The following is a 273,425-nucleotide window of genomic DNA, read 5'->3' on the forward strand; positions in this document are numbered from 1 at the left end:
GGAGAGAGAATCGCCATCAGCATTGGCCCAAGGCAAATTCCTGTGTGCTGGAGGTCAGACATAAGTCCATCCTCCGACCTTTTTAATCAGTTCTGACATCAGCCATCCCTCCCACGACACTCTCTACTTCTCTGCTGGGTTCGATAATCCATTGTAATGGCCACACACAACTCACAGTTATGGGGTTTATTAGGGAAGTACAGGTTCCAGTTAAGGATCAGGAACAACCCAGGATATAGTTCTTCAATCAGGACAGCCTCTTTTCAGCCGTGCTAGCAGGCAGGCTCCTCTCTGGCCCTAGGCCCCTTGGCCTGGCCTCTGCCCTGCCTGGACAAGTGTTACAAAGCTCTTCAGCTCTGCCAGTAAGTGCCTAGGGGCACCGCGCTCTACCAGTAAGTGCCTAGGGGCACCGCGCTCTACCAGTAAGTGCCTAGGGGCACCGCGCTCTACCAGTAAGTGCCTAGGGGCACCGCGCTCTACCAGTAAGTGCCTAGGGGCACCGCGCTCTACCAGTAAGTGCCTAGGGGCACCGCGCTCTACCAGCAAGCCTCCTGCCCGAAGGTGCTCAGCTTTCTCACCTCCCCGTTGTAATCGGCTTACACTATGGGCCCAGAAGCCCACTGCACTTTCCTGCACCAGTCCCCTGGTTCTGCTGCTGTATCTCTACCACTGGTTTTTGCCTTATTGTGCTGTCTCCAACGTTGCGGCTCTCTCTCTCTCTCTGTCTCCTGGGTCTAGGAGGGTCTCAGCACAGGGGCTCCAGGTCCAAAGGACATGCTGTACTCCCATCTCTACCTCTGGGCGGTAGTAAGGTCCCCTCTCTGCTCTGGAATTGGCTCCCTTTAAGAATAGCAGGATGATAAAACTGGCCAATCTCCATACTGGGGTTCCATACACCTTATTTGCATGGTCCCACCCCCACAGGGGTTCCATGCACTTTATTTGCATTCTTAGCAGGCTGTCCAATCCCCTTGGTGGGCCACAAACACCTTATTTGCATAGTCCCTCCCAATCATTCTGTGGGAGTCATAAGACCATGCATGGCTAGGAGGGCTATATGAAGTAATTCACTGAACCACAGTACAGACTTTTTTTTTTAATTGAAATTTTTAATTGAGTTTTGAGAGTTCTTTACATGTTCTGGATACAAGTCCCCTGTTAGACAGGTGGTTTCTAAATATCTTCTCCTAGTTAGTAGCTTGTCTTTTCATTCTCTTAACAGTGTCTTTCTCAGAACACTAGTCCAATTTTGAAGAAACCAATTTATCAACTTTTTTCTTTTATGGATCATGCTTTTGGTGTCATATATAAGAAGTATATGCCTAACCCAGAGTCACTAAGATTTCTATGTTTTCACCAAGAAGTTTTGTACTTTTAGGATTTACATTTAGGTCTTTGATCCATTTTGAGTTAATTTTTTTATACAATGTATCTTAGCTATCTGGTACTGCTATAACAAGTGGATAGCTTTAACTAACAGAAATTTATTTTCTCATAGTCTAGGAGGCAAGAAATCCAAATTTCAGAGTGCCAGCTCCAGGAGAAGGCTTTCTCTTTCTTAGTTCTGGGAGAAGATCCTTGTCATCAATCTTCTCTTGGTTTAGGAGCTTCTCAGCTCAGGGACTTTGGGTCAAAAGGACATGCTCCACTCCTGGCACTTCTTTCTTGGTGGTATGAGGTCCCTATCTCTCTGCTAGTTTCTCTTTCCTTTTATCTCTTGTAAAATAAAAGGTAATGCAGGCCACACCTCGGGGAAACTCCCCTTACATCATATCAGGGCTGTGACCTGAGTAGGAGTATTACATCTTACCCTAATCATCTTTAACATAACCTAATCTTGCCTCCTTAACCACAGGCAGAGATTAGGATTTACAACACCCAGGAAAATAACATCAGACCACAAAATGGAGGACAACCTCACAATACTGGGAATCATGGCCTAGCCAAATTTACACATAATTTTTGGAGGATATAATTCAATCCATGACATAATACAAAGTATGGATTCAAATTAAATTTTTTCTGCATATGAGCATCCAATTATTCTAGCACCATATGTTGAAAAGTCTATTCTTTCTTCACTGAATTGCCTTTGTACCATTGTTGAAAATCACTTGATATATGTGTGGGTCCAGTCTGTTCCATTGATCTATTGATCTAATTATCTTGACATCAGTGCCATGATATCTTGATTACTGTAGCTCTATAATAAGTCTTGAAGTCAGTTAGTGTGAGTCCAGCTTTGTTCTTCAAAGTTGTCTTGGCTATTCTAGGCTCTTTGCATTTCCACAGGAATTTTAGAATCAGTTTTTCAATCTCTACAAAAAAAAAAATTTTGATTGGGATTGCACTGAGTCTATAGATCAACTTGGGGGGAATTGATATCTTAACAATTTTGAGTGGTCTGACTATGAACATGTTACATCTCTATATTTAGTTCTTTATCTCAGCAAAGTTTTGCAGTTTTAAGCATACAGATCTTGTGCATCTTTTGTTAGATTTATCCCTAAGTATTTAATATTTTTTGATGCCATTACAAATGGTACTTTCAAAAATTTCAGGTTCTGATTCTTCATTGCTAGTAGATAGCAATACAATTGGTGTTTATATATTGATCTTGTATCCTGTAACCTTGTTAAACTCACTTATTAGTTCTAGAGGCTTTTTTTGGTAGATTCCATAGAATTTTCTACATAGATGATCATGTCATTTGCAAATAAAGACCATTTTATGTCTTTCTTTCCAGTCTGCTTTATTGCTAGAACTTCCAGATCAATGTTGAAGAGAAGTGGAGAGAGTGAATATCATTGCATAGTTCTTGATTTTAGGGGAAGTCACTAGTCTTTCATAACTAAGTATGATGTTAGCTGTCATTTTTTTGCAGATGTTCTTTATCAGGTTGAAGAGATGTCTTTTATTCTTAGATTGCTGAGTTTTTTTTTTTTAAATCAGAAATGGATATTGGATTTGTCAAAATACATTGTCAAATGATTTTTTTTTCTGAATCTATTGAGATAATTATATGGTTTTTCTGTCTGTGAACATGGCAATCACATTCATTGATTTTCACATGTTAAAACAACTTTGCATTCCTGAGATAAACCCAACTATTCATGATGTTCCCCACGTGTCTGTCAGTTTGTCGTACTGTAGGGGCTTGGGTGTTGCTGTGATGCTGGAAGCTATGCCACCGGCATTCAGATACCAGCAAGGTCACCCACGGAGGACAGGTTTCAGCTGAACTTCCAGACTAAGACAAACTAGGAAGAAGGACCCGGCAGTCTACTTCTGAAAAGCATTAGCCAGTGAAAACCTTATGAATAGCAGCGGAACACTGTCTGATATAGTGCTGGAAGATGAGCCCCCAGGTTGGAAGGCACTCAAAAGACGACTGGGGAAGAGCTGCCTCCTCAAAGTAGAGTCGACCTTAATGACGTGGATGGAATAAAGCTTTCGGGACCTTCATTTCCTGATGTGGCACAACTGAAAAAAAGAAACTGCTGCAAACATCCATTAATAATCGGAACCTGGAATGTACGAAGTATGAATCTACGAAAATTGGAAATTGTCAAAAATGAAATGGAACACATAAATATTGATATCCTAGGCATTAGTGAGCTGAAATGGACTGGTATTGGCTATTTTGAATCAGACAATCATATAGTCCACTATGCTGGGAATGACAACTTGAAGAGGAATGGTGTTGCATTCATCGTCAAAAAGAACATCGCAAGATCTATCCTGAAGTACAACTCTGTCAGTGATAGGATAATATCCACACGCCTACAGGGAATACAAGTTAATACGACTATTACTCAAATTTATGCACCAACCACTAAGGCCAAAGATGAAGAAACAGAAGATTTTTATCAGCTGCTGCAGTCTGAAATTGATCGAACATGCAATCAGGATGCATTGATAATTACTAGTGATGGAAACAAAGAAGAAGGATCGGTAGTTGGAAAATATGGCCTTGGTGATAGAAACAATGCCAGAGATCGAATGATAGAATTTTGCAAGACCAACGACTTCTTCATTGCAAATACCTTCTTTCACCAACATAAGCGGCGACTATACACGTAGACCTCGCCAGATGGAACACACAGGAATCAAATTGACTACATCTTTGGAAAGAGACAATGGAAAAGCTCAATATCATCAGTGAGAACAAGGCCGGGGTCGACTGTGGAGCAGACCATCAATTGCTCATATGCAAGGTAAAGCTGAAACTGAAGAGAATTTGAACAACTTCCCAAGAGTCAAAATATGACCTTGAGTATATCCCACATGAATTTGGAGACCATCTGAAGAATAGATTTTACACACTGAACACTAGTGACCGAAGACCAGACGAGTTGTGGAATAAAATGAAGGACATCATACATGAAGAAAGCAAGAGGTCATTTAAAAGACGGGAAAGAAAAAGACCAAGATAGATGTCAGAGGAGACTCTGAAACTTGCTTACGAATGTCAAGCAGCTAAAACAAGAGGAAGAAATGATGAAGTAAAAGCACTGAACAGAAGATTTCAAAGGGCGGCTCGAGAAGACAAAGTATTATAATGACATGTGCAAAGAGCTGGAGATAGAAAACCAAAAGGGAAGAACACGCTCGGCATTTCTCAAGCTGAAAGAACTGAAGAGAAAATTCAAGCCTCGAGTTGCAATCGTGAAGGATTCTATGGGGGAAAATATTAAATGACGCAGGAAGCATCAAAAGAAGACAGAAGGAATACACAGTCATTATACCAAAAAGAATTAGTCTATGTTCAACCATTTCAAGAGGCAGCACATGATCAGGAACCGACGGTAGTGAAGGAAGAAGTCCAAGCTGCTCTGAAGGCATTGGTGAAAAACAAGGCTCCAGGAATTGATGGAATATCAATTGAGATGTTTCAACAAACAGGTGCAGCACCGGAGGTGCTCACTCATCTATGCCAAGAAATATGAAAGACAGCTTCCTGGCCAACTGACTGGAAGAGATCCATATTTATGCCTATTCCCAAGAAAGGTGGTCCAGCCAAATGTGGAAATTATAGAACAATATCATTAATATCACACGCAAGCAATATTTTGCTGAAGATCATTCAAAAATGGCTGCAGCAGCGTATCAACAGGGAACTGCCAGAAATTCAGGTCAGTTTCAGAAGAGGACGTGGAACCAGGGGTATCGCTGCTGATGTCAGATGGATTCTGGCTGAAAGCGGAGAATACCAGAAGGATGTTTACCTGTGTTTTATTGGCTATGCAAAGGCATTTGACTGTGTGGATCATAACAAATTATAGATAACACTAGGAAGAATGGGAATTCCAGAACAGTTAATTGTGCTCATGAGGAACCTTTACATAGATCAAGAGGCAGTTGTTCGGACAGAACAAGGGGATACTGATTGGTTTAAAGTCAGGAAAGGTGTGTGTCAGGGTTGTGTCCTTTCACTGTACCTATTCAATCTGTATGCTGAGCAAATAATTCGAGAAGCTGGACTATATGAAGAAGAACGAGACATCAGGATTGGAGGAAGACTCATTAACAACATGCGTTATGCAGATGACACAACCTTGCTTGCTGAAAGTGAAGAGGACTTGAAGCACTTACTGGTGAAGATCAAAGACCACAGCCTTCAGTAGGGTTACACCTCAACATAAAGAAAACAAAAATCCTCACAACTGGACCAATAAGCAACACCCTGATAAATGGAGGAAAGATTGAAGTTGTCAAGGATTTCATTTTACTTGGATCCACAATCAATACCCATGGAAGCAGCAGTCAAGAAATCAAGACACATTACATTGGGCAAATCTGCTGCCAAAGACCTCTTCAAAGTGTTGAAAAGCAAAGATGTCACCTTGAAGACTAAGGTGTGCCTGACCCGATGAGCCATGGTGTTTTCAATGGCCTGATATGCATATAAAAGCTGGACTATGAATAAGGAAGACCGAAGAATAGACACCTTTGAATTGTGGTGTTGGCAAAGAATATTAAATATACAATGGACTGCCAAAAGAACGAACAAGTCTGTCTTGGAAGAAGTACAACCAGAATGTTCCTTAGAAAGAAGGATGGGGAGACTATGTCTCACATACTTTGGACATGTTATCAGGAGGGATCAGTCCCTGGGGAAGGACATCATGCTTGATAAAGCAGACGGTCATCGAAGAAGACCTGGATTGACACAATGGCTGCAACAGTGGGTTCAAGCATAACAGAGATTGTGAGGATGACACAAGACCGGCAGCATTTAGTTCTGTTGTATATGGGGTTGTTATGAGTTGGAACTGACTTGATGGCATGTAACAACAACATGGCTATTCAGGTTATGTTATCTATTTCTTCCTGAGTGGTAGTTGTTGTTTGTCAATAAATTCGTCCATTTCACCTAAGTTATCACATTTATCAGAATAAAACTATCCATAATATGTTTTGTTCTTATTTTAATGTCTAACATCTGTAGTAATGTCATCTCACATTCTTAATATTGGTAATTTGTGTCTTCTTTTTCTCCTATATCCATCTATATCCACAGACTGCCAAAAGGATGAACAAATCTGTCTTAGAAGTACAACCAGAATGCTCCTTAGAAGCAAGGATGGCGAGACTGTGTCTTCCAGACTTTGGACATGTTGTCAGGAGGGATCAGTCCCTGGAGAAAGACATCATGCTTGGTAAAGTAGAGGGTCAGTGGAAAAGTGGAAAACCCTCAACGAGATGGATTGACACGCTGGCTGCAACAACACGCTCAAGCATAACAACGACTGTAAGGATGGCACAGGACTGGGCAGTGTTTCATTCTGTGGTGCACAGGATTGCTGAGTCATACTGACTCGATGGCGCCTAAGAACAACAACAACATATCCATCTGCAAGAGGTTAATTTTATTGATCTTCCCAAAGAACAAGCTTTTTGTTTCATTTTCTCTGTTGTTTATATTTCATTGATTCACATCATGATCTTTATTATTTCTGTCCTTCTGCTACTTTGGGTTGCATTTGCTTTTATTTTCCTAGATGAAAGCTGAAGTGATTCATTTGAGAGTGTTCTTATTTTCTAATGTAGGCATTTAGTGCTATAAATTTCTAAGTACCCCTTTAACTGCATCCCACAGTTTTTCATTTTCATTCACTTCAAAATGGTTTTAAAACTTCCTGTTGGTGTCTTCTTCAACAAATGAGAAATTGAGATGTGGGTGAAGCGTTCTTTAAGTATCAATTAGATCATGCTGTTTGACAGCATTGTTCAAGAATTCTCTATTCCTACTGATTTTCTGTCCACTTTATTAAGAGAAAGGTGTTGAAATCTGAGCATAATTGTGGATTTCAGCTCTATCAGGTTTTGCTTCATGGATTTTTAAAATCTGTTGTTCAGTGCATGCACATTTAAAGTTATTATGCCCTCTTGATGATTTTACCACTTTGTCATTTGAAATGATCCTATTTATCTTTGGTATTATTCTTTGCTCTAAAATCTACTTTGTCTGATATTAATATAGCCACTCCAGCTTTCTTTTGATTAATGTTAGCATGGTAAATATCTTTTTCCATCATCTGACTTATAACCTATTTGTGTCTTTATATTTCAGGGTGTATCTTTTAGGCAACATATAGTTGGGTGTTGCAGTTTTTTTTTTTAATTATCCAATCTGACACTCTCTGCCTTTTAAGTGGGATGTTTAGACCGTTTACATTTAATGGGATTATTGATATGGTTGGATGTAAATCTGTCATCTTGCTATTTGTCTTCTGTTTGTCCCATCTGCTCTTCCCCTCCCACCCCCTGCTTTTTCTGCCTTCTTTTGGGTTATTCTTAATAACATTTTTGCCTTCTTTGTTGCCTTATTAGTGGCAATTCTTTGATACATTATTTTAGTGGTTGCTTTAGGAATTACACAATAGATTTTTAACTTGTCACTGTCCACTTTCAAGTGATATTATACCCTTCACATGTAGTAAAATAACCTTACAACACTATACTTCCGTTTCCTCCTTTGTGCTATTGTCATACATTTTGCTTTTACATAAGTTATAAACCTCACAATACACTGTCATTTTTGCTTTAAACAGTTGATTACATTTTAAAGACATTTAAATAATAAGAAAAATATTTTTGTATTCCATATAAAAACATTCTCTATAGGTACCCATGTAGTTAGCATTTCTGGTGCTCTTCCTTTGTATAGGTCCAGCTTTCCATCTGGTATCACCTTCCTTCTGTTTGAAGGGTGCCTGTTAACATTTCTTTTGGTGCAGATCTGCTGGTGATTAATTTATTCAGTTTTTTATATCTGAAAAAGTATTTCACCTTCCTTTTGGAAAGATATTTTTTGAGTAAAGAATCCTGGGATGACAAGTTTTCTTTCTTCAGTATGTTAAAGATGTTTCTCTGCTTCTCACTTGCATCATTTTCAGCATCGTTATCTTTGTTCCCCTGTACAAAATACATCTGTTTTTCTCAGACTGCTTTTAAGCTATTCTCTTTATAACTGGTCTTCAGCACTTTAATAATGATGTGCCTTGGTGTAGTTTTCTTCATGTTTCTTATGCTTGAGGTTCGTTTGAGCTTTTGGGAAGTGCAGGTTTATATTTTGCATCAAATTTGGAAAAATGTTGGTCATTTTTCTTTTCCCATCCTATTGCCTCTCCTTGTGGAAATTGTCCTTATATTTCACCACTTGAAGTTGTCCCATAGTTCACTGATTGTCCCCCCCCCCCCCCAGTATTTCTCATGTTTTATTTGGTCAGTTTCTGTTATTGTCTTCAAGTTCACCAACCTTTTCTTTTGCGGTGACTTATTGTCCATTAATCCCATCCAATGTATTCTTTATCTCAGACATTGTAATTTTCACCTGTAGACATTCAATTTAAGATCTTTTTTGTATCTTCTATGTCTCTAGTCTTCCAAATTTCTTGTCATAGATGAGTGAGCACCTCCAGCACTGCATCTGTTTGTTGAAACATCTCAACTGATATTCCGTCAATTCCCAGAGCCTTGTTTTTCACCAATGCCTTCAGAGCAGCTTGGACTTCTTCCTTGAGCACCACTGGTTCTTGATCATACCCTACCTTCTGCAATGGCTGAACGTCCACCAGTTCTTTTTGGTAGTGACTCTGTGTATTCCTTCCATCTTCTTTTGATGGTTCCTGTGTTGTTTAATATTTTCCCCATAGAATTGTTCTGTACTGCAACTCAAGGCTTGAAGTTTTTCTTCAGTTCTTTTAGCTTGAGAAATGCTGAGCGTGTTCTTCCCTTTTGGTTTTCTAACTCCAGGTCTTTGCACATTTCATTATAATACTTTGCTCCAGGAATTGACGGAATACCAGTTGACATGTTTCAACAAACATTTCAGTGCTAAGAAATTTGGAAGATGGCTACCTGGCCAACTGATTGGAAGAGATCCATATTTGAGTCCATTCCAAAGAAAGGTGATCTAACAGAATGAGAAAATTATCAAACAATATCATTAATGACACACAAGTAAAATTTTGCTGAAGATCATTCAAAAGTGGTCGCAGCAGTATATTGACAGGGTACTGCCAGGTTTAAGCTGGATTTAGAAGACGACATGGAACGAGGGATATCATTGCTAATGTCAGATGGATCCTGGCTGAAAGCAGAGAACACCAAAAAGATGTTACCTTTGTTTTATTGACTATGCAAAAGCATTCAGCTGTGTGGATCATAACAAATTATGGATAACACTACAAAAAATGGGAATTCCAGAACACTTAATTGTGTGCTCATGAGGAACCTGTACATAGACCAATAGGCAGTCATTCAAACAGAACAAGGGGATACTGTGTGGTTTAAAGTCAGGAAAGGTGTGCATCAGGGTTGTATCCTTTTACCACACTTATTCAATCTGTATGCGGAGCAAATAATCTGAGAAGCTGGACTATATGAAGAAGAATGGGGCATCAGGATTGAAAGAAGACTTATTAACAACCTGTGAAATGCAGATGACACAACCTTGCTTGCCGAAAGTGAAGAGGGCTTGAAGCACTTACTGATGGAGATCAAAGACTACAGACTTCAGTATGGATTCACCTCAAAAAAAAAAAAAAAAAAAAAAAGAAAGAAAAGAAAAAATTCTCACAACTGGACCAATAAATAACATCAGGATAAACAGAAGAGTAAAGTTGTCAAGGATTTCATTTTACTTGGATCCATAATCAATGCCCACGGAAGCAGCAATCAAGAAAGTGAACAACACATTGCACGGGGCAAATCTGCTACCAAAGATCTCTTTAAACTGTTAAAAAGCAAAGATGTCACTTTAAGGACTAAGGTGCTCCTGACCGAAGCCGTGGTGTTTTCAATCACCTCGTATGCATGTGCAAGCTGGACAATGAATATGGAAGATTGAAGGAGAACTGATGCCCTTAAATTACGGTGTGGTCAAAGAATATTGAATATACGATGGACTGCCAGAAGAAGGAACAAATCTGTCTCGGAAGAAGTACAGGCATTATGCTCCCTAGAAGCAAGGATGGCGAGACTTTGTCTCACATACTTTGGACATTTTATTAGGAGGTACAAGCCCCTGGAGAAGGACATCATGCTTGGTAAAGTAAACAGTCAGTGAAAAAGAGGAAGAGCCTCAACAAGATGGATTGACACAGTAGCTGCAACAATGGGCTCAAGCATAACAATGATTGTGAGGATGGCACAGGACCAGGCAGTGTTCCGTTCTGTTGTACACGGTCACTATGAGTTGGAACCGACTCAATGGCACCTAACAACAAGTGTGTGTAGGGAGCCCTGTTGGCGTGATGGTTAAGAGCTCGGCTGCTAACCAAAAGGTCAGCAGTTCAAATCCACCAGCCACTACTTGGAAACTCTATAGGACAGTTCTATTCTGTCCTAGAGGATCACTATGAGTCGGAATCAACTTGATGTCCACAGGTAAGTGTGTGCAGAGCCCCGGTGGTGCAGCGGTCAAGCAACAGGTCAGCAGTTCAAATCATTAGCTGCTCTGCAGGGAAAAGATGTGGCAATTTGCTTCTGTAAGGATTTACAGCCTTGAAAACCCTATGGGGAAGTTCAACTCTGTCCTGTAGGGTCACTAGTAGTTGGAGTTGCCTTAATGGCAAAAGCATTTTTTTTTTTTAAGTATGTGTAATGTCCTTGCCAATAAGCAACATCATGATAAATGGAGAAAAGATTGAAGTTGTCAAGGATTTCATTTTACTTGGATCCACAGGCAACACCCTATGGATGCAGCAGTCAAGAAATCCAAAGACGCATTGCATTGGGCAAATCTGCTGCAAAAGACCCGTTTAATGTGTTGAATATATGCCTTGATGGCGACAATTTCCTTGCCTATTAATTCTATCATCTTTGTTATTTCTGGATCAGTTTTGACTGCTTTTTTCTCCTCAGTATGTCTCACATACTTCGGACATGTTATCAGGAGGGACCAATCCCCGGAGAAGGACATCATGCTTGGTGAAGCAGAATGTCAATGAAAAAGGGGAAGACCCTCAACGAAATGGATAGGACACAGTGGCTCCAACAATGGGCTCAAGCATAACAATGACTGTGAGGATGGCGCAGGACTGGGCTGTTGTACGTAAGGTCACTATGAGTTGGAACTGAGTTGATGGCACCTAACAACAACAACAACATGGTCTATAATTTCTTGCTTCTTCTATAATTAATATAATTTTTGATTGGATGCCAGACATTGTGTATTTTGCCAGGTTGGGTGCTAGATACTTTCGTATTCCTATATATACTCTTGCACTTGTTTCTGGGTTGTGGTAAGTTACTTGGAAACTATGTGACCCTTTCAGGTGTTTTTAACTCTGGTAGGCAGGACTAGACCTACATTTTGTCTAGTGTTGATTTCCCCCCACTACAGAAACAAGATGCTTCTTTCTACTTGAACCAGTGCCCCTTGAATTATGAGGCTTTCCCCTCTGGCAGTGGGACACAGGCACCATTCCCAACCCCGTGTGAGCTCTAATCCTTTCCATTGGTTCCTTCCCCAGCTTTGTGTAGTTTCTTCACACTCTTGAACCAATCTGTACTCAGCTGAAGCCTCAAAAAGACCTTCTGCAGATCTCTGGGGCTCCCTCTCTGTGCAGCTGTCCTCCCTGGTACCCTGTCCTGCGAACTCCAGCTGCCTCGTCCTCCCTGGAACCCCACCTCTGTCTCTTCAACTCGGGGAGACTATCCAGCTCCACCTGGGTTCCTTCTCCCTGCACTGTGGCCTGGAAACCCTCTCCAGGCAGTGAGCTGGGGCAGTTGTAGGGTTTGCCTCACTGGTTTCTTATCTCCCAGGGATCACTGCCCTTTGTTGGCTGAGGTCTAGGGTCTCCAGTGCTGTTCTTTGTTCTCTGCTTTTTGTTGTTGTTTCAGGTGAGTGTGTGTAAATCTGGTCCCTATGACTTGAGTTTGATCTTGAGCGGAAGTCTGTACCTCAGTCTGCTTCAATCCTCTGCCGAGCACTTTCCACCGCCTGACAGTTTTCTTGTCAGTCCCTACACCTGTTACCAAGAAGCCATCACTCCGAGGGTGGGGCCGTGTCTACCTCTCTGGTCCACACATCTCCAGCCTCAGGGACAGAGCCCGACTCTGAGGCTTGCCTGAAACCGTTGAATGACGACTATACGAAGGGCAAATTAATATATATTGGTGCTTACCTGTGCCAGGCAGGTGGGAGGCAAAAATTCATTCATGTAATCCCTGTGATAGTCCTATAGGGTAGGATTGCAGGTGGGGGTGGGGGTGGGGGGGAGTCGAAGGCCAGAGAGGTTGGCTAACTTGCTCTAAATTTCAGTTTAGAAGGGGCAGGGTTGGAATCCAGACATTCTGGTTCCGTGCTCTGAGCCAATTGCCATGAAGGGGCAGTGGGAGCCCGAGAGGGGGCACCCGTGCCTGGTTCCAGGGGTGGGCGAGGGGCTGGTAGGGACAGCTTCCCGGAGGAAGCGGTCCCAGCTCAATGCTCTGGACGGCTTGGCGCAGCGTGGGAAGCGCTGTGTCCTGCGAGGTTGGACGTGGCGGGGCGTGGCCAGGGGCGTGGCCAGGGGCGGACAGGGCCCCGGCGCCCTAGGGAGCCGCTGAGCCCCGCGCGGCCGCCAGGCGGCAGGGCGTCTCAGCGCAGGGCGGCCGGGGGCGGGGCGGGGCGGGGCGGGGCGGGCGGACCCCGGCGACGCCCCCGCCCCCGGTTCTTCCGCCTCCACTGCTAAATCCCGGGGGCCCGCCGGAGTCTACGGTTCTAGCAGCCGGAGGCTCTCGGCGCCCACAGGAGACTGCTCTGGGGCCCTTGGGACCCAGGATGCGCCTGCGGGAGAGGGTGGCGGCGGGGCGGGACGCGCTGTCGCCCGCCCACTTCCTCACGCACCTACCTGACAGCCTGACACACCTGGGAGGACCGCACCCACCCGCCCACTTCCCCCTCACCCACCCGCCATTTCGGCCACACCCCCTCACCCACCTGGGACCGCCTCACCTGCCCGTGACCCTTTCCTCACTGCCCACCTTGTACCTCCCTCCACACCCCGTCCTTGACTGCCTCACAGTCGGCCCACTTCCTGTTCCTGACCTCCCCTTACAGAGCTACTTTTTCAAACACCTGCCCTTGACAGGCGCACACACCTGTTAGCCCTCTTCACGCTTGAGCGGTGTCTCCTCACAAACCTGTCTGTGAAGGCTGGGGCTGCCTTCGCACTAGCGCGTGACCTCGTCACCCACCTGCCCACTTTGTGCTGGAGCACCTGTCTGTGACCGCCAGCGCCACAGCTGCTCTCTGCCAGCCCAGGCTGTCCTCGGGTGGGCTCTGAGACTGACTCTCCTTAGGTGATTCCAAGATAGAGTCTCCACCTTGACCGGCTTCCTTCCTGCCTGCTGGGCCTGGCCCTGTGTGCTGCTGACTAGCCTACATGTGCTGGGGAGGACTACTGAGGTCTCTGGCCTCTGAGTCAGGGCACAGACCCGGCACACTGGGCCAGCAGGGGCCAGACTGACAGGGACTGGGTTCCCCTCCACCATCCACTGGCCCAGAGGCAGGATTTGGGGTTGAAGTAGCTGGGCTGGGACCCTGCCTTCAAACTGCCCCTGCCAGCTTGAGGGGGCACCTTGGACCTTGATGGACCCCTGCCCCTGAGAGCTGGCATCCTCTGGCCCAGCTCTTCTCTGCCATAAGGGCGTTGTCTCCCAAGGTCTCTCTAATTTCAGTCATCCCAGGAAGTCTTCCTGGAAGAGGCAGTTTATGAGCAGATGCCTGATGAGAGATTGTTCCAGGCAGGGTTCCTGGGAACAGCATGCACTAAGAAAGGCCCAGATGGGATGGAGGGCATGTTGTATGGGAGTGGGAGGCTGGTAATTTGGGAGATGGGCAGACCCAGGGTATCTAAGGCCTCAAAAGTGTCTCAGAGAAAGGGAACTTTCAATGTGGTCAGTGAGACGGAGGCACAGTATGCTGACCAGGCTATCCAATTTTAATCTGGATTTCTAGACTAACCAAACCACCAAAACCAAACCTAGTACCGTCGAGTCGATTCCAACTCATGGCGACCCTATAGGACAGAGGAGAACTGCCCCATAGAGTTTCCAAGGAGCGCCTGGTGGATTCGAACTGCTGACCCTTTAGTTAGCAGCCACAGCACTTAACCGCTATGCCACCAGGGTTTCCTCTAGACTAACAGCTATGTTTAAACCATACGCCCTGAGGGGTCTTGACTAAGTGACCATCTGCACCCCTCAAAACATGCACTCAGGAAGAGCGCTGTCTGGGTGCTGTTGCCAACAAGGTATTTTTGCAAGATAGACAAAGAAAATACATGTAGGCATCTGGTGATCACTGAGCATCCTGTGAGACTATCTGTAATCACTAAGTACAGTTGGTAACAATCAGTAACCAATCAGAGTGGGAATATTACAATATTCGCTGACTGTCCTGTAATTGCCCTTCCTACGGTTTGGTTCTTCTTTTTACCCCATAAGTTGTTGTTGTTAGGGGCTGTCGAGTCAATTCCGACTCACAGCGACCCTATGCACCACAGAAGGAAACACTGCCTGGTCCTTCACAATGCTCACAATCATTGTTATGCTTGAGCTCATTGTTGCAGCCACTGTGTCAATCCACCTCGCTGAGGGTCTTTTTCCGCTGACCCTGTACTCTGCCAAGCATGATGTCCTTCTCCAGGGACTGATCGCTCCTGACAACATGTCCAAAGTATGTAAGACACAGTCTCGCCATCCTTGCCGCTAAGGAGCGTTCTGGTTGTACTTCTTCTAAGACAGATTTGTTTGTTCTTTTGGCAGTCTGTGCTATATTTAAGATTCTTCGCCAGCACCACCATTCAAAGATGTCAGTTCTTTGGTCTTCCTGATTCATTGTCCAACTTTCGCATGCATAAGATGGGATTGAAAATACCATGGCTTGGGTCAGGTGCACCTTAGTTTTCAAGGTGACATCTTTGCTTTTTTAAAGAGGTCTTTAAAGCAGATTTGCCCGGTGGAATGCATCTTTTGATTTCTTGACTGCTGCTTCCATGGGTGTTGATTGTGGATCCAAGTAAAATGAAATCCTTGACAACTTCAATCTTTTCTCTATTTATCAAGGTGTTGCTTATTGGTCCAGTTGTGAGGATTTTTTGTTTTCTTTATGTTGAGGTAGAAACCATACTGAAGGCTGTGGTCTTTGATCTTCATCAGTAAGTGCTTCTAGTCCTTTTCAATTTCTCCTTTCAGCAAGCAAGGTTGCGTCATCTGCATAACGCAGGTTGTTAATGAGTCTTCCTCCAATCTCCAGGAGAAAACTTGCATAATGAAACTGCCGGACACTATCTGGTTCCATTTTCAATGGGCTATGTAGTTTCTCAATTGCAATTGTTTTAAACCCTTAATAAACCTGTCTGTTTTAACTTGAAACAGCCTTCGAGCATGTCTCTACAACAAAGGTCATGTGTTTTGTGTTGAGGGCACTGGGGAGTCACAGCAAGATCAGGGTTGTGTTTCGAAATGACCTCACTTCTAGTGAAGGGCCAGTGGGAGGCTGGCCTAGGCGCTCAGAGAGAGAGGATGGTGGGTGGGGATGAGGCCATGAGACCTTGATCAATGGAGGTGGGGGAGGCATGGGAGCCAGTGAGCGCAGGTTGCTGCGCAAGGGAGGAGCAGGCAGTGAGCAACTGGATTCTGCAGCTACATGAGACCTGGATCGCTCCAGGTGCTGGCTGGGAAAAGAAGTCTTGGGTAAATTTCGTGCTTTCTCTGTGCCTCCATTTCTTCCTCTGTTCCACGGGGACAGAGATAATACCTGCCTGGTGGTGAGGATTAAAGGAGGTGCCATACCTGTTGGTTTCTATTATCATTATTAATGTCGTTATTATTGTTGATGGCACTGCGTTCTGGGTAGCAGTGCCATATAAGGCCGGGGAAGCCTCCCGGTGTGTGTGTGGGGGGTGGGGGGCGGTCACATATGTAGGCGAAGCCTCTTTGTACCCCTGTCACCTGAGACCCGTCCTCCTTCTCCCACCAGTCCCCGGTCCCCCGTCCCGGAGCCGCTTGGGGCTAGGGCGGGATCCTGAATCTCCCCTGTGCTCTCAACAGCTCTGCGGGGACGGACCTCTTGGCGGGGAAGCCCCCAGCCGTCCAGTGCGCCCCCTCCTGGGCGACCCGGGAGATGGCCCAGACTGGGGGCGGGGGCTGGCCAGGGGTCATGCGGCTGTGGGCCTGATCAGAGCAGGCTCTAGGAGCCTGCGGGAGGGTGGCCCGAGGCTTGGACCTGAGCCTGGGCGCCGCACCCGCTCATTCCGGGCCCGGGGCGCGATGGGCACAGGTGTGGGGTGGGCGCCGCGGCACCTGACGGGGCTCGGAGCCCTACGCGAGAATACCTGGGTGTCCAGCCCGGCCAGGGTCGGGGGCCGAGATCCCGAGGTCCGCCTGGTTAGATGGGGAGGGCCTGGGCTCGGGGGCGCGCCCGGGGAAGCCGTCCGGCTCGCCGCCCGCCGCGGGTGCCGCCCCGCGCCGCGAGGGTTAAGGCTCCCGAGCCCGGCGGGGCGGGGGCGGGGAGCGCTTGCGGATTGGCCGAAAGTTTTGTAGCGGGGCGGGGCGAAGGGCGGGCCGGGCAGCGTGGATTGGCCGAAAGTTGTCCGGGGCGGGGCGGCGGCAGCTCGGCGCTCGCTCCGGGAGAGTTGACAAAGCCCCGCAGGGAAGGACGCCTCGCGGCGCGGCCCCGGGCTCCCTCCGAGCGTCGCCGCCCCCGGCCCGGACCCCGGCCCGGCCCGCCTGGCCCCGACCCCCGCCCAGCCCCGGCCCCAGCCGCCCGCGCCCAGGTAGCGCCCCCCGCCGCCCGAGCTCGGGCCCGCGGGCGCGGGGCGGCGGGATGCGGCGCCCGGGGCGGCGCTGAGCGCGGGGGTGATGACGGCGGAGCGCGCCCCGCGGGCCCGGCCCTGAGCCCCGCCGCCCGCCGAGCGCCGCCGAGGTGAGCCCGCCGCGCGATCGCGACCTCCCGGCCGCCGGGCGCTGGGGGCACCCTGGGGCGGGCCGGGGTCCGGGGTCCGGGCTGCGGCTGGAGGGCTCCAGCCCCCGGTGCCCGGCGCGGGGTCGCCGGGCGGGGGACGCGCGCTGCCGCCCCTGCCCGTCCCCGCCGGCGGGTCCTGCCCGTGCCCCGCCCCCGCCCCGCACCCCACGTGGGCCACCTCTCCCCCCAGCGCAAATTTGTCCGCTAATGGCGCAGGCGATTATCTGCGGGGCCGCTCGGTGTTGTGTGGCCCGCGGGCAGGGCCCGGGTTACAAGCGCCAGGAATCCAGACGGTGTTTGGAGAGGGGGGCGGGGGAGGCCAGTAATTAGTGTAAACCCTTTGTCTGCCTTTGATACCCGCAGCTTCGCCCCGCCGCGGCTTCCTTCGCCCGGAGCGCGGGCGGGGAGGGGGCGTGGGGGGCGGTCCCGGGCCCCGCAGCCCAGGACGGGGGAGGGCCGACCCTGGAGCCACAGGCCGGGAGGGGGGTGTTTCCTCCGCCCTGGCGCCCAGTGACCCCCCCTCCCGGGTCCCCCCCAGGTCGGGAGAGGCCGAGATGACGCCGAGCCCCGCGTTGCTGCTGCTGCTGCCGCCGCTGCTGCTGGGGGCCCTCCCGTTGGCCGCAGCCGCCCGAGGTGAGTCCTGGCGCCGCGCCCAGTCGCCCGGCCTCCGCCAGCGCCGCCCCTTCCCGCCCGGCCCTGAACCCTACCACAGTGCCCGCCTGGCAGCGCGTGCCCGCGCCCCGCCCTGGCCTGCGACGAGCCCCGTGCTCACCCGCGTGATACCGCCAGTTCACCCATGGGGGCCCCATACTGCTCAGCCAGGTGTCTCTAGCTCACCTGTGGGCCCCCACACTCACCCCGGGGGTACCTCGGCTCACCCTTGGGGTACCCCTATGCACACCCTTGGGCTACGCCCCCCCATGCACACCCCAGGAATACTCCCACTCAATGATGGGTTATCCCCAGCTCTCCTGAAGGGCCCCCCAGCTCACATAGGCTCCCCACCCTTGCCCTGGGCACTGATGGCCTTGCTTCTGGTCACTCTGTCCCAGTCGCACTTCTGGTCTTGTTTCACACAGAAACCAGGACGTGGTGCAGTGAAGGTAGCTGGTCACTCTGTGGATTTCCTGAACAGTGGGCTGCTTATGGCCACTAGCCCCAAGGAGGTCCCTGGGAACCTTCAGAGACCCCTCGGTGACCAGAGTGGAGGGCGGGAGGCATTGGGGACACCCCTGGTGGCCAGGACTCTTCCTGACCCACACACCCTTCCACCCTCCCAGCATGTCCCTGTGCTCTGGGCCTGCCTTCCAGCCCATCCCCAAGCAGGCAGGTAGGGGCTGGGGTCACATGAGTCCCCAGTGCATCTGGGTCATTGCCAGGGCAGGCCTGGTGGTGGAGGGAGCAAGGAGTTGTCTTGAACCAGATCCCTGTGGACCACGGACTTCCGTGCCACACACTGAGTGTGCCCTTGTGGCACAGGTCACGCCATGGTCTGTGCGTGCCTTTACACAGCTGATGTCCAGGTGGGCAGCCCTGAGATGCCTCTGGACGGAACCCTGCTCCCTGGACCCAGGCTTTAAGGGGCATCCCCCGTTGAGGGGCATCCCCCGGTACAATGGTGATGCAAGGCCAGGACGCCCTGCCCGCCATGTTTGCAGAGCAGGAGGGCACGGGGCTGGCTCCCCAGTGGCTAGGCGGGACCTGCGGCCAGGCCAGCCCTTTGGGCGTGCTGTCCACCAGTCCGCTGAGCTTTCGCACCCCCTCCCCCTGCCCGGCGGGCACACTTAGCTGACCAGGCCTTATAAGGCCACGTTCGGGTGTTGGGTGGCGGGCGGCAGCCCAGGTGGGCCTTATGCCATGGTACCCCCTCCCCCCGCCCTCTGGGGACTGGCTGGCTGGCTCAAGGGTGGGGGCTGCCCAGGCACAGCCAGTCCCGGCGGCTGTTCTGAAGTCCGGTCAGCGTCCTGGCCACGGCGGGCACTCAGGCCTTGCTGGGCGAGGCCCTGGCGGCAATCAGCCCCAGCCTTTGATTCCTCTTTTATCTGCTTTGATTCCCCCATCCCTGCACCTGCCTGTCCTCTGGTCACTCGGCTGGGAGGCTCTGGAGGCCGCTGTCCTGCTCTGGCCATTGGCTCGAGCTCCAGTCAGTGGGGGCTGTGGGTGGCAGATGGCGGTGGGTGGGTGGGTGGGCAGGGTCTTCATCGGGTGCTGAGGAGCCTCAGACAGGCCACCCCCTCTGCCCTTGTCTTCCCCTGGGCCGCGGCCTTGGGGCTGTGCTCTGGATCCTGCCTCAGGCTCTGCATGGTGAAGGCCCTGGCAGCCCTGGGGAGCTAAGCGAACTGCCTTCCAAGGACCTCTGTGGTTTGGGGGTGGAGGTGGGGAGGCGGAAAGAACGTCTTTCCTGAGTCGTGCTGACTTTCTCCCCTCCAGGCCCAGCCTAGACTTGGGCACAGCCAATCCAAGCGCGTTCCTCCCTCATGGGTGAGTGGACCGAGTTTGGACCGTCCTTGGGGCTGACGACCAGCGGGTAGAAGGTTCTGGTTGTTTTTTGTGAGAGCCGTTTTTTCCTGGTGTCCAGCTTCTGGAAACAGCACATCTCTAAACTCGGATCCCATTAAAAAAAAAAGTTCCCCTTTCCCCAAAGTTACACAATCTTGGTGGATTCGTTTGAAACTTTTTTTTTTTCAAATTTGAGAAAAGATAAAATTTGACTTTCTTCATTCTGTTGTCCCTCTCAGCAGTAGGAGCTTGAGAGATTCGGAATGAAATATCTTTCAAAAATAATTTCGAAAAGGTTGTTTCAGGGGTTTTCTAAGTAGGGCCACGTTTGAGTTTTTCCCGGGATGGCCTACTGGCTCTGTCTCTGAGCACCCAGCCCAGGAGGTCACGGCCCTGTCCATGGCGCTGGCTGGTGTACTCCGGGGGCCGAGCCCTGAGCCCAGTGGGCTGGGTGTGCTGGCTGGTGCCCCTCCCCGCTGGCCTGACATCAGAGGGCTCTGGGTAACCTGTAGCGATGGCATTGCCTCCGGCCCACTGGGACCCACTGGGGCTGGCTACTATTGCGTCACTGTGTTGGGAAGACTCTGAGGCTGTGTGCGACCCAGCGGGAGGGCCTTGGTGGCCTCCGGTGGCAGGGGTCCTCCCCCCTCCTTTCCCCAGACCCCTGTGGGCAGTGTCTGGTGAGTGCGGCTGTGTGCAGCCCGGCTACGGTGGATGTGGCAGGAGCCAGTCCTAGCTATGTGCCTGGGGGTGGGGGGGGCCAGGAGGTGGGGATGTGGGCCAGCCGCCCCATTTACGCTTCGGGGGCCCTACTCCTGGAAGGGAAAATAAATCACTGTCCCTTGAGGGGGAGGAGGGAGCCACGAACAAAGTCGCCTTTGGCTGGGTCTGGAAATGCCGCCGACCGCAGTGCTCCTTTATCCATTGTGCGGCCGGAATCAATGGGGGCTCCGGCAGCCGCTCTCAAAGTCCCCTTTCAGCATCGTTGCTCTGATCAGGGGAAATGTTGGTTTTTCCCCAGCCCGGCCTCCAGCCTCGGCCTTGCCCAGGCCCTGGCTCAGGTGCTGGGTTGGTGCTGGAAAGGAGATGGCTGTGCCCTGCAGGCAGAAGCTCACACCAGCCTTGGTTTCTCCATTCTGTGCTTCATCCAGTGAGGCCGGTCCTGGTGTTATCCAGGTGACAGCGCCATGGGCAGGGTCAGCCCACAGAGGGTCAGGTGTGCCCAGGCTACAGTCCCCAGGCCCCCAGGGTGTCCTTCCAGTACTGTCCCCCCGCTCTGCCCACCACCCCCTGCTGTCTGTAGGCGTGGTCACCACTTAGTCCTGGGCAAGTCTTGGTGCCCAGGGTGGGACGTAATTGCCCTCGGGACCATCCTGAGCTGCTCCAAGTTGGGGCTTCAAGGTCCAGGGAGGTTGGGGGGGATGGAGTAGGGGCCTGGAGAGAGGCAGGGGCTCGTGGGGGCAGGCCTGGAAGGAGGAGAGGGCAGGCATCCAGGTGATGGGACTGGTACAGGCAGGCTGGGCTGCTCCCCTCAGCAGGGGTGGACATTGGGGGCCACAGATGCCTTGGTGTGGCTGTAATGGGCCATACGGCGGGACGTACTGGGCTGGCTGAGAGGCGTGGATGGGGTGGTGGGGTTCAGCGGGGATGGACTAGACAGGGCAGTCCTACCCCACCCCAGGGGAGAGTCCTGCCCCCTACTGAGGAGTCCCAGGGATGGGCTCCCTCATACCCTGTGCCTTAGCTGAATGGCTGGGGACTAGGGCCCAGAGGCTGGCAGGCTAGCGAGACCCTCACAGGCTCTCACTGCACATACAAACCGGCCCCCCTTGAGGGGGTTCCAGCCAACCCCGTTCCTGAGCATCGGAGGCAGCTGTGGGAGGGAGGGTGCCCGCCGGCCTCGGGGTTGTTGAAATCAGAGGGCTTCCCATCTTGGCAGGAAACACAATCGCTTTCCTCCTGCCTGGCCAGTCTATTTCGTGAAAGATTTACACAAGCTGTGTGTCCTGTCAAGTGGCTGAGGAGTGAATAATGGGGCTGCTGCAGCGGCTGCAGGGAGGAGGGTGGGAGAAGGGCTGGCCGTCCTGGCCTTGGGGCGCGGCCCAGGCTTGCTGGGGCCCCATGACCCCTCAAGACTCCTGAGCCCCTAAGCCCCAGGACAGCGGGTGGCCCCGCAAAGAGTTCCGGTGACTTGTGAGGGCTACACCACTTCAGGGCTGTGTTCCCTACAGCCCACCTGCCCGGGCTCCGGGGGTGACTGTGTGGCGCCACGTCTGAGCCCATCAAGGGCACGCTGCTGCAGGCACCACTGTGTTCCTGTGGGCTGGGTGGCCGCCCCCGGGCCTCCTGGGGGCCTGGGGCCCTGGGGCCCTAGCCTTCAGAAGTCTCTGCCCAGCTGCTTGCAAGGGCAGGAGTGTGGACGGTGGGCACCTGTAAAGGGCCATGGGAAGCCTGGGGGCTTTGGGCAGCAATAGAGGGAGAGGCCTTGAAGGCCAAGGCAAAGGATTGGGCCCAGATTCCATCCTGAGCACAGTGGGACCAGAGATGGGTTATGTGAGGTGTATGGAGTAGGGGGTCCCGCATGGAGTACAGTGGACCTGGTGAGATCTGGACAGGGCAGAGAGCAGGCGGGGGGGTGGCTGTTCAGTGTCCAGCAGGCTCTCTGGTGCCTGGACACTGCACTGTAACCTCTGAGGAAAGGCCCCTGTTGGTGGTTTGTGTGTGGTCCCCCTGGCAGTGGCTGCCCAGCCCTCCCACCACCCGCCTTGTTTCTCTCTGTGCCCCTGTGTGTGCCCTGAGGGAGGGTGAGGAGGAGGAGCCCTCAGGAGCAGAGTCTGCAGAAGATGCTACCCGGGGCCTCCAGAGGAGGGTAAAGACCTGGAGGGATCAGGCAGGTGTCCCCAGGGGCACCCCATCAGCGTGCGGCCGGCTTGCTGGTGCCTGCTGCCAGGCGGTGGGGTGGACAGGACACTGCAGCCAGCTTCCTGTGGTGTGGCCTCCATTTGCAGCAGCCAGAAAGGCTTGGTTTCTGGGGCAACCACCTGTCTTTAGGGTCCTATCAGTTCCCCTGCTGATCCTGTGGGTCCAGGCCTGGGGGCCGCTGGGCGGGCAGGCAGCTGGGCTGGTGGCTGGTGACCTGGATCCTGTGTGTATGTGTGTGTGTGCGCACGCGCTTGTGTGTGTGTCCCTGCCTGAGGGTCTCGGGGCCAGGCAGGGCCTAGTCCTGACACCTGATGGACAGCTGGGACCTGGGGGGCCCCTTCTCCTGGGGGAGGCCTGTGCTCTCACTTCCCAGGCCTCGATTTCTTCTTGGGGGTCCCGGGTCCTGGGGCCACTGCCTGGACAGAGGGTCTTTGTGGGGAGGGAGATTACCTGGCATTTTCCACCTTGCCCCCAATGGGTGCCCAGTTGTGGGCCTGGCCACACACTTAGCATGTGGGCCTGTGCCTGGGTGCAGTGTCTTCCTCTGCATATGGGGTTCAGGGGCAGTGCCATAGAGAGTAGGGTACTGCCACAGGGAGACTCCAGCACCTGGCAGGCTGGTCATCTTTGAGGCAAATACCTGGGCCACCCTGTCCACTTTGGTGTCTGGCTTTTAGGCTTTGTTCTCCTGCTTACTTCGAGAAAGCACCCCACCTGCCTGCTTGGTGTTGGGTGCCCTGGAAGGCCTAGCCCACCTTCTTCTCTTCCTCCTGCTCTTCAGCCAAGGCCTGCTACACTGTCCTTTCAAGCCCTCATTCCCAGGCCCTTTAACTCTCCGGGAAGAGGTGGGGCCCAGCAAGTTTGGGGGCCTCCTGGCCTGCTTCCCCCCACCTTCCCAGCCCTGTGGCCAGGTCCAAGGTTGTTAGCCTGCCGCCTGTCCGCCACCCGGCCAGAGAAGCCCTTCCAGGCCGGAAATTCCTCGGGCTGTGCAGGGCTCGCCGGGGATGGACTGGCTCTGATGAGCTGACCAGGTGGCCTCCTCGCACACCTACGGCGGTGGTCAACCCTGGAACCCAGCTAGGCCAAGGCTGCTTCCTGGGCACCCCTTCCTGGCAGTGGCTGCAGTATTCCTTGCTGGCTGGGGTGTCCTGATGGTACGTGTGTGGTGGGCCTGGAAGAGGAGTCAGAGGTCAGGACCAGGTGTGGGCTGCTGTGGAGCAGTGTCTGACTTCACTGCGCCCACGTTCAGCATTCTTGGTGGCTCCAAGGGGCACAGACTGGCACTGGGGGCTAGCCCCTCAGCCTTGTTGTCAGCCAGGGCCCTTGACCCTGGCTCTGCAGCCGACTAGTCCACATGGGGGGCCTCTCATCAAGACCCAAAACCTTCCCTGACGTCCACCCCCCCGGGTCAGGAGCTCTGTCAGAGTCCTGGGCAGGGGCCGGCGCATGGTGGTGCTGGGAGGAGGGGGGAAGGGGGCTGGTCTGGGTTTGTCACCTGAGCAGGTAGGGCTGTGCTGGGGAAGTGCTTTAGGCCTTTCTGACCCCTGTCCTGGGACCTGGGCTTTGTCCCTGCACACTGGTGCACTGTGTGTGTGTGTGCAAACTTGCCCATGTGCGTGTGCATGTATGCGTGCCCTGGCCTCGGGGTTGCCGTGTAGCCTGACGAGAGAACCATGTTCTGGGGCAACTCTTGTCCTGCCTGGCTCAGCCACCGCCAGCCTTCCATGCCACCCCCCAAGACCCCTCCACTGCCAGTAGGCCCTCGAGGGTGTGACAGTGGCTAGGTAACACAGGGCCACTGCCTTCCCTATGCCTGGTGGCTGGCCCACCACTCCTGCCTTTCATTCAGGAAACGCTTATGGAGTACATGCTGTATGCTCGGCAGTGTTCTAGGACCTAGACCTGCCTGCCAGGGAGGGGGCTGCAGGTGGCACAGAAGGGCAGGTGGAGGGGGCCGCCTGGGGCACAGATTCGGGCAGCGGCTGGGGCATGCCTCGTCCACATCATTGGCGCCCCCCTGAGAGAGATGGGGAAGGAGCACAGCCAGTCCAAAGGCCCAGCGGCAGACTGTGAGGGCAGCGTGTCCACATCACGCAGCTGTGCCCTGGGAAGGGCTGGTGTGCTGGGGGTGCTGAGCTTTGGGCAGTGCCTGGAGGCCTGTGAAAACTTCGGGGTGGGGCGTTGGGAGGGCTGCAACTGGGGAGCTGGAGCTGAGAGGGCGTCCTGGGGGAGGTCTGTCCCCAGACCCCCCAGCTGCTTGTTTGTCACCCCCCATCCTAGGTCCCCTGCCCCACTGCTCCTTCCCTGGGCAGGAGGGCCACCTGCTTGTACTATAAGCTTTGTCTTGTTTTGCAAAACCAGCCCCTGAGAACACAGTGCTTTGGGCTGACGGGTGTCAGGGCAAGAGGGTGGGGCGTGAGGGTGTTAGTGAGTTTTGTGTGGCCCCGTGTGTGCCCAGAGGTGGGTTGTGTGCCAGCTAGGGGCAGGGTGTATGTGCGCATGTGTGTGTCTAAGTTGGTGTGGCAGCATCTTTGTGTGGATGCTAGCGGGGGTGGGGAGGGGACCAGCTGGAGCCTGAGCTCGTCCAGAAGGCACAGGGCAGTAGTGGCCCTCCGTGGCCCTCTAGGCTGCTGAGGCCCACTCTGGCGCCCTCACTGCTCCGAGTAGTCCCCCTCCCTGTACCCCTATTCCTGGTTGTGTTTTTACAGCTGGGCCAGTGAGGCGGGGGGGAGGGGAGGGGGCCTGCATCCTCCCTGCCTGCCAGCTTGAGGCTCTGCGATGGCCCCCAGTTGTCCTCCCCACCACCTGTCAGAGGAGTTAGACCTGACTCAGCCTCTGTTTCCCCCTGTGTGGCCATCTGTGTCCTGCCTGGGTGGTAGACTTGAGTGTGTGCAGGGTCAGGGGCTTCCTGGAGGAGGGGTTGAAGAGGCAGAGCTCTGGTGGAGGGATCCTAGAAACACTATCATCCAACCCTGCAGAACCCTCCCCCAGAGCTGTCCCCCCATTGGACTCTTCCCCCAGGCTGGAGTGGGGGACCTGCTCTTCCCTCCCCTGCTGCAGGCACCTGAGGCCTCAGCTCTTGCCTCAGTTTCTCTGCTGGCTCAGTGGGTTGGCAGCCCCTTCCAGGTGGAACAATGGGGGCTTCTGTTCCCTGGCTAAATATAGAGCTGTGGCGGCCGAAGTGGCGGCCAAAATTCCCGGGAAGTCTGGGGGGTGGCTGGGCCTCCCGCTGGGTGGGGCTGGCCTGGGAGCCCAGGGGTCCTGGCCTGGTGGTGGCGTCCAGTGGAGTCGACCAGCCCCAGGGCTGCAACCAGGGCCCAGGTGGGGGCAGGGCCAGCTGTGGGGGAGGGCTGTTTGCTTTAGGATAAGGCTGGCTCCAGCCAGGGCCTCTGGCTGCTGCCACTGGCCTGTCCTCCGGCACTGTGTGGCCCTGGGGGCTTAGTTTCCGGCAGTGTCTGGTGGTCACTTGGCTTTGTCTCTCTTCTCGGTGACCTGGCTGGTGTCCCCACCTCTTTATCTGTTCCTGGTCTCCTGCTGGGTTCTGTCTCCTTATAGATGCCTGCCCGTACCTCCTCATGCCCCTTTGGCTGTGACCCCCTCCCTTGGCAGTCAGGCTGCTTGGTTGGGGGTGTTGGACCAGCACCGCCCTGCCCTGCCCTGCCCTGCCCTGCCCTGCCCTGCCCTGCCCTTGAGGAGCCCTCAGCAAGCCTTGGAAGAGGGAAATGCTGCCCCTAGGGCTGGGCACTGGCCTCTCCCCAGTGCTTTCTGTGCAGGTGTGTGTGTGGATGCGACTGGGCCAGGTGTCCCCCCAGGAGGCCCATGGCCCTGGGCAGCATGTAGGGAGCCAGAGGGGCCGGGTCTCCACTCCCTGTCCTGGCCCTGGGGCGGCGCCTTCAGTGATTCCTCTTTGTCCTAAAGCCAGGAGGCCCGGCCCCGAGGACAGTCTCCGTGAATGGTGGAATTTCAGGCAGTGACAGGTGGTGGACTGGGTTTGCCTGGGAATGGGGCCCGGCCCTGGGAGGGCTGGGGAGGGGGTGTCCCGCGAGGCCCCTGGGCGCCGGGGGGCCCGTGCAAATCCATGGTTGCACTGCGAGCTGGGTGGGTGCAGGGTCTGTCCTCTACCCCCAGCCCCCACTCCCACCCCCATGCAGACAGACCGCCCGGGTCTGTCCCTGGAGGAGACCCTTCCCTCACCTCTGCTCCTCCACCCCCTCCCAGGGCCCCTTCATCTGGGACAGTTGGGGAGGCTGCTGGGGACCTTGGCGGGTGGGGGACAGAAGCAGCCTCACCGCGTGGCCCCAGCTGGGATTGTCTGCGAGCCACGTGGGTGGGTGGGGGGACCCAATTGGAGGCAGAGATGTGGGTGCAGAGAAGAGGGGTCCCCAGAAGACTGCAGGGAGTGGGCTTTGTGTCAGCAGGTATGTGGTGAGAGCCCTGATCCTGCTCTTCCCATGGTTTCTGGTCATTGAGGGTCTTTCCATCCAGGAGACCCTGTGTCTTCCAGCCCCCACCCCATTCCCAACAGGGCTGGCCTGACACCTGCTGGAATCACAACCCAGAGACTCAGAGACTCAGGACCTCACTTGGGAGCCCCAGAGAAGCCCCCGAACCTGGTGCTTCATCTCCCCCACTTCCCCATCCAAGTGGGGGCTGGTCCTTCACTGTCCCCCCAGACAAAGGCGAGGTGGGGAGCCTGGGAGGGGGTTTCCAGGGATTTAGCGCTCTGGGAGGTACCTTCTCCCTTGGCCACACATCCGCAATCACAGAGATAACGAACGAAAAAGCTGCTACTTCAGGTTCTGCAGAAATCCGCAGAAGCACCGTGGCCGACGGCTGCCAAGGCTGGGTAATGTAACCAGCTGGTAATTGCATGTTGAAGAAATACCAGCTGGTTATTAAAAACACATGCTGTGCCGTCAGGCCCTGTCGCGATGGCATCTCAGCCTGCCCACTGTTGCCTGGCACCTCCACACACTTCCCCCCACCCTCTGGGAGTCCCCAGGAGCCAGGTCCACCCAAGCCCCCAGGAGGGGCGTCTGGGGCTGCCTGAGGCTAGCTCCCCGCAGGGGGAGTTGTTGACCAGGTGGAAACAGCGTCCCTTTGTGGTGATCCTGGGGGTGGAGAGGTCGGGGGGGGGGCGCTTCCACAGCAGATGGGGAGGCTCCCCAAACCCAGGGACCACAGCAGGGGCTGGGGGCCAGGAAATGGGCCAAGTTCAGCACCCCCCACGCCCTCCTCCGTTCTGACAGCTGCGGACAATCCAGCTGGACCTCGCTGGTTCTGTGTTCTGACCTGTCTCCCCTCCTGGAGCTGGCTAGGTGGGAGTGGGCTCCTTTCTGCTGGGGAGGGCCGCTGTGGCCTCAGCCCCAGGCCAGGACCCAGGCTGTGGGGTGCTGGGGCAGGTGGGCAGCCTCTCCAGGCCGCGACATGGACCTCCTCACCGCCACCCCTTTTCCCTGAGGGTCCTCAGCCCCTACTGTCCTTATGGCCGCCCCTTTTCCCTGGGGGCCCTGCAGCCCCCAGGTGCCATTGATCCTCTGACCTCAGGGTATGTTGCTCCTTAGGAAATTGCCCCGTTTTTTTTCATATGTGGTCATAAAGGGTGTGTTAAGTCAAGGGTGTGTTACGACCCCTTGGGGACCATGCTCTTATCTTCCTTCTCAAAAGAGCTTGCCTCCAGGTTTGTGGGGCTGCCCGAGGACGTGGGAATTCGTTAGTGAAGTAAATAATCCCTTGTCCGGAAGGACTGCCTGTGCTGGACTGGAGCCTGGCGTACAGTGGGTGCTCCACAAATGTGGGACCTCGTGCATATTGGGTGCTCTGTGAATGTGGGGCCTGGCAGGCAGTGGGTGCTTGGGTGGAGCCTGGCACACGGTGCTTGGTGAACGTGGGACCTGGTGCACAGTGGGTGTTCGGCAAACATGGGACCTGGTGCACGGCGGGTGCTCGGTGAACGTGGGGTCTGGGGTGCAGTGGGTGCTCAACGAACATGGGGCTGGCATCCAGTGTGCACTCTGAGCGTAGGACCTGGTGCATAGTGGGTGCTCTGTGAACGTGGGGTCTGGGTACAGTGGGTGCTCTGTGAACATGGGCTTGGGGTGCAGTGTGCACTCTGAGCATAGAACCTGGTGCATAGTGGTGCTTTGTGAACGAGGGGTCTGGGTACAGTGGGTGCTCTGTGAACATGGGCCTGGGGTGCAGTGGACACATGGGTGGAGCCTGGTGCACAGTGGGCACTCGATGAACGTGGGCTTGGCACGCAGTGGGCACTCAGTGAACATCAACCTTGCTCACAGTGGGCGCTCAGCGAATGTGGGACCTGGTGCACAGTGGGTGCTTGATGAATGGGGTGCTGCGAAGTCGGTGCTCAGCAAACGTGGGGTCTGGCATGAGCAGGTGCTTGGGGCGCACAGTGGGTGCTTGGTGAATGTGAGCCCGATGTGTAGTGGGTGCTCAGTAAATGTGGCTGCTGCCTGGCACGAAGTGGGTACTCAGCAAACATAGGGTCAGCGCCTGGTGTGGGGGTGAACGTCAGCCACTGCGGTCTGGGAAGAGAGCTCTGCCTTGATCCTCTGCTGCGTATACAGGTTCTGGGTGGAAACCCAGAGTCCTGGACTGGAGACCAGGCAAGGATAGTCACTGTTTCTGGGGCTCCCACTGCCTGCCGTGAGTGGTGGGTCCACTGACACCTCATGTCCACTGTCTGACCCTCTCCTGGAAGGAGTGGAACCGTGTCCCTCCCCTGCTTGTCCTTGACTGAGCTCTCTGCCTCCTGCTCCACAGGTCCCCCAAGGATGGCGGACAAGGTGGTGTCGAGGCAGGTGGCCCGGCTGGGCCGCACGGTTCGGCTGCAGTGCCCTGTGGAGGGAGACCCGCCGCCACTGACCATGTGGACCAAGGACGGCCGCACCATCCACAGTGGCTGGAGCCGCTTCCGTGTCCTGCCCCAGGGGCTGAAGGTGAAGGAGGTAGAGCGAGAGGACGCGGGAACATATGTGTGCAAAGCCACCAACGGCTTCGGCAGCCTCAGTGTCAACTACACACTCATTGTCATGGGTCAGTGTGGCCACCTGGCTGGCTTGGGGCCCTTGGCCGGATCAGAGGTTGTGGGTGGTGCTGGAGCTGAAGGGGGATGATGTTGTGGGTAGGTGGGCATGGTGTCAGTGGCCTGGGGGCTGGCGCTTTGGGCATCAGCTGCACCTGGGCATCAGGACTTCAGGATTCTCTTACCTGGAACAGGGCGGGCCTCGGCCACACCCTGAGTCAACATGCTCTTCCGCCGAGCTGGCAGACCTTCCTGTGTCACCCCCACCCCACCCCACCCTGCCTCACCTGCTCAGCCTAAGCTCAGCCCATCAGGGACCAGGACAAGAACTACCCCCATCACCCTCCCCTGACCCCTCCCGCTCCTCAGGCTCCAGCCTTGGGGGCCCTTTCCTCCTGGAGCACCACCTCCCTCAAAGGAGCCTGCTGACCCCGGGGTCCGGAGCCGGCCTGGGGGCAACAGGAGTAGGTAAGGGGAGGTGCCAGGATGGTGGTCCTGTTGAGAGCCAGCCAGGCAGGCGGGGCCAGGCAGGCGGCTTTGGCACGGTGCGCCTCGGGCGGCATTTGGGACTTTGAGGCTCAGGTTTCGGAGTTCAGAGGGGCCGCCGGGCAGCCAATGGCCTTTCTGTTCTCCTCTGCCCCCTGAGCCTGGGCGCTGTACTGGACAGGTGTCGCCAGAGACACGCCTGTCCTGCATTGCCACCAGGCCTTGGTGCCCCACCCTCCCCCAGGCAGGCTGCTGTGTGTGGGTCTCCCAGGGAAGGCCCTCCTCGAGCCACGCAGAGGTGGCCACGCTGGGCCCATTTTACAGAGCCCTGCCGGGCCCCACCCTAATGCCCCTAGAGCCACGGGTGGGGACCTGAGACAGCCTGGACTTGGACCCGGTTTCTCAGCACACCGTCCCCCCGCTCAGCACCGCCTGTGGCGGGCCTCTGCAGGCCTTTTCTGGGTTGTGGAATGGGAAGACCGTGGCCGAGGGGCCGCCCTCCACGGGCGTTTCAAAGGGGAAGATGACCGGGCGGCATTCGAACCATGTTAATTCACCACAGCCTCGGGCCCTTGATGTGGGCTAGGGTTACTGCAGCTGCCAGCTGGGCCCGGCCCCCTCCTGTCCCAGGCCCTGCAGACCCCCCGGAGCCAGGGTAGGAGGGGTGGGCCTACCCTCTGTCCCTCCCGGAGCCTGTTGGGATCACCTGCACCCGGGCAGAGGGCTGGACGGGCGGCTCTTCCCCAGCTGTCTCTGGGATTCTGAGATGTGGGCGTGCCCTCATGGCCTTCCGCTGGGCTTCTAGGGCTTCCCCAGCTGGGAATGAGCCTGGGGTGGGGTGGGGCCTGGGTCTGCGAGGGGCTCCTAGGCCTCAGCTCTGCCACTTGCGGGGCTCCCACTCATACGCCTTTCCTGGCGGGTCTTCTCTCTGCAGATGACAGCAGCACAGGACAGGAGGGCCCAGTACCCGATGGCTCTGCTGGGGGCCAGGAGGACCCAGCCAGCAAGCAGTGGGGTGAGCATCACCGTCCACGCTCAGGACCAGGGGGAGGTGACTGCTGGCGTGATGCTGAGGCTTCTCTCCTCTGATCTCAATCCCTGACCCCCTGCAGCACGGCCCCGCTTCACTCAGCCCTCCAAGATGCGGCGCAGGGTGATTGCACGGCCTGTGGGGAGCTCCGTGCGGCTCAAGTGCGTGGCCAGCGGGCACCCGAGGCCAGATATTACATGGATGAAGGATGACCAGGCCTTGACACGCGCAGAGGCTGGCGAGAGCAAGAAGAAGAAGTGGACGCTGAGCCTCAAGAACCTGCGGCCGGAGGACAGCGGCAAGTACACGTGCCGCGTGTCGAACCGGGCAGGTGCCATCAATGCCACCTACAAGGTGGACGTGATCCGTGAGTGCCATTAGTTGTTGGGTGGGTACCACCAATGCCACCTATAAGGTGGACGTGATCCGTGAGTGCCATGGATGGGTGGGTAGGCATCACCAACACCACCTGTAAGGTGAACATGATGTGTGAATTCTGTGGGCAGGTACCACCAATGCCACCTATAAGGTGGATGTGATCCATGAGTACTGTGGGCGGGCAGGCGGGCAGGTGCTACCAATGCCAACTACAGGGTGGACGTGATCCGTGAGGGTCACGGGCAGGTGCCACCAACGCCAGTCCTGTGGGTGGATGGGGTCTGGGGAGGGGCTTCCACATGCTACTGCCCCTTCACAGAGCGGACGCGCTCCAAGCCCGTGCTCACTGGCACGCACCCTGTGAACACAACGGTGGACTTTGGCGGCACAACCTCCTTCCAGTGCAAGGTCCGCAGCGATGTGAAGCCGGTGATCCAGTGGCTGAAGCGAGTGGAGTACGGCTCCGAGGGCCGCTACAACTCCACTATCGATGTGGGTGGCCAGAAATTCGTGGTGCTGCCCACGGGTGAGGTGTGGTCGAGGCCCGACGGCTCCTACCTCAACAAGCTGCTCATTGCCCGCGCCCGCCAGGACGACGCCGGCATGTACATCTGCCTGGGTGCCAACACCATGGGCTATAGCTTCCGCAGCGCATTCCTCACCGTGCTGCCAGGTGGGCCCTCCTGTCGCACGTGGGTGGGGGCTGCACCCTCCCGGGGCCACATGTGAGGAGATCCTTCCTGCCTGGGTGGCACGAAACCCCAGGGGCCCTTCCACACAGACCGCGCTGTGGGCTGGACCCCTGTGGGTAGACACCCTTGGCCCTCATGTGACATGTCCCCCCCACCCTTTCCTCTGTCTCCTTCAGACCCAAAGCCACCGGGGCCGCCCGTGGCACCCTCGTCCTCGACCACTAGCCTGCCATGGCCCGTGGTCATCGGCATCCCAGCTGGTGCTGTCTTCATCCTGGGCACCGTGCTCCTGTGGCTCTGCCAAACCAAGAAGAAGCCATGTACACCAGCTCCCGCCCCTCCTGTCCCCGTGCATCGCCTGCCCGGGACAGCCCGCGACCGTGGAGGGGACAAGGACCTGCCTGTGGCCGCAGCCCTGTGTGAAGATCATGGGCCCCCTGTAGCTCCCCAGCACCTGCTGGGCCCCGGCTCGGCTGCCGGCCCCAAGCTCTACCCCAAACTTTACACGGACGTGCACACGCACACGCATACGCACTCGCACTCACACATGGAGGGCAAGGTCCACCAGCATCAGCACATCCATTACCAGTGCTAGGCTTGGCCGGCGGCAGGTGCCATGGGGTTCCAGCCCCACCCAGCCCTCTGCATGGCATGGGGTGGGCACATGGGGGCCAGGGGCAGACAGATGGACACATGTGGAGGGCCAAAGACACAGCGAGATGGACCCACAGGCAAGGAGACGTGGCAGCACCCTGAGGCACCCTACATGAGGTGTGTGCACACCTGACCGCAGGTTAGGAGCCACATACTTGGACCCACGCATGTGCGCGCGGGCGCACACACACACACACACACACACACACACACACACACACACACAGAGTGTCTTCATGGAAGGCTAGGTTTTGACTTTGCAGTGCGGATGCAGTGATGGGCTACTTGATGAAGGAATCTCCCTACCCCTGGTCCCCAGGAGGCCATGGTCACCCCCCAGCCTGGCAGGAGATCTGAGAAGCACCCTGGCTTTGCAAACCAAAAACCCTCCCAGCCCCTGCCCTGAGGCCGGTGGGCCTGCTTACCTGCCCAACCTCAGCAGGTGGCTGGCTCTCTTTGCCACCATGTGTCATGGGTGTCTGGGAGTCCAGCAGGACCCCGGGCTGGGGGAGCCGGTTGTAATAGCTCCAGGCCCTGCCCTTGAGAGCCTGGAGCCCAGGCTGGGCGTGACTCCCCCCTGCCCCCGCCGGCCTCCCACTGCCAGAGAGAAGGAGCCCGTTTGATATTTATATTTAAAAAATGAAGATAATAATATTAATAATAATAAAAAGAGGGACTGCCGTAGGGATGGTGGGCGGCACGGACCTGGGTCCCAAGAGCCTGGCCCTGCGGCTTAGTGTCTGCACCCCTTCGGGGCCAGACGCCCACCATCTCATTGCCCAGGGCGAACCCAAACCTCTGTAATTTTATCTAGAGTTTAAGCTGAAGTCATGTATATTTAATTTATTTTGTTAAACAAGAAAGAGTGCATCCTTTTCCTCGAAGCTGGTGTTTCTGCCCAGGATGCGTCAGGGCCTGCATGTGCGTGTACCCGCATGCACCTGTATACACGTGTGTGCCCACGTTCGATGTACATGTGTCTGTGCCGCCTACGTGTACATGTGTGCGTGCATCCAGGCTGGTGTACATGGGCCTGCCTCTGTGACGCATGTATGTATGTGTGCACATGTGTGCCTATGTATCAGAACCAGGATTGAGAGGAGGTCCCTTGCTGGGCCCAAGGGACTAAGACCTGGGGGTCCCCAAGGCTGGTCTTCAAGACCTCCAAACAAGGAGGGCTCAGGGTTTTGGAGCTACAGCCTGAGGGGTTGGATGTGGGGGTCCTGCTCTGCTCCCATGAATGCACCTCCCTGGCCAGGCCCCGTCGTCCATACCTGCCCTGCAAGTGCCCCCTCCCCCCCATACCTGGTGCAGCCCTGTGGCCCTCCGCGTAGGTGCTGTGTTTCCTCAGTTCTGGCCTCCAGCTCCTCCTTGGGGCCCCTGTGGGACTCTGGCCTCCTCTGGCTCAGTGCCCCGGCACCACCCCCTGTGCCCCTTGTCCCATGGTGGGGCCATCTGCAGGTGTCAGACCTGCAAGAGGGGCGGGCACCCATGTGGGAAGCTTGCCTCTGGTGCGTCAGCAGTGTTGCAAAGGGAGGGAAGTGCAGAGGTCCTTGGCCAGGCCTGGGGTTGCCTATGGATGGGTGGGCCTCTGAGACATCCATCAAGGCCCTGGGAGACTGGATGGGGCCAGCTGCCATGATGGGGGGAGGAGCAGGGGCTCCGTCCTCACCAGTCCCTGCTCCATCCTCCAGGCACCATCCAAGTGAGCGTGTTGTCCTCCCATTGACCCCCATGACTGGTTCAATGAGGATCCATCCTACAGAGGGGGAAACTGAGGCTCAGACTCCATACTTCCCCATATGGTGGGGGGCCACCTGCCTACCACCCTGGGGTCATGGGATCCCAAGACTACAATTCTGGGAACTGCTTAAGAAAAAGCACCTGGATGACTTTGGGTGGGTTTTTGCAGCACCTGAGCTGGGAGCCACTGTGGCACCAGCACCTCAGGTTCTGGCTGGTGGGCTGCAGCCTCCCTTGAGTCCAGGCCCCTGCCTGGGGCCAGCGGAGGTTTTAAGAGGCTTTGAAAGTGAGGAGCCCTGGTGGCGCAGTGGTTAAGCGCTCGGCTGCTAACTGAAAAGTCAGCTTTTTGAACCCACCAGCCACTCCACAGGAGAAAGATGTGGCAGTCTACTTCCATAAAGTTTACAGCCTTGGAAACCCATGGGTTCTGCTCTGGCTTATAGGGTTGCCATGAGTCGGAATGAACTTCACAGCAACGGGTTTGGCTTGGTTTTTTGGCCTGAAAGTGAAGTTGCCTGCCTGGCTCCTGTGGTGACCAGTGGCCTTTTCAGAAGGAGTGCTGTTGTTAGGGTGACCTGCTTGGGTCTCTTCTAACCAAGCTCAGCAGGCGGGGATACCACCCTTCTCCCAGCACTGGGGTCCTCCTCTTTGGCCCCCTCCAGACTGGGGTTCCCCTGAGGGCAGGCCCGGGTCCCCTTCCCCTTCTTTAATCCCCCAGAACTGGGCCCCCAGTCCCTTCCTCCCCCCTCCACTGGGGCCCCCACCCAGCTCAGGACAGGGTCGTCATGCCCCTAGATGTCCCCTGTTGGAGGTGCTCAGCCCTGGGAGCCCGGGCTGGGGTGGTGGCTCTCTGGGGGCCTGGCTGCCTCCTCCCACCTGCAGGGGCCTGGGGGTGGGGCAGGGGCTGGCCTGGGAGAGCCACAATGAGGTGGCCCTGACTCATGGGCAGTGACTGCACTTCAGGGCAGGGCCAGTGGCCCCCGAGTGACAGGGGCTGTTAAGGCTCCTGCCCGGGGTCGTCTATGGATGGGTGGGCCTGTGAGACATCAAGGCCCTGGGAGACTGGAGGGGGCCAGCTGCCGTGATCAGGGGGGAGGAGCAGGGGCTCCAAGTACCCCACAGCTGGTGACAGAACAGATGTTGCCCAGATAGGACTGGCGGCTGCAGAACCGATGCCCAGAAGAGTTTCAGTCTGGGGTGGGGGAAGGGTGGTGGTGGGGAGACCACAGGTGGTAAAAAGATCATGGACAGTGGAGAGACCACAGGCTGCTGGGAGACCTCGCGTGGCAGGATGACACCAGGCTGCAGGGAGACCCCAGGCTGTGGGGAAACCACAGATGGGAAGACCTTGGGTGCCAGGGAGACCACAGGTGGTAGGGAGGGTGTGGTGAGGGGATCTCGGGGTAGGGAGACAAGACGACACATGATAGGCAGACTTCAGGCGGCAAGGAGACCACAGGTGCTGGGGAGACCAGAGGCTGTGGGGAGACCTCAGGTGGCAAGGAGACCTCAAGTGGCGGGGACACTACAGATGGTGAGGAGACCTCAGTTCACAGGGAGACCACAGATGGCAGATAGGCCACAGTGGAGGGGAGAACACAGGTTGGGTAGAGACCAGAGACAGTGGGAAGACCTCGGGCAGCGAGGAGATCATGGGCAATGGGGAGACTGAAGGCGTGTTGCCAGCCCCTTCATGCCAGCACTCTGAAGCCAGGTTGTCTCTGCAGCAGAGGGGTCTGGGGGGTTAACGACTGGCTGGTCCACGATGGGCCCTCTCCTGCCCACCGACCCACCCCTCTGTGAGAGGTCAGACATACCACCTTCTCTAGAACCTCCTTTGCTTGGGCCCCAGGGTCCACTGGGCCAGGCTGGGGAGGGAGGTGGGTGGTGGGCTGGGGCAGAGCAGGCTCCCTCCTGGGCAGGCTGGGCTGGCAGAGCTGGGGCCTCAGGCGCTGGGTTCTTACTCAGTCCAGATGATTTCCTGGGCTCCCCACTGCCCTGAGGGCCCTTTCAGGGGTCCTGAGGAGAGAAGGGTGGGTGATGAGTCCCACTTGGCCAGTGTCCCCAGTCTGGCACATTCAGGCTTCTGGTCACTCTGCAGACACGTTAGGGTGACCACTCTGTGCTGGGCCTCAGATTGTGCAGAGGGGCCCTGAGAGGACAAGACAGACACAGTCCCACCCTTACAGAGCTCCCCGGCTACCTCCAAAGTCCAAGCCTTGCAGGGTCCCTCACCCCCACCTTTAACCACTGCACCCAGAGTCTCTCAGCCGAAAACCCCCTTCCACCCACCTCTTCACCCTCCTGCTCTAGGCGTCACTGCCCACCCCCAAGCCTACTCCCAGGGGCCTTCTCAGGGGGTGCCTAGGTATGGGGTTGGCTCCTCCCTGTGGCCTCCAGACCCTTCTCCTTATTGCCCCTGCCCCCTGAGTTCCCAGCTGTGAGCCCCACAATCTGTCTCTACCCCTACCCTTATTGCTGTCATCCCCCTCTCTATCCCTGGACTACATCCAGCCTGACCCCTGCCATGGCGATTTCAGTGTCCCTGTGGGCACCCCCAGCACCTCGGCCTCCTGGCCCTCCTTGGCCATGACTGCTGTCCTCCCCCTGACTGCTCAGCCTCCGTGATTGAGAGTGTCTGCCCCCCACCCCCGCACATCTCCATGTCCATGTCCACGTCCATGTGCATCCCACGTTTCTGGGTCTAAGATGAGACCTTGCTTCCTGCCTCCACCCCTACCCCCATCCCCCACATGTAGAGGGACACATCTGAGGGGACATAGCGGGGGGGTGGGGACATGAGAAGGGCAAGTCCTCAAAGTGGAGGGAAGAGAAGACTTGAGGGAGGAGGGTGAGGCTGAGGACTTGAGGAGTATCTCAGGGGCTCCTGGAGGTGGGGGTAGGAGGAGGCAGAGAGCTGGTTTCTGAGGCATGGGGAGTGCACTGTCGGGGGTGGAGAAGCACAGCTCTGTAGATATGGCTGGAGACAGCTGGGAGAGTTTCTGAGGATGGGGCACCCTCACACCCCAGCCCTCGATGGCAGAGTCTCTGTGCAGCCAGGCCTCGTATGGTGCATAGTCGGCCTTGAAGAGATGTTTGTTGACCGACTAACTGACTGTCCAATGATGGAAGCTGGAAGGGAGGGGCCGGGAGAGAGAACTGAGAGGGGGAAGATGGGTCCTGGACTGGCGGGGGACTGCGGCGGGGCGGCTTGTGGGATGTGCAAGGGACTTCTCTGGGTGGAAGGGGGAGGTACTCAGAAGGGGGAGGTACTCACCTGCCCATTCACACACCTCTACATCTGACCCCTGAGCACCTGTCACTGCCCAGGCACCCACCATGCCCCATGCAGCCCCCCACGGGTTCTTGCCCAGGCCGTTTCACCTCAGAGGGTCCCAGCATCCTGGAGGAGATAGAAATGTCAGCACCAGGTAGATGAAACACATGGGGGCAGATGGTGGGGGTGGGCAGGGAGGCTCCTGGAGGATGGGAGGGACGTGGGGCCTGCCCCTCCATGGTCACCCCCATGTGAAACAAGGCCAGGCCCCAGAGTGCCCTTGACTGTAGATGGGACAGTGAGGGGACAGCCACCAACACGCCAGGACCGGGGACAGAAACAAATGCCTGCACCCCAGCTGTGTGCTAGGTCCTCTGTGGTGTTGGGGTGGGCCTGGGCCCTGCCCTAGGGGTCCCAGTCTGGGGGCACAGGGGAGCCAGCTGTGTCCTCGGGTGACCCTAGGAGGGCCGGGGCTTCTGCCTGTGGATGAGGGGCGGAGGCTCCCGGGTGGGGCCTGGGGGGGGGGTGGGGCCGGTGCACAGCAAGGCTGCAAGGGAGCCTCCCTCTGCTACACTCTCTCTGATCTGTGTCCCAGCCCGCGATAAGCTGGTTCCGTGAAGCTCGGAGAACTTGAAAGGGTGGCCCAGGATCTGACACCCTCGGGTGTGACCGCCCCCCCCCCGATCCCCCGGCTTCAAAGGGGCATCTGAGGAGCTGCCCGCAGCTGTCCCGGATGGGGGGCCTGATGCCCAGGGTGGGGCGGTGGCAGCGTGCGGCAGAGAGATAGGGCGAGGGGACATGGGACTCCCCACCTCTCCCCAGGCATTCAGGTCAGCAGCGGCTTGGCAGGAGATCATAGTCTTTGTCCCAGGGCCCAGGAGGGGGATGGGTGCAAGGCCCGGGGACCTGGGAATGGAATGCAGAAGGTGGGACACAAGGCAGGGACACAGGCCAGAGGACACAGGGGACATGGGATGTGGGCATAGGATGGGGACACAGGACACAGAACAAGGGCCATTGGAATGAAGACAGGGCACAGGGGACAAGGGTACAGATGGGGGCTCAGAACGAAGGACACAGGATGGGGACATGGGAATGGGGAAATGACACAGGACACACCACGCAGCAAAGACACTTGGACATGGGGTAATGGAAAAGGCCATCCCAGGTGCCAGGCAGGGTCCCATCCAGCTGAGCCACCCTGGCTGGCTGGGGTGGGGACTGGGGATGGGGAGCTAAAATGGCGCACCTCCGGTGACCTTGTCTGAGGTCTGGCTGCACAGCCTGGGGCCAGGCGCGGCGCAGGTGACCGTGCAGTGGACAGTCAGGGCCACCGTAGGGACAAGCCTGTGCGGCGCTGGCTTCTAGGGAAGCAGCCCCCACCCTGTGTCCGGCACCAGCATCCAGCTTGAGAACCTTCCAGGCGTCCCAGGAGCCAAGGGTGGCTCTCTCAGCCCTGTCATGTCTATCAGACAGGGGGGGCCTGGTGTGGCAGGAGGGGCCGAGTTGGCCATGGGGCGGGGCTGCGGGCGGGACCTGGCAGTGCTTGGTGCCCCGCGCTGACCTCACCTCGTGACTAGCCACACGGTGCCCAGGCCTGGCCAGTCTCAGGGCCCTCATGGGCAGAGGCAGGACCTGGGACAGGAGTGGGCTTGGGTGGGGCGGAGCGAGTGGGATGAGGTGAAGCTGGGTGAGGGGCTGTGTCTGGGGGCTCCCCACTTGGGATCTATACCCTCTGGTGACTCAGGGCCCTGGGGTGGTGGGTTTATTTTTAGGGCTTCAAGAGGCTGGCTCTGAGAAGAGAAACATTTGTTTGAGGGATGTTGCTGCCGCCCAAGGCCAGGGCTTGAAGGGTGGCGAACCGAGGGTCACCGCTTGTCATCTGCCTGCAGGCAGAGCTGGCCGGCTCCCTCCATGTCTCTCAGGCCCCTAGATCACCCTGAAGTGGAGCTGGACAGAGCAGCAGGCAGGCAGGACTCTGGGGAAGATCCCCCAACGCTGAGCTCTGAGGATGGCCCAGCCCTAGGCCCAAGGCAGGGGGTCCCCAAGGCCCCTTGAAGAAGACCTCTCCAGGTTTGGGGGAGCAGCAGGGAGCCCAGCGGCTGCTGAACTGGATCCAAGAACTGGGCCTACCCAGCCATGCCACTGCCCACTCCCCGGCCCTGCCAAATCCCTGTCTCACCCAGCTCAAACTGTGGTCCCCAGGGGGAAATTGCGCAGACATGGGTGCCCTTCTCAACCCACCTGGGTGTCCTTGTCCAGCCCCTGAGACCAGCTCCACACCACCCCAGATCCCCATGGCCGGGGTGCCTGCCAGATGTGGAGGGGCTGGCACAGATGTAGCCTCTTCAGTCCCTGGGCCCTGCACGCGCCGGTGTCTCACCCCTCTGCCCCCAGGAGCGGCTCCACAGCCCTGGTTTCCTAGCCACAGGGCTGACCCGAGTTTCAGCTCCGTCCACTGAACAGTGACCTCCTGGTCCTGCCCACTGAAGCCCCGTGGGTGGTCCATGTTCTTTCCCTTAATTCAGCCCCACCCAGGCCCTCTCCCCAGCAGACCCTTCCTTCCCTGGCCCTTGCTCCCCTCCTGCCCCCCGCCCCACTCTTATCCAGCCTCTAGCCCTCATGCCCACCTGTTCCGTGGCCCCCACTCCCTGGAGGTAAGGTGACCCTGGGATACTCCTGCCACCCCCTGGACGTACTGTCTGGTCCCCCAGCTTCTCATCTGCCCCCAGCAGCACAGAAGGATTTGGAATGGCCCCTAGTACCCACTGCCTTTGCTTTGGCCGTCTCCCCCCACCCCGAGTCCTCACTCCTCAGCTTGAGGCAGGCTGGCCAGCACCCCCCACCCAGCTCTCCCAAGCTGCCCCATTGCCGCCCTGACCCCTGGACTACCTCTGCCTCCCCCAACCTGGGCCAGGCACACTGACGTGATCGGGGTGTGCTGGCTGCATGGTCCTGGAGAAGGGAGAGGAGGTGGGAGCCACAGGGCAGGGTGGGCATCTGTGGGGAGCCCAGCCTGAATCTGAGGCTCATGGCTGTGGGATGGGGTTTTGCTCATTCCCATGCAAAGTGGCCAGGTGGACCATGGCCAGGTCATTCCCTGGGGGCTGGATCCCAGGGGGCCTGGCAGGAGACAGCATTTCTCCAGAGGGTGGCCCTACCCTGTGGGTAGCATAGTGGGGCACGGTGGGCGTAAGGGGTGCAGTGGGGTGCAGTGGAGTACAGTGGGGGCATGGTGGGGTGCAGTGGGGCACAGTGGGGGAATGGTGGGGTGCAGTGAGGTGGGGGGGTGCAGTGGGGCATGGTGGGGTATGGGGTGCAGTGGGGCATGGTGGGGTGTGGGGTATAGTGGGGTGCAGTGGGGCATGGTGGGGTGTGGGGGTGCAGTGGGGTGCAGTGGGGCATGGTGGGGTACAGTGGGATGTGGGGGTGCAGTGGAGCAGGGAGGCTTCTGCTTCTCCTGGTGGAAGCCATGACCATGTTTGAATGCCCCCAGGCCTAACTTCCTCTCTGTGGGGTGGGCATTGTGGCCACTTGAGGTACAAGGGTTGGTGAGTGTAAATAGTCTCTGGCCAACGGGGAGAAGGACTGGCTCGTTTTATTGTCTTTTACACCAGTTAACAGGATGCCAAGCATATGGTTTGTGCTTGATCATTAAACTAAAGGTTGGCAGTCCAAACCCACTAGCAGTACCATGGAAGAAAGGCCTGCTGGTCTGCTTCTGTAAAGATTATAGTCGAGAAAGCCCTATGGAGCAGTTCTACTCTGCAATGCGTGGGATCAACATGAGTCAGAATTGGCAGTAGGTCTTTTTGTTTGGTTCTAACAGGACTTCAAACGGTCATTCCCCATGTGGAAGGTCCAGTCCCCGCCTGCTGTCCAGGGCAGCAGCAGTGACTCTTCACCTTCCACAGCAGGTCCACAGGGCCCAGGGACCCTCCGCCACCACCGAGAACATGACAGAGAGTGTAGGGCTGCCGGGACTCCAGCTGCCCAGGAACTCCCCGGTCAGGGGGATGCTCTGCAGGAGCTGGCGTGGGTCCCCACATCTGGGGACACACAAACACTTGAGGCTTTCCAGGGGAGCACCCCCTGCTGAGACCAGCCACAGCATGGACAGGCAGAGCAGCTGCAGTGATCCGTTCCCACTGGTCTCCTGGGTCAGCTGTCCTGGTGTCACAGACCCCCACCCATAACAGAGTTTGCCCAGAGGGCCTGGGCACCATGTGCCTCTACTGGGCACATGGGCTGATCCCAGCCGCTGTGGCCACTGCCTGCCCTGGTCAGCTGCCTGTGGCCCTGACGTGGCCGAGCTGAGGTGTGTGGGTGTTGCTGGTGCAGGGCTGGACTGGCTGGGGTGTGGGGTGTTCTCCACGTGTGGCCACGGTGTGGCCCAGGGCCTGGCTCCCACCTGGGTATGGATGAACTTCCTCATCCCCTCCCCTGCCCAGAGCACTTCGCACAACCCAGGGAATGGGGAGGGGGGCTTGAGGGGAGCTTGTCCAGCACAAATTCAGTACCATCCCAGGAGAGGGAGAGGCGCTGGGGCCAGAATTCCTTCCTCGGCCCCTCTGTGTACATACGTCTGGTCTAGGAGAACCCAGGCTTCCCTCTCAGGGTCTGAGTTTGTTCCTTCTGGGGGTCCTGACTCAGGAGTTTTCTTGGGGTATGACAAGCCATTGTGTTTGGGTCAGGCCCAGTGGTGGTCAATGTGGCCTGAGGTTTCTTGGGGCTGTGGCCCCACAGGGAACCAGCCCCCACGAAGGGGTCATTCGCCGAGAACGCACAGATCCTCACTCCTGACGGCGCTTTCCAGTCCCAGGACCCGGCCTTTGCCCGAAGTTTCCTGGAACTTGGGGTGCTGGAGGGGCACAATAGACGTGGACCCACCCCCAACAGAGGCTGCAGTTGATCCAGGTTCACCCCATCCCACTCACTTTCAGGGCTGGGTGGAGGCTGAGCTCACGAAGCACAGATCTGAGGGACGACCCTTCCAGCCGCCTCCATGCCCAACGAGTGCCCAGTACAGGGCAGGCGTGCAATGTTGCCTGCAAAAGCCAGCTGGGAACCTAGTCCCTGCGGTTTGCTGTGCCCTGGGGGACCCGGCGTATGTTCATTAGAGCTGCGCCAGGGCCAGTCAGCGTCCTAAAAATGGAACATGGCCCTGTGTGGGAGTAGTGGGAGACCCAAAGGGAGGGGACCTCTAGGGCCCCATCGGGCAATATGTCCACTCTGACCCCACAGCTATGAGCTGGTGGAGCTGAGATTTGGGTCTAAGCAGCTCCAAGGCCTCTCCAGCAGTCATACACCCACCAAACCATCCCCCAGGGAGGCCTGCGCCAGGTATGACCGATGGGCTGAGGGTGCAGGCGCTGGAGGCACAGGAGGGCCAGGTAAGAGCTGCGGGATTGGTGGAGGAGGGGGCTGAGGCTCCCACGCCCTCAGGCAGCTGCAAACCTCCACCCCCTACTCCCCGGGACAGCCGCCAGGCGTCTGGCCATGTGCCGGCAGGTGGTGACAGCTGCAAACAGCTGGCCGGAGGGGCGGGCACTGGGCTTATCCCAGGCACAGGGTCTGGCTGGGTCCCGAAAGGAACAGGGTCCATAATGGCTAGCCACAGCCCCCACGGCTCCCCCTTGGCACTGAAGGGGGTGTTCTGGGTGAATGTCCAGGAGGCTGAGCACCCAACAGGGCACCCTGCTGTCCTGTCCTGGGTCACCTTCAGAGAGAGAACAACCTGGAAACCTTGGGGATTGTGGGAGGCATCCCTGCCAGTCCCCCGCAGGGGGCTCCGGGAGTTTCGTCTGCTTCTGGGGGGCCCCCTGTTGCCTGGGGGCTCCGGGGGGAGGGCTGAGAAGCGGAGGAGGGACACCTGGGTCCTCCTCCTTGAGCAGGTCTCTGTGGACCTGCAGCAGCAGGAGCATTCACCCCTGATGGGGAGCAGGGCCAGGTGGGTGGTGGGGAGACCTAGGGAGAGGGGCGAACAGATGCTGGTCTCTCCAGGCTCAGGCTGAGGAGCGTGGGCACTGTGGGTTCCCTGTCGGCTCTTATCACCCACCTTGACCTTTCTAGAAAGCAGTCCTGGCATTTTCCCCCTGTTGCTCAGATGGGGCTGGTTGGGGTGGGGGGGCGCGCTGGCTGGCCTGTTGGACCAATGTCCTCTCTTCCCTCCAATTCCTCTTGCTCCTCCCCGACCCCCTGCCCCTGACCCCACTTGGTCTCAACAGCCATTTCTGGAAGTCCGCAGCCCAGGGGAGCCCCCGAGCCACCACTCCTCAGCCCAGAACACTCCACCAGCCCCGTCCTGAGGACACGGTGAGAGGTGGGCTTGCATCCCCAATAACACAGGCTGCCTGGCTTGAGCCAAGACACAGGGAGTGAGGGACAGACAGGAGCTGAGTAGAGAGTCAGCATGGCAGGGCAGAACCCTGCTGCCTGCCCTGCCCACTTTGGCCGGGCTTCTCTGTGAGATGGCCGCCACTGCTGACCACCACAAGGACTTAAAGCCACATCCCACCCAGCATCTGGTGTGTCGTGAGGCAGCCAGCTCTGATGGCCAGTGGTCACCTGACCTGGCCTATGCCAGCCTCAGCTCTGACCTCTGATGTGTGGGATCTTTTTCCTGGGGGGTCTTGGGAGTTGCCACCCTCACCCCTTCTGAAGCGCGCAGGGAATGAGGACCCTGTCTAGTGTTCTCTTCGAGGCCTTGTGAATGCCCTGGGCTGGGCCTCCTGGGTGACAGAGTCTTCCCTAGCGCCCTGGGCAGCCTGCACTATCCACGGCGTGTGCAAGCTGACACTTCTGGGGCCAGACACTTATCCAGCCACTCTGACCAGAGTTCCCCTCATCTGATGTGCCCAGCTCAGGGGCTGCTTAGAGCTGCCAGTGACCAGATGGACAGGAGGCAAACCTGGTCCTTGCCCCAGAGAGGCCTTTCTCCTGGGGCCCAGGAGGGGCTGTGGAGGGTAGCCCAGGACCTCAGCCTTGGTCCAGGCCTGGAGAAGGCCGGGCCAGGGGAGGCACGACTCCACAGAGGCAAATTCTTTCCCTGTTCACAGCTTTTTCCTCTAGTTTTTTTCCACTTTCTTCCAAAAGCCATTCTCTGCCTTCCTGGAGCCCCTCCAAGACAATCTCATTGGCCACTCAGTGTGCACAAAGCCCCTTTGACGGTGGCGTCGGGCAGCCACTGGGCAGGCGGGGGTTAAACCAACAGCAGCAATGGCCCCCTGGGGGGGGGGCATGGGGGAGATGGGTAGGGCTGCTGCTGGCCCAGGGGATCCCGTAGGTGAGGCCTCTGGGTGACTTCTGCAGGCACTGGTGAGAGGGGACCCAATTGGCCCCCGGGGAGGGGTTGTCGGGGGGGAGGGGAGGGGCTGCCCCTGTACTCCCAGGTTGTGCTAGGACTCTCCTGCCCCCCTGGCTGTGAAGACGTGCCCACCCCTGCCTGGCCCTGACTTCTAGCTGCTGCGTGCCCAGAGCCTGCTTCTGCACAGGCCTTGCTGGTGATGCCTGCTGGGGTCGGTGCTACCGGGGCAGGAGCTGGGCAGTGACAGGTAGGTGGCTCACAGTGAACTTGGCCCCAGCATCGGAAGGAAAAACAAACATGAACAAAACTGCATGTGTGTGTGAGCGTGTGTTCAGTGTGTGTGCCAGGGGTATGTGTGTGTGAGTTCATGTTTACTGTGTGTACCAGGTATATGCACACACATGCGTATGTGAATGTGTATTCAGTGTGTGTGTGCTGGGTGTGTGTGTGAGTCCATGTTCACTGTGCACACCAGGTGTGTGCACACCCGTGTACTGTGAGTGTGTGTGTGAGTACACGTTCACTGTGTGTACCAAGTGTGTATACCAGGTGCTTGCACCAGGTGTGTGCACACATGTGGTGTGAGCATGTGTTCAGTGTGTGTATGCGCCAGGGGTGTGTGTGAGAGTACATGTTCACTGTGTGTACCAAGTGTGTGTACCAGGTGTGTGCACCAGGTGTGTGCACATGTGTGGTGTGAGCATGTGTTCAGTGTGTGTATGTACTAGGGGTGTGTGTGAGTATGTTCACTGTGTGTACCAGGTGTGTGCACACACATATGGTGTGTGTGTGAGTACATGTTCACTGTGTGCACCAAGTGTGTGCACACGTGTGGAGTGAACATGTGTTCAGTATGTGTACCAGGTGTGTATGTGTGTGAATGCATGTTTGGTGTATGTAGCAGGTGTGCACGTGTGTGTAAGTGCACATTTGCTGTGTGTACCAAGTGTGCATGTGTGTGTGTTTTTGTGAGTGTACATTCAACACGTAACAGGTGTGTGCACACGTGTGGTGTATGTGTGTTCAGTGTGTGTGCCAGGTGTGTGTGTGAGTGCACGTTCCTTGTGTGTGCGAGGTGTATGCCTGTGTGTGGTGTGTGCATGTTCAGTATGTATGCCAGGTGTGTAAGTGCACATTCCCTGTGTGTGCTGTGTGTGCATGTGTGTGATGGCAGTGTGTGGGTGACACATGTGACACCTGTGTTGCACAGCCAGCTGTGCCATGGGCGCCCACAGGAGCTGGAACAGAGACCTGCAAGTGCTCTCCAGAGAGGCCGGGTTGAGGCTCTGGGTTCAGAGGGCCTTTTCCTCTGGTCACCTCTGTGTTGTTGTTGCCCCTAGGGCCACTGTGAAGGCAGCTGTCAAAAGGGCCAGTGTGGGGTCTGGGTTTGAGGCCCGGAAGTGTCACCCTCACTCTGAATGGCCCCACTGGCCCTGGGGTGCTTTGGTGGGGGCTTGCTGCTGCCTCGTGATCTAAAGGCTTGATGTGCTGACCCTGTCCTTGGAGATGTGTCTTGAAGATGGGTGTCCAGTTAGCAGGCAGGGACTGGACCTCCTTCCGGGGTGTGTCTGCAGCCACAGGGCCCTAGGCCTGCCTGGGAAATGGGTGTTTACTTCCCTGTCTGCCATCTGTCCCCTCACCAGAAGTCCCCAAGCCATGGTGCCAACACCTGTACACAGTGGTGCTCATTATGTGCTTGGTCAGAGAAGGGCTGTTGACCATGGAATGTCAGGGGCCAGGCGGGGCCAGACAGTGATGCGGAGTTCTGGCTGCTCTGCCTCCTACCTGCCCTCTTAGAAACTGGAGACGCCTGGCCACCTTCAGCCCCCTAGGCTCCTCCAAAAGCCCACAGTGAACCATGGGTCACCCCCAGAATGCCCAGGATGGGGGCAGGGGCATGCAGGGAGGTCTGGTATTGGACGGACAGTAGGGGGCTGTCCTGGTCCTGTGGCGGGGGGGCATTGGTGTTAGTCACAGGATGCAGATGCCCAGGCCGAGGTGGGTGGGGGCCTGGCTGGATGGCCTTTGAGCTGCTGGGCTGGTAACAGGAAGTGGCTGCACATGGCTGGGCATGCACAGCCGGGCAGGCACAGCAGAGACGTTCCCTGAACAACTACCCCTGGAGGTCCGGAGTCGGGCCAGCACATCCTGGGACAGGCAGCGGGCCTCTGGTCTTCTCAGCTGGGAGGAACTTTGTTTGGCTAGCTAGAAGTGCCAGCGCTGTTGCCCAGTGGCCGAGGCAGAGGTAGCAGCCGGCCTGAGAGTCTGAAGCTGGTCCCGGCCAGTGAGCCCCCAGAGCGAGGCACAATCCACCCTTTGTTCCCACAGCAGCTCCAAGCACAGGCCAAGAGGAAATGAAGGGAGCGCCGGCTGCAGTCCGTGCCCGCCAAGTGCCAGGGCCCAGAGGCTGCCAGGGCACAGCCCACAGAGAGCTGGCGGGACCACCCCAGGGAGGGCCAGGGGCCTCACTCTGCCATTGGGCATCCACGGGGGGAGGGGCACCACGTCCCAGGGCAGAAACTCTTGGGCTGCAGCATCCAGGTGTCCCAAGGCTCTCGAATCCAGAGGGGCAGGACTGTGGCCTGGAGTGGGACCTGACTGCCTCTGACGCCTCCCGGCCCCTCAGTGGCAGAGTCACAGAACCCACGTTGGGGGAGCAGTAAGGGCAGGGAAGCCCCCGGGGCTCCAGCCCTTACTAGCTGAGCAACCTCAAGTGGGGGTCCCAACTGCGGGGGCCTGGAAGCTTCTGTCCATCCTTGCCTCCTCTACGCCTGCCACCCACCCTCAGGCTTCAGGATGCTCTGTGGTCTGCTTCATCTGTCTGCGGAGGGCTGTCCAACAACCTGCTCCCAACCTGAGGATGGTCCTTCCTGCTCGTGGTCTCCCACCCCAGCACCCTGTCTTCTTTCTCTCCCATCCTTGCCCCATGACAGATGGTGCCTGAGGCAGATGGTAGGAGGAGGACATCACCCTACCGCCTAGCCCAGTGGTGGAGGAGGCCTGGTTGGCTCAGCCGTCGGGCTCCTTTGGAGGCCACAAGAGGGGCAGATGCTGACAGGCACAGGCAGGTGCCCCAGATGAGACCAAAGTGTCTGCCATCCACCTCAGAGGCAGCCAGGGCTGTCCCCATGGGTGTCCCCTTGCACAGGTGGTCACCAGTGACAGGTCTCCCAGCAGTCCTCAGCCCTCACCCACGGAGGGGACCCCAGGCTCGAAGAGCCCTGAGAACAGCTTGCAGGGACCCCGTTCCCATTGTCTTGTCACATTTAGTCCAGGAGTAGTCGCGTGTGTGTGCACGTGCATGTGTATGTGCATGTATGCATCTGTGCAAGCATGTGCACGTGTGTGCATGCCTATACGTGCCTTATGTGTGTGCCTGTGTGTAGGCATGTGTACGTGTGTGTGGGTGCCTGCGTACATGCCTGTGTGTGCCTGTGTGTAGGCATGTGTATGTGTGTGTGGGTGCCTGTGTGTGTGCCTGTGTGTAGGCATGTGTACGTGTGTGTGGGTGCCTGCGTACATGCCTGTGTGTGCCTATGTGTGTGCCTGTGTGTAGGCATGTATACATGTGTGTGGGTGCTGTGTGCATGCCTATACGTGCCTTATGTGTGTGCCTGTGTGTAGGCATGTGTACGTGTGTGTGGGTGCCTGCATACATGCCTGTGTGTGCCTATGTGCATGCATGTATGCATGTGTCCATGTGTGTGGACACCTGTGTATGTGCCTGTATGTGTGTACAAGTGTGTGGACACCTGTGTACATGTCTGTATGTGTGTGCATCTCTGCATGCATGTGTACAAGTGTGTGGACGCTTGCGTACATGTCCATATGTGTGTGCATGGTTGTGTAGCCTGAATGTAAATGTGTGTATGTGGGGTGACAGCTCTCTACCTCTCCTCCCTCACACCTTCCTTCATACCAGGCTCCCACTGAGGATTCTTAGAGGGGCTTGGGGCACACATGGTGGGAGGTGCTGGGTCCAGAGCCCCGTGAGGCCCCCCAGAGGGCCTGGTTCAGAGCCCAAGACTTGCCCCCTCCGGACTCAAGCCCCAGGTCCGCAGCCCATGGCCTCCTCTGCCCACTGGTGCCCTGCGCCCAGGTGGGGGGCTCAGTAAGTTCGTGCGAGAGCTGGCCACCATGCCGCTATCTGCATCTCAGGATGCGTTTCAGCCTCACCTGTTCAGAGGCAGAAAGGTGATCCCTGACGCCCCTTTTGTCTGCCGGGGCTGCGATCCTTATCTCCACCTAGAGCTCGGTTCCTTCCCAGGATGACTCCACAGAGCTGGGACCTGGCTTTGATTGTGGCAGTAAGAGATTGCCAGCCAAGGCCAGACTACGGCTGGGCCTCAAGCCTGGGAACCTGAGACCTTGCTTCTGCAAGCCCCACCCCGCCACCAGGCACAGCCTGGGTTTCAGGCCATCAGCAGGACCCCTGAGGGCAAACCCCACAGGGGCAAACCCCACGGGGGCTGCAGCGTTGCCCTCAGGAGCTCAGTCTGGGTGATAGACCCTCTGGGCAGCCTGGGGCCCCAGTCCTCCAGGAAACAGAAAGGCCTTGGCCTGGGAGCTGAGGGGCAGGGGGAGGGTGACAGGGCCAGCAGCAAGGACAGAGCTGGGGGTTTGTCACCATAACACCCACATGGGCCAGAATCCACTCCCTGGCCGTTGAGGGTCCAACGTCTTGGAGATGCTACACCTGAGTCCACTCCCATGAGCCTCAGCCTCGGCCCCCGTGGGATGGGACCTGGGGGCAGCGGGCCCCATGAACCAGAGAGAGTGTCCACCAGGCAAGGAGGAGGAACTCCAGGATCCAGATACCCGAGCAAGGGGAGGGGAGGGAGGGGTCTACCTAGACTGACATGAGCCCCCCAGGCACGTGTGTACGCATGTGTGTGCGTGTGATGATGGTGCTGACTGTTACTCAGCAGGGCTGCACAGACCCACACAAACAGCCCTGAGGCTCCGGGCCACCCGTGCACCCATGGCTACTGCAGCAGTGTTCGCAATATCCAAAAGGTGGAAACTACCGAAACGTCCATCAGCCAATGAATGGATCAACAAAATGCGCCGTATGCAGAGACTGGAATATTACTGAGAGAGAACGAGAAGTGAAGGCCTGGTGCACTCCACAAACCTGGATGAACCTTGAAAACACTGCAAAGTAGGTCAGTCACAAAAGGACAAATTCTGTATGATTTCACTTATAGGAAATAAGGAACCCCTGGTGGGTAGTGGTTAAGAGCTATGGCTGCTAACCAAAAGGTCAGCAGTTCAAATCCACCAGGCTTTCCTTGGAAATCCTGTGGGGCAGTTCTACTCTGTCCCATAGGGTCGTTATGAGTCGGAATTGACTCAACAGCTACAAGTTTGTTTCTTCTTAAATAGGAGATAAATAATAGAAATCAAAGATTATTAGTGGTGACTGAGGAGGGAGTTGGGGAAAAGGGACTTTTAGTGTAGGGGGCATTGAGTTCACGTGAATGGTGGTGGAATGTTTTGGAAAAGGATGGTGGGAATGGCGGCAAGACGTGAAGTACATAATCAGTGTCACTGGATTGTGGGTGTGGAAGCTGTTGCTCTGCTGAATGTCTGGGTGTGTATATTTTCGCCACAATAAAGAAAACCCTCTCTGGGCTGTGACGCTGGCCACCGCCGAGGAAGCCCAGCCCCGGGATGCAGACTTATATGGCAAGGGGGGCCCTCCTGTGGTAAATCACACTCCGCTGTTCCCCCAGGCCCAAGAAGGAGGTCCATCCCAGAGAGTTCCCTGGTGTCCTGCCCCTGTCCAGGCTCCCTCAACTGACAGTTTGAGCTGGCCTCCCCCCAGTCACAGAGGTCCCAGGTGCACCTGCCACCCCAACTCACAGCCCAGGCCTCAGACCTCAGCCAACACCTGGATGGTCTCTTGGCCCACCCCGGCCTCCTCTGGCCCCTGAGGATGCTCCCAGACATCACCCAGCTTGCAGGTGTGTGGGGTCGCACAGCACTGAGGACTGAGGTACACCAGGATGTGGCCACCAGGGCCCTGTCATGGCCCTAGCTCACCTGCACAGCCTCTCAGGGGCCCAGGCCTGGGTCTTCAAATGGTGAGCTGGAGCTGTGGGCTGCTGAGCCCCTAAGGCAGAGGGACATCCTGTGAGTCCCACTCCACCCAGACAAGACCCCCAGGCTGCCCTCTGCCCCAGAGTCTGGGGGCTCTAACAGGGCAGCTGCCATAGCCCTTCAGAGCAGGCCACAGGAGCTGGGACCCGGGCTGCTCCCAGCCACCCCTATTGGAAGTGTGGTCCTCCTGGGCTGGGGCAGGGGCAGCCCGTACATAAAAAGCTGGGGTGCAGCAGTCTCAGGATAAAGGAATGCCTCCCCCTTTTAGAGGAGCCACAGCAGAAGGCACCAGGAAGCTGGCCAAGCAACCTGGGCTGGTCCTACAACCTGTCCACCAAAACTGGGATTTATGAAGAGGATGGGGCTGAGAGAGCCTCCCGTCTCCATGCCCCAGTGAGGCAGGGATATGTGGCTGACCTTTCCTCTGGAATGGGCCTTGCAGGGCAATACAACATTCATGCTAGAGAATCAAAAATATTCCTGATCGGTGCCAAAGTGGACAGGACAGCAGGTTTGTGACAAGGCTTGGTGGGCGCCGCCCTTGGCCCCAGCCTGGGGAAGGGTCTTGACTGTACCCGCTCCAAGTCTAATGCTCTGTGCTGGCACCACTCTGAGCCATGATCTGCAGTCACATGTTTGGGCTGAGTTGCCTAAGTTTCCCCTTATGAAAGGGGCCATGAGGAGCTGTCTCGGTCTCATCAGGGGCCAGTTTGAGATTGGAGGTTTCCAACGCACTCATAATTGGAGCATTGGAGAGGCACTGTTTTTGTTGTTAGGTGCCATTGAGTCGGTTCCAACTTGTAGCAACCCTGTGTACGACAGAAAGAAAGACTGACCGGTCCTGCGCCATCCTCACAATCATTGCTAATGTTCGAGCCCGTTGTTGCAACCACTGTGTCAATCCATCTCATTGAGGGTCTTCCTCTTTTTCACTGACCCTTTATTTATGAAGCATGATGTCCTTCTCCAGGGACTGGTCCCTCCTGATAACATGTCCAAAGTATGTGAGATGAAGTCTTGCCATCTACACTTCCAAGGACCATTCTGGCTGCGCTCCTTTCAAGACAGGCTTGTTTGTTCTTCGGGGAGTCCATGGTATACTCAATATTCTTCACCAACACCATAATTCTAATGCATCCATTCTTTTTCAGTCTTCCTTATTCATTGTCCTGCTTTCACATGCATATGAGGTGATTGAAAAGACCATGGCTTGGGTCAGGCACACCTTAATCCTCAAAGTGACATCTTTGCTATTTAACACTTTAAAAACCTGAAACTAGTTGCCGTCGAGTCAATTCCAACTCATAGCAACCCTAAAGAACAGGGTAGAACTGCCTCATATGGTTTCCAAGGAGCCCCTGGTGGATTTGAACTGCCAACTTTTGGTTAGTTAGCAGCCATAAAAGAGGTCTTTTGCAGCAGATTTGTCCAATGCAATGTGCCATTTGATTTCCTGACTGCTGCTTTCATGGGCGTGGATAGTGGATCCAAGTAAAATGAAATCCTTGACAACTTCAATCTTTTCTCCGTTTATCATGATGTTGCTCATTGGTCCATTTGTGAGGATTTTTGTTTTCTTTCTGTTGAGGTGTAATCCATACTGAAGGCTGTGGTCTTCTATCTTCATCAGTAAGTGCTCCAAGTCCTCTTCGCTTTCAGCAAGTGAGGTTCTGTCATCCGCATATCGCAGGTTGTTAATGAGTTTTCCTCCAATTCTGATGCTGTCTTCTTCTTCATATAATCCAGTTTCTGGAATTATTTGCTCAGCATACAGATTGAATAAGTACAGTGAAAGGATACAATCCTGACACACTCCTTTCCTGATTTTAAACCATGCAGTATCCCCTTGTTCTGTCCGAACAACTGCCTCTTGGTCTATGTACAGGTTCTACATGAGCACAAGTAAGGGTTCTGGAATTTCCATTCTTAGCAGTGTTATCCATAGTTTGTTATGGTCCACTCAGTCAAATGCTTTTGCGTAGTCAATAAAACACAGGTAAACATCTTTCTGGTATTGTCTGCTTTCAGCCAAGATCCATCTGACATCAGCAATGATATCCCTCTTTTCACGTCCTCTTCTGAATCTGGCTTGAATTTCTGGCAGTTCTCTATCGATGTACTGCTGTAACCTTCTTTGAATTATTTTTAGCATAATTTTACTTGCTTGTGATATTAACAATATTGTTGAATAATTTCTGCAGTCCATTGGACCACCTTTCTTTGGAATGGCACATACATGGATCTCTTCTAGTCAGTTGACCAGGTCGCTGTGTTCCAAATCTTTTTGGCGTAGACGAGTGAGCACCTTCAGTGTTGATCCATTTGTTGACATCTCAGTTGATATTCCGTCAATTCCTGCAGCCTTGTTTTTTGTCGGTGCCTTCAGTGCAGTTTGGACTTCTTCCTTCAGTACCGTTAGCTCTTGATCATATGCTACCTCCTGAAATGGTTGAATGCCGACCAATTCTTTCCTGTACAGTGTCTCTGTGTATTCCTTCCATCTTCTTTTGATGCTTCTTGTGTCGTTCAATTTTTTGCCCACAGAATCCTTCAACATTACAACTTGAGGCTTGAATTTTTTCTTCAGTTCTTTCAGCTTGAGAAATGCCAAGTATGTTCTTCCCTTTTGGTTTTCTGACTCCAGGTCTTTGCACATTTCATTATAATACTTTACTTTCTCTTCTTGATCCGCCCTTTGAAATCTTCTCTGTTCAGCTCTTTTGCTTCTTCATTTCTTCCATGTGGTTTTAGCTACTCTACTTTCAAGAGCAAGTTGCAGAGTTTCTTTTGACATCCACTTCAGTCTTTTTTTTTTTTTTCCTGTCTTTTTAATGACTTTCTGCTTTCTTCATGTATGATGTAGTGCTGGCAGCCACTAGCCATCCCCAAATCTGTGAAGATCTCTCCATGACCCTGGGCCCCCTAAGCTCAGTGGGGAGATGCTGGGTCTGGCAGTGTGGGTGCTCGGCACCAACTTGGTGGCAGGCATGCGAGGGGTTGAGAGGGTTGCCTTGAGCCTGACCTGTGCCAAGCACTGAGCAGCTTCCTTCCCCAGAGCCCACTTCCGAGGCAGCCCCCTCCCATACCTCCACTGAAAGGTGCTTCAACACGCCCCCCACCCCTCACCTGGGGGCTGGCGTGAGGCCTGTCCAAGCTGTAGCTAGTGGCCTATCCCTGGTTCTTGAGAGGCAGTGGGGGTGGCAGGGCTGGGAAAGGCACCACGGGAGGTTTGATGGGTGGGACCCACCTCTGCCCCCTGGCCTTCTCCAGCACCAGGGACCCAGGGAGTCCATAGACTCAATTTTTCCAGTGGCCAGAGAGCACAGCTCAAGTAGGCCAAGCCCTTGGTGGAGTCTTGGTTTACTAATGTGGATTTATATTAGAATATAGGATGCTGGGGCTGGGCAGGGCTTAGGGGCTCACTGTAGGGGCAGGTGAGAACAGACATGTGCTTTCTGCATTAGGGTGCTGGGAACTGCTGGTGGCTGAAGAGAAGGGGGACAGCAGGGCTGGAGACCTCACCTCTTCCTTTTGGGATCCAAGTTCCTACCGTGAGTCCTGGCTCAGGGAAGGGAAGCGTCCCGTATGGGCTCAAGAAGGCATTGTGAGGTCTGGAAGGAGGGTCGCCTCAGGCGGGGTGAGAGCTTGGGCAGACAGACTCCACCCGGGGCACCGCGTTCAGGGAACCTTCCCTGAGGTTCTACGAAGTGCCGGCAGCTGAGGCTTCAAAGGGTCATCGCTTCTTCCGTTCACTGCACAAACATTTTCAAAGCCCCGTTGGGTGCTCTGCCTTCCGGAAGCTCCCGGAACATCTGGGGAGAGAGCTGCAAAGTCAATTTGGGATTGTTGTCTTCATCTTTTGTTGCTTAAGCCGAGCAAGCAGGGTGGGGACAGCGGCTCTTGAAAGGAGGACAAGTACTTGCAGGTGAGCCTGGCCCGGTGAGCGCAGAGCCTCAGGAGTACATTGAGGCAGGAGACCACAGCAGCTGGAGCCGGCACTCGGGGCGTGAGGAAAACAACGTGCCCATGTCAAATCGCTTGGCGTTACAAGGTCCGGGGTGGGGGTTTCCACGTGTAAACTCAGCTGCTACTGGCTGAGGTCGGCTTAAAAGCTCTGGGCCAGTGTCAAGGCCTCTGTGTGCCCTTGGAGGAGAAGGCATCTGCCCAGGGCGCTGGGCTCCCCGAGCATAGTGGTTGGTCAGCAGGGACATCTGGAGCCCCAGGATGGTGTGACAACTCCCCCAGCCCAGCCTGCCTCAAGGCTCCTGTAGGGAGACGCTCCTGGCCGTTTGAAGCCAAATTGCCCACAGTCAGGCCTCTTCTGTCCCAGGCGGGTCAGCTGGGGCAGAGAGACCAGCCCAGTCCAGGCGCCCCGCAGCAGCCCCTCCTTTGAGCCTAAGAACTCAGGGCTCTGAGCCAGATTGTTCAAGTCTGCACCAGGGCCGTGACTCCTCAGCAAGGTCTGCAGCGCCTCCTGTCCACCACTGTGCCCCAAACCTGTCTGGGCAGCTGCCCCACGGCCTCACCCTCAACATGCTTGTTCACCCAGGCCTGCCCGCTGACCGCAGCTGGTCTGTTCCCAGGGCTCAGAGCTTCATGCCTTAGTGGTGGGACTCCAGGAGTCAGGGCAGGAGGGAGGGCAAGTGTCGTGCCATGAGCCAGGCTGTGGAGTCACCTTAGACTTGTGACTCGGGCGGCAGGAGGTGCCTGGTGTGGTCCCTGAGGCGCGACCCAAGCGAGGGCGTCTGGCAGGACAGCCAAACACGGCCTCATGGGCGGAGGGCGGTGGGGGCGAGTTTCCGTGAGAGGGGGAAAGTTTCTGGGCTCAGGTTACAGTTTCCACTGGAAAAACAGCCCCGTTTCTAACGTTGGCTCAGAGTTTCTCGAAAATTGCAAATATATCCAGTTTCTTCAACGAGTGCTCACCAGGCAAACGTGGTCGTTTCTGCCGGCCCTGTAAGAGTGGGCGACCGTCCCAGCTGGAATAACAGGCTCAGGCTGGGAGGAGGCCGGCTGGAGTGCCAGGCCAGCAAACCCTGCCCTGGCCTAGGCTGGCCAGGGGGCTGTGGGGGCCAACATCACAGGGCTGTCACGGCTGGGTGCACCTCCCTGGGCCTGGCCAAGAGCCCTGGGGCCTTATGCGCTCACCTGGTTTAGGCCCCATGCCCCGGCACCTACATGGGCACTTGGGGCCAGATATAAGGCAATGGGGAAACTGAGGCCACCTGGTGCTAGAGCCAGAAGGAGCTGTCACTGAGAGTCCTCCATCTTGCGTGGCCATCTACACATCCTATGGCAGCCAGGATGTGGAGGCAGCACTTCCCAGCTCCCTGGAGTTTCAGATAGGGCGGTGATGGGCTGGCTCCCCAGTGCCAAAGTTCAGGCTATTCTAAGTCATTTGCACGTGTCGTGTCGATGGCACAGTCATCCCACAGCCCCAGGAAGGCCCCGGCTGGGATGAGGAAGCCAAGGCTGAGTCCTCACTGGCAGGATGTTCTTGTTGTTAGTTGTCGTTGGCTCACAGCGACTTCAGGTACAGCAGAACGAACTGCTGCCGGTCCTGCGCCATCTTCACCATCCTTGGTCTGCTGGAGTCCATTGTTGCAGCTGCTGTGTATTTTGAGCGCCCTCCAACCTAGGGGGCCCATCTTCTAGCACTATATTGGACAATATTCTGTTGTGATCCATAAGGTTTCCACTGACTGATTTTCAGAAGTATATCACCAGGCACTTCTTTCCAGTCTGTCTTAGTGAGGAAGCGCCACTGAACCCTGCCCACCATGGGTGACCCTGTGGGTAGACAGCTGCCTAGAGGGGCAGGGGTCAGGTGGCAAGGAGAACTGACCATTGGAACAGTCTGTGCAAGCTTGAGATTCAGAACAAAGTCCCAGCCCCAGAGGCAAAAGGCTCTCACACGCTTCACCCGGGGACAGCTATTCCGGAAGAAGGAACGTAAAGACTGATGGGAAGTGTCTTAGTCCCCTAGTGCTGCTTTAACAGAAATACCACAAGCAGATGGCTTTAACACAGAGCAATTTATTCACTCACAGTCAAGTAGGCTAGAAGTTCAAATTCAGGGTGTCAGCTCCGCGGGAAGGTTTTCTCTCTCTGTTGGCTCTGGAGGAAGGTCCTTGTGCTCAATCTTCCCCTGGACTAGGAGCTTCTCTGCACAGGAAGCTCGAGTCCAAAGGACACGCTCTGCTCCTGGTGTTGCTTTCCTGGTGATGTGAGGTCCCCACATCTCTCTGCTCGCTTATCTCTATTGTATCTCAAAAGAGATTGGTTTAAGACACAGTCTAATCTTTTGGATCAAGTCCTGCCTCACTAACATAATTGCCATTAACCCCATCTCATTAACATCATAGAGATGGGGTTTACAACACACAGGAAAATCATATCAGGTAACAAAATGGTGGACACTCACACAATACTGGGAATCATGGCCCAGCCAAATTGATACATGTATTTTTGGGGGACAAAATTCAATCCATGACATTACAAGGAACTGGAAAATAGGCCACAGGGAGAAACAAAGTGACGTGGCCTCTGCCTCAAACCATGGTTGTTGTTGCTATCCGCTGTCAAGCTGACTCCCACTCTTGGTGACCTTACGTACAACAGAACGAAGCTTTGCTTGATCCTGCATCATCCTCACTATTGCCAGAATTTTCGAGTCCATCTTTGCAACTATTGTGCCAATCCATCTCACCAAGGGTCTCCCATGCCCTCATTGGCCTTCCACTTCACCAAACATGATCAGAAACCATGTCAAACTCATAAAATAGGCACTATCGGGGAAGAAAAAAACTCTCAGTGTGTGTGGGCCGGCACAGGGGTCCCTACCGTGACAGAGGAAGGTGGGATCAAGAATCTTGAAATATTGGGATGCAAACCTCAAGTTCTTCTAAAAAGACCAGACCTACCAGTCTGACTGAGACTAGGACTCCAGAGGTCATAGACCCCAGACCTTCTGTTAGCCCAAGGCTGGAACCATTCCCAAAGCCAGCTATTCAGACAGGGGTTGGACTGGACTATAAGATAGAAAATGATACTGGTGAGGAGTGAGCTTCTTGGCTCAAGTGGACACATGAGACTATGTGGGCAGCTCCTGTCTGGAGGGGAGGTGAGAAGGCAGAGGGGGACAGGAGCTGGCTGAATGGACTCGGAAATACAGGGTGGAGAAAAGGAGCACACTGTTTCATTAGGGTGAGGGCAGCTAGGAGTATATAGCAAGGTGTATATAAATTTTTGTATGAGAGGCTGACGTGATTTGCAAGCTTTCACTCAAAGCACAATAAAAATTAAAAAAAAGAATCTTGAAATAGAGCCCATTTTCGAAATTGGCCCTGAAGAAAAGTCAAGATACTTGAATAAAGACTTGGGTATAGAACTTCAGTTGTGGAGTTCTGCAGGGCCTGTAACATCTTAGTTATCTAGTGCTGTTGTAACAGAAATACCACAAATGGGTGACTAACAAACAGAAATTTGTTTTCTCACAGCCTAAAATCAGAGTGTAAAAGTCCAAAATCAGGGCACCAGCTCTAAAGGAAGGCTCAGCTCCTCTAGAGTTCTCAGAACTTGGATGTCTCCATGTAGCAACTGCCTTCCCCCATTTGTGCTTGCTCACTTCTATGCCTAATCTGCTCCTTTTAGATCTCAAAAGTTGTTAGGTGGCCTCATTAACATAAAAAAGAAAGGCCCATTCCCAAATGAGATTACATTCACAGGTGTAAAAAAAACAAACCAAACCCATTGCCTTCCAGTTGATTCTGACTCACAGTGACCCCATAGTTTCCAAGGAGCACCTGGTAGATTTGAACTGCTGATCCCTTGGTTAGCAGCTGTAGCACTTAACCTCTACTTCACCAGGGTTTCCATCCACAGTTATAGGGGTTAGAATTCCAACACATATTTTGGGGGACACAGCTCAATCCATAGCACATAGCAAAGACATATCATTACTTTGTTTAACCCAAATTCCTCCGGCATGTTGTTGGTCATGAACCGCTTTGTGCCATGTGAGGGACATCCCTTTTCTAAGAAGCCCACTGTGGAAACTACAGCCTGTGGTAAAGTAGAAGAGCTGGTGGCCCAAAGGCCAAATGAGGTCCAAAGAGGCGTTTTGTTTGGCCTGCACAGCTTTGGCCTATATGGCTTTTTAAAAAACTGAATTAGCTGCCAACATTTAAAAACAAACAATTTCAGATAAAAATACAATTTCTCACTTCTCAAATAAAATGAGCCCAACACAAAAGGACAAATATAGTATGATCTCACATATATGAACTATGTAGACTAAGCAAATTCATAGAGACAGAGTAGAGGGGTGGTTACTGGGGTTGGAGGGAGGGAGTGGGGCCTTATTTCCTAATGGGCACCGAGTTTCTGTTTGGGATGGTGAAAATGTTCTGGCAATAGTGGGGATGGTTACACAACATTGTGAGTGCACTTAAGGCCACTGAATAGTGCACTGAAAAATGATTAAAATGTCAAATTTTATATTATACATATCTTACCACACACACACACAATTTAAAAAAAAATCACAACGTCTAACATCTGGTAAAAAATTGCCAGGTATGTGAAGAGAAAAGAAAATATAACCTATAATGAGGAAGAAAATCAACCAACAGAAACAGGCCCAGAAATGACACAGATTATAGAATTAATAGACAAGGACCTGAAAACAGTTATTATAATTATCCTCCCACCTGAACAACTTCAAGGAAAAAAATAGTTCTAGCTTCTCTTGAAGTATTAAACCCAGCTTTCATACCTTTTTTTCTTTTTTTCATACCCATGTGGCACCGTCAGATTGGGCTGAGGAGTGGCCTGCCGTTTGCCACGGTCCCTACCACTCCCTGTTGTCTGAGGCCAGTTGTGAGCTGCCCTGTATTATCACCTTGGGCCCCTCCTTCAAATGGTGGGCTTTGTAGCCAGACCACTTGTTGCCCGATGGCAGCTCTGTCCATGCTGGTTTGTTTGTCTGTCCGTCCTTCACCTGCCTCTGGGTCTTGGAGAGAAATAGTGAGGTTCCCCACTTAAAGAGCTTCCCCTCTGCCAGGCACATAGTAAGCGCTTGATCAAGGGCTCCAGGCATTTGTGTGTTTGGTCCCCAGCCAATGGGATCTAGGATGGTCTTTCTAGCCTCTTCTCTCCCGGCCAAAGTCCTCCTTCCCTACTTGCTACTGGAGTGCAGTGAATGCCCTCCCCCATGGCACCTGGAGTCCTCCTGCCTTCCCTTTGCTCAGCATCTCCTCCTCTTGGACATCTGCCCCTCTGTATTTGCCTGTCCTCTCCTTTGTGCCTCCTGGAGTGATCTCCCTTGTCCAGGTACTGCAGTAGTGTATGTAGATTGGGGTGTGTGTGCATGACAGTGTGAGCGTGCATGCACATGTGCATGTATGTGTGCATGGCTGTGTGTGTACACGAGTATGTACACATATGTGAGTGTGTACACATGTGAATGTGTACATGTGACTTGTGCACGTGCAAATGTGTGTACCCATGCATGCAGCATGCATATACACATGAGTGTGTGCCTGCATCAGTGTGTGCGTGTTCCTCACTTCCCCAAGGGGTCAGGACAAGGCCCAGGCACCTCTGCACCCCTCACACAACAGGGAGACCAGGTCTCAGGGAGGATGCTTGTGGGGTGTCCTGGAATTCCCTCGGTCTGCAGGGCCCTAGGACAGGTGGGCTGTGCTGGGCGCTGGGGGACAAGTCCTTGCTGGCCCCGTGTCCCTGGCGTGGTGGCCAGCCAGAGGGGGCAGAAGCATGATGCATGACTTCCTGCTTGGCTGAGAGGCAGAGTCTGCAGGGAGGGTTCTGTGCAGTCCTCAGCTCTGGCCACAGGAGCGAGAAGGCCATAGTGGGCCTGAGGTCTGGCGGGTTTGCCTCCAGGCATTGCGTGTGCAGGGCATGGGGAGGGTGCCGAGACATGCCACCACACCAGGCGCCTGCTCTGGCCGGGCGAGGGCCGTGCGCCCACCCCATCAGCCGGCCTGTTTTCTTTGGAAGGGAGAGAACATTCTTTGAGCAGGACGGCTGACACACCAAATGACAAAAGTGCCCACGGGGTAAACTGGAGGCCCCCAGCCCCTGACGCACCAGCCTTCCAAGTTTCACGGAAGGCTCTTACTGATGCCAAAAACATCTGGAAACAGTTCCACGGATCGGATCCGAGAACTTCGCACTGGGAAGTTCTGGCAGCCCCTGTGTGGAGCACGAAGGCGGCTGCTGGGGTGATTTGGGTGGACAGCCAAAGGCGCTTAGGCTTCTGGGTTTTGTGAGCAACCATGCAAGACGTGACCCGTGTGCCTTGGCCACACTCAGAAGCGACGGCCACACCTCCTGGAGCTGGTGATACCTACGCCCCTGCTCCCTGCCTGCGCCCCAGCTCACACAGGTCCTAAGTGTGAGCAGAATGGCCCCACAGCTCTGGGGTTCTGTGCAGATGGGAACCCTGGCGACTCAGGTTAGAAGAGTCCAGCTCTTGGTGGAAGCTTTCCTGGCACAGATGCTTAGGATGGTTCTAGAAGGCCAGACCCTGGCCCATTTCACAGATGGGGAGGCTGAGTCTTCGCCCTCCACTCCCCCAAGGGGCAGAGTTAAATTTTCTTCTTTTTCAAGCTGCATGCCCATCCGCCAGTCTGGGCGGAAAACCGGCTGGCAGTGGCCGTAGAGTCAGTTCCGGCTCTTGGTCATCCCACGTGTGTCAGAGTAGAAGTGTGCTCCATAGTGTTTTCAGTGGCTACTTTTTCTTCTAAAGTACATCACTGAGGTGCCTCTGGGTGGATTTGAACCACCAACTTTTCGGTTAATGGCTAAGTGCTACCCAGGGTTCCTTTTGAGGCAAAAGACACTACTTGTAATGTCTTCTGGGTGGAGGTGGTGATTTGGTGGAAAATTCTAGAAGTCATGATGAATCTGAACTTCTCCCCTGTGGGTGTGGGACTGCAGCCTGGCAGAGCCATCAACCACCCACCACAGGGGCCCCAGCTGGCCGAGGAGGGGGTGGGAGGCTCAAGGGTGCCTGGGTGCTTCCCCGGGGCACCCCGCCAGCCCCCTGGGGTCGTGTGAATGGGGCTTAGCCTGCTCCAGGAAACCACCTCCCTCCCCAGTCCGTGGCAGCACCTTTGTGCTTTGCCACAAAGGAAGAACATGATCTCCCTTCTTGTTTTACTGTTCAGTGAGCGCTTACAAGGGCGCCGCGCCCACCTCTCCCCCACACTCCCCAGCCGACCGACAGCGCCAGCCACAAGGAGCCAGCGGAATTCCTCAGCTCAGCATTGCAAGCAAAACAAACCTCCACAGAGAGCACATTCTCTGTGGGCCGGCGCTCAAATTATCAGCCCGTCTGTCCTCAGAGGGGTCTTGGCTCGGAAAAACCCTGAAGCGAAACGTTTCTGAGCCAGATTTCAGTCCAAGTTGCAAAAGCTGGGAAATCAGAAGCGGCAAAAGTGAAAATGAAATAGAAGGAGCCGGAAAGGGCATGAGAGGGATGGAAAGTGACCGCGCGCAGCTAGGGTGACACACATTTACATTCACACAGAGGCCGTGGAGATTACCATCGCTGTCTGGGAATCAAGCTGCCTTGTCTGCACGTCCCGCTGACCACCTGCCAGGAAGGCTGGGAGAAGGGACCCCAGGGAGGGCAGCAGTGGTGGGGGAGGGGTCTCAGGGAGGGGTAGAGCAAGGGGGGCAGGCAACCCCAGGGAGGGTGAGGGGACGAGGGACCCCATGGAGGGTGAGAGAATGGGGGAGGTCAGGGGACCCCAGGGAGAGCGAGAGTGGGGGCGAGAAAGGGGAGAAGCCCCAGGAAGGGCAGGGGTGGGGAGCCCAGGAAGGACTGGGGGGAGTGGGAGGAGCTGAGGGGTCTCCAAGGAGGGTAGGGGACCTCAGGGAGGGTGAGTGGGGGAAAGGGACAGCAGGGGCAGGGGAGGATGGCAGGGGTGGCAAGGAGAGTGAGGGCAAGGGATGGGGATAATGGGGTCGGGGGGGTGAGAGTGGGAGCAGGGTAGAATAAACACAAGACAAGCACTTGTCCCAAATGACTGGAGCTTCACTGGTAGATACGGTAAATATGGACATAGTCCAGGCTGGGAAGACCTGGGATTCCCTCGCCCTGGGGCAGGGAGTCACTGCTCATGCCCATCAGGCCACACTCCCCTGCTGGCCCAGCTCTGACTGCCTGAGACAGGGGTCAGGACCAAGTCCCCAACCAAAACTCACAGATGATCTCCATTGCAGAACGTGGCCCCAAGTCCAGGGCTCTGTGCCCTTCCCAATCCTGCTGAGGCCTCCCAGTACTGGGCTCTCCAGGGACCCCAGTAGGGGCCCGAGAATTTTCCCTGCCCCCATCCATCCCTCCAACCCTCCATCCATTCCTCTCTTCCATTCTTCTCTCTCCCCTCTTTTCCTTTCTTCTCTCCTTCCCTTTTTTCACCCCTCCACTCCTCCCTTCCTACCTCCTTCCATCCATCTGTCCTTCCATTTATCTCTCCTTCCTCTCTTCCTCCCTCCCTTCATCCATTCACACCTAGGCTCCTTCCCTCCCTTCATTAATTTATACCTCTATCCATTCATCCTTCCACTCATCCATCTGTCCATCTGCACATCCATCCCTCCATCCACCCAGGTCTTGGAACTGCCCATGCCTGAGAGGGCTGTGACAGTGTGGCTTTGGCCAGGGAGGGTGGCAGGTGGTATCCAGACTGAAGGAGCACAGCTGGGTCCCTAGAGCCATCCAGGAGGGTGCAAGCGGTGAGTGTGGCCAGAGTGTGCAAGGTCAGGAAGGAGGGCCCTGCGTGTCCCGTAAGGTTTCCACACCTGAGGGCAATGGGGAGACAGAGAGAATTTAATCGGGAGAGGCAGATCTATAGCCTGTAGAGTCGAGGCTGCCTGGGCAGCAGAGGCTCTGTCCACTCACCACACGACCCAGGGCAGGACCCCACTGACTTGGACTCAGCTTCCCCGACTCTACAGCCACACGATTGGCCTTGTCCATCTCCACAGTCCCTGTCAACTCCAACACAGCGGGTTTGTGTCTGGAGAACCTAAGCTGACCACTGGCATCCACACTGGAGTGACTCACATGGCTCAACACCCTCCAGTCAGCCTGGCCTGGGAGGCTGTGTCCTCCTGGCAGCCCTGGTCTCTCTGCGGGGGATGACGAGTCATCGCCAGTGAAGCAGCACGCCACCCAGGACTGATTCACACACGTCCTGGCCCTCTGCCCTGCGCCTCCCGCCTATGCCCTGGACATGGCCCTGGGTCTGAACCACACCCAAGTGGGGAGAGCATAGCAGGGCATGGTGACCAGGGCAGGGTGGCGCCCCTGTTCTCCCCTGGTGGTACCTATACTTCCCAGGGCTCGGGATAAAATGCTGCCACCACATGGCTCTAGGGGATGCAGAGCTGCACCACTGCCCTGCATGTCCACACTCCTGAGCACCTCCTGAGCACTTCCTGAATGCCCCTGAGCATCTAGTGAAAGCCCCTGAGCACCCTTGAGCACACCCTGGGAGCCCCTAAGTACCCCCTGAAAGGCACTGGAGGCCCTGGGAGCCCCCTGAGAGTTCCTGAGCACTGTTGAGAGCCCTGGGTGCCCCTGAGAGTCCCTAAGCACCCCTGAGAGCTCATGAGCACCCCTGAGAGCCCGTGAGCACCCCTGAGAGCCTGTGAGCACCCCTGAGAGCCTGTGAGCACCCCTGAGAGCCTGTGAGCACCCATGAAAACCCCTGAGAGCCCCTGAGAGCCTCTGAGCACCCCCTGAGAACCCCTAGGAGCCCCTTGAGAATCCCTGAGCACCCTTCAGAGCCCCTGAGCACCTCTGAGAGCCCCTGAGTGCCTCTGAGATTCCCTGAGCACCCCTGAGAGCCTCCGAACACTCCAGAGTGCTCCTGAGCACCCCCCTGAGAACCTCTGAGAGGCCCTGAGCACCCCTGAGAGGCCCTAAGCACCCCTGAGAGCTTCTAAGAACCCCTGAGCAGCCCTGAGTGTCCCTGAGCATCCCTGAGGGCTTCTGAACACCCCTGAGAACCCCTGAGAGCCCCTGAGCCCCCTCGAGAGCCCCTAAGGACCTCTGAGAGCCCCTGAGAACCCCTGAGAACTCCTGAGTACCTCTGAGAGCCCCTGAGCACCTCTGAGCACCACTGAGAGCCTCTGAGCACCCCAGAGAACATGTGAGAGCCCTTGAGAACCTCTGAGAGCACCCGAGCACTCCTGAGAGCCTCTGAGCACCCCTGAGAGGCCCTAAGCACCCTGAAGAATACCTGAGAGCCCCTGAAAACCCCTGAGAGCCCCTGAGCACCTCTGAGAGACTCTGAGAACAGCTGAGCACCCCTTAAGAGCCTCTGAGGATGCCTGAGTACCCCTGAGATCCTGAGAGCCCCTAGGAGCCCCCTGAGAGTCTCTGAGAGCCCCTGAGAACCCCTGAGCAGCTCTGAGAGCTGCTAAGAGACCTTGAGTGTTCCCGAGAGCCCCTGGGAACCCTCTGAGAGTCCCCTGAGAGCCCGTGAGAGCGCTTGAGCACCCGTGAGAGCCTGTGAGCACTCCTTGAGATCCAAGCACTCACTTGGACACCTAGGTCTGTCTCTAGAACTGCAGGCTGCTCCTACTTTCCTGGAAGTTCAAGTTCACATTTCTCATTGTTTTTAAGGTGGGCGACAATACATTCCTGAAAATGCATTTATTAGACGATTTCATTTCACTTGGATCTACAATCAATGGAAGCAGCAGTCAAGAAATCAAACGAGGTGTTGCATTGGACAAATCTGCTGCAGAAGACATCTTTATAAGTGTTAAAAAGTAAAGAACGTCACTTTAAGGACTAAGGTGCACCTGACCTAAGCCGTGGTGTTTTCATTTGCCTCATATGGCATGCAAAACCTGGAAAATGAATAAGGAAGACCAAAGAAGAATTGATGCCTTTGAGTTTTGTTGGTGAAGAATATTGACTATACCAGGGACTACCAAACGAACAAACAAGCCTGTCTTGGAAGAAGTACAGCCAGAATGATCCTTAGAAGTGAGGATGGTGAGGCTTTGTCTCGTGTACTGTCTCAGTCCGAGTTCTCTAGAGAAATATACGTATAGAGATTTATATCAAGGAAATGGCTCATGCAGTTGTAGAGGCTGGAATGTCCCAAGTCAGTGGATCAGGATAGAGGCTTCTCCTGACACATGCAGCCACGGTGGCTGACAAACCCAGGATCGGCAGGTCAGAGAGCAGAGCTGTTATTCACAGGCTGTGAGGACTGATGAATTCCAAAGATTGACAGGCAACACTGCAGGTAAGCTGCTAGCTCAAATCTCAAGAACTAGAGTTCAGATGAACAGAAGCCAGCTGCAGGATCCAGATTGAGCGAAAGCCCACAAGCCTTGCCAGAATATTCCCTTATATTCAATGCAGGCCACGTGCCTAAGGAAACTCCCTTTCAACTGACTGGCTACTCACAGCAGATCTCATTATGGAGGTGATCACGTAATATCAAATCTCATCCTGGAACCGATCACACCGTCATACAACTATTGTCTTAGGTTAGGTTCTCTAGAGAAGCAAAACCAGTAAAGAGTATAAATATGTACAGAGAGATTTATATCAAGGAAACAGCTCATGTGATTGTAGGGGTTGGAATGTCCTAAGCCCTTGGATCAGGATAGAGGCCTTTTCCAATTCATGGAGCCACAGAAGTTGGTGAACCCAAGATGAGCAGGTCAGAAAGCAGGGCTCCTGCTCACAGGCCGTGGCGGTAGAGGAATCCCCAAGGCTGGTAGGCAAGACTGCAAGGTTTCTCCTGAGTCACGTAGCTGCAGGGGTTGGTGAACCCAGGATAGGCAGGTTGGGGAGCTTGCTCACAGGCCATGAAGATCGGCGAATCACAAGATGGACAGGTAAGCTGCTAGCTCAAGTCCCAAGACCCAGAGGTCAGACAGGAGACCACTGCAGGATCCAGAACAAGCCAACAACATTTGCAAGGCAAGCAGAAAGGAAGTAGGTGGCAGAAGGTGGAGAGATGAAGGCTGAGGGGGTGGTGAGCTGCCATAGGCCCCACCGCACTGGTACCATTCAGCATATTCCATCATGGGGGTGATCACATATCACATTTTGACAGGGAAGTGATCACAACATTATACAACTGCCAAAACACTGAGAATCATGGCCCAGCCAAGATGACACAAAACCTTAACCATCGCATGTACTTTGTACATGTTATCAGGAGGGACAAGTCTCTGGGGAAGGACATCATGCTTGGTAAAGCAGAGGGTCAGTGAAAAAGAGGAAGACCCTCAATGATATGGATTGACACAGAGGCTGCAACAATGGGCTCAAGCATAACAACTGTTGTGAGGATGAGGCAGGATCAGGTAGTGTTTTGTTCTGTTGTACATAGGGTAGATTTGAGTCAGAACCGACTGATGGCATGCAACAACAACAACAACTTCAACAACAACAGAGGTTTTTGAAGGTCCATAATTCCCATTACTGAAATCTTTCCAACATCTTCTATGCTTCTGCAGCTGGGCAATTTCCCTTCCCTTGGGGATACCACTTACTACACATGACGGGGTAGCCAGCTGCAAGCCACAAGACCACAAGAAGATATGGACTTGGGGGTAGGGGAGTGGTCCTGGTCACTGTTGAAATGCACTAGAGAGAACCAAGGTCAAGTTGGGAAATTCAGTCCCAGGGGGCCAGAGCTGGTTTCTTAATCAATCTGCCCACAGCATGGCTCAAGGTCAGAAGGTGTGAGCATTTGAACTTGTGGCCAGCCACAAGCCACAAGACTACAAGAAGATATGGGCTTGGGGGTAGGGGTGCGGTCCCGGTCATGGTTGAAACGCACTAGAGAGAACCAAAGTCAAGTTGGGAAATTCAGTCCCAGAGGGCCAGAGCCAGTTTCTTCATCAATCTGCCCACAGCATGGCTCAAGGTCAGAAGGTGTGAGCTTTTGTCCTTGGAGGACGTTGACCCATGGATGGGGCTTGCTGGGAGCCCATGAGTTACAACATCTTGTCCACAAAATCATGAGAGATGGAGAAAAAATTTGAATTGCCCAGGATTTCATTGTACTTGGATCAACAATCAATGGCCAAAGAAGCCACCACTCCATGACCCTCCTTTCAGTGGGACCCTGGAGTGCAGCACCTCTCTGCTGCTAGGACCCCAGCCCATTTGCCTCGAGGAATGAAATGAGGCTACTGGGGGTTCCCATCCTTGAGTGTGACCTCAGTGGGTCTGGGTGGCCTGAGAATTTTAATTTCTCCAGGATCCTGTTGATGCTGATGCTGAAGGTTCAGGGCCCACCCTGGGAGGATCAAGGTCCCAAGAGGATGGAGGCAGCTGTTCACCCCTGATGTCCCCGTCCCAGGTCCCTGTGACTTAGTGGCCTTTGCCCCCTGGAATCAGGAGCAGAGTCTGCAGAGGCAGGCCTGGAATGCTGGTGAGGGAGGGAGGACGAGGGGGGAAGGAAAGAGGAAGAAAGAAGCGGGGAGGCAGGGCAGGGAGAAGGTTCTGCCCGGGCAGCTCAGCCTGGGGTGGGGGGGCCCGGAGGCATGGTCGCCCTGGCGCCACTCAAGGTGGGGTCTGTCCCCTGCTCGTCTGCCCGTGAGCTGCTGGTGACCTGTCCACATTAGATGTGTGGGGAGTTAGGGTGCGCTTTAGGAACTTCTCTCCCAATTTGCCAGAGTAATTTCCTATCTGTTAAATCAAATAAGAAACTTGGGCTTGCATTTTGTATCTTTTCAAAATTTCATTTACTAGTTACCTTGGTTATCTCGTGTTGCTATAACAGAAATACCACAAGTGGATGGCTTTAACAAACAGAAATTTATTTGCTCACAGTTTAGGAGGCTGTTGTTGTTAGGTGCCATTGAGTCATTCTGACTCATAGCTACCCTGGGTACAACAGAACAGAACAACTGCCTGGCGCTGCGCCATCCTCACGATCGTTGTTACGCTTCAGCCTGTTGTTGCAGCCACGGCGTCAATCCATCTTCTTGAGGGTCTTCCTTTTTTTCATTGACCCTCTACTTCACCAAGCATGATGTCTTTATCCAGATATTGGTCCCTCCTGATAGCATGTCCAGAGTATGTATGTGAAACAATGTCTCCCCACCCTCGCTTCTAATGAGCATTCTGGCTGTACTTCTTCCATGACAGATTTGTTTGTTCTTCTGGCAGTCCGTGGTATATTCAGTAGTCTTCGTCAACACCATAATTCTTCTTCAATTCGTCTTCGGTTGTCCTTATTCATAGTCAATAAAACACAGGTAAGCATCTTTCGGGTATTCTCTGCTTTCAGCCAGGATCCATCTGACATCAGCAACGGTATCCCTCGTTTGAGGTCCTCTTTTGAATCCAGCTTGAATTTCTGGCAGTTCCCTGTCGATGTACTGTTGTAACTGCCTTTGAATGGTCTTCAGGAAAATTTTACTTGTGTGTGATATTAGTCATGTTGTTCGATAATTTCCACAGTCTGTTAGCAGGCTAGAAGTCCAAATTCAGAGCACTGGCTCTAGGGGAAGGCTTTCTTTCTGTCAGCTCTGGAGGAAGAATTTTTTCTTTTCAGCTTCTGCTTCCTGGTTCCTTGGAGATCTTCATGTATCTCGGCATCTACCTTGCCCCATGTCTCCTGTGCTTGCTTCTTTTGTTCTTGTTAGGTGTCGTCCAGTCGGTTCTGACTCATAGCAACCCTATGCACAACAGAACGAAACATTGCCCGGTCCTGCGCTATCCTCACAATTGTTGCCATGCTTGAGCCCATTGTTGCAGCCACTGTGTCAATCCATCTTGTTGAGGGTCTTCCTCTTTTCCGCTGACCCTCTGTTTTACCGGAAACCCTGGTGGTGTAGTGGTTAAGTGCTACAGCTGCTAACCAACGGGTCTGTTTTACCAAGCAAGATATCATTCTCCAGGGACTGATCCCTCCTGATAACATGTCCCAAGTATGTGAAACACAGTCTTGCCATCTTTGTTTCTAAGGAGCATTCTGGTTGTACTTCTTCCAGGACAGATTTGTTTGTTCTTTTGGCAGTCCATGGTATATTCGATATTCTTCACCAACAACACAATTCAAAGGCATCCGTTCTTCTTCGGTCTTCTTATTCTTTGTCCAGCTGTCACATGCACATGAGGTGACTGAAAATACCATTGGCTTGGGTCAGGTGTACCTTACTCCTCAAGGTGACATCTTTGCTTTTCAACACTTTAAAGAGTTCCCTTGAAGCAGATTTGCCCAATGCAATGCATCTTTTGATTTCTTGACTGCTGCTTTCATGGGTGTTAATGGCGGATTGAAGTAAAATGAAATCCTTGACAACCTCAATTTTTTCTCCGTTCATTATGGTGTTGTTTATTGGTCTATTTGTGAGGATTTTTGTTTTCTTTATGTTGAGGTATAATCCATACTGAAGCTTGTGGTCTTTGATCTTCATCAGTAAGTGCTTCAAGTTCCCTTCACTTTCAGCAATTAGGTTGTATCATTTGCATAATGCAAGTTGTTAGTCAGTCTTCCTCCAGTCCTGATGCCATGTTCTTCTTCATATAGTCCGGCTTCTCGGGCTATTTGGTCAGCATACAGATTGAATAGGTATAGTGAAAGGATACAACCCTGATGCACACCTTTCCTGACTTTAAACCATGCAGTATCCTCTTGTTCTGTTCCAAAGACTGCCTCTCGATCCATGTAAAGGTTCCCCATGAGCACAATTAAGTGTTCCGGAATTCCCATTCTTTGCAATGTTATCCATAATTTGCTATGATCCACACAGTCGAATGCCTTTGCATAGTCTATAAAACACAAGTAAACATATTTCTGGTATTCTCTCCTTTCCGCCAGGATCCACCTGACATCAGCAATGATATCCCTGATTCCACATTGTCTTCTAAATTTGGCTTGAATTTCTGGCAGTTCCCATTCAATATACTGCTGCAGCCACTTTTGAGTGATCTTCAGCAAAATTTTGCTTGCAGGTGATATTAATGATATTGTTCGATAATTTCCACATTCGGTTGGATCACCTTTCTTGGGAATAGGCATAAATATGGCTCTCTTCCAGTTGGCCAGGAAGCTGTCTTCCAGATTTCTTGCAATAGTCAAGTGAGCACTTCCAGCGCTGCATCTATTTGTTAAAACATCTCAACTGATAGTCCATCAATTCCTGGAACCTTGTTTTTCGCCAATGCCTTCAGAGCAGCTTGGACTTCTTCCTTCAGTACCATCAGTTCCTGATCATATGTTACCTCCTGAAATGGTTAAACGTCATCAAATTCTTTTTGCTATAGTGATTCTGTGTATTCCTTCCATCTTGTTTTGATGCTTCCTGCGTTGTTCATTAGTTTTCCTGTAGAATCCTTCAGTATTGCAACTTGAGGCTTGAATTTTTTCTTCAGTTCTTTTAGCTTGAGAAATGCTGAGCGTGTTCTTCCCTTTTGGTTTTCTATCTCCAGGTCTTTGCACATGTTATAATACTTTACTATGTCTTCTTGAGCCGCCCTTTAAAACCTTCTGTTCAGCTCCTTTACGTCATCATTTTTTTCTTTTGCTTTAGTTACTCAATGTTCTAAAGCAAATTTCAGAGTCTCTTCTGACATCCATTTAGGTCTTTTCTTTCTCTCCTGTCTTTTTAATGACCTTGTGCTTTCTTCATGTATGATGTCCTTGATGTCATTCCACAATTCCTCTTGTCTTTGGTCATTAGTGTTCAATGTGTCAAATCTATTCTTGGGATGGTCTCTAAATTCAGGTGGGATATATTCAAGGTCATACTTTAGCTCTTGTTTGCTTGTTCTAATTTTCTTCAGTTTCAACTTGAACTTGCATATGAGTAATTAATATGGTCTTGTTCTGACTGATGATATTAAGCTTTTCCATCATCTCTTTCCAGAGATGTGGTCGATTTGATTCCTGTTTATTCCATCTGGTGAGGTCCATGTGTATGTTTGTGAACAAAGGTATTTGCAATGAAGAAATCATTGGTCTTGCAAAATTCTACCATGCAATCTCAAGCATCGTTTCTATCACCTAGTCCATGTTTTCCAACTGCCGATCCTTCTTCTTTGTTTCCAACTTTTGCATTCCAATCACCAGTAATTATCAGTGCATACTGATTGCATGTTCGATCAATTTCGGACTACAGATGTTGGTAAAAATCTTCAATTTCTTTATCTTTGGCCTTAGTGGTTGGTGCCTAAATTTGGATAATAGTCATATTAACTGGTCTTCCTTGTAGGCGTATGGATATTATCACTGACAGGGTTGTACTTCAGGATAGATCTTGAAATGTTCTTTTTGACAATGAATGCAACGCCATTCCTCTTCAAGTTGTCATTTCCGGCATAGCAGATCATACGATTGTCTGATTCAAAATGACCAATACCAGTCCATTTCAGCTCCCCAATGCCCAGGATATCAATCTTATAGTGTTCCATTTCATTTTTGACAGTTTCCAATTTTCCTAGATTCATACTTCGTACATTCCAGGTTCCGAATATTAATGGATGTTTGCAGCTCTTTCTTCTCATTTTAAGTGGTGCCACATCAGCAAATGAAGGTTCCGAAAGCTTTACTCCATCCACATCATTAAGGTTGACTCTACTTGAGGAGGCAGGTCTTCCCCAGTCATCTTTTGAATGCCTCCCAACCTGGGGGGCTCATCTTTCAGCACTATATCAGACAATGTTCTGCTGCTATTCGTAAGGTTTTCACTGGGTAATGTTTTTCAGAAGTAGACTGCCAGGTCCTTCTTCCTAGTCTGTCTTAGTCTGGAAGCTCAGCTGAAACCCGTCTACCATGGATGACCCTATTGGTATTTGAATACCAGTGGCTGGGTTTTTTTGGGGTGGGGCATAGCTTCCAGCATCACAGCAACACACGAGCCCCCACAGTATGATAAACTGAGAGATGCATGCGGGGCTTGCTTGTTTAATGTCTTTTATATCTCAAAAGAGATTAACTCAAGACATACCAAACCAAATTCGTTGTCATTGACTTGATTCTCATACCCACCCTATAGGACAGAGTAGAACTGTCCCATAGGGTTTCCAAGGAGCAGCTGGTGGATTTGAACTGCCAACCTTTTGATTGGCAGCTGAGCTCTCAGCCACTGCACCATCAAGGCTCCAACTCAAGACATACCCTGCACTATTTCTGCATCATTAACATAACCACAGGCATAGAGGTTAGGGTTTACAACACATTTTTGGGGAACATAATTCAATCCATAACACTAGCAATTCATTTTCATAGTATTTTACCAGAGTGTCGGTTGGTGATAGGTTGGAGATGTAGAAAGAAAGTCCCTTCTCCCCAGAGAGCATAGATGCTCCCTTGGTCATGGTCTCAGAGGACTCAGAATCTTTGAACTGAGTCAGAACAACTCGAGGGCTCTAACTGGGACAGGCCCCTGTGAGCTCGCTTTGGACAAGGTTGCCTCCATCCTGAGCCTGGGAATGTTCTGGAGTTAGCTGGGCTTAAACATGGATGTGTGTAGCACAATCTCCTCTTCTAAAGCATGCACTTAAGTCTGCATGGGAGAGTGTCTGGAAACACACACGGGGGTGCGTTTTATTGCATGGAAACTATACTCCAATTAGCTTACTTACATCCACCCATCTGTCAGTCTGTCATACTGTGGTGGCTTGTGTGTTGCTGTGATACTGGAAGCTATGCCACCGGTATTTCAAATACCAGCAAGGTCACTCATGGTGGGCTGGTTTCAGGAGAGTTCTAGACTAAGACAGACTAGGACAAAAGGCCTGGAGATCTACTTCTGAAAATTAGCTAACAGAAACCTTATGGATCACAACAGAACATCGTCCGAGTCTCTTGCTTTGGACATATTACCAGGAGAAATCAACTGCTGGAGAAGGACTTGGTATTTGGTGAAGTAGAGGGCCAGCGAGGGCGAAGGAGGCCCTCAGTGAGATGGTGCTGGTAATTATGAGGATGACACAGGATTCGGTGACGTTCTGTTGTACGTAGGTTGTCTAGAGTTGGAGTCAACTGAATGGCAGACACCACCAACAACAAACTTACTTAAAGAAAGAAGAAGGTGGAGGCAATCTGGACTAGTACTTCAGGTATATCCTCACACACCTCTTCATACACTTGTAAATGTCACATTTTAAAAACTGAAGGTTGCGGTGAGCGTGATGGACCTCGTGTGCTGCAGATGTGACGACCCGGAGAGATACATGTCAAAATGTAGTTTCCAGTCTGGAACACCTGACCTGGATCTGGCCGTGAGGAAACATCACACGAACCCAAAATGAGATCCTCTCACGCGAAAAAAAAAAAAGGAGGTCTTTATTTTTAAAGATGTCAATGGCATAAAAAAATGACAGGTTGTGGGACTGTTCCGGATTACAGGATGCCTGAGACACGGCAATTTTATGCAAAACAGAGTTCTAGACTGGACTTGTGCCTGGGAAAAACAGGCTTGGAAATGCCCATCCCGGGGCCAGTTGACAAACTCAGGATGTGGACATGGGAAAAGGCTCCAGGTCGTGTCTGCTGTCAGACCTACGGTCATGCGAGAGAACACCCTTATTCTAGAAAACATGCAGAAGTACTGGGGTAAAGGGCCACACTATATGCAATTTATGATCAAATGGTTCAGAAAAAAATCGTGTGAGTGTACATGTGCAAGCACGTGAGTGTGTGCGTGTGCATGTGTGCATGTGAGCACATATGGATTGCACATACATGTTCAAGTACATGTGTGCAAGTGTGAGCGCATTTGTACAAACTTGTGTGTTTGTCCATGTGTGTCCAACTGTGTTACATGGGTGAGCGTGTGATTACACATGTGTATGTTTGCATGCATGTGTGTAGTGCATACATGTGAGTGTGTGTGTGTCTAAGCATGTGTATATGTGTGTGCATTTGTTACACAGTGTGTCCAGTACAAATAATAAAGAAATGGGCAAAGTGTCAACAACGAGCCCCGGTGGTGCAAACGGTTAAGGGGTCAACGACTAGCTGAAAGGTTGGGGGTTGGAGCCCACCTAGCAGCTTCTTGGGAGAAAGCCCTGGCAACCTTCTCCCATAATGATTTACAGCCAAGTAAACCCTATGCGGCAGGTCCACTCTGTCACATGGGGTCGCTATGAATCAGAATCCACTTGAGAGCACACAACAACAAAATGTCAAGAGTCCAGGAATCTGGGTAAGCATAGACGATGTCCTCTGTATCAGTCTTATTATTCTAACTTTTCCCCGTTGGCAATTATTTTCAAATTAGAAGTTACCAAGAGGCACCATGCGATAAAGGGCTACACAAGAGTGTGCACGCAGAGCTCACACTCACTGGACATGCACGTAAGGCCAGTGTCCCAGCCGGGCCAGTGCTGTGTGGAGCTCAGCGCCCGGGACTCTTTGGTGCTCAGTCTGCCTGATGATTACTCCTTCGCGTGTGGGGTCCCTCTACATAAGGGCGGTCGGTGTGTAATTTAAATGACAGAGAGATCAATGCTGTACCGAAGGAGCTCCGACTGCCATAGGAGGTGGTCACTCCTACAGGAGTGCTCTTGAGTTTTGGAGAACTGATTTGACAGAGGGTGAAAGAGCCCTTGGGCAAGGAGCCTGGTTGTGGGGAGCCTGGGATCTGAGAGGGTGTAGCCGCGCTGTTTTGACATCAGCTGCGTGCTCTGGTGGAAGGACCATGGGCTTTCTGGTTGCAGGACTCACTCCCAAATCCGGTTCCTTCATTTACCAGCTAGACTCACCTTGGAATCAGCAGACTCCGAGAGATGAATTAGAGGCGCGTGTGAGAGGCCCCAACGCACCCCCTGGCGCCAACCTCCCATCTCCTCTCCCAGAACTGCCTGCTACCAGGAGTCCTCGCACTGTGGTTCCATTACGCACAGCGCGGAGTCGGTGCACAAAGTCTTGGATTTATAACCTAAGAATTTCAGGAATTTCCTTAAGTCTGAAAAGAAAACTCGCTCAAAACATCTCCTCGTATTTGTAATTTCTTGAGTTTGCAGGAATGTCTGTCCTCTCAGAAATGGCTGTGTGTGTGTCTGGAGAATGGGCTTTACTCCTCAGGTTGCCCGGTCCTGGGCTCCTGCTCTATTTGAGGGGTCCCCATGGAAGCTGACAAGGGCCATGGGCCCCTTCCCTGGCCCTGGCAGCTGGGTTCAGTGTGTGATCCAGGTCTGGCCAGCGGGACAGTTCCACCCAAGGGGATGACGCAGAGGTGCAGGGACAGAGGGGGTGACTCACGGTGGTTGCAGAGGCGGCGTGTGGCCCTCAGGGAGGCAGCAAACATCCAGGCCTGGCCAAGCCCGGCTGCAGCAGGGTGCGTCCTGTGGCGCCAGGTCAGTGGCGGCGGCCCAAGAAGACCATTCCTGTGGTGTGTTTTGGCTGGACCCTGCCTCCCTCGTGCCTGCCCATTTCCTGAGCCCCATTCCTCCATCTTCCTGTCAATCCTGGGGGCTTTCTGGATGATTCTTCCAGTAAAATTCATTTCTGCTGAGGCTGGCCAGGGTGGGAGTCTGTCAAGGGCCCCTGACTCCGATGCCCACTAAGCCATGTTGCGGTGACCGACTGTCCCACCCACTCTGGGCAGGGACCATTTCACCTGCTCTTGTCTCCCTGATACCAGGACACAGGCTCAGAGCAATCCTCCAGGCGCCTGCGGGGTCGGGGTGGTGGTGGTGGTGGGCGGGGGGAGAAGGGGTACATAAAAGACCAGTTTCGTTAGGGTTAAAGGGCTATAATACTATAATCTCTTCAGTGGCCTCCTGGCAGCAGGTTTCTTCACCGGCCTTGGCAAAACAGTGCTAGCTGAATATTCTTTCACTTTTGAAAAACACAGTAATCAGTCGTAAATTAATACCTAACCTTTCCACGCTATTCATCCGTGGAAATGTTAAGGCTGACAACAAAATTTTTGCCAAATGGCAGTCCCTTTTCACTCGTAGAGACGGACGCCAAGCCAGGCGCAGAAGCAAGAGCAGTGAGCTGGCCGCTGACTTCGGCGCTCGCAGCATGAAAAGGTTGGAAATCTGGAAAACGGCGGGTGCAGATATGGAGGCTGAGAAAGACACCCAGGGCTAGTTCCTGACTCCACGAACTGCCCCAAATGGCTCCCAGGCATTTCCATTTCTAGGCAATTCTATTTAAGTAGAAGAGGTGAAGGACCCACAGTGGAGCTGGAAAGACTGTGGCCGTGACCCTGGGACACGTTGTCCCGACCCTGGACACTGCCCCTCCGGCCAGAAGGTGCTGTTGTCTTGCAGAGGAGCGTCTTGGGTTCCCAGAGGGCAATGGTGGGCAGTCTGTGCTCCAGGACTCCAGCTGGCGGATGCATTCTCAGCGGACACGTACAGGGCACCGTCCACAGTGATCCCAGTGGTGGCGGTGAGGGATGAGAGCGGCATGACAAGTGCAACCCTTGATGTCCGTCCTCTCCAAACGTGCATTTTTGGTCTTCCGCAGCCCCTGTCTGGCACTGCAGTAACTACCGCAGGCAGCCCTCTCCTGCAGCAGGAAGCACCAAGTGCAGACACAGTTCCAGACTGCACAGGCCCCAAGCTGGGTGCTGGGTAGGCTCTCTGGATCAGCAACCAGCTCTTTGGCTGGGCCATTTCCAATGGCCCCTCTTGATGACATGGGCCAAACCCCATTGTTGTTATTGTTAGGTGCCGTTGAGTCGGTGCCGTCGAGTCGGTTCCAACTCATAGTGACCCTATGCACAACAGAATGAAACACTACCCGGTCCTGAGCCGTCCTTACAATTGTTGTTATGCTTGAGCCCATTGTTGCAGCCACTGTGTCAATCCACCCCGTTGAGGTCTTCCTCTTTTCCACTGACCCTGTGCTCTGCCAAGCATGGTGTCCTTCTCCAGGGACTGATCCCTCCTGACAACATGTCCAAAGTATGTAAGATGCAGTCTTGCCATCCTTGCTTCTAAGGAGCATTCTTGCTGCACTTCTTCTAAGACAGATTTGTTCGTTCTTCTGGCAGTCCGTGGTGTATTCAATATTCTTCGCCAACACCACAATTCAAAGGCGTCAATTCTTCTTCCGTCTTCCTTATTCATTGTCCAGCTTTCACACGCATATGATGCAATTGAAAATACCATAGCTTGGGTCAGGTGCACTTTAGTCTTCAAGGTGACATTTTTGCTCTTCAACACTTTAAAGAGGTCCTTTGCAGCAGATTTACCCAATGCAACGCGTCTTTTGATTTCTTGACTGCTGCTTCCGTGGCTGTTGATTGTGGATCCAAGTAAAATGAAATCCTTGACAACTTCAACCTCTTCTCCGTTTATCATGATATTGTTCATTGGTCCAGTTGTGAGGATTTTTATGTTGAGGTGTAATCCATACTGAAGGCTGTGGTCTTTGATCTTCATCAGTAAGTGCTTCAAGTCCTCTTCCCTTTCAGCAAGCAAGGTTGTGTCATCTGCATAACGCAGGTTGTTAATGAGCCTTCCTCCAATCCTGATGCCCTGTTCTTCTTCATATAGTCCAGTTTCTAGGATTATTTGTTCAGCATACAGATTAAATAGGTATGGTGAAAGAATACAACCCTGATGCACACCTTTCCTGACTTTAAACCAATAAGTATCCCCTTGTTCTGTCTGAACAACTGCTTTTTGTTCTATGTACAGGTTCCTCATGAGCACAATTAAGTGTTCTGGAATTCCCATTCTTTGAAATGTTATCCATAGCTTGTTATGATCCACACAGTCGAAAATGCCTTTGCATAGTCGATAAAACTCAGGGAAACATCCTTCTGGTATTCTCTGCTTTCAGCCAGGATCCATCTGACATCAGCAATGACATCCCTGGTTCCACGTCCTCTTCTGAAACTAGCCTGAATTTCTGGCAGTTCCCTGTCGATGTACTGCTGCAGCCGTTTTTGAATGATCTTCAGCAAAATTTTGCTTGAGTGTGATATTAATGATATTGTTCTATGATTTTCACATTTGGTTGGATCACCTTTCTTGGGAATAGGCATAAATATCGATCTCTTCCAATCAGTTGGCCAGGAAGCTGTCTTCCATATTTCTTGGCATAGACGAGTGAGCACCTCCAGCGCTGCATCTGTTTGTTGAAACATCTCAATTGATATTCCATCAATTCCTGGAGCCTTGTTTCTTGCCAATGCCTTCAGAGCAGCTTGGACTTCTTCCTTCAGTACCATTGGTTCCTGTTTTTGGGCCAAACCCTAGGTGACCCAATAAGCGCTCTCAACCTCTACGTCCCAAGATCATTGAGCTCTGGAATATGACATGTGTCCTAGGCAGCTGGGACAGAGAAAGGCTGAGGAATATTTCTCTGCATGTCCTCCCTCCCTCCTTCTTCTTTCCTTCTCCTCTTCCTTCCTTCCTTCCTTCCTTCTCTCCCTCCCTCCTTCCTTCTCTCCCTCCCTCCTTCCTTCCTTCCCCCATCCTTCCTTCTCTGCCTCCCTCCTTCCCTCCGTTCCTCCTTCCTTCCTTCCTTCTCTACCTGTCTCCTTTCCTCATTCCCTCTTTTCTTCCCTCCTTCTCTCCTTCCCTCCCTCCTTTTTCCCTCCCACCCTCCTTCCTTTCCTCACTCCCTCTCCCTCCTCCATTTCTCCTTCCTTCCTTCCCTCCCTCCTTCCTTTCCTTTTTTCTCTCCCACCCTCCTTCTCTCCCTCCTTACTTCCATCCCTCCCTCTTTCCTACCCTCCCTCCCTCCTTCCTTCCTTCTTCCCTTCCCTCCCTCTTTTCTTTCTCCCCCCTCACTCTTCCTTCCTTCCCTTCTTCCCTCCCTTCCTGTGTACCCCCCACTCCAGGGGTGCAGAGAGAAGCCATCACAGAACCCAGGGGACAGCCGCCCCCCCCCCACACTCCTGCAGTGAGTGAATGAGACATCGGGATCTGTGGGGCTAGTCGGACAGCTCCTGGGTGCAGAGAGCAGAAAGAGCAACACGGGTAAATATCCACAGCATGTGGCTGTTTCTCTGAGGAATAAAAGGATCTGAGTAAAGTATGCATTTGCTTATATTTAAGAAGGAAGAATAAACCATGAAAAGCTAGTTACATAGAGAGGGAGGAAGGAGCAGGTGAGGCAACCAGGACCCACGCTCAGCTTTTGTGAATATTTCTTTTTGGGTTGATTTGACTTTGGAGCTTTGTAAATGTCATACCTAATTGTAAACAAAGTTAGATTACATAGCAATCCCCACCTGCCTCGCTGTGTGTCCTGCTGGTGGTCCACCCCAGCCAGGGCCTCTTGTCCCCTAGTGGGACAAGAGCAAGAGGGAGATCAGATCAAATGTGGTACCGCTGGCCTTCTCCCCCCGGGGGCCTTGGCCAAGGCTGGCCTCTTCTGTCTTGCAGATGTAGCAATTTCTCAAACCAAACCTTGCCCAGGCAAGGCTACCCGATACTCCCTCTCCCTGTGGCCTCTGCCCCCTGACTTCTGACCCCATTTTCCAACGCTTCCCAGCCAGCTCTGAAGCCTCTTCAGTGAGTGCCGTGAGGCTCCCTCAGGCCCCATGCACACAGGTGGATGACTAGAGGGCTCCATGTTCACCCCCTTCCCAGCCCCTTTGTCCTGCATTAGGGTCCCATTTCCCTTCAGATAGAACAGCTAGCCACCCCTGGGTCATCGTCAGGCTCTCCAGCCTCCTGAATCCTCTTCCAACGACCTTCAGGTCAAGAGCCCTTTCCTGCCCCGGGGTCTGTCTGTCCGGTCTGGGTCCCGTCCTGTGATTGGCTCGCCAGAAACTCCCTCAGGTTGGGGACTCTCTGTGTGCCCCTGGGACTTGGCCCGCCCAGCTCATGCCTTGCTGTAGGTTCAAGACCAAACACTGACCACCGCCGAGCCTCCTTAGGACCTCGGTCAGGCGAAGCCCGGCCAGGCCGCTCTCCCCTTAGGGCGCTCTGCAGTCGCAGCTTCGTGTCGTCACCGTGTGATTGGTTCATTGATGCTGTCCTGCCCCCCAGATGCAGCTGTGAGGGGCGGGGCCGTGGCTGACTCGTCCACAGGCACATCCCTAGGTCCACCTGAGTGGGCTCTCGCAGGCCAACACCTGTGCAGAATGAACAAACAGGGCAGGGAGAGGCTGAAGGTGTCACCGAGCAGGCACAGGGAGGAGGGCTGGGAGGAGGACCCTGGTGAGGTCACTGAGCAAGGCTGGAAGAAGGAGCCCTAGAGGTCAGGTCGGGAGACAAAACTCACAAGGACTATGGTCTCACCTTTCATGGACCCCTATTTCTCGCAGGGCTCAGCTAGTGCCTAGCACTTTGCCGGTGTCTGGAGGACAGTGTGCCTCACCGATGCTCACCGTGGTGCTGCTTGTGTAGAGGAAAAGAGGCACAGCCCAAATGGCCATCCAGAGCGGACCGAAAAAAAAAAAAACGAACCAAACTTGTTGCCATTGTGTCTATTCCGACTCATAGTGACCCTACAGGATAGAGTAGAATTGCCCCATACTGTTTCCGAGGAACGTCTGGTGGATTTGAACTGCCGACCTTTTGTTTAGCAGCCGTAGCTCTTAGCCGCTAGGCCACTAGGGTTCCTTAGAGTGGACTGGGTACCTGGAATTGTGGCTCATTTCCCACCTCCGCCCACCCGCTGCTGCTAGAGACCAGCTTACCCCAGCAGCTATCGTGGAAAGAGCTCACAGCCAAGCCCAGAGGGCAAGTCCAGAGCAACCCACGGAGTGTGACCTCCGGAGCCCCGGGGTGGTGCAAACGGTCAATGCGCTCGGCTGCTAACCAGGAGGTTGGAGGTTGGAGTCCGTCCACCCAGAGGTGCCTCAGAAGAAAGGCCTGGTGACCCTTTCAAAATATCGGCCACCGAAAACCCTGCGGAGCACAGCTCTGCTCTGACCCACGTGGGGTCGCCGTGAGTCGGAGTCGACTCCGTGGCAACAGGTTCAGCATTATCTAATTTTTCTTAAAAACAAAACCAAAGAATCTAACACGAGCCAAACAGGAATTCTCAGAGATGAGACATCTGCGAGCAGCAGCTGGTCCAAGCCCTTGCACCTGGGTGGGGCGCGCCTGGGGGACCGTTGCCCCCCCCACAATGTTGACTCCCCAGCGCCTGCTGGGACGAAGGGTGAGGAGGCGCTGCTTCCCGCTGTCGTGGCTTTAGGGTTTGGGTTGAGTAAGTATTACCTCGTAATTAAAACAAGATGAGAAAAAACAAAAAAGCTATTACGGCAGATACATCATCAAGTATTTATTTAGCGCCTACTGGGTGTATTAAGGAGATCTGGTGGCACAGCGATCAAGCTGACCGGAGGTCAGCGGTTCAAACCCACCAGCGGTCCCCTGGGAGAAGCACGGGCAGTCTACTTTCATAAATATTATAGGCTCGGAAACCCTGCGGGGCAGTTCTAGCCTGTCCTACGGGGTTGCTGTGAGTCAGAACCGACTCAAAGAGAAAGGGCTCGATTTAGGTTTTTTGGATGACTGTTCACATGATGAGGCGTTTGTTGTTGTTAGGTGCCATGGGGTGGGTTCCATGGTTGAACGTCGACCGGTTCTTTTTGGTACAGTGGCTCTGTATTCCTTCCAGCTTCCTTTGATGCTTCCTGTGTCATTCTCTGGTTTGCCCATAGAATCTTGCAATATTACAGTTCAAGGCTTGAATTTTTTCCTCAGTTCTTTCAGCTTGAGAAATGCCTAGCATGTTGTTCTTCCCTTTTGGTTTTCTAACTCCAGGTCTGTGCACATTTCATTATAATACTTTACTTTGTCTTCTTGAGCCGCCCTTTGAAATCTCTTGTTCAGCTCTTTTTTGTGATCATTTTTTCCAATATCTTTAGCTACTCTGTGCTCAAGAACAAGTTTCAGAGTCTCTTGTGACATTCATTTTGGTCTTTTTTTCTTTCCTGTCATTTTAATGACCTTTTGCTTTCTTCACGTATGATGTCTTTGATGTCATCCCACAACTTGTCTGGTCTCTGGTCATTAGTGTTCAATGCATCGAATCTATTCTTGAGGTGGTTTCTAAATCCAGGTGTGATATACTGAAGATTGTACTTTGGCTCTCATGGACTTGTTTTAATTTTCTGCAGCTTCAACTTGAACTTGCGTATGAGCAATTGATGGTCTATTCCACAGTTGGCCCCTGGCCTTGTTCTGACTGATGATACTGGGCTTGTCCATCATCTCTTTCCACAGACGTAGTTGATCTGATTCTTTTGTATGACATCCGGCGAGGTCCATGTGTATAGTTGCAGTTTGTGCTGTTGAAAAAAGGTACTTGCCGTGAATAATTTGTTGGTCTTGAAAAATTCTATCATGCAATCTCTGGCATCATTTCTATCACCAAGGCCATATTTTCCAACTACCGATCCTTCTTTGTTTCCGACTTTTGCATTCCAATCGCCAGTAATTATCAATGCATCTGGATTGCATGTTTGATCAATTTCAAATGGCAGAGGTTGGTAAAAATTTTCAATTTTTTCATCTTTAGAGATTAGTTCGTAACTTTTGAATAATGGTCATATTAACTGGTCTTCCTTGCAGGCATATGGATATTGTCCTATCATGGACAGCATTGTGCTTCAGAACTGACCTCGAAATGTCCTTTTTGATGATGAATGTGATGCTGTCCCTCTTCGATTTGTCATTCCCGGCACAGTAGGCCACATGATTGTCCTATTCAGAGTGGACGCTACCAGTCCGTTTCTGCTCACTAATGATGAGGGATGATATACAAACACTATAAGCAGGCACACATCACAGAGAATACAAGACGACGCTAAACAAGATGCTAAAGGAAGTGGCAATTAGTCTCATTATTTTCTACCCCCAGTTTCCATATGAGTCTCAAAGGACAGTTTAAGAAGTTTGCTTTGCCTAGAAGAAAGAGAAGGAGAAGAAGAAGAAGAAAAAAGTTCGAAGACTTCACCCCAAGATTTAGTTTGGATGGCTAAACATGACAAAGTTCCCTGCACGTTATTGTCACTAACATCTGAGTACTCTCCTGAACGTGGGTGTCAAGACCCTTACCTTTGGGTTGACTGTCCAAACGTTCCATGGAGAACATTTTTTAGGATGCAGCCTTCAGAGACATTCCTGTTGCTTCTCTGAGCCGTGTTTCCTCCTGGATCATTGATCAAACTCAGTAAGCCAGACCGCAATGACATCGCGGCATGCTAGCTGTGTGTGTTACTTGGCACGGTGTCGTCACTCAGTGTAAGCTAGACCTCTCAGTCTTGCAGTAGCATTCAGTTTTATCTTTGTAATTCTCTTCAATTGCCTAAAGCTTTTACAGCCTCAGCCAAAGCAGTAATAAATAGACCGCTTGTCCTGTGAAATGGAAATTCAATTTCTACTTTAGGGAAGATTACAAGGCTCACTTGGGCCTAACGCCCTCTAGTGTAGCAAAGAGGTACTGTGAACTGGAGACAAAGTAGAAGACTTCAAAGACTACATCGTTGCACTTGGGGAAACACCTGGAATATAAATGGACAGAAAGTGTGGGTTTGGGACCCCATTGTTTATATGGGAGTATTTTATCTATGCTCGTCACAGATTGTCAAATAGCTATGAAATCAAACATTCTCACATGGCAGTTGTTTGAACAGGAAAGAGGGTGCTGCATGGTTTAAAAGCAGAATAGGAACATGGCAGGGTTGTATTCTTTCACCTTAGTTATTGAAGCTGTATAGTCAGCAAATAATCTGAGAAGCTGGACTAAATGAAGAAGACCATGGCATCAGGATTGCTGGCCCCAAACGAAGACGACTTTAAGTACTTACTGATGAAGATCTAAGACTACAGGCTTCAGTGCAGATTAAACCTCAACATAAAGATGACAAAAATCCTCACAACTGAATAAGCAACATCATGATAAATGCAGAATATATTGAAATTGTCAAGGATTTCATTTTACTACGATCCACAATCAATGCCCATGGAAACAGCAGTCAAGAAATTAAACAATGTATTTTATTATTATTAGGTACCATCTACTTGGTTCTGACTCATAACAACCCTGTGTACAACAGCACGAAACGCTGCCAGATTCCACTAATCCTCAAAAGCGTTGCCATGTTTGAGCCCATGGTTTCAACCGCTATGCCAATCCATCTCGTTGAGGGTCGTCTTCTTTTTCACTTCCTCTTTTTTTTTTTTTTTACCAAGCAAGATGTCCTTCTCCAGGGACTCAACCCTCCTGATAATACGTCCAGAGTACATGAGACGAAGTCACACCATCCTCGCTTCTAAGGAGCGTTCTGGCTGTACTTCTCCCAAGACAGATTTGTTCGTCCTTTTGGCAGTCCCTGGTATAGTCAATATTTTTTGCAAATACCGTAATTCAAAGGCGTCAATTCTTCTTTGGCCTTCCTTATTCGTTGTCAAGCTTTCACAAGCATATGAGACTATTGAAAACATCATGGCTTGGGTCAGGTGCACCTCAGTCCTTAAAGTGACATCTTTGCCTTTTAACACTGTAAAGAGGTCTTTTGCAGTAGATTTGCACAATGCAATACATCCTTTGATTTCTTGACTGCTGCTTCCATGGGTGTTGATTATAGATCTAAATAAAATGAAATCCTGGACAATTTCAGTATTTCCTCCGTTTATCATGATGTCGCTTATTGGTCCAGTTGTGAAGCTTTTTATTTTGTTTATGTTGAGGTGTAACCCATACTGACCAGCAACTGTCTGTCAGTTTGTTGTACTGTGGTGGCTTGTCTGTTGCTGTGATACTGGAAACTTTGCCACCGGTATTTCAAATACCAGCAGAGTCACCACTGTTGAACCTTGTTGAACAGAATATTTGAAAGGGAGGCTCGAGAAGACAAAGTAAAGTATTATAATGAAATATCCAAAGACCTGGAGTTAGAAAACCAAAAGGGAAGAACACCTTTGTCATTTCTCAAGCTGAAATAACTGAAAAAAAAATTCAAGCCTCAAGTTGCAATATTGAAGGATTCTACAGGGAAAACATTAAAGGATGTAGGAAGCATCAAGAGAAGATGGAAGGAATAAACAGAATTACTGTACTAAAAAGAATTGGTTGATATTCAGCCATTTCAGGAGGTAGCATTTGCTCAAGAACTGATGGTACTCAAGGAAGAGGTCCAAACGGCACTGAAGGCACCGGCAAAAAACAAAGCTTCAGGATCTGACGGAATAGCAATTGAGATGTTTCAACAAAAGGATGTGGAGCTGGAGGTGCTTACTCGTCAATGCCAAGAAATTTGGAGGACAGCTACCTGGCCAACCAACTGGGCCCAGTCTAAAGAATGTGATCCAACAGAATTCAGAAATTATTGAATAATATCATTAATATCACATAAAAGTAAAATTTTGTTGAAGGTCATTCAAAAGTGGGTGCCGCAATACATCCACAGGGAAACATCAGAAATTCAAGCTGGATTCAGAAGGGAATGTGGAAGGAGGGATATCATTGCCGACGTCAGATAGATCCTGGCGGAAAGCAGAGAATACCAGAAAGATTTTTACCTGCGCTTTATTGCAAAGGGATTCAACTGTGTGAATCATAACAAATTATGGACAGCATTGCGAAGAGTGGGAATCTCAGAACACTTAATTGTGCTCCTGAGGAACCTGTACATAGACCAAGAGGCAGGTGTTCGAACAGAACAAGGGGATACTGAGTGTTTTAAAAACAGAAAACGACATATCGCATTGGGAAAATCTGCTGAAAAGACCTCTTTAAAACCTTAAAAAGCAAAGATGTCACTTTGATGACTAAGGTGTATCTGATACAAGCCATTGTATTTTCAGCTACCTCATATGCATGCAAAAGCTGGACAACGAAAAAGGAAGATGGAAGAAGAATTGACGCATTTGAATTATGATGTTGGTGAAGAATGTTGAATATACCATGTATTCCCAGAAGAACCAACAAATCTCTCCTGGAGGATGTATGTTCTTTAGGAGTGCAGATGGCGAGACTTTGTCTCAAGTACTCCGGGCATGTTATCAGGAGAAGGACAACGTGGCTGGTAAAGTGGAGGGTCAGTGAAAGAGGAAGGCCCCCAACAAGATGCACTGACACAGTGGCTGCAACAATACGCTCAAGCAAAGCAAAGATTGTGAGGGCAGCCCAGGCCCAGGCAGTGTTTCCTTCTACTGTACATGGGGTCGCCATGAGTCAGAACTGACTAGGTGGCACCTGACAACAACAACATGTTCAAGAGCAACTTTTAGAGTCTCTTCTGATATCCAGTTTGGTCTTTCCTTTGTTTTCTATCTTCTTAGGGACCTTTTGCTTTCTTCATGTATGATGTTTTTGATGCCACCCCATGATTTATCTGGTCTTCTGTCGTTTAGTGTTCGACGCATCAAATCTATTATTGAGATGGTCTCTAAATTCAGGTGGGATATAATCAAGTTCGTACATTGGCTCTCATGGACTTGGTCTCATTTTCTTCAGCTTTGACTTGAATTTGTGTACGAGCAATTGATGGTCTGTTCCCCAGCTGGCCCCTGGCCTTGTTCTGATTATATTGAGCTTCTTCATTGTTTCTTTCGACAGATGTAGTTGAGTTGATTACACTGTATATCATCTGGTGAGTTTTACATGGATGTTGTCGTCAGGTGCCATCGAGTCGGTTCTGACTTGTAGTGACCCTATGTACCACAGAACGAGACACTGCCCAGTCCTGCGCCATCCTCCCAATCCTTGCTATGCTTGAGCCCATTGTTGCAGCCACTGTATCAATTTATTTCATTGCGGGTCTTCCTCTTTTCTGCTGACCCTGTACTTTACCAAGCATGATGTCCTTCTCCAGGGATTGATCTCTCCTGACAACATGTCCAAAGTATGTAAGATGCAGTCTCACCATCCTTGCTTCTAAAGAGCATTCTGGTTGTGCCTCTTCCAAGATAGATTTGTTCAATCTTTTGGCAGTCCATGGTATATTCAATATTTTCACCAACACCACAATTCAAAGGCGTCAATTCTTCTTCGGTCTTCCTTATTCATTGTCCAGCTTTCACACAAATATGATGCAATTGAAAATACTATGGCTTGGATCAGGCGTACCTTAGTCTTCAAGGCGACATCTTTGCTTTTCAACACTTTAAAGAGGTCCCTTGCAGCAGATTTGCCCAGTGCAATGCATCTTTTGATTTCTTGACTACTGCTTCCATGGGCTTTGATTGAGGATCCAAGTAAAATAAAATCCTTGACAACTTCAATCTTTTCTCCATTTATCATGGTGTTTATCATTGGTCCAGCTGTGAGGATTTTCATTTTCTTTATGTTGAGGTGCAATCCATACTGAAGGCTGTGGTCTTTGATCTTCATCAGTAAGTGCTTCAAGTCCTCTTCACCTTCAGCAGACAAGGTTGTGTCATCTGCATAATGCAGGTTATTAATGAGTCTTCATCCAATCTCGATGCTCCATTCTTTTTCATATAGTGCAGCTTCTCAAATTATTTGCTCAGCATACAGATTGAATAAGTATGGTGAAAGACTACAACCCTGACGCACACTTTTCTTGACTTTCAACTACTCAGTATCCCCTTGTTCTGTCCAAACAAATGTCTCTTGATCTATGTAAAGTTTCCTCATGAGCACAGTTAAATGTTCTGGAATTCCCATTCTTCGCAACGTTATCTATAATTTGTGATGATCCACACAATCGAATGCTTTTGCATAGTCAGTAAAACACAGATAAACATCCTTCTGGTATTCTCTGCTTTCAGACAGGATTCATCTGACATCAGCAATGATATTCCTGGCTCCACGTCCTCTTTTGAATCCAGCTTGAATTTCTGGCGGTTCCCTGTGGATATACTACTGCAGCTACTTTTGAATGATCTTCAGCAAAATTTTACTTGCATGTGATATTAATGATATTATTCGATAATTTCCACACTCTGCTGGATCAACTTTCTTGGGAATAGGCATAAATATGGATCTCTTCCAGTCGGTTGGCCAGGAAGCTGTCTTCAAAATTTCTTGGCATAGGCAAGTGAACACTACCAGGGCTGCATCTGTTTGTTGAAACATCGCAATTAATATTCCATCAATTCCTGGATGCTTGTTCTTTGTCAATGTCTTCAGTGCAGCTTGGACTTCCTCCTTCAGGACCATCGGTTCCTGATCATATGTTACCTCTTGAAATGGCTGAATGTCGACTAATTCTTTTTGGTATAATGATTCTGTGTGCTCCTTTCATCTTCTTTTGATGCTTCCTGCACCATTTAATATTTTCCCCATAGAATCCTTCACTATTGCAACTCGAGGCTTGAATTTTTTCTTCAGTTCTTTGAGCTTGAGAAATGCCGAGGATAGTCACTGTTTATGTTGTTGAAAAAGGTATTTCCAGTGAATATGTCATTGGTCTTGCAAAATTCTATCATGTGATCTCTGGCATTATTTCTATCACTAAGGCCATATTTTCCAACTACCAACTCTTCTTGTTCATTTCCAACTTTTGCATTCCCATCACCAATAAATATCAATGCATCTTGATTGCATGTTTCATCAATTTCAGACTGAAGTAGTTGGTTAAATCTTCAATTTTTTCATTTTTGGCACTCATCTGTCAGTTTGTCGTACTGCAGTGGCTTGCGTGTTATGCTGGAAGCTATGCCATAGGTATTTCAAATACCAACACGGTCACCCTTGGTGGACAGATTTCAGTGGAGCTTCCAAACTAAGACAGACGAGGGAGAAGGACCTGGTAGTCTACTTCCAAAAAAGATCGGCCAATGAAAACCTTATGAAAAGCAGTGGAACATTGTCTGGTATAGTGCTGGAAGATGAGCCCCTCAGTTGGAAGGCACTCAAACTACAACTGGGGAAGAGCTGCCTCCTCAAAGTAGAGTCGGCTTTAACGACCCGGATGGATTCAAGCTTTCGGGACCTACATTTGCTGATATAGCACTACTCAAAACTAGAAGAAATCGCTGCAAACATCCACTAATAATAGGAACGTGGACTGTATGAAGTACGAACCTAGGAAAATTGGAAGTTGTCAAAAATGAAATGGAATGCATCAAGATTGATATCCTAGGTATTAGTGAGATGAAATGGACTGGTATTGGCCATTTTTAACTGGTAAATAATATTGTCTATTATGCTGAGATTGACAAAACGAAGAAGAATGGCTTTCTATTCACCATCAAAAAGGACATGTCAAAATCCATCCTGAAGTACAACACTGTCAGTGATAGCATAATATCCACATGCCTGGAAGGAAGACCAGTTAATATGATCCCATATAGACAGATGTTAAAAAAGCACAATGATTGAGGAATATATTCTTTACTGGTTAAGCCAAACTATATATATTTTTTGGTTTTAAAAAGACTTTCAGGGATATTTTTGATTTAAAGTTTAACATTTAAAGATTTTCTCAGGGCAGTAGTTTCAGGGATTTATCCAGGCTCCATGGATTCAGAAAGTCTGGATTCTATGAGAATTTCAAACTCTGTTATGCATTTCCCCCTTTTGATAAGGATTCTTCTATAAAATCTTTGAACAAAATGTTCATCAATGGTAGCTGAGCACCATTTATTTCTTCTGGTGTCATGGTAAAGGAGGCAGCTGTTCCTGGAGGCAGTTAGCTGCACATTCCAATTCTTCCTCCTATTTTTGATTCTCCTTTTTCCTCTGTTGCTCCAGGGAAATAGAGACCGATTGTTGTGCCTTGAATGGCTGCTTGCAAGCTTTTCATAGCTCAGACACTACATAACTAATCAGGAGGTAGAACAGATGGACTAAACACGATTTTAGGCCAATTAACTGGTTTGTTCCATGAAACCATGTCCCTAAACCTCCAAACCAAGGAACCACATACCCATGAGGTGTCTAGTTGTACATAAGCAGGAAGGAGGGGTGTCCAGGATGGCACTTTGGGGCATGAGCAAGTGGGAGAAGTGGGTTCATTTGCAGAGGGGGACTGACGGGTGACAGGCTGGGGGTGACCAGACTTGGTTTGCTTCAGGTCTGCTGATCAAGGACAGCCAGGGATGGAGATACGCTTCCTGGGGTCAAAGGCTCTCATCTCCTTGTGGTTTGTATGATGTTGTCATGACTGTTCTCTCCCACTTGACCCCAGACTCTGCCTCTCTTCTTGCTCACCCTCCGTGCCCAGTGTCCAGCTTGGTCCCAGCCCTCAGTGCCCAATGCCTCTTGCCGAATGGGTGGATGACAACCAGTGCCACCAGGTTCGATCCTGCTTGCTCTCTGCTTCCTCTTGTTTTGTTAGTTCATCTTCATGTTTTGAGCAACACTTATATGGGTCGGAATAAGAAATTAGCACACATCATTCTGTTTCCCCACGGCCAGCTGGACAGGGGTTGCCTCAGGGTTCGTGAACTCAGAGGGGAAACATGAGGACAATCAGTGAGAGGTCTTTCTTCCTTCTTGCTGAATTGTGGAGAAAATGCAGAGTTTAATACACACCTATTCTACGAATGAATTACGTCTTAAACTTGAAATGGAAAGTCTGAAATTAAAGAATGAGAATTTTAAAACATTGGCTTTCCGTTTGTGGTTTGTCACATCTGTGATTTGGTAGCAGACTCAATACCTCTTGTCCTGGGGCAAGGTGTCACTGTGTGAAGCTCATTTTTCCTTTTTGCAAGGCTTGATAGAGGATTCTGCTTACTCAGCTTTAGTCATTTTCACAATGAAAGCAGATATTTACAGATGTAGGGGTGTCTTAGTTTCCTAGTGCTGCTGTAACAAAAACACCACAAGTGGGCGATCTGAAAATGTCTCAGGAAAGACAACTTTCAGTGCAGTCAGTGAAACGGAGGCATAATATGCTGACCATGCTGTTGTTGTTGTTGTTGTGAGGTGCCGTTGAGTCGGTTCCAACTCATAGCGACCCTATGCACAACAGAACAAAACACTGCCCCGTCCTGCGCCATCCTTACAATCGTTGTTATGCTTGAGCCCATTGTTGCAGCCACTGTGTCAATCCAGCTCGTTGAGGGTCTTCCTCTTTTCCGCTGACCCTGTGCTCTGCCAAACGTGGTGTCCTTCTCCAGGGACTGATCCCTCCTGACAACATGTCCAAAGTATGTAAGACACAGTCTCGCCATCCTTGCCTCTAAGGAGCATCCTTGCACTTCTTCTGAGACAGATTTGTTCGTTCTTTTAGCAGTCCATGGTGTATTCAATATTCTTCGCCAACACCACAATTCAAAGGCGTCAGTTCTTCTTCTGTCTTCCTTATTCATTGTCCAGCTTTCACAGGCATATGATGCGATTGAAAATGCCATGGCTTGGGTCAGGCGCACCTTAGGCTTCAAGGTGACATCTTTGTTTTTCAACTTTAAAGAGGTCCTTTGCAGCAGATTTACCCAATGCAATGCGTTGTTTGATTTCTTGACTGCTGCTTCCATGGCTGTTGATTGTGGATCCAAGTAAAATGAAATCCTTGACAACTTCAATCTTTTCTCTGTTTATTATGATGTTGCTCATTGGTCCAGTTGTGGTGATTTTTGTTTTATGTTGAGTTGTAATCCATGCTGAAGGCTGTGGTCTTTGATCTTCATTAGTAAGTGCTTCAAGTCCTTTTCAATTTCAGCAAGCAAGGTTGTGTCATTTGCATAATGCAAGTTGTTAATGAGTCTTCCTCCAATCCTGATGCCTCGTTCTTCTTCATATAAGTCAGCTTCTCAGATTGTTTGCTCAGCTTACAAATTGGATAGGTATGGTGAAAGGATACAACCCTGACGCACACCTTTCCTGACTTTAAACCAATCACTATCCCCTTTTTCTGTCTGAACAACTGCCTCTTGATCTATGTAAAGGTTCCTCATGAACACAATTAAGTGTTCTGGAATTCCCATTCTTTGCAATGTTATCCATAATTTGTTGTGATCCACACAGTCGAATGCCTTTGCATAGTCAATAAAACACAGGTAAACACCCTTCTGGTATTCTCTGCTTTCAGCCAGGATCCATCTGACATCAGCAATGATATTCCTGGTTCCACATCCTCTTCTGAAACCGGCCTGAATTTCTGGCAGTTCCCTGTTGATACACTGCTGCAGCCATTTTTGAATGATCTTCAGCAAAATTTTGCTTGCATGTGATATTAATGGTATTGTTCTGTAATTTCTGCATTCAGTTAGATCACTTCCTTGGGAGCAGGCATAAATATAGAACTCTTCCAGCCAGTTGGCCAGGAAGCTGTCTTCCATATTTCTTGGCATAGACCAGTGGGCACTGCCAGCTGACCGTGCTAATTTTAATCTGAATTTCTAGTCTAACAGCTATGTTTTTGAGAAAAACATGTTTTTTCCTAGGTGGTCAAAACCAGGATGTGAAACTGTATGTCTCAAGGGGTCTTGGCCAAGTGACCATCTGAACCCCTCAAAATACACATACTCCGAAAGGGTGCTGTTTGCTTTTGCCAACAAAGTATTTTTTGCAAGATTGACAAATGTGACCATGACCGAAGCAACCTGTGAAACTATCTTACATCACTAACTACCGCTATTAATAATCAGTAACCGGTCAGGGTGTGCTTATTATAATATTCATTGATTTTCCTAAGATTGCTATCATGGGTTAAATTATGATCCCCCCCCCCCAATGTGTGTATTAACTTGGTTAGGCCATGATTCCCAGTATTCTGTGGTTGTCCTCCATTTTTTTATTGTAATTTTATGTTAAAAAGGATTAGGGTGGGATTGTAAGACCCTTGCCAGGTGACCTCCCTGATCCAATGTAAAGAGAGTTTCCCTGGAGTGTGGTCTGCGCTACCTTCTCTGTCTCAAGAGATAAAAGGAAAGGGAAGCTAGCAGAGAGAGGGGACCTCATACCACCAAGAAAGCAGTGCCGGGAGCAAAGCGTATCCTTTGGACCCAGGGTCCCTGCGCAGAGAAGCTCCTAGTCCTGGGGAAGACTGATGAGAAGGCTGGCAGAGAGAGAAAGCCTTTCTCTGGAGCTGACTCCCTGAATTTGGACTTCTAGCCTACTTTACTGTGGAGAAATAAATTACTCTTTGTTAAAGCCATCCACTTGTGGTATCTCTGTTATAGCAGCGCTAGAAGACTAAGACGATTGTCACCCCTATGATTTAGTTCCTCTTTTTACCCCCTAAGTATATTTGTACAATGCAACCACCCTGGACTACCTCGTTCCATTTTCAGTGGGCTACGTACTTCCCCAATTGCAATTGTTTTAAACCCTGAATAAACCTGTTTTAACTTAAAACAGCGTTCAAGTTTTTCTCTACAACAAAAGGGTATAAATTAATTTTTCTCACAGTTTAGGAGGTCAGAAGTCCAAATTCAGGGCATTGGGTCTAGGGAAAGGCTCTTCTTGTCCATTCTGGGGTAACATTCTTTCATCAGGCATTCCTTGGAGGTCTCCACATGGCATTGATCTTTCCCCTATTCCTGCTTCTACTCATGTGCTTCATCTGCTTCATCGATATCTCACCAGTGATTGGCTTAAAACACAGCCTGCACTAATGTGGCCCATTAACGTAACAGAGCATATTGTATTCCCAAATGGGATCACACCCACAGGGACAGGGGTTAGGGTTTACAACACCTATTTTGGGGGAACATGTTTCACTCCATTACCAGGGGCTTCTACAGATCTCAGCACAGCGATGTTTCATTGGGGTAACTGCTCTGGAGGTGCTTGTGGACCTCTTGAGTTTGGTGAAGTCTAACTGGGGCTCATGCTGCTGTTGCACTCAAGAGTCTCTCTCTTGCAGACCCACCACGTGGAGGCCCAATCTTTCCCTCACCGCCTCTTCACACTCTCAATATTGAGGAATGTGAAATGAATGGTAATTCATTTTTCAAAGTTGTCAGTCAGAGAAATCTTTTTGGAATGAAAACCCCAATTTTGGAACAATAGTTCAGGCCATCATTTGCATTTCAGGAAACCAGTTCCCATGTAGGACGGGGGTCAGGTGATTCTTTGGCAAATGAGTTTCCTCAATATCCGTTTTCATTGGTCCTGGGTGAATGAATCACTGTCTATGGGGCTAGTTATGAACAGCTGCACAGGAAACTCTCTGGGTGTGGATGGACTCCGATCAAAATGCTGGGAGTGGGAGGTTGTTTTGTATAACTGGAGTGACACGACCAAGTCAACTCATTTCAGCAGTTGTGTATCATTTGGGGTTCTCAGGTGCAAGGAGAAGCTGACCCTGGATAACCTAAGCAAAAGCTACTTGTGTTTGCAACCCTGGAGGAGGTTGAGGCCAGGCCTGGAGGGAGAACCCTCCACACAGCTCCTAGTCCTGGAGTCGCTGGCCACGGTGCCATGCCCTAAGAGTGTGCCCAGGTGGAGGGAGGACTGGGTGCGGAGAGTGGTGCCTGCTTCTGGCTAAAGGAGGGGAAGTGGGGGACAAGCCCCTGGGGCTTCCAGGTGAGGTGACCACTGGAATTATCCTCCCTTCATGATTATACTCATGGTGGAGGGGAGGGCAGAGGTCATTCCCAAGCAGGAAATTGGGGGGTGAGCAGGGATAGAAATGGGGTCCCATCTCACTGAGGGGTCACGCATCAGCCCATCAGCAGAGCCAGGCCCATGCTGAGGGCTTTCACCTCCCCCCAACCAGTCCCACGATCTGGGCTAGCTTGGAGAGACTCCTGGAGAATGATGCCAAGGAGAAGCACAAGTTCCATGGACTTGGAAGATGAGGCCACCTTGACGTGAGTTTTATCGCAAGCCCAGTATTGATACCATCCATTTCAATAAGCTTACTCATACCATTCCATTAAACTTTTCGTTTTTTTCTCCACACTCAAAATGAGTCATTTCCTGATGTCATAGACTTCCCACCACCCAACCAAAGATTTTGGTCACTATGAAATTCGCATCATCCTTAGGAATAAATCTGGCAAACAGTGTTGTGTTAATTGTAATGTGTTTTCATCAGCTGCCATGGAAAATGCTGTGACGATTTGACAATTTGTCCTATAATATCTCAGCCTTGTCCTACCAGGCCAAGCAGCTGTATATCTGGTCAGTCTTGAATTTACACTTTCCAGTTTGGGTTATGACCGTGGCTGCACTTGCTGGCCACTCTTTTATAGACCCATCACTTGTCAGAGGCTTTGATGCACGGCACATTTTTCACTTAATATGTAACAAAGGTTTATAATGGCATCATCTCATGTACTTTCGAATTCAAAACCAATTGAAATTTCAGGACTTCTTTAGCCTTTTTGTTTACATACTTGACATAATTCTTATTACAGTGTGTTTCTTAGTAATGCCTTCAGCTGCGCGGGAAGATGGCCCCTGTATGGGCAGATCCTCCCAATTTTCAAGAGAAACTAAAATCCACTTTTCATTGTGAATCTCCCAAATTTAGATCAGCTAACTCAAAACAATGTAAAACATAGTGTGGACTTATTCTGGCTCCAGAAAAGAGGAAGTAGATGTAATTCTATTTCTCCCAACAAGGAAATTTAAGAACACTGGACATTGTACATAAAACATAAGAAGACTCTGAAAGTTAGAGAGAAGAAGGCAGACTCTGCAGGGATCTCAATATATACCAGACTTTGAGCTTGAGAATCCGGAAACACAGAAACATCAATGGGAACAGATACAATAGCCCCCAGTAAAGCCTGCTCACTCTAGCCGAAAGACCAGGAAAGGGCACCCTACCAAGACGATAAACTTTTACACAATGACCCCTCTAATCAGCCAAACACCACGGAATAGACTGTGTCCCCATACTCACACCTACGCCAGCAGGGGTCAAATGGACAGCCCAGGCTACCCCCAATACACCAATACTTACATTAAATGTCAATGGTTTAAATAAATCAATGAAAAGACTGGGAAGGGCAGACTACAACAACATACCCCAATTATATTCTGTCTACAAAATATTCACTTCAAATATAACGATACCAGCAGATTGAAAGGAAAAGGATGAGAAAAGATATGTAATATAAACATTAATCTGAAGAAAGCAAAGGTGGTTATATTTATATCAGACAAAGTAGAGCTGAGAGCAAAGAAAATTACCAGGGGAAAAAGGGACACAACATAATGATAAAAGAACCATTTCACCAAGAAGATACAGCAATCATAAATGTGTATGCTACAAACTACAGAGTTGCAAAATACTAATAATAACTGATAAGTCTGAGAAGAAACAACAATAGTTGCAGACTTCAACACCCCTCTCTCAACAAATGACAGAACTGAAATCAGCAAAGTTCTAGAAGAGCCCAACAACACCATCAATCACAGGTTCTAATTGGTATTTATATAACTCTCAACAACACCAGAACACACATTTTTAAGAGCTGGAGAACATTTACAAGATAAACCATAAAAGAAACATCAACAAAATCAAAAGAATTGAAATCAGAGAGACTCCAACCACAACAGAATCAAATTAAAAGCTAATGACACAAAAATTATGAGAAAATCTCAGAATACTTAGAATCTAAACAGCACACTTCTAAACAATCCATGGGCCAAAGGGCAAGTCTCAAGGGAAATAAACATTGAACTGAATTTTAATGAAAATATAACATATTAAAAATAGGTGGGATGCAGCTAAAGCAGTACTAAGCGAGAAATTCATAACATTAAGTGCTTAAAAGGGGAATGACATCTTATTCGTTGTTAAAAAGAACATTTCAAGATCTATTCTGAAGTAGAATGCTGTCAGCGATAGGATAATATCTATACACCTAAAAGGAAGGCCAGTTAATACAACTATTATTCAAATTTAAGCACCAACCACTGAGGCCAAAGATGAAGAAATTGAAGATTTCTTGAATTGAATTGAAGATTTACCCACTTCTGCAGCCTCAAATTAACCAAACATGCAAGCAAGATTCATTGATAATTACTGGTGATTGGAATGCAAAAGTTGGAAACAAAGAAGGATTGGTAGTTGGAAAATATGGCCTCAGTGATAGAAACAACACTCGAGATTACATGACAGAATTTTGCAAGACCAACGATTTCTTCATTGCAAATAATTTTTCAACAACAAAAATGGGAATTATAAACATGGACCTCACCAGATGGACACCAGGAGTCAAAATGATTACATCTGTGGAAAGAGACAATGAAAAAGTTCAATATCATCACTCAGAACAAGGCTAGGGGCCAACTGTGGAACAGACCATCAACTGCTCATATGCAAGTTGAAGAAAATTAGAACAAGTTCACAAGTGCCAAAGTACAACCTTGAGTCTATCCCACCTGAATTTAGAGACCATCTCAAGAATAGATTTGTTGCATTGAACACTAATGACCAAACCAGACGAGTTGTGGAATGACATCAAGGACATCATACATGAAGCAAGAGGTCATTAGAAAGACAGGAAAGAAAGAAAAGACCAAAATGGATGTTAGAAGAGACAATGAAATTGTTATTGAACACAGAGTAGCTAAAGCAAAAGGAAGAAATGATGAAGTAAAGAGCTGAACAGAAGATTTCAAAGGGTGGCTCAAGAAGATAAAGTATTATAATGAAATGTGCAAACACCTGTCATAATTTAGCTCAAACGGACCTTGATCGCCTTTCCCTTCCACAAGATGTCACACTGGTCCATTACATTAATGACATTATGCTGATTGGACCCAGGAAGGAACAAGTGTCAATGACTGTGGACTTACTGATAAAATATTTTCGTGCTAAAAACAAAAACGAAAAACCAAACCCGTTACTGTCAAGTCGATTCTGACTCATAACGACCCTATAAGGCCGAGTAGAACTGCCCCATAAGGTTTCCAGGGAGCGCCTGGTGGATTTGAACTGCCAACCTTTTGGGTAGCAGCTGTAGCTCTTAACTACCGTGCCACCAGGGCTCCCTATTGCATGCTAGAGGGTGAGAAATCAATTGCACAAAAATTCAGGTGCCTTCCACCTCAGTGAAATTTCTAGGGGCCCAGTGGTTTGGGGGCATATCAACATACTCCTTCTAAAATGAAGGATAAGTTACTGCATCTGGCTGCTCCCACAACTAAAAGCAGGCACGTCTAGTAGACCTCTTTGGATTTTGGAGGCAACATATTCCTCATTTGGGCATGCTACTCTAGCCTATTTATCAAGTGACCCAAAAAGGTGCTAGTTTTGAGTGGGGCCCAGAACAAGAGAAGGCTCTGCAACACGTTCAGACTGCTGTGCAAGCCGCTCTGCCACTGGGGCCATATGATCTAGCTGATCCAATGGTGCTGGAAGTGTCAGTGGCAGATACAGATGCTGTCTGGAGTTTTGGCAGGCCCCTATTGATGAATCATAGTGCAGACCCTTAGAATTTTGGAGCAAAGCTGAGTCAACCTCTGCAGGTAACTACTCTCCTTTTGAGAACAGCTTTTGGCTTGTTACTGGGCCTTAGTGGAGAGTGAACGCTTGACCATGGGCCACCAAGTCACCATCTGGCCTAAGCTGCCTATCATGAACTGGTCGTTGTCTGACCCTCAGAGCCATAATATCGGACGTGCATAGCAGCACTCCATCATTAAATAGAAGTGGTATGTATAAAATTGGGCCTGAGCAGGGCCTGAAGGCACAAGTTGCATGAGGAAGTGGCCCAAATGCCCATGGTCTCCATTCCTGTCACATTACCTCCCATCTCCCAGTCTGTACCTTTCGTCTCATGGGGAGTTCTTTAAGATCAGTTGACTGAAGAAAAGACTCACGCCTAGTTTACAGATGGTTCTGAGTGATATGCAGGCACCACTCGAAAGTTGACAGCGACAGCATTATAGCCTTTCTGGACCTTTCTGAAGGACAGTGGTGGATGGAAATCCTCCCAATGGGCGTAACTGCGAGCAGTACACCTGGTTGTTCAGCTTGCTTGGAAGGAGAAATGGCCAGATGTGCAATTGTATACTGATTCATGGGCTGTGGTCAATGGTTTAGCTGGATGGTAACTTGGAAGGAACATGATTAGAAAAATGGAGACAGGAAGGGGAAGAGGTATGCGGATAAATCTTTCTGAATGGGCCAAAGAAGTGAAGATATTTTTGCCTCATGTGAATGCTCACCGAAGTGTGAACTCAGCAGGGGAGGATTTTAACTATCAGGTGGATAGGATGACGACTTCTTTCTATACCATTCAGCCTCTTTCCCCAGCCACTCCTGTCATTGCCCAATGGGCTCATGAACCAAGTGGCCATGGTGGCAGGGACGGAGGTTATGCATGGGCTCAGCAACATGGACTTCCACTCACCAAGGCTGACGTGGCGACAGCCACCGTTAAGTGCCCAATCTGCCAGCAGCAGAGACCAACACTGAGTGTCTGATATGGCACCATCCCTCGAGGTGATCAGCCAGCAACCTGGTGGCAAGTTGATTGCACTGGACCACTTCCGTAATGGAAACGGCAGGGTTTTGCTCTTACTGGAAGAGACATTTCCTCTGGATATAGATTTGTCTTCCCTGCACACAACGCTTCTCCCAAAAGCACCATCTGTGGACTTACAGAATGCCTTATCTACTGTCATGGTATCCCACACGTCATCACCTCGGATCAAGGGACTCCCTTCACAGCAAATGAAGTGTGGCAATGGACCCATGCTCATGGAATTCACTGGTCTTACCATGTTCCCTATCATCCTGAAGCAGCTGGCTTGACAGAACAATGGAATGCCCTTCTAAAGACAATTATGGCGCCAGCTAGGTGGCAGTACCTTGCAGGGTTGGGGCAATGTTCTCCAGGGGGCTGTATATGCTCTGAACCAGTATCCGATATATGCTGCTGTTTCTCCCACAGCCAGGATTCATGCGTCCAGGAGTCAAGGGGTGGACATGGGAGTGGCACCACTCATTATTACCCCTAGTGACCCACTTGCAAGATTTCTGCTTCCTTTCCTGTGACCTTATGCTCTGCAGGTCTAAAGCTCTTAGTTGCAAGGGGAGGAATGCTCCCACCTGGAAACAATTCACTGATTCCACTGAACTGGAAGCTCGAATGCCACTTGGCCACTTTGGCTATCAGTTCAAATCCTGCAGATATCAAAACAATAATGGCACACTAGGAACTGCCGTATAAATATGACAATTTACGTGCACCTGACCAGTTCCTCTGAAGGCCCAAATCCTCCTCCCTCCTCCTGTTCCGTCTTTTTCCTCTTCCCCCTTGTACTATTTATCACCATCCGACATTGTACCACATCAGCTCTGAGCCCAGCTTCTTCTCAGGTCTGTCATCTGATCCCCACCCACCTCCCCGCCAGTTCCTTACAGGCAGGCCTTGAATTGGCTCAGACATCATCCATGCTAAAAAGGAAACAAAGTCCTCCCTCTTGCCCAAGTCTTCAAGTATCACCTTATCTTTCTGGCCAATGCCTCCCCATACCTCACTTTCTGAAGTCCCCAGGCACATCCAGGACCCAGAGGATGGGGCTTCAGTGGGCTGAGTTGAGCCACGATGTTTGGGTCCTGTAATGTGGTAGAAGTAGCATCAGACCTACTCACCTAACTTCAGGGAGGAAAATGCGAATCATCACCACGATGCACCCAAAGCTGACTCCCATGAGTCAGAGGTCAGACACATCTCCCCTCTTCAACTTCTGACCAGTTCTGACACCAGTAGTCCCTCCACAGCACTCTCTACTCTGTTGGGTTCAGTAATTCACTGCTGTGGCCACACAGAACTCACAGGCCATCATCATGATTATGAGGTTTATTAAGGAAGTAACAGGTTACAACAGTACACGGACCAAGAGGCAGTCGTTGGAATAGAACAAGGGGATACTGCGGGGTTTAAAGTCAAGAAAGTGTGTGTCAGGGCTGTATCCTTTCACCACCTATTCAATCTGTATGCTGAGAAAAGAATCTGAGAAACTGAACTATGTGAAAATGAACACAGCATCAGGATTGGAGGAAGACTCATTAACAACCTGCGTTATGCAGATGACACAACCTTGCTTGTTGTAAGTGAAGAGGACTTGAAGCACTTACTGATGAAGATCAAAGATCAAAGACCACAGCCTTCAGTATGGATTACACCTCAACAGAAAGAAAACAAAAATCCTCACCACTGGACCAACATGCAACATCATGATAAGACTGAAGTTGTCAAGGACTTCATTTTACTTGGATCCACAATCAACACCCATGGAAGTATTAGTCAAGAAATCAAAAGATGCATTGCACTGGGCAAATCTAGTGTTGAAAAGCAAAGATGTCGCTTTACGGACTAAGGTGCGCCTGACCCAAGCCATTGTATTTTCAGTCACCTCTTATGCACGCAAAGGCTGGACAATGAATATGGAAGACTGAAGAAGAATTGATGCCTTTGGATTAAGGCGTTGGCAAAGAATACTGAATATACCGTGAACTACCAAAAGAACGAACAAATCTGTCTTGGAAGAAGTACAGCCAGAATGCTCATTAGAAGCAAGGCTGGCTAGACTCTGACATACGTTGGACATGTTATCAGGAAGGACCAGTCCCTGGAGAACACCATGCTTGGTAAAGTGGATGGTCAGTGAGAGAGAGGAAGACTCTAAAGAAGATGGAATGACACCATGGCTGCAACAATGGGCTGAAGCATAACAATGACTGTGAGGATGGTGCAGGACCAGGCAGTGTTTTGTTCTGTTGTACACAGGGTCACTATGAGTTGGAACTGACTTGAAGGCACCTAACAACAAGCGTGCATTTCGATTTAAACCAAGAAAATTGGAGTTTGAGGTAGAAATTATTTTAAACATTAAATTTATTGTCTACATTTAGTCTACATTTTAATGTATGAAGCAATCATATATACCTTATATAATGCTCAGAGGGAACGAAACGTTTATATCATAATGGGAGATTTGATAACTCTTAATTTCGTCCTAATGTCTGTGGAACAGGAAGCTGCTCGATACAGGTGAGACAATGCTTATAAAGTTCTTTGACAAATTTTAGGCAAATGCTACATAAAAGATTGTCATCAGCCCCATAAGCCTCTTTTCCAACCAGGTGTGGGCCTGACCAGTGGGTGAGACGTGGCCTCTGGGTGGCGGGGAGAATGCCGCAGGTCTCTGTCCGCTCAGGACACCCAGAGCCGAGTGTGAAGGTCTCACGTCCTCTGGGAGGCTCCCTCAGCCCCACAGAGAGAAGAGGCTGCCCTCAGGCGAGGTTTACCCAGTGCTAATCCCAGGTGCACGGTTCATCTCTGGAGGAAAAGTACGGTCCCACTGAACACGGGCTAACAGTCATTCAGGAGGAATGTGCAGCAGAGCTGTATGATGAGTGAAAGAGAGCACAGGACTGAGGGGAGTTGCTCTGGCCTGCTTGGCTGCGCCTGTGTAATGCTTGTGTGCCAATCTCGTTGTTTCCTGACCCGCCCGCAGAGCTAACTGGGCTCCCCAAAGAGCTGCATTCAGAAAAGCTTGCTGAGGCAGTGGGCCAATAAGTGGGTGGTAATTCTGCTCCAACATCAATATTTTAAAGAACTTCTAAGGTACTAAGAAGAGCGAAGTTTCAAATATATCACATACATGCTACCCTCAGATAATAAAAAAAGTACTTTATTCAATTATATTCCTTATTTCATTATTTTATCAGGAAAGAAACCATATAATTACATTTCCTGTCTAACATACACATGCTGGGTCGGCTGAGGACTCTGTAGATTTACAGATATGGACGGCGGAAACGTCTTCATCGTTCTTGTGTGAATCCCCCGAGGTGAGCAGACCCTAGAGGAAGCATCTTGAGTTAGAGTTAGAGTCATGAGAAAAAAATGTTCACTTTGTCTTTGAAATAGCATCATAATTTTACACTGTTGAAGAAAATGAGAATGCAAATGTCAAATAAGAAAATACATTGGTGAAATAGAGCTAATTAGTTTGGGTACATAATTTTTAAGTTCACATGTCACAGCAATCACTTTTCTCGAAAAGTATTAATGAGTGCTGTTTTAAAGTCATAATTGAAAAATCCACAGTGAATGCAACATGAATATTGCTGAATTTCTGACCTATTAAGGAAATGCTCAGAAACACAGTTCTTAAGAACGTTCAAAGTTTTGTGTCTAGCTTTGTTGCATGTTTCTTTAATGAATTTCTCTTAAACGTGTGCTTTTCCAAGGAAAAGGCTTCACGTTACAAAGTGCCTACCAAACTCACCTGAGTGCTGCCTCTGCAGGAGGCCCGCGATGCTGATAGGCGGCCGCCTCGCTTGGGGCTGGAAGGAGGACACAGCCTGGGGGCCTCGGAGGCTGGGGGTGTCCCTTCTTGCAGCTCTACCTTGTAACTGTGGTGGTGGTGTTTGTGATGGTCCCTTGTAGGGGATTTGTAGTGGTGGGATCCTGGTAATAAATGCAGGACACATAAAAATCATTAACGCTTCCAGTTTCCTTGGCAACATGAAAATTCAAGCAGTGACTCTTTTTAAAGACCATTGTCGGTTCTTTCCTTTCAGACATGCTCTGAATACCCAGGACAAACAGGGTGGCATGCCGTGTCAGGGCTGAGGTGCCACACGGGGCAACATCCACACATGCAACACCCCTGCCCGGGCTCCCGTCACCGACAGACCCTCCCATGAAAGTCCTCCTCTATGCAGACACCAGTAAGTCAATAGTTAGTTACAACCTATCCCTTTTTCAATGGTCCGTGTTGATGATGGTTACTTTCCTCATAGAAATTTGAAGCTGGGGAGACAAAGCTGAGTGGAGGTCTAGTAGGGGATCAGCATCTCTACGGACTTCCGTGTTTCGTGAGCCCCCAAAACCTGCGTTGTGCCCTCACAGCTCACCAAGGCTGAGTTGCTTGTGGCCACCATTTCATCTGGTGCCTAGCCTCTCTGACACATCCAGAAATTCTAGAACCTTCTCACAATGTGGTCCACTCTCCCTGCTGGGTCCTCCTTTGTACTGTTCTGCAGATTGGTTCAGTGCTTAAATGCTGAGGTTCTCCGAGGCTCCATCTGAGCACAGCTGAGGGCTCTGTGTACTTCCGTGGCAAGCTTATCCAGCCTCATGTTCCGACCATGCCATCCAGGGACGTGAATCCCGCGTTAGTGTGTCCACGCAGACCAGCTTCCCAGCATCACCTGGGGCTGTGTTTTCACTTGTCCGCTAGATCTCTCTACTTGAACCATGTTATGGATTGAACTGTGTCCCCCAAACATCTGTTTCAACTTGGCTAGGCCATGATTCCCAGTATTGTGTGGTTGTCCTCCATTTTGTGATCTGATGTAATTATCCTATGTGCTGTAAATCCTAACTTCTATGATGTTCATGAGGCAGGATCAGAGCCAGTTATATTAATGGGGCAGGACACAATCTGTAGGATTTGTTTGCATCCTGAGTCAATCTCTTTTGAGATATAAAAGAGAGAAGTGAGCAGAAAGGAGCGGGGCCTCATTACCACCAAGCAGAAAAGCCAGGAGCAGAGCACATCCTTTGAGCCCAGGGTCCCTGTGCTGAGAAACTCCTAGACCCAGGGGAAGACTGATGAAAAGGGCCTTCTCCCAGAGCTGACAGAGAGAGAAAACATTCCCCTGGAGCTGGCACCCTGAATTCCAACTTCTAGCCTCCTAAACTGTGAGAGAATACATTTCTTTGCTAGATAACTAAGACAGACCACTTCTTCGTACGAAACCAGATTCTTCTCCTTGCCAAGACCTACCCTGCTTGTGCTGTCTATCCATCCATCCATTTACCAGAGGACAGAGAACGAGGTGCTGGGGGTGCAGAGACAGGACATGACCAATGCAGCACGCCAAGGGCCATGGATGCTCCAGAGAGTTGGTGTACCAAGGACACCTTCTAGGGTACAGGAGGGTGTCAGGAAAGGCTCCCAGAGGAGGGGGCTCTGGTGCTTTTGTTACAGGGGAGGCTTTCATCAGGCTGTACAGTGGGGACCTCATGAACCCAGGGAGCAGGTGTGACGGCATGGTGCCTTGGGCTATGCTGGCTTGTAGGTGGGGTCTCCGCAAGCTGTGAGCACTGTAAGTGGAAGTGGGGAGCTCAGGAGAAGCCTGGAGAGGCCATTGGGCTGGATTAGACCATATAACCAAGTGTGGACTTGACTGTAGTTGTTAGGAAGCCATTAAAGGGCTTCAGGTAAGGGGGTGACAGGAGTGGGTCTGCCTTTTAGAGACTGCCCTGGCCTTCGAATGCTTAGATGAAAACCTCTGTAGACAAACATACCCAGTGTGTGCTTAAATACGCAGCAGAAGACTTGAATGCTCCCAAATGTCTAAGAGCACAGTTAAGTAAATCATGGTCTACTCCAGGGGTCGGCAAACTACAGCCCATGGGTCAAATTCAGCCCACTATCTGTTTTTGTAAATAAAACTTTATTGGTGCACTGCCACGCCCATTCATTTATAAATTGTCTATGACTGCTTTTGCAATACAACAGTAGGACTGAGTAGTTGCAACAGTGGCCATATGACCCGCAAAGTCAAAAATATTTGCTATCTAGGCCTTCAGAGAAAGCGTTTCCTGACCTGGCTTATTCCTATAATAAAATATCAGGCAGCCATTAAATAGGTGTTTTTGCAGTTTTTGATATGTTTTAGCTTCAGAAACAAAATATAAAACAGTATATACAAGCCCCCACAAATACTGCCCTGAGATAATCTTTAAACCTGAATCCTGAAACCAAAAATATTCTGAAATCGTCTTAAAACCAAACAATAGTTTAGCTTAACTAGTAAAAGATGTCTGCCTTGAGCATTGCACTCTTTTAAGAACTATCTACATGGGATGAAACTGACAACAGCAGCTCAACTGGAAACTTCGGGGGCAGTGAGCTTATGTCAGTGGGCGAGGAGCAACTCAGAAAGAGAGAGTGAGAATGTTGCTCAATTTGAGGAATGTAATTTACGTCGCTGAATTGTACATGTAGAAATTGAACTGATGTGTTCTGCTGTGTATAACAACAAGAACTGTTGTTGTTGTTGTTAGGTGCCACTGAGTCTCTTCTGACTCATAGCAACACTATGTACAAAAGAACGAAACAATGCCCGGTCCTGCGCCAACCTAAAATTGTTGCTATGTTTGGGTCCATTGTTGCAGCCACTGTGTCAATCTATCTCTTTTAAGGTTTTCTTCTTTTTCGCTGACCTTCTACATTTTTTTTCTACTTTACCAAGCATGATGTCCTTCGCTAGGGGCTGATCCCTCCTAATAAGGTGCCCAAAGAATGTGAGATGAAGTCTCACCACCCTCTCTTCCGAGAGCACTCTGGCTGTATTTCTTCCAAGGCAGACCTGTTCATTCTTCTGGCAGTCCATGGTATATTCAATATTCTTTGCCAACACCATAATCCAAATGCATCAACTCTTCTTTGGTCTTCTTTATTCACCCTCCAGCTTTTGCTTATTAGGTGACTGAAAGTACCGTGGCTTCAGTCAGCTGCACCTTAGTCTTCAAGGTGACATCTTTGCTTTTCAACACTTTAGAGAGCTCTTCTGCAGCAGACTTGCCCAATGCAATACGCTGTTTGATGTGTTATTTAAAAAATCCCCTCCCAAAATAGTATATAAAATATTATTCCCCAAAATAGAAAAATAGGATTACAAAGAAATACATTGATGTTTTAACAATAATTCTTTCTAGGAAGTCAGATTATGATTAAATTTTGTTTTGTTTATGTTTTCAAATATTTTTTAAAACGTTGTACATGAGGTCTACCTGAGAGTTTTTGACACGCTCGCTTGACTTGGTGTTAGTCCAGGGTGCTGGGGGCCTCGGTGAGAAACGCTTCCTGTGGTGGAATGGGGCGAAAAAATAAGTTGTTCACATGAACAGACCATTATACTTTAAGGACGAAGACTAAACAAGCCTGGTGTTTCTGTGAACCTTTTACTCTGTCTCCATCCTGAGATTAATAGGTTAAGCCATGTCAACGTTCAGATCACGTTTGTCAGTCACCCTGGACACAGCCTCAAGCGTCCCTACTGATGGGCCATGCACTACCACCTTCTCCCAGCTCTGTGGAAACATCTGACATGGTAGGAATTTAAGTGCTTTAAATAGTAATCTCTTTACCTTTACACACCTCTGGCACTTTGAGAATATTTAAACCGTCTGAATCAATCACTACTTTGATGATAATAATATCTGGGGACCGGAAACAATTAGTTCCGCTGAGTTGCTGCCTGATGTGGGTGCTCTCTGGGCATGGCTACGGCTTCCACCTCTCGTTAGCCAGGGGTCTCAGTGGGGGGGCCTTGCTCCTTCGCCTAGTAGCCACGGTCCTGCCATGCACGTCTGGTATACAGAAGGTGTGCCATAAACATGCGGAGCACTGTACTTCTCTCTACACTGTTAGTCTTTGATCCTGTTACCATGAGAACTACAGTAAGAAAAGTCACTCTCAGGAACGCTTCCAGCTCAGGCTCAAGGGTGAGAACAGCAGGAACAATGGGGGGTGGCGGGGGGGGGGGTGGCGAGGGAGGAAGCACAGCCAGGCTGGACTCCTGAGCAAAAATCTACCTGTGAGATTTTTACAGTGCCTAAATTTTTGTCTGCTGGAATATTCTGAGTTAATGAGAAACTTCTTTTAAAAATGTAAATAGCCCCTTTCCACCTGCTTTAGTCACACCATAGGGAAAATTTGAAGATGGCTTTTTCTTAATATCTGAATCCTTTGACCCCAGGTTTTAGAAAATTGTTAACAGAAAAAAGGTAGGGGAAGAGGGAAGAAAAGCATATAGGGACACCTACTTACGCGTCAGCACTAGGTAGGCCCTATTTTAAAACAGAAGAACCTGAATCAGACCGGGAGAGTGAATTTCCCAAGGCCGCAAAGCAGAAAGTGGCTGACAGGGAATGCAAACCCAAGCTTCTTCAGCTCCTGCCCACTCGGTCTTTCCCCTTACCCAGCCCTGCCCTTCAGAAAGGCAAGGCAAGGACTGTGGAGATAAGCATGCGAAGCGGCCAAGACCAGGAAGCAATCTGGTGACAAGATGGACCTAGAGAGTGCTCCGAGAGCAGGACCCCAGGAAACTGGGGCAGGGCACTGAGCGCACAGAGAGAGGGACGGCCAAGTGCCAAGGACAAACCGCAAAAAATCACACTTACCTAATGATCACCTCACTGCAAAAATATACAGAGTTCCCCTGCCATTCTGAATATTGCTGTACATAAAGGGTTAACAAACCCCCCTCCTCTTCTGTGTGGGAATTTGACCCTCAGTTATCTTCCTCCCTGTCCCTGGTAACCTGAAAAGGATGATATGACAAGTGTCCCACGCTAGCCTAACGACGACCTCTGGACCTGGACAGGGAAACTACCTGGTGGGGAGACCGAGCTGTGGGCTTCCCTGACCGTGGTGACTCTCAGGACTGGCAAGAACCACGGACTGTTACGATATTGGCCCCCGTGGGGCAGGAGGCTTTTGAGGACTAGGTGGCTCCTGCGCCCACCCCGTGCGGGTCTCATCTCTTTGCACCTGAGCTGTCTGGCTGTGTCTGACCACCACACAGGGGCCAGCTCTGGGCTGCTGACGCTGATTCTCTTCTCTGCCGCGTGGCTGGGGGCCTCGGCCACCCCACTACTAGTACTACATTACACTAACATTTGGCAGTTCTGCTAATATTTTCAAAGAAACAACCTTTTGGTCCACTGATTTTCTCTACTGTCTTCCTGTATTCTATTTCATTGATTTCTATTCTGATCTTTATTATTTTCTTCTCCTTCCTTGGGTTTGATTCACTATCCATTTCTAAATTCTGGAGGTGGAAGCTTAGATTATTAATTTTAGATCTTCTTTCTAATCTAAGCATTTAAAGCTGTCAAATTTCCTCTAAGCACTGCTTTACCTGGAGCCTACAAATTTTGATATGCTGTATTTTCATTCAATTCAAGATCTTTTCTAATATTCCTTGTGATTTTTTTCTCCAACCCAGAGGTTATTTAGAATTTTTTGAAAATTTCCAAATATTTGCTTTATTCTCACATGTTTTTTCTATCATTGATTTCTAATGTAATTCCATTGGGGTAATTACACTTTTCCAAGCCATGGTATTTCCAATCACATTATATGCATGTGAAAGCTGGACAATGAATAAGGAAGACCGAAGAAGAGCTGACGCCTTTAAATTGTGGTGCTGGCGAAGAATATTGAATATACCGTGGACTGCCAAAAGGATGAACAAATCTGTCTTGGAAGAAGTGCAGCCAGAATGCTCCTTAGAGGCAAGGATGGCGAGACTGCGTCTTACATACTTTGGACATGTTTTCAGGAGGGATCAGTCCCTGGAGAAGAACATCATGCTTGGCAGAGTACAGAGTCAGCAGAAAAGAGAAAGACCCTCAACAAGGTGGATTGACACAGTGGCCGCAACAATGAGCTCAAGCATAATAACAATTATAAGGATGGGGCAGGACCAGGCAGTGCTTTGTTCTGTTGTACCTAGGGTCGCTATGAGTCAGAACCGACTCGACGGCACCTAACAACAATAATCACACTTTGTATGATTTCAACCCCTTTAAATGTACTGAGACTTGTTTTATGGTCTAGCATATGGTTTAATGTGGACAATGTTCTATTTGCACTTGAATGTATTTTGTTGTTGTTCAGTGCAGTGTTCTAAATTTGTCGGTTAAGTCAAGTTGGTTAATATGTTACTCATGTCTTCTATATTCTTAATAATTATTTCCCTAGCTCTACCAATTATTTAGAGTGGGGGTCTTGTTGGTGTGTACACATTATCTTCCTGATATATTGGCCTTTCTTAAAATCATGAAATGCCCCTCTTTGTCTCTAGCAATATTTCTTATACTAATATATATAGTCTGTTAAAATAAAAGTCACTCCAGCTCTCTTTGGCTACTTTTTGCTTGGTAACAAATAACCAGTTTTTCTATACTTTCCTTTCAACCTATTTGCATCTTTGAATTTCAAGTTTGTCTCTTATAGACACACTTTCTTCTCTATCCAGTCTGACAATCTGTGTCTTTTTATTGGAGTATTTCATTCACATTGAGGAGCTGTTCCAGGCTGGAGGAGACTGAAGAGACAGTGTGACTAAGCGTAATGATGTCTGGAGACGGGATCCTGGGCCAGAAAGGAAAAAAGACACTGTTTTACAGCTGATGAAATATGAATGGGGTCTGTAGGCTGGACGGTAGGGCTGTATCAATGTTGACTCCTGGTCAGGAGGGCTGTGGGGCGGTTTTGTGGAGGTGTGCCCTTGTTTTTAGGAAACGTACTCTTTTTAGGGGTGCTAGGGCAGCAAGTCCTGCCTTTTAGGGCAGCAAGTCTGTAACATTCTCTCAAGTCGTTCAGAAACCACGAGCGGTAATGGACATGGCGCAAATCTGGTGAAATGTTAACAGTCGGAAGATTTGAATAAGGGGATATGGGAGTTTATCATACTGTTCTTAAAATATTTCTGTGTTTGAAATATTTTCAAAATAAATTATTAAAAATACAAGTTGCATACCCCCATCTCATGTCTCATTATAAAATCCAAAGGATTTGGGGAAAAAAAGCATTAAAAATCTAAAAGAAAATTATTTAGGTATGGAAAAACAACTAAGCATAAAGACGTATGAAAGAAAAAGGATAAGAGCAATAGATTTGATGATACAGAAATGTTAAACTTATAAAATTAAAAAGCAAATTTGGTAAAAGGTCAATATTCTTCATATATAAGGACTTCAAATACATATAGAACCATGGGCAAAAATAGGTAATTAATAGAAAAATCACAAAAAAATGAATAAAGTTAAAATATTTAGGATGAACTCCAAGAGATCTACACTAAGATACATTATAGTCAAACTGCCAAAACCCAAAGACAAAGTGAGAATTCTGAAGCAGCAAGAGAGAAGCCACTTGTCATGTACGAGGGATCCTTAATAAAATTAACAGTTGGTTTCTCCTCAGAAACCAGAGGCCAGAAGTCAGTGGGATGCCATATTTTAAGTTCTGAAGAAGAAAACTGCCAACCAAGAATTCTGTATCTGACAAAACTATCCTTCGAGATAGTTACTGAAGGAGAAGTTAGGATATTTCCAGAGAGACAAAAGATGTACGGTGAGCAAATAGTCCAAGAAGCTCTGTGAAGTGCAACGTGGCATCAGGACTGGGGGAAGACTCATTTACAGGCTGTGATATGCAGATGACACAACCTTGATTGCTGAAAACGAAGATAACTTGAAGCGTTTACTGATGATGGTCAAAGGCTGCAGCCTTCAGGATAGATTACGCCTGAATTGAAGAAAACAAAAATCCTCACACCTGCATGGATAAACATCATCATGCTAAATGAAAAAGACATTAAGTTGTCAATGATTTCATTCTACTTGGATCAACAATGAATGTCCATGGGAGCAGCATTCAAGAACTAAACTGACATATTTCAACAGGCAAATCTGCTGCAAAAGACCTTTAAAAGTTTTAGAAAGCTAAGATGTCACTTTGCTGATCAAGGTGCACCTGACCCAAGCCATGATCTTTTTAATCATTTCACATGTGTGCAAAAGCTGGACGATGAAAAAGGAAGGCTAAAAAAGAACTGATACATTCAGACTGTGGTGCTGGCAAAGAACACTGAATATTCTGTGAACTGCCAAAAGAACAAAACAAATCAGTCTTAGAAGAAATACAACTAGAGCGCTCCTTAGAAGAGAGGATGGTGAGACTTTTGCTCCTTTATTTTGAGTTTGTCATCAGGAAAGATCAATAGCTAGGAAACGACATCATGGCTGGTGTTACAGATTGAATTATGTCCCCAAAGATGTATGTTGTAAATCCTAAGCCCTGTACCTGTGGTTATAATTTCATCTGAGATTAGGTTTTGTTATGTTATAGAAGCCTTATCAGTGTAGGGTGTGTTTTAAGCCAACCGCCTTTGAGATATAAAAGGAACAGATTAGGACAGAGAAGCAGGCAGAGATGGGAGAAGACAGATGCCATGATACATGCAGATCACCAAAGGGCCAAGGAATAAGAACCTTCCCCTAGAGCTGGCACCCCGAATTTGGACTTCTAGCCTCCTAAACTATGAGACAATAAATTTCTTGTGTTAAAGCCACCCACTTGTGGTATCTCTGTTATAGCAGCACTAGATGACTAAGACAGTTGGTAAAGCAGGTCATCAGTGAAAACAAGGGTAACTTTCAATGAGATGGGTTCAAACAATAGCCAAACCAATGGACTCAAACATAACAACAATCATGGCACAGGACTGGGCAACATTTCATTCTGTTATACGTTAAGGCCACCATGAGATGGAGTCATCTTGGCAGCAACTAACAACAATAGACCTGCCCAATAAAAATTGTTAAAGGGAGTTCTTCAGACTGAAATAAAAAGACACTACATAGTAACCTGAAGCCATACAAGAAATGAGAAACACCAGGAAAGGTAATTACATAGGTAAAATATATATAACAAAAAAACCCAGTATTATTACACTTTAGGTTTATGTAACTCCTCTTTCTCCTCCTAAAAGGTTTAAAAGGGAAATGAATAAATGATAATTATAAATCTATGTTAATGGGCACACAATGTGTAACAATAACAATGTAAAGGGGGTGGGGCAAAGAGGTAGAGAGGAGAGTATTTGTATATTATGGTAATTAAGTTGGTATTCTGCAAACTAGGTGATTTTAGGTTTAAGATGCTAACTTTAATCTCAAAGGTAACCATGAAGAAAATAACTAAAAAATATACATAAAAGGAAAGAAGAGAATGTAAATGTTACACTACAAAAACCCAACAAAATACAAAAAAGGCAGTAATGGAGGACTGGAGGACCAAAACACAGATAGGACATACGGAAAACATAAATGGCAGGTGCAAGTTCTTCTTTATAAGTAATCACATGAAACATAAATGTATTAGGCTTTTTTATTGAAGGGCAGAGACCAGCAGATTGGATTAAAAAAAACAGGATCCATATATATGCTGTGGGCAAGAGACTCACTTTAGATATAAGGACATGAAGAGGTTGAAAATAAAAGGATGAAAAAAAGATATTCCATTCAAATGGTAACCAAGAGAGCTGAGGTGGCTATATTACTATCATAAGAAATAGACTTTAAGTCAAAAGTGGTTACAAGAGACAAAGAAAGACATTATATAATAATAAACATTTAATACATCAAGAAGATACACCAATTATAAATGTTTACCCATATAGCAACAAAGCCCCAAAATCCATGAAGCAAAAATTGACAGAACTGAAGAGAGAAATTGACAGCTTGACAATAATAGATGGGGACTTCAATATTCTACTTAATAATGAATAGAATCCAGAGATTAAAAACATATTACGTACAAATGAAAGAATCAGCTGATGTCAGACTTATCAGTAGTGGTGAAAATCCAAAAGGATGGTGAAGAGTATCTTCAAAGTGCTGAAGGAAAATAACTTGGAACTAAGAATTCTACACGCACCTACAGTATCATTGAAGTGTGAAGTTCAGTGAATGAAGATAATCTTAGAGAAATGTCACTCAGAAAATTCACCATCTGCTGACCTTCTCTGAAGTAATGATTAGAACAAATTTCAGGAAGAAGAAAAATGAATCTGAGAAGTTAGATGCAAGAAGCAACAGTGAGAAAGAAAATAAAAAAGCTTAGAGTTGGGAATATGTAAGAATTTACTATAAATGTAAAAATTTCTATGACAATATTGAGATTAAAATTTCAGAGATGTCAACTCAGAAGTGGGCAGGGTGTTTAGTAAGGAACAGATGCAGCAGAAAAGAGGCATTATGTAACTAGTGGAGAAGGAACGGGCAGGAAAGCATAGTGCTTCAAGAAGGCACTGGGGAGCCAAGAGGCAGAGCCTGTGTTGGGAGGAACCAGGACCACAAAGGTTCACCTCTCTACCCAGCCCACTGACTGGGGAAGAGAGGCTAAGACCACAGGAGTGTGGGGTATGGGGTGCTACCCTTGGAAACAGACCAATGATTCAAAACCAGTGCTGCTGAATGAGGCTGGTAAACAAACTCAGCACTACAATTTTCTTCAAAAGCAAGGAGAGACACAATGCAACAAGACCAGTTTTCCTTTGCAACTTGCCAAATGGTAGTTACAAAAGAGTTCTCCCTAAAAGGATTCAATAGCTGCATCATTTTGGTAAATATGTAGTCTCCTATGCTGACAACACTCACTTGGATATGTTCTGATAACTTTTATTAAAAATTACTTTTGTGGGGATATATTTTAATAGGTGTATCATTTTGAGATACAGGAATTTTTACTTACCCATGCGTCCATCTTGAGGTGGGCTGATCAAAGACATTCTCATAGGGCCAGCTGCTACCTCAGGCTAAGTATATGAAAAGAAAACAATTAACAAAATTCCAAAGTTACCATTTACGAGATGAAGGCTCTCATTCTTTATTAAGAACACATTTCCTTGCGCTCAATCTCCGTAGTCTTTATCACAAATTTGACAAATTGCATCTAACTTGGTTATATGTTTGTCTTCTGCCTCTCCTGCTAGAACGAGGTCCCCATGAGGCAGGGGTTATCATCTGTTTTATCTCTATCAGGCTATTTCACCACGGCCTAAAACAGGGAATGAAGGAAGGACTCCACCAGTGTCTTAAGATTTCAGAAGATAAAAAATAAAGTAACACGTAAATCAATTTAGCCTGTCAGTCTTTAATACCCCCGTCCTCTCCCATGGTCCGATTGTTAATGGATATTAATATAACATCCTCTCCCAATTACCGAAATTTTAAGGAAAACCAGGAAGCCAAGCTGCTGCTGCTGCTGCTGCTGCTGTCAGGTGCCACTGAGTTGGTTCCTACTCACAGCCATCTGTCTTAGTCATCTAGCGCTGCCATAACAGGAATCCCACAAGCTGATGGCTTTAACAAGGAGAAGTTTATTCTTTCACAGTCCAGTAGGCTGGAAGTCCAAATTCAGGGCTCTGGCTCCAGGGGAATTCTCTCTGTCGGCTCTGGAGGAAAGTCCTGGTCATCAGTTGTCTTCTGTTCTAGGAGCTTCTCCACGCAGGAACCCTAGGTCCGAAGGATGTGCTCTGCTCCCAGCACTGCTTTCTTGGTGGTATGAGGCCCCCCTCTCTGCTTCCTTCCCTTTCCTTTTATCTCTTTTAAGACAAAAGGCGGTGCAGGCCACACTCCAGGGAAACTCCTTTACATTGGATCTGGCATGTGACCTTAGTAAGGGTGTTACAACCCCACCCTAATCCTCTTTAACATAAAATTACAATCACAAAACGGAGGACAACCACACAATACTGGGAATTGTGGCCTAACCAAGCTGACACTTATTTTTGGGGGATACAATTCAGTCCATGACACCATCCTATGTACAACAGAACGCTGCCCTGTCCTGCACCATCCTCACAACTGTTGCTGTGTTTGAGCCCGTTGTTGCAGCCACTATGTCAATCCATCTCATTAAGGATAGCCCTTTTTTTCACTGACCCTCCACTTCACCAAGCAGGATACCATTCTCTAAGGACTGATCCCTCCCGATAACATGTCCAAAATATGTGAGACAACGTCTCACCATCCTTGCTTCTAAGGAGCATTCTAGCTGGACTTCTTCCAAGAGAGATTTGTTTGTTCTTCTGGCAGTCCATCGTACATTCAATAACTCTTTGCAATAACCATAATTCAAATGCATCAATTATTCTTTCGTCTTCCTTATTCACTGTTCAGCTCTCACATGCATATGAGGTAACTGAAAATATCATGGCTTGAGTCAGATGCACCTTAGTCCTTGAAGTGACAACTTTGTTTAACACTTTAAAGAGGGCTTTTGCAGATTTGCCCAGTGTAATATGTCCCTTGATTTCTAGGCTGCTTCTTCCGTGGGCATTGACTGTGGATCCAAGTAAAATGAAATCCTTGACAACTTCCACCTTTTCTCTGTTTATTATGATGTTGCTTACTGGTCCAGTTGTGAGTTTTATGTTGAGATGTAACCCATACAAAGGCTGAAGTCTTTGATCTTCCATCAGTAAGTGCTTCAAGTCCTCTTCACTTTCAGCAAACAAGGTTGTGTCATCTGCTTATCACAGGTTGTTAATGAGTCTTTCTCCAATCCTGATGCCCCATTCTTCTTCATACAGTCCAGCTGCTTGGATTATTTGGTCAGCATACAGACTGCGTAAGTATGGTGAAAGGATATAACCCTGACACACGCCTTTCATGATTTTAAACCACGAAGTACCTCCTTATTCTATTGGAATGACTGCCTCTTGGTATCCGAACAGGTTCTGCATAAGTGCAATTAAGCATTTTGTAATTTCTGTTCTTCACAACGTTACCCATAATTTGTTATGATCCACACAGTTGACTTTGCACAGTCAATAAAACACAGGTAAACATCTTTCTGGTATTCTCTACTTTCAGCCAAGATCAATCTGGCATCAGCAATGATATCCCTCCTTCCATGTCCTCTTCTGAATCCAGCTTGAATTTCTGGCAGACCCCTGCTGCAACCATTTTTAAATTATCTTCAGCAAAATTTAATTAGCATGTGATATTAGTGATATTGTTTGATAACTTCCACATTGTGTTGGATCACCTTTCTTTGGAAGGGGCACAAGTATGGATCTCTTCCAGTCATTTGGCCAAGTAGCTGTCTTCCAAATTTCTTGGCATAGAAGAGTGTCCCCCCAAAATATCTGCCAACTTGGCTAGGTCATAATTCCCTTGTATGACTGGCTATGATTTTATCTTCTGACGTGATTTCCCTATGTGTTGTAAATCTGATCACTATTATGTAATAAGACGGATTAGTGGAAGTTACACTGATGAGGTCTACAAGATTGGGTAGTGTTTTAAGCCAATCTCTTTTGAGATATAAAAGAGAATTGACCAGAGAGATATGGGAACCTCATACCACCAAGAGAGCAGTGCCAGGAGCAGAGTGCATCCTTCGGACCTGAGGTTCCTGTGCTAAGATGCTCCCAGACCAAGGGAAGACTGATGACAAGGACCTTCCTCCAGAGCCGGCAGAGAGAGAAATCCTCCCCCGGGAGCTGGTGACCTGAATTCGGTCTTCTAACCTACTGGACTGTGAGAGAATAAACTTGTCTTTGTTAAAGCCATCCACTTGTGGTATTTCTGTTATAGCAGCACTAAAGGACTGAGGCAATGAGTGAGCACCTCCAGCACTGCATCTGTTCGCTGAAACACCTTAACTGGTATTCCATCAATTGCCAGAGCCTTGTTCTTCACCAATTCTTTTAGTGCAGCTTGGATGTCTTCGTTCAACGGCATCAGTTCTTGAGCGTATGCTACCTTCTGAAATGGCTGAAGGTTGACCAATTCTTTTTGATACAGTGACTCTGTATATTCCTCCTGTCTTTTTTTTTTTTTTTTATAATAACTTTTATTAAGCTTCAAGTGAACATTTACAAATCCAATCAGTCTGTCACATATAAGTTTACATACATCTCACTCCCTACTCCCATTTACTCTCCCCGTCTTGAGTCAGCCCTTTCAGTCTCTCCTTTCTTGACAATTTTGCCGGCTTCCCTCTCTCTCTATCCTCCCATCCCCCCTCCAGACAAGAGTTGCCAACACAATCTCAAGTGTACACCTGCTATAATTAGCTCACTCTTCATCAGCGTCTCTCTCCCACCCGCTGACCAGTCCCTTTCATGTCTGATGAGTTTTCTTCAGGGATAGTTCCTGTCCTGTGTCAACAGAAGGTCTGGAGAGCATGACCGCCGGGATTCCTCCAGTCTCAGTCAGACCATTAAGTTTGGTCTTCTTATGAGAATTTGGGGTCTGCATCCCACTGCTCTCCTGCTCCCTCAGGGGTCCTCTGCTGAGCTCCCTGTCAGGGCAGTCATCGATTGTGGCCGGGCACCAACTAGTTCTTCTGGTCTCAGGATGATGTAGGTCTCTGGTTCATGTGGCCCTTTCTGTCTCTTGGGCTCTTAGTTGTCATGTGGGCTTGGTGTTCTTGATTTTCCTTTGCTCCAGGTGGGTTGAGACCAATTGCTGCATCTTAGATGGCTGCTTGTTAGCATTTAAGACCCCAGACGCCACATTTCAAAGTGGGATGCAGAATGATTTCATAGTAGAATTATTTTGCCAATTGACTTAGAAGTCCCCGCAAACCATGTTCCCCAGACCCCCGCGCTTGCTCCGCTGAGCTTTGAAGCATTCATTTTATCCCGGAAACTTCTTTGCTTTTGGTCCAGTCCAATTGAGCTGACCTTCCATGTATTGAGTGTTGTCTTTCCCTTCACCTAAAGCAGTTCTTATCTACTGATTAATCAATAAAAAACCCTCTCCCACCCTCCCTCCCTCCCCCCGTCGTAACCACAAAAGTATGTGTTCTTCTCAGGTTTACTATTTCTCAAGATCTTATAATAGTGGTCTTATACAATATTTGTCCTTTTGCCTCTGACTCATTTCGCTCAGCATAATGCCTTCCAGGTTCCTCCATGTTATGAAATGTTTCAGAGATTCGTCACTGTTCTTTATCGATGCGTAGTATTCCATTGTGTGAATATACCACAATTTATTTACCCATTCATCCGTTGATGGACACCTTGGTTGCTTCCAACTTTTTGCTATTGTAAACAGAGCTGCAATAAACATGGGTGTGCATATATCTGTTTGTATGAAGGCTCTTGTATCTCTAGGGTATATTCCCAGGAGTGGGATTTCTGGGTTGTATGGTAGTTCTATTTCTAACTGTTTAAGATAACGCCAGATAGATTTCCAAAGTGGTTGTACCATTTTACATTCCCACCAGCAGTGTATGAGAGTTCCAATCTCTCCGCAGCCTCTCCAACATTTATTATTTTGTGTTTTTTGGATTAATGCCAGCCTTGCTGGTGTGAGATGGAATCTCATCGTAGTTTTAATTTCTTTTTTTTTTTTTTGATGATTCCTGTGTCGTTCAATATTTTGCCCGTAGAATCCTTCAATACTGCAATTCGAAGCTCTGATTTTTCTTTAGTTCTTTCAGCTAGAGAAGTGATGAGTGTGTTCTTGCCTTTTGGTTTTCTAACTCCAGATTTTGCACGTTTCATTACAATACTTTGTCTTCTTGAGTGGCCATTTGAAATCTTCTGTTCAGCTCTTTTACTTCACCACTTCTGCCATTTGGTTTAGCTACTCTACAATCAAGAGCAAGTTTCAGAGTTTCTTCTGACATCCACTTTGGTCTTTTCTTTCTTTCTTTGTCTTTTAAATGATCTTTTTCTTTCTTCATGTATGATGTCCTTGACATCATTCCATGACTTGTCTGGTCTTCGGTCATCAGTGTTCAATGTGACAAATCTAATCTTGAGATAGTCTCCAAATTCAGGTGGGATATACTGAAGGTCATACTTTGGCTTCATGGGCTTATTTTAACTTTTTTCAGCTGCAACCTGAACTTGCTTATGAGCAATTGATGGTCTGCCCCGCAGTCGGCCCCTGGCCTTTTTTCTGACTGATGATATTGAGTTTTTCCACCGTTTCTTTCCACAGACATAGTTGATTTGATTCCTGTGTATTCCATCTGGCGAGGTCCATGTGTATAGTTGTCTTTTTTGTTGACGAAAAAAGTTATGTGCAATGAATAAGTCATTGGCCTTACAAAATTCTATCATGTGATCTCTGGCATTGTTTCTATCACCAAGGCTGTGTTTTCCAACTACTGATCCTTCTTGTTTCCAACTTTTGCATTCCACTCACCAGTAATTATCAATGCATCTTGATCGCATGTTTGATCAATTTCAGTCTACAGAGGTTGGTAAAAATCTTCAATTTCCTCATCTCTGGCATCAGTGGTTGTTGCATAAATTTGAACAGTATTCGTATTAACTGGTCTTCCTTGTGGGCGTATGGATATTATCCTACGACTGACAGCGCTGCACTTCAGGATGGATCTTGAACTTTGACTATGCATGTGACGCTGTTACTTTTCAATCTGTCATTCCTGGTACAACAGACCATAAGATTGGCAATAGTGGTTGGTGCGTAAATTTGAACAGTCGTATTAATTGGTCTTCCTTGTAGGCGTACGGATATTATCCTGTCACTGACAGTGTTATGCTCCAGGATAGACCATGAAATTTTCTTTTTGACAATGAATGTGACACCATTCCTCTCCAATCTGTCATTCCCGGCATAGCAGGCCATATGATTGTCCAATTCAAAATGGCCAATACCAGTCCTTTTCAGCTCACTAATGCCTAGGATATCGATCTCAGAGCGCTCTATTTCTGACAACTTCCAATTTTCCTTGATTCATAGTTTATACATTCCACATTCCAGTTATTAATGGATGTTTGCAGCTTGTTTCTTCTCATTTTGAGTCATGCCACTTCAGTAAATGAAGGTCCCAAAAGCTTGACTCCATCCATGTCATTAAGGTAGACTCTACTTTGAGGAGGCAGCTCTTCCCCAGTCATGTTCTGAGTGCCTTCCAACCTGATGGGCTACTTTCAGATCTTAGACAGTGTTCCATTGATATTGGTAAGGTTTTCAATGGCCAATTTTTTTTCTGAAGTAGATTGCCAAATCCTTCCTCCTAGCCTGTCTTAGTCTGGAAGTTGCACTGAAACCTGTCCACCATGGGTGGTGGCCCTGCTGGTATTTAAAATACTGGTGGCATAGCTTCCAGCATCACAGCAACACACAAGCCACCACAGTATGATGAAATGACAAACGTGGACCAAAGAAGAGATGAAAACACATGGTTCTAGCCAGCCCAGAAGGAGTGAGCAGGAGGCACATACATTCCCTATGCACGCCTGTGAGCTCCAGGGAATGCTTCCTTAAGAGCTGCCTGGGCCAAAGCCTGAAGGGGGGGCCTGGCTTGGGTGCAGAGTGGTGGCCAGATGCCCAACAGGGAGGAGGGGTGTCCGAGGCCACCCCCTTGGTATGACGCAGAAGCATGTCCCATCTGGAACCAGATGCCCTTCTGCTGGGAGTCATGGATGGGGCGGGAGTGGGCATGGAAGGGAGAAGTGGGAGAGGGTGAGCTGGGCAGGGAGATTAGGTGTGTGCTTATATTAACTACTGAGGAATTGGGTTTTTTCCTCTGCTGAAGCTTTTAATGGCTCTTTATTCCCTATTTAATAAAGTCTAATCTTCTTTTCTGAGAATTCAGGTTCCTCCATGATCTGGTTTCAAGGTGATTCCCTTGGAAATTAACACTATTTCTCACTACATACCTCCACGAGTGTATTTACCTCCTAGGGATACTTGAAAGACTGAGTCCGTATTAGTAAAGTGCACAGAACAGTGCTTGCCAATAATAAGCACCATGTAATGTTATCACAAAGTAATATATGAATTAAATATTAAATAATAATAACAATAAACAAATGTGTACCAAATTAATCCACTCACTGTGCTTTAAAATTCATTCTCTTTTCCTGCTTTTGCTCATTCCACCACCTCCTATCGCTGTGGAATCTCCTTATCCCCTAATCCCCAAACCCCAGTCATAGCTGATCCATCCACCTAGGTCCCTCCCAATGCGGCCCTTTCCCTCTTGGTTCTGAACTGCCCTGGTGTTTGGCTCCAACAGGGACCCGGCGCAGGGAGCTGCAGGGTCCCCGCCCAGAGCCTCCAGCCCTCTGACTCTCTCTGGGTTTGGGGCCGTAGTTTCCTCTGGTCTTGTTTCTCTACAATGTGAAGCTGTCTGTCTTCCATTTTGCAGAGCAGAGTTCCTTTCCATTTCTGACCCCCTTCTTTCCTTGGGCTGAGAAGGATTTATTTTGTTCTCATGTTCAACATGAGACAGGGAGGCCACAGATACTTGTGCTGTCACCTGGGTCCCCTCTCAAAAACCAGCACCTCTGCCTGGCTTGGATCTGAAGTGTTTTTCCTCTCCTAGACACCCTGAGTTGGCCCGGGCCCTCCAGCCCTCTGTGCATAGGTGTGGGCACCCTGCACAGGCTGTCAGCACCCATCAGCCTCATGCTGCTGCTTCCCCTCAAAACCAGCATGGACCTGCCACCTCCCTGGTCACTCTCCTTCCACCTGATGCTCGCCACTGCCCATTTATTGAGGCAGTGGGGGACTTCTGGGCAATAGTCATTCAGGACCATTTATAAATCAGACCTCAGTTCACTTGGCCCCTGGGCCCAGCACCCAATAAAGACACCATTGGTGATGAAGGAGCCCTGGTGGTGCAGTGGTTAAGAGCTGGGCTGCTAATCAAAAGGTCAGCATTTTGAATCCCCCAGCCACTCCTTGGAAACCCTATGGGGCAGTTCTACTCTGTCCTATAGGGTTGTTATAGGTCAGAATTGACTGGATGGCAATGGCTTTCGTTTTTGGTTTGGTTGGTGATGTAATCATGTAAACCTGCCTATTATTAAGTGAATGGTTAAGTTTATTAAAGCCAAGAAAAATGGTAAGTAGTAAATATCTGGTACACGGGAAATGACACAGTACATTGAATGTACTTACTCTTCTCATGGGGGAAGGAGTAACGTCAACTTCCATGGACTCCATTCTGTTAAATATATAGTGAAATATGCAAGTGAGCCTGAGACTTATCCACCAGTCAATGACATCAATTTAAACACACCTATACATTGTAAGACCATTTATGAATGTTATAAATCTTCCTCTAGTTTCATAACTCGGTCAGAGCTTTCTAAATCACCAGTTTGATCACTGCCATTTTCCTTCTTAAAGCTCTTAACTGGCTGCTCACTGTCTTTCAATTAAAACATACACGCTTCCCTCCAGGACACGGAGACTGTTCTGATCTGGCCCTTACTCGGCTTCTGGGCCTCAGTTCTTCACATTTGCACCCTCATAACTTGTACCTTCTTTGCTAAATAGTCAGCTGTCTAGAATGGTCCAGACTCTCTTCTGCCTTTGTACATGCTGCTGTCTCTCTAGACTATTCCTCCTTTCTGCAGCCCCCTCCCTTGGTTCTTCTAGCTTCTGCCTGATGCCTGGTGGACTAGAACTGGCCAGGAGTGGGGGCATCTTATTTATCTTTGTTAACACTCGCCGCCTGGCCCATACCTTTTATATAACCAAGGCTTAATAACTGTTAGTTCCTTCATTAGCCCAAAGATGGAGAGAAAAACCTCATTTGGGCACCTTCCAGGAGGAAGAGAGAATCACCTATTCACTTTCTGAATGCCTGTAACTGCCCGATGCTATGCCGTCTTGAGAGAAAGCAAAGGAAAGAAGGGAGGGAACGGACTGAATGCCGACAAGAACTGTATCTGGTGATACTTCAGTCAGAACCTCTCTGGCTACAAGTGAACACAACTCAAATTGTCTTAAGGAAAAAAAAAAAATGTGGAGAAGGAATTTACTGGTTTCCATAACTGAAAAGTTCTGGATTATCTCCCTTCAGTCAGGGTGGAATGGGGGTCCAAATGCTGCCACCACACAGTCTGTATCTCAGTCCTACTTTCCTCTGCGTTGGACTCCGCTTTTGAGCTGGCTCTCCCCATACAGTGGGAAAGATCAGCTCTAACTTGGCCCGTGCATCTCTCTTTTTAGACAGCTCCACCAAGGGTCTCAGGGTCAATTCACATTGGTCCAATGTGTGCAGTACATGACATTCCCAAACCAACCACTATGGCCACAGGGATGGGGTACTGACTGGCCAGCCTGGATGACACACTCACTTCATTCTGAACCCTGAGGCCTACCAGGAGAGGAAAGGCCTCCTGGGCACAGGCCACGTGGGACAGAGCCACTCCAGGCTTACACCAAAGGCTCCTGGGCACAGGCCACGTGGGCAGAGACATTCCATGCTTACACCAAAGGCTCCTGGGCACAGGCCACGTGGAACAGAGACATTCCATGCTTATACCAAAGGCTCCTAAAGCTAACACACACTTGGGCTTGTGCATGATATTCTCAGTAACAGCTCCTCTCTCTCCCCTGAGTTTCCTTTCTCCGGGTCCTGGGGCAGCATCTGCATCGCTCCTCTCCGGCCCTGGAAGATGTGATCCAGCAGCTCTGCCATGTCTTTCCCATTTCCCTCCACTCCCCACCCCAGTCTTCACACAATCAGCTGAGACACCTACAACAATTGCATGGTAAGTATGAAAGGGAGCTGGAATCACAAGTCTGTGAGTGCCCAATTTTTGACTGTACTGTTGAATGTCAACAAAATGTCCAAGATTTGGGTTACTCAGGACTTGGGGATTTGGAGAGGCCATGGGATGGGATGCGAAAGGACGTGTAAGAGTGTCCAAAGGAAGAACCTGTCCAACTTACAAATGCCGGTTTGGGGATTTCTGTGAATTCCCAGCATCGATGCACAAGTACCTTTCCAAGGTCGATGAACTAGATGGAAGGAGCAGATGTCCATTTCGCTTTGCTGAAGGTGCTGTGATAAAAATCTTTATGTTAGCACATTACTGAGTGAACTTCAGCAGCATGCATCGTTAACTTTTCCCCTTTCAGGCGTTATTTTACTTACTGGACACGGGATTTCTGACTGGGTTGAAAGTTGATTGTTGTGATGATCTCATACTAAATAGATGGAGAAAAGGTATTGGATGAAGCCATAAAAATTGAAGTGTAAGAAGAATGTGAAATAACCACTTTTTTTTTAGGCTGACAAAGGTTAGTGGCTCTCCACAATGTCCTATAGGTCTGACTGCCCCGCCTGCCCCAACCCCTCTTGGAAGATGCAATTAACATGCGCTGCCATTTATACGGCTGGTTCTTGGGACTGTCATTGGGCAAATGGCCATTTGCAGGTGTGAAACATAGGAAATAAAGACGTCACAGCAGGAGCTACCAAGTTATTACAACCAAATTGTTTTTTGGAGGTCATCAAGAGAAGTGTTACTGTGGAAAAGTTATTGAGTTGTTTTAAAGCGATGAAAGTTCTGGATCTATCTCCACAAGGCAGCAACTGACAAAAGACAACAGTGCCTGAAGTCCAAAGCCTGGCGTTTCAGCTCAGGCCCTGCTGCACTGTGCACTTAGAGAGCTCCCACAGCTGGGCCCTAACCATAGGCTCGAGATCCAGGTGTGCGCCAGGTGTGTGCTGTCTGTCTCACTGGGCGTGGTGGGCACTGGAGATGTGCATGTGAACGTGCAGTGATTTTCAGGCGCACACGGGGGCGCCAATAGGAGCAGAAGAGGAGGCTGGGCCTTCTCTTCTGCCCCATCACACACCTACTTCCTCTGGGATGGCTGGGGCTGGGAAGCAGGCACCTGAGAAGCCACACCAAACTGTGATGCCTTCAAGGAGTCCATTTGGGGATGAGACTAGTAAGGAGCACATAATTATGCAAAGACTCACTGCTCCAGGTCCCTGCCCCAGGTCACCTCCGAGAGCCTTCCCTGGCACCCCAGCCCCTCAGTCCCCTGACTCAGCTTCAGTGAGCCTCGTACATAGCACATCACCTTGCCTGCCATGGTGTTCACTGCCTGCCTCCCCTAAAAGCATCAGCTCCCTGAGGGCGGGGGCTTCACCTGAATTTCTAGTGCCCAGAACAGGCTCAGGCAGACACTAGGTACTCGGTAAAGACCTGTGGAGTGACTGACTGACTACAGTGGGTAAAGATATCCTAGCCCTCTGCATTTGGGCACTCACTCCTGCTTCCAAATGGCCACGGAGCAGATTTTGTTACATGCTGGGCTCTCCGTGGGACCCCACCCTCCTAAAAGACAAGAATAACAGGAAGTCAGCAATAATACCACCACCTCAATTCCATGGAACACTGAATGATTTATCCTCAGGCAGGGGCAAGGAGGGGGAGGGGAGCCAAAATTGGGGCAAAAGTGCTCACAGGTCGGTAACCCCAATCCAGCAGAAGTACAAGTGAATCCTCTCTGGAGGAAAACGCAGGCAACATGACCCCTGGTGTCCACAGGCTGAGATCAACCCACGACCTCACTAAAGACCACGAGCTACACCAGAAGTAAATCACCTCAAGTGACAATCAGAGGGAAACAGTGGATTCGGACTCCTGAGGATATTGGGTATAAGAAAAAAAATTGCATGTGGAACGCTTACAGAAATAAAATATGGAGACATAAAAATAAGCAAGTGACACAATAATATAAAAATGACAAGGAGTATTCTAGGAATGTAAAATGTAACAGTCAAAATAAGAACTCCACGGGTGTTATGTACTGGTAGACCTGAATAGAGGATCAGGGAGCTGGAAGACGGGTCTGAAGAGGTCACCTGCAATGTATCAAAGCAACCTCAGACAACAGAAATCATGAAGGCAAGGCTGAGAGACATGGAAGACAAAAGGAGCAGGTCTGTTATATTCATAGCAGACTGGCAGAAGGAGAATGGGGGAGAAGCAATGTTTAAAAAATCAGCAGTTGAGAAATTTCCAGAACTAATGAAAGGCATGAAGCCACAGAAACAAAGCAAATTACACATGAAGGAGGATAAATAAAAGTAATTCCACACTTAGCTACATTAGAAGTACCTGCCTTTACTCTTGTGATACTTTAAAGCAGAAGTCGGCAACATTTTCTGTCAAGGGCCCTTAGTAAAGAATGGGAATTCCAGAACTCTTAATTGAGGAACCTGGACATAGACAAAGAGGCAGTCACTCAGACAGAACAAGAGGATACTACATGGTTTAAAATCAGGAAAAGACGTACACAATGGGCAAATCTGCTGCAAAAGACCTCTTTAATACCTTAAAAAGCAAAAATGTCACTTTGATGACTAAGGTGTATCTGATACAAGAATGGTAGTTTCAACTGCCTCATATGCATGCGAAAGCTGGACAAAGAAGGAAGGAAGACAGAAGAATTGAAACATTTGAATTATGGTGTTGGTGAAGAATGCTGAATGTACCACTGACTGACAGAAGAACAAACAAATCTCTCCTGGAGGAAGTATAGCCAGAATGCTCATTAGAAGTGAGGATGGCGAGACTTTGTCTCATGTACTTTGGACACGTTATCGGGAGGGACCAGTCCCTGGAGAAGGACATCGTGCTTGGTAAAGTAGAGGGTCAGCAAAAAAGAGGAAGACTGACACAGTGGCTGCAACAGTGGGTGACCAGGCAGTGTTTTGTTTTGTTGTACACAGGGTACCTATGAGTCAGAATCGACTTGACGGCACCTAACAACAACATCAGTAAGTATATTAGGCTTTGTTACACTAGGTCTCCATCACATATTCCTTTTTTTTTTTTTTACAACCCTCTATAAATGCAAAAGTCATTCTCGCTTGGGGATATAAAAAATACATGGCAGGCTGATTTAGCCTGACCCCTAGGACACACTATTCACAAAATAAGCACACAGCAACTCCTACAGCCAAAACAATGACATTTGAAAGAGGCCTTTCTCATCCTAGAGAAAGGCGGTCAGGAGCAGGACCACAGACCACTGTGACGTCGCAGGCACAGTTTTTCTCCTGCCTTGTGGCCCCTGAGCTGCCGTAGGACGTGAACTTCCACATGGTGCACTGGATGGCAGACAGCAACCCACAGGGCCATCGGCTCCCAAAAAGGGCCATCGGCTCCCATGACCCTTAAATTAACATGTAACCCTCTAAACTGTGATTTCTGAATACTCGACATGCTAAGAAATGCTTAACAGAAGATCATACCATATTTCATAAAATCTAAGATGCCAGTGAATATAAGGTCTAACGAGTTTTGCTACATGCACGGTGGACCACTGTGTTACCTGTGGCATGTGACTAACCCCAAATTTCAGGGTCTTTCATGCACAAAAAGGTACATTCACAAAGATGCAATGTGGGGAAGGCACTGATAAGCCAAAATGGACAAGAAAGGAGAACTTTCAATTGCTATATGTTCCAGGTGTTGAAATGCAGTACCTTCTGGTGAATTCTAGCCACTTTTGGTGTGTCTCTCTAAATGTACCACATGCTCACCACGGGCCTTTACAGACAAGTGTGCTGTGTAGACAAGACCCTCTACACCTCCTGGCAGGAGGAAGGTAAACACGCTGCAGGCTGGGCCCTCAGCGCCTGGCTACCGAGTTCACTGGGCAGGGCTGGCTGCTCCCAGGAGGCAGCCTCATGCCCTCTCCTGCCAGCACACCAGCCAGGCCCCTTCCTGTTGCCTTGAGAATCACTGCTGAGCCCACCCACCAGGGGAACCATTCGTTTCCACTTTCTCTTTCTTCCTGTCTCCCTTTCTTCCCTTAGGTTTTCCCACAGTACTTCCCCTTGACAGAAGTTATTAGCAAATGAAAGTGCTCTTTCCTTTGCTCACTTGGCGTATGACTACAGCTGCATCTATGGTCATCTTTCTTCGGCCTTTCTCCACTGTTCTCAGGCCTGCCTGCCTGCCTGCGGAGGTGGTGTGGCTTCTTCTAGATTGATGGTGGGGTCCCGCTCACCCAGAGAGAAGGTCAACACAGGCACAGTCACTCACGTGGAGTGCTGCGCGCACCGAGGTTCACTGAGAAGGGCCTCACCTTTGTAGCTGTTCTATCTGCAGCACCGCCCTCCTGAGCGATTCTTCCAGCTGAGCGATCTAGACATAATCAAACAGTGGCTAGTTATCGGAACAGACAGTGCCAAGTGACAGTTTAAAGAAGACGTGTTGACCCCTTGCATGTTCTTAATTATGAATCAGAATGTTGAAGTTGCCCTCCAGCTAATTCACATCAAGTCCAATTCACCCAGTATTTATGACCTTGGCCTTCAAAAGTCATCATTGCAAAGCTAACTCAACCCCAAACCGCAGGAGACACATTTCAATCTGCCACTCCCATGGACTAGGGTGGTACCAGCAGGTATGAACGGAAGCCCCTGTCAACTTCAGCCCCGGCCAGGTTTTTATCAGAGCATTCGTCCTCAAAATTTAAGAGACAAAAATACCATAAAGGACCAAATCTGTTCAAAAGCACAGTCTTCACAATTTTATCCGGTTTAGATCTGGGCCCGGCCACTCTGTATTTGCCATGTAGCAAGGAGTAAGACGGGGCCTGTAGTCAGCAGAGGGAATGGGAGAACAGGACTCAGAGGGAAAGCTGGATTAACGCAGTTTCTACTTGCAGGGGCAGCGCAGTGACTGCCTCTTCCTGGCAGACCGCTCTGCTGTAGACCACCCACTCGCTTCTCCCTTCGGCCCCGCAGCTCCCAGCCCAGGACCGGACTCAGGACAAACAGGGAGGACATGGGAGAAGGCCGGGGGCTCCTGCACTGAGGCCTGAGGGCTGCACCGCTCATGGACACCTAGGCTCTATTCGGGCCCAGAAGAGAGGTGGCATGAGCGTCAAATCAGAGGCCAGGTGAAAGGGGAGCATCCAGACTCGAGAAAGGGACCCCAGGATACTGAGTCTTCAAAGTCAGTCCCCTTATGTTCCTTATTCTGCAAGCTTCAAATCAAAAAATTAAAACAACAAAAACGGTGGTGGAATAAGAGAAGTTGATACGACCTGCCTCCTCTGCACCATCAGCCTGGGTGAGGAGGGTGGTCCTGGTGCGGTATGGCCCGACAGTCACCCTGGAGTTTGGGGGGCCCATGTGTGCCCTTCCTGCTGTGTGCCCTTCCTGCTGTGTGCCCACCCTTTGGCTTTCCCCAGCCTGGCTCCACCTGTGTCCTTCCTCTCCCTGTCTGCACACCCTCCATGGAGAACTCGCTAATCCGAATCATGTAGATGAAGGCAGGACTGAAGTGCCAGGCTATTTCTTGTTGCTTTCACTAAAATTTTATTTTCCTTTGCTTTACTTTAAAAATCAAGTGAGGAGAATCCTGTATTGCAAATGAATAGGTACTTCTAGTTTCCTTTTACAGTGATTACCAGAGCATTCTTCACAACTACAGTCTAAGGAAAGGTATCTAATGGGTTTGAGGGATAATGATGGGTCAGTATTTCAAAGATCTAATCCCAGAGTTCCCAAAGGTGAAGCTGCCCCTAGGGCCCACCCAGATCAGGGTGATGGTCAGGAGGGGAAATGGTGACGATGCCTCCAGATCTGAAGCCTGCCCCATAACTGGAACAGCAGTTAAGAGTAGACTTCACACCGAGCAGCCCATCACCGTGAAGAGGGGAATGTTAGATAACAAGTCTGAAATTAAATCAAAAAAGCCAAAAGCTTCAAGAGACATCAATCAATTGGATTTACCTTTTCTCTATAGAAGGCTAACAATCTCTTCCTGTGTTTTTCTTGAAATTCTGAAATCTGAGAACAGAACACATTTCAGCTGCTGACGCCGGCACATGGTCTCCATCACAGAACGTTTTGTCACAGGGAACCAGGCTACAACGTGCTCCATTTCACAGGTGCTTCCCCAACTCACACTGGTCTCCTCTAGCCAGGCTTGGCGTCCACTGGGGAAGGGGCTGCTGGGTCCACCATACTCCCAGTGCCCGGCCCAGAGCAGACGCTCGGGGCTCCTTTGTGCAGTGAATGGGTCAGTCACATGCCAGCAGGGTATGGGCAAACAAGCCCAAGTTCAGTTTAGCCTGTTCAACAGGAAGAGCTCAGAAAGCCCTGAGTCCTGTTTCCCAGCAGCCCTTCCCCTCCCTGCTGTTTCAGTGACGCTCCCAGCCCTCCGCCATGATAACTGGATGCATGGCCCACGACAGGCCAATTCCGTGTGCTGCCCGTGGAATGGACTCCTGACCAAACAGTGCCAATCAGAGAACATTCCTGAAACTGATACATGGGCTAGGGAGTGGGGGTGGGCTAGAACAGACATAACAGAATGAAGCCAAGCAGGGTCTGGAAGAGCTGAAAAATTCCGAGAGCCTGGGGGACCCGGTCTGAACTCCCAGAGTCAGCTACGCCTGAAACAGACACCATCCCTGGATGTCTCATTTATACGACCTCAGCATTCCACTTCTGCTGCATATCCTAATTTGAACTGGGCTTCTGAGAACGCCAACATGAATTAGAAAATAGTGATGTGGGATTTACTTAGAAGAGGAAAGAGCTAATCACATTAGTTGAGTCTTCAGATAATGATGCTTACCCTCTTGAAACACTACACCGTAATTGTTTAAGCCTAACTGTTATCATCCTCTCTGCAGACCACTGGACAACAGAGCTCATGGACAACAGAGCAGTTAGGCTGAACTAGTACTAAAGTCAACATCCTATAAATCTATCATGCCGCCTCAGGAATCTGCTAACAAAACACAAACATGAAGCAACCGTGTCCCCCCCGCCCCCACCCCGCCTGCCCAGGACTCACTGGTCCAGTACAACACAGAGGGAGAAAACTCCCCTGGGGAAAGGAAAACTGCCCCCACCACCACAGGGCTCCCACTTCCTACCCCTCCACTGTGCGTGAGGCAGAGCTGCCTTTGTTAAACCAGCCTATTCCCGGCCAAGAACAACAAACACCAGCTTCGAATGTGCCCACCCATCTCGGCTCCTGCGTTTTGAGAATTTTTTCAATTGGACTTCCACGTGTTTCATTAGTAAGAAAGTGAAAAGACAACCCACAGAACGAGGGAACACACTACCCGATCATGCATTGAGAAGGGACTTGTATCCAGGGTATGTAAAACACTCAATCCCTTTTGAGGGAACTGACCCTGGGCTATCCCCAAGCCGAGCCCTGGTGGTGCAGTACTAACCAAAAAGTTGGTGGTTCAAACTCACCAACCACTCCACGTGTGAATGCTGCAGCAGTGTGCTTCCGTGAGATCACAGCCTGGAAAGCCCTAGAGCAGGCCTACCCCGTCCTATAGGGTCACTGTGAGGCGGGCGTGACTCAACGGCGACTGGTGTTGCTTTCTGGTGTTCCCAAACCAGGGCCTCAGCTGGCTCGCCAGGAAGGTGGCAGTCAGCTGAGGAAGAGCGGCCTGTGCCCCCCACTCACCTGGGAGGCTTCCTTTGAGTACTTGGTGCACAGGCCATCTATGCCCATGAAGAATGCCTGGATATTGGAGTCGGTCTGAAAGAGAAAGAAAACGATGGCCTACAGTGATAGGGTGGCTATGAGTCAGAATCGACTGAACAGCAATGAGTTTTGGTAAACTGATTGTGTCTAATAAATGCTTCCAGGATGGCAAGCCTTCATCTCACGTACTTTGGACGTGTTATCAGGAGGAACCAGTCCCTGGAGAAGGACATCATACTTGGTAGAGGGTAAGCAAAAAAGAGGAAGACACTCAACGGGATGGATTGACACAGTGGCTGCAACAATGGGGTCAAGCATAACAATGATTGAGAGGATGGCACAGGACTGGGCAGTGTTTGATTCTCTTGTACGTGGTGTCACTATGAGTCGCAAACGACTCGACAACACCTAACAACTAACTACGAGAATAAATGCTTACAGTCGCTTGTTAAAAGACTGCATATCAAGATTTAGAACTGGCACACCACACATGATACAAATGAACAGCACGTTGTGACTTCTCCAGATGCCCTGGGATGTGTCCACACTGATCGGCAGGAGGGCTGCACATCCTGGGGCCCTGGGCAGCTGTGGCAGGTGAGGGACATGGCCACTCTCCCTGTTAGGACTTGGTAGGGCAATGATAAGGGGCTCTGGCTTTGGGGTAACCCTTTCCCTCTACCACTTGAGCTGGAGGGGTCTGGCAGGGAGTCGAGCCTCTCTCGGACACTCGTCCTCTTCTGTGAGGTGAGAAGACACATGTTGAGCCCAGGCACAGGACCACAAACAATGGAGACATATGAAAATCAGAAGAATGAGAAAAGCTGATAAGCAAAATTCATGATTAGTCACAAGTTTATCTTACAAGTTATTTAAAAAGCAAACAAAGTATTTTAAAAAACTAAGGTTTAAGAAAGGGTGTCTATTATAATTCCTAAGCAGACACTCCCTACTTTCTTAACTATCTGCAACATGCCCTGTCCTGCCTTCTCTCACCTCCCACTACCTCTCACCCAACACCACTTTAGCAAAAAACACAAGGGCCAGCAGCCATTCTAAAGCAGGAATCTGGAAGGACCTTCCATTAGCCAGAAGGCTAATTTGTTTGTTGCAGCCACTATGTCAATCCATCTAGTTAAGGGTCTTCCTCTTTTTTGGTGACCCTCTCTATTTTACCAAGTGTGATGTTCTCCAGGGACTGATCCCTCCGGATAACATGCCCATAGTACATGAGATGAAGTCTTGTCACCCTTGCTTCTAAGGAGCATTCTGGCTGTACTTCTTCCAAGACAAATTTGTTCATTCTTCTGGTAGTCTATGGTACATTTAATATTCTTCGCCAACACCATAATTAAAAGGCATCAATTCTTCTTCAGTCTTCCTTATTCACTGCCCAGCTTTCACATATGTGTGAGGTACCTGAAAATACCATAGGTTGGGTCAGATGCACCTTAGTTCTTAAAATGACTTCTTTGCTTTTTAACACTAGAAAGAGGTCTTTTGCAGCAGATTTGCACAATGCAATGTGCCGTTTGATTTTTTGACTGCAGCTTCCATGGGTGTTGATTATGGATTCAAGTAAAATGAAAGCCTTGACAACTTCAATCTTCTCTCCATTTACTGGTCCAGTTGTGAGAACTTTTGTTTTCTTTATGTTGAGGTGTAACCCATAATGAAGGCTTTAGTTTTTGATCCTCAGTAAGTGCTTCAAGTCCTCTTCCTTTTCAGCAAGCAAGGTTGTGTCATCTGTGTAATGCAGGTTGTTAATTAATCCTTCTCCAATTCTCATGCCCCCTTCTTCTTCAAAAAGTCCAGCTTCTTGGATTATTTGCTCAGCACACAGATTGAATAAGTATGGTGAAATGATACAACCCTTACACACACCTTTCCTGACTTTAAATTACTCACTATCGCCTTGTTCTGTTTGAACGACAGCCTTTTGGTCTATGTGTAGGTTCTGCATGAGCACAATTAAGTGTTCTGGAATTCCCACTCTTCACAATGTTATCCATAATTTGTCATGATCCACACACTGAGCGCCTCTGCACAGTCAAGAAAACACAGGTAAACATCTTTCTAGTATTCTCTGCTTTCAGCCAAGGTCCATCTGACATCCCTCATTCGACATCCTCTTCTGAATCGGCCTGAATTTTTGGCAGTTCCCTGTCGATGTACTGGGCAACCACTTTTGAATGATCTTCAGGAAAATTTTCTTTGCTTGTGATATTGATAAAACTGTTCCCTAATTTCCACATTGTGTTGGATCACCCTTCCTTGGAACGGGTACAAACATGGATCTCTTCCAGCCAGTTGTCCAGGTAGCTGTCTTCTAAATTTCTTGGCATAGATAAGTGAGCACTTCAGCACTCATCTGTTTGTTGAAACATCTTAGTTGGTATTCTGTCGATTCCTGGAAGCTTGTTTTTTGCCAATGCCTTCAGTGCGGCTTGGATGTCCTCCTTCTGTACCATCGGTTCTTGATCACATGCTACCTCCTGAAATGAACGAACATCGACCAATTCTTTTTGGTACAGTGACTCTTCCATCTTCTTTTGATGCTTCCTGCATTGTTTAATACCTTTACCATAGAATCCTTCAATACTGTAACTTGAGGCTTGAATTTTTTGTTCAGTTCTTTCAGCCTGAGAAATGCCAAGTGTGTTCTTCTCTTTTGGTTTTCCAACTCCAGGTCTTTCACATTTCATTATAATACTTTGTCTTCTCGAGCCACCCTTTGAAATCTTCTGTTCAGCTCTCTTACTTCATTTCTTCCTTTTGCTTTAGCTATTCTATGTTCAAGAGCAAACTTCAGAGTCTTTTCTGACATCCATTTTGGTCTTTTCTTTCCTGTCTGACCTCTTGCTTTCTTCGTGTACGATGTCCTTGATGTCATTCAGCGTTTGGCATGTCAAATCTATTCTTCAGATGGTCTCTAAATTCAGGTGGGATATACTCAAGATCGTGCTTTTGGCTCTTATGGACTTGTTCTAATTTTCTTCAGCTTCGACTTGAACTTGCATATGAGCAATTGACGGTCTGTTTTGCAGTCGGCCCCTGGCCTAGTTCTGACTGATGATACTGAGCTTTTCCATCGTCTCTTTCCACAGATGTAGTTGATTTGATTACTGTGTATTCCATCTGGCAAGGTCCACGTGTGTAGTTCCCCTTTATGTTGTTGAAGAAAGGTACTTGCAATGAAGCAGTCATTGGTCTTGCAAAATTCTATCATGGATCTCCTTCAACATTTCTATAACCAAGGCCACATTTTCCAACCACTTTGGAACAAATGAATAGCCATATGCAAAAAATGGAACTAGATCCCTACTTTACGCTGTATACTATATGCACCCGGGTGGCGTAGTGCTTAACAGCTACAGCTTCTAACCAAAAGGTTGGCAGTTCAATTCCAACCAGTGCTCCTTGGAAACCCTATGGGGCAGTTCTACTCTGTCCTATAGGGTCGCTATGAGCTGCAATCTACTTGACGGCAATTTTTTTTTTTTAAATGCACCTGGCTCAAAATGGCTTAAATACCTATTGTATTAAAGCGCACAAGTGTTAAAACTAAAACTATAAAACTCTTCATGACCTTGGATTTGGCAAAGGATTTTTAGTTATGACACCAAAAGCACAGGCAAAAAAAAAAAAAAAAGATAAATTGGACATAATTAAGATGGAAACCTTTTGTGTTTCAAAGGATGACATCAATAAAGTGAAAAAACAACCTTCGGAATGAGAGAAAGTAACTGTAAATCAAGCATCTGATAAGAAACTTCTATCTACAAAATATTCAGTCATAAAACAATTCAGTCACAAAACAGTAAGTAACACAATTTAAAAATGGGCAAAAGACTGGAATAGACATTTCTCCAAGGAAGATACACAAATGGTCAATAAGCACATGAAAAAATGCTCAACATCCTTCTTCATTAGGGAAATCAAATCAAAACTTCGGTGAGATACCATTTCATACCCACAAGGTTGGACAGAATAGGATGTAATAGCAAGTGTTGGCAAGGTTGTGGGGAAGTGGGAATCCTCTTATACCACCAGGGGGAATGTAAGCCGATGCAGGCACTTTGAAACTGCTTGGCAGATCCTCTAATAATTAAAAACAGAGCTACCATATGACTCAATAATTCCACTCCTAGGTATATATTCAAAAGAAAGAAAACATACGTCCACACAAAAACCTGTACATGAATGCTTTTAGCAGCATTATTCATAAGAGCCAAAAGATGGAAACAACACAAATATCTACCAACTGACAAATGGATAAACAAAATGTGATATATTATACAACAGAACGTCATTTGGTCATAAAAAGGAATGAAGTGCTGATACATGTGACAACATTAATGAACCACGACCACATTATCTAAGTGAAAGAAGTCTGACACAGAAGACCACATATTGATTCCGCTCATATTAAATGTCCAGAACAGAGAAATCTATAGAGATGCACAATAGATTACTGGTTGCCTAAGTCTTAGAGAAGGGGGCTGAGGGGTAGAGATGATGGCTAAAGCATACAGGGGTGATGAAAATGTACACAGAAGCAAGTGATGATCTTAAATGTATTTATTAAACTAGAAAGAAAATAAACAACCTATGAGGTTAAGGTTGTGTGTCAACTTGGCTAGGCCATGATTCTCAGTGGTTGGCAGTTATGCAGTAATGCAATTTGGCAATTGTGTACTGATGTAGTTAGCCCCCATTTTGTGATATAAGGTAATCACCCATGATGTGATCTGATGTGATAAGCCAATTGGTTGTAAAGGGAGGTTCCTCAGGGGTGTGGCCTGCATTCAATACATATGGACATTCTGGCAAAGGTTAGTGGCTTTTGCTTGCTCTGGATCCTGCACCCGGCTTGTCATCCTCTGACCTCTGGTTCTTGGGACTCGAGCCAGCAGCCACTTCCAGCCTGATGCCTGACCCAAGGACTTGGAGCTTGCCAGCCTCTACAACCTCATGACCCGTTTCTTTTGAGATAAATCTCTCTCTTCCTATTTGGTATATATGTACACATATATGTTAATATATATACATGTATATACGTATATCAAATAAAACACGCTTCACTAGTTTTGCTTCTTTAGAGAACTCAGCCTAAGACATTTGGTACTGACAGTGGGGTCAAAAGACAGAAAATTGTGAGGATGAGTTTTCTAAATTGGTTCTCAACTCTGGCTAGTCTTAAAGATGTTGATGACTCTGCTTCCAACAGTAAAGATGGCACTTCTAATCCATGGTGTGAGGTGGCAATAGAAATATGCAAAAGTATTGGTGAGAGATGAGGCTCTGGGTGATCACGTTTGATACTTTTCTACAATTTTATCAGAATGAGAAGTATAAGGAAGCTGGCTGGTTGGTCCTACTTTCGCTAGACAAAGTGGTGAAAGGAAGAAATGAGCTCAGGGCTTCAGGGTCACAACCTGAGCACCACATAATAGACCTCAAAGTTGCCACTTGTGCCCTGAAAGCCTTATTTCTTGTAGTAACAGAGCCAATGCCACCAAAAACCAAACCCAGAATCTTATTGTAAGAGTGGCTGAATTACAATGTCAGTTGAATTCCCAACCTCAAATGATATGTAAAGTGAAGGCACTTATTGGGAAAAAATGGGATCCTGAAACTTGGGATGAGGACACATGGGCAGATAATCAGGAAGATGGGGACACTGAGCCCCTAAATTCCATTGGATCACTCCTGCCAATAGAACCAGCCCTCTCTCTCCCATTTGAAAAGCTTACTCCATATTTGTCTGCTAATCCACCCTCTCCAGTAAAACCATTGACTCCTGCATCCCCATCTGAGGAGATAACCTAGCTGTATCTGAAGAGCCTTTGTCTGAGATATCACCTGGGGCTGTGTCTGCGTCATCACCTAGGGCATAGACCTTACAAGACATTGCTGAATGTTCTCAGAACACATCCCCACCACCCATTTCTGCTTCTAGACCTATAACTAGTCTTAAGTCCCACCAAGCCCCAAAAGGTGGAGTACAAAGTATGACCCGAGGCGGTATGCTACACTCCAAAAGAACTGCTTGACTTTTCTTATACAAAAAGACACCTGGGGAATATGTGTGGGAATGGCTATTAAGGGTTTGGGTAAAATGTACAACGAACATGAAGTTGGATCAGTCTGAGCTTACTGATGTGGGTCCACTAAGCACAGATCCTTCATTCAATGTTAAAGCTCAAGAGCTTGGGAAAGCATCTAATAGTTTATTTGGTTGGTGTGCTGAAGCACTGATTATGTGGTGACCGACACTAAATCAAGTTAAAGTACCAGACCTGCCTTGGTATTCTGTAAGTCTTAGTCATCTAGTGCTGCTATAACACAAATACCAAAAGCGGAGGGCTTTAACGAAGATTAATTCACTCTCTCACAGTCTAGGAGGCTAGAAGTCCAAATTCAGGGTGCCAGCTCCAGGGAAAGGTTTTCTTTCTTGGTTCTGGGGAAGGTCCACGTCATCAATCTTCCCCTGGACAAGGAGCTTCTTAGCACAGGGACCCTGGGTGCAAAGGACGCACTTGCTCCTGGCACTATTTTCTTGGTGGTATGAAGTCCCCATGTCTCTCTGCTCACTTCTCTCTTTTATATATCAAGAGAGAATGGCTTAAGACACAATCTAATCTTATAGACTGAGTCCTGCCTCATTAACATAACTGCTGCTAATCCACCTCACTAACATCATAGAGGTAGGATTTCCAACACACAGGAAAATCAGGTCAGATGACAAAATGGTGGACAAACACAAAATACCGGGAATCATGGACTAGCCAAGCTGACACACATCTTTGGGGGACACAGTTCAATCCATGACACCGCAGAGGAAGGTATCCAGAGGCTTAAGGAAATTGGCATGCTAGAATCGATTTATCAGCTTAGAACCATGGACTCACACATGGGGTGCCCAGAAAACACACTTTTTGCCCCAAGGATGAGAAACAAACTTGTGAAGCGAGCCCTGGCACCCTTGAAGCCTGCTGCAATCGCTATCTTATGTAAGTCAGATTTGACAGTGGGAACTGCCCTAACTGAATTAAGACACCTAACTACAATGGGGCTGATAGGAACTCATGGTACAGCCCAAGCAGCAGCACTCAATCAACAAAGACAAGGTGGGCATGGTTACTGTAATGAACATCACAGTCAAAGCAGTGATCAGAATAGTCTGAATTGTTATGGCGTTGGCTAATTAGTCACGGTGTCCCCAGAAGTGAAACAGATAGGAAATCTACTAAATATTTACTTGATTTGTACAAGCTGAAGAATTCTGGGTCAAGTGAACAGCAGTCTAACTCAAATCACCAGAATAGAGAGTCACGGCCCCTCAATCAATTCCTACACTACAGCAAGTTTATAGACCCACAACCCCTTGAATGAAGGGGAGGTCAGGTCCCCTTGCAGAAGGGCCCCGCTGCACTGCCAAAAATTTATACTGTTAATCTTTCTCCCAGCCTTCCTCAAAAGGATCTATGGCCTTTTACAACTGTGACTGTTCACTGGGGAAAAGGAAATAATCAGACTTCTCAGGGATTCCTGGATACTGGCTCTGAACTGACACGAATTCCTGGAGACCCAAAATATCACTGTAGTCCACCAGAGTGGGGGCGTACAGAGGTCAGATTATTAATGGAAATCTTAGCTCAAGTTTATCTCATTGTGGGTCCAGTGGGTCCCAGAACTCATTCTGTAGTGATTTTTCCAGTTCCATACTGCCTCATCAGAATAGATATACTCTGCAACTGACAGAACCTCCACACTGGATCCCCAGTAAGTGGAATAAGGGCTATTATGGTAGGAAAGGCTAAGTGGAAGCCATTACAACTGCCCCTACTTAGGGAAAAGAGTAACCAAAAGCAATGGAGGAATTGCAGGTATTAGTGTCACCATCAAGAACTTGAAGATGCAACAGTGGTAATTCTCACCACAACCCCACTGAACTCGCCTATCTGGCCTGTGCAAAAAACAGATGGATCCTGGAGAATGATAGTGGGTTACTGTAAACTTAAACAGGTGGTGCTGTCCCAGATGTGGCTTCACTGCTTGAGCAAATACATCTCCTGGTACCTGGTATGGAGCCACTGAGGTTGCCTACGCCTTCTTCTTGATTCTGGCTTTGAAGGGACTCCAGAAACAGTTTGCCTTGAGCTGACAAGGCCAGCAATACACCTTCACTGTCCTACCTCAAGGTATATCAACTCTCCAGCTCTGTCTTAATTTAGTCTGCAGGGACCTTGATCACCTTTCCCTTCTATAAGACATCACGCCATTCCATTACATTCATGATATTATGCTGATTGGACTTAGAAAGGAAGAAATGTCAGTGACTCAGGACTTGCTGGTAAAGCATTTGTATGCTTGTTGTTAGGTGCCGTCTAGTCGGTTCTGACTCATCGTGACCCTATGCACAACAGAACAAAACACTGCCCAGTTCTGAGCTATCCTTACAATTATTGTTATGCTCAAGCTTATTGTTGCAGCCACTGTGTCAATCCACCTCGTTGAGAGTCTTTCTCTTTTCCGCTGACCCTGTGCTCTGCCAAGCATGACGTCCTTCTCCAGAGACTGATCCCTCCTGACTACATGTCCAAAGTATGTCTCACCAACCTTGCCTCTAAGGGGAATTCTGGCTGTACTTCTTCTAAGACAGATTTGTTCATTCTTTTGGCAGTCCGTGGTATATTCAATATTCTTCACCAACACCACAATTCAAAGGCGTCAACTCTTCTTCGGTCCTCCTTATTCATTGTCCAGCTTTTACATGCATATGATATGATTGAAAATACCATGGCTTGGGTCAGGCACACCTTAGGCTTCAAGGTGACATTTTTGCTCTTCAACACTTCGAAGAGGTCCTTTGCAGCAGATTTACCCAATGCAATGCACCTTTTGATTTCTTGACTGCTGCTTCCATGGCTGTTGACTGTGTATCCAAGTAAAATGAAATCCCTGACAATTTCAACCTCTTCTCCGTTTATCATGATGTTGCTCATGGGTCTAGTTGTGAGGATTTTTATTTTCTTTACGTTGAGGTGTAATCCATACTGAAGACTGTGGTCTTTGATCTTCATTAGTAAGTGCTTCAAGTCCTCTTCCCTTTCAGCAAGCAAGGTTGTGTCATCTGCATAACGCAGGTTGTTAATGAGTCTTCCTCCAATCCTGATGCCCCGTTTTTCATATAGTGCAGCTTCTCATATTATTTGCTCAGCATACAGATTGAATAGGTATGGTGAAAGAATACAACCCCGACGCACACCCTTCCTGACTTTAAACCAATCAGTAGCCCCTTGTTCTGTCTGAACAACTGCCTCTTGACCTATGTAAAGGTTCCTCATGAGCACAATTAAGTGCTCTGGAATTCCCATTTGCATGCTAGAGAGTAGGTAATTAATCCGACAAAAATTCAGGCACCTTCCACCTCAGTGAAATTTCTAGGGGTCGAGTGGTGTGGGGCATGCTGCAATATTCCTTCTAAGTGAAGGATAATATATTGCATCTGGCCCCTCCCACAACTAAAAGGTAGGCACAACGCCTAGTGGACCTCTTTGGATTTTGGAGGCAACATATCCCCATTTGTGTATGCTACTGCAGCTTATTTATTAAGTGACTTGAAAAGCTGCTAGTTTTGAGTGGGACCCAGAACAAGAGATGGCTCTGCAACAGGTACAGGCTGCTGTAGTAAGCTGCTCTGCCACTTGGGCCATATGATCCAGCTGATCCAATGGTGCTTGAAGTGTCAATGGCAGATGGAGATGCTTCTTGGAGTCGTTAGCGGGCCCCTATTGGAGAATCACACCACAGACCCTTAGAATTTCAGAGCAAAGCCCTGTGATCCTTTGCAGATAACTACTCTTCTTTTGAGAAACAGCTTTTGGCTTGTTACTGGGCCTTAGTCGAGACTAAAGGCCTCACCACAGACCACCAAGTCACCAGTCACTATGCAGCCTGAGGTGACCATCATGAACTAGATGTTGCCTGGCCCACAGAGCCATAAAACTGTATGGCAGAGCAGCACTCCATCATTAAACGGAAGTGGTATATACAATTCAGGCCCAGAAAAGACCTGAAGGCACAAATAAGTTGCGTGAGGGGTGGCCCAAATATCCATGGTATCCAGTCCTGTCACATTACCTACCCTCTCCCGGTCTGAACCTATGGCCTCACGGGGAGTTCCTTACAATCAGATGAAGCGAAAACTTGTGTCTGGTTTACAGATGGTTCTGTGCGGTATGCAGGCACCACTTGAAAGCAGACAGCAGCACCCCTACAGCCCCTTTCTGGGACCTCTCTGAAGGACTGTGGTGAAGGAAATCCTCCTAGTGGGCACAACTTTGAGCACTGCACCTGGTTGTTCACTACTTAGAAGGAAAAATGGCCAGATGTGTGACTGTATGCTGATTCATGAGCTGTGGCCAACAGTTTGGGGGGATGGTCTTGGAAGGAACATGATTGGAAAACTGGAGACAAGGATGCATGGGGAAGAGGAATGTGGATAGACTTCTCTGAACAGGCCAAAGAAGTGAAGGTATGTTGTGTCTTGCGTTGACTCCTCACTGAAGAGTGACCTCAGCAGGGGAGGATTTCAACAATCAAGTGAACAGGATGATGTCTTCTGTGGAAACCAGCCATCCTCTTCCCCTAGCCACTCTTATCATTGCCCAATGGGCTCATGAAAAAAGTAGCCATGGTGGCAGGGATGGAGATTATGCATGGGCTCAGTAACATGGACTTCCACTCACCAAGGCTGATTTGACTACAGCCACTGCTGAGTGCCCAATCTGCCAGCAGCAGAGACCAACACTGAGTCTCCAACACAGCATCATTCGTCAAGGTGATCGGCCAGCAACTTGATGGCGTGTTGACTACATTGGACCACTTCCATCACGTAAAGGGCAGCATTTTGTTCTTATTAGAATAGACACTCTGGATGTGGATCTTCCTCCCCTGCAAGCAACGTTTCTGCCAAAACAACCATTTGTGGGCTTACAGAATGCCTTACCCACTGCCATGGCATCCTACACAGCATCATCTTGGACCAAGGGACTCACTTCACAGCAAATGAAGTGCAGCAATGGGCCCACGCTCATGGAATTCACTGATCTTACCATGTTCCCCATCATCCTGAAGCAGCTGGCTTGACAGAATGATGGAATGGACTTCTAAAGAAATAATATGGCACCAGCTAGATGGCAATGGCTTGCAGGGTTGGGACAATGTTTTTCCAGAGGCTGTATATAAAGAAAAAAAAAATTTTTTTTTCTTTTTTTTGTATATGTTCTAAACCAGTGTCCAATGTACGGTGCTTTCTCCCATAGCCAGGATTCAAGGGTCCAGGAATCAAGAGGTAGAAATGGGAGTGGCACCACTCACTATTATCCCTAGTGACCCACTCACAAAATTTTTGCTTCCTGTCCTCACTACCCTATGCTCTGCTGGTCTATATGTCTTAATTCCAAAGGAAAGAATGCTCCCACCAAAAGACACAACAACGATTCCACTGAACTGGAAGTCAAGGATGCCACCTGGTCACTTTGGGCTCCTCATGCCTCTGGATCAGCAGGACAAGAAGGGAGTTACTGTATTGGCTAGTGTGACTGATACTGATTATCAAGGGGGAACTGGATTGATATTATTTAATGGAGATCTGTGGAAAGAGATGATGGAAAAGCTCAATATCATCAGTCAGAACAAGGCCAGGGGCCATCTGTGGAACAGACCATCAATTGCTCATATGCAAGTTCAAGCTAAAAGTGAAGAAAATTAGAGCAAGTCCACGAGAGCCAGAATATGACATTGAGTATATCCCACCTAAATTTAGAGACCATCTGAAGAACAGATTTGATGCATTGAACACTAGTGACCAAAGACCAAATGAGTTGTGGAAGGACATCACACAAGAAGAAAGCAAGAGGTCACTGAAAAGAAAGAAAAAAAAGAAAAGACCAAGATGGATGTCAGAGGAGACTCTGAAACTTGCTCTTGAACACCGAGCAGCTAAGGCAAAACAAAGAATTGATAAAGTAAAAGAACTGAAGAGAAGATTTCAAAGGGCGGCTCAAGAAGACAAAGTAAAGTATTATAATGACATGTGCAAAGAGCTGGAGATTGAAAACCAAAAGGGAAGAACATGCTCAGCGTTTCTCAAACTGAAAGAACTGAAGAAAAAATTCAAGCCTCGAGTTGCAATAGTGAAGGATTCCATGGGGAAAATATTAAACGATGCAGGAAGCATCAAAAGACAATGGAAGGAATACACAGAGTCATTATACCAAAAAGAATTAGTTGATGTTCGACCATTTCAAGAAGTAACACATGATCAAGAACTGATGGTGCTGAAGGAGGAAGTCCAACCTGCTCTGAAGGCACTGGCAAAAAACGAGGCTCCAGGAATTGATGGAGTATCAATTGAGAAGTTTCAACAAACAGATGCAGCGCGGGAAGGTACTCACTCATCTACGCCAAGAAATATGGAAGACAGCTTCCTGGCCAACTGACTGGAAGAGATTCATATTTATGCCTATTCCCCAAAAAGATGATCCAATGAATGTGGAAACTATAGGACAATATCATTAATTAATCACAGGCAAGCAAAATTTTGCTGAAGATCATTCAAAAACAGTTGCAGCAGTGTATCAACGGGAACTGCCTGAAATTCAGGCCAGTTTCAGAAGAGAATGTGGAACCAGGGATATCATTGTTGATGTCAGATGGATCCTGGCTGAAAGCAGAGAATACCAGAAGGGTGTTTACCTGTGTTTTATTGACTTTGCAAAGGCATTCTGCTGTGTGGATCATAACAAATTATGGATAACATTGTGAAGAATGGGAATTCCAGAACATTTAACTGTGCTCTTGAGGAACCTTTACACAGATCAAGAGGCAGTTGTTCAGACAGAACAAGGGCATAGTGATTGGTTTAAAGTCAGGAAAGGTGTGTGTCAGGGCTGTATTCTTTCACCATACCTATTCAATCTGTATGTTGAGCAATTAATATGAGAAGTTTGACTATATGAAGAAAAAAGGGGCATCAGGATTGGAGGAGGACTCATTAATAACCTGCGTTATGCAGATGACCCAACCTTGATTGTTGAAACTGAAAAGGACTTGAAGCATTTACTAATGAAGGTCAAAGACCACAGCCTTCAGTATGGATTACACCTCAACATAGAGAAAACAAAAAGGTGATCCAACCAATCGTGATAAACAACATCATGATAAACGGAGAAAAGACTGAAGTTGTCAAGGATTTCATTTTACTTGGATCCACAATTAACAGCCATGGAAGCAGCAGTCAAGAAATCAAAAGACACATTGCATTGGGTAAATCTGCTGCAAAGGACCTCTTCAAAGTGTTGAAGAGCAAAGATGTCACCTTGAAGACTAAGGTGCGCCTGACCCAAGCCATGGTATTTTCTATCGTATCATATGCATATGAAAGCTGGACAATGAATAAGGAAGATCAAAGAAGAACTGACACCTTTGAATTGTGGTGTTGGCGAAGAATATTCAATATACCATGGGCTGCCAGAAGAATGAACAAATCTGTCTTAGAAGAAGTACAAACAGAGTGCTCCTTAGAAGCAAGGATGGCGAGACTGCATCTTACATACTTTGGATATGTTGTCAGGAGGGATCAGTCCCTGGAGAAGGACATCATGCTTGGCAGAGTACAGGGTCAGCAGAAAAGAGAAAGACTCTCAACGAGCTGGACTGACACAGTGGCTGCAACAATGAGCTCAAGCATGACAGTGATTGTAAGGATGGCACAAGACTGGGCAATGTTTCGTTCTGTTGTGCATAGGGTCGCTATGAGTCGGAACTGACTCGACGGCACCTAACAACAATGGAGGTAAAGAAGAGTAAGTGTGGAATACAGGAGATCCCTTAGGGCATCTCTTAGTACTACCATGCCCTGGATTAAAGTCAATGGACAACTTGTTGTTGCTGTTAGGTGCCATTTAGTCTGTTCTGACTCAGAGTGACCCTATGCACAACAGAAGAAACACTGCTCGGTCCTGTGCTATCCTCACAAACGCTGCTATGTTTGAGCCCACCGTTGGAAAACTACAGCAATCCAATTCTGAAATGCCTACTAATGGCCCAGACCCTTCAAGCATGAAGGTTTTGGTCACCCCACCAGGCAAAGACCTATGATCAGTTGAGGTGCTTGCTGAGGGTAAAGGGAATACGGATGGGTGGTGGAAGAAAGTAGTTCCAAATTCTAGTTATGACCCTGTGACTAGTTGCAGAAAGGAGAACTGTAATTATCACGAGTATTTCTTCCTCTTATGCGTGCATCAAATATTTTTTTCTTCCCTCATAAAATATGAGACGTAAATGGGGCTAGTGCATTTTTGGTTGTACACATGTTAGTTGTATCATGTTAGGCCCAAGTGTGACTTTGTAGTTGTTTTTATTTAGAGATTGTGCATGGTTTAAGGAGTATGTGTACAGGTGCCAAGTAGATAAGGGGTGGACTGTGATGGTTAAGGTTGTGTGTCAGCTTGGCTGGGACATGATCCTCAGTGGTTTGGCAGTTATGTAATTATGTAGTTATTCTCCATTCTGTGATACAATGTAATTACCTCCACAATGTGATTTGATGTGATCAGCCAAACAGTTATAAGGACAGTTTCCTTGGAGGTATGGCCTGTGTCCAACATACATGGATGTTCTGGCAAAACTTGCTGGCCTCTTCTTGCTCTAGATCCTGCATCTGGCTAATCATCACCTGACCTCCAGTTCTTGGGACTTGAGCCAGGGACCTGCCTTATTGCCTGGGGATCTTTGGATTCATTGATCTCTGCATCCTTCGAGCCAGCAGCCTGCCATCTTATCGGCCAATCTTGCATTTGTCAGCCCCTGCAGCTACATGAGTCAGGAGAAGCCTGCAGCCTGATGCCTGACCCACAGAGTTGGAACTTGCCAGCCTCTACAACCACGAGAGCCATTTCCTTGAGATAAACATCTCTCTTTCTCTGTATATGCAGGGAGTTCTCACTCATCTATGCCAAGAAATTTGGAAGACACCAACCTGGCCAACGGACTGGAAGAGATTCATGTTTATGCTTATTCCAAAGAAAATGATCCAACTGAATGCTGAAATTAACAATACCACTAATATCACATGCAAGTAAAATTTTGCTGAAGATCATTCAAAGCGTTTGCAGAAGTACATCAACAAGGAACTGCCAGAAATTCAAGCTGGATTCACAAGAGGAAGTGGAATGAGGTATATCAATGCTGATGAGAGATGGATCCTGGCTGAAAGCAGAGAATATCAAAAAGATGTTTACCTTTGTTTTATTGACTATGCAAAGGCATCTGACTGTGTGGATCGTAACAAATTACAGATAATATTGCAGAGAATGGGAATTCCCAAACATTTAATTATGTTCATGGGGAACCTGTACATAGATCAAGAGGCAGTCTATCAAACAGAACAAAAGGATACTAAAAAAAAAAAAAAAACCAAAAACCCAAACCCACTGCCATCGAGTTGATTCCCACTCATAGTGACCCTACAGGACAGAGCAGAACTGCCCCATAGAGTTTCCAAGGAGTGCCTGGTAGATCTGAACTGCCGACCTTTTGGTTAGCAGCTGTAGCACTTAACCACTATGCCACCAGGTGCTGTTCAAAGTAGGAAAGGTGTGCACCAGGGTTGTACCCTTTCACCATACTTATTCAATTGGTATGCTAAACGAATAATATGAGAAGCTGGACTATACGAAGAAGAACAGGGCATCAGGGTTGGAGGAAGACTCAATAATTACCTGCGATATGCAGATGACACAACCTTGCTTGCTGAAAGTGGATTTGAAGCACTTAGTGATAAAGATCAAAGACCACAGCCTTCAGTATGATTACACTTCCAACACAAAGAAAACAAAAGCCCTCACAAATGGACCAATAAGCAGCATCATGATATCTGGAGGAGAATAGGGCAATTTCTATAAAAATTTAAATGTTTAAATCTTTTGCCCTGGCTTTTCCACTTCTGGGAATACATTGTTGTTGTTGTTAGGTATCATCAAGTCAGTTCCAACTCACAGCAACCCTATGCACAACAGAACGAAACACTGCCCCGTCCTGTACCATCCTTACGATCGTTGTTATGCTTGAGCACATTGTTGCAGCCACTGTGGCAATCCACCTCACTGAGGGTCTTCCTCTTTTCTGCTGACCCTGTACTCTGCCAAGCATGATGTCCTTCTCCAGGGACTGATCCCTCCTGACAACATGTCCAAAGTATGTAAGACACAGTCTCCCAACCTTGCTTCTAAGGAGCATTCTGGCCGCACTTCTTCCAAGACAGATGTGTTTGTTCTTTTGGCAGTCCATGGTGTATTCAATATTCTTCACCAACACCACAATTCAAAGGCGTCAGTTCTTCTTCGGTCTTCCTTATTCATTGCCCAGCTTTCACATGCATATGATGTGACTGAAAATACCATGGCTTGGGTCAGGCGCACCTTAGTCTTCAGGGTGACATCTTTGCTCTGCAACACTTTTAAGAGGTCCTTTGCAGGAAAAAAAAAAAAAAAATTTTTTTTTTTTCCAGCAGATTTGCCCAATCCAATGCACCACTTGATTTCTTGACTGCTGCTTCCATGGATGTTGACTGTAGATCCAAGTAAAATGAAATCCTTGACAACTTCAATCTTTTCTCTGTTTATCATGATGTTGTTTATTGGTCCAGTTGTGAGGATTTTTGTTTTCTCTATTTTGAGGAATTTGTGCTACATAAATATTCCTATAAGTGTGCAGATACTGGTAAAAAGCATTGTCTTAAATAGTGGAAAACTGAAAAATCCCAAGGTTCATCAATAGGAAAAGTGTGAAATACTGTGAAGTCATTTTTAAGAAGAGTGTGGATGTGCCCAAAATAGAATGTCAACTGAGAAAACATCATTTTTGTAAAAAGATAAATAACAATAATGCATGGAGAATAGGTACTGAACTTCTGGCCATTGTCATCATCAGCACATAAGATTTGGGCGAATTTCACATTCTCTATTACAATTTTCTCAACTGTATGAATTGAGTTTAACTTTTTATTATATTGGTAATTAGGAAAAATTACGGTATTTTAAAACATCAACTCAAATAACATTTTGGAGCCTGGGTGTCCAAGAAGACATTTGTAACTAAAGTTATACAGGGTAACAAGTAAATTAATGCATTTTATAGGTATGTCTGAAGCCTCCTGCAGCAGTAATCAATTGTAAACTTACTTCTGGATTGACCATATCAATTATACACATTGCTGGTGTTGTGTGCCGTTGACCTGATTCCAGCTCATAGCGACCCTACAGAACAGAATGAACTGTTCCGTAGGATTTCCTAGGCTGTAATTTTTATGGGAGCACATCACCAAGTCTTTTCTCTCGCAGAGTGGCTAGTGGGTTCAAACTATCAACCTTTTGGTTAGCAGCTGAGTGCTTAACCATTGTACCACCAGGGCTCTTAATTGCATATGACCCTTTTGAAAAAACCAGCCTCTAAAAAAAAAAAAATTGCCCTTCAAATCCACTAGGCGCTCCTTGAAAACTGTATGGGGCAGTACTATTCTGTCCTATAGGGTCTCTATGAGTCAGAATCGACTTGACGGCAGTGGGTGTGCGTTTTTTGGGGTTGGCTAAAAAACAAACCCTGCTGGTATAGTGGTTAAGTGCTACAGCTGCTAACCAAAGGGTCGGCAGTTTGAATCTGCCAGGCGCTCCTTGGAAACTCTATGGGGGTTCTACTCTGTCCTACAGGGTCGCTATGAGTCGGAATCGACTCGACGGCACTGGGTCTGGTTTGCTTTTTTTTTTAACTGAGGTTCTAAAAAAATATTAATTGTACTTTGGTTTATTATCTTATAAAAATTTCTAGTTAATCTACCAAAATTAATGAAAATTTTAGACACTACAAATGACTAAAATTAAATTTCAAATTTAAAAGGAAATACTACTGTGATTAGTAGGCTACAGATTTCAACTTACATGTTTTGAAAGTAAAATTGTATGACAAGGAACTTTACAAATCAAGCATTCATCCTTTTTACCTGTAAAATAAAAGCAAGCGTTATTATATTATACTGATTAGTGCTTTTAAACACAAAGAAGCACAAACTTTAAATTACAGTGGTTCTCCAAGAAATATGCAGGATTCTAGCACTCAAATGTTTTCATATTCAGATAGTGGATGAAACTATGGGTATGGATACAGTTGAAAAGACTTACTTAACTAAAAATAGTTTTTCCCCCTGCTTTGCAAATGTGTCCAAAAATCAACAATTCTTAGACTTAAATCTATCCTAAACCAAACAACTATAAAAATCAACAATACTTGGACTTACTCCTATCTTAAACAAATAAAAAACCAAACCCATTAATCCACTGCCATCGAGATCGAGTCAATTTCAACTCATAGCGACCCTACAGGACAGAGTAGAACTGTCCCACAGGGTTTCCGAGGAGCAGCTGCTGGATTCGAACTGCTGACCTATCGGTTAGCAGCTGAGCACTTAACTGCTGATTTTTTTTTTTAATAATTGGATTTATAGTCATATCTTAATTTGAGAATTCTAACTATTCAAAATGAAAACAGCTCCTCAAAACCTCACCCAACAGATAAATTAAGCCTTGTCCTGTCCCTGTTTGTCCCACTTCTACAATACCACAAGGTACCCAGACATTCTGGACAGATGGTTTCCTCATTCATTTAATACACCTAGCTGGGACCCAGTAGCCAACCATGTCAGTGACACAGCTGCCTCATTCCTTGTCCTTCCTGGGACACGCCCAGCCAATGCCTGAACCTGGGCAAGTCCAACTGCTGTCTTCTCTTCTTTTGGCCCAAGGCAGCTAAGAACTGGAAAGAAATGCAGCTTAACTGAAAAGGGGATTATGGGTTTCAATGATGATGAAGCACCACTGGGAAATCCTTCCACTTTTTCTTGGTAGAGGTATTATTATTTTTTTTTTTTAGCTATTCCCTGTGTGGGGTGTTCAAACAAGCTCCCTCATATTATTGAATGAGAAAAAAGAAGCCCCACTTCCATCAATCTCCCTGCCCTCTCCTCTAGACTTACCTGCCACAGAACAACAGAATTTTCTCTCCTTCCTTCCTGCCTAAAAGGAGGCATCTTCCCCCACCCACCATGCCTAACCTCTTCATTGGTGTATTCACAACCATCTCTGTATCAGTAGCAGCTAGCCCAGGGAATGTGCTAAAAAAAATATATCCTTTTTGAGAAATGGGCGGACCCCCTTCTAACAATCTCCAGAATTGTCTCCTTCCCTCTCTATCTACAAACATGTTCAAGTCATCCCCATCCCCCAAAAAACCACCCTTGACAATATGTTCCTGCCCCTCTATCTACTGCTCATTCTGCTAGAAGAACGGTCTGGAATGCAGAAATTTCTCTTATGCACGATTACAGCCAGAAGCCATTGAATAAAAGATTAACAGATCTAACACATAAAAACCTAAAAGTTGTGTTCAAGCTGGGGAAATTAAGTGAAATGACAGAAAATTATTTGCAACTGATAGGCAAAAGGGTTGACACTAAATATATATTGTTGTTGTTAATTGCCCTGAACTGATTCTGACTCAAGGCAACCCTGGGTATATGGAGTAGAACTGCTCTATTGGGTTTTCAAGGCTGTGACCTTTAGGAAGCAAAATACCAGGCTTGTGTCCTGAGGTACCTCTTGGTAGGTTCAAGCCACCAACCTTTTGGCTAGTAGTCAAGTGCTTAGCTGTTTGCCCCATGCAAAACCCCATGCACGGACTCCTTAAAATATGAACAGCACCTACAAATCAATAAAACAGTAACCACTTCACAACTAGATGGTGTCCGGCTACCACTACTGACAGGGATCACACACAATAGAGGGTCCCAGACAGAGCTGGAGAAAAACGTAGAACAAAATTCTAACTCAGAAAAAAAGATGAGATTTACTGGTCCGACAGACTGGAGAAACCCTGAGAATATGGCCCCTGAACACCCTTTTAACTCCACCCTTCAGCCAAAGATTAGATAGGCAGATAAACCAAAATGAGACTAAAGGGGCCACTAACCCAGGGACAAGGATGAGAAGGCAGGAGGGTACAGGAAAGCTGGTAATGGGGAACCCAAGGTCGAGAAGGGAGAGTGCTGACGTGTCATGGGGTTGGCAACCAATGTCACAAAGCAATATGTGTATTAACTGTGTAATAAGAAACTAATTTGTTCTGTAAATCTTCATCTAAAATACAACAAAAAATAAATTAAAAAATTTAAAAAAGTATCCACTTCAATAAAAGTCATGAAAAGACCTGCGTAGACAATCAGCAAGAGTGTAAACAGTCGATAAGTACACGAAGAAAAAAAATGAAGGTCGATAATGAAAGATAGGAGTCCCCGGGTGGTGAAAACGGTTAACTCAATCAGCTGCTAACCAAAAGGAGTCACTGAGAGGCAGGCTGGAAGAAAGGCCTGGTGATCAATTACCCACTGACAAGCCCATGGATCACAGTTCTATTCTGACACACACAAAGTCGCCGTGAGTCAGAATCATTCGATGGCAACTGGTTTTGTAATAAGAGATGCAAAACAGGGGAGAAAAACAGGCACTCCCATATGGACGCTGGGAATACAAATTAGCACGCCCTTTCTGGAGGGCGGTTTGGTAATACATAACAGTCTTAATATGCAATCCCTCAGTCTAGCAAGTCAACCTCTAGGAATATATCCAAAAAGAAAACCAAGTAAACAAATATTTCATACATGGCTGTTCATCTAAATGATGTTTTAACAGCAAAATATTAGGAAACATAAATATCTTTTAATAAGGGAATCAGTTAAATTATGGTTCAGTCACTAAAAGATACATTATGCAGTCTTAAAAATGACGAAAACACATTTTTTTTTCCTTTTTTGCCACGACTTATTTTAACACGGAAAAAGGTCCATGTCCTATCAGACAATTAAGTGTTACACATACTACATACATTTTAAAATGTGTATTTATATTAAAACGTAAGACCAGCAGACTGTTTCCCAGGCTCAAGAGCGGGTTTCTCCAACCATTCGCCCATCGAGGGACCTGCTGGCTTCTGCTTCCCCTGAAGTCCACAGGGAGCCACGCGCTGGGACACCCTGACCACCCAGTTGGAGCGTCCCTCTCCCACAGTCCCCTCGTGTGGCTCCCGCCACGGGGACGGCCCCCACCCGCGAACGGCTCCCACCCGAGAAGCCTTCAGCGCTGGAGGCTCTGGGGTCCCGGGCCTGCCACCAGGGCCCTCATCTGCGCTGACCTTTGTGGAGGCAGAGGTCACAGTACACGTGCCCGCAGTTGGTCAAGCTGAAGCGTGAGGTCCTGTGGGGCGGCTGGAAGCAACGATTGCAAAACACCCGGCTGGTCATGCTGGGCCCAAGACTGTACCGCCGCGGTCGCCTCCGGTGCCACGACTAGGTGAGGCCGGAAGGAGGCAGCTAAAGCCGCTTCCGGCCGGCCGAGGGCGGGCAATTCTGCGCCTGCGCACTTGCAGACGTTCAAGCTTGGGCCTGCGCATCAGCGCACCGTGCCTGTTCCCGCCAAAACTTGAAGTGGTCAGAATGTACCAACCTGGGAAGGGAGGGAGGCATGAGTTTGATTTTTGGGGGAGTAGGAGTTTGTTTTGGCTGGAAGTAGGGGAGGAAGGAGATGAAAATGAGGACGTGGTCTCTTCCATTCTATCATTGCAATCCTCAAGGATTCTTCTGTGGAACACTGTGGAGTGATCCGTCCTCCCCCCCCCCCACGCGGCCCAACAATGGGGCACGCCGGGATGGTGGTGCACGAGCTGAGGGAGCGCGAGGCAATCGTCCTGAAGAGATGTCCCAGCATCCCCGCTGCAGGTTAGCTTGCCAGGCGGGGCGGCACGGGGTGCCTCAGGAGACCGCCGCTCCTCTCCTCCGCAGGCAGGTGAGGCTGTGGCCGGGGAGGGCCAGGACAGAGTGGTGAGCTGGGGTGGTTACAGGGCAGGCAGACAGGATGAGCACGGGGCCCCGCGGGCTACGGTGCACTGAGCAGACTAGGCCGGGGGACTGTGCGGACACAGGATCATGGGACTCTACGAAAGAACTGGACAAGGGCAGAGGCCGATATTGGCTCTAACACACATTCCTAGTCCCGACTTAAGGGAGATTGTTTACCTTTCAAAAATTAATGGATGGAATTACCACTGGGGGAAGCTGGGCGAAGGGACTCTATCATTTTAGCAACTTCCTGTGAGCTCATCATTATTTAAAATAAAAAAAAGTTAAAGATATAGATGGAGGTTACTTTTTATAAAATTGACACTCTTCACATAATGTTCACCTCCCCCAATTAAGGCATGAGTGGTGTTCCACTGAGGTGCAGCCATGGACCTGTCCCAGAGCCTGAGGGAACCACCCTGAGGAAGACTTGGTTCAGAGAAAGCTTCTGGGTCACTTGCTTGTGTTAGAGATAGGTTGCTATCCTTACGGGGAAACAAGAGGAAAAAGAGATTCAGGGTAACTGTTTCAGATCAGGAATGCTGTAGGTAAAAGTTGTATATCCTAGCAACAAAATATAAAATAGGTGTATTGGACTTCATCAAAATTGAAAATTATTGTTCAACAAAGGACTTTAACAACAGAGAAGCAACCTACATAAGAGGAGAAAAATTTGGGAACCATATATTGGATAATGGTTTAATATCCAGAATATATTAAGAATTCCTACAACTTAACAAAAAAGGAACAACCCAATTAAAAAATCAGATAAGGACTTGACTAGATTAATTTCACTGAAGAAGATATACAAATGGCCAACAAGCATATGAAGAGGTAACATCATTAGCAATTAAACCCGTTGCTGTCAAGTCGATTCCGACTCATAGTGACCCTATAGGACAGAGTAGAACTGCCCCATAGAGTTTCCAAGGAGCATCTGGTGGATTTGAACTGCTAACCTTTTGGTTAGCACCCATAGCACTTAACCACTACACCACCAGGGTTTCCATTAGCAATTAGGGAGATGCAAATCAAAACCACGATGAGATACCATCTCACTCCAACTACGACGGCTAAGATAAAAAAAAAAAATGGAAAACAAATATTGACAAGGATGTGGATAATTTGGAACTCATCCTTGCTGGTCGGAATACAAATTGGTACAGCTGCTGTGGAAAACAGTTTGGCAGTTCCTCCGGAGTTAACCATATTACCCAGCAATGCCACTCCTAGGTAAATATCCACGAGACTTGAAAGCAGTGATTCAAACAGATACATGTACACCAATGTTCCTTGCAGCACTAGTCACAATAGCCAAAAGGTGGAAATAAACAGATGTTTATTTGGCATATACATACAATGGAATATCACTCAGGCATAAACTCATTGCTGTGGGACCGATTTTGACTCATAGTGACCCTACAGGAAAGAGTAGAACTGCCTGAAAAGGTTTCCAAGGAGCAGCTGGTGGATTCAAGCTGCTGACCTTTTGATTAGCAGCTGAGCTTTTAACCACTGTGCCACCATGGCTCCATAGCCATAAAGAGAAATTAAGTCCTGATACATGCTACAACATGGATGTGCCTTGAAAAGATTATGCTCAGTGAAATAAGTCAATCAGAAAAGGACTAATATTGTATGATCTCACTTATATGAAATAACAAGAATAGGCAAATGTATAGAGACCAGAGTTTATTAGTGGTTACCAGTGGTGCCGGAGGGGGGGAGGGGGAGCTTGGGAAACAATGAGTGATGGAAAATTTGGCAGCCGTTAAAGGTGATGGTTGCACACCATGATTAATATAAATGTTATCGCTAAATTGTTCACCCGAAAAATGTTGAATTGGCAAATGTTTTATCATAAAAATTTGACCTGTTCTGTCAAACCCGCTGCTGTCGATTCTGATTCATAGTGACCCTACAGGACAGAGTAGAATTGCCCCATAGGGTTTCCAAGGATCACTGCTAACCAACCTTTTGGTTAGCAGCCAAGCTTTTAACCACTGTGCCACTAGGGCTCCATTTTTATGATACACACACACGAATGTATAACAGGTCTGTCCAGTACAGTAGCCATGAGTCACCTGTGGTCATTGAGCCCTTGAAATGTAGTTAGTCCAAATTGAGATTTACCATCAGTGTAAAATACTAGTGGGGCTTCCAAGTCTCAGTATGAAAAAAAGAATGTAAAATATCTCAATCATAATTTTTATGTTGATAACATGTTAAGATGACATTTTTGATGTTTCGGGTTAAATATGTCACTAGCATCAAATCTGTTCTTGAAATGGTCTTTAAATTCTGGTGGGATATACTCAAGGTCATACTTTGGCTCTCGTGGACTTGTTCTAATTTTCTTTAGTTTCACCTTGAACTTGCATATGAGCAATTGATGGTCTGTTCAACAGTTGGCCCCTGGCCTTGTTCTGACTGATGGTATTGAGCTTTTCCATCATCTCTTTCCACATATGTGGTCTGTTTGATTCCTGTGTGTTCCATCTGGTGAGGTCCATGTGTATAGTTGCCATTTATGTTGGTGAAAAAAGGTATTTGCAATGCAGAACTTGTTGGTCTTGCAAAATTCTATCATTCGATCTCCGGCATCATTTCTATCCTCAAGGCCATATTTTCCAACTACCAATCCTTCTTCTTTGTTTCCAACTTTTGCGTTCCAATCACCAGTAATTATCAAAGCATCCTGATTGCATGTTCGATCAATTTCAGACTACAGACATTGGTAAAAATCTTTAGTCTCCTCATCTTTGACCTCAGTGGTTGGTGCGTAAATTTGAATAATAGTAATATTAACTGGTCTTCCTTGTAGCCATATGGATATTATCCTATTACTGACAGTGTTGTACTTCAGGATAGATCTTGAAATGTTCTTTTTGTTGATGAATGCAATGCCATTCCTCTTGAAGTTGTCATCTCAAGAATAGATTTGACGTGTTGAACACTAATGACTGAAGACCAGACGAGCTGTGGAATGACATCAGAGACACCATACATGAAGAAAGCAAGAGGTCATTAAAAAGACAGGCAAGAAAGAAAAGACCAAAATGGATGTCAGAAGAGACTCTGAAACTTGCTCTTGAATGTCAAGTAGCTAAAGCAAAAGGAAGAAATGATGAAGTAAAAGAACCGAACAGAAGATTTCAAAGGGCAGCTCAAGGAGACAAGTAAAGTATTATAATGACAAGTGTGAAGAGCCGGAGATGGAAAACCAAAAGGAAGAACATACTCTGCATTTCTCAAGCTGAAGAAATCGAAGAAAAAATTCAGGCCTCGAGTTGCAATAGTGAAGGATTCTGTGGGAAAAATATTAAACAACACAGGAAAGATCAAAAGAAGATGAAAGGAATACACAGAGTCATTATACCAAAAAGAATTGGTCAGTGTTCACCCATTTCAAGAGGTAGCATATGATCAGGAACCGATGGTACTGAAGGAAGAAGTTCAAGCTGCATTGAAGGCATTGGTGAAAAACAAGGCTCCAGGAATTGATGGAATCTCAACTGAGATGTTTCAACAAACAGATGCAGTCCTGGAGGTGCTCACTTGTCTATGCTAAGAAATTTGGAAGACAGCTGCCTGGCCAACCGACTGGAAGAGATCCATATTTATGTCCATTCCCAAGAAAGGTGATCTGACCGAACGTGGAAATTATCGAAAAATATCATTAATGTCACATGAAACCAAAATTTTGCTGAAGATCATTCAGAAGTGGCTGCAGCGGTATATTGACAGGGAACTGCCAGAAATTCAGGCCAGATTCAGAAGAGGACATGGAACCAGGGGTATCATTGCTGACGTCAGATGGATCCTGGCTGAAAGCAGAGAATACCGGAAAGATGTTTACCTGTGTTTTATTGACTATGCAAAGGCATTCGACTGTGTGGATCATAACAAATTATGGATAACATTGTGAAGAACGGGGAATTCCAGAACACGTAATTGTGCTCATGAGGAACCTGTACATAGATCAAGAGGCAGTTGTTTGGACAGAACAAGGTTTAAAGTCAGGAAAGGTGTGCGTCAGGGTTGTATCCTTTCACCATATCTATTCAGTCTGTAAACTGAGCACATAATTTGAGAAGCTGGATTATATGAAGAAGAACAGGGCATCAGGATTGCTGGAAGAGTCATTAACAACCTGCGATATACAGATGACACAACCCTACTTGCTGAACATAAAGAGGACTTGAAGCACATACTGATGAAGATCAAAGACCACAGCCTCCAGTATGGATTGCACCTCTACATAAAGTAAATAAAAATACTCACAACTGGATCAATAAGCAACATTATGGTAAATGGAGAGAAGACTGGAGTTGTTCAAGGATTTCATTTTACTTGAATGCACAATCAATTCCCATGGAAGCAGCAGTCAAGAAATCAAAAGATGCATTGCATTGGGCAAATCTGCTGCAGAAGACCTCTTTAAAGTGTTGAAAAGCAAAGATGTCACCTTGAAGACTAAGGTGCGCTTGACCTGAGCCATGGTATTTTCAATAGCACCTTATGCATGAGAAAGCTGGACAATGAATTAGGAAGACAAAAGAACTGATGCCTTTGAATTGTGGTGTTGACAAAGAATATTGAATATACCATGGACTGTCAAAAGAACAAACAAATCTGTCTTGGAACAAGTACAAACAGAATGCTCCTTAGAAGCAAGGATGATGAGACTACGTTTTACATACTTTGGAGACGTTGTCAGGAGGGATCAGTCCCTGGAGAAAGACATCATGCTTGGTAAAGTACAGGGTCAGCGAAAAAGAGGAAGACCCTCAATGAGATGGATTGCCACAGTGGTCATAACGATGGGCTCAAGCATTACAACGATTGTGGGCATGGCGCAGGACTGGGCGCTGTTTTGTTCTGTTGTGCACAGGGTTGCTATGTGTCAGAACTGACTCAACGGGACTAACAACGACACGTCACTAGCATTAATTTTATCTTTACTTTTTGTTAATTTTAATGTGGTAACCAAAAAATTTTTAATTACATATTAGTTCACATTTAATTTCATTTGGACAGTGCTGATCTATACTGTTTGAAGTGAGAAATGATGTGCTTCTCTATACCATTTAGAAACTAGTTGCTAAATGACATTTTATCAATATTCCATTGCTGATCAAATAGAAATTTGATTTCAAAGCCTGATGTCTTTGAGGTCGCGTACAAATAATACATATTTTTACGTGCCCTTTGGTTTATTAACACACACATGCAAATTAGCAGGTAGTTATTTGCCTTTATTAATATCTTAAACAAGCTTTTTAGCTATAAAGAAGTCTTTAAGGTACTTCATTTGGAAAATTCCAACTGAGATCAGGATTAATATTTGTGCAAAAGCCCACCATAAAACATTGCTATTTGTATCTTCACTGGTCATTCGGAAATTTTCTTCACGGTCCTATGCAGAAGAGAAATAGACAGGTTTAGTTACTTAAAGTACTTAGCCCAAGGGTTTGGGGGAAGGTGCTGTATACATTCAAGGTATTTAATGTTACCAACTTAATATCTTATACCAAAGTAGAAAGTATCTGATTTTCTAAGCAAGAAGCAAGCACCAGAGAGTAAGACTCAACCTTATAAAACACATTTTTTGCATTTGGTGTAGGATAGCTATGACTGCATTCATTTTATCTTGGTGCCATCAGGCAAAGTGAGCATTTATATGGTACATTACCCAGTAATGATAGATTCTCATCATTTGGGTCCTTACCTTACTTTATGCTGGGCACTGTGTCAGGCACTTGCATGCCTTATTTAATTATCACACCTGTCCTTATTTTATTTTCCAGATAGGGAAACTAAGCCTTAGATATGACACAGAGGTTAGTAAGTGATAGAGAGGGATCTGAGCCCACGTCTGGCCAGAGTCCACTGAGTGCAGTGACTGGGTAAACATACAATGTCGTAACAAGAACGTGATGTTGATTTAGAAGGTGGGTATTCTTGTGCCTCCACAGATACACGGGTGGTATTTGCATTGCCGAAAGGCTGAATGTGGGAGCATTCACCCATTCACTCTGTAACACACATTTATTAAGCTCGTACTCTGTGCTGTTGAGCACTTTGCTGGGCACTGCAAGTAAAAAGATGAATAAGCTGCAGTCTCCTTCCCATGGGGAGCTCAAGTCCACAGACAGAGCGAGAGATGGCTCTTTCCCAACCCCTGCGTGTCTGAGTAGTTCTAGCTCAGAGAGACAGAGGAACAGGCGGTTCATTCTTTCCTTGCTCCAGAGGCCTTGTCGCTGGAAAGTGTTCCTGGCAGGAAGAGATAAAATAAGCTGAATAGGCAAACTGACCCTTTGATAGTTTTGTTCTTTGACTATTTGGTCAATTTGCTCAATCAGACGTTCAAGCCTGAAGCCGACTTCATTAACTTTGTCCTTTGCTTGAGCAATGGCTGCATCAAGGTCATGTTCTCCAACCCGAATATCTAAATGGATCCTCTGGACAAACAGTAAAAGGAAGAAACGCAATGTTTTTACAACAGCTTACTCTTTTTTTCCTTACTTTCTCCCTTCTTATTTCCTCCCATTTCTCTCCCTCCTTCCCCCCTCCTTCTCCCTTTTTAGTGAACGCAGTTTTTGGCATGTAGAGTACTACTTTATTCTCTGTCTCTCTCTTTCTCACTACCACTCTTAACTGTTCTACTTGGTTTTTCTTTGTAAAGAGAACACAGTGAGTGGTAGCCTACTGACCTGAAAGCATGCTTTTACCTTCCTGAACATAAAGTTCGTTAGGCAAATACCTTTGGCACTGAGAAAATTTGATGAATGTTCTCAGGGAATTATAACTAAATTTCTTATGATAAAGTATAGATTATCTTCGTCTGTTCTCAGCACAGTTAGAAAGTAGCCAGTCACCATCTACTGTGTAAGAGTTTTATTTATTAGGATTCCATTATTAATTCACCCTTCAGCCTTCACTTGTTTTCAAGCCTGAATAATCACAGTTCTTTTAACCTTCCCTCACAGCTCTTATTTTCAAACCCTTTAATCAACTCCGTGGCTCTCCTTTGAACCCTTTCCAAGCTCTCCAACTCCCTCTTTAGTAGCTGCGCCCAGATCTGGACTCAGGACTTTAATAAGTTTCTATCCAGTATGAGTGTAATGGTGCTGCATACCAACGTCACACTTGAATAGTGCTGACACTGTTTCATCACAAGGACATGAAAGAGGTCTACTCACCAGCTTACTCCCTGCGAATGCCACAAGCCGTGTAGAATTCGATTTTAAGCAAATGATGTGTTCTCCAGGTGAATGTGATGTAAAAGAGAATGTTCCTTGTGGGCCATATAACTTTGACAGTAATACCTGTAATTTGAGGATGTCCATAGTTTAAGTTTATTATTCTCTACTTTTTGTTCTTAAAAATAACCCCCCATAAAATATAGTAAAAATTGTACAATTCCAAGAGAAGAAATCAAATGGTCAACGAACATATGTAATAAGTTAAGCTTTGCTGGTAGTCATAAAAGTACAAACAGCAGCGATGAGCTCTCACTTGTTCTTTATTAGATTGGTAAAAATTGAAAAGTATCCAGGGAGTGTATGCAGAGACAAGCACTCTCCAAACCCTGTTGGGAGCCCTGATGGTGCTGTAGTTAGGCATCTGACTGCTCACCAAAAGGTCGGCAGTTCGAATCTACCATTTGCTCATTGGAAACCCTATGAGGCAGCTCTACTCTGTCCTGTAGGGTCGCCATGAGTTGGAGTTGACTCGACAGCAATGTGTTTAAACACTGTAGGTGGGAGAAGGAAAACTGGAACAACTACTTTGGAGAGCAGTTTGGCAATATGTATTAAGAATTAAAATGTCTATAACCATTGACCAGCAGTTCTACTTGCAGAATTTTATCCTATGGAAACGCACAAGTAAACAAAGATATGCATAAAAGAATATTCAGTGTGATGTTATTTGTAGTAGCAAAAGTGCAACTGTGAAATAACTTCAGTATTTTTCATTAGGGAACTGATTAAATAAATTTAGGCAAAGCGAAGTAAAGGAACATTATTGTTGTTGCCTTCGAGTCAGCTTTGACTCATACTGACCTTATATACAACAGAATAAAATGTTGCCCGGTCCTGTGCCATCTTTACAACCTTTGGTATGCGTAAAAGACAATTTTAGATCTATTTTTACTGTTATGGAAAGGTCTCCATAGTATTCTGTTGTAGAGCAGTCTGTACAGTATCCTATTTTTTGTAAAAATTACTGTATAGAAAGTACACATATGTACATATGTTCCTGTATGCTTAGAAGAAGGTCCCCAAAATACACAGCAACGTGTTAATAGTGGCTATATTTCTTGGGGAACTTTGATTTTCTGCTTAGTATGCTTCTATATTGTTTGTCATTTCTGAAACAAGTGTATATTCCACATAGTCAGAAAATGCAATAGTCTTCTTTTTTAAAGTCTTTCTATTTTAATTTGGAGAAAATTAGTGAATCTCGCCATGCACTTAATTTCCTTCAAAAGACCACTGAAAGGGAAATTTTTCCAAATACAACTGCATTCAAGGACCGGGTTTTACAACTGGTTTTTATTTTTGTAGGCATAATTAAGAACTCTTCCCTGAAAAAAAGATTTAGTGACTTACCTATTAAATTCAGTTTCTAAGGCTTATTTGCATATTCAAGGCCCTCTATAGCCTTGTCCCAGTGAATATTCAAGGCAACAGGTATTTCAGGAATGCCTGTTAGCTTGGTATATTGGGGAAAGTAAAACCACTTGAGTTTCAATCTCAGTGTTTCCACTTGCCGACTTGGTGGCTTGTATAAGTCACTTAGCCTCTCTGAACCACAGTTTCCTCATCTACAAAACAGAATAGGAATCTTGGAAATGGACCAATGGGAATGGAGTATAAAATGCATGGCTTTGTATGATACGTATCTGTTATTATTATCTACCCTGTATCCATTTTTTAGGGAACTGCCCTGCCCACCCCACCATCTATGTTATTTCCTTGGACTGCCAATCACATGTTCCTGACTCGTACATTGTCAAGGCTGGCAAATCACAGGACACCGTACACCTAGACACAGTGACCCAAGCAAGAACAGAGCCCTTGTGGGGTACCTGTATGTCTCTTAAAAGGAGATCTTGCATTATAAGAAATGGTGAAACTAGAGCTGTTTGTTGTCATCTTGCCTCCAGATGGAGAGAGCCTTTCTGACAGTTAAGCCTATGAGACTTCCTATTTCCTTATGTATTTCCTAGGCCAAGAAGAGAGTCCCTTAAACATTTGTGGAATGTTTGCAAAATGAATGAAGATATTTCTCCTCCCTCCTAGAAGGGGATGTTGCTTCAGGTAGTTGTAATTTTTGAAGAATGAGCCTTCTCTGTCTTTTAAAAATAGTGAACAGGTTTTCCTGCAGCTAATATTTAGGTTCTAGGTTTAATAAACTCTGGAGACATTTCCAGGTTGGTCCTCAAGGACTACTGGGACAACAGAAGAGAATTTGGTTTTTGGTATAATAGGGAAAAGAGCGTGGACAAGAAGCACAGGAGGTTGGGGGTATAAGGGAGGAGAAAGTAGTTCTGTTGACAGGTGACAAGAGCTAGGAAAATGGTCCCAGTGGAGCTATTGTCAGGCAGGTGCCAAGCGTGCTAAGAGAAGACTGATACAAGGGGCAATAATCAAGTGCACAATAGTCCACTTAAGCTGAGCTCTTCAATGACCCAGCTCCCAGTCTCCATATGAGTGCAGTCACAATGCCTACACCCTGTGCCTGGGCCAGTTTTCACAAGAATGAGAATTTTGCCCTGTCTGTGTTAAGGGCCCTCCTCTTGCCAGCTAGAAAGACGCTTTTTCTTTTACGAGGCTTTATTCTACCATCCTGCTAGCCCATGGGTGCATCCCCAGAACTCTTAACTTCACAGGGAAGTAGCTCCCACGTTTGCATTATTGGACTGAGCATGGCAGAGTACCTTGAGCTGGAAAGTAGGGAATGGGCATCTTTGTTAATCTATTGCACAAATGAAAAAAAAGAGAATCAGAGCAGTTAAATAACCTGCCCAAGGCTTTAGCTTGTAGCTGACTATCTACACTTGGCTCTGCCTGACTCTAAAATCCACATCCTTTCTACCTGACCATGATACCTTTTCAACTCCCTTGCTAACTCCCCAGCTAACTTCAATGCGCATGGAAGCAGCAGTCAAGACATCAAAGGACGCATTGCATTGGGCAAATCTCTAAAGGATCTCTTTAAAGTGTTAGAAAAACAAAGATCGCTTTGATGACTAAAGTGCACCTGACCCAAGCCGTGATGTTTACAGAACAAACTAGTTTCTCATTAAACAGTTAGTACACACATTGTTTTATGACATTGGTTAACAACCCCATGACATGTCAGCACTTTCCCTTCTCAACCTCAGGTTTCCCATTACCCACTTTCTTGTCCCCTCCTGCCATCTGTCCAGTCCTTGCCCCAGGGCTGGTGTGCCCCTTTAGTCTCATTTTGTTTTATAGCCTGTCCAATCTTTGGCTGAAGGGTGAGCCTCAGGAATGACTTCATTAATGAGCTGAAAGGGTGTCCAGGGGCCATACTCTCAGGGTTTCTCCAGTCTCTGTCAGGCCAGCAAGTCTGATTTTTCTTTTTGAGTTAGAACTTTGTTTTACATTTTTCTCCAGCTCTGTCTGGGACCCTCTATTGTGATCCCTGTCAGAGCAGCCATGATGTTTTCAGTCACCTCATATGCATGTGAAAGCTGGACAATGAAAAAGTAAGATTGAAGAATTGATGCATTTGAATTGTGGTGTTGGTGAAGAATATTGAATATACCATGAACTGCCCGAAGAATGAACAAATCTGTGTTGGAGGAAGTATAGCCCGAATGTTCTTTAGCAGCGGGGATGGTGAGACCTCGTCTTACTTACTATGGACATATCATCAGGAGGGATCAATCACTGGAGAAAGACATCATGCTTGGTAAAGTAGAGGGTCAGTGAAAAAGAGGGAGACCCTCAATGAAATGGATTGACTTGGTGGCTGCAACAATAGACTCAAATACAGCAACAATTATGAAGATGACATGGGACTGGGCAATGTTGCATTGTTATACATAAGGTCGCTGTGAGTCAGAGCCAACTCGAAGGCACTTAACAACAACAACAATAGCTAACATGTAGTGAGGAAGAATCCTGTGAGACCCAGCAGACCAGAGGCTGCTGCCTTACAGAAAGCACCCACCAGGGCGTGAGGAGGGAGGAGGTGGTCTGCCTGACCTTTGTGCTTGTGTGAGGCTGCACAGCAAAGGAGATCTGGCCTGTGTAAGACCAGAGAGATGCCATGACCCTGAGATTTCCTTCCACCCAGTGCGACGAGCAGACCTTAAGATGACAAATAGAAGGCCCAAGGTGACAAAAATGAATCTAACATTTGAATTGTCTTTTAGCTTTTTTATATTAAAAAGTTTGTCTTTGCTCCTCAGCTAGACTATAGGCTCATTGAGAGCAGGAACTTTTTATATTTCTGTGTGGTGCCTTTATTCAGCGCTATGTACATTGCCTGGAGGTGCAGTGGTTAAGAGCTACGGTGAGCTATGGCTGCTAACTGAAAGGTTGGCAGTTCTAATCTACCAGCCACTCCTTGGAAACCCTATGGGGCAGTTCTACTCTGTCCTATAGGGTCGCTATGAGTTGGAATTGAATTGATGGCAACGGGTTTAGTATTTTTAAAAAATATATATTAAAAATTATGAATGCTGTTTAATGTGTGTTTATGTCCTATATTTAGAAGTTTAAAAACTTTGTGGGGACTCAGGGCACATGAATTTTTACAAAATGAAAAATTTTACTAGTAAAACAGAGAAGAATGTCTTACCTCATCATGATACGTTGTAACGGTCACAAACATTCCCAAACCAGGAGCAGATTCAAGGAAGTCATGTCTGCCCATGTCCCATTGCTGGATCTTGAAAGCCCCTGTTCCAAAAATATAATACATTTATTGTAAAATAAATGTTAAGAAACGGTTATAGGTGATTACTGCTAAATTAGATTTGTCTTTTTCAATTTACCCAAATCACAGAATACTCTGACTGCTTGGATAGCTTATAGCTTGATAATTAGGTCATGTAACAGAGTAGAAAGACTTAAATACAGAGGAAGAATTGAGTTCTTGGATCAGTTTTCATTCTTGTTGACTAGGTGACTTAGGTCACTTCACCACTCTAAGCCATGGTTTCCTATTCAGAAAAATGGGGGTGATACATATCCTGTCTAAGTCTTGGGGTTATGAGGATTGTTGAAAATAGACCTATGAAAGCTTTCTCCTTAGGATATGAACTCCATGTGGCCCAGGACTGAGAGATATAGTAACTCCTGGACCTTTTCCAGCATTCCCAATAGTCCTCCTGCCTTCAATTTCTTCCTCCCGTAACTTATCCTTTGTACTTCTGGCAGAATTCCTCCCTAAAGCATAGATGTGGTCCATTGTATCCTTCCATTCATTGTCTCTGAAGGCTCCTGCTAAAGTTTGGATCACTGCAAGTGCCTTCTCTAGCCCAGCATTCTTCAACTTCCTCCTAGTAGTATGTGGTATCTGTCACATGGCTTTCCTCACCCTCTATATGCTTGAAAGGTACAAAGGAGATGAAAAAATGGCATTTATTGGGTCCTGATTATGTGCCAGGCACTGTACTAAGCACTTAACGTGCATTATCTCATTCAGTTCTCGAAATGATGCTCTGAGGAAAGTATGTCTGTTCATTGACCCAGTCGTTTGTCAAGTATATGAGCACCTTCGACAAAGCAGGTTCTGGGAGCAGGGGGTACAGCAGTGAGCAACACAGACAATGTCCTTGCCCCACCTGGAGCTTTCATATAGGCAGGAAATGGACAACAAGCAAATAAATATATAATGTGCATGGTGTTAACAATACTATAAGAAAAGTCAATAACGGGGATAGCAGTGCTGGGGAACTTTGCAGTAGTGTTAGGTAGGGAAGTCAGGGACAGCTTCTCTGGCGTTTGAACAAAGACCTGAAAGCCCTGCCAGTGCTTTAGAATGACTCCAGTCTTGGGCATCCATTTGAATAGTACTAGCCTTTTCCTGGAGTTCTGGTGGCCTGGTGGTTAAGAGCTTGGCTGCTAACCAAAAGATCAGCAGTTCGAATCCACCATCCGTTCCCTGGAAACCTTATGGGGCAGTTCTACCCCGTCTTACAGGGTCACTATTAGTCAGAATAGATTTGACGGCAACAGGCTTGGTTTGGTTTTTGGTTTTGGCCTTTTCCCCTCAGAAGTTTGTTAAATGTATGTTTGGTTTTTGGTTTTGGCCTTTTCCCCTCAGAAGTTTGTTAAATGTATGTTATGTATATTCAATAATTTTTTAAAAACGGTCCATCTCAAGAAGCTCTTTAAAAAGGCATCATTGTCGGTTCTGGACAAGATGGAATAAGTACATTCTATCCTATTCCTCCCACTAATTACAGCTAAAAACTGGACAAAATGCTTAAAGCAACTGTCAGAGGACTCTGAAAGGTGGAGAAAAGAAGGTGAACTGGCTAAAGGCCGTGAGACTCAAAGGATGACTAAACAGTGAGTTTCATGTTTGTTTTCCTCACCTGATGTATGGCCTGGCCTGGGCACTAGAGCAGTTTGCAACCTGTGACTGCAGACCCAAAAAACAAAAGACCAGCTCAAGAAAAACCTGCTCTCCCTAGCCAGAGGCTCTGTAATAGGATGACCCCGCAGGGTGGAGCTTCTTTCTCCTTACTGGTCCCACTCCAGATGCATACCACGAACCAAGTTGCACTCCTCCCCCTTCCCATTGGCTGCTGCAGCTGTGGAGACTATGGGGTGGAGCCCTTGACCATGACCACCTTGCACTAGTGAAGGAAAATGAAGAGGCAGCAAACATCCTCCCTACTAGGGAGTTGGGAGAGGATTACATAGAGGAGGGAGCTGAAGAAAGGCTTCTATAAATCTGTGTACGAAGTCCTGCACATACCCCTACGTGGCCCATGCGTAAAACCGATCAGAGTCAATGCAGCAAAAGCTTTGAGAACTGAATTTTGGTTTGGAATACCACCCAGGTTTCAGACTGGCCTCTAAGTAGCACACAGAGTAGGCCAGAATGGCAGTGCAAAGTCTCTGAGAACTAAATTAGTATTAAGATGTGTATTCTGAACTAAATGGTTTGACTGCCTGCTAAAATGGAATATTTAAGTAGGAAGCAGTCTCGTAACAAAATACTCAAAATGTCCAGGGTATAATCCAAAATTATTCACCATACCAAGAACCAGGAAAATCTCAACTTGGATGAGAAAAGACAGTTAACAGACACCAACACCGAGATGACGCAGATGTCGGAATTATCTTACCAGAATTTTAGAGCAGCCAGCATAAAAATGCTTCAACAGTGGTTATGAACACCCTTCAAATAAGTGGAAAAATACAAAGAATCATCAAAAAAAAAAGTAGAAGACATAAAAAGAACAAAATGTACACATTAAAACAGGAAAAACAAAATATTTGTAGTAAAAATTCACTGAATAGAATCAATATGAGAAGGGAGATGACAGGGAAGAGTCAGTGAACTTGAAACTAGATCAATAAAATTATTCATTCTGAACAACAGAAAATATTTGAAAGAAAAAAAAAAGAGCAGAGCCTCATCACTCTGTGGGACAATAAGTAAAGGTCAAGAAGTTATACCATTGGAGTCCCAAAAGAGAGGAAAAAGCACAGGGCTGAAAAAAATGTTGGATAAAATAATGACTGAAAACTTGGTGAATTTGGTGAAAGACATAAACTTATGTATTCAAGAACCCCAGGGACCTCAAAAAGTATAAACCCAAAGAAATCTATCCCCAGCTACATCATAACCAAATTTTTCAAAAATAAAGAAAAAAATCTGGAAATTTGCCAGAGAGAAACGCTTTATTACTGATAGGGGAACAAAAACTGAATGACAGCAGATTTCTCCTCAGAAACATGGAGGCCAGAGGGAAATGGCACATTTTTCAAATGCTGAAGGATAAGAATGATGAACTCAAAATTCTGTACCTAGCAAAAATATCCTTCAGGAATGAAGGTGAAATAAAGTCACTCTTAGATCAAGAAAAACTAAGAATTTGTCACCAGAACACCTGTTTTAAAAGAACTGCAAAAGGAAGTTCTTCAAACAGAAAGGAAGTGATAATGAAAGGAAACTGAACATCAGGAATAAAGAAAAGAAGAACAGAAAGATTAAACATCTAGGTGAACTACCATAGACTACTCTTTTCTGCTTTATTTTTAAAATTCTGTTTGACGATTGAAAAAAATTGTAACTTTGTCTGATGTGGTTCTCAGTGTATATAGCCCAAAAAAACAAACCTATTGCTGTAGAGTTGATTCCAACTCATAGCAACCCTGTAGGACAGAGCAGAACCGCCCCATAGGGTTTCCAAAGAGTGCCTGGTGGATTTGAATTGCCAGCCTTTTGGTTAGCAGCCGTAGCTGTTAACCACTACACCACCAGGTTATGTAGAGATAATATTTAAGACAACTGTATCACAAAGGAAACCCTGGGTATGTAGTGGTTAAGAGCTATGGCTGCCAACCAAAAGGTCAGCAGCTCAAATCCACCAGGCACTCCTTAGAAACCATATGGGGCAGTTCTACCCTGTCCGTAGGGCCCCTATGAGTCAGAATCGACTCGAGGGCAATGGGTTTTAATATCACAAAGTGGGAAGAGGGTTAAAGGAATCCCAGTGGTGGTAAGTTTTCTACATTCTTCTCGAAGTGGTATAGTATGGATACTAGTAAACTGTTAAGTACATATGTCGTAACCCCTAGAGCAACAACTAATAAAAACTACACAAAGACATATAGTGAAAAACGGTATAGATAAAGCAAAATGGAATATCACAAAATGTTCAAGTAACCCACAGGAAGACAGAAAAAGGAAAACAAAACCCATTGCCATTGAGTTGATTCTAACTCATAGTGACCCTGTGGGACAGGGAGAGCTGCCGCATAGGGTTTCCAAGACTGTAATATTTATGGGAACGGACTGCCACATCTTTCACCCACAGAGCAGCTGGTAGTTTGGTTCAAACCGCTGACCTTTTGGTTAGCAGCTGAGCACTTAACCACTGTGCCACCAGGGCTCCTTGGAAAATCAGGAACAAAAAACAGGGAACAAAAAGAAAACAAATAAAGTGGCAGACCTAAATCATGGCATATTAATAGTTAAATATTAGTGTAAGTAGTCTGAACAGAGACTAGGCAAAGATTGTCAAAATGGGTTTTTTAAAATGACCCAACAGTATGCTGTATACCAGAAATTCAGTTTGAATATAATGTTATAAAACCCACCAACAAAGGGTTTATAGGTAGGTTAAAAGTAAAAGAATGGAAAAAGGTATTTATTGTGACACAGATCAAAAGAAAGCTTGAGTGGCTCTATGTGTATCAGATAAAGTAGGCTTCAGAGCCGAGAAAATTACAAAGAAAAACATTACAAATGTTAAAAAAAGGTCAGTCACCAAGAAGACATAACCATCCTAAATGTACCAAACAGCAGAGCTGAAAAATACATGAAATAAAACTGACAGAACTAAAAGGAGGAATAGGTAAATCCACAACCATAATTGGGGACTCCTCTAATAATTGAACTACTATTAATCCATAGAAACTCAGCACAGATACAGAAGAACTGAGCAGCGCCATCAGCCGGCAGGATTTACGTGATATTCGTAGATGATTCCACCCAACAGAAGCAGAATAGATGTGACACATTTATCAACTTAGCAACAAGACCCTAAACCTGATTAGGCCCGACTGTTCCCTGTCCCTCACTTTTGCTGAAGTAGCTGAATATTCCCGGAGAAAAGCACACAGCCAAGCTGACTGATGGTTTTCTACGTTTATGGCCACCTGGCAATCTCTCTTATGTGTGCTTTCCATTTTCCAAAACCGCTGGTTCATGGTGTGTCTTTGCTTCTGAGCCCCTTCTGGCACCCTCCCATCCCCACCTCCGCCTCTTAGGTGGAAATAGACACGGTCTCCACCTTTCCACCATCAAATGTTCTAACCTCCCTACAACTCCCTCACTCTGCCTCCCTCTTGTGATGGTTACAGTGCTCTGTGGTGTCAGTGCCCAGCCCCTGTACCCACATCCTGCTACTTCTCTAGGACTTTGCTCTTGTCATCCCCACACTTGCCCATATGGGGCTATACAGCATGTTCTGGTAGTCCTTCTCTCATCTAGTCCGTAAGGGACTGGGGAGCAGGAGGCGTATTTTATTCTTTCTGGATCTCTAGGCCCTGGCAAAAAAGCCTAGGACAGTGTTTGGCCCCATGATAGAAGTTCAATAAATATTTATGAGATGAATGAGTGTCCCATATACATGTTCAACAAAGGTTTTTGAATGAGAGTGCCAGCTGAGCCGTTGTTAAAATGCCAGTGTCCTTGGCATACTGCCACGAGCTTTCAGAGTGAATGAGGGATTTTCTGCTTGGTTTCACCATGATCCCCCAACCTTTTGGTCCTGAGCTGGGAGGGAAGCAGATGTCATGTCCATCCACTGCCACTAGGTGGCAGAAGAGAAGCGTTGTTTGTGGGCCGAGTAAGCCTCAGAGGCCCCGATGCCCCAGAAAGAACTCTTCAATACCTTCAGTACAGTGTGAGTAAGGCAACCGATGTGACAAAAGGCATATCTACAGAACGTGAACACTAACACAACAAGATGCCTTGTCTTGCTTCTCCCTGCCAGCAGGGTTCCCTGGTAAAGGACAGGGACTCAGAATCCTGGCTCTGCAGTTTACCAGCTGTGCAGTCTTGGACAGGGTGCTGACCACTCTGTGGCTCTGTTTCCCCATACCCAGTAGGTGACCGCTACCCCGACTCTTCTAAAAGCAGAGATTAGTTTTGTCTGTTTTTGTGTTTTATATAAATGCGTGTACTCTTGTGTCTGGCTTCTTTTAATCAACGTTGTGTTTGTGAGATTCATCTATGTTATATGGAGGCATATCATTGTTATTGCTATTTAGTATTTCCTTCTTTGAATAGAAAAGTTTTTTTTTTTTTTTTACGTTTTTCTATTGATGAGCATTTGGGCAGTATCCAGTTTTGGCTCTCACAGATAGTGCTGCAACGAAGATTTTCGGGCCTGTCTTTTGGTGAACACATGTATGCTTTTCTGTTGGAGACGTACCTACATTTACCTGGGTTGCGGGGTGTGCCCATGTCCAACTTTAGCAGACACTGAAATGGTGGTGCCTTGTGTAGTTGCTGACAATAAGTTGTATACCTGTGAAAAGCTGAACTGGCAAAAGAAAAAATAATGGTGGTGCCAATTCATGGCTGGGAGTTTGTGAGCCCTCCACAGCCACTTGAACACTTGCTATTTTCCATCTTTTCCATTTTGGCGTTTTATGTAGTGGCACCTCATTTGACTTTGCATTTTCATGATAAATAACAAAGCTGAATCCCTTTTTATCCATTTCCTGGCCATTTGGATCATCTCTCTTGAGAAGCACCTGTTAAGCCTTTTGTCCATTTTCCTATCCCATGAACACAGTGTAGCCTTCCATCATGGTTTGTCATTTTCAGTGTAGAGGTTTTGCACATCTTTACATTTATCCTTAGGTATTTGATTTTTTTTTTTTTTTGAGTAGTGGATTTTTCATCACTAAGGAAAAATTTGAAGAAGATTGAATGCCTTGAAATTGTGGTGTTGGCAAAGAATATTGAATATACCATGGACTGCCAAAAGAACGAACAAATCTGTCTTGGAAGAAGTACAACCAGAATGCTCCTTAGAAGCAAAGATGGCAACGCTACGTCTTACATACGTGGGACGTGTTATCAGAAGGGGTCAGTCCTTGGAGAAGGACATCATGCTTGGTAAACTAGAGGGTCAGAGAAAAAGAGGAAGATCCTCAATGAGATGGATTGACACAGTGGCTACAACAATGGGCTCAAGCGTAACAACAATTGTGAGGCTGGCGCAGGACTGGGCGGTGTTTCATTCTGTTTTACATAGTGTCGCTATGAATTGGAACCAACTCAATGGCACATAACAACAACAACAACAAAGGAAAATTTACTGTAATTCCCATACCACTGTCTTTAGAAACCATGGATATTAGCAAAGTGCCTGTGGGAAGGCAGGGTGGTTAAGAGAAATCAGTAACCCTCCTGAAACAAAAGCACATTTCTGTGGCCACGGAGAAAACAGCAAGCCGTGATTGCTGTTCTCATCACTGCTGATGCCCCACCCAGGCCTCTTCAGATCATTTTCCACTCTGGCCACCCCTGGCTTTGGCATCCTTTGCTGGTAATGGCTCACACTGTGACCTGCCACCCTCAGAGGGGTGTCCTCAGGCATGGAGCCACCTTTCCTTCTGGAGAATGGGAGAAGTCCATGAGTTTTACCACCCACTCCCCACCCTCAGCCAATAGCTACTGAGTGGAATGAGAGTACAAAGGCCCAGATTCTTTGCCTAGACACGAGACAAATGGCGGTACATCTTATGCTCCAGTGCTCCCCCAGGGCTCAAGGTGATTCTGGGGTTCACTTGAAATCGTACCTTTGCCTGGCTTCTGCCCCTCCCTCCTCCTGGGAGCATTTCTGTAATGAGTCACTCAAATCCTTGGCTCAGAGTCTGCTTCTGAGAGCACCCAACCCAGGAGAACTCTAAGGTGTGGTTATGCACGTTTTCCATGAAAACGTAAGTGGGGTCTGCTAGTCCCAGTGGAATAACGAATGATCATACCCATTTCATGTGTCCTAATCTTCTTCTGTCCCCTAGTGTTTAATAAAACTTGCACTGTGGGGAAAAAAAAAAGGGTAGTTTGGCAGAGTTCATGAGTCGTAGGTGAGAACCCTTTGAAAGGGAACATGGAAGAGCAGAATTTTTGCTCATTGATTTTGAATTCTAAGTATTTTCCTTTTAATGAAGAATTGTGATCACTATGCTCCATGGAACTTTTCCATTTCTCTCAGTGCCTTTCTTTTATATGGAACTAACAGCTTTGTTTAACAACAACAACAAAAGAAATCCTCTAAGGACCAGCAAGTAAGTGGTTTTAAAACTCATTAAAAGTTATTGCTCCATGCTCTAATAACTTACACAGTTGCCCTGGACCAGAATTTTTCCTCGTTGTTCCTCTTATCCTTCCCTCTCAAATTTATTATTAAGAACACTTTCTCCCTTTTTCATTCAAGACAATATGAAATTTATTATTAAAGAACATTACTGTGAAGAACTAGGAAAAACAAACAATTTGTTCAGAACATCTCTCAGGCTCAAAGGTTTCCAAGCAAGTTTACAGAGCAAGGCTTTCTTATCCTGGGCTTAGCTACAGAGCTCTTGGTTGGCACTGTTTATGGTATACAAGTCCTGTATTGTTTCCCTCAGCCTCCAGCTGGGGAACGCAGGGCTCTTCTCGGCTTCTTAGACAATCTCTCTTAATTCCGTGGAGAGCCTGAGCCACGGTCAGAGTCACAGGTATGTCTGTAGGTAAGCTGGGACAGATCCTCATTGTGGTGTTGTCAGGTGCCGTTGAGTCAGTTCTGACTCACAGCGATCTGTGCACAACAGAATGAAACACTGCCTGGTCCTGCACCATCCTCACAATCGTTGCTATATTTGAGCCCATTGTTGCAGCCACTGTGTCAGTCTATCTTGTTGAGGGTCTTCTTCTTTTTCACTTACCCTCTACTTTACCAAGCATTGTGTCCTGGACTCCTGGTAACATGTCCAAAGTATGTGAGACGAAGTCTCACCATCTTCAGTTCTAAGGAGCATCCTGGCTGCACCTCTTCAAGACAGATTTGTTCCTTCTTTTGGCAGTCCGTGGTATATTCAATATTCTTCACCAACACCACAAGTCAAAGGCTTTAGTTCTTTGGTCTTCCTTATTCACTGTCCAGCTTTCGCTTGCATGGGAGGTGATTGAAAACACCATGCCTTGCATCAGGTACAACTTAGTCCTCAAAGTGACACCTTTGCTTTTTGACACTTTAAAGAGGTCTGTTTGCAGCAGATTTGCCCAATGCAATTCATCTTTTGATTTCTTGACTGCTGCTTCCATGAATGTTGATCGTGGATCTAAGTAGAATGAATTCCTTGACAACTTTAATCTTTTCTCATTTTATCGTGATGTTGCTTATTGGTCCAGTTGTGAGGATTTTTGGTTTCTTTAGGTTGCGGTGTAATCCATCCTGAAGGCTGTAGTCTTTGATCTTCATCAGTAAGTGCTTCAAGTCCTCCCCATTTTCAGCAAGCAAGGTTGTGTCATCTGCATAATGCAGGTTGTTAAGGAGTCTTCCTCTCATCCTGATGCCCTGTTTTTCATGTAGTCCACCTTCTTGGATTAGTTGTTCAGCACACAGATTGAATAGGTATGTTGAAGGGATACAACCCTGATGCATACCTTTCCTGACTTTAAACCACGCAGTAACCCCTTGTTCTGTTCAAAAGACTGCCCCTTGATCCATGTATGGGTTTTTCATCAGCACAATTAAGTGTTCTGGACTTGCTGTTCTTCACAATGTTATCCATAATTTGTTATGATCCACGTAGTCTAATGCCTTTGCATAGTCAATAAAACACAGGTAAACACCTTTCTGCTGTTCTCTGCTTTCAGCCAACATCCATCTGACATCAGCAAGATGTCCCTGATTCCACTTCCTCTTCTGAATCTGGCTTGAATTTCTGGCAGTTCCCGTCGATATACTGCTGTAAACACATTTGAGTGATCTTCAGCAAAATTTTACTTGCGTGCAATAGTAATGATATTGTTCAATAATTTCTGCATTCGGTTGGATCACCTTTCTTTGGAATGGGCATAAATATGAATCTCTCCCAGTCAGCTGGCCAGGTAGCTGTCTTCCAAATTTCTTGGCATAGACGAGTGAGCGCTTCCCGCACTGCATCCTTTTGTTGAAACATTTCAGTTGGTATTCTGTCAATTACTGGAGCCTTACTTTTCACCAGTGTCTTCAGTGCAGCTTGGACCTCTCCCTTCAGTACCATTGTTTCTTGATCATATGCTACCTCCTGAAATGATTGAAGTGTACCAATTCTTTTTGATACAGTGACTCTGTGTATTCCTGCCATCTTCTTTTGATGCATCATTTAATATTTTCCCCTTAGAATCCTTCAGTATTGCTACTTGAAGCTTGAATTTTTCTTCAATTCTTTCAACTTGAGAAATGCCAAGTGTATTCTTCCATTTTGGTTTTCTAACTCCAAGTCTTTGCACATGTCATTATAATACTTTACTTTGTCTTCTAGAGCCGCCCTTTGAAATCTTCTGTTCAACTCTTTTCTTCATCATTTGTTCCATTTACTTTAGCTACTCTGCATTCAAAAGCAAGATTCAGAGTTTCTTCTGACCTCCATTTTGGCCTTTTCTTTCTTTCTTGTCTTTTTAATGACCTCTTTCTTCATGTATGATGTCCTTGATGTCATTTCACAACCTGTCTGGTCTTCGGTCATTAGCATTCAGTGCATCAAATCTATTCTTGAAGTAGCCTCTAAATCCAGGTGAGATATTCTCAAGGTTATACTTTGGCTCTTGTGGACTTGTTCTAATTTTCTTCAGTTTCAACTTGAACTTGCATATGAGCAGTTGATGGTTTGTTCCACAGTCAGCCCCTGGCCTTGTTCTGACTGATGCTATTGAGCTTTTCTGTCATCTCTTTCCACAGATATAGCTGATATGCTTCCTGTCTATTCCATCTGGCGAGGGTGTGTATAATTGCTGTTTATGTTGGTGAAATGGTGGAAAAAAGGTATTTGCAATGAAGTAGTCGTTGGTCTTGCAAAATCCTATCATGAAATCTCCGGTGTCGTTTCTATCACCAAAGGCATATTTTCCAACTACCGATCTTTATTCTTTGTTTCCACTTTTTGAAGTCCTATCATCAGTAATTATCAGTGCGTCCTGATTTCATGTTCAATCAATTTCAGACTGTAGAAGTTGGTAAAAATCTTCAATTTCTTCATATTTGGCCTTAGTGGTTGGTGGGTAAATTTGAATAATAGTCATATTAACTGGTCTTCCTTGTAGGTGCATAGATCATATCCCATCACTGACAACATTATACTTGAGGATAGGTCTTACAGTGTTCTTTTTGACGATGGACACAACGCCATTCCTCTTCAGTTTGTCATTCCTGGCATAGTAGACCATATGACTGTCCGTTCAAAATGGCCAATACCAGTCCATTTCAGCTCGCTCATGCCTAGGATATGGATGTTTATGCATTCCATTTCATTTTTTATTGTTTCCAGTTTTCTAGATTCATACTTCATACGTTGCATGTTCTGATTATTAATGAATGTTTGCACCTGTTTCTCCTCATTTTGAGTCATACCACACCAGTATATGAAGGTCCTGAAAGCTTAACTCCATCCACACCATTGAGGTCGACTCCACTTTGAGGAAACAGCTCTTCCCCCGTCGTCTTCTGAGCGCCTTCCAACACGAGGGGCTCATCTTCCGGCACTGTATCAGACAGGGTTCCCCTGCTGTTCATAACCTTTGCACTGGCTGCTGCTTTTCAGAAGTAGACCACCAGGTCCTTCTCCCTAGCCCGTCTTAGACTGGGGTCCTTCTCCCTAGCCCGTCTGAGTCTGGCGGCTTAGCTGAAACCTGCACGCCACGGGTGGCTCTGTTCGTACATGAATACTGATGGCATAGCCTCCAGCGTCACAGCAACACAAGCCCCCGCAGTACGACAAAATGACAGATGTGTAGGCGTAGAGACAAGAGTTCACAAGGGTGGGAATTGGTGTTGACTGAGCACCTGTTGCATGTTAAGAACGATGCCAGGTGCTGCCACTTCAAGACAGGTTATAGACAAGGAAACAGAAGTCAAAGTCACCCAGCTATTAAGCAATAAAAGTAAATTTCAAATCATATCTCTTCGTCTCCAAAGTCTGTTTGTCTGTGGTGCTCTTAGCTACCTCCACATGGGGAAGATGGCAGGCCAGCTTCTCACATTTCTTGCAGGCTATTTTTAGTCCTAATGAGCAAAAACAACTCTTAAGGTAGATTTTGATGACTGACCCTGACGTCATCCCTCCAGGGGTTTCTAAATGTATGTGTTTTGTTGGACTTCATTTGTCCTAAGAACTATGAAGAGAGAAACATGACGTAACTGGTGTGTGTTCTTCTGAAACTGGAAATCTTGGACATTTTCTCAGATTCCCACAGATCCTCAAAAGATTTTTTATACTTGTCTTTCATTTTAATGATGATCTAAAAATTAAATACAAGCATATTTTGGATCAGCACTTTTTAACCAAGCAGTGTTTGATACTCGCATTAGGATCAAGTATGCACTAAGTGCAAGTCAAGGGATATTCAGTCGGCTGAAGGTTCTGAAATGGTTCAGTTAGACAAGGGGGTGAAAACAAAGTCATTTCTTGGTCGAGGCAGACTAGCCATGGCAGACGCCAAAGAACCTGGCCCACAGCACTTACTGACGTGGTCACATTGCAAGCAGATGAACTGAGCCAAGTCCTGGCTTTAAAAATAGGGGCTTGCAACATATTATAAACAAAAAATGTATAGAGTAAATAATGCAATGAAATTTTTTCATCCAAGAGATTTTAAAAAAATGTTTCAGAATTTTGTTTTGGGGTATGCTATTTTTTTTTTATTACATTATTTGATACATCAGACCGATGATTAAAGATACAATCATAGTGAAAAGGAAAAAATGACAATAATAGAGACTTAATTATGGTCCCTCATGCTCCGTTTTATTTTTTAAATGAAGCTCGTAACAGCGAAGTGGGAAACACTCCCAAAACATGTTTCAGTTATTAAACCCAACATTAGTGATTTGTGTGCCTCTTTCACTCTTTTTTTCTTTCACTCTAGTAAAAGATACTTTCTTAAAGTCTGGTTTTACTACACCAATTTTCTTTTGGCTCATATTTACATGGTATATCTTTTTCTAGTCTTTTATTTTCAACTTTTCCTTATATTTAGTTTCTTTTGGAAATAGCATGTAGTTTTGTTTTGTTTTAATCCAGTCTGTCTTTTAATTGGAGTATTTAGTTTATCTCTAACTGAAAGGTTGGAACTTTGAATTCACCCAGAGGCACCTCAGAAGAAAGAGCTGTTGACCTGTTTCTGAAAGAGCAAGCCATTGAAAACCCTATGAAGCCCAGTTCTACTCCGATGCTCGCGGAGTCACCATGAGTCGAAATTAACTAGATTGGTTTGTTTGTTTGTTTTTTAGTTTTAATCCATTTACACTTAACCTAATGTAAAATATGGTTGGATTTAAGCCTACCATCTTGCCATTTGTTTTCCAATTGTCCCATTTTCTTCCTATTCCTTTATTTATCCTTTCTTGCCTTTTTTAGATTGATGGGTTTTTTTTTTTCATTTTTCTCTAGTCTACATTCTTTTGTTGTTATTTTATTGATTAGTGATGTGTCCTTGTTGTATTAAATTCTTCCTTAAATTGTACTTAACTACTTACTGATCATTGCAAGAATCTTTCAACAGTTTAACTCCATTTACCCTCTTTCTTCCTTTGTGATATTGTTGTCATACGTTTTACTTTTACATGTTATAAACCCCACAAGCAATATTATTGTTGTTTTAAATAGTCAGTTGTTACTTAAGTTTACCTACGTAGTCATCCTTTTTTTTTTCACTCTTATTCCTTCCTTCATCTCTTCACTTCCACCAGCCTTCGGCTTGAAGCTTTTAGTGTTTCTCATAGTGTGGCGCAGTGGTCAAAAACTCGGCTGCTAACCAAAAGATCAGCCATTCAAATGCACCAGCCACTCCTTGAAAATCCTATGGGGCAGTTCTACTCTGTACTAGGTCACTATGAGTTGGAATTGACTTGACGGCAACAGGTTTGTTTGTTTTGGTAGTGAAGGTATGCTGCTAAAACAACCTCTGAGCTTTTGCTTGTCTGGAAACATCTTCATTTCTTTTTCATTTTGAATGATATTTTCACTGGGTACAGAAATCTAGGTTTTTATTATTATTTCAGCATCTTTGAGGATGTCATTTAATTGACTTCTGGCTCCCATAGTTTCTGTTGAAAAGTTGTAATTTTTATTGTTAGTCCTTAAGGTGATATGTGTTTTTTCTCTGTGGTTATTTAAAAAATGTTCTCTTTGCATTGGGCTTTGAGTAAGTTGACTATGATATGCCTATGTGTGATTTTCCTTTCATTTATCCTCCTTGGCATTCTCTGAGCTCCTTGAATCTGCGGGTTGATATCTTTCATCAATTTTCAAAAATTCTTGGCCATTGTATCTTTGAATATTGCTTTTCCCCCATTCTTTCATTTAATTTTGGAATTGCAATTAAATCTGTTAGACCATTTGTCATCCTCCTGTCTCTTAAAACTGTTGTTTTTTCTATTGATGCCTCTTCCAGTTCACTAACCCAGTCTTCTTTTCCAAGTCTTTTTTTCAATCCATCCAATCATTTCTTAATTTTAGATATTACATTTTCATTTCTAGAATGTTCATTTGATTTTTTTTAGAGATTCCAATGGTCTGTTCAAAGGCTCCATCTTTTCATCCATTTTATCTTTTTCTCTATTCTCCTTAACATATTAACAGTTATTTTACAGTCTCTCTCTGAATGATCTTTTTCCATTGCCTGTTTTATATTTTGGTTTTCAGTTATTCAGTCTTCTTTTTTCTTTTTCTTTTTAGTATGTCTCATAATTTTTTACTGGATGATGAATATCGTGGAGGCTTTAGATAGTATAAGGAGCCTGGTGGTACAGTGGTTAAAGTGCTTGGCTGCTAACCAAAAGATCAGCAGTTCAAACCCACCAGCTGCCCCGCAGGAGAAAGATGTAGCGGCAGTGGCGTCACTAGGGGGGCGTAGGAAGTGCGTACCACAACGGGTGACACTATTACGGGGGTGACACAAAAATGACCGTCAGTAAAATTTTTATGCAGTGTTTCAGAACTCACTACCCTCCACCCTTCCGTGCCAGGGACGGCTGGCCGGGCAGTGGTCTCTGTACCCTGGCTGGGTTGGGCCTCGCCAAGTTGGCCTGAGGAACGACCCAGGGGGAGGCATGCATAGGCAGGTGACACTACTGCCAAAGAAGAATGTGTTACCCTTTTCTGTGCATGGTTACCAACCAGGAAGCTCTATTTGAGCTTCCATTTTTAGGGCTCTTATTGGCCTCACCACATGGCCATGATAAATTACGTCATGCCTCATGATGCTTGGTCAGCATCGGGCCCCAGGGAGTCCCTCTTGGTCTGATTAGAACCGTAGCTAGAGGCTCCTGGGAGGTGCCCCAAGGCTAAAGGCTTTTGAGAGTCACCCTAGATGGGACAGAGTTGTTGTGCAAGGTCCATTAACTCCCTTTTCTTCATAACTAACCACTGATACCCTCCCGGCAACATTTTCTTAGTAACATTTTCCAGGCCAGAAGGCTGTACCTTGAGAAGAAGCTCTAACCAGCTACCCCCACCTGCACAGAATCTGACCTCAGAACCTCCCTCCTCTGGAGGGAAGCACATTTAATAGCCCACTATTATACCCGTTTTTTTTTTTTTTATTGTACCCGGAGCCCATTTTGGAGCAAGAGGTCCACCCACCAGTACATCAGGCCCAAGATGACTCGGCATTCAGACTCCCAAACTTGGACAGAGGAAGAGAATTCCAAGAATGGGCGGGCTAAGGGAGACTGAGGTGTAAGACTTGGAAGCAGTCTCCCCATGAAAGATCCCAAAGTCCCCAGCTCGGGAAGCTCACAGTCTTCTGGTCACTAGACCCCATGTTACTTCTTATTTGCACAGATAATACACTTGCCACTTTCTGTTTCCCTTGCAACTGTGTCCATCTTATTTCAATCAGCATAAACCAACAAAAAACCACCAACTCATTGCTATTGAGTTAATTCCAACTCATAGTGGCCCTATAGGACAGAGTGGAACTGCCCCATATGGTTTCCAAGGAGTGCCTTTTGGATTCAAACTGCCAACCTTTTGGTTAGCAGTTGTAGCTCTTAACCACTGTGCCACCAGGGTTTCCAATCAGCTAATAGCAAAGGACAGGAACCTGAGACACATTTGCTTACATGATGAGCCCCCACTCATTGGCCACAGGTGTTGGTACTTCTCGAAAGAACAAAGGCCAAATTGCTTTCTGTAAGATGATTCCATACCCTGTACCAACAACACACACTGACAGTGCCTCAGTTTAAATCTCCAGCTACACGCTCCTGAGCTCTAGACAGATGCATCCTATTGCATACTCAACAATCTCTACTTAGATGGCCAGTTGACACCTCAAGTTTAATACATCCACTTCAACATTTTTCTGGGACAACTGGATTTTCGCATGCAAAAAAATGAGATTGTAACCCTACCTCACACCACACACAGAAATTGACTCAAAATGGGCCAACAACCTAAATAAAAGAGTTAAAAGCATAAAACTCTTGGAAGAAAACATGGGGAGAAATCTTCACAACCTTGGATTTATCAATGGATTCTTAGCTCTCTCACACTCACTCACACACACACAAATATGAACAACAAATTGAAAAATAGGTAAATTGAACTATATCAAAATACAAAAAAAAAAAAATTTTGTGTAACAAAGGACATTTAAAGAAAGTGCAAAGACATCCTACAGAATGGCAGACGATATTTGCAAAGCATATATCTGATAGGGTTTATAGTCAGAATATATAAAGAACTTTAACAATTCAACAACAAAAAGGCAAGCAACCCAATTAAGAAAGTGGGCAAAGGATTGAATAGACATTTCTCAAAAGAAGATATGTCAAATGGTCAGTAAGTACATGAAAAAATGCTCAGCATCATTAGTCATTAGGGAAATGCAAATCAAAACCACAATGAGATACCACTTTACACCCACCAGGATGGCTGTTATAAAAAAGATAGACAATAGCAAGTGTTTGAAAAGATGTGGAGAGATTGGAACCCTCATGCAACAATGAGCTCAAACATAGCAACGATTGTGAGGATAGTGTAGTACTGGGCAGGGTTCCGTTCTGTTGTACATAGGATCGCTGAGTCTAAATAGACTCGACAGCACCTAATGACAACAACAACAATGCATTTGTGGCAGAAATATAAAAAAGTTCAGCTGCTATGAAAAAGAGTTCGGCAGTTCCTTAAAAAGTTAGGCAGAATTACCGTATGACCCATCAATACCACTACTAGGCATATACATGAAAGAATAGAAAGCAGGGACTCAAACACTTATACACCAATATTTATAGTATCAGTATTTACAAAAGCCAAAATGTGGAAGCAACCAAATGTCTATCAACAGAGGAACAGATAAAGAAAATGTGGTATATGAGTGCAATGGAATATTATTCAGCCACATAAAGGAGTGAAGTTCTGAAAAATGTGGTATATGAGTGCAATGGAATATTATTCAGCCACATAAAGGAGTGAAGTTCTGATACTTGAACCTTGAAAACATTATGTGAAGTGAAATAAGCCAGACACAAAAGGACAAATATTGTATGACCACTTATATGAAATATCTAGAATAGACAAATTCATAGGTACGAAAAGTAGATAGAGATTACCGGAGACTATGGGGAGGGGAAATTGATGAGGTATTGCTTAATGAGTACAGAATTTCTGTTTGTGGTGATGAGAAGGTTTTGGAAATAGTGGTGACACAACATTGTGAATGTAATTGGTGCCTTTGAATCGCACATTTAAAAATGGTTTAAAAGGCAAATATCATACGTGTTTTACCACAATAAATTAAAAACAAAAAAACTCAAAACAAAAATGAATACATCCAAAAATGAGTTCCTGATTTCCCCCACCCAAAACCGTGTTCTTCTGTAGTCTTCTCCATCTCTGTAAAGCCTGTTCTTCCAGTTATTTGGGCCTCAACCCCTGGAATCATCCCTAATCCCTCTCTTATATCCATTCTGTGAGACAATCTTGTAGACTCTAACTTCGAAGTACATCTAGTATGCGACCACAGCTACCCTGATCAAAGCCCATCTTGTTTCCTGGATTATGGCAAGAGCCTCCCACCTGATGTCCCCTCTTCCACCCTTGCCTTGCTACATTCTTTTCTCAACACTGCAGCCTTCTGACCCATTTAAAGTGTAATTTGTGCTAAAAACCTTCCAAAGTTTTCCATCTCACTCAGGGTAAAGACCAAAGTCTGTACTGTGTCCTTTGACCAAGGTCCTTTATGGCCTCATCTTCTAGCACTCTCCTCAGGCTGGCCCCAGCTCCACTGGCAGCCTTCTGTTTCCTCAGTCACACCTTGGGCCTCCAGCGTCCCTGTGGCTTGCCCCTTCCTTTCTTTGCATCGATGCTTCAATGTCACCTTATCCATGAGGACTTCCCTGTCATACTGCTCTTTTACTGTCCACTGTAACATTCTCCATCACACCTATCACCTGATATGATACATAACTTGCTCGTTTATTAGTTTATTGTTTTCTTCCAGTGAGACTGTATGGTCCATGAAAGCAGGGATCTTCATCTGTTTTCTATTCATTTTTCAGTTTGAACCGTTAGCACCTAGAACAGTGACTGATGCTCAGCAGATGCTCAGTTGGTATTTGCTGAGTGTGATTGTTATAGTCATGTATCAGCTGGGCTAGGCCGTGATTCTCAGTGGCTTGGCAGTTATGGTGTAGTTTGGTAGCTATGTAATAATGTAATCACCTCCATGATGAGATCTGCTCTCAGCAGCCAATAGGTTGGAAGGGAGTTTCCTTGGAGGTGTGGCCCGTATCCAATATAGGTGGGCTTTCTGGCAAAGTTTGTTGGCCCCTGCTCCCCCCGGATCCTGTAGCTGGCTCCTGTTCATCCGACCCCCAGTCACTGGGACTTGAGCTAGCAGCTTACCTGCCAGTCTTGGGATTCATCAGCCTCTGAAGCCTGTGAGCAAGAGGTCTGCTGTCTGACCTCCCGCTCGTGGGTTCACCAGCCCTTGTGGCCACGTGAGTCGGGAGGAGCCTCCAGCCTGACCGGCAGACTTGGGGCTTGGCAGTCTCTACGACTGCGTGAGCCATCGCCTTGATATAAACCTGTCTCTGGATTGGGTAGTGGTTAAGAGCTCAGCTGCTAAAGGTCAGCAGTTCGAATCTACCAAGTACTCCTTGGCAGCTCTATGGGGCAGTTCTACTCTGTCCTACAGGGTCACTGTGAGTTGGAATCGACTCGACGGCACCAGGTTTTTGGTTTTCTCTATATCTTCTCATACCCTTCACTTGTTTTGCTTCTCTAGAGAAGCCAGTCTAAGACAGTGAGAAAGAAGATAAATGAAGGTGGGGAGAGAGGGAAGGAGGGAGAGAGTGAAGTGGTGTTTAAAATGAAGAGTGGAGGAAACATGAGTAAAAAAGCAACCTTTGGTTGTCAAGTGAGCTTGAAATTAGTTCCTGGGCAGCTGTCAAGCTATCCCTGAGCCCTTCCTGAGGAGGGCAGTGAGCCTCGTGATGTCACAGAGAACAAACTGTGTCACCCTGGTTTGAATTCCTCTTTTGTGTGGGAATGCTAGACTGGTAGAGCTTAGGATACTGTGGAGATGGATTTCAGAAGGACTTGCGTGGTACATTTCTGGACAAGATGCAGATACAGGGGGCTGATCTTTTTTTTTTTTTTTTTAGCCAAGTCAAGAAATTAGATAAATCCACAGTTGGTTGACTGATTAACGGATTCAGCTCAATATGCTTGGAAGTCTCAAAATCCACGGTCTGATCTGCCGGCCTGTTAATTCAGCTCAAACCAAAAGCACTTACTGAGGGCCCCATGTGCCATGTACTGCAACGGGCTTTGGGGGTACAAAATGGGTATGTTGGAGTTCATGCCTTCAAGGAACTCATTCTGCTCCCATAGACCTTTGAACTGGAGGTGTCTATCCATGCTGGCACAGAACCAAATTGCCACATTTGCAAGTGACACAAAGCTGGAGAGGATAACCAGAGTGTTCTTCTCACACGCAGGCACCCTCCCACAGCCTCTGCAGCTCAAAGGTGCAAGGCCTGAGTCCCGGCTCCTCCTGGGGCCACTCGGATCCGCGGAAAGCTGTGCCCCAGTTTAGTCAGCATCATATGTGGACCGTGACTTACTTGTAGTGATTGTTTGTTTGATTGTTGAAGTTTTGTTTGTTTTTCTGTCCTTGGTCTATTTGCCGTATTATATCCTCAATTTTTCCATGTCTGAATCATAACACTCTTTTCTTTTATGTCCCTCGTTTTTGCCAGGACCTTCCGTCCTCCTGCCTCGGTCTGTACAGCTTGCTCTCTAGCCGGCCTCATGCCTGTCTGCTTTGGACATTCCTTGGCTGCTGTCCTGGACTGGACACTCTTCCCCTTTGCGGGGTTCTGCCCTCTCTTGCTGCTGCTCTTCACTGTCTGTCTTCTCTGTCAAACTTGAATTGTGAACAGGGTCAGGGACCTGGCCTGTCCTGCATCTGCCGGATCTCAAGTCCCCAGTTCAGAACTTGACACAAACTAGATGCTTCATAAATGCCTGGTGAGTCAGTGGACTTGAAACCGTGTACTCTGCAAATGAGGCCATTTAGCCCGGCAAAGAGAAGGCTCAGGTGAGTGGAGTCATTGCGTTCAGATGTATGAAGGATTTTCAGATGAGAAAAATAAGGTTTATTCCGAGTGGTCCCAGATGGCAGAGCAAAGATGATTGGATAAAAGTTGTGGGAAGGCAGGTTTTTGTACTGTGGAGGTAAACACCATTTCACCAGTCCTGGAATGCACTGCCTTGCAAGAGAAAGGTGCAGTGCCACCCCTGGGAGGCTGAGTCGAGGACACCAAGTGCACAGGGCAGCGTGTCAACACTTCCTGCCCTGGGAGCAGTGGGGACAGGAGGGTCAGACTCAGAATGTCTTCTAAGACAACCAATCAACAAGTGGTTCTGTGGCTTTGTGACCAAATTCTCTTCTTTTAAATCAAAATTATATTGTGGGACCTGACATGTTTCCAAATTTTCCCTGTAGTTATAGGAAACTTGAAGTAGCTGAGCTCTCAATCTAAATAATTGCATAGGGGTGGTGGCTAAGGAGACCACAGAGTAGACAGAGCAGACACAGACACTTAGGAAAGCAGGAGGAGAAGAGAAGCATTTAGAGTTCGCGAAAAACTAGAACAGCTGAGGAATCAAGGAAGGCGGGCTTGTTAAGGAGCAGATGGACGGCACTATCCAGACAGGATGAGGGCTGAGTGGCTCTTGACTTTTAGGATGAGGTGGCCGGCTATGGTAGTGCTGAGGGGCCATGAGCCAGACTCGATTGAGATCTCCTCAATTCAGGCACCAGAAACATTGTCCCTCTGGATTTGCTGTTTGCCACGGAGGCCTCCAGTGGCTCCTGTAACTCTCTGGCTCACTGTCACCGTGTGTCCTGGGCCATGTCCCATCCAGCTGGTGGGCCAAGAAGGCAGGACTCCCGTCCCTTCTACTCCTCCTCCACCCCTTCGAATAAACCAATAAAAAACCAAACCCGTGTCTGTCGAGTCAAATCTGACTCATAGCACCCTTCAAATGCAGGTTGATAATTCATAAATTCCTAGGAAAATGACCAGCTGCAACAGGGCTGTTCATCCAGAAGGCCAAGGCTTTCCTCTGGGATGAAATAGCTGGGCTCCAGAAATATGCTTAGCAAAAACTTAGCACTTTCTGTGTGCCTGGCCCAGTCCTAAAAGCCTTACAAATATTAATGCACCTGTCATCGCAACCAAAAGAAATCGGTATTGTTATTACTGTATTGTTATTACTGTTTTACAAATGAAGAAACAGATTGGTAAAGCAGTTTACCCCAGGGCACACAGTTATTAAGTGGCAGCCTTGTTCAGAATCCACAGTCTTAAACGAGGCTTATTTTCATTGGGATCATAATCAAGGAGGGTTCTGTTGTTGTTGTTAAGTGCCATCAAGTTGGTTCCAACTCATAGCAACCCTATGTACAACAGAACGAAATACTGCCTGGTTCTGAGCCACCTTCACAATTGTTATGCTCGAGCGCATTGTTGTAGTCACTGTGTCCATCCATCTCATTGAGGGTCTGCCTCTTTTTCACTGACCCTCCACTTTAACAAGCGTGATGTCCTTCTCCAGGGTCTGATCCCTCCTGATAACATGTCCAAAGTATGTCTTGCCGTCCTTGCTTCTAAGGAGCATTCTGATTGTACTTCTCCCAAGACAGATTTGTTCGTTCTTTTGACCAAATCAAAATAACCCACTGCCACTGAGTCGATTCCGACTCATAAGTGACCCTATAGGACAGAGGAGAACTGCTCCATAGGGTTTCCAAGGAGCTGCAGGTGGATTTGAACTGCTGACATTTTGATTATAGCAGCCGAGCTGTTAGCTACTGTGCCACTGGGGCTCCACCTTCTGAGTATTCAGCCATAATTAGCATAATTAATAGCATCAGAGATTCCGTTATTTAAGAAAACCTGACCAATCAAGCTTGGACTCTGTGGTATCACCCTGGCTTCCTACTTTATGAATTATACAACTCACTTTTAAGGCCATTTTCACGTTAGGTTTGCAGAACTTGATAAACTATCGAGAGAGAGCCATGTAGTGTCATACTCATGGAGTGGTTAGCATCATAATCCCATAAAATGACATTTTGAGTTTAACATTCAACAGAGTGCATGGTACCTACCTCTTATCCATGTGTCACTCGGAATGTCCTCTATTATGCACTTCTCCTCTCGTTCTCCGACATGGAAATAAAAAGCAGTTGAGAGTGAAAAGCAAAAACCTAGAAGAAATGTCAGCACTTGCATTTCTGTTGCTTTCACCAGGCCTGGTGGCACCCTCTCTGGAATGGGTCAGTGGCAGATGACACTGTTTCCAGAGCGTTTGTGTTTCACTGGATCATTTCGTAAGATTGATTTTCGTGAGAAGACACAGATGGTGGCTACACTCGGGCACGTAGCTGCAGCAAATCCCATGGAACGAGATAAAAAGACAAGCCGCACCAACCTGGGGGCCTTTCCAAGCATGACGACATCAGAGTTCGTCCTGTGCAACTTGACCTGTTACTTTTTAAAGATTCGAAAGTGTTCTGACATGCTGCAGAATGAAAACCAACATAGGGTCAAGGGAGAAGCACTCGAGGAAACCCAGAGAGGCCACGCATAGTAAACGCCAAGGGACGAGGTACCCCAGGGCCGTGCCTTCATGACAAAACTGAAGTGGCCATTTTCTGGTTGTTTCTTCTGCTTGGCAGGAGGTGAGGGAGGAGGAAGTGAAGATGGTGTTACGGAGGATGGGAAATGCAAGAAGGGGGGAGGAGGGAACACTGCAGGAAAAGAAAACTGGGGTGTGGAATCGATGGACAGGAGAAGGGAGCAGCCTGATGAAATAGGTTCTAGGCTAGGAAGAGGTGGTGGCCCCAGTTCTGACTGAAGCCTTACTCTGGACTAGCTGGATGATTTCAGATAAATACTAAACGTCTCCGCGTTTTGGTTTCCTCCTAAAAAAGAGGGAGTTAAAATCACTCAGTGATCCTCGAGACCCCTTTAGTTCTAGCATCCCCTCCCCCCCTTTTTTTTAAATCCTTTTGTTTCAAAATATTTGTAGACTCACAGGAAGCCACAAAAACTGTACAGAGAGGTCTTGTGTATCTCCATCATTGAGATCCAGTGGTCAAATTTCACATAGCAAAGTCACCGACATAACTGCACCATTGAAACCGGAAATTTGACATTGACACAGTGCAATTAACAAGACTATGGCCCTTACATGGATTTCGCCAGTTTTGCACATACTCATCTGTGTGTCTGTGTGTGTACTATCATTAGAAGTCTTCGGCAAGTAATTGCTAAAAAAAAAACTCTCGAAACAAGTGAAGAATATTGAAAAGTGCGGCACTGTGGTTTTGAGCAAGAGATTGGAGTCCAACCACCTGGGTTGTTTCAGTACACTGTTATTTAGCTGTGTGAGTATGGACAGATCACCAGACTTCAGAGTTGTCATCTATAAAGCAGGGAAAAAATAGTAACACCCATCTCACGGGAAGGAGCCCTGGTAGTACAGTGGTTAAGCACTCAGCTACTACCTGAAAGGTTGGTGGTTTTGAACCCACCAGCCACTCCAAGGGAGAAAAGACTTGGCCATCTGTACCCGTAAAGATCACAGCCTTGGAAACCCTATGGGGCAGTTCTACTCTGCTCTGTGGTTCTATGGGGTCACTATGAGTTGGAAATCCACTCGACAGCAACAGGTTTTACCTACCTCACAGCAGTGTTGTAGGGATTAAATGAAATAAACTGTATGAAGTCCTTAGCTCTGTGCCTGGCATCACACAGTAAATGATATAAATATTTACGGCATGGGGTGGAGCCCCAGCTGGATGCATTCACCCATGCTGCAAGAAACACAGGCCTTCTGCAGCTGTCTCCATCCTTGACACTGCCCTTGGGCCCTCCTCCTACCTAAAGCTAATCTTGGCTTTGGTGCCCATCTTCCGCCTTCTCAGGGATCTCACTCTATTTGAAGCTTCAGCGTTTCCCTTCCTACCAGCTTGTGTCTGCATCTCAGTCTCTCTCCACTTGCTACTAATACTTTCCCCTTGAGAAGCAATATAGTGTAGTGCTTAGGAGCCCAGACTCTGGGGCCACTGTCTTGGGTTATCTCCTCTGCTGTGGGATCCTGGGCAAGTTATTTAATAGCTCTCTTTGTGTCACTTCTCTCAGTCCTACAGTTGGGATAATAATAATACCCACCTAGAAGGATAGTGGTAATGAGTTAATGACTATATATATATTTCACTTAACCAACACACATGACTGGGTCAGGTGCACCTTAGTCCTCAAGGTGACATCTTTTTTTTTTTTTTTTTAACACTTTAAAAGAGGCCTTTAGCAGCAGATTTGCCATTCAATGCAATACATAGTTTGATTTCTTAACTGCTGCTTCCATGGGCATTGATCATGGATCCAAGTAAAATGAAATTCTTCGTAACTTCAATATTTTTTCTGTTTATCATGATGTTGCTTATTGGCCCAGTTGTGAGGGTTTTTATTTTTTTTATGTTGAGGTATAATCCGTTCAGAAGGGTATATTCTTTGATTTTCATCAATAAGTGCTTCAGTGCCTCTTCATTTTCAGCACGGTTGTATCATCTTCACATTGCAAGTTGTTATTTAGTCTTCATCTAATCCTGATGCTGCGTTCTTCTCCATATAGTCCAGTTACTCAGATTATCGCTCAGCATAGATTGAATCAGTATAGTGAAAGGATACAACTCTGGCCCCCAACTTCCCTGATTTTAAACCACTCAGTATTCCCTTGTTCTGTTTGAACTACTGCTTCTTGGTCTATCTATAGATTCTGCATGAGCACAATTAAGTGTTATGGAATTCCCATTCTTTGCAATGTTATCCATGATTTGTTACGATTCACACAGTTGAATGCCTTAGCATAGTCAATAAAACACAGGTAAACATCTTTCTGGTATTCTCTGTTTCAGCCAGGATTCATCTGACATCAGCAATATATCCCTGGTTCCATGTCCTCTTCTGAATCCAGCTTGAATTTCTGGAAGTTCCCTGTCGATACACTGCTGCAGCCACTTTTGAATGATCTTCAGCAAAATTTTACTTGGGTATGATATTAATGATATTGTTCAATAATGTCGGCATTCTGTTGGATCACCTTTCTTTGGAATGGGCACAGATAGGAATCTCTTCCGGTTCATTGGCCAGATAGCTGCCTTCCAAATTTCTTGGGTGGTGCATTCATTTCTTGAAACATCTCAATTGGTATTCCGTCAATTCCTGGAGCCTTGCTTTTCATCAATGCCTTCAGTGCAGCTTGGACTTCTTCCTTCAGTACCACTGGTCTTAATCATATGCTACCTCCTGAAATGTCTGAATATCAACCAATTCTTTTTGGTACGATGACTCTGTGCATTCCTCCCATCTTCTTTTCATACTTTCTCCCTAGTTTGATATTTTGCCCATAGAATCCTTCAGTATTGCAACTGGAGACTTGAATTTTCTCTTCAGTTCTTTCAGCTTGATAAATGCCGAGTGTGTTCTTCCCTTTTGGTTTTCGTACTCCAGGTCTTTGCACGTTTCACTATAATATGTTACTTTGTCTTCTTGAGGTACCCTTTGAAATCTTCCATTTAGCTCTTATATTTCATCACTTATCCCATTCACTTTAGCTGCTCTACATTCAAGAGCAAGCTTCAGAATCTCTTCTGACATCCATTTTAGTCTTTTCTTTCTTTCCTGCCTTCTAAATGACCTTTTGCTTTCTTCATGTGTGATGTCCTTGATGTCATTCCACAACTTGCCTGGTCTTTGGTCATTAGTGTTCAATGCATCAAATCTGTTCTGGAGATGGTCTCTAAATTCAGGTAGACTGTATTCAAGGTCATACATTAGCTCTTTCAGACTTGGTTGAATTTCCTTCAGTTACAACTTCAAATTGCGTATGAGCAATTGATGGATCGTTCCGAAGCTGGCCCCTGGCCTTGTTCCGACAGATGATGCTGAGTTTTCCCATTGTCGCTTTCAACAGATGTAGTCGATTTGATTTCTGTGTTTTCCATCTGGTGAAGTCCACATATATAGTTGCCATTTATGTTGTTGAAAAGTGGTATTTCCAATGAATAAGTAGTTCGTATTGCAAAATTCTGTCATGTGATCCCTGGCATCATTTCTATCACCAAGGCCATATTTTTCAACTATTGATCCTTCTTCTTTGTTTCCAACTTTTGTATTCTAATCACCCGTAATTATCAATGCATTTTTATTGTATGTTTGATAAATTTCAGACAGCAGAAGTTGGCAAAAATCTTCAATTTCTTCATGTTTGGAGTTAGTGGTTGGTGCTTAAATTTGAATAACCATCACATTAACAGGTCTTCCTTGTACGCATGTGGATATTATTCTGTCACTGACAGCATTGTACTTCAGGAACATCTTGAAATATTCTTTTTGACAATGAATGCTATGTCATTACTCTTCAAGTTGTTTTTCTCGGCATAGTAGACCATATGATTGTCTGATTCAAAATGGCCAATGCCAATCCATTTCAGCTCACTAATGCCTAGGATATTGATCTTCCAAGCATTCCATTTTATTTTTTACTTTAAATTTTCCTTGATTCCTACTTAGTGCATTCCACATTCAGATTACTAATGGATGTTTGTAGCTATTTCTTCTCATTTCAAGTCTTGCCATATCAGCAAATGAAGGTCCCGAAAGCTTTACTCCATCCACATCATTAAAGTCAACTGTGGTTTGAGGAGGCAGCTCTTCCATCCTGAGGGGCTCATCTTCCAACACTGTATCAGACAATGTCCTGCTGCTATTCATAAAGTTTTCACTGGCCGATTTTTTTTCAGAAGTATATCACCAGGTTGTTCTTCCTAGTCTGTCTGAGCCTGGAAGCTCTACTGAAACCTGTCCATCATGGGTGACCCTGCTGGTATTTGAAATACCAGTGGCATAGCCTCCAGCATCGTAGCAACAACATGCAAGCCCACACAGTACAACAAACTGACAGATGAGAGGTGGGATTTAATTTAAATTTAAGGATACTTATTGAATTACTTAATTTCTTTGAATATGTATTTGTATATCTTTTATGCTGAAATCTTGGTTCCTATTGACATTAACATAATTGCTTTATCCTTCAATATGTCTACAATAGTTTCTAAATAAGCATAAAATTTTGCTACTACTGGAAAAGAAGAAAGTTTAAAATCAATGACATAAGCTTCTACCTTAATGAGCTAGAGAGAGAACAAACTAAACCCGAAGTGAGAAAGAAGGAAGGAAAAATGAAATATTAAAGAGTGGAAATAATTGGACACAAAATGAATAAACACTAAAGAAAAGTGATTAAACCAATCTTTGAAAAGATCAATAAAATTGGTAAACATTTAGCTTGACTGATTAAGGAAAAAAGAGAGAAAACACGTATTATCAAAATGAAAGCAGGGACATCACTATGAACCCTACAGTCATTAAAAGGGTAATAAGGAAATATTATGAATGAGTTATGCCAATAAATTTGACAATTTAGATGAAATTGACAGATTTCTTGAAAGCATAAATTACCAAAATGTTCCCAAGAGCAGAAAATCTGCATAGTCATATATCTAGTAAAGAAATTATACTGTATTTGTAATTAAAAACTCTTCCCACTAACAAAACCCTAGGTCCAACGGCCTCACTGCTAAGTTCTAGGAAACGTTTAAGGACAAATTAATATAAATCGGTCACAAAGTCTTGCAGAGGAGAACACTTGAATTTATGAGGCCATCGTTATCGTATACCAAAATCATACAAAGACATTATAGGATCTAGTAGTAAATGTCAGTATCTGGAACTGTCAATTCCCTGAGTTGTTTTAAGATTCTGTGGTAAAAAATTGGCCAGTACTTTGAATTTCCTCAAGGCCAGTTTAGGATTTGTTTTTCTCAGGTCTGTTAAGTAAGTTATCGTCTGTCCACTATTTTTCAGCTTCCCAAATTTGCTGCTATATTTTTCCATCTGTGGGGAGTTTATGTTTTTGTTATTTGGGAAATGTTTGTTTTTCCTTTATTGTCATCCATTTATCTTAGACCATCCTTTTGGGGTAGTTTTCCTCCATCCTGAAGCATATCCATTAGTATAGTTTTCATGGTATTAAACTCTGTTTTTGTTAATCTGAAAATGTCTTTATTTTACCCTTATTCTTTTAAATTTATTTATCGTGCTTAAGGTGAAAGTTTACAAATCAAGTCAGTCTCTCATACAAAAAGCCATACCCGCCCCACCGTGCACACCCAGCTGCTCTTCCCTTAATGAGACAGCACATTCTCCTCTCCACCCTGTGTTCTCTATGTCCATTCAACCAGCTCCTGTCCCCTTCTTCCTTCTCATCTCGCCACCAGACAGGAGTTGCCCACGAAGTTCACTTCCCACCAGCATCATTGTCTATTTTATAGTCCAGGCCAATCCCTGTCTGTAGAGTTGGTTTTGGGAATGGTTCCAATGTTGGGCTATGAAAGGGTCCAGGGATCATGACTGTCACAGTCCCTCTGGTCTCAGTCAGACCATTAAGCCTGGTCTTTTTTATGAGAATTTGAGATCTGCATCCCACTGTTCTCCTCTTCCATCAGGAATTCTCTGTCGTGTTCCCTGTCAGGGCAGTGGGTGGTAGCTGGGCACCGTCTAGTTCTTCCAGTCTCAGGCTGATGGAGTTTCTGGTTTATGTGGCCCCTTCTGTCTCTTGAGCTCATATTTACTTAGTGTCTTTGGTGTTCTTCATTCTCCTTTGCTCCAGGTAGGTTGAGACCAATTTATGCATCTTAGATGGCCGCTCGCTAGCGTTTAAGACCTCAGACACATCTCACCAAAGTGGAATGCAGAAAGTTTTCTTAATACATTTTGTTATGCTAATTGACCTAGATGTCCCCTGAAACCATGGTCCCCAGACCCCTGTCTCTGCTACCCTGGCCTTCGAAGCATTTGGTTGTATTCAGGAAACTTCTTTGCTTTTGGTTTAGACCAGTTGCACTGACTATCCCTGTGTTAAGTGCTGCCCTTCCCTTCACCTAAAAGTTTTGTCTACTATCTAATTAGTGAATATCCCTCTCCCTCCCTCCCTGCCCTCGTAACCATCAAAGAATTTTTTCTTCTGTGTTTAAACTTTATCTGTTGTTGTTGTTAGGTGCCGTCGAGTCGGTTCCGACTCACAGAGACCCTATGCACAACGGAACGAAACATTGCCCGGTCCTGTGCCATCCTCACAATCGTTGTTATGCATGAGCTCATTGTTGCAGCCACTGTGTCAGTTCACCTCGTTGAAGGTCTCCCTCTTTTCCACTGACCCTGTACTTTGCCAAGCATGGTGTCCTTCTCCAGGGACTGATCCCTCCGGATAGCATGTCCAAAGTATGTAAGACGCAGTCCTGTCATCCTTACTTCTAAGGAGCATTCTGGTTGTACTTCTAAGACAGATTTGTTCGTTCTTTCGGCAGTCCATGGTATATTCAATATTCTTTGCCAACACCACAATTCAAAGGTGTCTATTCTTCTTCTGTCTTCCTTATTCATTGTCCAGCTTTCGCATGCATATGATGCAATTGAAAATACCATGGCTTGGGTCAGGCACACCTTAGTCTTCAAGGTGACATCTTTGCTCTTCAACACTTTGAAGAGGTCTTTTGCAGCAGACTTACCCAATGCAATGCGTCTTTTGATTTCTTGACTGCTGCTTCCACGGCTGTTGATTGTGGATCCAAGTAAAATGAAATCCTTGACAACTTCAGTCTTTTCTCCGTTTATCACGATGTTGCTCATTGGTCCAGTTGTGAAGATGTTTGTTTTCTTTATGTTGAGGTATAATCCATACTGAAGGCTGTGGTCTTTGATCCTCATTTGTAAGTGCTTCAAGTCCTCTTCACTTTCAGCAAGCAAGGTTGTGTCATCTGCATAACACAGGTTGTTAATAACTTCCTCCAATCCTGATGCCCCATTCTTCTTCATATAGTCCAGCTTCTTGGATTATTTGCTCAGCATACAGATTGAATAGGTATGGTGAAAGAATACAACCCTGATGCACACCCTTCCTGACTTTAAACCAATCAGTATCCCCTTGTTCTGTCTGAACAACCACCTCTTGATCTATGTAAAGGTTCCTCATGAGCACAATTAAGTGTTCTGGAATTCCCATTCTTCGCAGTGTTATCCATAGTTTGTTATGATCCACACAGTCGAATGCTTTTGCATAGTCAATAAAACACAGGTAAACATCCTTCTGGTATTCTCTGCTTTCAGCCAGGATCCATCTGACATCAGCAATGATATCCCTGGTTCCACATCCTCTTCTGAAACTGGCCTGAATTTCTGGCAGTTCCCTGTTGATATACTGCTGCAGCCATTTTTGAATGATCTTCAGCAAAATTTTACTTACGTGTGGTATTAATGATATTAGTGATAAACTTTATCTAGAGTTCTTATAATAGTGGTCTCATACAGTATTTGTCCTTTTGCAATTGACTGATTTCACTCAGCATAATGCCTTCCAGATTCCTCCAAGTTATGACATGTTTCACAGATTCATCATTGTTCTTAATCGTTGCATAGTATTCCATTGTCTGAATATACCATAATTTATTTATCCATTCTTCCGTTGATGGACACCTTGGTTGCTTCCATCTTTTTGCTATTGGAAACAGTACTGCAGTGAACATAGGTGTGCATATATCTGTTCGTTTGAAGGCTCTTATTTCTTTAGGGTATATCCCAAGGTGTAGAATTGCTGGGTCATATGGTAGTTCTATTTCTAGCTTTTTGAGGAAGTGCCAAATTGATGTCCAAAGTGGCTGTACCATTTGATATTCCCACCAGCAGTGTATAAGTGTTCCAGTCTCTCCACGACCTCTCCAACATTTATTATTTTGTGTTTTTGTATTAATACCAGCCCTGTTGGGGTGAGATGGAATCTCATTGTAGTTTTGATTTGCATTTCTCTAATAGCTAATGATCGTGAGCATTTCCTCATGTATCTGTTAGCAGCCTGAATATCTTCTTGGTAAAGTGCCTGTTCATATCTTTTGCCCATTTTTTAATTGGGTTATTTGTCTTTTTGTAGTTGAGTTTTTGCAGTAACATGTAGATTTTAGAGATCAGATGCTGATCGGAAATGTCATACCTAAAAACTTTTTCCCAGTCTATGGGTAATCTTTTTAATCTTTTTGTGAAGTCTTTGGATGAGCAGAGGTGTTTGACGTTTAGGAGCTTCCAGTTAACTAATTTCTATTATGGTGTCTGTACATTGTTAGTATTGTTTTGTATATTGTTTATGCCATGTATTAGGGCTCCTAGCCTTGTCCCTATTTTTTCTTCCATGATCTTTATCATTTTAGATTTTATATTCAGGTCTTTGATCCATTTTGAGTTGGTTTTTGTGCATGATGTGAGGTATGGGTCTCGTTTCATTTTTTTTTTTTGCAGATGGATATCCAGTTATGCCAGCACCATTTGTTAAAGAAACTGTCTTTTCCCCATTTAACAGACTTGGAGACTTTGTCAAATATCAGCTGCTAATATGTTATGTGGATGGATTTATGCCTGGACTCTCAATTCTGTTCCATTGGTTCATGTATCTGTTGTTGTACCAGTACCAGGCTGTTCTGACTACTGTGGTGGTATAATATGTTCTAAAATCAGGTAGAGTGAGGCCTCCCACTTTGTTCTTCTTTTTCAGTAATGCTTTACTTATCCGGGGCCTCTTTCCCTTCCATATGAAGTTGGTGATTTGTTTCTCTATCTCATTAAAAAATGTCACTGATGTTTGAATCAGGATTGCGTTGTATCTATAGATCTTTTTGGGTAGAATAGATATTTTTACAATGTTGAGTCTTCCTATCCATGAACAAGGTGTGTTTTGCCACTTATGTAGGTCTCCTTTGGTTTCTTGCAGTAGTATCTTACAGTTTTCTTTTTATAGGTTTTTTACGTCTCTGGTTAGATTTATTCCTAAGTATTTTATCTTCTTAGGGGCTATTGTAAATGGTATTGATTTGGTGACTCCCTCTTCGATGTTCTCTTTGTCGGTGTAGAGGAATCCAACAGTTTTTTTTTTGTTTTGTTTTGTTTTTATTTTATTAACTTTTCTTGAGCTTCAAGTGAACGTTTACAAATCAAGTCAGTCTGTCACATTTAAGTTTATATACATCTTACTCCTTACTCCCACTTGCTCTCCCCCGAATGAGTCAGCCCTTCAGTCTCTCCTTTCGTGACAATTTTGCCAGCTTCCAACTCTCTCTATCCTCCCGTCCCCCCTCCAGACAGGAGATGCCAACACAGTCTCAAGTGTCCACCTGATATAATTAGCTCACTCTTCTTCAGCATCTCTCTCCTACCCACTGTCCAGTCCCTTTCATGTCTGATGAGTTGTTTTCAGGAATGGTTCCTGTCCTGTGCCAACAGAAGGTTTGGGGACCATGCCCGCCAGGATTCCTCTAATCACAGTCAGACCATTAAGTATGGTATTTTTATGAGAATTTGGGGTCTGCATCCCACTGATCTCCTGCTCCCTCAGGGGTTCTCTATTGTGCTCCCTGTCAGGGCAGTCATCGATTGTGGGAATCCAACAGATTTTTGTATGTTCGTCTTGTATCCCGATACTCTGCTAAATTTTTTATTAGTTTCTGTAGTTCTCTTGAGGATTCCTTAGGTTTTTCTGTGTATAAAATCATGCCATCTGCAAAAAGAGATACCTTTACTTCTTCTTTGCCAATTTGGATGCCCCTTATTACTTTATGTAGCCTGATAGCTCTGGCTAGGACCTCCAGCACAATGTTAAATAAGAGTGGCGATAAAGGGCATCTTTGTTTGGTTTCCGTTCTCAAGGGGAATGCTTTCAATCTCTCTCCGTTTAGAATGATGTTGGCTGTTGGCTTTGTATAAATGCCCTTTATAATGTTTAGGAGTTTTCCTTCTATTCCTATTTTGCTGAGAGTTTTTATCATGAATGGGTGTTGAATTTTGTCAAATGCCTTTTCTGCATCAATTGATAAGATCAGGTGGTTCTTGTCTTTTGTCTTATTTATGTGATGGATTACATTAACTGTTTTTCTAATGTTGAACCATCCCTGCATACCTGGTATGAATCCCACTTGGTTGTGGTGAATCATTTTTTTGATATGTTGTTGCCTTCTATTGGCTAGAATTTTGCTGAGGATTTTTGCATCTACGTTTATGAGGGATACTGGTCTGTAATTTTGTGTGTGTGTGTGTGTGGTGTCTTTACCTGGTTTTGGTATCAGGGTTATGCTGGCTTCATAAAATGAGTTTGGGAGTATTCCATCCTTTTCCATGCTCTGAAATACCTTCAATAATAGTGATGTTAACTCTTCTCTGAAAGCTTGGTAGAATTCTCCAGTGAAGCCATCGGAGCCAGGCTTTTCTTTGTTGGGAGTTTTTAAATTATTTTTTCAATCTCTCCTTTTGTTATGGGTTTATTTAGTTGTTCCGTCTCTGTGTTAGTTTAGGTAGGTAATGTGTTACTAGAAATTAGTCCATTTCCTCTAGGTTTTCAAATGTATTAGAGTACAATTTTTCATAGTATTCCATTATGATTCTTTTAATTTCAGTTGGGTCTGTTATGATATCGCCCATCTCATTTCTTATTCCAGTTATTTGCATCATCTCTTGTTTTTCTTTTATCAGTCTGGCCAATGGTTTATCGATTACCCTTATTCTTGAATGATGTTGCTGAGTGCACAATTCTGGGTTGACTGTTTGGTTTTTTTTTTTTTTTTTTTCTCAGTGCTTTGAAAGTATTATTTGGCTGCCTTCTGACTTGCTTTGCTGCTGTTGATAAGTTGCCCTGACTCCCGTGATTGTTCTTTTATAGGTTATCTGTCCTTTTCCTCTGGGTCCTTTTAAGGTCTTTGTGTTTTGTGTTCAGCACTTTCAATATGCTATGTTTGGGCATGGATTGCTTTTCATTTGTCCTGTTTGAGATGTATTGTGCTTTCTGGTTCTGCAGCTACCTTTTTATTTAATCAGTACTGGAAATTTTGTACTATTTTCTCTTTAAATATTCTGTCTTCTTCATTCTCCCACCTCCTTCAGAGTCTCTGATTTTAAATATTTTAAAACTTCTCATTTTCCATATCTCTTAAGATGCTCTGAAATTTTCCACCTGTTTGCTTCTCTGTGCTGTATTCTGCAGACCTTCCGCTCTATCTTCCAGTTTACTAATTCTTTCTCCGGCTATGTTTAATTAGCTGTTTAACTCACTGACAGAAATTTTGTCATTTCATAACCATTTTTCCTTGTCAAATGTATCTCTTAATTCCTGACCATAGTCCCTTGTTGATTGGCCATTTTTGTTGTACCTGTTCTGTATTCTATGTCTGTCAATTTCATTATCTGTGACCTTCCGGTGTCTAAATCTGTCGTTCTTTTTTTTTGTTTGTTTCTGCTGACTTTCAGTCCATTATAGTGACTTGCCTTCTTATTTATTTGGTAATTTTTTTTCACATTCATTGCTTGACTTTAATTGGTGTGAGACCTGGGGGCCTAAATTGGGGATTATGGAAGGTTTTCTACAGGGATAATTTACTTCTGCTCTTGCAAAGAGTACACTGACCTGGGACCCGCTCAGTGTCCCTTGAGGGCCCAGCTCAGCATAGTATCACCAGACTCTCCTTCCCAACTTGGCATCAGACTCGAAGCTCACAAGCAGCCCTGGGAGCCCTGCCTTTTCTAGATGCTCACCAGCTCACTTTCTTTGGCCTGGCCCCAGCTCCTCTTTGCTCTGGCCCAAGCTAAGTTTCTTTGCTTAGTTTTGGAAGTAGGGGAAGCATCTTGGAGTCCTCCCCACCTCTTATGAAAAGGGCAGTGTCTCAGACAGTGTATCCATTCAGACTTTAGGATGTAGTTGTTCTGTGTCTGTGGATGATGCCCCCCTCAGAGTGTCTGGCCAACCATAATGCCCAAGGCAGGAGTCTGGTTTACATCTTCTAAACACCCCTTTTCTGTAGTTTCAGTGACGTTTGGGAGGAATGAGTGTTCAGTCTACCATGTTTGCCAGGAATTCATCTCTCCGTCACTTCCCAGTGTTACACCTTCTGTCTTCTTCCCCCCAGTGACTTCTCAGCCCAGCTCCTGTCACCTGCTTGTTGTTGCTGGGCACAGTGGCTCTTTCTCATAGTCTTCATCCTTCTACAGCAGTTGACACCGTTGACTACTTCCTCCTCCTGCTTGAAATTCTGGCTTCCAGGACACCCACCTACCACCCTGCCCCAGCCCAGAAGCCTCACTGAAACCCAGCCATATATATTTCTAACTGTAGTCAGGATAGATGCTGATGACCACCTTGTTTGGGCCAGGTGTACTTCATCTGCCCTGGGGTTATTGAGTACAAGACGGAACTACAGAACCCAGCACAGGATTCTCAGGCATGAACCCCGTCCTCACTTGGAACCTCAGCCTCTCTGGGCTGACCCAGCTGGGCCAAGATGTCCCTGAACTCTTTTTTTTTCTTAATTTATCTTATTTTTATTGTCGAGCATATACACAGCAGAACATTTTTCTACATGTATAAATTTCTACATGTACAATTCAATGACATTGATTACATTGTTGAAGTTACACAACCATTCTCACCCTCCTTTTTCCATTTTGCTCTTCTCCCATTGACAAAAATTCATTGCCCCCTAAGTTTTCTAACTTTCAAGTTACTGTTGTCAATTTGATCCTATATACCAAAAACCAAATCCACTGCCATCAAGTTGATCCCGACTCATCAAGGTCCCATATAGATAGTTCTTAAAAGAGCACAGTTCTCAAGGCTAATTAAGCTAAACTGTTGTTTGGTTTAAAGAAGACTTCAGGGGATATTTTTGGTTAGGGTTTAAAGATTATCTCAGGGCAATAGTTTTTGGGGTTCATAAGCCTCAGTGGCTCCAGAAAGTCTGGATTCCATGAAAAATTGAAATTCCATTGTACAATTTCCCCTTTTTGATCAGGATTCTTCTACAGAATCTTGATCAAAACACCTGAATTTAGTGCTCTTGAACTAGGACAAGGGTCAGATATCTCTGCGAGTTATATGAAGTGCAGGTCTATAAGTATTTATATTGCTATCTCATCAAAGCATTCAGAGTCTATCCACTCTTTCCACTAGTATCTCTGTGGACCAAGCCATGTCTTTTGCCTGGATTAGTGCAGTAGTTTCTGTTTTCCCTTTTTCTTCTGTGGGGTAAATGGCTTAGCTTTACCCAAAGCAAGGTAGTCTTTTTTCATGATTTATATGAAATGATCCTTGGAGTAATTGGCATGCCTTGGTCTGGGACTTCCAGGCCACACTGGAGCTGATAAGTGGGGGCTGACCAGACCAGAAAAGACTCACCTGAGAGGTTGATATCAGCTATCCTCAGGAGTCATGATTTAGCTTATGCAGAACTGGCTGATAAATCCCTGAACGTAGAGGCTCAGAGAGCTTCCTAGTTGGAGGGAATATCTGCTCTTGATAGGGTAGTGCATCCCTTGGTACATGAAAGCTCTGCATTGGGAACATGGAAGCTCCACTTTGGGAAACTTCCCAGACCTCCTCCTATGCATCTCTTCATTGTATCCTTTTTGGTTATAATAAATCTGTAGTGTTAAATATGGTATACTCTCCATGAGATTCGGAGAGTCATTCCAGTGAATTATCAAATCCAAAGAGGCAGTAGGAGCCAGCAGGTTAGGAAGTGAGGGTACTGTGTGAACTCCCCAAACATGGCTGGCATCTGCCTATTTGGTAGCCTAAGGATGGTGTCCTTCTACCTTATGGCTCTGACCTAACTCCAGAGTCAAAGAGAGAGAGTGCCGCGAGGGCAGCTAGTGACGAGGATGGAGAAGTGAGAACGAGAGGTTGAGGACTGGAGATTGAATGCATGCAGATCCTTACCACACAGTTGGTGAGAAAGGTGTGTTTACCCCTTAGCATACGTGCCTTTACCCTTCTATATCCTGTTCTCAAAATAGCAGCCAGAATAACCTTTTAAAACATATATCCATGAGTTCTAAATTCTCTACTTAAGGCCCTCATCTGATCCCACCTCCCTCAAGGTAGGAGCAGAAGTGCTCAAAACCCATCTCTAACCCTGTCTCCCACCAGCCTGCCCCACTCCCTCTGTGCTGGCCACACGGGCCTCTTAGCTGTCTCCCGACACAGCAGGGCCTTGTGTTCTGGTCTGCAGAGGCCTGGGGCACTCATCATAGACTCCACCTGGCTCCCTCCTTGCCTCCTTCACATCTCTGCTCAGTCACCTTGTCAGGATGTCCCTGACCACCCACCTGAAATAGCCCTCCTACATCTTTACTAGCAGTGTTCCACCCTTCCCTACGCGATTGTTCTCCAAAACCTGATCAGGCTTCTTCTGCTAAGGCACCTCCATATTGACATGGGCTAAGAGTTGTGGCAGCCAAGCCTGGCAAAACATGGAACTAGAGTACTTGGGGAAACGCCTGGAATATAAGTGGGTGGATAACGTGGATTTGGAACTCCACTGTTAACCTGGGAGTGTTTTATCTCTTCTAGTCACAGACTGTCAAATAGCTAAGAAATTAAACTTTCTCATGCTGCCTTTAAAAACTGCCATTTTACCATTTCATTCGCATATACCAGTTGCTGTCAAGTAAAACCCAACTCATGGCAACGCCGTGTGGAAGAGTAGACTATGCCCCATCGGGTTTTCTGTGGCCGGGGTTTTGGAAGTAGATCGCCAGGCCCTCCTTCCCAGGCACCTGTGGGTGGACTCTAAACTCCGACCTGTCGGTTAGCAGCTGAGCACATTAACTATCTGTACCACCCAGAGCCTCTATTGTTCGTCTATAACAATAACATTATTCCTAGCAAACATCCTGAAGAAAACAAAGTTAGCCAATTTGAACTAGACTTGTACTATTTTCCCCAAGCGCCGTTAACACAAGGAGTCAAATGACACGAGGCCACACCTCACTGGTGACTGTGCTGTGCAAGCAGCGTGCTAAGGGCTTTCTTGTGTCATCTCGTTTGATCCTTGAGATGACAGACTTGGTGAGGGGCAGCATCTGCATTTGGCTATTTCTATTGTGAAGAAAATTAAGAAAATAACATGAACTACTAAAATTATAGCATCAAAGTTTATGCCTAAGAAGCAAGATAAAGTGATAGAAGAAATAGGTTTAAAAAGTATGGATTGACAATCAGTACCCCTCCCCCCGCCCCCCAAAAAAAAAACAAGCTCCACTTGCAGAGAAGAGTGTGCAGATCCAGAGAGGTAAAAATATCTAACCAGACTGCATTGACGTTAAAATAGTTCTTGGCAAAATTTTCAATAAAGTCAGTGTCTTGGTTTCCTAGTGCAGCCATAACAGAAATACCACCAGTGGGTGGCTTTAAAGAATGGAAACTTATTTTCCCACAGATCTGGAGGCTAAAAGTCTGAATTAAGGGCATCGGCAGGACTAGACTGTCTCTCTTTGGCAGCTCTAGGGGAAGATCCTTGTCTCTTTCAGCTTCTGTAGCCCTGGGTATTTCTTGGCATTCATTGGCTTCTAGAGGGATCCTCACATGGCACCTTCCTCCTTTATGTGTTTCTCTCTGTGTCTGTTTTCCCTTTTATAAGACACCGCTAAGAAAGGATTAACTTTAGGACCCACTCTACTCTTGTATGACCTCATTAACATTTGGTGGTGTCATTAGGTGCCCTTGAGTCGGTTTTGACTCATAGCGACCCTGTGTACATCAGAGCAAAATACTGCCCAGTCTTAACGCCATCCTCACAGTCGTTACGTGTGAGCCCATTGTTGCAGCCACCGTGTCCATCCATCTTGTCAAGGGTCTTCCTCTTTTTCGCTGACCTTCTACTTTACCAAGCATGATGTCCTTCCTTCTCCAGGGACTGGTCCCTCCTGATAACATGTCCAAAGTACATGAGACGAATCTCACCATTCTCCCTTCCAAGGAGCACTCTGGCTGTGTGTCATCCTGGACAGACTTGTTTGTTCTTCTTGCAGTCCATGGTATGTTCGATATTCTTTGCCAATGCCAAAATTCAAAAGCATCAATTCTTCTTTGGTCTTCCTTATTCATTGTCCAGCTTTCCCATGCATAAGAGGTGCCTGAAAATACCATGGCTTTGGTCAGGCGCACCTTGGTCCTCAAAGTGACATCTTTGCTTTTTAACACTTCAAAGAGGTCTTTTGCAGCAGATTTGCTCAATGGGATATGTCATTTGAGTTCTTGACTGCTGCTTCTATGGGTGTTGATTGTGGATTCAAGTAAAATGAGATCTTTGACGTCAGTCTTTTCTCCTTTTATCATGATATTGCTTATTGGTCCAGTTGTGAGGATTTTTGTTTTCTTTACGTTGAGGTGTAATCCGTACTGAAGGCTATGTTCTTTAATCTTCTTCAGTAAGTGCTTCAAGTTCTCTTCACTTTCAGCAAGCAAGGTTGTGTCATTTGCATATCATAGTTGTTAATGAGTATCCCATCCATCCTAGGATGCCACATTCTTCATATAGTTCAGCTTCTCAGATTATTTGCTCAGCATACAGATTGAATAAGTATGGTGAAAGAATACAACCTTGATGCACACCATTCTTAAATTTAATCCATGCTGCATCCCCTCGTTCTGTTCAAAGAATGGCCTCTTGGTCTATGTACAGGTTCCTCATGAGGACAATTAAGTGTTCTGAAATTCCCGTTCTTCCCAATGTTATCCGTAATTTGTTATCCATACAGTCAAATGCCTTTGCATAGTCAATAAAACACAGGTTAAACATCTTCCTGGTACTCCCTGCTTTCAACCAGGATCATCTGACGTCAGCAGTGGTGTCCCTCATTCCCCATCCTCTTCTGAATCTGGCCTGAATTTCTGGCAGTTCCCTGTCAGTGTACTGCTGCAACCGCTTTTGAGTGATCTTCAGCAGAATTTTACTTGGGTGTGATGTTAATGATATTGTTCAATAATTTCTGCATTTTGTTGGATCACCTTTCTTTGGAAGGGGCACAAATATGGATCTCTTCCAGTCGGTTGGCCAGGTAGCTGTCTTCAAAATTTCTTGACGTAGATGATTGAGCACTTCCAGCACTGCATCCATTTGTTGAAACATCTCAATTGGTATTCTATCAACTCCTGGAGCCTTGTTTTTTGCTAATGCCTCCAGTGCAGGTTGGACTTTTTCCTTTAGTACCTTTGGCTCTTGATCATATGCTACCTCCTGAAATAGTTGAACATCGACCAATTCTTTTTCGTACAGTGGCTCTGTGTATTCCTTCCACCTGCTTTTGATGCTTCCTGCCTCATTCAATATTTTGCCCATAGAATCCTTCAAAATTGCAACTCAAGGCTTGAATTTGTTCTTCAGTTCTTTCAGCTTGAGAAATGTGGAACATGTTCTTCCCTTTTGAATTTCTTACTCCAGGTCTTTGCACATTTCACCATAATATTTTACTTTTTTCTTCTCCAGCTGCCCTTTGAAATTTTCTGTTCAACTCTTTTACTTCATCATTTCTTCCATTTGCTTTAGCTACTCTGCATTCAATAGAAAGTTTCAGAGTCTCTTCTGACATCCTTTTTGGTCTTTTCTTTCTTTCCTGTCTTTTTAACGGCCTCTTGCTTTCTTCATGTGTGATGATGTCCTTGATGTCTTCCCATAACTCATCTGTTCTTCAGTTATTAGTGTTCAATGCGTCAAATCTATTTTTGAGATGGTCTCCAGATTCAGGTGGAGTATAGTCAGTGTCGCATTTTGTCTTTTATGGAGTCGTTTTAATTTTCTTTAGCTTCAACTTGGACTTGTATATGAGCAATTAATTGTCTGTTCCACAGTTGGCCTTGTTCTAACAGATGATATTGAGCTTTTCCATTGTCTCTTTCCACAGATGTAGTCAATTTGATTTCTGTGTTTTCTATTCGTGTTCCACGTGTTCCACGTGCATAGTTGCTGTTTATGTTGTTGAAAAAAGGTATTTGCAATGGATAAGCATTGGTTTTGCAAAAGTCTGTCATGAGATCTCCTGCATTGTTTCTATCACCAAGGCTATATTTTCCAACTATTGATCCTTCATCTTTGTTCTCATCTTTCACATTCCAATCACCAGTAATTATCAATGCATCTTGATTGCATGTTTGATCAATTTCAGACTGCAGAAGTTGGTAAAAATCTTCAATTACCTCATCTTTGGCGTTAGTGGTTGGTGTATAAATTTGAGTAATAGTCGAATTAACTGGTTTTCCTTGTAGGCATATGGATATTATTCTATCACTGACACCCATTGTATTTCAGGATAAAAAAAAAAAAAACCCAGTGCCATTGAGTCGATTCTGACTCATAGCAACCCTATAGGACAGAGTAGAACTGCCCCATAGAGTTTCCAAGGAGCGCCTGGTGGATTCGAACTGCCAACCCTTTGGTTAGCAGCTGTAGCACTTAAACACTACACCACCAGGGTTTCTGTATCTTGGAATAGATCTTGAAATATTCTTTTTGATGATGAATGTGATGCCATTCCTCTTCAGTTTGTCATTCCTGGCAGAGTAGACCATGTGACTGGTTCAAAATGGCCAATACAAGTCTGTTTTAGCTCATAACACCTAGGATGTCAATCTTTATGCGTTCCATTTCATTTTTGATGACTTTCAATTTTTCTAGATTCATACTTCGTACATCCCATGTTCTGATGATTAATGGATGTTTGCAGCTGTTTCTTCTCACTTTGAGTCATACCACATCAGCAAATGAAGGTCCTAAAAGCTTGACTCCATCCACATCATTAAGGTCAACTCTACATTGAGGAGGCAGCTCTTCCCCAGTCATATTTTGCGTGACTTCCAACCTGAGGGCCTCATCATCTAGCACTGTATCAGACAATGTTCTGCTGCTATTCATAGTGCTTTCGCAGGCTAATTTTTTCAGAAGTAGACTGCCAGGTCCTTCTCCCTAGTCTGTCTTAGTCTGGAAGCTCCTCTGAAGCTTCTCCACCAAGGTCGACCCAGCTGGTATTTGACATATCGGTTAGAAAGCTTCAGTATTACAGCAACACACAAGCCACCACAGCATGACAAACTGACAGAAGAAAAATCTTATTTCCAAACAGGGTCACATTCACAGGCACAGGAATTGAGACTTCAACATATCTTTTTGGGGGACATTATTCAATCCATAACACTGTACCCTTCCCTGCCAAATTAATGTTCTTCCCACATGCAAAATACATTCACTCCATCCCATCACCCTCCCACGTCTAAGTCCATTCAGGCATCCACCCTAAGTCCAAAATCTTATTTCTGAGTCTTCTGAATTACTTGTGTGAGCCCCTGGTTATGGTCCATCCCAGGGAAAAATTCCTTTCCATCTGTGGACCTGTGAAATCTAGGATACACATTTTCTTCTTCCAAAGTATGATGATGGGACAAGCAAGGTGTCTTCGTCTCTAGTGCTGCTATAACAGAAATGCCACAAGTGGATGACTTCAACAAACAGAAGCTTATTCTCTTACAGTCCAGTAGGCTAGAAGTCTAAATTCAGGGCATCAGATCCGGGGGAAGGCTTTCTCTCTCTCTTGGCTCTGGTGAAAGGTCCTTGTCATCAATCTTCCCCTGGACTAGGAGGTTCTCCGCACAGAAACCCCAGGCCCAAAGGACACACTGTGTTCCTGGCGCTGTTTTCTTGGTGGTATGAGGTTCCCCTGTCTCTCTGCTTGCTTTTCTCTTCTGTATCTCAAAAGAGATTGACTTAAAACACTATCTAATCTTGTAGAAATCACCAATATAACTGCTGCTAGTCCATCTCATTAACATCATAGTGACAGGATTTACAACCCATAGGGAAATCACATCAGATGATGAAATGGTAGACAATCATACAATACTGGGAATCATGACCTAGCCAAGTTGGCAGATATTTTTTGGGACACAGTTCAATTTATGACAACCGGAAAGACATTCCTTTTCCAAAAAGGAAAAATGGGAGGGAAAGAAGGGGCCATAGGTACCAAGCTAGTCCAAAAACCAGCAGGGCAAATTTCATTGAATCTCAAGGCTTGAAAATAATTCTCCGTTTTCTGAGACCATCTGGGCATTGGCCCTACCCACTGGATTCTGGGTGGAAGCCGCTCTGCCCTCTGAGGTGTGGGTCCTGCCCCCAAGCCATATGTGGCCCTGATTTACCAGCATGGCAGCCCACACCCTCAACTTTGGTTGGCTGCCTGTTCTTCTGGGCCACCACCATGGCAGCTCCACCCTCTAGAACTGAAGTGGCAGTGCTACCCTTTGAAACGTAGTTCATGGCTCTACCTTTGAAAACTTAAGATGCAGCAGCCCTGTCCTCATGCTCCTTCCAACAGTCCTGCTGGTCTCTGAACTTCTCCCAGGACAGTCCTTTCCTTTTCTTGGAAGACAACAGATGTTTGCAGCCAAGTCACTCCTTTGGTCCATTCCCTGCCTGTAGAATTCCAGGAATCAGACAGCTTTCCTTCTTTTCATCCATCTCTGTTCCCCTAGTTGATAATATTTTCACTGAGATGATTAATTGGACCCATAGGTCGCACACCCAATCTCTCCAGCAAATGGCTGTCTAGCCACACCCTTTATGTTCTCTCCAGAGCATGGTTTCTTAATTTCTATATGTAAAATGCTGGGAGTAGTAATAGTTACAGCATTATCAGAACCTGTGTAGCTTCAGAGGGGACAATAAGAATCACCATCAGCACAAAACTGATTCCCACGAGGTGGAGGTCAGACATACCTCCACTCTGCAAACTTTTTACCAATTCTGACCATCCCTGCCATGGCGCTCTCTACTTCTCTTCTGGGTTTGATAATCTATTGCAATGGCCACACAGAACTCACAGGCTGTACTCACAGTTAAATGGTTTCTTAAGGAGCAGGGCACAACTTGGGATCAGGATCAATAGGGTACAACTCAGGATCTAGATCAGGAATCATATAGGCAAAGTCTTCCTTCTTCTGTGTAGGACAGCTATCTCATTATTCTAGGCCATGCAGGCCTCCTCTCAGCCCACTGAGGACAGGCACTTCTCATCCCCTTCAGGACAGCCTCCTCTTAACCACTTAGGACAGGCTTCTCTTAGCCCTGCCGTCTGTCAACCTTCTGGGCCTGCTGCCACTGGCTCTGCTGCTGGACCCCTCTGGGCCTGTCGCTGCCTTCAGTATTACAGCCCTTGACCTGTGTTACAGCTCTTTTAGGAGGTTTCTTGCCTCCTCTTTTCTCTCTGCTTTTTTTCTTCCTTTTGCTTCCTACTGCTTCTCTTCCTGCTTCTTTCTGTCTCAAAAACGTCTGTGAGGTTGGCTGCTTAAAGCCACAAACTCTGTTAATTTCAAGGCATGGCATTCCCACCAGTGCCACGAACTGACCAATCCCCTTTCGGTAGGCCACAGACACTTCATTTGCATAGTAGGCTACAACTTACCTCAGTTGCATAGTGTATTGACCAATCCCTGCAAGGTGCATACCAAACACAGGGCAGGCTACAGCCCAGGACCAGACAAAAAGTATCAAAACTAAGTTGTTTACGGCCTACCCTGGATGTGTCAGTCAACCTGGACAAAAGCAGGGCTTCATACTGGTTCTTTGTGGTTCAAACCCCTGCTGAGAATTTGTATTTCTAACAAGTTCCCAGACAATGCTAATGGTGCAGGTTATGGACCAATTCTGAGAACCACTAGTAAAGCAGTCGTTCTCAAAATTTATTATACATAAGAATCTCCTGGGGATCTTGTTGAAATGTAGATTCTGATGTTCAGTACATATGAAGTGGAAACGCAAATTCTCAGCAGGAGTTCAAGCGAGAATGAACCGGTTTGAAGCCCAGGACAAAATTGACAAACCCTCTGGGGTTCAGAACTCAGGTAAAAGTAACTCCTCAGGGCTTAGGGGAAAAATCTCTCAAGCTCTTTTTCCAAAGAACCTGGGCAAAAGGCCACATAAAGGAACTCATTTTACCACACTACAATAGAACTTTCCACATCTTCAAGTTCTGGTGTCTTTCTGTGCAGTTCTTTTCTCAATTTATCTCTTTCATCTTACATTTTACTATAAGCAGCAAGGAGAAACCAGGCTGTACCTTGAAGATTTTGCTTAAAAATCTTCTCAGCTAAATATTCAAGTTCATCACTTACAAGTTCTATTTTCCACAAAACACTTGAATATAATTCAGCCAAGTTCTTTGCTATCTTATAACGAGGATCACATTACCTCCATTGTCCAATAATATGTTCATCATTCCCTTTTAAGGCCTCTCCAGAAGGACGTTTAACATCTACATTTCTAGCAACATTCTGTTCATGATGATAGCTTCCTCACTTCTTTCTGAGCCCTCGTTAACATTCATAATTCCACCAACAGTCTCCTCAAGGCAATCTAGGCTTTTACCATCAAAAAAAAAACCAAACCAAACCCAGTGCCATCAAGTCTATTCGAACTCATAGTGACCCTATAGGACAGAGTAGAGCTGCCCCGCAGAGTTTCCAAGGAGCACCTGGAGGATTTGAACTGCCAACCCTTTGTTTAGCAGCTGTAGCAGTTAACCACTGTGCCACCAGGGTTTCCAACTTTTACTATCAAGCATCTCAAAACTTCTAGCCTCTGCCCATTACCCACTTCCAAAGCCAAGTCCTCATGTCTCAGCTCTCTGCACCTTTGGCCTAAGGTGGCCCAGTTGCCCAAGGCAGTCCTCTGAGGAAGGTTGCAGAGGCCAGCAAAGCACATGGAGGCTGGGGGATGGGCACACAGAACTGGCAAGAGGTATCTGGTGGGGCACCACCCTGGCCACGTCAGCATGTGGACATGTTCTCTCCGTCCTTCACCTCCACTGCAAACTTTGTGCCTGCCCTTGCCTTGCTCAGACACAGTTAATCACACCTCCTTGAAACACCTTCTTCACTTGGCTTCCAGAACCACACACTCTGCTCACTTAGGGCCACCATCCTGCAGGATGGTCACAAGCTGCCCTTTCTTGGTAAGATGACCACACATCCCCTGTGCTAAGGATGCTACAGGTTACTCCTTTTGTCTTGGAGACAAAGGAGGCCTGGCTTGAATAGCTATCTGCCACCTGTTTCTGGGCAGGTCACTCTATTTGCATAATAACTTACCAGTCCCCTCACTGGACTAAATTTGACCAGTCCCCTCACTGCACCAAAAGTGGCTCCATCTATTTGCGTAACTGACACTTTCTGCCAGTAGGGGCTGGCTTCTTCCCTGGGCAAAAAGAACAAGCTTCTCAAAAGGACTAGGGCAACTATAACAACTCTTCAGGGCTTTGGGGAGAAATCTCCAAAATTATTTTCTTACAGAATCAAGGCAAAAATTCACATAAAGGAACTCATTTCACCACAGGTCCAAACTCAAGTTTTGCCACAAAGGATGGAGTATCTCGGGCAAGTGACCAAGAAATGGTTTATGTGCAAATACATGTACTAAGATGCTCTGCCTCCAGCTTCCTTTCTAACTATCATAGTAGCCTAGCCCCATGTCATTGGCTTGTTTGAGTCAATATCTGTGACACATTTGGGACAGGGACAGTCACATGGGAGATGAGTCAGTATCTCAGGTGTGTTGAGGACGGGACAGACACATGTGAAAGGAGTCGCTATCTGGGACATGTGTTGAGCATAGGGATGGCACATGTGAGAGAGTCACTATCTGGGACGTGTTAACAGGGACAGCACATGTGAAATGAGTTGCTATCTGGGACATGTGTTGAGCACAGGGATGGCACATGTGAAAGAGTCACTATCTGGGACATAGTGAGGCCAAGGGCAGCACTTTGTGCTCAATCTTAGCTCTGCAGTTTGCCAGCTGATGAGATGTGGTATAAGGTGATTCCTCAGGGCCTTGGTGACTCCTGCCCACCCCACAGCACTGCTCTGAGGGTTGAGCTAGACAAATGTCATGTTAAGACTCAGCCAGCTGGAAAATGTGAAAACTCAAACCCCACTCCTGGCCAGAGGTATAGCAAGGGAGGTGGAGGAAGAAGGAGACACTTGCCCCCAGGTTCAAGTCCAAGGCGGCACCAGTGGCATCATTAGGGGGGTGCAGACTGCACCGGGTGACACTGTCAGAAGGGTGACACCACATAGTCCAGAGATATGTTCAAGACCAAACTGCACGACTTGAGCTGCTCCAGAAGGCCCACGCCTGCTTCAGCCATGTTTCCGAGGTGCTCTCTCCTGCCGCAGCTCTCGGTGTCTGCCAGGATGTTTCACCAGCCTGGTGGCGCCGCTTGTGCCACTGCTGCTGCCTCCTGGACACCCAGAAGCCCACCTGTCAGCCAGCCCACCAGCTGGGATGCGTGAGCGGCAGAAGTCTTGCCAGCCCACGGCGTGCTCAGCTGCTCCTTTTCTTCACCCCTATCAACATCTATTCATCTTGAAATGGGGTGGGGGGGGCGGTGCTCAATTTAGGGATTGCCCCTGAGCACCTGAATTGGGGGAGCACACAATTTAGAGATTGTCCCTGGGTGCTCATTACCCTTGCTACACACCTGCTCCTGGCCTGTGACATGGTCTAGGCGTGGCCGTCCCTGGCCACACATCAGAATCACCTGGGGACACTACTTTTTCATTCCAACAAAAGTATGTATTTAATACATGCATCAGGTCCAGCTCCCTCTGTGGCCTCCCAGGGGTGGGGGTGTGTAGGACGTCACCTTTCCTGTGGTGAAGACATTGTCTGGGAGGCCTGAGCTTCCAGATCCTCCTGGATTTGATGCTAGAAATCGTTCAGCTCAGAGTTCCCTGTGCTGCTGCAGGCCCTGCTCCACCCCTCCATCACCTCCTCCCATCTCCAAGGCGCTCAGCAGAGGACCTGTGTCTACTCAGCATCGTTACTCCCAGGGCCTGGCTTCCTCGGCAACTTGTTCACAGTCATAATGGATCCCGTGTATTCTTGAAGTCTGCGTTGCACAGGCCGGTTGCCTGCAAGACTGTCCCCAGATCCCAAGTATCCACCCGATGGGATTTTTTTAGCCTATCAAGTCCTACACACAAGACACACACATGGTGTTGCCAATAGTGAAAGCTGTTTTAATTATTCATAGACAACATACAACAGGAAAAGTTCCATCACAGGGTCTTCCCTGGCTCCAAGCTGTCCAAGTGGGTTGGAAGTCCTCCACGGGGCCATGCTCTTTGCACTGTGGATAGAGAACCCCAAGGATCCTCCCCCATCCACTTTAACACCCTTAAAAAAAAAAAAAAAAAAAAAAACCACTGCTGTTGAGCTGATTCCGACTCAAAGCGACCCTATAGGACAGAGTAGAACTGCCCCATAGGGTTTCCAAGGAGCGGCCGGTGGATTGGAACTGCCAACCTTTTGGTTAGCGGCTGTAGCTCTTAACCACTGCACCACGAAGGCTCTTGTATGTTTCACGGCACAGAGCATGATGCATGTTTTCCCACCTGATCAGCCTAAGAGGGGGATCATCAGATATGGGGGTGCCAGCCCTGCTGCTTCTTTAGACAAACCATTAAGCTTCATTGGTGGTGATGCGACGGTTTTTCCGAAGTCCAAAGATGCCACTGGGGGAGGAATGGGAGTGATCAGAGCCTTTTGGGCCACGTAGAGGACTGCCTCCTCTGAAGTCCTGTGCTTCCTGTGGCCACAGGAGCGAAAGGAGGTGTGTCAGCTGCGATGTTCACCTCCCAGCTCAGGGAGGGCATCATGTAGCTCAGACAGATGGTAATTCCTCTCCTTGTTCTGATGGTGGTTTTAAGACGTATTATTTCTTGTTCAAATTCTACCAGTGTCTGAGCTCCATACTTTGTCTCCTGGGAGAAGGCTTCCGGGAGCAGCTTGAGGTCTTCATAGACTGCCCATATTTTTCTCCCCCTAACTAAACTAAGTCCCCAGAATAAAAGAGTCCCCCAAACAAATGCCTGCCAGGACGTGAGTTTGAATTCTGTCCCAGGCCAAAGGTCTTCAGCCCATGGCCCCTGTGCTCCTCAGCCCAGTGAGGCATGAGAACTGGGCCCTGCACCCCTCTGAGCACTGGAGGGGCCTCCACCCTGGGCCACAGATGCTCCCGAAGACCCTGATCAGAGTCAGGAAACTCTGCCTTCACGGCTAACCCTGCCCCTCCCTGCAGACACTGTTTCCGCCGGTGCTAGTGGCTTGGTTCCTTTCTTGTTTCCCGCTGCCGGTGGACAAGCAGAAGGGTGAAGATGGTGGGCTGGGCTGGGGTTCAGCAGACGGGCAGCGGTCCAGGGGATGTCCTGTGAGGCTTCCTTGCTGCTTGTGGACCAGTGGAATGTTAAAGATGGTGGGCTGGGGTGAGGGATCCACAAGTGGACGGGGGGATGCAGGGGATGTTTGGTGCGATTTCCCTGGTGCTGATGGACCAGCAGAGAGTAGAAGACAGCGGGCTGGGATAGGGATACACAGGCGAGTAGACAGCAGTCCAGGGGACAGTCAGTCAGGTTTTCCTGTTGCCAACTGACCAGCACAAGGTCAAAGATGGTTGCTGGGCTGGGGGTTCAGCGGGTGGACAGGGATCCAGGGAACATCCAGGGTGTTTCCCTGCCGCAGGTGGACGAGCGGAAGGTTGAAGACAGTGGCCTGGGTGTGGGGTCTGCAGGTGAGTGGGGGTCTAGCAGATGTCCACTGAGGTAACTCTGGTGACAGTGGACCAGTGGAGGGTTGAAGATGGTGGCCTGGCATGGGGGGTCCTCAGATTGGCAGGGGTCGGAAGGATGTCCTGTGTGGTTTCCCTCATGCCAGAGGACCATCAGAGGGTTGAAGATGGGGGACTGGGACGGGGAGGTCGTCAGGTGTGTGGCAATCTTTCTCTGTTGTAAGTGTACACTGTTCTTTCTCTGTTGTAGGCATGCAGGTGGAGGGTTGAAAATGGCCTGGGATGTGGGGTCTGCAGGTGGGTGGGGGTCCAGGACACAACTTGTGATGTTACCTTGCTGCCAGTGGACCAGCAGAGGAACAAAGGTGGTGGTCTGGGCTGGGGGTTCTGCAGGTGGGCAGGGGTCAAGCAGATATCCACTAGGTTTCCTGCTCCTGGTGGACCAGCGTAGGGTTGAAGATGATGGGCTGGGATAGGGGGTCCACAGGTGGGTGGGAGACCAGGGGATGTAAACTGAGCTTTCCGTGTTGCAGGTATGTAAGCGGAGGGTTGAAGAGGTGACCTGGGATGTGGGGTCCACAGGTGGATGGGGATCCAGAGAACATCCGGTGATGTTACTTTGCTGTCCGTGGGCCATCAGAAGGTTGAAGATGATGAGCTAGGCTGGGGGTTCTGCAGGTGGGCAGGGGTCCCGTGGATGTCCACTGGTTTCCCTGCTGATGGTGTATCAGTGTAGGGTTGAAGATGGTGGGTGGGGATAAGAGGTTTGCAGATGGGCATGGGTCCAGGAGACACACAGTAAGGTTACCCTGGTGGTGATGGGCCAGCAGGGGGTCAAAGACGGTGGACTGGGCTGGGAGGTCCTTAGACAGGTGAGGACCAGGGCAAGTTCACTGATGCTGGTGGGTGAGTGGAAGTTTGGAGACAGTGGGCTGGGCTGGTGAGTGTGTGGACACAAGGGGGTCCAGAAGATGACAAGTGCAGATTCATAGGTACCAGTGAACAAGCAGAGGGTTGAGGACAGCAGGCTGGGATGGGAGGTCCTCAGCTGGGCGGGGGCCCAGGGAGCCATGAGTGTGAATTCACTGGTTCTGGTAGATGAGTGGAGGGTTAAAGACAGTGGGCTAGGATGGCAGGCCCTCAGGTGGTATAGGAGACGATACGTGCAGGTTCAAAGGTGCCTGTAGATAAGTAGAGGGTCAAAGAGCGGGCTGGGATGCCGGGTCCATGAGCTGGTGGAAGTCCAGGGGATGATGTGTGCGGGTTCGAAGGTGCCAGTGGACTAGTGGAGGGTCAAAGATGGTGGGCTGGGCTGGCAGGTCCTCAGGTGGACTGGTGTTCAGGGGACAACGAGCCTGCGTTTGAAGGTGGCAGTGGATGAGGGGAGGGTTGAAGGCGGTGGGCTGGGATGGGTGGTCCGTGGATGGTTAGGGGTCCAGTTGAGGAAGACTGCAGGTATGTGAGCTCCCCAGACCACAAAGAGGGATGAAGGGGGACAGCAGGGTTTTGGCCAGGGGCCTGGGATAGGCCAGGTGTCCGAGGAGAGACTCCTCTGCAGAGAAGAGAGGGATGAGGAGCAGCAGTGCCAGCAGTGTGGCCCCCATCTCTCCTGGTCCAGCTTCTCTGTGAGACCACAGACCCTGGCCACCTGCCTCTTATACCTGCTGGGCTCCTGGGTGAGCAGATCACACTGGGGCCTTCTGATGTCACTGCAGTATCTCAATTCCAAGGGACTCCCCTTGTGGTGCCCTGTCTGGTTTCCTGATCTGACCCCCCGTGCCCATCCTTCTCTCCTTCCAGTCCCTGCCTGTGTCCCAGAGGATCCCAGAGAGCAGGTGAAAGCGTTGGGTCTGGGTGCCATGTCCTCTCCCAAGTCCTGTCCCCTCGGCTTATGGCCACAACAGCGTTGCCCAGTGCTCCTCGAGGTGTGTCCTCTGGTATTCCACACCAGAATGTCCCTCCACTGCAGGGACACTCAGGACCCGAGAGATGATAGGCCATCAGCCTTTGTGAGGGAACAGAGATCACAACATCGGAACACCAGGTGGATTTTCTGAACGTGACCCTGGTACTTGACCACCGTTACTCCCAATTGGCTGGCAGGAGCAGGGCGTGGCTGGCAGCCCCTCTGAGGAGCGATCGGTGGGGGGTCCCCAGCCATGACTGTGTTTCCAGGAGCTCCCGTGTGCATTGGCTGCCCAGATGGCCAAATCTGAGGTATGTCACAGCCGTGTGGGGTGCACATTCCAGACGTTGGGCACAGCGCTCTGCTTGGCATTGAAGACAGTCTCCGTAGCGGTAATAAATTACAGTGAAACATAATTTAGAGTAGAGATTAGTGAGCCTCGGGGATATGAAGTATCCTTGTGAAACGACAGAGCCTAAGAGCAGAGAGAGATTGGGACATGGGATGGATTGTATAGAAGGGAAAATGTGGGCAAAAAGGAGCAGCTATTCAGGGAAGTCCCCTCCCTACCACTAGGGGGCAATGCAGGCTCTTCTGTGCTGCGATCTTGGGTCCCGCCTGGGCCTCCACCCTCTGTCCAGAAGGTCCACCAGGGTGCAGGAATATGACAGAACCACCTCAGGCAAAGGCCATCCAGCCTGCTGTAAGCTTGCGTAGACCCCTCTGCGACCCCAGACCCGAACCACCAGAGGTTCGCCCGCTGTCTGCCTGGCCTGCCCGCCTTGCCTTCGGGGCCCGAGGATCTGTGCTCGTCTTAGACACAGTTGTCAGGGGTGCAATCTGCCTTCTCTTCCAGCTCAGGGCAGGGGGTCCCGTTGTTGGCGGGCTGCACGCGGACGTAGCGAGTTCTGCTCTTGGCTCCCAGCCTCCCACAGCGACCTTCGCACAGCCCCCAAGACGACCACAGGGACACCTCGCAGTCCAGCGGCGTCTGTGGAACTGGATCAAGCACAAAGACCCAAAACATGAACACTGGTGTAACGGAGATGCTTAACAGAGACAGAAGGACCCCCCCCCCAGCCCCCCCGCCACCCATGTGTATATACACCATTGCAGCCCGCGGTCAAACATCACAGCCACATTGTAGAGTGAGCTACAAAGTGGATGTTACCAAAAGCAGCCTTCTAAAAGACAACCGGCACGACTTGAGTTTGACAGTGTTATCCTGAAGTCCGGACGGTGTGTCAAGTCTCAGCGGTGTCTTGGCCTTTGGGCATGGATGAGCTGTGGGCTGTGGTGAGGTTGGCTTCTCTGACAGCAGCTTAGATCAACGCAGACATTGTTCCAACAACTGCTGGATTCCTCAAGGGCTTGTTTGGGTTGTTCATCTCCATCCGTGGGGCTCGAACATTTCCAGTATAGATTTCCCATCTGTTTCCAGTATTGTCATAAATAAAAATACTCAATTTTTGTTATGGTGAAATCACCTTGTCATTTCCCTTTTTCCAAAGGAAAGTGAAAGTGCCTCTTGTGCACACCCCATGCTGAGCCGGTCGATGAGCAAGGTGTCTCATCGCCTCTGTGTCGTGCCCGGCGGAGGTGGTAGCACACTTGTTACCAAAAAAAAAAAAACCGGTTGTGGTGGAGTCGGTTCTGATTCACGGCGGCCCCATGTGTGTCAGAGCAGAACTCAGTTCCCTAGGGTTTCAGTGGCTGATTTTTTGGAAGTAGGTCGCCAGGCCTTTCTTCTGAGGTGCCTCTGGGTGGATTTGAACCACTAACAGTTTGTACCACCCAGGGACTAGAATTCCATTTCTGCCTTTTAGATTCGCTTAAAGCACATTTAACTCAGTCAGTCAACACAACAGGGGCCATTGCCTTCCCCCATCTCAGCTATCTCACTGTCCTGGTTGGACGTGGACTCCCTGGTTAAAAGGCTTGATTCTCCCAGCATCCTGTTCCCAGCTCGGAGGTAACAAAGAATGAGACCTCCATAAGTACGTCATGAGTGTCTGAGGAAGTCAGGAAGGAGAGAAGGTATGTGAAGAGGGGAGTCAGCGGGAATCAGAAAGGCAGTGCCTGCAGTGTTTTACAGTGACGCCCCACACCGCCCACTGAGACCCCAGCATCCAGCCAGGTCCACATCTGGGGCAGGGGTGGAGCCGGGGCCTGCAGCGGCCCTCGGGAGCTGAGGCTTTGGAGAGACTGTACAAGAAGCTGTGTCTAGAATTGTGGCTGAGTGTGAGAGCACAGGAGCCAGCCTGCCTGGGAGTGAACCCCAATGTTTCTTAACTCCTACGATCAAATCAGGGTAGTCATAGCACCCGCCTCGCTGGCCTGTTAGGAGGTTCACCTGAGTGCTTGGGAATCAAGTGCCTGATACGCAAAACCAAACCAAACCCGTTGTAGTCGAGTCGATTCCGACTCGTGGTGACCCTGTGTGTCAGAGCAGAACTGCTCCATAGCATTTTCTTGGCTATAATCTTTATGGAAGCAGAAGCCAGGTCTTTCTTCCATGGCAGCACTAGGTGGTTTGAACTGACAACCTTTGGGTTAGCAGCTGAGTGCAAACCGTTTGTGCCACCCAGGGACCTAGCACACAGCGAGGGCATAATAAGGGCAAACCACTTCAAGGCAAAGGCGGATGGGAGCAGCTGTGTGCAGCGAGGCAGCGAGGAAGGCCTGCATTGCCAGCTAGCTTTAGTGTTGTCACAGCAGAAGGCGCAGTGGCCTTCCAGTCCTTTGTGCTGGCCTCATGGATGAGTGTGCACTGAGAGCCAGGCCATCTGGGCCCTGTGTCCTCTGGGACTCACAGTGGATGGGAGAGACAGGGTAGCAAAGGTGCACATCCCGCCTCCCCCACAACGACTGTGATGGGCACCAGGAAGCTGTCAGAGCACCCGACAGGGACCTCTCCAGAGCCCTGAGGACATGGTGGCTATGGGACCCCTGCAGCCAGAGAAGCAGGTCAGCTCTGGTGAGGTAGGCGTGAGAGTGGGGCCCAGGACAGCGTGAGGGAGGACAGCTCTCAGAAGGGGCCAAGAAGGGGTACGAAGGCCAGCGGGCCAGGCTGCAGCCTTCATTCTAGGAGACATTCTAGGGGCGCCCGGGACAGGTTTGAAGCAGGGTTTGCCTTCTTCCCAAGAGCCTTGGGTGCTGAGTGGAGGATAGATGAAGCCCTGTCCTGTCTGGGGACATCTCCTGGTGGAACCCTACATGCTGATTAGACTGCCACTTTACTGTCTGCAGGCTGTACCAGGCTCCCTGACCAAGCTCCAGCCACCTCCCACCCGAGAGAGCGCCTTGGCGCACACACCCACACTGTAGCTCGCTCTGTGTCCACAGGCTGAACCTTCCTCCTGGCATGCCCTGCCGCTGCCAGCACCCGCTCCTTCTCCCAGCCCTGCAGTGCATGTCTGACTGCACCTCTCTCCCACCAAGGAGAGTTGGTCACCCAGTTTTGTGCCACAATGGCCTGCCCTCACCTGCAGGGGCAGATGCCACACCTGTTCTAATGGTACGCTCAGAGTTTATCTTCCTGCCGGGCTGTGCCTCCCCTGAGGATGAGGACCACAGCTCTTGTATCTGGTTCTCTGGCTCCCAGCACATTTCCTTCAGCCAGGTGGCCTCACTATCCTCCCAAGGTGGCCTCACTGTCCCACTGGCTGAGCTGAGCTGACCCTGACCAACCCTGTGAGCCCAGGTGGAGGCCTGCCTGAGAAGCTCCCAGCTGTCTGAGGTGGACTCCTGGGTCCTGCCTAAATCCAGCCCTTGCAGGGAGCAGGGTCTGCTGTAAGTAGCAAGAACAAGGCGACTGGCCCCACCGCTAACGAGGCTCCTCCGATGTGGGTCGAACCCAGATCTACCACAAGAGATACCTGTTGTTATCATGTGCAGTGCCCTATGCAACCGATTGGATGAAGTCCTCTTTCACTGGGGGCGCTTAGGTGTCACGGATGTGCAGCTACTCCTGCCCTCTAGTGGTGGTGCATTGCCAGGTCACCCTAAGTGGCAGACTGTCGTTGAGTGCACATGGGCTTCTCCAGTCTGTCACGGGGCCCGGTGTCCTGGGATGTGGAGGTATTCCAGGAGCGGCTGGTGTGAGCGTGGTGGGCAAACAGGCCTTCACTGTGCAGTACCCAGCCTGCACACCACCAGGCCACCGGTGCTCAGCCTCCGGCTGACACTCACGAAGGGGTTCAGCAGGATGCTCATGGCTGCTCACCCTGCCTCAGGTGCGCTATCAGCCTAGCCCCAAGCCGGCGGGAAAGGTCGCCTCCGTCGGAGTGAAGCCCTGTGACTTTCCACAGGAGCTGGTGTGTGAGATCTAGCCCACATCCAGACACTGAAGCCCAGGTCCTGTCACTGCAGCATAGACGGGCTCCACGCAGCCATGTTCTCATCCTTCCCTGTTAGCAGGGATGTCTTTGACTGGGCCACTGCTTCTCAGAGCCTGTCTCAAGTTGACTATTAAGATTCACTTCTGACCGCAATCACGAACAATGCTTCCATTTGCATATTTTGTGGAACGTTAAACTATTCACTTCAGGGTTTGAATCAACCAAATAGCAAATCTTTTAGAATTATGTTAATGAATGCTCCAGATCCCCTAATTTTGAAATTGCTTAAAGAGACTCAGGCTTTTTTGAGCCAAAGCACAGGCGGTCCCACTGGGGCCTGAGGAGTGGTTTGTGGCTTCAGGCATCTGAGCACCAGAGGGTCAACACTCTCCTGGTCAACCCACCTGTGATTAATACCCACCTCAAGCCCCTGCTGGCATGCCTGTCTCGGGCAGCTCACACCTGAGGGAGCCTGGTTTCCAATCGGAGAAATCTGCTTTCAAAGAATCCAAGGGCATCGTTGCCCAGGTCTTCACCTGGAGTGCCTTGCGGGGGCTCCTGCCTCCTTTTCCCCATTACACAGCGGGGCCGAGTGAGGGCGGTGGTGGTGGCTGTTGTCAGATGCTGTTCAGTTGCCCCCAGCTCATGGCGACCACATGTGACAGAGTAGAACTGCCTCAGAGGGTTTTCTAGGCTGTAATCTTTACGGGAGCAGAGAGCCAGTTCTTCCTCCTGCAGAGCTGCTGGGTAGGTTTGCAATGCCAACCTTTCAGTCAGCAGTCGAGCACTTAACCATTGCTCAACCAGGGCTCTTGGATGTGAGGGTGACCCGTCTCAAGTCCACAGACTTGGCAAGTCATCTGGTTTAGCTGGCTCTCTGCCCTACCCCAGAGGGTTGGCGCTTGGACGCTGTATTTCTGTCATGAGGGCTTGCCTCACGCCAGCAGATGTGCCATCTTGGACATGGCGCTCACCTCTCTGAATGTCAGTTTCTCTTCCATGGCAATAATAATGCTCCTAAAGATTACCTTAGGGTTGACAGGAGATCTCATGCTATGAGGTGCCTTACAGCGGGGCACAGTTATTGGGCTGCTGCTGTGTGCTCTGTCACAGAGCCCTCTGCACCGGTGCCTCGGGGCACCCACAGGCCCCGGGACATGAGGAGCCCAGGGAGTGAGCACCGCGAGCACCGCAGTTCCCTGAGAGCCTCCACTCTGGCCTGAGCCCTGGGCATGGCCACGCCGGAAATCCTGCATCTTAATTGGAGGGAATGAGAGGTGGGCGAAGGTGGGTGCTCAAAGCCATCTCCAATGCCCTCCTCCTCTCTGCTGATGTATCGGTATTCTTGAGGGTTATGCCCACCCACCACGTGCATTACCTGAGAGGGTGTCGAGAATCTCGTTACCCGTGCCGGCCAGGTCCTGGGTGGGCAGGACGAAGGTCCTGGAGCTGTGTGGAAGCCGCACCAAGTTCACTCTGGCCATTGGGGGCAGGGACTTCAGCCGCGGATAGTAGAAGGAGTTTGCTGGATGACTTGGGAAGGAAGACGTTATCTGGGATGAGAAGAAGAGAAGGAGTTGGCACAGAAACCCCAGAGCCCACCTGCCAGCGCCCGCAAGGCTCCCAGGTGCAGAAGCCTACAGCGCCAGGTCCATGGGCCCAGCAGACTCCAACTGGGGTCTGCACAAGCGAGCACAGGCAGGACGGCTGTGGTTCCTGACCTCTGGGGCGCACTCCTCGGGCCCACCCCAATCCTCAGGCCCCACTCCAACAATATCCCACCAGGTGGGCTCACAGACTGCACAGCAGAGATGGGGCTTACCAGCCACGTGCTCTCATCTTCTCTGTGGCCCCACAGAATGAGGGCTTCTGGGAACCAAGACCAGTCGAGGCAGCGACCACCTCAAGACCCCGCAGGGGAGGTTGGCCTGAAGCCACATTCCTGCACTGTTCCTCCAGAGCTACCGTTCCTACCCCCAGGACCACGCCCCCCCACACCCCTTCATCAGGGACGCTAGAAACAGGGGTGTCTTCTAAACTCACAGCAGATACCAGAACGCCCAGAGAGCACTGTTAACACAGACTTGCCCTGCTCGGCGTCCTCAGGCCTTTGGGCAGCGTGGACACAGGAGGCCTGGCTCCCCTGCTCCCTGCCCCCTCCTGAGGCTGCACAGCCAGCGCCTGGGGTGGGGACTCCTCGAGCACATGCAGTAGATTCCAGGACGAAGGGTGGCTGCCCCACTCACCTCAGTCACTGTGTCCTGCGGGATGGTCGCAAAGTTGGGGGAAGAGAAGGTGAAGCCACTGTCTGTGCCAGCGTCGTAGGGAAACAGGTCCAATGAGACCTGGTCCTTCCAGCGGTCTCCCTCGCAGAGGTCCAGGCTGTCGATGCCCACAAACCAGTCGGGGCTGGGCACGATGCGCACCACGAAGGAGACCTGGGGCAGCCGGGACGCGGCACACTGACCCGGCTGACCACCGGACAGGGAGGCCGAGCCTCGGCTCTGCCCTCACGCCTAACCAGAGGCACCTGAATGGGCTCCCTTTATGGGCTCCCTTTGCCCTGCACCGCCGCCCCACTCCCTTGGCACGGCCGTGGCCCCCTCACCAGCGAGTGCCTGGCGTGCGCCTCCAGCTCTGCGGAGGTCTGCCCCGTGCCTGTGGGGACAGCGGGGGCCGAGAAGACCCCGTGCACACTCTGGATCTTCTCGCCGGCCGCCTCGATCTCCTTCATCAGGGCCCAGGCCTCGCCCCTCTCAGCGAAGTCCCGCAGCCCGTTACTGACATACTCATTCTTCTTCCACATGCTGTAGTCAGAGCTGTGGGTGGCCCCTGGGGACAGAGCAGCCCGGGGAGTGGCCCTCTGAGGCTGGAGGCCCAGCTGGCCCCCTCGGGGCAAGCCCTTTGGCCCCCCGCTCTCTGAGTGAGACCTGTGTCCCCACCTCACCCTCTGGCTGAGAGCTGTGCTCCCCCCCATCCTCTGGATGAGGGCTGTGCCCCCCCACCCTCCGGGTGAAGGCTGTGTCCCTCTGCCACCCCCTCCCCCACCCTCTGGGTGGGGGCTGCCTGCTCCACCCCCGTAAGGGCTCCATCCCGCCTCTCCCCTCCCCCTTTCCTTCCCTCTGTGAGGGCACCAGGGAGCACTGCCCCCCCCCCACTGTGCATGAATGGTGAGATCTGCAGCTGTTCCTCCCTGGGCCCCTTCACCTGGCTGACCGGCCTTCCCAGAGACCAGCCACCGGCCCCTCACCATGTCCCCGGGGCCAGGGATCACTGGCACACCGCGGGCTGAGCTTTATTTCCTGCACGGATGTAAATGGAATGGGAGCTGCCCTTCAACCTGAAGTGCTGTACAGCTGTCAGGGCTGACTGCGTGTGTATGTGTGTGTGTGTGTGTGTGTGAACAGCCGGCTCTGTAACCCTCCCTGTGCTCCCTGTGGACTCCAGGGGCTCTGACACCCCAGCCTGGCGGGGAGAGAGCTCTCACTTACCCAGCAAGGAAGACCACTGCGCAGGGGGCCTGAATAGAGGGTACTGCTTGGGGAAGGCTGTCTGGCTCCACTTCCCCATGAAGGTGATGCTGTATCTGGCCAGGTGCCGGGCAGTGCAGCCAGGCTCTCCCTCCAGAGGTAGGCCAGCCACGGAGCCCAGTGTGGCCAGGAGGAGGGCCCAGGAGGTGGCAGGCATCAGGGTCCCCATCGCCTGTGAGCAGAGAGGGAGTGTCACATGCTGGCCCCACCCGTCCGCAGACACTCCCTGAGAACCAGGCCTGTAAGACCTCAGGCAGCGCAGACACCAGGAGGACGCTAGGTGGCACGTTGGGGCAAGGTGCTCTGAGGACACCCCCAATGTGCCCGCACTCCTCTTGGTGCTCCCCACAACTCTCATCTGGCAGAAGTCTCAGCAGATCTATCGCCCTGGATATCTTACCTCAGGCTAGCTAACGGTTCTGCACAAACAGAAAGAATCCCTGGCTCGCTGTGGCTGTGAGGATGACAACGCCACCTCCTTTGCTAAGGACTGTGGGCTACAATTGCACTTGGCAGCTCCAGGGGGTGGCCTCAAGGAGTTACACACAGCACACGCGGCTCCGTGCCCCACTGCTGAGGCTGCAAACCGTGCAGATTGCTGACTGCACAGCAACCTTGGAGCAAAGCGAGCAGCATGCTGTCCCCAAGGACTCCAGAGTAAAGCTCGGCGGTGGCCACTTCCTGGCTGGGGTTCCTTCCCTCTGGGCTGTTGCAGGTTTCTGGTCTGAAGGGTCGCGCTCTGGGTCTGCGCATCTTGGGGGCAGAGGTGCGCGCAGTACTCACCAGGAAGGAGCTGCAGAGCTGGCCAGCAGTGGGGCTGGTCGGAGCAGAAGCCCTGAACCTCCTCTTTGTGCCAAGGATGAGGACGGCACCCGCCTATGAGGCTGTGGCTCCTCCTGCCACCGCACTCCAGCACTCAGCTCCCGAGAGAGGCAGGGGGCCAGGGGAAAAGGCTCTTTAACCAGCAGCTCCTGGCCCAGCGTGGATCCCTCGGGTGCTGACTGAGCCTCCCACCCTCCAGAGCACTCCTCCAGCTCCTCCCGAAGACTGCTGAGCTCAGGGCCTCCTCCAGAGTTGAGCTCACTCCCCTCCCTCTGCTCCTGCCCAGCCGCACCCCTTCCTTTGTCTTCCCTTCCTGTCCTCCCCTCCCTTCCTCCCCGCCCTCTGCCTTGCTCCTCTCCTCTCCTGCTTTCACAGAGTCCCCTCTGGGGCGACTGAGCTCCTTTGTGCTCCTGGACAGTATGTAGGCCCAGCCTCTGGGCACAGTCTCTGAATTAAAGCCAGGTGTCACACCTTTCTGGGCAGGGTGTGACCTGAATGGCTGGCCTATTCCTGGTCTGATGTCAGCTGAAGTATTGGATGTGGGCTGGGACAACTGCCAGGGGTTCCCGGCTGGGGACATCTCTGGCCTTTGGGGCTCAGGGTTTCAGCCAGCCGGTCAAACACAACCACCTCTATCCCACCGCAGCCTGTCGCTTCCACAGGAGCAGCCAGCCACACTGCCCCAGACGCCATCCTGACGCCGACCCTCCTCTTCCTCTTTTGGACAGAACCACGTCTGGGGCAACGAGTTCAGGGAGCCAGTGATGAGACCAAGAAAGGGCAGCCATCCTCCCTTTTGCCCATGCCAGGCTTCAGACGGCTGCAGGGTGGCAGGTCTGTGGACCAGGGACAGGCAGTGCACAGATGGCGTGCCCCAACAAGCCTGAGCCCACTGCTCCAGGGCCCTGGGAAGAAAGGGCTGTAGGGATCTCAGCAGCTTTTCCCTCCCTTAGGTAGAGTTACTGGAATGGGTGGCTTGTGGAAAGCCATCACCAACATATTCTGAAGTTTATCACTGCTCAATGTCAGAAAAATATTTATAGAAATTGTAGTCACGGAATCTCCGAAGTTGGAGGGCCGTAGAGAGCGTCTTGCTCAATAGTGCTCAGCCCTCATTGGAAGTGCCCACGGAGCTTTCAAGCTCAAAAACACACGCACACACTCTCATTTGGGAACCATGTTAATGCTTCCTATATTCAAAAAGAGATAGGAAGTAGATGGAACCAACAAGGATGGGATACAAACCAAATGACCCAACCTGTATTCCGTATCAATAAGGCAACCGTGCAGAAGTTAACTCTTGAATGCAGTATTTAGACTCTGTCCTCAGGCTAAAGACAAACAGAAACTCTAAATCAGGAATTCTCGAACTTTTGGGCCTCAGGGCCCCGCTAGGCTCTTAAAAGTCCGTGAGGACCCCAAAGAGTTTTCGTTTATGTGCATTACGGCTATCGATACTTACACGTTCAAAATCATGATAAATGTTTAGGATGTTTACTGATTTGCTTAAAAAACAAAAGTAAACCTATTACATGTTAACATAAACAGTATAAATATTTTATGAAAAATAACTATATTTCCCAAAATAAAAAAATCTTAGTGAGACTGGTGGCCTTATTTGACATTTTGGCAAATCTCCTTACTGTCTGGCTTAATAAGGGACAGCTGGGTTCTCGTATCTGCTTCTGCAAGTAGCCTGATAAACTTCGCTGTCTTAGTGGAAGTCGGGAAAGAAAGTCCAGCCTCACACAGATACGGAGCCGGAAAAGGAAGGACTACTTACTTATGGACTTGCTGTGTGAGTGAAAAGGCAAGCAATGTCCTGGTGTTAATATGATAACACTTTTGACCTCACAGACCCTGAAGGTGCCCCGGGGGCCTGTAGGCAGCTCTGGAGTACAACTACTGCTCTAAATAAACAATCAACTCCAGTCATTTGAGGGAGCCTTGCTGGCAGAGTGGTTAAGTGTTTGGCTACTAATGGAAAGGTCAGAGGTTCAAATCTACCAGCTGCTCCGTGGGAGAAAGATGTGGCAGCCTGCTTCGGTAAAGATTACGGCCTTGGGGCAAATATTGTATAAGATCACTATTATAAGAACTTGAGAAATAGTTTAAACTGAGAAGAAAACATTCTTTTGTGGTTACGAGAGGTGGAACGAACGAGAGGTGGAAGGGAGGGAGGGTGGGAGGGGGTAGTCACAAATTAGATAGTAGATAAGGACTACTTTAGGTGAAGGGAAAGACAACACACAACACAGAGGAGGTCAGCACAACGGGACTAAACCAAAAGCAAAGAAGTTTCCTGAACTGCAAAGGCCAGCATAGCAGGGGCAGGGGTTTGGGGACCATGGCTTCAGGGGACATCTAAGTCAATTGGCATAATAAAATCTATTCAGAAAACAGTCTGCATCCCACTTTGAAGAGTGGCGTCTGGGGTCTTAAACGCTAGCAAGCAGCCATCTAAGATGCATCAATAGGTCTCAACCCACCTGGATCAAAGGAGAGTGAAGAACACCAAGGACACAAGGTGATTATGAGCCCAAGAGACAGAAAGGGCCACATAAACCAGAGACTACATCAGCCTGAGACCAGAAGAACTAGACGGTGCCTGGCTGCAACCAAAGACTGCCCTGACAGGGAACACAACAGAGAACCCCTGAGGGAGCAGGAGAGCAGTGGGATGCAGACCCCAAATTCTCAGAAGGCCAGACTTAATGGTCTGACTGAGACTGGAAGGACCCCGGTGCTCATGGCCCCCAGACCTTCTGTTGGCCCAGGACAGGAACCATTTCCGAAGCCAACTCTTCAGACATGGATTGGACTGGACAATGGGTTGGAGAGGGATGCTGGTGAGGAGTGAGCTTCTTGGATCAGGTGGACACTTGAGACTATGTTGGCATCTCCTGCCTGGAGGGGAGATGAAAGGGTAGAGGGTGTTCGAAGTTGGTGAGATGGACTCGCAAGGAGAGAGTGGAGGGAGGGAGCGGGCTGTCTCATTAGGGGGAGAGTAATTGGGAGTGTGTAGCAAGGTGTATATAAGTTTTTGTGTGAGAGACTGACTTAATCTGTAAACTTTCACTTAAAGCACAATAAAAATTATAATTAGAAAAAGTACATAAAAAAAGATAACGGCCTTGGAAACCCTATGAGGCAGTTCTACTGTGTCTTATAGGGTCTTTTTGAGTCGGAATCAACAGGATGGACTTTTTGGTTTTTTTTTTTAAGTCTTCCTTTGAGCTGCTGTGGAGTCCCAACTCATGGTGACCCCACACACAGTGGAACACAATGCTGCCCAGTCCTTGCATCATCCCCGTGATTGGTTGCAGATCAAAACTGTACGACCCATAGGATTTTCATTGGCTGATTTTTGGAAGTAGATCACCAGGCCTTTCTCTCCAGTTCGTCTTAGTCTGGAAGCTCTACTGAAACCTGTTCAGCATCATAGCAGCACACAAGCCTTCACTGCTGGGTGGGTGGTGGCTGTGTAAAAGGTGCATTGGCTGGGACTCGAACCTGGGTCTTCTGCTTGCAAGGTGAGAATCCTACCACTGAAACCACTCAATACCTCACTGAACTCTAATTAGTAGACATCTTTTCCACACAGGCACTGGTAGCAACCCTGCTGCTCCTGTCTGTGTATTCTGTCGTTGTTAGGGTCCCTCAGGCTTCGACTCCTAGGGACTCCATGTGTAGTAGGACGAAACGGCATCCTGTCCCGCGCCGTCCTCACAATCCTGGCTGTGCTCGAGCCCATTGTTGCAGCCACTGTGTCAATCCACCTCCTTGAGGGTCTTCCTCTTTTCTGCTGACCCTCTACTTTACCAAGCATGATGCCCTTCTCCAGGGACTGATCCCTCCAGCCAACATGTCCAAAGTACACGAGAGGAAGACACTCCATCCTTGCTTCTAAGGAACACACTTCTTCCAAGAAAGATTTGTTCATTCTTCTATCAGTCCACCGTATAATCCCTGTCCTTCACCGACACCATAATTCAAATGCATCAAGTCTTCAGTCTTCCTTATGCATTCTCCAGCTTTTGCATGCATACGAAGTGATTGAAAACACCATGGCTTGGGTCAGGCCCACCTTCTAGGATTAAGCATATAGGGATATTGCTGCCAGTGGGAGCCAGGTTTCTCACAGCTGGAGAGTTACAAATGAGGAAAAGGAGCAAACGGGAACAAGCCCTGTGGCACTGGAGAGGAACTGGAGATATCAGTGCGAACCCATGCTTTCTAAGTAAGGGTGTGTGTGTGCACCATCTATTTCCTAGCTCTGTTCACTGAGAGGGCCTAGAGGCAGTGACACCAAGGTAGTAGTGAACACACCAGTGCCCAGACCTTGGTCCCTAGTACCAGTCTCCAGGGAAAGGAGCTGGGCTCCTTGGGGACAGTGCTGACCCAAGGATGGAGGAGGGAGACTACAAGGTGAGCCAGGGAAGCCTACCTGTCTTGGAAAGTAAGGAGGTGCACTGGGCTTCCTTTGCTCAAGGACAGCCTAGTTCTCACCCAGTGTCCAGGGCCAGCAGTGGCCTCAGAGCTCACCCTACTCTATAGGAGGCTGAGGACAGCTGAGACACACTCCCAGCAGAATCAGGGGGTTCCTCCTTGCCCCTCTCTTTCTGTGCCCATTCTGGAAAAACTCTTAGACTTAGGGCTCCAACTAGGATGTCGGCACTTCTGACTGGGATCTGGGGCCCCCTCCAGGCAGGGCTGTACCTGGTTTGCCTCAGTCTGCCCCAGGAAGGGGCTAGGCTGGCTTGAAGGGAGGGCTAGTAGGATAGGAGGGTAGCCAGAGAAGAACTTCTTTTGTGGGGTAAGGGTTTCCCCCAGAGCACCCCTGAGAGAGGGTTCTTGGGAAATAGTGGGACATGAGAAGAGGCCCTGTTCCTTGCTGTGCTCAGAGAGGGGCACAGAGGGAGGTGAGGGGCACAGAGGGAGGCCTGGGGCACAGAAGGAGGCCTGGGGGCAGAAGGGTGGGATCTGTGGCCCCTTGGGCTGAGATCTTGGGTGGAGCCGTTTCTGCACTGAGGCTGGGGAACCCTGGCCGTTACGGAGTCAGCTTGTGCTACCATCACGCACTTGCTGCAAATCCCTTTGACCCTCAGGCTCCTCTTCTGTAAATCAGGGTGCCATGTCCTACCTCTGCCTGAGGATGGAATGAGGTAGCAGCTGGGGAAGCACTTTGCAGGGTGTCACCTTATGGACAGAAGGGGTTCCTCTCTGCACACAAGTGGGCTCCCACACCCCACCCCACCTCCCCGCCACACACAGTAAATTCATCCATTCATTAAACACATGTCGAGCATCTCCAGTGTCTCAGCACTGGGAACACAGAAGTGACCCCAATATAATAGGGGGTGAGGACACATGCTGTAAATGGGCGTTTGTTACTTCGTAGGAGTTTGGTTAATTGGCTGACACTAGTACAGGGTCCCCTGAGCACTGGTCCCTGCAGCCAGTTGTCCCCGAGGTGGCTTCCAGGGCTCGGGGCTGTGGCCTCAGGCCAGGCTCCTGAAAGCCAGTGCAGGCGCCTTCCCCCAGGGCCGAGTGGCAGAAGCAGTCATTCCGCTACACCCCAGCCCCCAAGCCTGCATGCCCCTAGTATGTCGTGTCCCTAGGAGGTATCACTTTAGCTCCTATCTTCCCACCTGAGAAAACCTTTATTCTCTAAAACAAAAATCCAAACCGTTGCCATGGAGCCAATTCCAACATAGTCGAAACTGACCCTATAGGACAGAGTAGAACTCCCCGGTGTAGGGATTCCAAGGCTGTAATCCTTACGGAAGTAGACTGCCAAATCTTTCTCCCGCAGAGCGGCTGGTGGGTTCGAGCAGCCTACCTTCGGTTAGCAGTTGAGCGCTTAACCACCGTACCTTCAGGGCTCCTGCTTTTAGCTCAAATTAGCCTTGAGTACAGTAGGAGCAATTGATGGGCCAAACTCTCCCAGGACCTTTGCAGTTTTCCAAAAGTATCTATTATGAGTTGCTAATAGTGGACTTTCAGGCAACCACAAGGCACTGTAAAGAATTCCCTTCCCGGTTTGGAGTGGGAGGTTGGGGTTTCTGCTGCTCCCAGTGGGCCTCAGAGTGCTGGTGTGTGTTCCCGTGAGCGGCCTTTATAGGCTCCCTAGAGCTGGCCTGAACGTGGCGGAGGCTCTGTCAGTGTTGTCTATCCTGCCGTCCTATTCCACTCCTCCTCTGATGGTAGTCCTGCCGTGAGGCCCAGAACACAGGATGCCCTCGGAGGACACGGGGGCTCCAACTAGAGAGGGGAAAGCTTTCTTTTTCCCTTTGGATTCTGGCCCAGGCGCCCTCCACGGTGGGGCAGGAACAACGGCTCTTTCAGGGCCTACACGTGGCCCCTCCCTGGGGTGCGGCACAGGCCCACAGGGGCTGACTCAGAGTTGGAACACCCCACCCTTGGGACAGGCTGCCTCTTTCTGAGCACACAGGCTCCCAGTGGGACCCTGAGCACCCCCAGACACCCGCTTATTCCCGTTCACACAGGCTCATACTTGTTTGCCCGCTTGTCCAATCAGCAGGCGTTACCAAGGGCCTGTGTGTGCCAAACACCACAGTCTCTGGACACACCTGCTTTTTAAAAGTCACTTCAATACTTGAACGCGAACGTACCCCCAGATTAACACCAAAAGTGCCACATGGCCCTGTCCCACCCTCCCCCTCGCTCTCCAGTACCAGCCACCTCCCTGACCTTCTCTCTGTTCTGGGACACTCCCAGCTGTGCACACCCCAGGGCCTTTGCACTCACAGCTTCTGTGCCTAAAGAACTCTTCTCTGGCAGCTTCCTCCTGCCATGTAGGCCTCAGAGAGAAGGTCCCTGGCCACCAGCTCAGAGGAGCGCCTAGTCACACCCTGGCACATCACAGTTTTATTTTCTTGGTGGTGTTTTATCAGTTAGGGCTTCTGTGGGGAAAATAATCAACTCCAGGCGTTAAGTGGCATATAGAATTGTTAGAAGGGTTGAAGAAGGACTCTGGGCTGAGCTTTCAAAAACAATTTTCAAAGCTGCACAGTAGCACTGGCTGCTAGGTGGCTGTTAGTCACCTGGTCAGGAGCCACCATGTCTGTATAACCCATAGGAGCACATGCCTCCCTCCATCCTGCTAAACTCCCTCACCCTGCCTCCCTCCATCCTGCTAAACTCCATTCCAGACGTGGGTTTCTCTGAGTGCTTCTGATTGGCGGAGCTTGGATCAGGTCAGGAAGTCCAGGCTTCTGGGTTTAGATCTGCATCCTTTGCAGTCCAGCCAGACCACTGAAGGAGGTGGGGAAGGACCTGAGCTAGCTGGGTACAGAGCCCGCCACACCCATCCCCACCTGTTCCTCTCCAGTGTATGTAGCTAGTGCCTGCTTTCCAGTCAAGCGGGGGCCTTGGCTGATTTGCCCTCTGCAAGCACCGCCTGGACGGCCACACATGGCTCCCAGGGCGGTCAGTGAATCCATCATTCACCAAGCATCATGGCGGCTCCTCTGGTCCCATTCTACAGAGGGCCCTGGCTGGTGAGCTGCAGATCCAGGAGGAGAATCCACTGCTATCTGGCTCTCTGTACAAACTCCCTCCTCCATGCAACAATGCACCTCCCTTAAGCACAGGCCTGTCCTTTTTCTAGCGTTTCCCATAGCCTTTTCGCATTTAAATTAAGATACCAGGACATAAACAAAAAGGGCAGAGTAAGACCCTCTGAAAGTTGTCTTCTCCATAAAAGCAGTGAGAAAGCTGACGAAATTTGCCAGAATCAATTTTTTCAGTACTCTGGACATTGACCAAAGGCTTGCAGCAATCCAGGAAGCATTTATTCAAGAAAAATGGCTGAATCTCAGTAAGAACATTCTACATTGCTCATTGGTCCCGTTGTGTGGATTTTTGTTTTCTTTATGTTGAGGTGTAACCCATACTGAAGGCTGTGGTCTTTGATCTTCATTAGTAAGTGCTTCAAGTTCTCTTCACTTTCAGCAAGCAAGGTTGTGTCATCTGTACAATGCAGGTTGTTAATGAGTCTTCCTCCAATCCTGACACCCCATTCTTCAGATAGTCCAGTTCCTTGGATTATTTGCTCAGCATGCAGACTGAATTAAGTGTGGTGAAAGGATACAATGCTGAAGCACACCTTTCCTGATTTTAAACCACACAGTATCCCCTTGTTCTGTTTAAACAACTGCCTCTTAGTCTCTGATGATAAATGGAGAAAATATTGAGGTTGTTAAGGGTTTCATTTTACTTGGATCCACAACCAACACCCATAGAAGCAGCAGTCAAGAAATCAAATGATGTATTGCATTGGGCATATCTGCTACAAAAAAAAAAACAAAAAACCCTTTAAAGTGTTAAAAAGCAAAGACATCACTTAGAAGACTAAGGTGTGCTTGTCCCAAGGCATGGTATTTTCAGTCACCTCGTATGCATGCAAAAGATGGACAACGAATAAGGAAGACCGAAGAAGAATTGACGCCTTTGAATTATGGTGTTGGTGAAGAATATTGAATATACCATGGACTGCCAGAAAAACGACCAAATCTGTCTTGGAAGAAATACAACCGGAATGCTCCTTAGAAGCAAGGATGGCGAGACTTCGTCACAAGTACTTTGGACATGTTATCAGGAGGGATCAGTCTCTGGAGAAGGACATGAAGCTTGCTAAAGTAGAGGGTTAGTGAAAAAGAGGAAACCCCTCAACTAGATAAATTGACATAGTGACTGCAACAATGGGTTCAAACATAGCAATGATTGTGAAAATGGCGCAGGACTGGGCAGTGTTTAGTACTGTTGTACATAGGGTTGCTCTGAGTTGGAACTGAATGGATGGCACCTAACAACAACAAACTCTAAATCAAGTCAAATACAGATGGACTTGCAAATGGGATCTTCTGGAGAACCACTGGACAGATCAAATAACAGTTTTTCTGAGAGTGAGGCTTTGAAAGACCTCCAGCCCTGCTCTGCAGTCTATGGTGGCTGCCAGCCTGTTGGTTTTCGCTACAAATGTGGGCTGTTATTCTTCAAGGCTACTGCAGAGCTGGAGAGTGGGTGACTGGTCTAGGGAAAGTTAAAATACCACAATCCGCTGTTCACAGAGCTTGCTCAGTGTGAAAAGCCTTTTCCCCAGGGGTGATTGTTAAAAACAATTACAGGCATGATTAACTTTGTGGCAGCCTGAGGCAAGGAGCTCCTGGTGGATTTGAACTGCCGGCCTTTTGCTTTGCAGCCGTAACTCTTAACCACTATAAAAGCCTAAAAGAAAAAGGGAATAGGATGTCCACAGAGACTTTTAAAAGCTCTGGCAAATTCCTGGGAATTTAAGAGATCAGATGTATACCCCGGGCCGTGTACATGCTTAGAAAAGACCGGAGAAGGTCCTAAGCTCTTACCCAACTTTCAATAATGGATAGAATAAGACAGAAGGCCAACAAGGAAGTAGAAGACATGAAAGAACACTATAACCAACTACACCTAACAGACATCTATATACCACTCCACACAACAGTATCAGATACCCATTCTTCTCAAGTACACATGGAACATTCTCCAGTATAGACCAAATGTTAGGCCATAAAGTAAGTCTCAATAAATTTAAAAGGGTTGATGTCATATAAAAGGCTCTCTGACCACAATGGAACGAAAACAAAGATCAGTCACAGGAGGACATTTGCGAAATTCACAGACATGTGGAATTTAAGCAACACAGTCATAAATAACCAATGTATCATAGAAGAAATCACAAGGGAAATTAGGAAATACTTTAAGATGAATGAAAACAAAAACACAGGAAACTAAAACCTTATGGGATGAAGCTAAGCAGTGCTGGAGGGAAATTTATAGCTTTAAACAACTATTTTAAAAAATAGGAAATATCTCAAACCAATAACCTAGCCTTCAACCTTAAGAAACTAGAAAGAAAAAGAGCTATTGTGCTATGACTACAAATAAAAAAAATCTAACGTGGAAAAAAAAAAGAAACTAAAAAAAGAAGGGAAAATGAAACCCAAAGCAAAGATTAAAGTGGAAATAAAAAGACAAGCTAGAAAATCAAGAAAACCCAGTTGATCCTTTAAAAATATCAACAAAATAACAAATCTTTAGCTGGAATGACCAAGGCAAAAAAAAAAAAAAGACTCCAATTGTCAAAACAAGGAAGGAAAGATGGCACTTCGTAACCGACCGTATAGAAATAAAAGGGATTATAGGGGAATATTATGGACAAGCGTATGCCAACAAATCGGATAACCTAAACGAACTTTTCCCCACGTATCATTAGTTTGTTGTATTGTGGGGGCTTGCGTGTTGCTGTGACGCTGGCAGCTCTGCCACCAGTATTCAAATAACAGTTGTGTCACCCATGGTGGACAGTTATCAGCTGAGCTTCCAGACTAAGACAGACTAGGAAGAAGGACCCAGCAGTCTACTGCTGAAAAGCATTAGCCAATGAAAACCTCATGAATAGCAGCGGAACATTGTCTGACATAGTGCCAGAAGATGAGCCCACAGGTTGGAAGGCACTCAAAGACGACAAGGGAAGAGCTGCCTCCTCAAAGGAGAGTCGACTTAATGATGTGGATGGAGTCAAGCTTTTGGTATCTTCATTTGCTGCTGTGGTAAGGATCAAAATGAGAAGAAACAGCTGCAAACATCCATTAATAATCGGAAAGTGGAATGTACAAAGTATGAATCTAAGAAAACTGGAAATTGTCAACAATGAAATGGAACACATAAACATTGATAACCTGGGAGTTGTTGTGGTTGTTTTTAGGTCCATCAAGGTGGTTTGGACTCATAGCCACCCTATGTACCACAGAACAAATCACTGCCTGATCCTGCGCCATGCTTGCAACTGTTGTTATGCTTGAGCCCATTGTTGCAGCCACTGTGTCAATCCACCTCGTTAAGGGCCTTTCTATTTTCCGCTGACCCTGTACTTTAACAAGCACGATATCCTCCAGGGACTGATCCCTCCTGATAACATGTCCAAAGTATGCGAGACGAAGTCTCATCATCCTTGCTTCTAAAGAGCATTCTGGTTGTACTTCTTACGAGACAGGTATGTTCGTTCTTTTGGCAGTCCATGGTATATTCAATATTCTTCTCCAATACCACAATTCAAAGGTGTCAATTCTTCTTCAGTCTTCCTTATTCATTGTTCAGCTTTCACATGCATATGATGCAACTGAAAACACCTTGGCTTGGGTCAGGCGCACCTTAGTCTTCAAGGTGAAACCTTTGCTTTTAAACACACTTTTCCTGACTTTAAACCAATCAGCATCCCCTTGTTCTGTTCAAATGGCTGCCTCTTGGTCTATGTACAGGTTCCTCACGAGCACAAATAAGTGTTCTGGAATTTCCATTCTTCACAATGTTATCCACTACATCTGTGGAAAGAGATTATGGAAGAGCTCAATATCATCAGTCAGAACAAGGCCAGGGACTGAATGCCAAACAGACCATCAATTGCACATATGCAAGCTCCAGTTGAAACTGAAGAAAATTAGAACAAGTCCACGAGAGCCAAAGTACAACCTTGACAATATCCCACCTGAATTTAGAGACCATCTCAAGAATAGATTTGACAAGCCGAACACTAATGGCCGAAGACCAGATGACTTGTGGAATGACATCAAAAACATCATACACAAAGCAAGAGGTCCTTAAAAAAACAGGAAAGAAAGGATCAAAATGGATGTCAGAAAAGATGCTGAAACTTGCTCTCAAACATTGAGTAGCTAAAGCAAAATGAAGAAATGATGAAGTAAAAGAATTGAACAGAAGATTTCAAAGGGCAGCTCAAGAAGACAAAGTATTATAATGACACGTGCAAAGAACTGGAGTTGGAAAACCAAAAGGGGAGAACATGCTTGGCATGTCTCTAGCTGAAAGAACTGAAGAAAAAATTCAAGCTCTGAGTTGCAATATTGAAGGATTCTATTGGGGAAATACTGAACGAAGCAGGAAGCATCAAAACAAGATGGAAGGAATACACAGAGTCACTGCACCAAAAAGAATTGGTCAACGTTCAACCATTTCAGGAGGTAGCATATGATCAGGAACCAACGGTACTGAAGGAAGAAGTCCAAGCTGCACTGAAGGCATTGGCAAAAAACCAGGCTCCAGGAATTGATGGAATATCAATTGAGATGTTTCAGCAAGCGGATGCAGCGCTGGAGGTGCTCACTCGTCTATGCCAAGAAATTCAGAAGGCAGCTACCTGGCCAACAGACTGGAAGAGATCCATATTTATGCCTATTCCCAAGAAAGTTGATCCAAATGCATGCAGAAATTATTGAACAACATCATTAATATCACACACAAGTAAAATTTTGCTGAAGATCATTCAAAAACGGCTACAGCAGTATATCGACAGGGAACTGCCAGAAATTCAAGCCTGATTCAGAAGAGGACGTGGAACCAGGGATATCATTGCTGATGTCAGATGGATCCTGGCTGAAAGCAGAGAATACCAGAAGGATGTTTACCTGTGTTTTATTGACTATGCAAAGGCATTTGACTGTGTGGATCATAACAAATTATGGATAACGTTGCAAAGAACGAGAATTCCAGAATACTTCATTGCGTCCTTGAGGAACCTGTACATAGACCAAGAGGCAGCCATTTGAACAGAACAAGGGGATACTGACTGGTTTGAAGTCAGGAAAGGTGTGCATCAGGGTTGTTTTCCCCTACCTATTCAATCTGTATGCTGAGCAAAAAATCCGAGAAGCTGGACTATATGAAGAAGAATGGAGCGTCAGGACTGGAGGAAGACTCATTAACAACCTGCATTATGCAGATGACACAACCTTGCTTGCTGAAAGTGAAGAGGACTTGAAGCACTTACTAATGAAGATCAAAGACCACAGCCTTCAGTATGGATTACTCCTCAACATAAAGAAAACAAAAATCCTCACAACTGGACCAATGAGCAACATCATGATAAGTGGAGAAAAGACTGAGGCTGTCAAGGATTTCATTTTACTTGGATCCACAATCAACAGCCATGGAAGCAGCAGTCAAGAAATCAGAAGATGCATTACATCAGGCAAATCTGCTGCAAAAGGCCTCTTTAAAGTGTTAAAAAGCAAACATGTCACCTTGAGGACTAAGGGGCACCTGACCCAAGCTATGGTGTTTTTGGTGGTACCTGTCTTTCCCTCTCTGGGCCCAAACGAGGCAGTCTCTGGAGCCTGACAAACTGAGTGACCTATCCTGCGTCCCTAAGGGACCGGCAGTGGGAGTTACAGAGAGCAATGTCCAGGGCTAGAAATCAGACCCCGCCCACAAGGAAAGTAGCTACACTGCACAGTGGCTGTCACTGGGATGTGGGGGTCCCTGGGGCTCCCAGCAGACAGGGGGCTCCTGCCCTGAACAAGAGTCAGCAGCACCTCCAAAGCCCACTCACTCAGCAGTGCTGGGCTGGGGCGTGGGAGGGATTCCTGGGCGGGTGGTGAGGCCCAGAAGGGAGAAGCAGCCCTCTCTCCCCACAGGTCTGGCCCCTCTGCCTGGGTAGCTCTCCCTCCTTAGAAGGCGAGGTGTTGGAGCGTGTCTCCTCACACGTGGGATCACTGGTTCTCAGAGGGCTGAGCCTCAGGTGGAGGCCCTGGGAGAAGCTGAGTGGGGACCAGCCACAGAGCAGCCCCTCCCTCCCCTCCCCCCCACCCCCACCAGCTCTCCACCCAGCATGCACTTCTCTGCCTGGCCTGCGCCCTCTGCCCCCACTCCCCTTGGCCACTCCCTGCCCTCCTCTCCTCTCCCAAGTCTGGTCTTACTCAGGCTTCAAGCTGAGCTTGGGCCCAGGCGGGAGCAGGACAGCACCTCCTGAACCTCTGCAGACCCCACTCGGAAATGAGACAAAATGCTTTTCTTCCCCAACACCAGCTACAACAACAATGAGAGGCCAGTGATCAGTTGCCGTCAAGTTGACTCTGATTCATTGCAACCCCAAGTATGTCAGAGTAGAATTGTCTCCACAGGGTTTTCAATGGCTGATTTTTCTGGAAGTAGATTGCCAGGCCTTTCTTCTGAGGGGCTTCTGGGTGAACTGGAACCTCCAACCCTTCAATTAGCAGCCAAGCGTGTTAACTGTTTGCACCACCCATGGACTCTGGCGTAGAGTCAAGGGTATCCTTTTGAATGACACTGGCAGATGCCCATGAAGAGAATTGGCCCAATTGCAGCCAGTGAACTCAGCTGAGGACAGACAGCAGGATGGCACAGGCCCGCCTGGGTCTTGTCAGGGCACAGAGTCTCCAAACGTGGGCTCCAGCTGGAGTGCTTGGCCAGTGGACGGGCTACGAAAACCTGCATGGACGTGCAGTCTTTGAGGTGAGCAGAGTGGCAGGGAAAGAAAGGGGCATGTGTGGCCACTGGCAGGGACATAGGGTAATAAGTGCCCAGGGGCAATCTCTAAGTTGCACCATCACCCCCACCCCCAAATTTCAAGACAAATAGATGTTGATAACGGTGACCAAAAGGAGAAGCCCAGCTACCTGTGGCCCATGTGCAATTTCTCATGTCGCCTGCGTCCCAGGCTGTAGGCCAGCTGACAGGTAGGCTCTGGGAGCACCAGGGTCACTGCAGCGGGGCCAGTAGTGCCTCTAGGCTGGTGGATCATCCTGGCAGACACCGAGAGTCGTGGCAGCAGAAAGCAGCTCAGAAACATGGCTGAAGCCGGCACAGGCTTTCTGGAGTGGCTCAAGTCCTGCATAGTTTGGTCTTGGACGTACCTCTGGACCATGTGGTGCCACCCCCTCTGACAGTGTCACCCAGTGTAGCCTGTACCCCCTGCACCCCCCTAGTGATGCCACTGGCACCTCCTTGGACCTGCACCCAAGAGCAAGTTCTCCCCCCACTCCTCCCGAGTATGCCTCTGGCCCCAGCTCCTCAGGTCTGCCATACAGACTAGCACCAAGGTACTAGTGGGGCATGGGACCTGAGGAGCTGCATGCGGGCCCCCACACCTCTGGCAGCCTGGGGGAGGAACATGGAGCTGCAAGCAGAGACATGTCCCAAGAGTGTCCACATGCTGGTACGCCAGCTCACCCACCTCCCACCAGGCCCCACCGCACTCCTGAGCAATGATGGGTAGCTGAAGCTGGTCTCGTTACAGGTGACATCCGCAGCAGAAGGGGCCCCCAGGGACAACAGAGAAAGAAAGAGTTCTCCAAGAGCTAGCCAAACCGAGTGTTGCCACGATACACAGAAGGAAGTTACAAACACTTCTCAGTAATTAAAGGAAATTTAGCCTGTTTTAAAGTTCTAGAAAGAAACACAGAGGTGAAAACGCCTCTGGCCCTCTTGGGAGGCATGGTGACTGTCCCCAGCACCCAGTTTCCCTGCCTGGCAGATGAAGGCCTTACATGGAACAGCCCTTTGCTGTCATCTTGGCCACAGGACTGGCTAGCCCAATGGGATCTAGTGCACCCTTTCTGAGTATCACCTCCAGGCAGGTAATTGCCCATGCTCAGCTCCCTAGGCTGCTCTTCGCCCACTAAGGAAGGTGGAGCTTCCAGGTGCCTAGGTCCTGGAGAAGCCACTGACGCATGGTAGCCGTGGGCATGAGTGAAAAATAAACCTCTGTCATTTCCTAGCCACTGAGATGTGGGGGCTGTTTGTTACCACAGCACAACCCCGCCCATTCTGACTGATCGCATCCTAAGAGATGACATTTATTGAGGGTTTTCCATTTGCCAGCTGCTATATAAGAGATTTTCAGATTATTAGTTCATTTGAATCTCACTCTGTGAACAGTCTTTGGAGCCCTGGTGGTGCAGTGGTTAAGAGCTCAGCCGCTAACCAAAAGATCAGCAGTTTAAATTCACAAGCTGCTCCTCGGAAACCCTATGGGACAGTTCTAGTCCATCCTATAGGGTTGCTGTGAGTCTGAATTGACTTGACTGCAACAGGTTTGGTTTTGTCTGTTTAAACAGCCTTTATCTCATTTTGCAATGAGGAAACCAAGGTAGAGAGAAGTTAAACACCTCCCAAGGGCATTCAGCTGGTAATCGAGGGTTTTGGCACAGGCCCACCTGTCAGACTCAGACCATGCAGGCAGCCACAACCTTACACTGACTTTTTTCAGGAAGGAAACAGGAAAAACACAAAGTCCTCAGATGCATGGAATCCACTCTAGAAACAGCAAACAGCAGGACATACCTGCTGAAACACCACCTGAGTGGAGGTGACACAACTGAAAAAATACCATTCATGTGTTCCAAAAACATTCAGTGCCTTCTGTGTGCCAGGCACTGTTCCAGGAGAACAGGATACACCAGTGAGCAAAACAGACAGAGACCCCTGCCCTCCTGGAGACTGCATTCTACAACTGAGCCAGATGGAATTTTGGACAGAATAAAGGGTTAAAAAGAATTAGAAATCGGGAGGTTTAGAAGGCAGGAGACTTGTTACAAAACACACATTATTGGTATTTCCTAAAGAAGAGAATAAAATAAATGGAAAAAAATTTTTTTCAAAGATATAATAGAAGAAAATGTTCCTTAGATTAATGAGACCCTGAATCTGCAGATTGAAAGAGGATATTGTGCCCCAGAAATCAGTGATAAGTAGTGGTGGACAGCTAGAAAGTCTTGAGGAAATAACTGGATTTTTTGATAATTTTTATTGAGCTTTAAGTGAACGTTTACAAATCAAGTCAGTCTGTCACATATAAGCTTATATACACCTTACTCCATATTCCCACTTATTCTCTGAGTCAGCCCTTCCAGTCTCTCCTGTCTTGACAATTTTGCCAGTTTCTAACCCTCTCTACCCTCCTATCTCCCCTCCAGACAGGAGATGCCAACACAGTCTCAAGTGTCCACCTGATACAAGTAGCTCACTCTTCATCAGCATCTCTCTCCTACCCATTGTCCAGTCCCTTCCATGTTTGATGAGTTGTCTTCGGGAATGGTTCCTGTCCTGAACCAACAGAAGGTTTGGGGACCATGATCGCCGGGATTCCTCTAGTCTCAGTCAGACCATTAAGTCTGGTCTTTTTATGAGAATATGGGGTCTGCATCCCACTGATCTCCTGCTCCCTCAGGGGTTTTCTGTTGTGCTCCCTGTCAGGGCAGTCATTGGTTGTGGCCGGGCACCATCTAGTTCTTCTGGTCTCAGGATGATGTAAGTCTCTGGTTCATGTGGCCCTTTCTGTCTCTTGGGCTCATAGTTATCGTCTGACCTTGGTGTTCTTCATTCTCCTTTGATCCAGGTGGGTTGAGACCAATTGATGCATCTTAGATGGCTGCTTGTTAGCATTTAAGACCCCAGACGCCACATTTCAAAGTGGGATGCAGAATGTTTTCATAATAGAATTATTTTGCCCATTGACTTAGAAGTCCCCTTAAGCCATGGTCCCCAAACCCCCGCCCTTGCTCCGCTGACCTTTGAAGCATTCAGTTTATTCCAGAAACTTCTTTGCTTTTGGTCCAGTCCAGTTGAGCTGACCTTCTGTGTATTGAGTATTGTCCTTCCCTTCACCTAAAGTAGTTCTTATCTACTAACTAATCAGTAAATAACCCTCTCCCACCCTCCCTCCCTTCCCCCCCCCCGTAACCACAAAAGTATGTGTTCTCAGTTTATACTATTTCTCAAGATCTTATAAAAGTGGTCTTATACAATATTTGTCCTTTTGCCTCTGACTAATTTCACTCAGCATAATGCCTTCCAGGTTCCTCCATGTTATGAAATGTTTCACAGATTCGTCATTGTTCTTTATCGATGTGTAGTATTCCATTGTGTGAATATACCACAATTTATTTAACCATTCATCTGTTGATGGACACCTTGGTTGCTTCCAGCTTTTTGCTATTGTAAAGAGACCTGCAATAAACATGGGTGTGCATATATCTGTTTCTGTGAAAGCTCTTATTTCTCTAGGGTATATTCCGAGGAGTGGGATTTCTGGGTTGTATGGTAGTTCTATTTCTAACCTTTTAAGAAAATGCCAGATAGATTTCCAAAGTGGTTGTACCATTTTACATTCCCACCAGCAGTGTATAAGAGTTCCAATCTCTCCGCAGCCTCTCCAACATTTATTATTTTGTGTTTTTTGGATTAATGCCAGCCTTGTTGGAGTGAGATGGAATCTCATCGTAGTTTTAATTTGCATTTCTCTAATGGCTAATGATCGGGAGCATTTTCTCATGTATATGTTAGCTGCCTGAATATCTTCTTTAGTGGAGTGCGTGTTCATATCCTTTGCCCACTTCTTGATTGGGTTGTTTGTCTTTTTGTGGTTGAGTTTTAGCAGAATCATATAGATTTTAGAGATCAGGCGCTGGTCGGAGATGTCATAGTTGAAAATTCTTTCCCAATCTGTAGGTGATCTTTTTACTCTTTTGATGAAGTCTTTAGATGAGCATAGGTGTTTGATTTTTAGGAGCTCCCAGTTATCTGGTTTCTCTTCGTCATTTTTGGCAATGTTTTGTCTTCTGTTTATGCCTTGTATTAGGGCTCCTAAGGTTGTCCCTATTTTTTCTTCCATGATCTTTATCGTTTTAATCTTTACGTTTAGGTCTTTGATCCACTTGGAGTTAGTTTTTGTGCATGGTGTGAGGTACAGGTCCTGTTTCATTTTTTGGCAAATGGATATCCAGTTATGCCACCACCTTTTGAAATAACTGGATTTTAAGGATAAAGAAGCTGACGGGCATGTGGGCAAGAACCATAAGGAAAGACCAGGCTGGTATCACACTTGCCCACGGCAATATTCTGAAAGATAAGGCCGCCTTGTGAAGTTGGTTTGAAGGCTCACTTTACACGGTGGGGGGAGGACAAGGCTGAGAGAGGTCCACAATGTCCACCAGGAGGTCTTCTTGACTCACGTGAACGTTTCGACTCCCAGCACTGCCATGGACACATCTGGCACCCATCCACCAGGGAGGAGCTGGGAAAGGAGCCCCAGCTGCAAGCAGGGCAGTGCCCAGGGCCCGTCTTGTGCAGGTCTGTTCTGGTTATCTGTTGTTGCCTTTGTTGTTAGCTACAGCCGAGTCAGCCCTGACTCATGGAGACCCCATGCACAACAGAAGGAAATGCTGCCTGGTCCTGTGCCATTTCCATGATCAGTTGCTGATTGGACCATTGTGACCCACAGAGCTTTCACTGACTGATTTTTGAAAGTAGATCATCAGGTCTTTCTTCCTAGTCCATCTTAGTCTGCAAGCTCCACTGAAACCTGTCCACCAAGGGTGACCCTGCTGGTATTTGAATTACCAGTGGCAAAGCTTCCAGTATCTCAGCAACACACAAGCCACCACAGTACGACAAACTGACAGATACATGGTTGTAGTTAGGTGCCATTGAGTCAGCTCCAACTCATAACCCCACCAGACCCAGTGCCATCCAGTCGATTCCAACTCATAGCGACCCCATATGTAACAGAACAAAACATTGCCCAGTCCTACTATCCTCATACCAGAAAGTATGTTTGAGCTCATTGTTGCAGCCAGTGTCAATCCATCTCATTGAGGACCTTCTTCTTTTTCACTGACCCTCTACCAAGCATGATGTCCTTCTCCAGGCATTGTCCCTCCTGATAACATGTTCAAAGTAAGCACGAAAAAGTCTCACCATCCTCGCTCTTAAGGAACATTCTGGCTGTACTTCCTCAAAGACAGATGTGTTAGTTCTCCTGACATATTGTTGTTGTCAGGTGCCGTCGAGGCAGGTCTGACTCATAGCAACCTTATGCACCTGAAACACTGCCTAGTCCTACACTATTCTCAAAATCCTCGCTAAGTATGAGCCCATTGTTGCAGTCACTACGTCAGTTAATCTCGTTGAGTATTGTGGTCATTAAGTCGTGTGTCAGCTTGGCTGGGCCATGATTCCTAGTGAAAAGGACTTGAAGCACTTACTAATGAAGATCAAAGATCACAGCCTTCAGTATGGATTGTACTCAACGTAAAGAAAACAAAAATCCTCACAACTGGACCAAAGAGCAACATCATGATAAACAGAGAAAAGAAATGGACTGGTATTGACCATTTTGAGTCAGACAATCATATGGTCTACTATGCTGGGAATGACAATTTAAAGAGGCATGGTGTTGCATTCGTTGTCAAAACGAACATTTCAAGATCTATCCTGAAGTACAGTGCTGTCAGTGACAGGATAATATCCAACAGGCCTACAAGGAAGATCAGACAATGTCTCATTGCTATTCATAAAGTTTTCACTGGCTAATTATATTCAGAAGTAGACTGCCAGGTCCTTCTTCCTAGTCTGTCTTAGCCTGGAAGCTCAGATGAAATCTGTCCGCCATGGGTGACCCTGCTTGTATCTGAATACCAGTGGCATGGCTTACAACATCACAGCAACATGCAAGCCCCCACAGTACAACAAACTGACAGACATGTGGGGGGTAGCATATGATCAGGAACCAACGGTACTGAAGGAAGAAGTTCAAGCTGCACTGAAGGCATTGGCAAAAAACAAGGCTCCAGGAATTGACGGAATATCAATTGGGATGTTTCAACAAACAGATGCAGCACTGGAAGTACTCACTGATCTATGCCAAGAAATTTGGAAGACAGCTACCTGGCCAACTGACTGGAAGAGATCCTATTCCCAAGAAAGTTGACCCAACTAGATGTGGAAATTATCAAACAATATCATTAATATCACTCGCAAGTAAAACTTTGCTGAAGATCTTTCAAAAGTGGCTGTGGCAGTATATCAATAGGGAACTACAAGAAATTTGAACTGGATTCAAAAGAGGACGTGGAGCCAGGGTTATCATTGCTGATGTCAGGTGGATCCTGGCTGAAAGCAGAGAATACCAGAAGGATGTTCACCTGTGTTTTATTGACTATGCAAAGGCATTCGACTGTGTGGATCACAACAAATTATGGATAACATTGCAAAGAATGGGAATTCCAGAACACTTAATTGTGCTCATGAGGAACCTGTACATGGATCAAGAGACAGTTGTTCGGACAGAACAAGGGGATTCTGTGTGGTTTAAAGTTGGGAAAGGTGTGTGTCAGGGTTGTACCCTTTCACCATGCCTATTCAATCTGTATGCTGAGCAAATAATACAAGAAGCTGGACTATATGAAGAAGAACACAGCATCAGGATTAGAGGAAGACTCATTAATAACCTGCATTTTGCAGATGACACAACCTTTCTTGCTGAAAGCGAAGAGGACTTGAACCACTTACTGATGAAGATCAAAGACCACAGCCTTCAGTATGGATTACACCTCAACATAAAGAAAACAAAAATGCTCACAACTGGACCAACAAGCAACATCATGATAAATGGAGAAAAGATTGACATTGTCAAGGATTTCATTTTACTTGGATCTATAATCAACAGCCATGGAAGCAGCAGTGAAGACCTCAAAAGATGCATTGCATTGGGCAAATCTGCTGCAAAAGACCTCTTTAAAGTGTTAAAAGCAAAGATGTCACCTTGAAGACTAAGGTGCACCTGACCCAAGCCATGGTATTTTCAATCACATCATATGCATGCAAAAGCTGGACAATGAATAAGGAAGACTGAAGAAAAATTGACATCTTTGAATTGTGGTGTCGGTGAAGAATATTGAATATACCATGGACTGCAGAAGAAGAAACAAATGTTTCTTGGAAGAAGTACAACCAGAATGCTCCTTAGAAGCAAGGTATGGCAAGGCTGTGTCTTACATACTTTGGACATGTTGTCAGGAGGGATCAGTCCCTAGGGAAGGACATCATGCTTGGTAAAGCACAGGGTCAGCAGAAAAGAGGAAGACCCTCAAAGAGATGAATTGACACTGGCTACAACAATGGGCTCAAGAATAAAAATGATTGTGAGCATGGCGCAGGACCAGGCAACATTTCGTTCTGTGGTACATAGGGCCGCTGTGAGTTGGAAACCACCCGATGGCACCTAACAACAAAGACAAACAAGGAGAATCAGTTAATACAGCTATTATTCCAATTTAAAAACCAACCACTAAGGCCAAAGATGAAGAAACTGAAAATTTTTACCAATTTTTGTGGTCTGAAATTGATCCAACATGAAATCAGAATGCACTGATAATTACTGGTGATTGGACTGCAAAAGTTGGAAACAAAGAAGAAGGATCGGTAGCTGGGAAATATGCCCTTGGTGATAGAAATGAGATCACATGATTGAATTTTGCAAGAACAACTTCATTACAAATACCTTTTTTCAACAACATAAACAATGACTATACACATGAACCTCACCAGATGGAATACACAGGAATCGAATCGACTCTATCTGTAGAAAGAGATGATGGAAAAGCTCATTATCATCAGTTGGACCAAGGCCAGGGGCCAACTACAGAACAGACCATCAATTACTCATATACAAGTTCAAGCTGATGTTGAAGAAAACTAGAACAAGTTCACAAGAGCAAAAGTATGACCTTGAGTATATCCCACCTGAATTTAGAGACCACCTCAAGAATAGATTTGACTTGCTGAACACTAAAGGCCAAATGAGGTGTGGAATGACATTGTCTTAGTCATCCAATGCTGTTATAACAGAAATACCACAAGTGGATGGCTTTAACAAAGAGAAATTTATTTTCACACAGTTTGGTAGGTTGCAAGTCCAAATTCAGGGTGTCGGCTCCAGGGGAGACTTTCTCTCTGGTACTTGTCCTCAATCTTCCCCTGGTCTAGGAGCTTCTCAGGTGCAGGGATGGCGGGCCCAAAGGATCCACTCTGCTCCTGGTGTTGCTTTCTTGGTGGTATGAATTCTCCCAGTCTCTCTGTTTGCTTCTTTCATTTATATCTCAAGGGATTGCCTCAAGACACAATCCAATCTTGTAGATTGAGTCCTGCCTCACTAACACAACTGCTACCCATCCTCTCTCATTAACGTCACAGAGGCAGGATTTACAACATGTAGGAAACCATGCAATACTGGGAATCATGGCCCAGTCAAATTGATACACACATTTTTGGGGGGACATAATTCAATTCATGACAGACATCAAGGACATCATAGACGAAGAAAGCAAGAGGTCATTGAAAAGACAGGGAAGAAAGAAGAGACCAAAATGAATGTCAGAAGAGACTCCAAAAGTGGCTCTTGAATGTCGAGTAGCCAAAACAAATGGAAGAAATGATGAAGGAAAAGAGCTGAATGGAAGATTTCAAAGGGCAGCTCGAGAAGACAAAGTAAAGTATTATAACGACATGGGCAAAGGAAACCAAAAGGAAAAAACATACTTGGCATTTCTCAAGTGGAAAGAACTGAAGAGAAAATTCAAGCCTTGAGTTGCAATATTGAAGAATTCTATAAGGAAAATATTAAACGACACAGAAAGCATCAAAAGAAGATGGTAGGTATACACAGAGTCACTATACCAAAAAGAATTGGTCAACATTCTACCATTTCAAGAGGTAGCATATGATCAGGAACCAATGGTGCTGAAGGAAGAGGTCGAAATGGCACTGAAAACATTGGTGAAAAACAAGGCTCCAGGAATTGATGGAATACCAACTGAGATGTTTCAATAAACAGATCCAGTGCTGGAATATCTCACTTCTCTATTGCAAGAAATTTGGAAGATAGCTACCTGGCCAACTGACTGGAACAGATCCATATTTATGCCTATTCCCAAGAAAAATGAGCCAACCGAATGAGGAAATAATCAAAAAATATCATTAATATCACATGCAAGTAAAATTTTGCTAAAGATCATTCAAAAGAGGCTGCAGTAGTACATCAACAGGCAACTGCCAGAAATTCCAATCAGATTCACGAGAATGAATGGAACCAGGGATATCATTGCTGATGACAGATGGATCCTGGCTGAAAGCAGAGAATACCAGGAAGATGTTTAACTTGTGTTTTATTGACTATGCAAAGTCATTTGACTGTGTGGATCATAACAAACTATGGCTAACATTGAGAAGAATGAGAATCCCAGAAAACTTACCTGTACTCATAAGGAACCTGTACATAGACCAAGAGGTAGCCATTTGAACAGACAAAGGGATACTGCTGGTTTAAAATCAGGAAAGGTGTTCGTCAGGGTTGTATTCTTTCACCATACTTATTCAATCTGTATGCTGAGTCAATAATCTGAGAAGCTGAAATATACGAAGAAGAAGGTGGCATCAGGGTTGGAGGAAGACTCGAGGAGACTCATTAACAACCTGCATTATGCAGATGACACAACCTTCCTTGCTGAAAGTGAAGAGAACTTGAAGCACTTACTGATGAATATTAAATACCACAGCCTTTGTTAACACCTCAACATAAAACAAAAATCCTCACAAGTGGATAAATAGAGAAAAGATTGAAGTTGTCAAGGATTTCGTTTTACTTGGATCCACAATCAACACCCATGGAAGCAGCAGTCAAGAAATCAAACAATGTACTGCATTGGGCAAATCTGCTGCAAAAGATCCCTTTAAAGTGTTAAAAAGTAAAGATGACACCTTGAAGACTAAGATTCACTTGACCCAAGCCATGGTGTTTTCAACCATCTTATAGGCATTTGAAGGCTGGGCAATGAATAAGGAAGACAGAAGAAGAATTGATGCCTTTGAATTATGATGTTGGCGAAGAATAGTGAATATACCATGGACTGCCAAAAGAACAAACAACAAATCTCTCTTGGAAGAAGTACAACCAGAATGCTCCTTAGAAGCAAGGCTGGCAAGACTCCATCTCACATACTTTGGACATGTTGTCAGGAGGGATCAGTCCCTGAAGAAGGACATCATTCTTGGTAAAGTAGAGGGTCAGTGAAAAAGAGGAAGACCCTCAAAAAGATGGAGCGACACAGCCACTGCAACAATGGGCTCAAGCATAACAACGATTGTGAGGATGGTGCAGAACCAGGCAGTATTTTGTTCTGTTGTACATAGGGTTGCTATGAGTTGGAACGCCTAACAACAGCACCTCAGAACAACAATATACATATATTTATATACTTTACTGGTTTTGATTTTCTAGAGAAACCTGCTTAAGACATTTGATACCATGAATGGTTCTAGAGAAACAAAACTATAAGGACAAGTTTTCTAAATTGATTTGCAAGTCTGGTTAGTAAGAAAGATATTGATGACTCTGCTTCCAGTAGTAGAGAGGGCATACCGTTCTACAATTTTTGTCATAATGAGAAGTAAAAGGAACTGGTTGATTAGACCTACTTTAGGTGGACAAAGTGGTGAAAGAAAGAGATGAACTCAGGGCTTCAGAGTCAAAGCTCGAGCACCTCAAAGTTTCCACTTGTACCTCAAAAGAAAGCCTTAGTTCTTGTAGTAACAGAACTGATATTGCTGAAAAACAAACCCAGAGTCTTATCATAAGAGCGGCTGAATTACAACACCAACTGAATTCCCAATCTCGAGTGGTGTCTGAAGTTAAAGTGAGGGCACTGATTGGGAATAAATGGGATCCTGAAACTTGGGATGGGGACATATGGGCAGATAATCAGGCAGGTGGGGACACTGAGACTTTAAATTCTGTGAAATCACATCTACCAACAGAACCAGCCCTCTCACTCCCATCACAAGAGACTATTCCTTCTTTGTGTGCTTTGCCACCCTCCCCAGTAAATAAGACCCTCCACCCCCATCTGATGAGATTAACCCTGCTGTGTCTAAAGAGCCTTTGTCTGAGTCATTGCCGGGGGGCATCATCTAAGGCAGATGCCTTACAAGATAATGCTAAATGTTCTCAAAACACATCCCCACCACCCATTTTGGCTTCTAGACCTATAACTAGACTTAAGTCCAAGTGAGCCCAAAAAGGTGAAGTACATAGTGTGACCCAGGAGGAAGTACACCACACTCCAAAAGAACTGCTTGACCTTTCTAATATGTAAACAGACACCTGGAGAATATGTGTGGGAACAGCTATTAAGGGTGTGGGATAATGGTGCAGGGAATGTAAAGATGAATCAGTTTGAGTTTATTGATATGGGCCCACTAAACACAAATTCTTCATTCAATATTTCAACTTGAAAGGTTAGGAAATGATCTAATATTTTATTTCGTTCAATTGCTGAAGCATGGGTTATACAGTTGTTGTTATCAGGTTAGACCCACAACCCACACAAGGAGTACCCAGAGGACACACCTTTTCCTACAACTGTGAGGCATTTGTGAAGGGAGCTTCAGCATCCTTGAAGACTGCTGTGATTGCTATTTTATGTAAGTCAGATTTGACAGTGGGAACTGCCCTAACTGAATTAAGACACTTAACTACAATGGGCTGATTGGCCTCCTTGGTGGTAGGGGCCAAGTGGCGGCACTCAATCAACAAAGACAATGTGGGAGTGGTTACCATAATGGACAGCAGAGTCAAAGCAGTAATCAGAATAGTCTGACTTAAATGGACTTATGGTTGGTTCCTTAGTCATGGTGGTCCTAGGAGTGAAATAGACAGGAACTCTAACAAATATTTACTTGATCTTTACAAGTAGAAAAATTCTAAGTCAAGTGAACAGCAGTCTAACGAATCACCAGAATTGAGAGTCACAGCCCCTCAATCAATTCCCAAATTTGAGCCAGTTTAAAGACCCACAACCCTTTTAATGAAAGGGAGGTTGGTCCCCTTGAGGAAGGACCACACTACGTTGCCGAAAACTTATACTGTTAATATTTCTTCCAGGCTTCCCCAAAGAGATCTACCACCTATTATGAGAGTAACTGTTCATTGGAGAAAAAGAAATAATCAGTTTTCAGGGATTACTGAATGCTGGCTCTGAACTGACACTAATTTCAGGAAACCCAAATTGTGGCCCACCAGTCAAAGTGAGGGCATATGGAGGTCAAGTAATTAATGGAATCTTAGCTCATGTCCGTCTCACAGTAGATCCAGGGGTCCCCAAACCCAGACTGTAGTTATTTCCCCAGTTCCAGAAGGCATAATTGGAATAGATATACTCAGCAACTGTCAGAGCCCTCACATTGGATCTCTGACAAATGGAGTAAGGGCTATCATGATAGGACAAGCCAAGTGGAAGCCATTAGAACTACCTAGGAAAATAGCAAACCAAAAGCAATACCACACTCCTAGAGGGATGGCAGACATTACTGCCACCATCGAGGAGTTGAAGGATGCAGGGGTGGTGATTCCTGCCACATCCCTGTTCAGCTAACCTATTCGGCCTGTGCAAAAACAGGTGGAGCTTGGACAATGACAGCAGATTATCAAAAACTTAACCAGGTGATGACTCCAATTGCAGCTGCTGTTCCAGTGTAGTTTCATTGCTTGAGCGAATTAATCCATCTCCTGGTAACTGGTGTGCAGCCTTTGACCTGGTTAGTGACTTTTTCTCCATACCTGTTTCAAAGGACCACCCGAAGCAGTTTGCCTTCAGCTGGCAAGGCCAGCAATACACCTTCAGTTACCTACCTCAGAGCTACATCAACTCTTCAGCCCTATGTCATAATTTAGTCCACAGGGACCTTGATCACCTTTCCCTTCCACAAGATGTCACACTGGCCCATTACATCGATGATATTATGCTCATTGGACCTAGTAAGGAAGAAGCGTCAATCACCCTGGACTTATTAGTAAGACATTTGTGTGCCACCTTTTGCAGTTGAGTCAACCCTGACTCATAGCGACCCCACAGGACAAAGCATAACTGCCCCATAAGGTTTTCAAGAGCAGCTGGTGGATTTGAAACGCTGACCTTTTGGTTAGCAGCCAAGCTTTTAACCGCTGCAACTCCAGGGCTCCATTTCCAAGTTGGAGTGCTAGAGGGTGAGAAATTAGTCTAAGAAAAATCCAGATGCCTTCCACCTCAGTGAAATTCCTAGGGATTCAGTTGTGTGGGGCATGTCAAGATATTCCTTCTAAAATGAAGGATAAGTTATTGTATCTGGCCCCTTACATGACTAAAAGGAGACAAAGTGCCTAGTGGGCCTCTTTTGATTTTAGAGGCAACATATCCCTTATTTTGGTGTACTCCTCCAACCTATTTATCAAGTGACTCAGAAAACTCCTAGTTTTGAATGGGGCCCAGAACAAGAGAAGGCTCAGCAACAGTTCAAGCTGCTGTGCAAACCACTCCGCCACTTGGCCCATATGATCCTGCTGATCCAACGGTGCTTGAAGTGTCACTGGCAGATAGAGTTGCTGTTTGGAGTCTTTGGCAGGCCCCTACTGGCGAATCACAGTGCAGACCCTTAGCAGTTTGAAGCAAAGTCCTGCCATCCTCTGCAGATAACTGCTCTCCTTTTGAGAAAGAGCTTTTGGCTTGTTACTGGGCCTTAGTAGAGACTGAATGCCTAACCATGGGCCAACAAGTCACCATGCAGCTTGAGCTGCCCATCATGAACTGGGTGTTGTCTGATCCACAGAGTCATAAAGTTGGACATGCACAGCAGCACTCCATCATTAAATGGAGTTGTACAAGATTGGGCCTGAGCAGGAGATGAAAGCACGAGTAAGTTGCATGAGGAAGTGGCCCAAATGCTCATGGTCTCCACTTCTGTCTCATTACCTTCCATCTCCCAATCTCCATCTATGGCCTCATGGGGAGTCCCTTGTGATCACTTGACTGAGGAAGAGTAAAGTCATGCCCGGTTTGCAGATGGTCCTACTTGATATGTAGGAACCAACTGAATGTGTACAGCGGCAGCACTACAGCCCCTTTCTGGGACGTCCCTGAAGGACAGTGGAGAAGGGAAATATTCCCAATATGCAGAACTTTGAGCAGTGCTCCTGGTTGTTCACTTTGCCTGGAATGAGAAATGGCCAGATGTGCGATTGTATACTGATTCACTGGCTGTGGCCAATGGTTTGGCTGGATGGTCAGGGACTTGGAAGGAACATGATTGGAAAAATGGAGACAAGGAGGCATGGGGAAGAGGTATGTGGATAGACCTCTCTGAATGTCCCAAAGAAGTGAAGATATTTGTGTCTCATGTGACTGCTCACCAAAGGGTGACCTCGGCAGAGGAAGATTTTAACAATCAAGTGGATAGGATGATGCATTCTGTGGAAACCAGTCATTCTCTTGCCCCAGCCACTCACTCCCATCATTGCCCAATGGGCTCATGAATAAAGTGGCCATGGTGGCAGGGATGGAGGTTACGCATGGGCTGAGCAACATGGACTTCCACTAACAAAGGCTAACTTGGCTACAGCCACTGCTGAGTGCCCAATCTGCCAGCAGCAGAGACCAACACTAAGTCTTTGATATGGCACCATTCCTCGAGGTGATCAGCCAGCAACTTGGTGGCATGGTCATTACACTGGAACCACTTCCATCATGGAAAGGGCAGCGTTTTGCTCTCACTGGAATAGACACTTCCTCTGACTATGGATTTGGCTTCACTTCACGCAATGCTTCTGCTAAAACTACCATCTGTGGACTTACAGAATGCCTTATCCACTCTCATGGTATCTGTCATGGATCGAATTGTGCCCTCCAAAAATATCTGTCAACTTGGCCAAATCATGATTCTCTTGTATAATTGTCTACCACTTTATCTTCTGAAGTGATTTCCCTATATATTGTAAATCCTATCACTATGATTTAATAAGATGGCTTAGTGGCGGTTATTTTGGTGAGGTATACAAGATTAGATAGTGTCTTGAGCCAATCTCTTTGAGATATAAAAGAGAGAAGTGAGCAGAGAGACATGGGGACCTCATACCACCAAGAAAGCAGTGCTGGGAGCAGAGCGCACCATTTGGACCTGAGGTTCCTGACCTGAGATGCTCCCAGACCAAGGGAAGACTGGTGACAAGGACCTTCCTCCAGAGCCAACAGAGAGTAAGCCTTCCCCTGGAGCTGGCACCCTGAATTCAGACTTCTAGCCTACTAGACTGTGAGAGAATGAACTTCTCTTTGTTAAAGCCATCCACTTTTGTATTTCTGTTATAGCAGCACTAGATGACTAAGACACTATCCAACACAGCATCATCTCAGATCAGGGATTCAGTTCACAGCAAATGAAGTGTGGCAATAGGGCCATGATCATGGGATCACTGGTCTTACTATGTTACCTATCACCCTGAAACAGTTGGCTTGATAGAATGATGGAATGGTCTTCTAAAGACACAACTATGGCACCAGCTAGGTGGCAATACCTTGCAGGATTGGGCAATGTTCTCCAGGAGGCTGTATAAGCTCGAAACCAGCATCAAATATACGGCGCTGATTCTCCCATTGCCAGGACTCATGGGTTCAAGAATCAAGGGGGTAGAAATGGAAGTGGAACCATTCACCATTACCCTTAGTGGCCCACTCACCATTACCCTTAGTGGCCCACTCATAAAATTTTTGCTCGCTGTTCCTATGACCTTATGTTCTGTAGGTTAGAGGTCTTAGTTCCAAAGGGAGGAACGCTCCCACCTGGAGACACATCACTGATTCCATTGAACTGGATGTTAAGAGTGCCACCCGGCCACTTTGTGCTCCTTATGCCTCTGAATCAACAGGAAATGAAGGGAGTTACCGTATTGGCTGGTGTGATTGATCCTAATTACCAAGAGGAAATCAGGCTGATAATATATAATGGAGATAAAGAAGAGTATGTCTTAAATGCAGGAGATCTGTTAGGGCATCTGTTAGTACTATCATGCTCTGTGATTAAAGTCAACGGAAAACTACAGCAACCCAATTTTGACATGACTACTAATGGCCCAGACTCTTCAGAAATGAAGTTTTGTGTCACCCCACCAGGCAAAGAACCACGACCAGCAGAGGTGCTTTCTAAAGGTAAAGAGAAAATGGAATGGATGGTGGACAAGGAATTCTAAATACCAGCTATGACCACGTGACCAGTTGCAGAAGCAAGGACTGTAATTGTTATGAGTATTTCTTCCTTGTATGTGTGCATCAAATATTTTTGTTTTCTTCACTTATAAAATATAAGATGTAAGCAGGGCTAGCGTGTTTTTGGTTGTACGTGTATTAGTTGTATCTTGTTAGATGCAAATATGACTTTAAAATTGTCTTTATTTAGAGATTATGTATGGTGTAGAGGTGCCAAGTTGACAAGGGGTGGAATGTGATGGTTAAAGTTGTGTGTCAACTTGGCTGGGCCACAATCCTCAGTGCTTTGGCAGTTATGATGTAGTTTGGCAATCTTATAATGATGTGATCACCTCCATGATAAGATTTTATACAACGCAGTCCCTCCATGATGGGTCTCCTGTGAGTAGCCAATCAGCTGAAAGGGAGTTTCCTTGGGGTGTGGCCTGCACCCAATATAGGTGGACTTTCTGGCAAGGCTTATTGGCTTTTGTTCACTCTGGTTCCTGCAGCTGATTCTTGTTCATCTGATCTCTGGTTCTTGGGACTGGAGCTAGCAGCTTACCTGCCATCTTGCCTGCTGGTCTTGGGATTCGTCACTCTTCACAGCCCCATAAGGCTTTCAATGGCTGTTATCTTTTGGAAATGGGTTGCCAGGCCTTTCATCCAAGGTGCCTCTGAGTGGATTCAAACCACCAACCTTTCATTTAGTCAAGTGCTTGACCTTTTGCACCACCCAGAGACTCTTCTGATTAACATTGTTAGTTACCATCAAGTCAGTTCCAACTCATAGTCTCACCTAATAACCCAGGATGGATGGTGGGCTGCTGTGCTCCTCACGAACTCACGGACACACACGGAGTTGCCATGAGTAGGAATTGACTTGACGGCAACTTGTTTGGGTTTTTTTTCAGTCATTATTACTAGAAGAGGGAGATGTCACTAATTTTCTGTATATTTATGTCAAAATTTCTTACTGGTTTTAATTTTTTAAACATGGGCATATAGGTTTACAATCATGTCATCCACAAAAATATTATATTTTCTAATGTTTATATCAGATCAGTCCCTGGAGAAGAGCATCATGCTTGGTAAAGTAGAGGGTCAGCGAAAACGAGAAAGACCCTTAACGAGATGGATTGAGGCAGTGGCTGAAAAAATGGGCTCAAGCATAACAATTGTGGTGATGGCATTGGACCAGGCAGTTTTTCGTTCTGTTGTACATGGAACTGACTCAGCGGCACCTAACATCGACAACAACAGATGGGCTATTTAGTTTTCTTATCTTATTGCACTCACTAGACCCTCCAAGAAAACAATGAGTAAGAATGGCAACAGCAGGGACCACCACTCATTCCTGGGCTTATTGTCACGGTTTTATGTTTTTCACGATCTTGGACGTAGTTTTTGTCTTTTTCCATTTTTAATTACAGGTAGTCCCTGACTTACCACATTTGCAAGTTACCACAAAGCGCACTTACAACTCTCTGTTTCTGTTTTTATTTTGTACATCTTATTGTCAGTAATATGTACTGTGTATAATGTAAATGTAGCAGCATGTAATTTGCTGATGTCACTGCCCTCAGGGGAGGCCCGAGGCCTGGCGTCCCCACCAGGCATTTATGGTGTATTTGTCGTCCCCAGCCCAAGTGCCCTTTCCTGATCAGGGGTCGGTTCACAGAAGCAGTGTTGCCTGGTAACGAGAGCTGACACAAACCATCTTGTCTGTTTCCCAGGAAACAGAGCTGCAGATTTACAAGGTCAGTATCTCCTGCAGCAGGTGGAGAGGTTGTTTTAACCCTTTGCCCTCTGAAATTAGGAAGTCTGCCCAATTTGTCCAGAAAGGGACAGTGCCGAGATGATGCCCCTTGGCTAACACCCAGCAGAGTTCTGGGCTGATTGAGGCTGAGCTTCTGTCCTGGTCCCGCTCTTGACCCTCACGGGTGAGCAGACAAGCTGCTCGGGCAGCGGGGACAGTCTCTAAGCACCCCTGACATCCCAGTAGTGAGGCCGGGGCTGCATCTCCCTAGAGTGGGCGATGCCATCTCTCCTTACACCCGCTCTGTGACCTGGTCAAGTGGAGCTCGGCTGCAGGGAAACAAGGCTCTGAAATCCACAGGGAGATCCTGGAAGTGAGAGCCAGGCCCCAGTGGAGCTCAGCACCCACCAGGGGCCACTTGAGGCAGTGCAGCCTGAGAGTCATGGTCTCAGGTCAAAAGCCCAGTGTGTCATCCTCCCTGACACACTCTTCCGGAATGGAGATTCATGTCACCATGGACGAAGGGTGAGGAGGTGCCAGAAGTCACCAAGACTGGCAGCATGCGTGCACCCACTCACCAGAGGCTCCTGCCCCCTGAGCCTGTGCCCAGCCTCTCAGCAAGACCCCCACACATGCAGTCCTGGGGGGATGTTATGGGCAGCTCCAGCCTGTCCCTCCGGGGCAGACAGTTGTGTCCCCTGTCGGGGGCGAAGAGGAGCAGTGTGCGCTGTGCAGAGACTGTGTGGACACCCCCCACTGCCAAGGGTCAAAAGACGAAGGTGCAGCCAAGGCCCTTGCTGAGATCTGTGTGCGTGTCCTGTGTGGGCCCTGTGGGCTCGTGGCCGCAGTCTCCCTCTGCAAAGCATGGACCTCCACCAGCCTCCCCAGATGCCTCAGGGCACCTCCTACGCTGGCACGCTTCAGCACAGAGCTAATCCCCTTCTCTCACAGCTCCCTGGCCAGCCAAGCTGCTTTGCTAAGAAAGAAATTCCTTCCAAGGCCTGCGTCAGCCCTCGGGCCAGGGCCTTGGCAGCCTCTCTCGGGCCAGCTGGGCCTTGGCTGTGGGTCCCGGCAAGGGGAGGCCCTCACAGGCCCTGTCTGGGAATCACTGGGATTTGTGCTTTAATTTTCACGTTTTCCTCTTCCCAATGGGCTTTCCTTCCCTTGCTTTCCTAGATGCTGGTAAAAATCATTGGTTGTGTCTAAGCCTGGACGGCAGCTCGGCAGTTAGACAGGGCACCTACAGTGAGAGCCTGAGGGGGCAGCAGGGCCCCTCCCCCAGCCCTCCTAAGCTGGCCTCCAGCTCCTCACCAAAGAGGTGGGGGAAGAAGAGATTGAGCAGGCTCCTTTGGAGGTCTTTGATGTGGTTAATCTCTGTGCCCCTGCCCAGGCCTGTGTCCAGGGAGGCGGGCGCAGCCTCCCATAGCGGGGTGACAGGAAGAGCCAGATGGCCCAGCAGAAGGAACAGCACTCAGGGCTGTGGGTACTCGAAAGCAACCCACAGGGCATGAGGCATCTGCGGGACCACCCCCCTGGAGACAGAGACAGCCCAGGCCTGCAGGGGGATGGAGGGAGAGGAAACACCCCCCACACAACCCAGCCCTGTCCCTGAGGGCCCTCCTGTCTGGGTCAGGCTCCGGGAACAGAACAGGATGGGAAGAAGCAAACGGAACGACCATCACCCCCACCCACAGAGTCTTCCTGGCCCGGGTCTGCCGCCCTGACCCACCAAGGCCAGAGACCCCTGGAGGACAGGAGGGAAGGCCCTTCCCCCTTCCCCCTCCAGGACCCATTCACCAGCCTGGAAAGGGTGAGCAGGCACTACGCAGGCCAAGGCCTTGTGGTTGGGACACCCTGGCTCCAGCCACTCTGGTGGCCTACTTTCCGCCTGGATGCAGCGGGAATGTGGGTCATCTCTGCTCGCCTGCCTGGGGCCAGCATCAGTGGAAGGAAAAACACCCAGCCCATGGCTGCCTGGCAGGGTCCCAGCCTAGAAGTCAGCCCCTGCACCCCAGTGGCCACCCCCCTCCCCCGCCTTACCCAGGCCCCGGCAGCTCAGGGCCCAGGGCCGCTGGGAAGGGGGGGGTCCTTTCAATCTAGGCTGCTGCACAGAGCCAAGACCTGGGCTCTGCTCAGAGGGCAGGGAGAGACAGGTGTACAGGAGGGGAGGGAGCCCTGGGCCTAGGGGTAGGGATGGGGCCCAGGTGCATGGGAGGGGAGGGAGCCCTGGGCCTACAGGTGGGGAGGGAGCCCGGTTCATGGGTGGAGAGGGAGCCTGGGTTCATGAGAGAGGAGGAAGGCTGAGGTCACAGATGGGGAGGGAGCCTGGGCTCATGGGAGGGGAGGGAGTCCTAGGTTCATGGGAGTGGGGGGAGTCCTGGTCCACAGAGGCTCTGCCACCAACAAGCCCATCCCTGTTGAGGTCTCTGAGCTGGGCTCCATGAACCATCTACTCGTTCATTCTCTTGGTCATTTGTTCCTGCCGCAGGTCGGGAGGCAAGGTCTGGTTGGTGTGTTTTCAGTTCAGGCTTGTGCACTCCATAGACCAGACACAGCTGGCTGACCTGAGGGCCCCTGGCCACACCCACGGGGAAGCAGAAGCCTGTGGCTGCCCCTCCAGCATCCAGTACTCAGGTGGTCTTCACCCACTCTGTGCCCATGGGTGTCCTGGTCCTCCACAGACTGGCAGGGGCCTATGGGTCATAACCCCACAGGGTGAGCTTCACCTGGGAGGAGATATATACCTTGAATTCAAGAGGGTCTCCCTGGAGTTGAGCCACGCTGCAGTCCTAACCATAGGGCCACCCTCCTGGCATCTACAGAACGTGGATCTGGGGGTGGTCAGCCCCAGAGAGGGGTCTTGGGTAGAACCATCCCACAGCCTTTGGGGCAGAGAGGTGTGCAGCTGTGAAGGGCTTCCAGGGAGACTTAAGTCATAGTTGCTGGGTGAAATACCTGTCTTCCCTTCCTTCCAGAAATTTTCAAAATCATGGAAAACAGGTATTGTTCTTGATGATTTTTTTAAAAAGATCATGCATTCTCTTTGCGCCTTCAAGCCCCCAAAAGTGAATGAGAAAATGAACGTGTGGACCGACCCCCAGCTCTGGGTCATGTCACCAGTGAGGAGGGCAGGGTGAGGGCCAAGGAGTCAGCTTTGGAGTCCCACGGATCCTGTGTCAGGACAGGGGCAGGACGAGAGCCTTCTCAGGCCCCAGGTCCCTGGAGGGTGAGGTCATCTGATAAACTAAGGTGAACTGGGTGACTTCTGGCAGAGCAGGGAAAATGGGGGAGAAAAGGCTTGTGCGTCACCCCCATACCAACTCTCACTCCAAGATACATTCTTTTTTTTTGTCTAAACTTTGTTTCTGAAATAATTTTTTTTATTGTATTTTTGGTGAAGATTTACAGAGCAAATTAGTTTCTCGTTAAACAATTAAAAAGCATATGATTTTGTGACATTGGTTGCCAACACCACAACGTGTCAACACTCTCCCCTTCTCTACCTTGGGTTCCCCAAGTCCATTCGTTCTGCTTTTCTGTCCCCTCCTGCCTTCTCGTCCTTGCCACTGGGCTGGTGTGTCCATTTAGTCTCGTATACGTGGTCGAGCTATGTGTATTGTTTTATGGACCTGTCTAATCTTTGGCTGAAGGGTGAACCTCAGGAGTGACTTCATGTTTCTGAAATAATTTTAAACTTGCATAAAAGTTTCAAAAATAGCACAGAGTTTCCCTATACCCATCTCCCAGCTTCCTCTAATGTCAACATCTTATGTAACCATGGTTCCATGATCAAAACCAGACAGGCTATTTAGGAAACTACAGACCTCTGTTGCATCTCAGCAGACTTTGCATTCCCGTCGTCTTCTGCTCCAGGATCCCATCCAGAGTTCCACAGTGCATTTGCTCACTGTCTCCTTGGCCTCCTTCAGTCTTTACAGTCCTTCTGTCCCTCTTTGTCTTTCATGACCTCGACCCGGTTCAAGGGCCCTATTTAGACATGTTGCAGACTGATCTTCTGTTCTGGGTTTGTCTGATGTTTTCTCGGGACTGCATTCAGACTTGCCCTCTGGGCAGGAATCAGCAGGAAGATACTGCATCCTTGGCATGTGACCTCAGGGGACCGTGAGGTGGCTGTCTGACCACCAGTGACGCTAACTTGCTGATGACTTGGTTAAGGCTGTGTCCGCTGAGTTTCCACATGTGAGCAACCAGGGTGGCTACCACAGCCACAGCGATTGGCAGGTCCTGAGAGTCAGGCAGGATGCTAAGGAGAGGGGGCTAATGTCCCTTTGGTGACAAGCTGTAAGGCACCCTCATCAGCCACCCTCTGTCTGACTGTCTGAGGGTGTTGAGACAGAGCGAGGGTCCCTGGATCCAGCAGAGCCTGACGATGCTGTTGCCCTCCACTCCCCATCATTTCAATCAGTAAATTTCATCTTTGCTGTGGTCAACTGTGTGGATCATAACAAATCCTGGACAACATTGCGAAGAATGGGAATTCCAGAACACTTAGTTGTGCTCATGAGGAACCTGCACATAGATCAAGAGGCAGTCATTTGAACAGAACAAGGGGATACTGCATGGTTTAAAATCAGGAAAGGTGAGCATCAGAGTTGTATCCTTTCAACACACCTGTTCAGTCTGTATGCTGAGCAAGTAAACTGAGAAGCTGGACTCTATGAAGAAGAGCAGGGCATCAAGATTGGAGGAAGACTCATTAACAACCTGCGATATGCAGATGACACAACCTTGCTTGCTGTAAGTGAAGAGGACTTGAAGCACTTACTGATGAAGATCAAAGACCACAGCCTTCAGTATGGATTACACCTCAACCTAAAGAAAACAAAAATCCTCACAACTGAACCAGTAAAGAACATCATGACAAATGGAGAAAAGATTGAAGTTGTCAAGGATTTCATTTTACTTGGATCCACAATCAACACTCACAGAAGCAGTAGTCAAGAGATCAAAAGACACATTGCATTGTGTAAATCTGCTGTAAAGGACCTCTTCAAAGCGTTGAAAAGCAAAGATGTCACCTTGAAGACTAAGGTGTGCCTGACCTAAGCCATGATGTTTTCGATTACCTCATATGCATGTGAAAGCTGGACGATGAATAAGGAAGACCGAAGAAGAGTTGACGCCTTTGAATTGTGGTATTGGTGAAGAATATTGACTATACCATGGACTGCCAAAAGAAAGAACAAATCTGATCTGAAAGAAGTACAACCAGAATGCCCCTTAGAAGCAAGGATGGTGAGACTATGTCTCACATACAGGAGGGATCAGTCCCTGAAGGACATCATGCTTGATAAAGTAGAGGGTCAGTGAAAAAGAGGAAGACCCTTAATGAGATGGATTGACACAGTGGCTGCAACAATGGGCTCAAGCATAACAATGATTACAAGAATGGCACAGGACTGGGCAGTGTTTCGTTCTGTTGTACACAGGGTCACTCTGAGTCAAAACCAACTCGACCACACCTAACAACAAAAACAACATGGTGGTCTGAATTGGGGTCCTATGACCAATGCAAAAATAGACAAACTTGGGGGGTTCATGGAGACTGGAGGCTGCACATTCCCTAGGTAACCTATCACCCTCCTCCCCAAGCACCCACCCCCTCTCTATGAACCAAGAAGATGCACCTAGAAGGGCGTCTGCGGCACAGCAGAGGCATGGTCAGTGTTGCAGAGTGAATGAGCAGCCTTCTTACTGGGTGCACACGCAGAGGAGGTTTGGCAGAGCAGGTGAAGGCACATGCTCTGGGGTCAGAGAGACTGGGAGGAACTCCAGCTCCTCCACTTACCGGCTCTGTGACCCCAGGATGGTTGCTTTGCCTCACTGGGCCTCAGCTTCCCCCATCTGGCAGCACGACGGTTTTCAAATATCTTCGGTCAAGGGCCTTGCTGTCTCTGCTATGGCTACTCATCTCTGCCGTGCAAAAGCAGCTAAGACAAAATGTAAATGAGTGGGCATGGCTGCGTTCCCATACAACTTTATTTACAAAGGCCTACGACCCCTGTGATAGCTTGACGGATGGTTAGGTGAGATAACACATGAAATGCTGGACAGAGTCCCTGGAACATCGTGAGGGCTCAACAGACGCTGCTGTTATTATCACAGTTACTGTCATGCACTCACTCGCTACACACAATACACTCTGCTGGTTCTTCTGCAAACCTCCCCATCCATCCTCACAAAACCCCATGAAATCTGCACGGATAGGTGGTGACGCCAGGGCAAAAGGGAAACATCTAGACGCTTGCTGGCAGAAAGAACAAGTTATTTCAAAAAAGAAAATATATACTAGGCCTGGAATTCCCATCTGCAACACAGAAAGCAGAAGACACAGAAACGTCACTCACAGGTCATAGAGGAAAAGGATTTGCCCAGGAAACCTACAGCCGGCTCAGAAACCTTCGCCTGTGAGAGTGAGAGGAGGTACCTGGGTATATGTCATCTCTCGTACCCCATCTACCACGAATCCTGGGGAAAACCAGCAAACTAACAATGAGTCAGAATGGACAGCGAGAGATCCTTTTCAAGATCAGGCTAACAGGAGAGGAACAGAGGATGAGGAGCCTGAGCACATCATTAATCTACATCCCTGTGCATCATGAATACACATCCATGTATACATTGAGTCGATTAATAGGCTGTCTGAGAATGACTGAAATATGAGTCATAAACCTGTATGTGCCAAACACCACAGTAGTTAAACATATAAAGTCAAAAGAAAGGTGAACTTACTCAATGTATGGATACAGGAGCTTTCACTGTATCTCTTCATAATCAGCTCTAATTGCAAGAGTAATATGGAAGGACTTAGAGTAATTGAGAAATACAAACCCATTTGTGTATAGCTATTGATTCTCACATTCCTTAAAAATATAGTATTTTTTATAAGTCCATGTGTGTCTGTTAAGTTCTTGACAACAAAGAAAATCTCAATGAGCTAAAACTTAGGTTAATTTACATTATCTTATTGTAATCCATCAACATTAAAAATAAATAATAGAAAGGTGAACCTTTCCCTCCTCCCCCAATCTTAACCATTTGGAAATTAAGGGATATATTCCTAGGGACCCTTTGGTAAAACAGCTCTCTAGAAGCCATAAGAATGTCAACACGTCTTACCAGAGCCAAAGACTCTGCAAGCATGGTGCTCAGAGTCTTCAACTCAACTACTCTTCTTTGGGGCAAAGGGGAAAAGGGACGAAGTTTGCATCCATTTTCAAAAAAGTATTATTGTTGTTGTTATTAGGTGCCGTCCAATCGGTTCTGACTCATAGCGGCCCCAAGTACAACATAACAAAACACTGCCCAGTCCTGAGCCATCCTTACAATCGTTGTTATGCTTGAGCTCATTGTTGCAGCCACTGTGTCAATCCATCTCATCGAGGGTCTTCCTCTTTTTCAATGACCCTCTGCTTTACCAAGCACGACATACTTCTCCAGGGACTGGTCCCTCCTAAAGGCAATAAAGTATATCAAGAGAAAGTAGAAAGAGAGAATTATGAAAATAAACTGAAAAAATTAATGAAATACAAAACTAATAAGTAGAAAGGGTAATTAAAAGAAAAAAGTGTGGGGGGGTTCCCCTAAAAGAAAATAAAATAGAAACACTTCACCCTGCCCAAGAGCCGGATTAAGGAATGACTGTATTTAGGATTCGTATATATTAAAATTTATAGACCCACAGTGTTTCATTCTGTTGTACATAGGGTCACTCTGAGTTGGACCCAACACCTAAACGGCATCTAACAACAACAATAACAACAACCACAAACCCACAGTAATCGGGAGAAGACAGGAAACCCAAGTATGGAAGAGACTGAAGTAGGATACCACGACTCACAGATCTGTGGCAACTAGTTGGAAACCTAGAGCAAGTAGGAATTTTCTAGTGGGTATAAATTACCAGAATAAGTTAGAATAAGAGGAAAACATGAATATACCAATCCAAGAAACTGGAAAGGCAATTAAATTGAACCAGTAAAGAAAGCACCAGCCCAGATGTTCCCAGCTGAGTATCATCTAACCTTAAGCTGGAAGAGAAGTCATTCCAGTGTCGTCTTAACCTTTCCAGGCCACATAAAAAAGACGGAAAACTCTGTAATTCATTTCATGGAACCAGTATAATTTAATACCAAAACCTGACGTGGTGCAACAACAACAAAAACCATACATTGCCTTGAGATAAGCTTTAAACCTAAACTAAAAATATTCCCCAAAGTCTGCTCAAGCCCAAACAATAACCAATAAATAAATAAATAAAACCGCTGCTGCTATGTCGATTGTGAATCATAGAGACCCTACAGGGCAGAGTAGAACTTCCCCATAGAGTTTCCAAGGCTGTAAATTTTTATGGAAGCAGACCGTGACATCTTTCTCCCACCGGGCAGCTGGTGGGTTTGAACTGCTGGCCTTTTGGTTAGCAGCTGAGCGCTTTAACCACTGCACAACCAGGGCTCCTTAAACAAGTGTTTAGCTTAACTAGTAAAAAATGTCTGCCTTGAGCATTGTGCTCTTTTAAGAATTATCTCTATATGATCAAATTGACAATAGCAACTCAAAAGATTAGATAGGACCCTTGGGGGGCAGTGAGTTTATGTTAATAGAAGGGACAATTGGGAAAAGGAGGATGAGAACTGTTACACAACTCGAAGAATGTAAACAATGTCACTGAATTATACACGTAAAAGGTGTTGAATTGGTGTACTGCTGTGTATATTCTCGACAACAACAAAAATAAAATAAACTATAAAAAAAGAAAACTATAGACAAATAAGTATCACATATGACGAAGATGCAAAAAAATCTCAATAAAAGAATAGCAAATAGAATTCATTAAAATATCCACAGAATTATACATCCTGATCAAGGAGGGTTAGGCCAGGTTTACAAAGATGGCTCGGTATCAGGAAATCAATTGACATAATCATTTCGTTGACAAATTATCACAGAAAGCTCATGGAGTCCAATCAACAGCTGCCACTAAGAAACTTGACAAGATTCAGCAGTAATTATTGATAATAACATGACAGATACTCCTCAGCTTATGACAGGGTTTCGTTCGACAGCTCCCTCCTAACTCGGCTCTGATGTAAGTCGAATACCTCATTTTTTTTTTTTAAGTTTAAATTATTACTGCCTTTTATTATCAGTATCTTTATAAATCCAATCTTTATCTTTGGGGGTTGGAAACATTACATACAAACTTACAGGTATATTTTAATACACACATACATTAAAAAAAACACACAAATCATAAAAATATACTCCATCCAAATCACTAGCCATTACAGAAATGCAAATTGAAACCACAATGAGACACCTTCTCACCCTGTCATTACTGGCACGAATCAAAAAAAAAAAAAAAAAAAACAAATGTTGGAACTCTTACGCACTGCTGGTGGGAATGCCAAATGATACAACCATTTCTGGAAAATGATACGGTGCTTCTTTAGAAAGCTAGCAATAGAAACACCATAAGATCCAGCCATCCCACTCCTAGGAATATATCCTAGAGAATGAGAGTTGTCACACGAATAGACACATGCACACCCATGTTCGTTGCAGCATTGTTCGCAAGAGCAAAAAGATGGAAAAAAATAGATGCCCATCAACAGATGAATGGATAAACAAACTGTGGCACAATGAAGAATCAGGGAAGCATTTCATAACATAGATGACCTTTGAGAGCATTGTGCTGAGTGAAATAATGCAATCACAAAAAGACAAATACTATATGAGACCACTACAGTAAAAAGTCATGAAAAGGTTTACACGCAAAAAGAAACAATCTCTGATGATTACGAGGTAGGTGAAGTGTGGGGATGGTAAAACACCAAATAGACAACAGATAAGTGGTAGCTTTGGCAAAGGGTAAGGCAGTACACAATACTGGGGAAGCCAGCACAGCTCGTACAAGGCATGGTCGTGGAAGCTCCATAGACACATCCAAGCTCCCTGAGGGACTGAACTGCTGGGCTGAAGGCTGTGGGACCATGGTCTCAGGGAACACCTAGCTCAGTTGGCATATCATAGTTTATAAAGAAAATGTTCTACATTCTAATTTGGTGAGTAGCGTCTGGGGTCTTAAAAGCCTGTGAGCAATCAGCTAAGATATTCCACTGGCCTCACCTCTTCAGGAGCAAGGGAGAATGAAGAAAACTAAAGATATAAGGGAAAGATTAGCCCAAATGACTAATGGGCCACAACTACCACGGCCTCCACCAGACTGAGTCCAGTACAACTAGATGGTACCCAGCTACCACCACCGACTGCCCTGACAAGGATCACAATAGAGGGTCCTGGACAGAGCTGGAGAAAAAAGTAGAACAAAATCCTAACTCACAAAAAAAGACCAGACTTACTAGCCTGACATAGACTGGAGAAACCTTGAGGTTATGGCCCCTGGGCACCCCTTTAGCTCAGTAATGAAGTCACCCCTGAGGTTCACCCTTCAAACAAAGATTAACTTGGTTAGGCCATGTGTGGTTGACCTCCATTTTGTGATTTTCCTATGCGTTATAAATCATAATCTCTGGCTGTGTTTACAAGGATTAGGGTGGGATGTAACACCCTTGCTCAGGTCACCTCCCTAACCCAATGTAAAAGGAGTTTCCCTGGCGTGTGGTCTGTACCACCTTCTATCTTACAAGAGATAAAAGGAAAGGGAAACAAGCAGAGAGTTGGTGACCTCATACCATCAAGAAAGTAGCATCAGGAGCAGAGCACATCCTTTGGACCCAGGGTCCCTGCGCCTGAGAAGCTCCTGGACCAGGGGAAGTTTGAGGACAAGGAACTTTCCTCCAGAGCCGACAGAGAGAGAAAGCTGTCCCCTGGAGCTGGTGCCTGAATTTGGACTTTTAGCCTACTTTACTGCGAGCAAATAAATTTCCCTTTGTTAAAGCCATCCACTTGTGGTATTGCTGTTACAGCAGCACTAGATGACTAAGAGAGGGTCCATAGTTTCAAGCAACTGAAGCCCCCGACTAAGTGTAGAAAACTAGATCTCTGTGGCAGTGTTGTGAAGAATAAATCATAAAATTGAGCATCTGCAAGTGAACATCTGAGAATGATGACATCAGCAAATTACATGTTGCAACATTTTATGTAGTACATATTACTAACGACAAGACGTACAAAATAAAAACAGAAACAGACGGTTGTAAGTGTGGTTTGTAGTGACTCGAATACATGGTAAGCCAGGGACTACCCTTTATTAAAAAATGAAAAAAGACAGAAACTATGTAAATGTGATAAGGACTTTGCAAACAACAGCGTCCAAGATTGTGAAAGACAAAAAACTGTGACAATAAGCACAGCAATGCGTAGTGATCCTTGCTGTTGTCATTATTACTCGTCGTTTTCTTGGAGGGTCTAGCAAATGCAATAAGATAAGGAAACTAAATGGGTGATATGTTGTTGTTATTGCTGTTGTTAGGTGTCTTTCAGCCTGTTCTGACTCAGAGGAACCCAGGTACAACAGAACGAAACACTGCCTAGTCCTGCACCATCATGCAATCCTTGATATACGTGAGCCCATTGTTTCAACCACTGTGTCAGTCCATCTTGTTGAAGGTCTTCCTCTTTTTCACTGTCCCTCTACCAAGGGACTCATCTAATATAAACATTAGAAAATGTTTCTGTGGATGACACAATTGTAAACCTAGAAACTCCTATATGCCCATGTTTAAAAAATTAAAACCAGCAAGAAAATTTGATATACATAACAAAAAATTAGTAACGTCTTCCTCTTCTAGTAGTAACGACCAAAAAAAAAAAAAAACCCAAACCAGTTGACATCAAGTCAGTTCCAACACATGGCGACCCCGTACGTGTCAGAGTAGAAAGGTGCTCCACAGGGTTTTCAATGGCTGTGATCTTTTGGAAGTGGGCTGCCAGGCCTTTCTTCCAAGTTGTCTCTGAGTGGATTCAAACCACTAGCCTTTCAGTTAGTAGTCAAGTGCTTAACTGTTTGCACCAGCCAGGGATGTCTATGGTTAATGTTGTTAGTTGCCATGAAGTCAATTCTAACTCGACCTCACATAGTAACCCAGGATGGGTGGGTGGGCTGCTCTGTTCCCCACGAACTCAAGGGCCATTTCCTCCCACCACACCTCTCCTCCACTCTCCAGAGGGCTGTCCTTGGCTGTGGTATTCCAGCCCAGAGGAGGGGCGAAGAGCAGGAAGAGGCAAGTGCCCTGTGTCACCCTTGCTTACGCTCCCCTTGTCAGCACCTGGTCAGATGGGAACAGTCTGGACACGAGCAGGAGACAGCACCATTATAACAGGAGAAGGGTGTTGTAGATTATTTCCCTCAAAAGGATATGTTGAACTTCCAACCCCTGGACCTGTGAATGCGACCTTGTTTGGAAATAGGGTCTTTCTTTGAAGATGTGATCAATTAAGTTAATGAGGTCATACGGGAGTAGGGTGGGTCCCAATCCCTTCTGAGTGGTCTCTTATAAAAGGGGAGAATGAGCAGGGTCACAAGAGGGGAAGACATACACCATGTGATGGTGCAGCTACAAGCCAAGGAAAGCCAAGAAACACCTGGGCTACTAGAAGCTGAAAGAGACAAGGAAAGATCTTCCCTTAGAGCTGGCAGTTCTCCCTTGGGTACTCAGATGAGACTCAGTGAAGAATCTCAGGGAGCTACTGATGGGGGGGGTGACATGGGGAGCCTAACTAGCAGCTGGGCTCTGGGGGCAGAGGAAGGGGATGTGGGTGCTGGGGGTAGCTGTCCTGTTCCCACTAACAGTTGCTGGGAGGACTGGGGACACAGGCTAGGGGCCCCACCCTGAGGACGATGGGGCATGGGGCCATTGGACAGAAGAGGTGTCACAAGAGATCCAGTCTCAAACAAGCCTCCGTGGGTGTCTCCAGAGGCGGGTGACCCAAGGGCCTAGAGGGCAAGTTCCGGCGTGGGCAGGGAGGTTGGCCCAGTCCCCCTGAGGAGCCGTCCAGCTCTGAGATCCTCTCGTTCCGTGACCTTATCAGCCTGCCGGAGAATGTGTAAACCATGAGCTCAGTGCCTTGGGAGCAGTTTCCTCTGGCTGCCCCCGTGGACGACAGCTGTTCCCCATCAAGCTACATCCCCCAGTCCCCCACATCTGTTGCTGCTTGTTTTCCAGCAGGAAGCCTGAGGCTGCAGCCACTGCAGACCAGGTGTGGACA

General features: G+C 47.5%; 4 protein-coding genes across 5 annotated transcripts; 1 reads left to right on the forward strand and 3 right to left on the reverse strand.

Moving 5' to 3' along the window:
• The first annotated feature begins 17,647 nt into the window (after positions 1–17,647).
• On the forward strand, positions 17,648–34,392 carry FGFRL1 (fibroblast growth factor receptor like 1). The gene is made up of 7 exons (XM_049886538.1): positions 17,648–17,754; positions 18,000–18,094; positions 29,666–29,938; positions 31,348–31,428; positions 31,526–31,810; positions 32,141–32,494; positions 32,690–34,392. Exons 1-7 carry the CDS (start codon positions 17,669–17,671, stop codon positions 33,106–33,108), a joined length of 1,593 nt encoding a protein of 530 aa, XP_049742495.1. The 5' UTR covers positions 17,648–17,668; the 3' UTR covers positions 33,109–34,392.
• Positions 34,393–63,659: 29,267 nt separating this feature from the next.
• Positions 63,660–154,526, reverse strand: RNF212 (ring finger protein 212). The gene is made up of 15 exons (XM_049885317.1): positions 154,418–154,526; positions 151,117–151,178; positions 133,088–133,162; positions 131,383–131,439; positions 129,726–129,784; positions 125,767–125,819; positions 125,613–125,664; positions 123,777–123,822; positions 115,627–115,690; positions 108,090–108,162; positions 104,569–104,750; positions 81,400–81,616; positions 80,768–80,821; positions 64,255–64,426; positions 63,660–63,788 (listed from the first exon to the last, which is right to left on the reverse strand). Exons 1-15 carry the CDS (start codon positions 154,524–154,526, stop codon positions 63,660–63,662), a joined length of 1,404 nt encoding a protein of 467 aa, XP_049741274.1.
• Positions 154,527–160,389: 5,863 nt separating this feature from the next.
• Positions 160,390–189,884, reverse strand: LOC126077325 (transmembrane emp24 domain-containing protein 11-like). Its single transcript, XM_049886560.1, has 5 exons — positions 189,741–189,884; positions 166,965–167,065; positions 162,326–162,451; positions 161,438–161,584; positions 160,390–160,539 (listed from the first exon to the last, which is right to left on the reverse strand). Exons 1-5 carry the CDS (start codon positions 189,862–189,864, stop codon positions 160,390–160,392), a joined length of 648 nt encoding a protein of 215 aa, XP_049742517.1. The 5' UTR covers positions 189,865–189,884.
• Positions 189,885–215,341: 25,457 nt separating this feature from the next.
• Positions 215,342–228,035, reverse strand: LOC126077322 (spondin-2-like). Of its 2 annotated transcripts, XM_049886556.1 has the most exons (7): positions 227,736–228,035; positions 226,914–227,124; positions 226,031–226,254; positions 225,669–225,860; positions 224,801–224,975; positions 219,869–220,081; positions 215,342–219,557 (listed from the first exon to the last, which is right to left on the reverse strand). In XM_049886556.1, exons 2-6 carry the CDS (start codon positions 227,119–227,121, stop codon positions 219,897–219,899), a joined length of 984 nt encoding a protein of 327 aa, XP_049742513.1. In that variant the 5' UTR covers positions 227,122–227,124; positions 227,736–228,035; the 3' UTR covers positions 215,342–219,557; positions 219,869–219,896. The 2 variants fall into 2 exon arrangements, with proteins under 2 accessions (XP_049742513.1, XP_049742512.1); XM_049886555.1 differs by lacking the exon at positions 215,342–219,557 and having other exon boundaries at positions 219,571–220,081.
• Between the last annotated feature and the right edge of the window lie 45,390 nt (positions 228,036–273,425).

This window comes from Elephas maximus, chromosome 5 (assembly GCF_024166365.1).
Source record: "Elephas maximus indicus isolate mEleMax1 chromosome 5, mEleMax1 primary haplotype, whole genome shotgun sequence".
Taxonomy (NCBI): domain Eukaryota; kingdom Metazoa; phylum Chordata; class Mammalia; order Proboscidea; family Elephantidae; genus Elephas; species Elephas maximus.

Excerpts from the sequence above, each read along its gene's own strand:
- LOC126077325 (XM_049886560.1), bottom strand. The coding sequence starts at position 189,864 with ATGCAAGTGCTGACATTTCTTCTAGGTTTTTGCTTTTCACTCTCAACT. Across the intron at positions 161,585-162,325 it reads CATTCGCAGGGAGTAAGCTG|AGGATCCATTTAGATATTCG; the intron begins GTGAGTAGACCT and ends CTGTTTGTCCAG. Across the intron at positions 160,540-161,437 it reads AAGAACAAAACTATCAAAGG|GACCGTGAAGAAAATTTCCG; the intron begins GTCAGTTTGCCT and ends TCTTCTGCATAG.
- RNF212 (XM_049885317.1), bottom strand. The coding sequence starts at position 154,526 with ATGACCAGCCGGGTGTTTTGCAATCGTTGCTTCCAGCCGCCCCACAGG. Across the intron at positions 125,820-129,725 it reads CAGATAGAACAGCTACAAAG|TATGAGATCATCACAACAAT; the intron begins GTGAGGCCCTTC and ends CCATCTATTTAG. Across the intron at positions 63,789-64,254 it reads CACTGTCACAGCCCTCTCAG|GCAGTCAGAGCTGGGCCAGC; the intron begins GCATGGGCAGTT and ends CCCCTGTCTCAG.
- LOC126077322 (XM_049886556.1), bottom strand. The coding sequence starts at position 227,121 with ATGGGGACCCTGATGCCTGCCACCTCCTGGGCCCTCCTCCTGGCCACA. Across the intron at positions 226,255-226,913 it reads GCAGTGGTCTTCCTTGCTGG|GGGCCACCCACAGCTCTGAC; the intron begins GTAAGTGAGAGC and ends CTCTGTCCCCAG. Across the intron at positions 220,082-224,800 it reads GATTCTCGACACCCTCTCAG|TTCCACAGACGCCGCTGGAC; the intron begins GTAATGCACGTG and ends TGCTTGATCCAG.
- FGFRL1 (XM_049886538.1), top strand. The coding sequence starts at position 17,669 with ATGGCGCAGGCGATTATCTGCGGGGCCGCTCGGTGTTGTGTGGCCCGC. Across the intron at positions 17,755-17,999 it reads AAGCGCCAGGAATCCAGACG|GTCGGGAGAGGCCGAGATGA; the intron begins GTGTTTGGAGAG and ends GGTCCCCCCCAG. Across the intron at positions 32,495-32,689 it reads ATTCCTCACCGTGCTGCCAG|ACCCAAAGCCACCGGGGCCG; the intron begins GTGGGCCCTCCT and ends TGTCTCCTTCAG.